Genomic DNA, 241,852 nt, shown 5'->3' with positions numbered 1-241,852 from the left:
AATATGACTTGTTCTGACCTTGTAATACATGAAGAGGAAAGACTCCACAACCTTTTTGAAGAAAAAAAAACAGGAGAGTTTGGCAGCAGATCAAAAAAATGTTTCCTGTCGTTTTATTGATAGCTGTGGGAATTTTCAGATGTTCCTAAGAGATGAACAAATTGAAGGTATTCCTCTCCATTGCCGATTTCTGAAAATCTTGTAGGGACAGTTCACCTTGGAAGCCTTCAGCCAGTTCAGATGAACCCATCAGGATTTTCAGAAGGTTGTGGAAAACATAGTTCAGCCTGATCACATGGGATGTTTTCTTTTTTTCTGAATCAGAGAGCTATAAAGTTCGACCTCTGCTGTCAAACCAAAGGATAACACAACTGGATCTTTCCCAATTTCAGCACAGTTCTCTTCTTCATCTGTTTTCTAGTGGATAATGCCCTGTTTCAGGGGAGAGGAAAACAAACAAGCAAAAACAAAAAAACAAACAAACAAAAAAACCCCAACCAAGGCAGCTGTATTGAGCTACAGTTACACCTCATAGGAAAAGTAACAGCAGGTCCCAAAATGTACTTGGAACTACTGAAGAAGTAATTGCTACCATAATCTTGGGATCCAGTCTGGAAATGGGGAATATTCTGGAAATCAGCTTCAATGAAGCTGAGTATGGGCCATGGAGAGCAGGAGCAGTGTACAAGCACAAGATACTAGTGGCCCACAAAAGCACAAAGATATACCACAGAGTATCAATTAGTGGTCACTAATGCAACTTTGAGAAAAGAAGACATGTGAGAAGAAGACAAATATTACACAGCCAACATGAAACAACAAAAGAAAACAAACCCCCTTGTATAGTGAAAAAGAGATGAGTATTATAATAGAAGAAAGATAGTCACAGATCTCACAGGAAACAAGAAGAGTGACGAAGCAAGGCTAGCACCAACATTGTCTGCTCCAGTTAAGGGCATGACTGTTGATCAAAGCCATTGGGCATCAGCAGCAGTTTGCTTCTACCTTCCACAGAAAGAAAGGAGCTACTTTTCATTTGCTACTTGCCTCATTCTGCCACTGCAGACTAGCAGCCATATATACAGCATTATCTCTTAGATTGTAATTAGGTAAGTAGATTAATATTTCAGAGAGCACTCTGTGTGTGTGTTGGGATGTTTCACCTCTAAATGGTGCATTGGATGAATTTAAGCAGTGTGCAGTGGACAGATCTATTAATCATCCAGTAGACAGGAGATGGAGGGGGTTAATGACAAATTCTTGCAATACTGAGAAGCGGATCTACAATGGTTCAGGAAGGCTCTTGGACTTGCTACTAGATCTATCCCTTGCTTTAAAACTGGGTAATGGGATCTAAATTCTCTATCTGCACTATAAAGACAAGGATTTTTGTTGTTGATGCCCAAAATGATGTCTGGTTCCTCAGCAAAGTTAATTCAACTGGGTCAAAAAAAACCCAAAACAACCTAGACAGCAGAAGAAGACCTGTACACTATTAGAGTGTAAAGCTATACTATACCTAAAATTTACAGCTGTATTGTAGAACAACACATGCTGAAACAGCAAAACGTGAATCAAAATTGCCTTTTCTCTCTTAGTCTTAGATGTTCAGTGTGGATATCTGATTATATCCCATATGGGTAACATTATTGGACACACAAAATACATTTCCTCACTGTATGTTTCAAATGCTGATCCACATAAGGGCAAGATAATGAACATCCTTTACTTGAACAGGGCCACCTATGGCCAGGACTATGTCCAGATGTATTTCAAGTATCTCCAGGGATTGGAAACTTCACAACATCTCTGAGCAATTTGTGCAGGTGCTCAGCTACCCTCAAATAAAGTATTTCCTGATGTTCAATGAGAACCTCATGTGTTTCAGTTTGTGCCCATTGCCTGATCCTGTCACTGAGCACCTCTAAAAAAAGCCTAGCTCCATTCTGCTATTTGGTCTCCCTTCAGATATTTACATACGTTAGTGAGATCCCCTTGAGCTTTCTCTTCTCCAGGCTGAACAGTTCAACTTTCTTAGCCTCTCATCACAGAAGATACACTGCAGTCAATTTCATCATGTTTCTGGTTCTTCAGCGGACTCTCCCCACTGTGTTCATGTCTATCTTGTATTATGCCCAGAAGCAGACACAATACTGAGCTTTATGAAACTTTATATGAACCATGCTTTCAGAGGGTAGTTTTACTGCTAAGCTTTTGGTTTAGCTGCCAGCCTTTTTCTTTTAAAGTACAGCATTATCAGTGCCATCTTTTGCATAGAGGTGAATTCTACAGTGGAAGATATAAGACACTGACAGTGACAGAAACTGCTGCATTGGCTGGGATCTCAGCTGAACTGTTATGGAGGCCATAGTCAGAAGTGAGCTTTTAAAAGGACTTCTGGAACTGAGATGACAACAGAAAGAAACTGCTGTGCGCTGAGATCAGAAGTATTTGCCTGCAGGGCCAATGCAGCCATAACATTCATGCACTGACTGCGTAGGGCTTGTTGAAAAGCAGCTTTTTACACCATAATATAGTAATTACAGCTGAAAACTAATTGTAGCACCTAACATCTATCCACTAAGCTAACTGTATGTACACCCTTTGTAAGGTGAGGAACTTTATTATTCTCGAGCCCAACTGACCACTGACTTGGACTGATAAAGAACTTACTCTCACTAGCATCTTTTGTTAGTGGAATAGATGGAGAGGAAGGCCAGAGTGATAGACTTCTGGCTGCAAAAGACCAGGTAAGTGGGAGCTGTGTTGGTGTAGCTTTCAGGGTACTAAAGCCATAATGTCAGCAGAAAAAAAAATCTTTGAAATTAGGATGTTATAGGTTAAGGGGAATCAAGAGTTAATTGGTGTACCCATGGAAACAAAGTCCTCCAGAGAGACCAGGAAGTCTTGGGAGAAGGTACAGGACATTGTGATGGTTTATTCTCCTCTCTCTCCCTGTGTCAGGGGCAGCCTCTTTCTCTCTCTGCCTCCTTTCTTCTCTGAGCATGTGCAGGGGCTGCTATCTCTTGGTTTGTGGGACAGTCTGCAGCCTTGCCTGGCAAGCTCATTTCTAGCTACACCCCTGGGCCTGGCCGGCCTGGCTTGGGGGCAGCCTTGAGGCTTTGTAGGCTGTCTCTGGGGTGTGTGTGCAGTTCGGCCTGCTGCTGGGCCTGCTGAGGCTGAGTGGGCAGGGGAGGCTGTCAGAGGCTCTGGAGCAGTTTGGCCTGGCAGGCCCGAGTGGAGAACTGGGCCTGATTTGTGTAAGTAGCACTTTTTTCTCTGAATACCTTCTGTATTCCTGTGTAAATAGCATTCATATTTAACCTCCTTTTGGTGCCAGGATTTCTTTTACTCCACTGGGGTAAAATACCTTTTGCCCTGGACAGCTCGTGGCTCAAAACCAGGGCATAGATCACGAATCATATGAACAGAGGCAATTACGAGCTCCTCAGTTCAAGACTTTAAACATTTCTCAGAAACTTGACAGAAAATATGTGCTTAGGAGAGGAGACTGGTGAACATTTGGCTAGAGTGATGTGAGCTGCAGCTAGGCTTTGACCCTTGCTTTTGTACCTATATAGAATCATAGAATCAGCCAGGTTGGAAGAGACCTCCAAGATCATCCACTCCAACCTAGCACCCAGCCCTATCCAGTCAACCAGACCATGGCACTAAGTGCCTCATCCAATCTTTTCTTGAACACCTCCAGGGACGGTTACTCCACCACCTCCCAGGGCAGCCCATTCCAATGCCAATCACTGTCTCTGGGGAGAACTTCCTCCTAACATCCAGCCTATACTTTCCCCAGCACAACTTGAGACTGTGTCCCCTTGTTCTATTGCTGGTTGGCTGGCAGAAGAGACCAACCCCCACCTGGCTACAACCTCCCTTCAGGTAGTTGTAGACAGCAATGAGGTCACTCCTAAGCCCCCTCTTCTCCAGACTAAACACCCCCAGCTCCCTCAGCCTCTCCTCACAGGGCTGTGTTCCAGGCCTCTCTCCAGCTTCATTGCCCTTCTCTGGACACGCTCCAGCACCTCAACATCTCTCTTGAATTGAGGGGCCCAGAACTGGACACAGTACTCAAGGTGTGGCCTGACCAGTGCTGAGTACAGGGGCAGAATAACCTCCCTTGTCCTACTGGCCACACTGTTCCTGATCCAAGCCAGGATTCCATTGGCTCTCTTGGCCACCTGGGCAAAAGAGGAGACTGGTGAACATTTGGCTAGAACGATGTGAGCTGCAGCTAGGCTTTGACCCTTACTTTTGTACCTTCAGTGCTAACTATCTGAAAGTCTACTGGCAGCGTAATTATTCCTGTTTTACAGTGTACATAAATTAGTGTTGGCTGCTCTGGTTTTACAGCCAAGCAGGCAGCCATCTGACTTTTTAATTAAGAATTTCACTGAGATTGATAATAAAGTTCCAATATACTTCCATGTTTGAATGAAAGCATATCAGCAGTATACAAATTTCAAATGAGAAATATCCACAGCAATTTTATCAGTCATCTATAAAGTACAGCTGAAGAGAAGCATGGCATCAGCTATGAAGGAAATCCAAGCTGTCTGATTTCCTGGTGCAGAGCTCCATTTTGCAGTGGAAATCGTCTAAGGTAATCAAGTCCATTTTTTCCCACTCATCTTAATTTCCATGAACCCGAGACTTTGTACTGGACTTGTGAAGATCCAAAGATGCTGATATCTTGCATCATTTTCAGAACTTCCTATGCTACCCTATGCTGGGGGTACTGATTGATAGTAGCCTGAAGATGAGCCAGCAGTGTGCCCAGATGGCCAAGAGAGCCAAATTCTATAATCTCCTTACTAATCTCTTTTTCTGGACCATTAGAGAATTTGTTTAGGTGCTCCACTGAGATGTCAAAGGCACTTTTGTCCATGCTTTCTGATGAGTTGATGGGACTTTTGCATCTGCCATTTTCACTTCTACAGCCATCTCTCTGTTAAATGTTTTTCAACAGTGTTATTTCAATTAGTAGGCCATTTCATAAGAAAAGTTCTCTAACAGCTAGTAGGACACATTTTTGCTTTTACCTTTAGAAATCCATTTCAAATTTTTTTTTCAAAGCTAATGAACTCTTATTCTGCGCTAGAGTTGGAAAGAGCTGAATGTTCTCTTGTTTCCTTTAGACTTGAAAGAAATTATTTGCATATCAATAGTCTTCAGTAGATCCATTTGCATGCCTTTAACTGCTTGACAATTAACAAATTAGTATCTGCATGAGATATCTTTCTGGGAAATGGTAAGAGGTCGGTGAGAAGCTTCATCATATTCATCATATTCATGGGCATTTTGAGGAGAAGCAATTACAGTGACTCCACTAAATTTATTGCTGCACTCTGTCAAGGGATACGGACCTTGACAATTTACCCTTGGATATTCTGATAGTGTAATATAGAAATATGACAAATCATTTAAAAAAGTAAGAGTTTAGTAAAAAAAATGTAAGACTTTAGTCAAGAAACTCACTGTGAATCCCATTGTAAAGAATTTTGAACTGAAGCAAGAACGGGGAATCTAGATACAGCTTTTCAAATGGCAATAGCAAATACATCAATGAACCTGAGAACATCAGTTGGGAGAAAGAGCTGTGGTGTGAATACAGGATTTGCAAACAGGTGCTAAATTTCCACTAAATCCTTATAAATTTGAGTATATTTTTATTGTTCTCCTTCTTCATACCAGCATTTCAAGGCAGTAAAGACTGTGCAGTTCAAAAACCAGCTGCATCTCTATGCACAGGTGTTGAGTTCTTGTAGAACCTATGTGTCTAAATCTGCTGAGTCACTGCTAGCTGGTGCTTAGAGTGTATATGTCAGACCCTGCACAAGTGGGACAAGAAGAAAAAGAGAAGAGAAGAGAGAAGAGAGAAGCATAAAAGGAGGATCTTGTTAGAAATGATCCTGGAGGACAGCTGGGATAATCATAGGAAACCCCTCTTTAGACACACAAAGAAGGATGCACAGAATAGTTGAAGGTTAAGTAGGGGTCATGTAAGGAGCTGGATGTGTTAGTAACCTCCAGCTGGCTTATGCTTGACTTCATATGTTGGATACAGTTTTGATCAAGCATTCATGGCTCCTCTCAACTCTCCCACTGCAGCATTAGTAGTATCATACTCCAATGATGACAGCTAGCTTTCTAGTTTGGGTCTTGAATGAATGCTCATATAGGAATGGTGAAGAACTCTGCAGCATTCCAGGCACTTGTTTGAAGACTTTGGGCTGGTAGTAACAGAGGGACTCTGATAGCAGGTGCCTCATCCTGAGCACTTCAGGCAGTGGAAGTCTGATGGTGAGTGAGACAAGCATTCCACAGCATGTGATACTCAGCCATTCTTAATATCCCTTGCATTTGGTAAGAAGGGAGGACTGCCTTGGCTTTTTCTTGTAATTAGCAAAACTAAATTTGCTAATAGAAATACAAATCTTTATATTTCATAGGAACCAACCTTTTGCTTGTTAAAGGCATGCCACATCAGTTATTTGTACATGCATCTAATTAGCATGGGATTTGAAGTTGTCTCTGGGAGAATCAGAGGATAGGGAAAGCACCACACTCTGGTTGTTTGTCACTTTTTCATAATCAAACCCATGTCATTTATGTTAAATGCCTTATTAGCCAGAGCATGACTTTCTGACATGCAAAAATACATCCCTTTGAGACTAAGCTGTCTGGATTATATAAGACCCAAGACACATTTCTTCTAGCCTTGCAATGGATTAGTCTCTGTTACCAGCTCAGTGAGCACTGACATCATTTTTGTTTGATAGCTCTGCATATTTTGTTGCTGAGCAAACTGAGATCTCATTTTTTTTCTTTCCCTCTGGGTGCATTGCCAAGGTGCAGTCAAGCAACAAAGCACTTCAGTCAAGTATTTTATGGAAGAATTTGAATTTGGTTATGCCTTCCATGTATTCAGCCCTTGTTAGTTTAAAATCCTAAGTGCTCTTTAAATTGGACTTGTGCAAGCACTCCATTTTAACTAAGGACCTATATATTTCAAGTGTTTCTTCCTACCTCAGCCGATTTTTACTTACATGAAAAGTACTCTCAACAATCATAGGCTGCAGCACATCTTAAGAACTCTTCTGCAGAACTGCCATGCACAATGCAATCTCATGTCCTGCCTATATATGGTCTACGCAGGATCTCTTTACCATTTTGTCCCTTCCTTGTCCTCATGTCTCAGCATCTTCTAAAAATGGACTATCTACTATTTGCATTACTGTAACTGACAGTCTTACAGAAGTAGAAGATTTTGCAGTCTGTCTTCTGGTGTGAAACCGTAAAGGGAGTTCACTGTCATCAAGCAGCAATTGCCAAGTCTCATTGACAGCTGCATTTACACAGGCACCACAGGAAAAGTGCACAGAGGAGCCAGACTGGGAGCATGGAAAAGAGTACTTCAGAACACCGGTCACCTTTAAGAACACATGCCCACACAGAAGAATATTGTCCAGCCAACTGAGAGGTGAATGTGTGCTGTGAAAAGCCTGTATAAAAGACTCAGACACGCTTGCAGAAATCACCCATAGAGCCGCTGTAGTCATTACACATAAAACACAGGTACTTTGCAAACAGGACACCAGGAGATCCCCCAACCAGTGTATGACTGCTTACACACATTCCAGAAGCTTCCATCCATGAATCTGTGGGTATAGTCAGATAACAATTTATTCTCTGAGTCTCTAGAAGTAAGTCCAATTTATTTCACTCCTTTCCCCATGCTTGTTCTAGCAGAAGGTGGGGTTTAATAACACCATGACTCTGATGTTTTGCTTCCTTTGTATTGGACTCACAAGATGGTGGGAAGTAAACCAGCAAAAGTCAGCAAGACTGAAGAAGCTCAGAATAACTGTAGCCATGGCTGATGCCATGTAAAGCAAACAGCTTTTGGGTGATGTGAAAGGGAGAGGTGACATTTCACCTCGTCCTCCACCTCACTGCAAATATTGTGCTACTTTCAAATGTCTGAATCACAGAATCATAGAATTAACCAAGTTGGAAAAGTCTTCTAGGATCATTGAGTCCAACCTAACCCTTCTAACTAACTAAACCCCATGGCACTAAGTGCCTCATCCAACCTCCTTTTAAGCACCTCCAGGGATGGTGACTTCACCACCTCCCTGGACAGCCTATTCCAATGCAGTTTGAGACTCTTGTTTTGTTGCTGGGTGCCTGGCAGAAGAGATCAACCCCCACCTGGCTGCAACCTCCTTTCAGGTAGTTGTAGAGGGCAATGAGGTCTCCCCTGAGCCTCCTCTTCTCCAGACTGAACAACCCCAGGTCCCTCAGCCACTCCTTGTAGGGCTCCAGCCCTCTCACCAGCCTTGTTGCCCTTCTCTGGACACGTTCAATCCTGGTTAGCACCCAATTGTTGAGTAAACAGAGAGCCACAAAATACAGAGAGAAATGAATGGAATATCAAGCATTTCAAGGACAAGAGATACTGAAAGACATAGTTGCTCACAGAAAATCAGCTCTTCTCTAGTGCACCCACCTGGCACTCCTTATTCAGTCTTCCCTGTCTGTATATAGAAAGGGAGAGAGAATGAATATCTGTATAATTAAAAGACAGAGCTGAATTAGCACTGAAATGAACCATAATAACTGTAGGAATTCCTGATATTTCATGTGCTTAAAATATCTTCATTTTGTTAATCTTATTTTTATTTTTAATTTATTTGATTCTGAAAAATAATTTAAGCTCCAGAGATGCCTTGAAAGAAATCACAGACAGTTGTATGCTCCTGCTTAATATTCAGAAGAAAGAGAAAAGAAGCTGTTAAAACTATCCGTGGTCTGTGCCAGAGCTCCAAATGTCTTCTCTGAAAACTAATTACATCTTGGCATATGGAGTCCTGGCAAAAACGTTGCAACAAAAACAGAGGACAAGAAAAGAACCAATTCTCTCCATTAAAAAAAAAAAACAAACAACATAGAGCGAAACTCTTCGGTCTCCTGCTGCTTGCAAGCTGTTAATATAGAGCAGAGAGGAATGTTTCCTAATTTAGTATGGACTTTCTTCCAGGAAGTGCCAATTCTTCAGATGCTAGGGGAGAACTAGAGTAGCAATGCTGTCCAGAATATCAGATATAATTGTTTTTGTCAGACTCTGCTGCCTATCAATAGAGATACAGGCAAGTAATCCAATTAAAATGAGCAGCTCCTGTTTGAAGACTCAAACTCTAACATGGAAATCCAGGCTCCAATGAGGAAAATAGGAGTTTTCCATCAGATTTGGTGAAAACAGGAGTAAAATAATTGCCCTTGATTTCAAGCAAGAAGAACATTTGAAATATGGGCTTTAAACTGAACAATTAAGTAATCCCACTGACTTTAATATGGAATATTATGTTGGAAATGTAACTGTCAGACTCTTAAAGGAGATGCACCTTTAGATTTCTATCATGGAGATGTATGTCTCTCAACTAGTCACTCTTCACACTTTTACAGTCATGCCTAAAAATAAGCAGCTTAAAGATGTCAGTAATCTGCTTGTGCTGTTTATGACAAAGTGCCTATTACTCCAGATTAGCTAGAGAAGGACTCTTGGGCTATATCTGTGCTATTAACTTTGTGGTGTTGATTCTCCATGGAGATTCTCTCTCCATTCTTTTGAGTTGTGGAAATTGTTCCTGGTGCATTTTCTGCCTAGGGCCTATTAATATGTTCCCAAGTAGTCCCCAGACACAGCTGAAAAGATAAACCAAACTGGAGTCATTCCCCATGGGTACTCTGGATGCAGCTGTTCTGCTGTAAAGGGAGATTAACAAAAAAGAATTGCCAGCAGCAGCAGGACTGAGTTTCTGTCAAATTTTCATGCAGTACTTGTCCTCTCTGCACCTGGCCTTTCAGGAAATCTAGAAACTCTGGAAAACAAGTTCAACATGGTACAGTTACTGTGCAACCCTTGGTCTGTGTTACTTTGGAACCCAGTTGTGTGTTCAATGCATGTCTGTATGAGAACTTACAGTGTAGATTTTACTATCTCTGGCTTTTATACAACAGCAATATATTTAATGGTTAGACAGTCATAGAGAAGGACAGAGAGTTCAGGATAAATAGATACTGACCTGTCACATGGTGACAGTACATTTATGAACATTTCTCAGATTTTATACACTTTGTGCTCAAGCATTTTTATTCCAAGATTTATTTAGAAGAAATCTAATCTTAAACCCTTATGTCTTTGGGTATGTGTCTGTGACATTTAGTTTGACATAGAATAGGAGTATATTTGTTTACCTGAGGACATTGAGAAAGCCAGCTTCAGTCATGCCAGTCTCAGATCAGTTTAGAAGAGTGTGCTTTTTCTAGAGTCTGAGTAGATGAGCTACAAACAGGATAAGGAGAATAATTTGACCATCCAAACAACAATTGTTTAGGAGATGTTTTCAGGCCCAAGCAAGAACTTGTAATCCCAGAGCTACTGAAATAATACTAAAAAAATTGCAAGACTTCAAATTGGTAGGAATATTTAAGAATTTTAATTAGGTTGCATGTTAAGAGTTTTTTAACCTATGTTACTTTTCACAGGAGTCTGCTGGGAATCACAGAATGTTAGAGCTCCAAAGGCATCTCCATTGATCATGGAGTCCAATCCTTCTGCCAAAGCAGGATCACCTAGGACAGGCTGACACAAGAACACATCCAGGTAGGTTTTGAAAGTCTTCAGAGAAAGAGATTCCACAGCCTCTCTGGGCAGCCTGTTCCTGTGCTCTGTCACCCTCACACTAAAGAAGTATCTCTTTGTGTTGAGGTGCAATGTCCTGTGTTCTAGCTTGTATCCTTTATTGTTTGTCCTATCACTGAGCACCACTGAAAAGAGATCATCACCTTCATCTTGATACCCACCCCTCAGATATTTATAGACATTGATAAGGTCCCCCTTCAGCCCTCTTTCAGCTATTTTTGTTATATATAAAGAAAGTATATAATGCAAGTATGGTTGTTTTAAAGGACAACAAAAAGTACATTTTGGTATACTGTTAATGACTGTGCTCTTGGTAGTTGGACAAAGCTATGGTAATACTTGCTACCTTTGCTGGTTTAGGTTTCAATCCATTACACAGATTTATTGCATGAGGTTCTGGACTGATTACACTAAAATGAAGAGGCAGAGTCATACTTGTTATGCTTGAAATTAAGGAAGTGTGTACTTTATTTTAACACCTTATGCATTAATGAGGATGGTGTGTTTTCTAGAACACTGCCCTAGGGAAAACACCAAGAAATTAGTCCCTTGTACTGATTACATACACACAATTCCTCAAATTTACTGCTGTTTTATTAAGATCATATTATTTCTACAGCTTCACCTTGTATTTCATTGCCAAGGACAACTATAGCAAACAATCAGAACATTCACATCTATGCTAATGTTTTCTTTTTGTTCTGCTTTTCATTCAAAAAACAGGGTTGCACTAGTCTTCCACAGCAACAGGGAGCACTTCAGTTTATTAATAGAATGAGACGTTCAATGTGCAGCTATCAAATTATGTTAAGCATATTTCATATTCCAGAATTAAGCAATAATAAAAAGGAATAGAGGGTAAAACTTAATAAAAAAAAAAATCAGATTAGCAGTAACACAGTGAATGAAAACGATGAGATTTGTGAACATTTCATAAATATCTAGTGTTTTCCTCTACGTTTGCAAATGATAGGTAATAGGGCACCAATCAAAGGCAGAGAATGAAATGCATGTGCTGGATTCACGAGTCAATCAATTGGGCCTTAATGAGAGCTGCCTACAGTTATTCAGGGAAGAGTGGCCAGTGAGGCTTCTTTAAGAGTCAGCAGCACAGGCTGAGCATTGTTTGGGCTTGAAAATCACATACTGCAGTGACAGCCCTAAACCCAGCTTCACATGAGGAACCCACAGGCACTGCTGAAAGACTTTCTAATAGTTTGTATACAGCTCCTTAAAGAGCTGACAGCCAGCCAGAGGCCCTTCCATCCAGCAAATAAAAGTGCACCAAGATCCAGTAACTGTAAACTGAAACTGCACTGCCAAGAATTGAAAAATGAAACCACTGTTTAATGAAGAAGGCAATTAACCATCACAACTTCATGATAAATCAGATAAAGGCTTCATCATTTCAGGCCCTTAAACCATGGCTGAATTCCTTATACTATAAAAATTATAAATCAACTCTGAGTTAAGAATGATTGACCCCTTCTCTATCTCCACATTGAGGTACTTGCTTCATTTTTGGAGTGAGATTATTTAAGGCACTTTATAATCTGGATGTCATCTTTTGCCCTGCTATTCTACTTCTTAATGATGATTCCTTTTGAAGACCATCATGAATTTTACTGCCTGGCAGGACAGACAAGCTCCACTACTCTTCTGCAGTTTGTTTGCCCTTCCATGGGCAGAGCGGGAGAGGAAATCAATTCATCTACACAGGGAGGGTTTGGTCTGTGGATGGAGGTCAGGTGAGATTTGATAGGATTTTCTAAGAGCCATCAAGTCCTGCTACCAGATTAATCTTGGGTTACTTAATCTAAATACGGAGAGAGATCTGGTGTAAAACAGAAATGGGATCAGTACTGAGTGGTGTGACCATAGATCCAGGGCTATGTGTCACATGTGAGTTAAAACTTAGATCACCAGAAACTTACTGGCAGTGAAGCTCAAAGGCATCTCATCTTGTTGAGAGCAAAATTAGGTCTGTTACGCGTGGTGTTCGGAAATAGCACAGTATGTAAATGCAATTAAAGCAGCATCACTGATGACTCTTAGAAACTATGCCAGCAGAATAAGCCTCAGCTGGCTCTGAGGCCCTCCTTCCACTTCCCTCATGGAGCACCTACTCCCTAGGGAATGAAATGTGAAGACTCATAAAGACTACAGTCATTTGCCCTTCATGGCTGATGTGGCTTCTAGGCTGCTTTTCAGTGTGGCACTTCCTGGGCCCACCCAAAAGACACTGGATGACCTTTGTATCTGGTTCCTAGCACCAATGCAGGATTCCACGAAGCCACTGGAATTAGAGCAGTGAGGGCACACAGAGACTGTTTCCGTTCCTCGAGGTCAGAACAGATGTACCAAAATTTTCCCCAGATAGATCCTTAACATGCCATTAAAAGCAGTATCTATGCTACATTGTTTCCTTGATGTAGGTCATTTGTTCTGCCCTCAGTGGGCAGAAAACATTGCTTATCCCTTCCACAGCAACCTTGCCTGTATGCTATGACTCCTACAAAGCTCTGCTGCTACCCAGTAAATGCTTTCTCTGCATCATGGAATCATAGAACCACAGGATGTTAGGGGTTCCAGAGATCATCTAGTCCAACCCCCCTGCCAAGGCCGGGTCACTGCCCTTCTTTGGACATCTTAGTCTAGCTACTATTTGTCTTTCCAAAAGCTTGTGTTGAAACTATACCTGATTTGAATTCGAGTTTGAGATACTGTTTTTAACTAAGGGCCATGCAAATGTTTGTAAGAAGGCAATTTCACCTTGGCAGCTGAATTCAGCTATGTGTACCTGTGATTTTCTATTTTATAGCACTAGGTCATCTATTGAAATGGTACCAGGAAGGTGAGTAAAGAGTATGTTACATCAAAGAAGATGAAAAAAAAGGAATAAAGTGGCTTATTGTCATTGTTAGTATTCAGTCACTGTGTGGGAAACAAAGATTTCCAAAACTGCAGGATTAAGGAGGATTCTCTAGACATCCCAACTACTTGACAGCCAGTACTCATAAGGGAAGCATGACAGCCTTGCCAAAGATAAAGATCCAGACTGAGAAGAACTGTCCTATTTTGAATATGTCTTTTTAGTGCATGGAAAGAATATCAGAAAAAGAGTGTCAGTTAGGATGCTATACTTTTGTTGCACTCAGTTGGGGACATGCACTTATAGCAGTTTCAAGTGCTGACGAGATTGTAGAGAAAAACAGAGAACATAGAGCCATTTAGGGTTACATTGATCCCAATAATGACAGTTGATGGGCATACAATAGGCACAAAGAACCTTTTACTGGTTGAATCCTTCTCAGCAGTTAACAATAAGAGCAGAAAATAACAAAATGGGACTCAGTGATAATGCAAGTGCATGCACACAGGGAGAAGGAAATCAGGTGAAACACTGAATAGGAGAAAGATACTGAGAAAGCAATAATGGGAAGTGTAAGGGGGAATTAGCAGTGAATTAGATATAAGCTTGCAAATCAATAAGGAAATGACACTCTTTTAGAGAAATCAGTATAATTTTGGACTGGACACCTAGGTTTCTCCCATTCCAATTCCACAGGAAGTAGTTGCAGAAGAGCACCTCCTGACTTGTATTTGCAAACTTTGCTCTGCAGAATGTGCTTCTCCTTCTATTTACTCATTTCTAGGCTCATGAGTCTATTTCCAGTATCAAATGTGAGTCAGCATCCCTCTGTTCAAAGCTAACAATATATTGGTTTCACTTTAGATTCAAGATTCTTTAGACATTTACGTTCTGATCTGTCCAAGTAAGGACAAAAGGCCTTTTTTGAATGTTCTGCTAGTATTCAATCCAGATTCTTTTGAAGACTGCATAAGTCATGTTTAGAAACTTCAGCTGATCTGTGAAGGATTTTGATGCTTACAAATCATTTTCAAAACACTTAAGTTTCTGGTCTTTGGTGGCAGCTCTCGTGGAGTTCTTGTGGGTGTATGTGCAATTGTGGACTTATCTTCATCTAGTTTGACTTCACAACATGCAACAGAGGATGGATAACAATGTTTTTTCTTGCTTGTTGGTTATGCTGTTGTATTACTTACATCTGCCATTCACTATTATCCTTGTTGATAGTAGCTGAACTACTTTTGTCCATTGGGGTAGTTATGATATGACTTGGCATTCTTCACCATGCCTTGCAGACACATGGTCCCTATGCTAAAGAGCATGGAAGGACTATATGTGTAATCATTGACATGTGTATGCTATTTGAGGCCAGGAGCTAACTAATGACTGTAACACCTAATATCAGATCTATAAGATAATATTAATAAAACTCTGCTACTGACTGCATTGCCAGGTGGGAGAGCTGAGGAGACTCTTCATAGTGGAGCAAAGAAAGAAAGAGTCAAGGAAATCCCAGCCAAATTGGGAAGGTGGGAAAAACAGACTGCTATACTGAAAAGGACATTCTGCATTGTAGCAAGAGGATATGATAATAGTCACAAAGATCTTTTCAGAATTTGCTTACTACAGGAGTAGTTTATTCTGTCCTTGATGTCTGCAAATTTCTACTTGACATCATTGGGAGATCCTCTTGCTGTCTTTATCAGCATGAAGATCATCACTAAAAAGGACTTTGGAAATCACTTCTCAATGTCAATCACTATCCAAATGAGCATTATTCTATTTAGAAACTGTACTCTTTCTGTCCATCTACTTTCCCCCTTTATTGATGGATCAGGTTAATGACAGCAAATGTTGCCAGACTAGCCTTGAAGGCTGAAGCTCTTAGTTATTAACTCAGAAAGAGCTTGGGCAGCAGTGGTGCAGCTTCTCTCTGCTTTTCAGCTAATATACCTTGTGCTCTGGTGCCTGGAACTTGCAGGGAGCAAAAGGAATTGAATTTCTGCCTTCCCTGTATTTATGTTGCTAATGAAAGAAGCTTGTGGGCACATTCATTCTGGTGCAGACATGTATTTTTTTGAGAGATGGGACCAAGAGCACAGCTCATTTCATCTGGGATCTCAGCACTGAAGGCAGTCATACCTGTGATTGAACATCCAGGCTTCTTGCAGCCTTCCTCTGGAAGGATTTACTAGGAGGAAAGGGAAAATGTGTGACAACATATTAATGCAAGAGTCTGTCCATAACACCTTGTCTGGGAAAGGGTCAGGTGTAACTAGAAGATACTGAGACAGTCAAGCACGGGCCACAGAGTTAACCAGCATATATACACTGTCTGTAGTACATACCATACAGCTCAAGGCCTTTTGGAGAGGTCTTTCAGTCACAAAGTAACCACATTACTTGATTTCTGTTCCCACACCATTGTCCTCCATCAACCACACTATTGGGAAGGTACTGGGGGACAAGGCTAAACCTCCCCAAACACAGTTCCTTCCATACTAGGTAAATGATTGCTTGGATCTTTTTTTTTGGCCAATGAACATTAATTTTTGCCTTGCTTCATCACTGTGATCCTGATGTGAAGTCTCCATCTCAGCTGCATGTTGGGAACAACAGTGTCTGTATTACTTGCAAAGGGCTTTGGGTTTATACAATAAAGACTTTTTCTAACTGCATAGGGAAATCTGTTGCTGTGAATATGAAAAGCAGGTAATTCTATTTTCTAGAAAAAAATATAACTAAAATTTCCATGGAAATATTCATCAAATCTTTTTTTACTCACATCTTCTAAAAAACTGCAAGAAATTCTGCTGAAAAATGCGTTTATCAGAAATTTACATGAAAAATAAATCACTGCTTAGCATGCACATGGACAAGTACTGACTGTCCTCTGGAAATCTGAAGATGGTATTGTACCCAAAATGGCACTGTAGGCTTCTGTGAACAGTCTCTGCTGACAGCATCTAAAAGAAGTTCCTCTGCAAAAATATTGAATATACACATCTGTGATAACCTAACCAGCCACTGAGTGTCATCTTTGCTCCACAAACCCAGCTGAAAGGTTCTCATATGACAGAAAGGAGAAAAAACTCTTGACTCTCTGGGAGAGCTCAAATATAAAAATTGTTAGCAGCCAGGCACAATCCTACTTGCAAACCAGGACCTTTAATTAGCTCACCTACTTCAGTAACACAGGGCTCAACTTCTATGATATTCAGTTTCTCTCTGATATAAAGTAGGTATTTGAACTTAGACATCACAGCTTGCTTCTGGAGAAGGGAAAGACTAAAATTATTTCTGCTGTTGATTTCCCTGACAAACACCCATGTTAAAACAGGTCCCTCATAAAGCTTATTTAGTGGGCATCAAAGCAAAGTTTTTTATATCTTCACCTCCATACTCAGTGAACAGATACCACAAGGCAAAACATTATTTTGTTTCCTTCTTCATTAGTTGTGGTATATCATTCTCCTGATTTGGTCTGTGTCTCTTTTGTATTGCAACAGATAGCCTAATGGTTATACTTTCCACTGAACACTGGCCAAGGTTTTCTCTCCAAGCATCACATGCTACATCATTTGAACCAAGACTCTCTACTCAATGACCATATCTCTCATAGTGAACTTAACCTTCTTCTCAACTCTTGCTGGATCGGCTTTTGAGGGGCTCCAGGTCCAATTCCTGCCAAGTCAGTGAATGCTTCCAAGATCTCAGGAACCTGCAACACATTTCATGGCTTACCAGGAGACAAGCTGTGCCAGTTCAACTTACTCCCAAATGACTTGAGACTCTGGGCCACATCCAGCATATCTCTCCTAGGCAACTTCAGTTACAGTTATAACTTGGGCAAGGCTACGCACAAAGCCATTTACAGCTACTCTGAGATATCCAAAGTAATTTTTACCTACCTTTAGTCTGTTGACTGAAAACACCCTTGCCATTGCTTAGTCACAGAACTCTTGCCACCTAGGTTCTCATTTTCTGACCCTCTCCTTTCTGTCTCAGGGATGACCTTAAACAGCATCTCCTCTTGCTGTATCAAAAAGTACAGCTGAGCACCACTGCAGTAATCAGAATATATTTGTTGGTTTCTTGCTACTATATATAAGCTATTAAGAAGTTTGAATCCCTGCTCAGACCAACATAATAGAAAATTAAGTTCTAGAGGATGCTGTACCATAAAGATGCAGAAAAATGCAGATATTCATGCAAGAGGAGGGCCTTGGATGTCAGAGGAATTTCTCACCCAAGAACTACTGATGGAAGGAGAAATAGAAGCATGACAATGTCTGTGCTGTGAAATCGTATCTGCAATTTCAATTCGATCTGTGTATCTTCTGTGCTCATTTATAAAGTGTTACTGTGCGGAGACAGCAAATGAACAGTATCTGGTTTCTTCCAGCAATTTATCCTTGGCTAATTAAAACTGTAAACTAAGACCACTTCTTTGCTGTTCTGCAAGAGAACAAAACTTGTTTGAATGTGAGCAATGATACCTCAAGATAGCTGAATCATGGAGTTTTCATGTCAGCCGCCTGTCAAGAGACTAATTGCACAACATATCCCAGCGTCAGATATATTGGTACAGAATCATAGACAGAGCTATGACCTTAAACTTGAAGGCTAGCTTTAATTTCTCAGTCAGCTATTGACACATTGTCTCTCTTGTCTTGCCTACTATCCAAGTCAAACTGATGAAAAGTCACGTTTCAGAACTAAGTAACACTATTATGTGTGTGTGTTACGGAGGGGTGAAAGATTTGAGCATGTCAGATCTGTAGTACAAGTAACCCTAATAAAATATCTTCACCTTAAAAGATGAATTGGATCAATGAAACAGGGCAACAAGGGAAAGATGAAGAGATGTCAGCTCAGAAAACTAATATTCTTCAATAAATCATTAATAGAGTGGGGAAGATTGTGCTTTAGTGAAACTTAGACTTCATTAAAGCCAGGGAGATCTCAAATGCCTTTCAATGCAGAATAAAGACTGTAGGAAGGAACAGGCAAAGGAAGGTTTTTGCCATCTGAGGAGAAAGCCTTCATCTTAGAGCTTGAGAAATAGAAGTGTCTGCTGTGGTGTTCACTGGCAAATTCAGAGGTTTTATCTTGCTGCTTCTGCACTGGGCACTGGTTGTAAAAACGGTGCTAAATGGAGCTATGTGACTATTGCTATCTTTCCATGTTCTTGGTCAGTGTAGCTTAGCAGTGAAACTTCTGTCTAGACAAAGCAATTTCCTTGGTCCATCCATTGGCCTTGCTACAATGATTTGACAATACACAGGCATTAGAAAGTAACTCACATGCCATGATTTTTTTTCTTTTTGCAATTGTGTCTTGGTGCTTGTCTTTTGTCTTTATAACCATGCATCTGTTCTTGGACACACTGTAATAAACCTCCTTCTCTTTTCTCCTTCTCTCCACATTTTCATGTTTTCCCTATGCAGCTTGTTGATTTTTAGAAAAAAAAAATAACCAGTGGTAATTACTGAAGGTTTGTGTTAGCACATTTGTGTCAGTCTGCACTCAGGAACCCAAAAAGAACAAGTTCTTCTTTTGTATGCAGGCAAAGCAGTTGCTTTGCTAAAAATAAATAAAAACCAGAAGAGATTCCCCTTAGAGGGAGTATAGGACATACTAGACAAAGCACTGTCCATGCAGGGTATATTAACCTTCCCTCTGCTTTCCATTTCTCTGCAAAGATCATGTCCTACGTCCAAGCATGCACTTCAGAGAAGGTAGAATCATAGAATCATTTACATTGGAAAAGACCTTAAGATGAATGAGTCCGACCATTAAAGTTCATCTGTAAGACAACATGAGACTTTGAATAAAGTGAAGGGCATAGAGAGTGTTATATACATGCACAAGTGAAGAGTGAAACTGAAGAAAAAGGTTGAATCAAGTCATAGTGAGAAGAAAGCAGTGTAACACCAGAGCTTTTCAAGGAACCAAACATCTCCACTTTGGATGCTCTGGGATCTGATCCTATCAGATAAGCCTCCCAAGGCCTGTACAGCAAGGATTTAAGGTTTATCTTATCCGGAACAAAGAAGTGTGTGATGTTGCCCTGAAACAGACCTGAAGAAATATCCTGTTAATAAACCTGTAGTTTTCTTATCCATCTGCCTCGATGTGAGAAGTCTGCTGCCATGACCTTTGCTTTTTTTTTGAGGTCTCTGGCTATCTGTCACTTCTTATTTTCTGCGTTCCTTCCAAACTGGATGCAATGCTCACTGCTGTAGGAGGACAAAAAGATGCATCTTGCAGGCCTACTTTCACTTTCTAGGTATAATTTCATCTCACATGAAGCAATTTTTGGTAGCATTCACCATCTTTGGAACTGTCGTAAAGGTTTGGGAGCTGATGAAACATCATTAGGTCATTTTTCATGTCAAAACCTAGATCCAACTGCTACAAGGTAGAACAACTCTGTGTGTAATGTGCTTTTACATCCAAACTGATTCTCCTGGAGCGTTTTTTGATTATTTCCAATTACTTAGTTATATAGATTTAAGGAAGAAGGACAAAAATCCTGTGTTCTTGGTGAGCCTCAAAATTGATGCAAAGCTTGCAGTGCCAATATTAATAAGGGGTTGCAACAGTTCAGCTATTAATATATTTTCTCTGGCAGAGCTTAGCAGAATATGATGAATTCTGGGTAGAGTATGTTATGCTAATTAGCATAAATATAGGAAAGACCTTTTCCCTTCTGAATGTAAGAATGCACAAAATGAATGCTGAGTTACCATATGCACACAGGAATTTAAGCTTATATGTATCATTGGCAACATCATCTTAATAGCTACGAACATATGTTTTGTACAAGGAGAGGCTCTGATTATTAAAGCAAGGGCAGAATTCTGGCTGATGAGATGAGAAGCAAGAGATGGAGCCCTTTGGACACAGTTCAGTGAGACAACCTTGAAAACCTCTTAGACTAAAAACTGCCTGTTTCTATACAATGTATAGCACAGCCTCTTCAAGGTCTTTGGGAGAAAAAACTCCTTCCTCTTCATCACATTTACATCAGTTAATTAACTGCTTCCCCACCCCCCACTTCTAATGACAGCTGTCCTGTAAAGGAAAAGGGGAACAACTGAACTGTCAAAAGATATGTTTCCCACAAATATTCCAAGTATTCAGTTCAATGGAAATGAACTGTCTTGTCTGAAATGCTTCCCTCTATCATTCTCGAGAATATAAAGAATATTCCCAAGAATATTCCATAAGAATAAATGGTTAGGTTGTTGACTTTTTTGTTTGTATGTTTGTTTTGGTTAGTTGAGTATTTCCCCCCTTTTAAATACCATCTTGAAATAAGAAACATGGAAACTTCCAGAGCTTATATAATCAATAGATGGAATTGAATGGCACTGTGTATGAAATATTTACTTTAGAAGGATAACCAGGACAGTGTCATTGCAGGAATAGGACAATGAAGCACAATCCTTCTCATTGTAAGACAAAACCAAAACAAAATACTAATGACTCTCAAATGATACTGTGGTACTGTGATCACATGTAGTGCACAAGTGGATATTTTCTTTTTAAATGGAGGTCTTTACATCTTTTTCCTTTCTTGTAGTGTCCCTTTAAGCCAACAAGTTCTTTGTTATAGTTTTTCCTATAACGAAGGATTTGTCTCATGTTTATTGATGGCACAGGTTTAAAGTGATTTAACCATCTGAACCAAAAGTAGGGAATTAATGAGCAGAGAGAGTTTTGAATTTGAAGTTATGAGGGGCATAAGGTTAGGACAAGGGTATCTTACAAAAATCTAAGCTATACGCTGCTAAAATTTGTTCCTATTGACACTGCAACAAGTTTATGGTTAGTTTGAGTGAAACTTTTTGTTTTGTATTTGTAATGGTGGAATTGTTAGGTAACCTTTGGGTCAGGCCTAATGAAGAGGTTTTTCCAGTTACTTGAGGCTGAATTGTAATTTCTTTGTGAGTGCTTATGAACAATTTAATGTATGAGTGTAACACAGGGAAGTAGAAACAAACAGATAGAAGTTTCTTTCATTTTTTTATTCAGTTCCTGGCAGAAAAGTACTTTCTTCATCTCAAGGCTGGAGAATAGCATCAGGTGCCATATGTGAAGGACTCAATGTGATCTCTCAAAGTTCACAGAAGTCAGCACAAAGTTCCCCATTGACTTCCTAGGGTTTATGCGTTGGGTTTGAGTGTTTGGTTTTGGTTTTGGGTTTGTTTTTTTGGTTGGTTGGTTGTCAGGGTTTTTTTGGTGGGGGAGGGTTGTTTTGTTTAGGTTTTGGTTGGTTGGTTGGTTTTTTGTGTTGGTGTTTTTTTTTTTTAATTTTTTTTTTTTTTAAGACAGATGTTTTCTGTGTGACCTGTATTGTGATGGTGCATCATAAAAAATTAAGGTGATACACAATGTCTTCTATTATTCAGTATTACTCTGAAGATGCATCAAATGGATTATGTTTTCCAAACACCGGATGGTCTGTCTGCTGTTACTTATGTTGCACTAAATTCTCTGAGGGATACATTACATGACTCAGAATCAGTTTGAAATAACACAGTATCACTTGGATGCTGGTAATCATATTGGAAATGCATTTTGCACCATGCTATGCACAGAACGTGTTGTCTTATTCAGATCCAACTTTTCAGTCTCTGTTTTCCTTCAAGTATATAAAACACAGAGTTGGGTCAAGAAAAGTTCAGGTTTTGGTGAGACAGAATTTGTGATTGTGGTTCTAGCCTGTGTGACTGTTTATAGCAAAAGGAATATATGTATGTGTATATAGCTGCACTGTAAACCTGGCTACTCCAGATGTATCATTTCTTTTTCCAGATAGAAGGAAGAAGGAAAGGGGAGGTAGAAATTAGCTCAGCCATTCAGACATGAAAGCATAGAATTTTTTTTTCTTTGTTAAATCTTAGATATCCTTATTTATAAAATTACTCTGTCACCTATCCTTGATCCACTCAGTACAGACATTTACATTTGATACAATATAAGCATGATAAAGACAAAAATGACCTCCATATTGTTGCATGGATTTAAATATTTGCCTGTTAACAGAAGTACAATGCCAATAATTTGCAAAGGCTTTAACTAGTAAGACAGATGCCTCAGAGAACAAGTATTTCTCCTTCTGTCCCAGTAGCAGTTTATTGAAGGAACTTATTTAGGAACATAGAAAATAAACAAAGAAGGCCTCAGAAGTACAGCTGCTCCAATCATAATCTGTATGATTTTATTTATTATACATCAGAATCCAAGCACAAGAACTATAGTGCCTGGAAGAAAGTCTTTTAAGCATCAGGGTAGACTCCTGCAGTCCTAAAATTAAGAGATTTAAACTGCCTGTGAGTTCTTTGAACTTAATTGATCAGAAGAACATGAGGGTTTTGCATGTTATGGAGTTGTTCTGAGTATTGTACTTATTTTTCCTTTGCATGTGGCCTCTGTCAACTAGATATGGTTAAGATTTTCTGTCTTGTATGCTGTAAACATTGGTTAAGTGAAGAGCTGGAAGTATTTAATTATTGTGATAATATGAGGCCATTATATCCCATTGATTGTAGGTAACTGGCTCTAGGGAATGCACTGCCTAAGCATCTGAAGAGCTTTCCAGATACTAATTATTGCCACATCATGCCCATCTGAAGATAGGGAAATTAAGGCATGGATCACTAAGTATTGAAGCTTTTGAGCATAACAAATTCCAGTCAAGATATTGAAATCCATATTGAAAATGTCTAACTAATTGCAGTGTTTTGCTCTTTCCAAGCTTGCCTGGAAATCTGTTGAGTAAAACCAGGGGTATTTGAAAGATTTGAATGAGGCCTTTTGGTTTGGCTGAGTCATCCTTGCCCTACGCTTTTGATCAGTTCTGTCTGTGCAGAACTTCTGATGGCTAGCACAGCTTGTGCCTAGGTGATTTAAGGGCAGATGTTGGAAACCGTGGGCCAAGTGGCTTGCCCCCTGCTGTGCTGTGAGTGGTTGGCATGAGATCTGGGAATTCCAGATTCATCATCCCAGATCTCCTTCCCTTCCATCTTTCAGTCTCCAGAACCAGCAAGTCACAATTCTGGCCCAAAACATCTATGTTGCAGATGGAACTGCCAAAAGGCAGCTGAGGTAGTGAGGAGGAACATAGACTTCAATATGCACAAATAGGTAAAGTCTCACTAATGCATTTAAATTAGTACTCTTGTAGCTTCCTGCTGAGAACAAAAATATCTTGCGGTGCATGCACTTTCACTTTTAGTGAACAGTGATGCCTCCAAACAATGAGGTCTTGACAGTCTAAAAGAATTATGTTTCTTTTCAAGCAGAAAGGTCAGCTACAGGTGAAGAAGCTGCACTGAGAATACCTTTAAACTGCTGTCACTTTCCTCTACGATGTATTACTGTGAGTTCTTTCTCCAAGGCTAGATACACCTAGATTTTTCTTTTTAATGGCAGATTGGTTGGGCCAAGGTATGAGCAAACCGGGTGTAGTTTGGACTGAAAGCAGATAGTGAGCTGGCAAAGTGAATCCTCATCTGCAACTCTTCCTTTTAGCTCTTTTTCCTGTAGCAAATTTCCATTTGTTCACTAACTGGCCTCCTTGTTGAACTCTGCTACATTGACAAGTGCTTATCAAACTAACAAGAAAATGCCCATGGAGAGTTTTTAACATACTTAAATCTCTTAAGTTTGTGGGTTCCAAACAAACTGCAAAAGCCTGCTCAGAAGGAAGCTGTAGCATGCTCATCTGCAAGCAATAGCAAACTATTGGGATGAGCTTGGTCCATGCACTGTCCAAAGCTTCTGCCCTGCAAGGTACTTTAATTTTCCAAGACCTCATATTGTAGCATGAAGAGAAAGTGGTTTATTCCAAACAACCTGAAAGCATATATCCACAAACAATCTAAATGTTTGGGGTTGTTTGTTTTGGTTTGTTTTGTTGTTTGTTTTTATTTTATCTGCTCCCCCCCCTCCCCCCCCCCCCCCCCCCCCCATGAAATTGTAGATGTGAGTTTGCAATACACCTCAGTCATTATCAGCCTTTGGTGGCTGGGATTTTGGGTATCTGAGGCTGTTAAGATGGCACAACTTCACTGATGCATTATGTTACAAACACAGGGAGAAAGAAATGCTGCATTGGCACCAAAAAATGGGTTCTGGCTGCTGTTGGGTTGCTGAAAGCAAAGTAATCCCATTAAAAAAAAAATTCATGCAATTTCAACTCCATCAAAGAACCTCATGCAACTTCAACAGTACTTCAAGCAACCTCAAGGCTTGGAAACATCAGAGGGAGACATTTGGTCCTGCCTGTTCAAAATGCTACACTTTGGCTTTGACCAAATTTCTACTTTCATTTCTACTGGTTTGAACCTCTAAAAAGGAACCTTGATGATGGTAAATCATGCACTTCAAATTAATTTTAAAATGAAAATTTCTCCAAAACAAGTAAAACTCCCTCCAATGAATTTCATCCTTGTCATCATTTTCCCTTTAGCATATCTTGAATTTGACTCAAAAGAAGTTTCACTGTCATGAACTCGAGATTGAATTCATTCATCTCACAATGCTTCTGTTCTTATAGCTTGCTAGAAAACTTTATCAAAGACTTCAGGTTCATAATGAACTTGTGCATCAAAAATTATCTTTTGCCTAATAGAGGATCAAGCTGGAATTAAGTTTGACTGCTGCAGTCTCCTACAAAACAATTTCCAGTCAGAGTCAAAGCCCAGGCATTTGCTGCTGTGAAAGAGATGGGACAGATAGATGAAGAGATAAGCATACAAGGAATGAAGATTTTATTTTTCATTTAAAAAAACAGAGAATAAAAACAATGTTTACCTTGAGAGTCCGAGAGCTTATGACATTCTCTTTAATTGATAAAACTTCCCAATGCTGAGTGAGTTTTCAGGCTGTCTGAAGGCTCAGGCACAGGAATATGTGGCTTTGCTACAGAATCTCAGTTAAAAAGGCATCAGATCTTCCCAATTTACAGGGCCCACAGAGCAGCAGACATTTGACTGGGAACAGGTTGTTCAATCTCCACTGTTCAGTGATGCTGCCCTGGCCATCCATGTGTGTCTTCAGTGTCCACTTCAAGGAGCAGACAATGCCCTGGTTTAAAGTTCTGTAAAGTCCTGAGCATGAGGAGCTACTCAGACACTGAAACTTTGAATTAGTGTTTGCTTGACCTTTTAGCAATTTCTTATCAAACTTTTCCATATTGCTGTTTTTGCTAAACTGAAAACCAAACAACTTTCAAATGACTTTTAGTGGACATAAAGTGACTTTATCTTCTCTCCCAAGACTTGTTTTCAAGAAAATATAACAATAAACAGAGCTTAACTTATATATTGGAAAAAAAATCTAGTTTATCTTTTCTAATCAGTTCATATAATTAAAAAGAAAGCTCCAAGTCTATAAGTCATTGCTGAAGAATGTCTATGGATTTCTCCTTCTAGCAAAGTTTTCAGGTGTCAGACCACTGATGTCTTATCTGGGATGTGTCCACTCCTCAGCAAGTCACAAACTAAATTAGTGATGAAATAAATTACAGTAACTTTGGTTTCTGAAAGAAACCATCTGGTGGAGATGAGGCTGACAGATGTGCTTTCACTGCTAGTCCCTCAGTCCACATACTAAAGAACGCCTGCTTGTTCACCTGCTTATTAGTAATGTTGTGTTTCTGGCTTCTGCAGTGCTGAGTGATCTCAGGCACTACACTGGGCCTTGCATAATGCCAAATGCTGCAGATTCAAAGCACCAAAGCCTTAATGCTCCAGTGCACTCTGCACTGGCCTTGTAAGAAGATGTAGCAGAGGATCAAGTCCTGAAGAACTGAGACAAATAACTGGTCCCTGAATAAGACAGTCTAATATTGATCACAGTCACATGGGGAATAAGTGAAAGTAAGATGAAAAGTAAGATCTTTTAAGTACTATGTTTATGTATTAATTGCCAAATCAATATTCCTCCTGAATAGATGAAAGCAAATCTTATTCTGTCCTATATCTTCTAGACACACTGTCTATGGTCACATTTTCTTTGGATTTTTCATTACAAAATCATGATAAGCAATAATTTAAGAAGCACCTACACCCATACTTGCAATGTTGAAGCAAGTGTGACTTGTTGGGTAGGCACAGGATTGCTCCAAAGCAGAGCCTTGCAACATTGTTCTCGTGATACTTCCTAATCAGTCTTTTTTAAGAACAGCAAATGTAGTATCAGTAGAGACAAGACACATGTTTGATTTTTTCAGGTCTGAAGGCAAAGAGGGATTCTGGTGGGAGCCCTGTGCAAAAGCAGTCTCAGGCTGCACCTCCTAGTTACCCTAGAGTGACCTCATTTTTTTTTTAATCCATTGCATGATCCCAATTCCACTATTGACTCTTCAGTTCATTATTCTAATGTTAAGAGAAAATATTAGATGCATTTTAACATGGAGAGACTATATTATCTGAAAAATACCTAAAAAAAGTTTCAGTCAGTAACAATTCCACTACATATTCCTCATAGCTGCTTGCTTTGCCAGCTGAGAGTTCAGATGTCAAGATTTTGGCATGATCTTGTGATGTCCCAACACCTGGAAGTGAGACTCTCACCTTACTTTCATTCACTTACAGTCAGGAGGGAAAGTGAGAAATTCCAAGCACCTCAGAAAGAGTTGTAAAACATAAGACTAGATGTGAGACAGCAGAAGACCCATGAAGATCCCATTGGAAGAATCCCATTCATTTTTTGGGGCATCCCTTTGACTTTTAATGTTACAGTGCTGTCCTGTCTTGTATGCTAAAGGGTCATGCCTGGAGATGAATGATCCAACAACCTGAAGAGGGTAATCATGCTCTGCTCAGTTCGTTGAGGAATAAAAAAGCTTAGGATGCCTTTTTTTTTTTTTTTTTTTTTTTTTTTTTTTTTTTTTTTGTGAGAAAGTCAAAGACTAGGATGGTCAAAGCTCAGCAGAGAAAGAAGTCCAAGGTTTGAGACTTCTGATACAATGCATGAACCTTGCTGGCTGAAATCCCTCCTCTTGTCTCAAGGGCAAGGACTGTACAAAAAGATGGGACAAGACTGTGGCTGTACACATGCTTTCTGCTTTTCTGTGCTATGGATTTAGTAAGGTGAACATGAGTGAATTGTGGATGCTCTTCTGATTGGTTTGCAATGATCTTTTAATGGCATTGAGATGGTGTGAAGCTACAGTGTATTGATTTTCTTTTGTCCATGCAGCAATTTGTAGCAGTGGAGATTTATTTTCTCCTTTACTTTTTCTCTGAAGCTAGAAGGCAGTGTAGCTGGCAGTCGGTCTCCTATTCCTATGGATGACACAAGTGGCTACCTTTTGTGCTCAGACAATCGCTGAGTGCCAGGGAATTCTGTGCTTAGTGAAAGCAGACTCGGCATGGGTGAATTGTGTGGACTCATTTCCCACCACTGATAGACAGTGATACTGTTTGCCAGGTCAAAGCTTCTGCAGTTGCAATCCAGGGAACATTTGGCTTGTGAGCTCTCAGACTAGATGACCCATCTTGGTGAGTCTTTCCTTCAAGTAAGCACTGAAAACACAGCTGGTGTTTTCTTTTGACTTGACTTTGTTTTTCTTTTAATGAATTTTGCCTGCTTTGAGACCAGAAGTGCCAGCCCCACAACTGTTCTGACCCTGAACCCTGGTCTGGTTTCCAGATGCACCTTGTAAAGGCAGAGAAAAACCTGCTTGAGGCAGCAGCTATTTTTCATCAGACTTGTCTACAGTCTAGGGGAGGAAAATTTGTCTGTCATAACTATCTTTTATTTTTCTGCACAACTTTGAGATTTTCTGGACATCTCCATTGCTCTTCCATCAGCAGATTTAGGGAGCAGACACTGATTTCAATCTTCCCAACAAGACTCTTATGTGCCCTTATGCCTGGCCTGGCTTCATGCAGTTCATGCAAAGTTCTGGAAGCCAGAAGGTGACATACACATCACTTTGACGATCTGCAGATCACAGACCATTACTTCAAGTTAAACTAGACCATATTTTTTTTAATAACAGCAACTCTGACTAAGGACCAAGTCTGAGACCGTTTAGTTCTTGACCAGGCTGTTGTACTAAATGACTGTTAGGTTTCATTTTATATTAGATTAGCAGGCATGAGCAACAGCCACAGCTTAGAGCCTCTCAATGCCAAGCCCTAAGAAACAAGTCCTAAAGAAAAAAAACCTTGATGTGTAGTGATAAGGAAGAAGGAGGAGATGGATTCACAGAGAGAGGAAGTGCTTGAGCATATCTATGCTGCTAAACACTAAAAATAGATGTGGCAGCACAGGGGCTGTGTCTGGGATAGCAGTCCCCTACATCAGCCCCTGTGGGGCTTCAGACCTCTTACGGATAAACTGCTGCTACTGTCTGAATTAGCTGGGGTATCAATGCTGCACTCTGCATTTACACTGCCTCATTGGGCATTCATCAGAGGATGCTTCCAGACTGTGTACAGGCACACTCAAATATTTTGTGAGCATCTCAGTAGCAAGTTTTAACAAAATGATCGAAAAAGATCATGAGAGAGGTATATGTATGTATGAAGATTTGGAGAAGGGAGCATGAAAGTATTTAAGGAGCTTCTAGCAAAGGCTGAAAGGAGGATGATGTTAGAGACAAGCTAAAAATGGGATTAGATCTTGTCACCTTAAATGAGAAACAAGAAGCCTTGGAGCTGTGCAAAATGTTTGCTTGATAAGATAGAAAAGCCAGCAACAGAACAGAAAGAAAAGGGCATCAAAATGCAACATTGCTTGCGTGCTTGCACTAAAACTGAGATTCCAACTACTTCTATGGTTCTATTACTTCACCCTCCACGCACTGGGTTTTGCGATATATAAGATTTCTAGGTTGAGAGATCCTCAAACTTCAAATCTTTCATCCCAGGAAATGAACCCTGTGGTTCAGCACCTTTCTCAAAGCATGTCCTACTGAGGTATGACATGACATTTTAATGACAGTTTCACTCGCATGGTGTTGCTTTCTGATCCAAATTCCTGGATAGCCCCCTGATAATTTTTTCAAGTACTGAATCTCTATTTTTTCTATCACTGGAGCTCATAAACAGTTGCTTGTCCATTTTGCTCCTGAAGTCTTTTGCAAAGTAACCATGTTTTCTCTTTACAGTTTTCTTATAAGCATGAATCAGATGTTACAGATGAATGTTCATGTGACTCTATTAAAACATACTCTGTGTCTGTGTGTAGTTTACCAAGCACTCTTAAGCTTTGTCATTCACAAGAATCCATCTTGTCTGCAAATCAGCCAAGACATAGCTATATTATCTTGAACAACATATACAATCCCTTCCTGTTTTCCTCTGATTTTAAACTATAACCTCTCTTATTTGTCCTGGTTTTCTGTCTGACAAGGGACAGAATAACCCCCTGGGTGATGCTTATCACCAGTCTTGAAGCACTTCCAACAGAGCCTGTTATATCTTCCTGGCTGCAAAGTCCATCCAGCAGAAGCACTTGCTTTTGATTACAGAATTCTCCTGTGTCAGCCAACGAGGTGGATATCAAACCTGTGCACATTGGGTGCTGCCAGCAACAAATCATAAATAATATTAATGGACTGTAATTGTTCATCAAGTCTAATCGTAGACCGGAGTGCTCCATCTGGACAAACTTCCTTTGATATTAAGTGGGAGCTTTGCCAGCAGTGTGCAGTAGGATTGGGGTCCCAACTACTAGTACCACTACTGAGATACTATAGCACCACTACTAGGATCCAATTCAAATTCTCTGAAACTGCTGAGTGTCTCTGCACTGATTTAGAAGACTAACTTGCCTTGTGTTACACTGCTTCCCAGTCAGCAAAGCTACATCTGCACAGTAGTTATTTCAGACAAAGCATGGGAGAAGAGAATTCCTAAAGCTCAGAGAAAGGATTTTAAATATAGAGACAAGATAGAAAATCTTTCCTATTTGTTCTTGAAAGGTGTTTTGTACAGGGTTGATTTAAGATAGGAAGATGTACCAAACACTTGCCTTTTGGAGTATGCAACTGAAAAAGGTCAACATGTAAGTGATAAGTGCTATGTAAGGGCTACATAAGCTGAATAAGCTGGTGTGTCTACCTATCAATCACCTATTGCTATTTGACATCAGTACAACCTTTTGCAAGTGAGAATAATTTACTACCCTACCCTCTTACCCCTCCTGAAAATTATTTACCATCCTCATTTTGGTTTGAACATTTACTGTTGTGGTTTAGAACTGTGATGCATTGGTTAGCTATAAATTTTACATCCTTCCCCCTTCTCCTCCCACCTCTTCTAGCATGAAGGTTAAGGATAGGGTGTTATCTGAAGCAAGTGCTCTGTTCTCAGTGCCCCATACATCCTCACTAATGCTTACAGCTCCCCTGTGGTATTTGGAAGTATCATCACTATTGTACTGAGGCAGAACGGAGCTGGAGAGAGATAAATGGCCTAGTTACCAAAACTTCCTAGCCTCCCACAGCCCTCCTTGGGAATGCGGCTATAAATGACATTCAAATGAAGTTGATAGATGTTAACTGAGCTGGGAGCAGAACATGAGTGTTCCTCATGCCGAGCTCAAGCCAGCCACTTACTGCTATTAATGTAATGGAGATCTCAGATAACCTGACATTGGCTGCTGATGCTATGGCCAGGTGGGAGAGATACCACACTGCCTGCTTTGTCTGCTTACATCCAGAGGGACCTAGACAGGCTGGAGATGTAGGCTGAGGAGAATCTTATGAGGTTCAACAAAGCAATGTGTAAAGTCCTGAACTTAGGTCAGGGCAATCCTAGACATCAGTACAGATAGGGAGATGATGAATTCGAGAGCAGCCCTTCAGAAAAGAACTTGGGGCTGCTGATGTATGAGAAGCTGGATGTGAGGAGACAGTGCACACTTGCAGCCCAGAAGGCAAATCACATCGTGGGCTGCATTAAAAGAAGCATGGCTAGCAGATTGAACGAGGTGATTCTGCCACTTTGGTGAGACATCACCTAGAGTATTGCATCCAGGTCTGGAGCCCTCAATACACAAAGGACATGGACATGGTGAAGGGGGTCCAGAAGAGTGCCATAAAGATGATCTTGTGGAGGGCTGGAGCACCTCTTCTGTGAAGACAGGCTGAGGAGCTGGGTTTATTCTGTCTGGAGAAGAGAAAGCTCCAGGGAGACCATATATCTACATTTCGATAGCTGAAGCAGACCTACAGGAAGGCTGGGGAAGGACTGTGGCAACAGGTCAAGAGGCAATGGTTTTAAAGTAGAGCAGGGCAGGTTTATTTTGGACATAAGGAGGAAGATTTTACAATGAGAGTGGCAAAAGACTGGAACAGACAGCCCAGAGATGTGGCTCTGTCCCTGGAGATATTCAAGGTCAGACTCAATGCAGCCCTGAAGATCCTGGTATAGTTAGAGGTGTCCCTGCTCACTGCAAGGGGGTTGGACAAGATGACCTTTGAGAGTCCTTTCCAACCCAGTGCAGTGTGTGTATCTGTGAATCTGTTGTGGACAAACCATTTGGGTTTGTGAAGGTTCAAAAGGCACATTAGTGCTGGAGTTTCCAAAGCTGAAAGCGGAGGTGTTTTTTCCTTCTCTGGCACGACATCTGCTCAGTTTCGGCTCAGCAATGCAACAATGTGTCATTTTTGAGTGACCTGGAACATCTTCAGTAGTATCTTATAATCTAGTTTGAAGCAGTATAGCCTCTTCAGCCCTCTGGCACGTTCAAAAATCTCCTCAAGGAGCCCTCTTTGCATCCGTTGTTCTTCTGGGTGTATGAAACAGGAGAAGGATTGCTCAGTTCATAAATCCTATGGGGAATGGAGCACAAACAGCTAGAGCAGGTGGCAAGTCTGCTTGTCTTATGAGTGTGGAAAGCCTCTTGGGTGTCTTGGCATCTCTTCAGGAGAAACCAGGAAAACTCCCCCATCTGGAGGCGGAGACCTCTCATGGAAACAACCAGCAATCTGCAAGGCTTTGTCTTTTTTTTTTTTTTTTTTTTTTTTTTTTTTTTTCTCTTTTCTTTTCCTTTTTTTTTTTTTCCTTTTCTTTTCTTTTCTTTTTTTTTTTTTTTTTTAATAATATTGTATTATTATTGCCTGGCAAGAAAATGAGGCTTGATTAGACTCTTTGTATCCCCCCAAGGTGTAGCTATGCAAATGCTCAGCCCTGGAGGCAGTTTTTTACTCAAGAGCATCTCTAAAAGGAGAGGAAGGTTTGGAGTGTGTTTTGGCAGAAGTCCCAGAGCACCAAGGGTGGAGGGCACACAAAAGCTGTCCTTTCCCGTCTTTATTGCAGGCAAGAAATTGCAATGAAAAGTTAGGTGGCTGTCAATCACATCGCTTCAGGATTTAGACCCGAGGCAGAACCGCCGTGCTTGTACAGATGCTAAAGCGTAGAGGCTGGAAGGTGTCGGGGGTGTATGTGTAGTTCTTACGTCCAACGGGTCAGGGACAGATCGCCTGGGGCTACAGCTGGCCTTGGGGCCCGGCGCTGCTCCCCCGAGGAGCCACTTGGGAAGGCCACCCGGTCTGGGGCAGAAGCAGCATCTCCTGTTAAGAGATCCGTGCGAAAAAGCTGCTCCCTGGCAGTCCTGGGGGCTGCCTGGACGCGTCGCTCCCCCCACTCTCCTTTCCACGGGCGGCGGCTCGGGCTCGGTTCGGCTCGGAGCGAGCAGCATCGGCGGGCAGCGCCTCCAGCCGCCCACCCGCAGCCTCTGCCAGCATCCTTCTTCTCCATCCTCCGCTCCTCCCTGCTCCGGCAGTGAAAGCAAGCCCCAGCCGGGGGCCGGGGATGCCCTCCCCCTCCCCTCCCTCCCCTCCAGCCGCAACGGGGGAGTGGGGCTGTGATGCTGCAGGGGGATCCCTGGTTGTCGAGCGGGGTCTCCCCTTCCGCCGGCTGCCGGGATCTCCCCACTCGGCTCTGGCGGCCCCAGCGGCGGCTACCGGGGGCTGTTAACCGGGAGGTGCCGGTGAGGGGCGGCCCTGTGGCAAGGGGGTGATCGGCGTCGGTGCCCCATGCACCCTACATAACTAGACACCCGGGGCTGGGGGATCGGGGGGCGAGCGCCCGGCTATTTGCTGGCTGCATACAATGGGCCACTCCCTAACGTGAGGGCTTGGGGGGAGGCAGGAGCTGGGAGGAGGAGGAAGAGGAGGCGGGGGGGGGGAGGGGGGGGGGAAGTGGGGGGAGGAAGGGGCTCGGGCATCGGGCTGGTAAATAAACTCCGCGATGATTTCCCTCCCTTGTGCCGGCCCAGGTGCCCTCCGCGCTCCTGCCTTCTCGCTGTCCGCCAGCGAAGATGACCTGACGGGGATGTGACTGCAACTGCAGCCCCCTCCCCACCTTTTTCTTCCCCCCTCCCCCCCCCTTTCCACACACACATATATATATGTATGCATACATATATATATATATATATATGTATATATATATATATAAATAGATAAAGAAATAATTTTCTGGGGGCAGAGGCGGGGAGCTCGGATCATGGCCTTGGGGCTCCCGGGGCTGCCGCCGCCGATCTGCAGCTCGCCTCCGGGGTCCGGCGGCGACGATGGGGCTGAAGGCACGGCGCGGAGCAGCGGGTGGTAGCGCAGCCGGAGGGGCGGCGGCAGCAGCGGGAGGGCGGCGAGCGGCGGCGGGAGGCGGTGGCGACCCCGAGCAGGGCTCGCTGGCCCTGGGCACCGGCGCCGACCGCGACGGAACTCTGCTGCTGGAGGGCGGCGGGAAGGAGGAGGGCGGCAAGCGGAGCCCGCCCGGGCTGGGGCTGCTGGCGAAGACCCCCCTGAGCCGCCCGGTGAAGCGGAACCATGCCAAGTACCGCCGCATCCAAACTTTGATCTACGACGCCCTGGAGCGACCCCGCGGCTGGGCGCTGCTCTATCACGCCTTCGTGTGAGTAACGCGGGGCGGGAGCGCGGGGCGAGGCTATCCCGGGGGCGCGTCCCAGGGCGGCGGGGGCTGCCCCGGGGCTACCCCTAAATGATGCGCCAGCGGTCTCCGTTTTGCTTCATCATTCTCGGCGTAAGGTGCTCCTGGGGGTCGCTCCAGTACCGAAGTGGGTGGCAAGGGTCTTAGCATGGGGATGTTGCCAAGTGATTTTAGGGATTTACTTTCTGTCGTCGGATTTTCCAGAATGAGCAGCAGCTTCTAAGTCTGTGTCTCTCTCACACGTACACCCACCTTGGAGCGGCTTCCGCGAGCCGGTGAGCCTTAGACCCTAGACAAGGGATCTCAGGAAAAACAAGCTCGGAAAGATTTTGAAGCTCCAGGTGCTTAAGGGTGACACTGCCGGCTGCAGAGCAGCCTAGAGCTTTGCGTGCGCTTACATTAGCTGCTATAAAACCCCGAGTGAGCCGATCATTTCAATAGTTGAAAGTGTCAAGTGAAAATCATCGGGTTTTTGTCCAGAAAGTGTCACCCTGCCGTGCGTGAAACTCGAGCATTGCAGCACTCCCGACCGGAAAGTTAACTGACCACTCGCAAACTGAGATCAAACACAAGCTCGTTTTGTGGCTCAAACGTGACAAGTTAACGACCATTACTTCGCATTCTTAAAAATTCTTTTACCTTTTCATAAGGAATATAGAAAAAAAATTGTGTTTACAGCATAGAATGGAGTTGGCAGAGTCCTATTAAAATACGTGTGATTTTTAGTGTTGTGAATGTGTTTGAAAGCCCAAAGGGTTATTCTTGATCACAATGTTGCTGTTTTTCTTTACTGTTGTACAAAGCTCTGTGGCAGAGGATTGAAGTGATGCTTTCCGAAACTGGCTTATTCGCCCGAGACAAAGTGCTGTGGATTGCCTCGGCTGTGAGCCTGGAGCTGCGTTTTAGGAGGTCTTGATCATCCCTATAACCTTTGCACTTGCAAACAAATACATTGAGTCTAAGAGATGTGATTTTTGCCTTCAGGCAAATTTCCTGTAAACGTTTGCAGGGTGTTAGCCTTGGATGAGGAGCGAAAACAATCATTATGGAAGTGCTGCTGTGTATCACCACTCTTTTCTGCTCCCCACATTTCTGTGTTTTCATAAAGTGCACCTTGGGACAAAGGTTCCTGCTTTCCAGCGTTATTTCTGAGAAAATACGGACACTAGATGTGGTGACACTTTTTCAGTTCTTTTGTTCCTTTTTGCCATAGGAAAACTTGTACTAGCAGTCAGGGAGCAACAGATTTTTGAGGTGCACTCTGATGGGAAGACTGTGGTACAGAGCTTACTGTTTGATCATTCTCAGTATTGCATAATTCTCTTTCTTCTTGGCAAGAATCGTGTCTCAAAGGGGCACCCCATTCATCTGGCCTTGGTCAGCCCACACAGCACCTAAGTGAGGCTTTAGCATATGTCAAAGGGTTATAATCAGCTGGCATGTCTCTGTGGCCAGCTGTGGCAGCTGGGTCACATCCACACCCAGGCTCACGTCTGCTTATAAGCAATAGGGCAGTGGATGAGTCTGGAGAGGCTCAGATGAACTGTGAGATTCATATTGCTTTGCAATGGTATAAGAATTTCAAAGTTACATTCATTTTAGATAGCTTTCTAGGTGTGTGGTTAACCTTAAGATCCTTATCCTATATGGATGATAGACTGAGTAAAAAATCCCTGTGTTTGTAAGATTTGATCCCTCTTAGGATTGGACCCAACACTGTATCTGATCACTGCATGGTTACTCAATGTCTACAAAACTGAGATGTGAGTTTGACCTGCCCTCACAGAGGTTGGTAAGTCTTGATAAGATGATCAGTGCCAAATTCACAATTAATGAAAAAAAAACCCAAAGCCTCACCTTTAGGTGCCCTTATCCTTAAAAGATGTAAAATACAGAAGTCCTGATCTGTTAGTCCACCATCCCTTCCCAGGAACCTGCAGCAGAGCTCAGCAGTCCAAGGCTGCCATTTGCCACACTGTGTTTCTATTCAGTCTCAGCTCCTTTTTAATTCAGTAGAACTTGTGGGCTCTTACATTGCTGTAGGATCAAACTCCACAAAAGAAATCTGCTGAAACTGGTGGAAGTGTTCTGAGATCTTGCTTACAGGCTTCAGACCTTGCTCCTACAGCTACAGAATGGTGACCTGATTGAGAGCAGGAGCAGTGCTATGAGGAAGCAGCAACTACGTTGATATCCAGAGTCTTAGTTCTTGCTTTCAAATGAATTGTCATTTAACCTTTTTCGTATGAAAAGGAGTCTCTCTCACGTTGGAGGTGCTACTGTGACACTACATAACACCATCCACACAGTCCCCCAGTGCTGCTTTTCACACAAGAACAGTTTATGCTTTCTCTTGGATAGGTGTAAGCTTGCCAGCCCTTCCAAATTTGATGTTGTTTTAATATTCAACAAAAGTCCCATTTATTTTAATGACATTATACTGTGTCTCAGTATTCTGAGTAACTTTGCAATAAACACCATGCAACTAAAATGAAGAGTAAGAAGGTTGATATTGTAAGCAAACCGCTCTGGAGAATAACCAACTGAGGGCCAAAAGGGGATTGCAATATGGGTGGATTTGATGGATTCCTTTTGGAGCTAATCATTCAGAGATGTTTAATGAAGAAATTATATGAAGGACTCCAGTGCTGTGTATATTCCAGGATTTAGGAAGTAGGAGAGTTGCAACTTTCAGGACATAATGAGAGTGTTGTGTGGGGTCAGGAAGGGGTTTGGCAAAAATCCTTTAAAAGGATGATACAGATGGGGTCTTGTTAAATCGTGCAGTGATGCCCACATGGTTGCAAAGGGGTCATGATGCTTTGTGTATCTCACTGTTGCAAATGAGCACGTATCTGAGGTTTGGTGCAGTGGCTATTGTAAAGTCTTATTTTAGTTTAGATGAGATTACATCTACTGGGATGTTTCAGCCTATTGAAATATGAGAATGCATAAATATGTTCCAAGTCCTAGGGACAAAGCTATAGGGGAGAAAGGGAGGAATTACTGATGGCAATTTTAGTGTTCAGCTTTCACTGTCAGTGATTTACGGAAAGTGACATATTTTTCCCGTGATTCTTCTTCCTTCGTTATTCTGCACCAGTGAGTTTGTCCAAGCCTATCCCTACAGCAAAGAGAAGAGATTTGGTCCTAAAGAAGCTGACTCTGTTTCCTTCACCACTTGAAAACAGTTATTCTCTGTCAGTTCTGCTAGATAGGAGAAGAACATAAGACTCACGATGTTGCCCTCTGCTAGGACACCAGAGTTCACAAGCTTCTCAGCAATATGGCTGTATCTTAATGGCATATTTTGAAGAGAAAATTGATTTTCCAATGAAAAATTCCACCAATGCTAAACTCTTGCTGAACATTTTAAGTAAAAATTAAACAAACAAGCAAACAAAACCAAAACACTGCAAAAGACTCAACCTAGACAAACTGGTTTAAGTTTTGAGGTCTGTAGTTTTGAAATGTCTCTTGAGGGTTGCAGGTTAGGATACAATCTATTTCTACACTTTTCTGAGCTAGTTTCCCTGTAGGTGTAACTGCTGTTCCCAAGAGGATTTGTATTTTCTTTTTTGTTGAGCAGTGTAATGTACTGCAGGAAACCCCTGTGATTGTGTCTCATGGGATGTCTGCCATAGCCAGAGAGAGCAACTTGAGACTGTATGCTTCCATGAAATATCCAAATTCTTTATTTATACACAGGAGCATAAATTAATGGAATGAAATAAGACTTTGAGTTTTCATTTTATGTTTAATTGTAGGCACAAAATATTTGGTGGATAATGGACAAAGTCCAGAAAGGTAACAAAGCACAGATCAAGTTTACAATTCCACTTTATGGAAAATTTTCAACCTCACTTACAGAAAACTAAGCTTGAAGGGGAGACAGCTAGAAGGTTTCTTGTTTTCACAGCATCCTCTGAGACAACTTCAACCTTTACTTTCACAGAAAAATACGACTAGGAAAAGACTTGGGGTTAGATTTTCATTTTGGGGAAAATGTGCAATATTGGCTGCATTTGCTGATGTAGATCATCATGGCATACCTGCTGATGAGAGTGGGAAACCATGGGGAATGCTTTGAAATGCTTCCCTATTTGCCATGCAATCTTCTTAATACCTGGAATAAAAAGAGGAGGCAGAGTCATGCGATCCATCAAATTGTCAGCATTTCTGGGAAGCACCGGTGAGCACTTCTTACATGACTGATCGTAGGTGTGTTATCTGCAGAAAAGAGTGTCATGGGACTTGAGGAACAGGTTGAAGACTTGGGGACCTGCCAATATTTTCCTCTTTGCTCTTTGGGAGATGATGTGATGATCCACCATCCTATGTCAGCCATCTGGAGTGAGGTGGGAGTAGGCTCAGGGTAAAAAGAAGGACAAATACAAATCCTTCCTTGGCCTGTTTGGCATGAACTTCTCTGTAAGTGGGTCCCTGGAGGAGCAGAGGAAGCCCAGTCCATTAGTAAGTGCCCTTTGCTTATGTATTCACCAATATGAGTTCTGTTTTAATTATTTATGCTAATTCATCATAATGCATGGATAAATATTCTGCAGTATACTTTGTAAAAAATAATGAAGTCTTAGTCATTGGAGACCTCACCACACACCTCTACTACTGCATCTCCACCGAGACTTGTGGAGATCGCCCTGGGTTCACATGTGGTTTAGTGAGACATGACCACATCTCTGTCACTGGAATCAGGTGAGATCTCAGGCTGTGGTCACCCACTGACAAAAGCTGGGGTTTACTGAGAAGGGGCAGCAGAACCTGGGAGAGCCACAGGCTGTGTAATGTAAATGATTTATGATCCCTAGCCATAGCTTTGGAGTAACTTTAGCAGCTCAGAAGCATCCAACAATTGTTTGATCAACCAAACTACCTCTAAAATTACAGATATGGCTCTTTGATGGGAATTGGCATGCTTTCACTTACAACCTCATATCTTCTTGTTAGACCTTCAGTATTGACAATAAGACATACTTCTGGAGCAGGTGCCTGTGAGTTAGGTTGGTCAGTCTGTGCACTTGGTGTTGCCATGGTTACGCTGCTAAACATGCTGAGTTTTGGTGCTGCTTATGCCTGCTTGATGGGCTCAGAGGAGCTGCAGGCACACTGCTGCATATAGCACAGGTGTGCACCTCTGTGTCCTCATAAATCCCTGGGGATGCCGATTCTCGAGTGCCCTTCTGCGAGTGCAGGTCCCCACTCACACCACACAACACAGCCTCATGTTGATGGACATCCAGATTCACTGTGGCTGTCAATGCCTGTCATGAGGGCGAGCATCAGTACCACCAGTGACGACACACACTCAGCAGTTGATCTCTCAATGCTGCCAGCTCAGCCCAGGAATAAGCCCCTCAGAAAGAAGTCCTAGCCTCAGATGTAATTTCTAAAAACAGGTCCAAATTGAATCATTTTGGTTAGAGGTGATACAACAGATCCAGTCCAGCAGCTAGCAAATTGTGCTTGTCTTTTCTGAGAAGTTTTGTAGTGAAGAGTAGAACCACTCCGGTGCTACTTCAGTAGTTCCAGAGGCACCATCAGTGGTAAATCCCAGGACTAGATTTATCACAGTATCTCCAGTTCAGCAGCTGGGAGTCTGGTTGGAGGTACCACTCAGTTTGTAAAAGCCATCTGTTTCTTCTTGTGTCTCTTTTTGATCCTTGCAGCAAACCTCAGAACATCACGGGGCATGGCAGAGTCTGGGCATTTCTGTGTAGGCTGCTAGTTGGAAAGGAACATATGGATTTTTCTTCTTGTTTTAATCTGAAGGGGAGATTGGGAAATCTTTCATAAATAAGCAGGGAGACACTTTCCACAGTCATTTTGCTCATTTTGATGCAGATTGAAGAGGCATCCAAAATAAAGTTAATGGGGGAAATAGCAACTAAAGACTACGCATATAACAGCTGGATTAAAAAAAATCCTCTCATACATACAGCACCAGTGATACATCACTGCATGCTCAATTGTGTGCAAGTGAACATGAAACCATCCCAACAGTTCTTGCTTCTTCTAAACATCATCCAAAAGGCATTTGATATCCTTCTGTTCTGTTTATGGGGCTCCTGTCTTCAAATATTGCTTAAGTAAATTCTTTTTATTTATATCTTAGACAGTCTGGTACCTCTTGGTCCGTAAAAGATCCTTTCCAGCACTGAGATGTGTATACCAGGTCAGATGATAGAATGCATAATCAAAGATAAAGCCTAGATCTGAGTAAATTTGATTTAATTTAACGGTTGTAAGAAACTTTTGAGACCAAATCTGTCAAGTGAGTGTTAAGATAATTTATATCTTGTTTAAAAGCATAATAGATTAGTGACCTTAGACATAGCTAGGGTGCTTGGTGGTTGGGTACTACCATGATCAGCTTTACACAACGCAAATAACTAATAGTGTTTATTCTTGTATTTAACAATACTCTATTGTGTGAAATTTTACAGAAAGAATAGAGCCACAGAGACTTTGCATCTTCTATTGCTTCTGGCAGATACTGTATTAAATGGGATAACTTAAACATTAATAGCCTTGCAAAGAATATGGTCCACAAAGGCCATTAACTATGTGCTACCTTCTGTCAGCATGATAGCTGGGAAATGTACCATATTCTGTGGATAGAGAGACATGCCCAGGGATATTTAGGTTCATGATAACCTACTTTGGAAAAAGGCACTTTGGGAAAACTTTCAGGCTGGAAATCTGCAAATTGCCTCCCTCTGCCTTAAGAGAGCAAATTATTGAAGAGTGTGCTGAACTTGGAGCAATGTAAGGTCCCACTACTGTCAGGAGGAATCTAAGGTCTGCATAACCAACTAACTGGTTCAGCTTGGTTAAGATCCTCTTAAGCTACAGTTCTCCACAGTATCTATCAAAGGCTTTCATCCCTTCCATACCTTAATAGTTCCCCCTGGCTCAAAAGCACCTTGCCCTCTTTAAAGGTGCTGATTTTTGCTTGTTTGTGTGGGTTTTTAAAAACATGCTGATGTGGAGTTGCTTATCTCCAACAATGCTAAATCTCAGTTTAGATGGTGAGACCTTGGTATGAGAAGTATCCATACTTTGACCATTTTCATGCTTTTGACATTGTACGTATCTTGTATATCAAAATAATTCAATGTTCCTGGTGCTGTCCACCACTAGAGTAGAGCCAAAGCAATGCTGAAAGCTTAAATGCTCCAATCCATCCAAGTCCTAGTTCTTATATATTTTATAGGAGCCATTAGATTTGGTTATACCTAGCTTAAGTGAACTACAAAGATGTTAATCTAAACCAGAAGACTCTTTACAGAGCATTCCCCACTGACTGCAAATATAGAAAAGCTAAAGTTTTCTGTTTTCAGTGGGGATGGAGGAGAAGCAAGTACAGCTGCTGAGGGACTGATAGTGAAATCCCCAAAGTGCACAGTGGGGAACTGCCCACCAGGGTCTAAGCAGTGCAGCATCAGCTTTGCTTATCTTTGCTCCCCTCATGCATCTCCACACAGCATTCAGAGCATTTGTGAGAAGGGATTACACCCTTAGGAGGGAATGTCAAGAGCAGCTGATTGAAATTGCAGAGGAATTAATTTAGGGAGGTAATTACAGAAGCTGGAATTTGCTCTTCTACCTTTGCTAACACTGCTGCTCTTGTGAGACATGCTGGAGGAATTTCAATGCACACAATTGGCTCTGATCAGACCTCAAACACTGTCTGGGCACAGATCAAGTGTTGGCACAGACCTAGGACCACTCCTGATAGGAGTCTGTGTGTGGCCCACTGCTTTGGAGGCAAGTGACTAGTGTTATGGATGCTGGTCATGTTGTTGTTCTGGTGAGTCCTTTGGGGACCAGGGAACACACTCACACATGGGTACCCGCCTCTGGATACAGTTTTAACACTTTATTATAGCTCAAATACATTAACCACAAAGAAATTTGCTTTCTGCCTGGCTAAGGAGCACCAACATCATCTATGTTTGCAGTACTGACACTGGAAAAACCTGAGGTAATCTTCAGTGTAATCAATAGACTTTCCCAATAACTTCTCAGTTTTTTTACTGATACTGTAATTTGACATTTTCACCATTTTTTCACCATTCAGAAGACTCACTCTGTCTCCAGGAGTTTATTCCTATTCTACAACTCCTCCTTACTTTCCTATCCCTTTATCTGTGCCCATTCCTCACTTAGTCCTATCTTCTCTTCTTCCTTTGGTGGCATTCTTCATCTCACTACTGAAGGATAGCACCAATCACTGGATAATCCAGATGTGTGACAACTCTCATCCCTCTGTACATTATTGTGTAAAATAGTAGACTTAGTCTGACTCAAATTCAGTTGGCAGATTGATGGAACTGACATGACAGTTTGTCTCTTACCCAGCCAAAGCTGTACTTCCTTTTTGGCCTTTTTTATACCTTTTTTTTTATTATTATTATTTTTAATTTACTGGATGTTAACACTGAGTTCACCTATGTCAGAGTTAGAATTGTGCCTCTAATTCCCACAGAGTAGGGATGCAATAGAAATGACTGCCCATATGATGCAAGGTAGTTAAGCTGCAGGAATTATCTCTGAATCACCTTGTGTTCCATTATTGTTTTTTCTTAGGATATGCAGCTCTCTGATGTTGAATTCAGCATCTGGTGGTAAGGTTTTCCCACAGGACCAGCTTGTGACTTTGGGCATAGCCCAAAGCTAGAGTCCCTACACAAACAGCATCACTATAGGAGAAGCTCTCAGAGTTGTGATTTAGACCCACACAATTCTGAGTCACTGCTCCTGATTACTCTTTGCTCTAGGGGTGATACTGGTGTTAGCCAGAGAGTGCATAAACCAAGAGTGATTTATTGATGACCCATGTAGGTAACAGATTTCTTTTAGTGACTCAGCTGTTCTCTCTAGAAAGAGAACATAAAGTGGAGGTGGATACCCATCTCTCTCACCAGGAAGAGCAAAAGCTAAGCTAGTATCCGACTTGAGTTTATTGACTTTCCTGATCTTGATGGCAGGAGGAAGAGGTTTAGGAGCACCATATACAGGCATGGTACTTCATATACAACCTGAATCACAGCTGCAACTGTTTCTTCCAGAGTTGAAGTGATAGTAAAAGGTCCTAGTTTGCAGCTCCATTTAGTGTTAGCATTGATAACCAAGAAAAAGAAAGGATGGGAGCTCCTGGTGTAACAGTAAATGGACAGCAACTTTTTCTGATGTGTGAGCACACAGGCAGGACTGAATGCTGTGTCTTATTGCCTAGGTCACCACATTCCCCAGCAAATGGGATGAGAACACAGCATTGCTCTCAGAGACCAAAACAGGACACAGTCATCTGCAGAGTAACATTTTACTGGAGGACATAGAAAAGTTCTTCCATTAAAGAATTTTCTGGACACAGTCAGTCTAAAGAAAACATTATTAGGATGAGTGAAGAAAAGAGATTTTGGGCAGATGGAAATGTGTCGCTTCTTGTCTTTGTTGGCAGTGCTGTTTTTCTCTTATTCTACCATGAGTTAATTTCTAAGAAACTGAAGTAGATAATGTGTGTATGAGCATTAATCTGGGTGCTCCATTAATGTTTGTTCCAGGATCTGAGGACTAGGAGTTTCTGTCATAGTAAATGACTTTTTAATTTCATAAATGATGACACAGCAATGGTTGGAAGATGCTGTAGGATAAATTCAGGCTATAGATAAGATCTAAAAGGGGAGCAGATACCTGCTGGAAGATTCTGCACAAGAAATAATCACATTTCCACTTCTCATTTTTAAACCAAACATGGAGAATTTTCCAAAATACAGTTGTAGGCTGTATCTTAGTTGCAAAACATGGGCTTAAATCAATACTTCTGCATATTCTTGGATGGTGATTAATCAGTTATAACCAGGAATATGTTGGATTTATGATTTTTTTTTTAATTTAGCAGCAGATAAGCAAACAAGCAATCACTTAGCACAGGGAAAAGACATTAGCTGGTTTCTTAACGGGACTATTAACACCATGATGTAACATGGGTGTAAGTGGTAGGAGTAATAGCAATTGGACTGGGATTCTTAGGACTAAGTGTAGATGTCTTCTCTGTAAATGTCTAAACATGACCAAGTCATTTCAATGTCCTCAGTTATCAATATAGGCTACTGTTATGGGAGTATTGGTTACTCCCATATCCTCAACTAAGTGGTGAAACTGCTAAATCACAACCTGATTACCAGAAATGATACCAAATAAACTGATATCCCTTGACTGTAAGGGGAGGTTCAATACATTGCTTGGATGTACATATGAATGCTAACATTAAGTGAGGTGAATCTTATACTAATCACATTGTTGAAGGTCTTACAGAGATAATAACTTTATGGAGTACTTTGGACAAGTGGTTAAAATGGAGCAGCCATACTTTCTGGCCTTTATGCCGACTGGCATGAATATTAATATCTAGTACAGTCTTAAGTCTCAAACACCTTTCTCATAGCAGCTAAATGCATGAAACAAGATCATCACATTTCTGGACTGATGAATTATGATTTAGTCATGCATCTAAATTTCTTGTATTTTCTCTTAAGTTCACCTCATCTTCCTGTGAGAGTCTGCTGATGCCCTGCAGGCTTCACTTCAGGCAGAAATGTCAGCTCCTCCAGCATTGTTTGAAGGGTTGGAGTCAGAAATTGTTGCTGGTCATTTTGGGCAATATAGTTCCAACATCAACAGTCAAATAGTGGTTGCCAGAATAGTTTTTTGTTTTTCTTTGTTTCTTGCCTGGAAAGTACCCTAAATCAATGTTATCCTCTCCTGGATACCAATACCTAGCTGTATCTCTGAATTATTAAAAACAAATATTTACAACATGGTCATTCCTTCAGAGCTGTCAGCTCTGTTAAAGAATGGGATGTAATTTTTAGATGTCCATACAATCTCTTTGCCACTGATCCTGCAAGGAGACCTATCTGGTTTCTGCCTTGTCCAGAGAGAAAAAAGAATAGTTTCCAGACCACTGTTTGGTTTGGTTTTTTTTTATTATTTTTTTTAAAGGTGTTGAAAAAAAAGTAAGCAACAAAGCAAATGTTTTTCTCAGAGTGAGGTAAAAACAGCAATGGTGCATGGAAGAAACTGGCAGCTGTGAGTACAGTTCCAGCTATGATGACAAACTAGCAGCTGAGCTGGAGAAGGAGACAAAGGAGATGTTGGGAGATAAAGCTGAAATTAGGACAAGGAACACAAGCAGCTACACTGAGAGGTAAAACAGAAGGAGAGGAATTAAGGCTACTCTTGTGGAAGAACACAACTGGAGCTACTAAATGAAGGTACTGCTTGTACAGAGAAAACAACTTAACTATCCTCCTGGTGCTTTGGTGTCTGTTTCAGGCAAGTTGCCTGCTTTCTTTTAATTGCAAAGTGTCTTCAGTGTAAAACTGTTATTGCTGTTGGCCCACATGGGAGTCCCCATGTGCTATGGGTAGACTGAGCACAAGCCCAAGACCTGGTCAGCAGTGAGGTGTCTCAGCCAGATAGTGATGAAAAATAGCTGTTTGCTGCTTGAGCTGTTTCTGCTCTGTAGGGAGCCAAGGGATTGTGATTTCTGAGGTATATCCATCTTCATTGGACATGTCACAGTTGTCATCTTCACTTGGCAGCACGGAGCTACGAGCTACATACTGGCACCCAAACACTAGGAGAATTAAACTTCATTTGTTATTTCAGTGCAGAGCACATCCCTCAGAGCTGAAATCCAAGGACAGTGTGTTTTGTGATGATTTGGGGCTGACCTTTGGACACTAAATCTTCCTTTCTCCTCTATGTGCTTATGGTTTAACTGAAAAACCTGAAGAGGGTCTAAAGAACAGGCTAAAGGAGCAGCATATTCAAAGCATATTAAATATAACTTAAGCAGAAGCAAAAGAGGAATAGCTTCACCTTTTCTTGAGCTATAAGAAGGGTTGAGAATGACACACAAGGCAGATTGCACTTCCGCTTCAACGCTCTTAGAAGGAATGTCCCTGTTACCTCAAATAGCAATCACACAGGAGTATCTATGAAGAGAAAGCAAGTTTAGAGCTTCAACCCCTTGACCCAGAAGTAAGCCAAAGCTGGCATTGCAGGTAACCATTACTGTGCAGCAGTGTGATGGTTTAGAAAAGGTTAGCAAGCAACTGCCAGTTCATCTTGCTTCTCCCTGATGCTACAGCCCTGGGCTTTAGTTGTGTAGCCCTGGAAAGACAGCATCTGCCACCATTCTTACAAGGGAAAACAGTCTCAGGCTGAATCAGGCCTGAAAACTTGTCTGCTGTAGACACTGCCAGTTGAAAAAACTAATATTTGAAGGGGTGGTCTTCATCAAATGTATTGCAGTTCGTCAGAGTCTTCCAGAGTTTCTTTGTAACAATGAACCAAAAATTCTACTTTTCCCTTTCTCTCTGTCTTTCTTTTTGATTTTTTAAATGGAAGCTGTGTCTGCCATGACATATGACAACAATAAACTTAAGAGTTTGCAGTGAAAGTTTGCCTGCAAAAGCCATGTATGTGGGGTGCTAATTTTAGCTCTTCTCTCTGTTCTCATTGCCTGACAGTGCCTTTCTTAATAAGTTAATTTCTGTGATTCACATACTGCCTTATCTTGCAACACAGTATCAAGCTGCAAGGCCTTTTGTAATTCTCTGGTTATGGTTTTATGTCATCTACAGGATGGTCCTTGCAGGTTGGTGGTTTGCTATATTTATTTTTAAGATTAGGCAGAAGAAAGCCACTGGCCTTGCTCTGAGTCAGCAAATCTGGCATAAAATCAGGCTTTTAGTTGGAGATTAATGATTATGTCATGGCACTCTTTTTAAGCCCTTGAACAATTTTTCAGTGGAGATAAGGAAATTATTAGTGTTGTGAGAGTCATGTGATAAGGTGAAATGAATGGAAGGTGAATGTGATGGCAAAGGTTCTGTCTGTCATACCTATGAATATGTATCCCAAATAGTGTAGTACCACAGCTCATGTTCCTATTTGGAAAATTCCTTTTTACTAACTCAGAAATTATTTATAATCATAGAGTCATATAGAATATAAATATGAATAAATACCAAGTATATAGAAGTACCTTTGGGGACAAGCAGAAACAAAAGCTCTTTGGGCATTGCATCCATGTGCCTCACATAGTACCCCAGCCTCCTCCTCCTCCACTCAACAATGTGTTACATCACATTGCTTCCATAAAACCTCCATTTTTTTTCCTGAATAGCTGGTGAGACACAGACACACCCAACCTCTTCAGCAAGATGCAGTCCACCCCTTACATGTGGACTTTAATTTATAATTTAATGAATATTTAATTTGGTTACTGTAATAAGGAATATTATTGGGGTCTTGCATGGCACGGAGACAAGGCATTTGCAAGGGCAAACTGGAAGGAGCATAGTGCTGGATTTGCTGATTCTCACAGACTGCTCCTTCCCTGCTCAGGAAACAGACAGTGAAAAGGAGAGTGTGAAAAACAAGTGAACTAGTAAGTAGAAGAAGTTGGTACCAATGGTGAAAAAGAGAGGTGTCACTCCAGGGATAGCGATGGTTCAACATTAGTATGTCCTCTGAAAACTGAGTTTCAGCCCTTCATAGTGTCTTCTGGGAAGACAGTGGGAATTAAAGGTCAGGGATCGCTGGAAAGAGTGATTCATCTAACTGGCCTTGAAACAACACACAAAAGCCATCCCCAGCGCTGACATCCTCCCTGTCAGTGTCTTCAGTTATGCCACAGATTAAATTACTTTCTTAGGATACCTCTGCTTTGTCACTGTTCCTGGTGGTGTTTCCAGGTTGTAATCTCCCCTTACATACTTCTTTTATTCACCTCTAGCTATTCATATGACTGCAGTAGTTGCCTCTCAGACTCCTTTCTGTCTGTACTAGGTGCAGGAGATATAGTGGCTGATCCAAGGCAGGGCCATGGCTCCTCTGAGTAGGGCCATGTCCTTAGATCTGTGGTTTCTATGCTTGCAACTCTATCTGCCCTCTGTTGCAGCCCAGGGTAGTGCTTCCTTATGAGCTTTTTCTGTTTGACAGGGTGGGTTAGTTTAATGACATTGTTGCCATGGCATGAAGAGCTGAATGGGTGGTTCTGTGAATGGTTTGGATTTGCTAGTTGTTTCCATCAAATATGATGTAAGCTTCCAATGCAAAGAATATTTTACCTGTTTTTTTATTGTCAGCTTAAATGTGTTGATGCTTTTCTTGAATGCAGTGTTTCATATAAATTGATTTGGTGCTTTCTTGTGCATTTTTTGTTTGGAGGTTTTTTTTTCTTGTTCTTTTAGACAATATAAATTATTTCCTATATGAGCACCTAAACCAAATGTAAAATGGAATATTGTTAACAAAAGAGATTGATAAACCAAACTTTCAGATTACCTTGGGAACAGTATTGAGTATGAAGTGTGGTTACCAGAAAGAAGAAGAGGAGAGCATGTAATGGAGCATATATCTTTCACTGTTGAGAACTAAGGGATTGCTATGCAGGTAGAGGCTGGAAACAATTGACTATAATTGGTCTGTTGGGATTTTAATAAAACCTTTACAGCAATTAAAATGCTTTTATTGAAAACAGATTTGGGCATCTTTTCTAAGGAGGTCTTAATTGTAACTGCTGTTTGAAATGTTAATTATGGTGTTGTGAAAGGACTCTTTGCAACAAGCAATATCAGTGTGGCGTGCTCTGCAGTCATAGCTGGATCCTGCAGCAGAGAGATTTGGTGTAGTCAGCCCTGTGTCTGAGAGATCACTGCTGCTTGGAACACATAAATCCTCTCTGGCTTCTTCTTGTGTGTGTATATACCCATGGCCATGTTCTTGAAATTCAGGCAGCTCAGGAACAATTTGTAAATGGCTTCCTGTGGACTTACTGGGATATCTACCATGTGTAGAGATGAAAGAGATCTGTGGGTATGCTGTGTCATGTGAGGGAGGACTATTTATAGCCAAGAAAGATGAAAAGGTAGGCATTGAAAATAAGCAGATTATATAAAGATCACTCAAATATTCCTGTTTCCCCAGGTTGTAAACCAGCCTTTGTTACAATATGAAGGCGCAGTCTTAAACATATATCTATGTCTCTCTGGCACTGCCTATATCTTAGTGTTTGGAGAAATCACAGGGATCCTTCCACAAAAAATAGTTTCAAAACTATTGTTGCTAGCACCTTGTTGTTTAGGAATTAAAAGTTGCAAAGCTATTTCCAAACCTTTTAGTATGTGCTCCTAATCAAAAAACCAAAGAAACAATCCTTTTAGACCTGTGGTATCTATTTTGTCACCCATAGGCAAACACACTTTAAAAGAAATTTCAGTATGTTTGCTTATTACATTTTGAATTACAAATGACTTGAAATCTTTTAAAAACCTGTAAATCTTTTAAAAGATGACTCTTAGAGGCACAAACTCCCAGTTTCAGTACAGATCCCAAGACATTTGTAGTATTTCTTGCAGTCCTAACCACAAGAGCCCTTTTGTGATAATTATAGCCTCTTTTTACATATATGCTAATCTTCTTTATTTATTCGTTTTGCCTTTGGAAGCTTTACATTTCCAAGCAGTCATGGAGATGTATGCAGAAGCTTTCCAAGGTACAAAACTGGGAACTGAATGCTTCCAGCTCTGTCATGTGTATTTTGTTTATTTTATTTCTAATAAAAATAAAATTAAAAAAAAAACAAACCTAAACCACCACCACCACCAAACAACCCAAAACCCAAACTACCACCATCACCACAAGAACAACAACAACAGAAAACCAGCAAAAATAAACTTTAATAAAAAAGAAACCATATTCCTCTCATTTGTCCTGGAGATTCAGCTCTGGTTTTGTCTATGAAGGGTTGCTGCTACTGTATCTTTTCATGACGACAAAAATGTAGAAGTTCTTTGGAACATAACAGGTTCATAATCTAAAAATATGATGTGGGTGAGATTATGAGGGCAGAAGGAGAAAGAGCTGATGTGGTTCAGTGGAAAAAGTGACAATTCTACTCAGTAGCTATTGTATGAAACAATATCTCATTTACTTGTGTGACATTATAGAAGCACATGGCAAGGGTCCTGGTGAATGAGGACTGCATTGGACTTCATGTTGTACAGCCACAACTTAAAATTGGATCTTTCCCTCATGTGCTCAGAAAGCTCTGTCTTCATTTGGACATCAGGAGAGACTTTATAGCTATCGGACTCCCTTGGCAAGCTAATGAAAAAAGTATTGGGATGAAGGAGATCTTAATTTGTTTCTTTGAAAGGAAGCAGCCAGCAATACAAGAATCCAGGACAGGAAGGAAATCTTTGCAGGGTCTGAGTTCTATCTATCCTCTTCCATCTCTCTGCCTGAGGCAGGAACATAATGTGATCTTCTCCTTAAATGAATAAAGTCTTTGTGAAAGCTAATTAGAGGCTGTCTTTACCGGACTCAGAATAGGACTGCAGTGCAGTGCTGGACTGGCACTAGTTTTGAATGATAAGCTCCAATGTCAGTAGCAGTTGAGAATGGAGCTCTACAGGGGCCACGAAGCAGTCTGAGGAGGAATCAAAAAGGCTGAAATACTCTGCAAATTAACCTGAACTGAGGTCCATACTTCAGCAGCCAAGCTGAACAGTGTACAGAGAGCCTGGGCACATCTGCATATCACTGCTGGGTACATGGATCCTGCTAGCTTGCTCCCACGGCTGCTATTTGAAGGCTGTTCAAGGCTTTTGCTATTTTAGTGGCTCAAAACCTTTCAATTCCATATCTATATTTATGCACAGCCTGTGTATATTCATTTCTGTCTTTTGCCAGTGCTGGTTTTCAGTTCAAACAGATCTTCTGCTTCCCTCATTCCTCACTTCCCAGTATAAGTAAAGGGAGCAGTCATCTTCTATCTTAGCAGCTTACTGAAAAGATAACATTTGTGGATCTGAGAGGAAAAGATCCCAAAAACAACCTTGTGATCTCTTAGCAATTTTTGCCACATTGTTCTATAATATTCAAACCCCAAATTAACTCTGACAGTCTCTTACTGTCTTGTGACAGTATTGACAGGCTTCTAATTTTCCTAGGCACTGTGTATCCACACAGCATAAGGACTTTCCCTCCACCTGCCCAGTTTATAACAAATGGGAGAGACAACAGAAATATGGGACAGGGGAGACCTTGTTAATGGATGTATTTGCTCCTTTTAAAGGTTTCTTGAAAATAGTTAAATTTAAGCTTGGCTTCTCCTTGTTCTCTTATGATTTAGTGTGAGAAAATAATCTAGTCAGGAAGAGTGCCTAAAAATATGCAGGTTTCTTTTTTCTTAATACCTTAGAATATTGGAAATGTCAAAGCTAATATTTGCTCTTCTGGAGGAGCTCTGGCATGTGTTGAAGCCCTGCTGCTGGATGCTCCTGAGATCTCCATCCAGCTCTGTTATCTGAATGTAGGGAAGCAGAGCCAGTGTCACCTAAGAGTTCCTCAAAGGCCAGTGTCTCCCTGATGCCTCATCTGCATCTACAGTAAAGCCTACAGGTCTTGGTTCATCTGCATTGCAAAAGCAGAACACAGCATTTGTCACCTACTAGCCCCTTGAGGGGTGTCACTAAATTTACCTCTCTGATTAGTTCCCTATGAACTCTTTCTGAATTTCCATAATTTCCCTTTGGAATGCCTCCAAACTGTTTGAAGATAGTCCAAGTATAATTCTGGTATTGCTATACTGTTTGCTCAATCAATGCCTTTCAAATTCTTGTCTTTAAACACTTCTAGCCTTGATTTCCACTTTTCAAATATTAGAACAGATCAGTATTTCCTCCAAGTGATAACCTTCATGGGACAAATTAACTTCTTTTTAATTTAACTTAATATCTGAAGGATTCAGTGCATGGGGCTCTTCAGTGAAGCTAATCCTTAGCTTTAGCAAGTAATCAGCCAAATGCATTATCTTTGTATGGATACCCAATATGTAGTCTTCCTTTACCTTAAACTGCAGAATTAATCCCAGACATGGGCTACAGTATGAGTGAGGTTCACAAATGATTCATGACCGGAGTAATCCTTGTTTGCAACTGTGCTGCTCTGTCACTAGAGGTGAAGTTGCAGTATCTTAGTGAAAAGGCCGAGCGCTGATTTTACAACATTAATTTCAGATGGTGGAAATGCATTAATTACAGCCTCCTCCTTGATTTCTTCTTGTTCTTGTCACAAGGTAGTTGCAGAGGTGGGAGAAATGCATAAATTATTTTGCAGGATTGCTGAAGAATCCCATCAAAGACTTAACAAGAGAAGCACGACAGGTGATGAGTGCAATGCACAAAGGGGAAGCGTCTGACACTGCCACATACAGCTTTTGCTTTTAAAGCTGTGTAGATAAATGATGACAAAGGGATCAGATAACAATGACTGTGATTGACTAGCCTCTTTGTGTTAAATTTGGGGCCAATGATTTGATGGAGAAGGAGGAGGAAGAAACTCCAAGTAACTAATAGGCATGCAGGATATTTTAATTTATTTCTTTTTAACAGCTTCTAAAATGTCATTAGAAACCAGTGGATGGTTATCCTGTGTTGTTAACAAGCTTCACTGGACATCACAGGGAGTTTAGGAACATTAAAAAGCCACTGTAGTGATGTAGGGTTCAGAAAAACATGAAAACTAACATTCTCTCTTCCCTAGAGTTTAGATTTTTTAAACCATCTTTCAAGGAAGTGGGCTGTCAGAGGAAGACTTTATGAATCTTCTGATTGCTTTACCTTTTTTTAGCACTTTTCAAACTCCTCCCCTTTTCTCATGATCCTCTGGAGAGTACAATCTCCTCTATGCTCAGTATAATCTCAGAATATAAGACTGAGTAGGACCTTAGCTGATGATCTACATCTCTAAACCAAAAACAAAAGCATATCAACATATCTGTGGCATTTGTGAAAGGTGTTTGTTCAACCTTTTCTTTGAAATCTGAAATCTTTGTCTTTATATAACACTCAGTTTTATCTGATATCTCTCTTATGAATCACCTATCCTCTGCTTTTTGTCACTGCAGCAAGGGTCCATGTTGTGACCATAATCCATGAAGAAATTCTGCCTGAATCATCTTGTCTGGGTTCATGGTTTGTTCTGTGGCTGTGGCAGCTGATGTACGTTGTACTACTCACTTCTTGTCATTACCTTCTACCTACTGATCTGTGTAACACTGCAGACTTCACTGGTAAAGGCAATCTATCAGTGACCATGATGACAGTGCTAGACCAAGGGCCAGTTCTTGGGAACTTAATCTAAAAAATATCTCCTATTAAGATCTATCCTTTGAGATCTGTAAGTAAGCCATTTGTAACCCTCTTATTGTACATTAATGCAAGTTTTTAAAGTCAAAACACTCTGTGGTACTGTCACATGATTTTAAATAAACTCACCATAATTAACCGATCAATTCTTCTTTAATCCAAAGAGGGAATGGTTTGAAAAACCCACTTGCCAGAAGATTGTGCTGAAGGGCTTAATTAAATGTTTGCAGCAAAATTTTTTGTTGATATAGTCTAAAATTTGTCATTATATTATTTATCCATAATCAGCCTCAGCTTGGTTGGTTTCATAGAATCATAGAATCAACCAGGTTGGAAGAGACCTCCAAGATCATCCAGTCCAACCTATCACCCAGCCTTATCTAATCAACTAGACCATGGCACTAAGTGCCTCAGCCAGTCTTTTCTTGAACACCTCCAGGGATGGTGGTGCCACCACCTCCCTGGGCAGCCCTTTCCAATGGGAAATCACTCTCTCTGGCAAGAACTGCCTCCTAACATCCAGTCTATACTTTCCCTGGCACAGCTTGAGACTGTGTCCCCTTCTTCTGTTGCTGGTTGCCTGGGAGAAGAGACTGATCCCCACTTGGCTACAGCCTCCCTTCAGGTAGTTGTGGACGGCAATTCCATTTCCCTAGTTCATTCCTTTTATACTTTTCAATATTCATGTGATGTAGTACTGTTTCAATATTTGAAATGTTCTTTATTTCCCAAGATTTGTTGAAATTAACTTTACTGAGAGTTCCTCATCCCTTAAAGTCTCTTGGTGCAAGATATATGTCTGTTGTTTTCAAAAACTGTTTAATTTTAGCAAATGCTACCTCGCGTCCCCTTTTCATCCCAGATGGCAATCTTTTCTCTTCCACCCTCGGTGTAAAATTCCTGCTCAGTTTGATATACAGACAAAAATATCTATCCTTTCAAAATTTCTGCTTTTTCTACTTGCCTAAGAACAGTTTTGCTGAGTGCCTTTACTAATAACTCATGCTGAAAAATCTGCTACAAGTATTTCTAACTGTATTGTTTATTTCATTGGTCCCTTCATTTCCCTATTATCAGCCATGTATTTTGCAAATTATATTAATTGCCATTTCCTTTCCATTTTCTGACTGACTCTACAAATATATTAAAATTAATGTCTTGCTGCCACTTCCACATTCTCTTTCAATATTTAAGAAGATATTCTTCCAGCAGAGAATTTCCATGATGGGTGATTCTGGCTTTTGGAGTCTCAAGTAGAAAACCTTCCCACTGCAGTCTTTTGTAAGGGTTTCTTGCTTCAAATTTGCATCCCTGCCAGTGATGCTGACAATCTCACAATTAGTCCTTTCAAATATTCTTACACTACTGGTCACTGGTATGCTCTATTTGCATTCCATGAATGTAAACAGATCATCATCATCATCATAATCATTGGTATCTAAGCAACCATTTCTAGGTGATCAACTGGTTACTTTTTTGTCTGTCGAGACAAGGTATAAGTTGCACTGTGCTAGGTGGGAGATTCTTTCTTTTAAGAAATTGCCTATAACATTTAGAATATCTGGGGAAGTTTTATTACTGACTGCACTCAGTAAACTGATGGCAAATTTAGGGGAGTTTATTCCTACTCTGATACAGTTGGAAAATACCAGAGCACTGAAGTCAGGGGCTTCAGCCGTGGCCCCAGCAGGATTCAGCAGGCTGAAGGACTTCACTCCAGGTTTCAGAAAATTTTAGGTGCCCATTTCTTATTGCAACATGAAGCTCTTTAGCTCTTTCTTGGTGCCTGGAAGCACAGGATATCCTGAGATGGTGAACCCATCCAGTCTGAAAAAACATCTTTCCATCTCCTGAACATGAAATATCCCTTTCAGTCAGCACAGAGGTATTATGGTTGTGCTTGTTTTCTTTGTAGAGTGCTTCTGCAGCAGCAAATTACAGTTTCTGCAGGCTCTTGAAGTCCTGCTAAGTTACTTCACTCAGTAGTCTTCGTGACTCTTCACATTTGATGCAATTTCTCATATGTTAGGTAAATATTCACCTAGAATGTGTGCTGTCAGGCAACAGTAAATCACCAAAGATCAAAGGTGATATAACCATAATGAAAGCTAGCACAGGACATGAGATAAAGTTCTAAAGCTGTTTTCTGATACATCTTGAGACTATGTTTGAGGAAAACGAGAAAGATGAACCTCCAAACTTGTTTCCATGTTGTTTGTATCAGGAGCACCTGCAAGGAGAGAGACTGACACCTCAAAGAGCAAATCATCACATGCATGAGATACTGGGCTGGATTAGATTGTTGGAGCACCAGCCTCTCTGATGACAGACACCCTAGCTGGCTTACTCTTGAAACCTCTTTGTTTTTGGGGCCTGAAGCTTAGTGAGTTGGCTGATGTAACCCAAGGTCATGAGACTAAGGTGACTCAAACTCACCACAGAACTGCTAGTTAAACCTGTGCCTGTTGGTCCAGATTAACACAGTATAACCTGCAGTCTCCTTTCCCTTGTATGCCTTTTTCTTTGCCTTGTCTGCAGTACCAGGCTCATACAACTGTAGTTGTATGTGTACTTGAATATGCCACTCTGTCTTAACCCTTGTCTCACTGAAGACAGAAAACCAGTTCTGCTCCTGAAACTCCAAATGAATACTTAAACAAACATTTTTCTTTTTAATTATCAGATGCTAATTAATATTATGGATAAAGGGTTCTAGGGGATTTTGGAAGGGGAATGATTTTAAATAGGCAAATTATTTCATTTAGAAGCACATTTACTATACATAATAATGGCTAGCTTTCTTATGGTGCTTTGCAACTTCAAAGTGCTTTGCAACTATTAATTAATTAACATGCGTGCTCTTCTGGAGGTAGGAAACCAATTATTAACAGCCCTGTCTTGCACATAGGGAACTGAATGATAAACATTCATGTTGTTTAAACAATTTAGCCATTGTACTGCATGCTTAATTTGTCTCTGTGCATACCACTTCTTCATACATAATGTGGATTAATGCATATGCAAATAAGTAAGTTAAATAGCTGCATTCATACAATGCATGGTGATTGGCATGCATAATTATGTGCCCAGTGCCTTATATCTCTGGACTTCCTTAAAATAACAATCAATCATCCTTCCTTGTATTCCCTGAAAGTCATCTGAGATTGATATTTGTCTCCAAATGGGATATGAAAGATGACATGAGCCAAGAGGGCCTGGGAAGATGGTCCCTGATGTAGTAGGTTCTATCCTGAGTCCTGTAGCAGTGGGGAACCAAGCTTAGACTGTCTGAAGCTACTGATGCATGCAGTTTATATACAGTCTTGCTAAAAATCCCCAAACACACTCCCAACTAACAGAAAGAGATCAGTAAAAACTTTAGTATCGTTGTGTTGGTAGCAGACCAGAGACACAGTGGCTCAGTTAAAGTGCTGTACCTGAGCTCCTACCGCCCATACCTTGTGCTTCTGTTTCTATAGGCAACCTTAGCTAACCCTTATGTTAGCTTGCATTCAATCCTATCATCCTTGTGGCAAACAAATCTCAGGGTAGTTTTAGAGAGCTCTTTTCTCTGCCAAACATCTCTCAGGGGATGATGCCTTAAAGATAATTCTACTAGGACAGGATCAGAGGACCAGTCTTCTGCCCCACCCAGAAAACCATTTGAGGAAAGTACACTTATCATCTAGGAATCCCAGGTGATGACCCAGGAGCATGTGTAAAGTGTGGACTAGCAACAAATCTAGATTCAGGTTGTCCCTGCATAGCATTACTGTCAGAGTTGGAGAAATTAATTTACTTGCTCAGGGTCCAGCATTTATATACTTATGTTATCTAAGTCACATTCTTAATTTTAACTCCAAACCATTGTCTGTTTGGGGTTTGAGACGCTGGTGATGAGAGTCGATTTGTATCACAGATTTGAGCAGATATAGAGCTTTTCTTGTAGTTCATTACTGTCTACAACTACCTGAAGGGACATTTTAGCCGGGTGGGGGGTGGCCTCTTCTCCCAGGCAACCAGCAATAGAACAAGGGGACACAGTCTCAAGTTGTGCCGGGGTAGGTATAGGCTGGATATTAGGAGGAAGTTCTTGCCAGAGAGAGTGATTGGCATTGGAATATGCTGCCCAGGGAGGTGGTGGAGGCACCGTCCCTGGAGGTGTTGAAGACAAGACTGGATGAGGCACTTAGTGTCATGGTCTAGTTGACTGGATAGGGCTGGGTGATAGGTTGGACTGGATGATCTTGGAGGTCTCTTCCAACCTGGTTGATTCTATGATTCTATGATTCTATGATTCAAGGACCTCCCACTGCCAGGAGCAACCTTTGTAATTTGCGATGAACTTCCCATCTGTCCATGATAAGAAAAGAAGCTGCACTGTGAGAGTTAAGGCTTACTGAGCAGAACAGAAAGGATGTAAGGAAGGCTGGGGAAAGCACCCCTGGGAGGGGATGAAAGGAGTGCGACAGCTTGGGGGAGGAAAAGCAACTACTAAGTAAGCAGAAGTGTTACCAGGCTCAGAGATTGAGAGAACTTAAAAAAGGCAACAGGAGTGAAACACAGGAGTGTGTGAGAGCCTGTGGGGTCTTAACACAAGTGAATCTGTGCAGATCCTCTCCAGGTTCCCAGGACATCCAGTCTGTGGGCCAGTGAGGAGTTGACAGCAGTCTTCTGATCTCTGCATGGCTGTGTGTGTTTCTGTAAGGCTTCCTGTGCTGGAAGATGGACTGTCCTTATCCCAGTTCCTTCAACTAACAGTTCACTTCAATTTTTGTATTTTCCAGTAACCCACTTCCTTCCTCATGGTCTTTTCTAACTCAGCATTGCCCCGCTGTGTTTTAGGTTTCCCTCTGTCTTGCAGGAACATGCACACTTTCTCTTTAACACACCCCATAGAGATAACCCTGATTAGACAATTCACAACACTCAATGACACATCTCTCCTTGCAGCTGTCCTACTACCTACTGTTCCTCCCTCATAATTTTCTTTCTCTTCTGATATTTTCAGCCAATGCTGGTGTACATTGCCCTATCCTCTATGTACATAGCTCCTGGCATGGTTGTTTCTGATATGAGCTGATGTCTCAGTGTTGCTTCCATACTATGTACACACAGCTTTTTAATTTCCTCATGCATTTTAAAGAAAACCTATGTTTAGTTCTTAATCCTGCTGTAGATGGTGTGTTCTTATCAATAATTGGCCTATTAAGATATGGGTACAGCTGAGTAAATTTCATGCTTATGAAGATGTTTGAGCAGGCAATGCATTTAGCTGACTGCAGACTGGTATTTATGTAGTTCCAGGAGAGTAAATAAAGCCTATTTGGCAGCCATCATTATAGAATTATTTTCTCTCCCTCCTTCCCTCACTCTCAATTTGATGCAAAAGCCCAACCTCATGCACAGAGTCGTGCCTCCCAGAGGGTATTACATTTCTTCAGCTGCTACTGAAATGAATGGCAATGGGGATATTCCCTGCCCTCCAAGACTTGGCTTCAAATCCCAAAATATTTGCCTAAAAAGTTATGAGACTGATTTCTAACGTCCATTCCCATTGTGACTGGTGACGTTTCATGCACAACTGATGTTACCTTTGCCTGTCCAGCCCCTTTTGTGTTCTGTCCTGATGACACTCTTCATCTAGTTCATAAATTACTATATAAACCATGCAGCAAAACATTTTTGAATGCTGGGCAAAGATGAGACTAACATTTAGCATCTTCCAATATTTAAGCTTAGAATAACTTTTCTAATTCTACTTTGTCTTGTAACTCATTTACAAAAAAGTCTTTTACAGGAAATATTTACTTTGAAGTAATTAAAAAGATAATTTCATCCCTCTCTAACCCTAGGACATGTTTGTTGATACTAGTGTTTGAATGCTAAAGTTGTATAAGTGGGTGTCTTTAAAGCTTAACATGAGCTTTAAAATTAAACACAGCCATGTAATGAATGTCTTCTAGGTCTAGTTCTCCAAAACATGGACCCAGGCAAGAAGAGAACAAGAGGTGGTTTCCAAGAAAGTAAAAATGTTCTATCTGTTAAAAGAAAAAAAGCAATGTAGCTTCTATTAATTAAGAATTTGCCTGTCTTGGTGCTCAAAATAAGATGATATAGGCATAACTGAAACATAAATGTACTAAAATAAATTAAAACAAGAGTAGTAATGACACTCGATAGTGTAATTGTGAGACTGAGAGAGTTGTGGAGGGTTTGTGGAGGTAATGGGTCCCTGGTAGTTGCTGACTCTAAGGAATGACCAGTCAAAGCAGTTGCTCAGTTTGGAGTTGCTGAGTACCAAGCTGCAGACATACCATTTGCTTGAACAAGTAAACTGAAATCAGGTGGTTGAGTCACATAAGTTGCTTGTAAAGAGTATGTGGAGCCTGAGGGAAAAATGAGAGTTAATAAATCTCTCTGGAAAAAGGAAGACAACTGAGAGTGAGCCTACATAAATAACCAACAAAGTAGTTAAATGACAGCATGAGCAGCATCTCTGCTGTAGGTTGCTTACAGTTGATTTTAGGGTGCCAACGTTTCCCTGCCTAGCACTTCCTTTTATGAGGACTCCCTCTGCCTTTTACCGTGTTGCACCAAAAGCACAGCAATGATACTAACTTACTTAGAACTTTCTGGCTTCCATCTGTGCCCAAATGTTGTTTTCCTAGGCATTTTTTTTTCTACTTGAGGTTTTTTTCTGTCTTTCAACAGCCGATATATTGTCTTCACCAATAAGAAGGTAAGTACCTTGCTGCAGCAAAACTAGAATAGATGTGAGGGGTGAGGACCTTGTACAACACGGGGACAGGCAAGACCATGTTAGAACAGTCTGAATGGAAGGAAAGCTCTGAAGTGTGAGTGATTAATTCCCTGGTCAGACTAATCAAAGAGATGCATCCAAATGCCAGCAGGACTTTTCTCTGAGAGTAGCCCCCATTAAGAACAACTGAATGGATTCCTGAAAATCTATATGTCAATTTTTGTCTTACACCATGAAACCAGGGCAGATAATCCTAATAGCACCTCAAAAATTTTCCTACATTGCCTCCATTTTGACCACCTAGTCTGACCTCTCACATTGCATGGATCAGAGATTTCATTGAGGAGATTTTGCAGCATCAACAGAGTCCCTTCTGATCTCCAGATCAATGCCTCTTAACTCTCTCAGGCTGACACATAAAGACAGGTGGTGCTTGGAACAGAGTAATCCAGATCTCCCCACTCCCACACCCCTGCTGTGGTTCCACATTCATCGTCCCCTCATATGAAGCAGAGATAGAGGAAGCAAAGTAAATGTGCAGACCAGCTTTTCTGGCTCCAGGGAGCTGGTGATTCCACTTTGGCTGCACAGGCTTAGAAAAGCCAGGATGAATTTTTTGCTATGAATATTTTAAAGTGAGCCTTTTTGACCTCATTTTCTACATGCCTCTCCTAGCAGATAGTTGAAGCTAAAGTCATTTTTCACGGCTCAGTGTAAATCCAAGGGGAGCAGATGGGGGTTTCCCTGCCATGTAGCTGTGCAGACACTGTGTGCATGAAAATGGACTGTCTGAGGTGTGGCAGGCAAAACCACCATGAAGAGAGATGTAACTTAGTTAAATTTTTCAAAATCAGCCCCAGGATTTTACTGATGGGGCTGTGTTCTCCTGTGAACGTAGGCTGGGTTTCAGTCAGCTAGGCAGTGATGTGCTCATTAATTAATTCAGCTTGTTTTTTTCACTTTGATTGTTTATTGCTGTCCAATAAAACATGTTTCTTTCTAGGAGTTGCTGGTAATGGCTTTGTGGGACAACATGGGAAAGGTTGAGTACACTGCTCAAGATTATATTAACCAGCTGGCACTCATCATTCTCTGTATTTGCATCACTAAAAGAATGCTGAAGAGATCTGGGTGTTTTTTTCAAGAGGGCAGAGGCTGTAGCACCCCATGTAGTATTGCTGGACATATTTAAATGCTTGGTTAGAACCACGATAGGGGTGGAGAACATCTTTCTTCACCATTACATGCCCTTTGTGATGCTTAGAAATTACTCCTTTGATTCTGACCTTGATTGTTTGTGAAATGGGTGCACTGCAGCTGGTCTGTCCAGAATTGTTTAGGTCTTAATAAGAGCTGGAAGACTCATTTGAAATCTTTACATTCAGTCTTGTGTTTTCTCAAAAGAAGTTTTGTAGTTGCATTTAAGAACTAGATAAATTACTTTTTACCATATTGTTTATTCTTTACCAGTGTGGTCATAATAGTGATAGAATAGCTTTCTGTTTTCCTGGGAAGCCCCAGTTATCTTCTTTTAGCCTTCATTACTGTGCACAGCTGCATAGACTGCCAAAGAGCAATATTGATTCCAGTGTATCGAGCAGACCAGGGCTTTGTTTGTTGTGCAACTAGCAAAACAGCAGTAGTACTGCAGACAGTAGGAGTGAAATGAGACAATGGTCTGTTTCAGGCATCTGAATTTATTCATTATGCCTGGTATTTGCAATGCAGCATGATGAGCTGCCTTAATCTCAGTGCACATTTTCCATACCAGCTTTGTGTGCTGTAGGGACTTCTGGCTGTTAGCTGCAGAGGCAGCTCTCACTGGAGCATGCCCTTGGAAAGGCTGACATGAGCTCTTAAAGATGAATTATTTAGACAGACTCACAAGCATCTTCTAGCCAATGCTAAAGATACATCTGCTTGTAATGGGCAGCCATAAATCTGTGACGAGAGCAGAGGGGTTTCCCTATGACACAGCCCAGCCTGTTGCTTGCTGCTGCGTTGCTGCGCAGCATGAATTGCAGGATCAGTAAGAAATGGAGTGCTCTGCCCATATGAGTTATTTTCTTTCTACTGCTGTTTCTATAGGATATATCATAATGTGAGCTTCAGCTGAATCAAAATCTTTACACAGATAGACCAGGATTTCTATTGGAAACAGGGATGCAGTCTGCTGTGCTTCTAGGCAAAAGGTGGTGTTACTAGGAGGTGCCACTTGTGCCACTCCTAAGGCAGTTTGCACATACAGATGATGTTTCATAATCTGAAAATAGACTCCAGTGGGGTTTGCAGCAGTTTAAGCCCTGCCCTGAGCCAGTGCAGATGACTGCATTATGGATTTTCCACTGATATAGTCATATTGTACAGTTTCCTCAATAAAAACAAGCCCCTAATGTCTTAGGCAAATCGTTTACCATCCCTATCTCCTTTAGCTGTCAGATCAACAAGGTGCTACCTGTCTGCCTTGGATGAGGAATAATGCCACATATTTTTACCTTTTGCTTCCAAATTACATGAGGCTAGAAGGAGAATTTCCTTGATGTTAGATTCTGGGCAGCTGCTAGATGTCTTATACCTTCCTCTGAACTCTCCTATGGGAGATGTGATGCTGTAGCTACGCACACCTTAGGGCTGATGTGATCTGGCAGTTCCTCCCCTCCTGCTGGTGTGAGTATTAATTAATAGTTCTTGTACTACGCGCAATCATACAGTAATAAATCAAAATGGGATGGTTAGATGTTTCATCACTGAACTCGTTTTAAAGGTATTTCTTGCTGTAAAACCTCTTTTTGATTGCTCAGTGTTATATTGTGCAGTGCCATCAAGGCTCTCTAGAGAACTTCTAATAGTAGTAATATTAACAATAATAGTAATTTCTAGCTCTTATATAGCTCTACTTTACAAGGTTTCCCAAAGTGCTTTTCAAAGGAAGTGAATGTGCATGGGAAAATTATTTTCTTCAGGTGCCTCCAAGCTTGTGTGATGCAGGTAGGAGCAGAGTGAATTTTTCAAGCTCTGTATCCTGGCAGACACCATCTCTCAGGACACCAGCTAATGTAGGTTAACTCTAGAAACTGAAACTGAACGTCTGAATTGCTTGGATAATGGGTTTGGGCACTTTCTCTAGACTGAAGTTTTGAAAAGTGGAACAGGTTTGTAGATGCCTCACATGCAGGACTATAGTTTTTGGGGAAAGACCGGCAGCCTTTGTTATATCTCTCCACACATCTCCATTTCTGTGCTGTGGCTTTCTTCCTGTGGCATGGATTCTTCCATAGCTTGAGTCATTAACATCCTGGGTGGGAGGCATTCAGTAGAGCAATAATGACTCTGATGCCTGACTCAGTTTGACATTGAATGTCAGGAAATGGTGTATTTTCATTGGGGAATAATGTATTCTTAATCAAAATTAGTCTTAAGTAAGATTAACTGTGAGTCCTTGTCCCCATTGGTGCTACAGTGCAGAGCAGGCAGATTTCATCTGTGGTTCATCTGTTGCAGTGCTCCTGGACTGAAAAGGCCAGTATATTTCAGGAATATTTGTTGTCTGAAAAGCTATCAAAGGAAGGATCAGGCCTAATCCTCATTCCAAGTACTTTTAAACCAGAGACAATGAGTGAAAGGACTCATTTCTTGAGATCTGAAAATGGGACTTTGCACAAAACTGTGGGAGCTTTGAAACCACAATTGTGAGATAGCGAAGTTCCCTATGTCATATCTAGAGATGCTCATTCCAAGGGCTTGGATATCCATCTACAAACTGCCAAAACACACCTTTATTTTGTTTATTTTAGGAAGAGAAATCATTAGTCTTCTCTGGGTTGATGATAGTTTTTCGTTCTTCATGACGCAGCAGAAATAGATTGCTGGTGTGGGTCATAGGAAAATAAGAATCCTAATAAGTAGGAAGAGTGGTTGCAGTCAAGGGAAGAGAGGACACCCCTGGTCAAGCACAAGAGAAGCACTTGCATGCAGATTGGTGATACTTATCTCACTTGAACTCTTATGGTACCCTAGTGTTGGGCCCAAAGGAAGGTTACCTCAGCTTATGACTCTCTGGGGGAAAATTAGGACCTTCTGGACAAGAATCAAAGTTAAACAGGAACTCTTGGAGACTCTTGGAACAATATATAGCAAAATGAAGCAGGATTGAATTCTCTGTGCTTGGACTGAGATACTGAAATAGTTTTAGAGAATTTTAAGCTGAGTACATTTTGAGAGAAACTTATGAATTCAGCATTCAGTTGCATGTTCAGTTCTGCCCTTTTGTTCAATGCACACATTGCTACTATGGATGTTGTGTATTAAACGTTTTGAATGTGTACAAGGCTTGGGGATACATCGTGAGTCAGCATTACCAGTAGATATATTGCAGAATTCATGTGGAGCTCTCTGATTTTTTAAGAACTATTGCTTTTTCCTCAGGTGTCACATTCTGGTAGGATACATTTTCTGGCTGTTTGAAATACAAAGGAGGAGGAGTAGCTTTGAGGATTCTAATTAATTGGGATGATAAACAGTTTATGGTTTGTATCTTAGAGTTTCTTTCCCATTCAACCGCAAAACATCTACACTAGCTCTTGCTGCTTAGAAGCAAAGTTGAAAGAGTTTCTGGGAAGACTGAATATATTATTCTAAAATCATTTGATTTTGGTCTTTGGAGGAACAGAGAATGTACATTTGAGAAGAATTTAATTTTCTTAAAGACTATTTTTGCTTGTTTGGTCTTGCTTTTGGTACCAGGATATTGACAATCTTTTGTTATTCGATATTAAAATAGGTAATTTTGGTAGTGACAGGACTAGGGGGAATGGAGCAGAGCTGGAGGTGGGTAGGTTCAGACCGGATGTGAGGAGGAAATTCTTCACCATGAGAGTGGTGAGAGCCTGAAATGGGTTGCCCAGTGAGGTGGTTGAGGCCCCATCCCTTGAGGTGTTTAAGGCCAGGCTGGATGAAACTCTGGCCAGCCTGATCTAGGGTAGGGTATCCCTGCCTATGGCTGGGGAGTTGGAACTAGATGATCCTTGTGGTCCCTTCCAACCCTGACAGATTCTATGATTCTATGATACTCTGAGAATGAGATTCAATGCTTGCTTTAGGAAATGTTCAATCCTGACAACCAAAGACTACAGCTAAAGAAGTTGCAATTAGCAGAACAGACAAATGGTGAAAAGAAAGAAAAAATATTCTTTCCAGTCTTCAGGTAGAGATGGAGTTACAAGGAGATTATAAAGCTTTAGGTTAGCAAAAAAATGAATGTAACATGTGCCTAAATCCAGACTGCACTGGAAATGAGGATCTTTAAGTTCTACTGACTTTGAGTGGCTTCTTAAAAAGGGCCATGGGAATATAGTACAAACAGTCAGACATACATTTGTTACTTGAAGAGCAACTTTTAGGCTTTGAACTTTAATGCTTTAATATTAAGCCTGTGTTTAAACACCCACTTGATCTGGGACTAGATTGGATCAAAGACATTCAGGCAGGAATTGGATGGAAGTCAGTGGAATATTTTAAGTTCTGATGATGTTTCATAGACTGAACTTGTGAGTGCTTCTGCTAGTACCTCTTTTTTTTCCAAACTCACCTGCCAATAAAACTGAGAAGTGCTCTTTTTTATCCTAATCTAACACTTCCTGTTAGACCTTTGTCCATGGAAGGATGCAGTTTTGTAATTTTGAGATTCATTTTCCTATGACTATAAAGTCTCTACTGATGCAGTTAGTTTGAGATGATACCTTTCTCAGGCATGGAAGGAGCGTGACTATCCATATCTAATGGTTCCCTTTTCAAAATAAAGTACTCAACTACAGCCTTTTATCCAAACACACAAATAGTAGACCCAGCTTCCTGATCTTCTCGGTTTCTCAGTCCTGGATCCACATTCTGGATCCACATTCTGCCTGCCCCTCTCTTCCAGAGCCTTTAAATCTTTCTGAAAATGTCTCTAAAAGGGTGGATTACTGGGGTTTTCACATTCATCAAATGATAAATTTCCTTCTGGATCATTTCTGCACTTGCAGTCAGTCTGCATCAGATTTTGCTTTTGCCTTTGGATCTGTAAGCTTTTTTCTAAGCTTTTTTGTTTTCTATGTGAACGATATACCAGCTGCATGGTCTCTGTTGTGGGACTGGCTGAGTCATTCCTGCATTCACAAATTGTCTCAGACCTGATTTTCTTTGATAATATCTGTTTTCATTGATGACCATAGTTGCAGCTCCTCTATGTGTCTCCTCTACGTGTTTTCTGTCTTCCCTTTCAGAACTTGTATGATAGGTCCACAATTTCCTTTCATTTTGCACTTTGGGATCTGATATTTGAAGAATTTTATCTCTTCAGGGGACAGGACTGCAGCAGTCCCTGTATGGGACCCATGCGTACCCACATGATGAGGGAATGTTGACAGCTCTAAGCTGTCACTGGTGTTGAAGTAGGGGAAACATGAGGTCTTGCTGTGTGCCATGCTCCTGCCCTGCTACAAACTCTACTTGGAGTCTTTTTCCTTTTACATGCTGCATACAGATGGCATGCAAATTGACAAAGCACTTTAGTTTATTCTGTGGTATCTGGGGGCAGAAGAGAGGTTGTAACAATGGATTGCAAGGATGTAAGGAGTGCTGTAGGATAAAAGTATTTAATTTTTCTGCTCATCCTCTCAGACCTGAGACATAAAATGAACAACACCTCGTGATGTTGAATGGTGCCACATCCAGTTGGCAGCCAGTCACTAGTGGTGTTCCCCAAGGATCAGTGCTGGGCCCAGTCCTGTTCAATATCTTTACTGATGATCTGGATGAAGGAATTGAGTCCAGCATCAGTAAGTTTGCAGATGACACCAAGCTAGGAGCAGGTGTTGATCTGCTGGAAAGTAGGAGAGCCCTACAGAGGGACCTTGACAGGCTGGATGGGATGGCAGAGGCCAATGGGATGAGACTGAACAAGGCCAAGTGCAGGGTTCTACACTTTGGCCACAACAACCCCAAGCAGCACTACAGGCTGGGGACAGAGTGGCTGCAGAGCAGCCAGGCAGAAAGGGACCTGAGGCTACTGGTAGGTAGTAGCTGAACATGAGCCAGCAGTGTGCCCAGGTGGCCAAGAGAGCAAACGGCATCCTGGCCTGGATCAGGAACAGTGTGGCCAGTAGGACAAGGGAGGTTATTCTTCCCCTGTGCTCAGCACTGGTCAGGCCACATCTTGAGTACTGTGTCCAGTTCTGGGCTCCTCAGTTCAAGAGAAATGTTGAGGTACTGGAACATGTGTGGAGAAGGGTGACGAAGCTGGTGGGGGCCTGGAACACAAACCCTATGAGGAGAGGCTGAGGGAGTTGGGGTTGTTTAGCCTGGAGAAGAGGAGACTCAGGAGTGACCTCATTGCTGTCTACAACTACCTGAAGGGAGGCTGTAGCCAGGTGGGGTTGGTCTCTTCTGCCAGGCTGCCAGGCAACCAACAATAGAACAAGGGGACACAGTCTCAAGTTGTGCTGGGGGAGGTCTAGGCTTGATGTTAGGAGGAAGTTCTTCCCAGAGAGAGTGATTTGCCATTGGAATGGGCTGCCCAGGGAGGTGGTGGAGTCACCATCCCTGGGGGTGTTCAAGAAAAGACTGGATGAGGCACTTAGTGTCATGGTCTAGTTGACTGGATAGGGCTGGGTGCTAGGTTGGACTGGATGACCTTGGAGGTCTCTTCCAACGTGCTTGATTCTATGATGTGTTAAGCATGGCAGCACTCTGCTGGTGCACATACCCTTCAGATCTTCCTTCAGGGCTCAGTTTGAGCAGTGCAACTTTGGCTTGACATCCATACTGGTGCTTTCTTTGATGTTGCTGCTTTTGCTGCTCTGGATTAAGCTGCTGCCAGTGACAATTTTCAAACTCCCTTTTTAGCCCAGATATATCTGCTCCTCAGCATATCACTTCGAATATTGCCTCAGGAGCACTGGTCCAGCAGTCTTTCTAGCTTTGCCATTTGTATAGCTACCCTTCACCTTGTTTTTTCACCCTATAATGCAACTTGAGAGCTTTCATCAAACTGTGTGGCTTGGGTTTGTGGCCACTCTGTTAAGATCTGCAGTTTTCACATGCTTTTTAAATCTCCTTTCCAGAGCTGTAATTAATTCCTAAGGATGGAGTACTAAATGAAGAAAGTTAACTTCAGCATGTCCTTCCCAATAACCTAATCTGCAAGAAAATAGCTCACATGTTGTCATTAATCTTCTTTTACAAGCCAGCTGACTTTCTTCCATTTTCCTGGTCAACAATTTTAGAACAGGACTGCTCAGTTCACTGAGGAGCTGTCTTACCATAGAGTGCAGTCCTTGTCATTGTATCACAAACAGGGGTAAATTGCCCTGATGACTGAGGAATGGTATGGAGGAGGTGGGTGGCAAAGGACCAGAGTGAGACTCTGTCCTGTGGTACTCCAGTGAATGTTATTTGATTGATAATGAGCATTTCCTACCTGCAAATCAGGCACCCAAGGAAATAATCAGCCATGGAGGATTTGCCTCTCCAATTGCAAATAGTGATACTGAGCTTGAGTGAATGAGGTGTAAATTATGAAGAGAACTGGGCCAACAGCAGTCCTTGCCCAAAGCATTTGAGGCCAGAGGAACTGGCAGTAAATAGGCAGCTCTTTGTTATTTTCCCAACTGCAAGCACAGAGGTTTGGTTTCTCTCATTATTTGTGTAATTCCAGCACACATTTTGAGAAATTACTTTCCCTTTCCCCCTTATTTTAATTAGCTTCTTGGTGGGAAATGCAGATTTCCCAATCTTTTTCCACGTGACATATGAAAGGGATAACCTCTCTATCACCATTCTGTTCATGCTCGAGGCTGCTTGCTGGTTTTCATTCAGCCACAGACACAATTAATTCTTAGCATCTGACTATAAACAGTGTTATGTCTGGCTGTGATGGGGAGACTGGGAGCCTGGTTAATATAGCCTTGAATATCTGCTAGGTCGCTCACTGGACCCATTTCTCTTTTGTGTTAGAATCCTTAAAGCACAGAGGTAAAGAAGAGCCAAATAAATTTTAGACATAGTTTTGTGTCTTTTTAGTATTAATGTGATGAATACAATATGATAAATGCTGTTGAATTCATGAAACCACTCTTTCCCTTCTCAGTAATATAATGATGGCAATTACGTGTGCAGAATGTAGTAAAATACTTATAGGACTTCCTCCAGTAAATTGCTTTCAAAGTCATTTGTTGGAGATTCTTAATTGGTAGACAACAGTAGTAGGATCCTGGCTGTAGCAGTAGGGCAGTATTGAGGTGGCAGCTTAATTACCTGGACTCAGTACTGTGTCCAACCTTAAACGGGATTTGCCGGGACTACTGTAAGGAGTGAAAAGGAACCTTTCAGGCTTTGAGAAGTCAGGTCCCAATTGCACAAGCACCACAAGACTTCCAGAAGTCAGGAGACAACAAAAACTCTGGTTATTCTTTACTAGTATTTGAGCCCTTGGGCTGCACTGACTCCCTATTTTCCAGAAGCTTTGACAGGAACAGCACAGAATCACAGAATCACAGAACTTAAGAGGTTGAAAGGGACCTTCAGAGATCATCAAGTCCAGCCTCCCTGCCAAGGCAGGATCATCCAGGGTAGTCTGCACAGTAATGCAGCCAGGTGGGTTTTGAAAGTCTCCAGAGAAGGAGACAGTGCAGATTAATCTCAGAACAAGACTCATCCTCATATATTTTCCTTGCGATCAGAAATTATGAAATGCAACCAAAGGTGCTTCTTTGGCATGGGTAAGAAACTCTCTGTGCTTCAAGGCTCTTGAACTGCAATTTTGTGTCACAGAGATATTTTTCCATTTTGGACATGTATTGCATTTGCAGCATGACCCTGAATACTCTCATAAGTTTTGTGATACTGATAGACCTAGTGGGGATATTTCTGAAATGAGCAATTTTCATGCAGCAGAGCGAATACTTCATGGAGCATTTCATACTGAAGGTCATTCTAAGAATCAAATTTCGTTTGAACCTTTCCCAGCTCTAGGTGAAAACAAGCAGCTTTCTGCAAGCTGTTTGACAAAAGTGGTCCATGCAGGAATAAAATAGTTTTACTGTACTATCTGGCCCACTTTCTCTTCACTGTTTGAAAGTTTCTCACTAGACTGAAAGCTGAATCTTTCCTAGGTAACACTTGTTGGAAGACAAGGTTAATGCACGCTTCATTGCAACTAGATGTCAGCAGTATTATTATGAGAAAAACAAAATAATTTGGAAATATTAATTGTTTTGTATGTTTTGAGATGACTGTGAAATTCTCCATCATCATCATCATCTTCTTTGTCATTTGCTATTTTTTTCTAGATTTGTTAATTGTTCCTCAGTCAATTAATGAAGTTCATTTACCTAACCATAAAACTGGATAATCCCAACATCAGATGATATCAGCATCTGAGTTGAAAAAAAATAATCAGCCAAACCCATAAATTTGTTCACTGTGATGAGTCTCAATATTTTTGTGTATTTGTCTGTAACTGGAACCCAAAGTTAATTTTTTTTTTTTTTTAAGTGTTCAGGAACATTTTGAATGAGAAACATCAAAACAAGAAGTTTTGATCTAGTTCTTGGATCAAACTGAAAAAGATTGTTGACTCATCACTAAGCATTTCAGATAGTACATTGAAAATGATTTTTAGCTGAATTTGACATTCTTGAATTTAAATCAATTTGGATAACTTGAGGGAAGAGCGTTTGAGGGAAGAATACAGTGTTACCACGTTGGGAATGATAGGACTTTTAGTGCTGTACAGCTGCTTGATCTTAACACACTAGAACATAAGCCATGGGTTCAGAATGTATAAAGGGGAAAAGTACTGAGTAAAGGGTTGAAATGACCTTAAGAATGTTGCAGCAGACAGGGTTATGTGGAATATGAGCTTGTGGTTTTGTTAACCTTTGCTTATCTAGTTGCTAACGTACGAGGTCTGTCTTGATGAGGTCTGTACTGAGGTCTGTCTTAATGACCAATTAGGATTTGGCACGATCTTTTAGCTTGCATGTTAAGGTACATAACCAAGTGCTGAAAGTACAATTGACGGAACTTAGTTTGCATCAAGATGCTCTCCCTGTCTCCAATCACAGCATTACCATATCAATCTTACTGCACTTGTGTCAGTGTTCCCAAAGCAAATTTCCTCTTAAGACCTTAAAAACAGGTCATGTGTAGTCCTGCCAGTACCCATCTGAGACATCCCAAAGTTAACCAAACCGCTGCTGAGTTAAAGGTGCCAACTGATACATCACCACTGTTCTTGGGTTTTGAGCTGTGGTCAAGAGTTCTAAAATCTGATCTTTGGCTGAAAAAAAACCTCACAGAAAATAACTGAAACACCTTGGCTATGAGTTCTTTTCTGACAGGAGGGAAACTTTCCCACTGTGTTCCAGTTCACTGATGTATTAGTTCCATGTGGCTAGAGAGCCTGACAGAGATGTGTATGGTGGAATGACTGTATTTATGTTGGAGCTTTTACACTATCATATTGATTGCCTATGTCAACAGATATAATATACAATATTTAGTATCTCATTTTGACATCCCAAACTGACCACAACTGAGGGAGAAGTACTGAATACTTTTTTTTTTTTTCCTAACTGGATGTAAGTTCTACCCTGGAGAAATAAAGCCCAAATTTCTCCTCAGAGGCCAAATTTGGACCTACCTTAAGGGCTAGAGTTATACTGCTGTTCTACATAGTGGTCACGTGGACATGAAGTGCAGTACTACCTGCCTGATAGCATAAATGGACTGATAGTGGCCAACAGTACATGAACGTTGCATTTTCTGGAAGCAGAAGCTGCTTTTTCAATGTCAGTTGGGTGAAAGTAATACCTACCTCCTCCCCACCCCTCCATTGCCTACCTCCTGCTCTGTTCTGCCATGAGTACAGCATTGTGCAGATGCAAACAACTGCCTACACACACATCCTGTTCAAGATTTACAGTATAAAGCTTTAATATATGTTAATATAGCAGCAGATTAGATTTTTCTTCCCACCTCTTGTTAATGTTCCCTGCTCAGCAGGCTTCTTAGCTCAGATCTGGTGCCATGCTAGCTGCTGCTAGCTATTGCTAGTTAGCTTCTGCATGCCTCAGGGTGTATAGAACAATATTGTTCCTAGCTGGGAAAACTATTGACAAACCCATACCTGCTCTGATTCACAGTACTCTCCAGGTTGCCTTTGACTAGCACATCATAAATGACCAGCATCCTGCAAGACACCAAATAGGAGTTCTATCTAGATTATCAGAGCAGTCAGTTTCCATGCAGTGTAATTCACATCCGCACCCAGGCAGTATGTTTGGTGTTCTGCTCTTGTCAGCTCTCTCGCAGTCCCCTTTTCTGCTTTTGAGGCGGCTGAGGGCGTGCCGTTCCCGACCCCAGCCCCACGTCCTTGGGAAACCGAGGGGAAATTTGCCTTTGACTGAAGTGGCAGCTGGAAGCGATGTTGCAAGTGCTAATTAATGAGCTGGGTCTTGAGTGCCCGAAGAAGCAGCCACACGTTGTGTTTTGGGGTGATTTCATCAGCACAAGCGGCAGCAGCCGGCAGTGCCTGCACGCGTGGAGCTGGGCTGCAGCGAGGCAGGAGCAGGCGGTGGCAGCGCAGAACTCGCAGCCCTCTCAGTCTAGGTGCAAAATACTCAAGCCTCTGGTGCTTTGCAATTTTAAATCTCAGCTCTTCTGTTGCTTGAAAGATGGGTAATAAGAAAACCAAGACACTCAACACATATAGGAATCTGTTGGTTGTTTTTTTTTTCTCAATAAAGAGCTTCACTCCTGTATCCCCTAGTGACAATAAGTAGGCAGCTCCTTTAGCATCAGATACAAGTAGGACTGGTACTCATATCTGTCGTTAATACTAACTAGAGAGTACTGGTAAGATTTTGACCGTTGGCCCCAGATGAAAACTTGCCACCAGGCCTTTTAAATTTTTGAACAAAACCAACAAAGCTATTTCAAAAAATGACATTAGGAAATATTTATTTTGAGTGTTAAAAAAAGGATATTGGGATTTATAGCATCTTTGTGACTGTAGGTTTAATACTGGTTAGAAACATTGCTCTATGTCTGGAATAATTCATTTGCTCTTCCTGTAGAAGTGTCCATACATGGGGGAAGAGTGAGGTTTGGAAAATACTGATCTTTCACAAGAAGCTCACTGAACCTGGGCAGCTGACTTTTTGTCACATTCTGACAGCTCTTGATACTGCTCGAACTGGGGGTCCTCGACTGGACTACCCTAGGGACAATTTCTTCCCAGGGAGCAGCATGAGGCTGAGTTTCTTCTTTGACACCTCAGAGGAGGTTTATGTCTGTACATGGGAGTAAATGGGACACCACATCTAACTTGCAGAAAAGCTCACTGCTTGCAGCTGCAAAGTCAGTGAGAGATGTGCTGTGGACTGATAAAAAGTCTGAGAATAGAAAAGTGGAATATGGTTGTCCTTATTCTATGATGTCAAAAATTAAATTGTTCCTTTGATCCAGTCCTCTGGGCCTCAGTCCCCTCCTTAGTAAAATAAATCTGGGACTGTTCTGATGTCACAGCAGATTAATGAAAAGTAATCTCTACATGTTTGTGAAGCTTTCAGGGGTTTGTAGCATTGGGTATAAAAAAACCCTAATAGTTTTATTTTCTAGCAGGGTTTTGAAGTGTGCAACAAGGTTATACATGGTGCAGATGTAGGGTGCAGCTATAATATACTATGATATACCCTATTTAGAGGTTTGTCTGGCGTGGCTGTTACTCCCTATGCATTGAGTGAGTTGTGAAACCTGTAAAAATAATATATGTTCATTTGTAATTAAAGGCTTTGTCATAATGCATGAGCACAGGGGAGGCAAATGAAGGTTTCTGCATGTGCAATTATTGAATAACTTTCTAAATTACAGCATCTTATTAAAGCAGCTAGAGGATCAGGCTAATTCAATGAGTGATGGAAAAGGCCTGTAATACCATTCTGTGCAGAAGCATTCTTACTCCCTACAGCATGATTCTCTTTCCTTTAAAGACCCAGAAAGTTTACTTCATTTTTTACTTTCTGGATTCAAGAAGGGCAATGTAAAAATAGTTCTTAGCATTTTCTTCAGGGCAGAGACCATTTGCTGATTTGCATTTATACATTGCCTGACACCAGGGCCACCATCCTTGGTGGCCATTTGGTCTTATACTGTCAATATAAGAAATAATGTTCTGATCTCCAGACTGCAGTGTGATTGTATGTTCATGCATAGATAAAAATACGTGCACTTCAAAGAGCCCTACACTGCAATTTGTTTTATGAGGCTTGGTCCCAGTTAAATGAAAAATATCCATCTCTGTTTTTTTTTCCATTTTTAACATCCCTTTTCCCAGGATGTGTGTATAAAATTTAGTAGTAAGAACTTTCTAGAAATCTCAGAAGCTGAAAATATTTTTTGATATCAAACAAGGACCATTTGGATTTAATTTCCACCTTTGCAGGAAGATATAGTATTGGAGAAAAGAAATAGAGGTGAAATCTTGTCTTCAAGTAAATTGAATTTCTCCATGGCTTCCAATGAAATTTGAATTTTGCCTTAAGTGTAGGAAAGAGCAATAAGCTGTAAATGTTCTATATTTGTCTGCTACATTTTATTCTTTTGAGAAGGTTAATACAGTATTTTTTTCCTTCTATTTTCTTATCTTTAGTTTCTGAGATTTGTGCTGTTATGCAAAAGCAGTACCTGCCTTCCACTTTTCATGCACAGAAACCTCTATAAGGCTAAAGTATGCCTGAAAAGACAAATTAATTAAGAATGTGCACCCAAACACAATGGAGGGAGATGAGAACTTAATTCTCTCTCACCCTTTATAATCCCCATCCATACAGAGCACACCATAAAATGAGTTACTGCATTCCTCTACTCTCAGTGGATGTTGGAGAAGTCACTTTGTACTCCAAATATGAGGATAAACCACTGCTAATTCTCTAGACCATTTAAAAGCCCTGAGCAGGGTTATGTCAGCAAAATAGTTTTGTGTTTGTTTGCAGTGACCTTTCCTGGACTCAAAGAGGAAATCACTGTGATGAAGTCTCCGGTTCAGTGCTCCTTACTGTGGCAGCAACCCCAGTCCAATCTACACATAGTGCTTTTAGTCTCTAGCACCCACCTGTCAAGTTATTTTCCAAAACAGCTGAGAGAGGAACCTGAGAAAACCCTGCTGGGAAAGGGCAGTGATATGGGCAAGTTCTGGTGCACCATGCAGGTAGCTTGCAGTTCTCAGTAAGAGCATGAGGCCCACATACACCAGTACTGGAATTAGGAATCATCTTTCCTCAGCCTTTATGAGACATGTAAGGTGTTTCATACAAGTGATTTTATTACATTGTTCACCGTACCTTTTTTCAGATCAGAGACAGGAAGAGCAGTGTAGTGTGAAGAGGAAAATAACATTTAGATGCCTGGCAATGCTGCTTAGGTTCCTTGCAATAGTGTCCAGTAATCCTTCTCGTGCGTAAAGACCTCATCTACTGGGCACTGTGCAAACTCTCTAAGATATATGAGGTCTGCCCTGGGGATTTCACAAGCTCAAAGTGACCAATGGGCAAAGAAAGGACCTAGAAGATAAAGAGAACATGAGAAGTTAAGTTGGAGTTTTCTCTGACTGCTTTGCTACCTTTTAGTGGCAGGTGGTTCAGCAATGGCTGCTTAAGGTCTTCTCGTTGACTTTGTTAAGTCTTATTGTATGTTAGGTTTTTCTTAGGTGGCTTAATAACCACCAGAAAGATAAGAAATGTAACAATGAGATATATATTTTTTTTTTAGTTCCAGAGGCCCCAGGAGAGGAACGTTGCATTGCATGTTATTTATTTATGCTGGGCTTTCAATCCAAACTAACTCCAACAAATAAGATCAGTTCACAGCAAAGTAGACAAGCTTTGTCTACTAAGAAAAGAAGCAGCATCCTGTGGGGGGGGGGGGGGGGGGGGGGAAAGATGATCTGGGCACAAGTCATATGTATTAGAATTATTAGGTTTATGGACTTGGAGAAAATACAGTATTGAAAGAAAGTTTTCACTCTGTGCAGCTCTGGATGGTGGACTCATTAGAGGGAGCTTGGCCTTAAATCATTCAAATGGGCATGCAGCGTCCTCGGATCATGCTAGAGATAAGCCCCGTTTTTTAAAAGGTAGCTAATAGTATTCATATGCCAGTCATGAGATTATATTATAATGACAATTTAGACCCAAACATCCATAGCACTGCTATGTTTTAGGACATAAAGACTGCTGTGTTTTAGGATGTTTGCACTCTAATAAAGAAGGTGCTGAACTAGAATTACAAAACCTGATTTCTGTCATTGAGTCTTTCATGGGACTTACTGTTATAACTTTCTGTTATCTCTTTGGGTCCCATCCGAATGTGGAGAGTCATGAGACCATTTCTCATCAGAATACAGCATTTCCACCAAAAGCTCCAAAGTGGAGTGGTTCAGAGCACTTTGTATTGTATGGATACCAGCAGAATGGTGACTTCTACCAACCAAAAGAAAAAGAATTCTCTAAACATGGGAATTATTCAGTCCTGAAGTGCCAGAAATTGAGAGAGTAGAGCTCTTTGGGAAAGGAGTTCTCAGATGCAAATTCAGATATTTTTCAGATCTTTTCTGCTTGGTTGAAACTTCAGTTTGACATCAAAATGAGGTGTGGGCAGAGAACTTTGTATGAGCTATACCTCCTTCTCACTGGAAGAGACAGTGCAGGTAGGTCCTGTGAATAGATGTAAAGACAGAAAACAGTAGTGAGATAATAATCTGTGGACTTCATGTGTTCTGCTGCCTCAAGGAATTTCTGTGCTCCTCTCCTTATCTGGATAGAGGAAGTATTCTGAGGCATGTACATGCACATTGAAACTGGAAAGATGTTATTTCTGAGGTATCAGACTTTTCCAAATTCCACTGAGCTCACTCTCTAAAGCCTTTTTTTGTTGTTTACGATCTGATTAAATTGAAGCATTAGCTGTATTATTATACTTAGTCTATTTCATTAATAAATTCAAGTTCTTAGGTTATGTGCCTGTCTGAAAATGTTTTATTGGTTATTTCTACGACTGAGATTCACTTTAATGGGAACAGAATATTTATTTTCTCACAGAGGGATTAATATGGGATAATATAGTACAGGCTTTGTCACATAGCTACATTGAATGCCACTATAACCTGATTTGGGATAAAATTACATCAGAGAACATCTGATTTTATAGCCTTTATAGTCAGCATAATACAAACTCAGCTTTCTCAGTGAGAATTAAAGTCACTGCAGGATGGAATTTTTTTGAACAAAGAACAAATCCATTATTCAGTATGCAGAGCTCTGGACATGGTGTTTTTCTTTAGATGCATTGTCTCTGTGTAATGGTGCCTTTGTTTCAGGAGCTTTGGGTTTCTTCATGATAGGAAAACAGCTTTTCTGCAGTGATATTTTATCATATGTTTTTAACTCCAGGACCACTTAAATATTCTAAAGACTTTTTGGCCATGAAATGTAATATCAAGAAGTCAGAAGTATCTTAGATGTCTTTTCCAACTGAAACAATTCTATGATTTCATGAGTCACAAACTCTTTCCATGTTTGAGACAAAGTGCATGCTATGGATGGCACTGTAACCTACACAGTGAAGACTAATAACCTGCAAATTAACTCATTCCCAAAAGAAGTAGCTGGTTAAAAACAGAGCTTAAGATTAAAAGATGAAAGTACCCCAAACCTCCCAAACAGAACGAGTTTGGACAGCTCTACAACTGGTCTCAATGCTGGATCCACTGAACAAAGAGGCTAAGAGCACTGTTCATGTCTCTGAGCCATCAGTGATGCTTTGGGTTATCCAGCCCAGCTACCAGCTGTCCTTCCAGAAGGATATGGCTTGCTCAGAGGTCCTCAGACACTTCAGAGCATCTAGATGGCACTAGCAGCCTAGGCACCTAAATTGAGCCAAGTGATATGATTTAGTTTCAAAATCAGCTATTTGGATGTCTGAAGTGTGCTGTAAGTCTCTGTACTCTCACAGTGAATAGAGACGCAGGTCTGAATTTGTCTACACACAAACATTTAACATTATGTGAAGTGCCTTTGGATATCTTAAGTATCTCTGTGGGGCTGGCAAATACTGGTATGGATGAGCAGAACTGCTTCATAAACTTCTTCAACTGTGCTGGGTTTCCACACTGTGCTGGGTTTCCACACACTGCTCCCAAACACCTCCGCTGTAGATATTTCCATTGAGGCATCTCAATCTGGAGCTGGCATCCCCCGGGTGGCATCTGTGCTCTCACACCCCACATGCTCAGCCGGGAACAGATGGAGAAAGTACTCATGGTGCACTTAGTGCGAACCAGAGCCTGCCTGCCCAAGTGGCAGCTCCATAAAATGACAGCCTTGTCCTCTTGTTTAACAACCATTTTTGAGAAATCATAAGGGAGAGCTGGGATAGCACAATGATGGTCTTGGTGTGATGCACAAAAAAGGAACATCAGTATTCCCTTTAAGCTGATGGCTAGCAATAATTGTGGCTTGGTGACTCTCACTAGCTCTGACTACCCTTTTTCTCTGCTGCTGCTGTGAGTGTGGCAGGCCAACAGTTCATAAACTTGATTTATAAAGGAAGAGGTAACAGAAAATGCTTTATGTACAACACAGCTCAGCTTGTACATAACTACAGGGCCAGGGCAAGTTTCTGAAATCTGCTCCCAGCCTATGATTTAGAATGATGAGTGAGTATACCTACATGCTTCTCTGAATTGCACTGAAGGAAGACTGCATGGAGTAATGACCTACTTGCAGTGATACTTATCTGAATCCCTGAACTGTATCAAGGCTAGTAGTTTCAGGATCAATTTTCATGGTTACAAAAAAAAACCCTTTAGGCAAAATGTGGGAAAAAAGTTGATCTTTGAGTATATCAGAAGCATTTGTCCTAGAAAACAAAGTTGGTTTTATATTTGCAAGGAGAAAAAAAAAATCACCTGGACACGCAGGTCTGACAGAAAACCTTGAGAAGCTGTATAATTCAGCCCCAGATTACAAGTATTTTCTGTTTCCTCATGCAACAGGTTGAGACACTGAGGCATAGTACAACTGCAAGTTTTCCTTGGCGGTCCAAAGCAAGACATGCTGGTGTGAACCTCACACATATGTCTTAACCACAACCTATTCTGTTCAGGAGTCAGATTGAAGTAGGAGTGCATTAAGATGTTCTTCTCTAGTAAGCCTTGCAATGCACTAGAAGGGTGTGTGCATTTATTTACTGAATCTCGTTTTGAACTCCAACTAAATCTCAGTGAGAATGCAACACTCCAGATTAGGAACCCTAGTGAAAGAAATTATTTCCTTTACTCAATGAGTGAAATAAAGTGGGCACTATCTCTTCTCTCCACTAAAATCTTGACTAGGAAGGACAAAAAGCAGCATCAGGACTAATTTTCTAAGCTTCCAACTGAAATACTGTGCACTTAATATTTTTGCAACATTGTAACCCTCTTGAACAGGGGAGGAATAGATTGTGACCCTCCTTTACACAGTATTTGTGATTTACACCAGTCTACAATTAGAGGCTCTAGAGGTTCAGCATAAAAGTGCTGACCCAGCCACCTGGGGGCTGTGATAAATATTGCATGAAATATCCATACATGCAGAAATCTTTTATGGAACGTTAATCACTGCTAACTTAATGCTGTGGGATCTTTTACTATTTTGTAAGTACTAAATGATTCATTAAAACAACTGATTTACCCTGAACCTTGACCTCAACTTTTGGTAGGCTGAGCATGCAGAGATGCAGGAGCAGCAGAACTTTGCTTTGAACATGACCTCTTTCAGGATAGGGAATGGGTGGAGATCAGCTTTTCTCTCTTTTCCTGCCTTTTTTTTTTGTTTCCCATAAATGTTCTCTGGAGTTGCTAACCTAAAGAACGGCTCATGTAGCACTTAGAGGTACAGAGTGTGAGTGCTCAGCCCTTGAAATTATAATGCTAGACTTCAGACGTTCCAGCAGCACTTCTTATTTTACCTTAGTCGCAAATCTTCACTTTTCTCAGTACTGTTTTCTTGCCCCATGTATAGACCAAGCCTGAGACAACATTCATCTGAATAAATGCAAAGGCATGATTCATCTCAGCAAAGGCAAACATTAACATGTGTGACACTCTACACTTCCTGGACATACTAGAAGGGAAACATGGAGATGAGCTTTCAGCTTTTGTAGATATTGCTAGCCATGAGTGTTTAGATGATGTTGTGAGCTTGCAATCTAGAAATTCCGCCTTTAGACCTTTAGAATTTAAACCACACCACATCTGAGCTTCCCATCTAATTAATGAAGAGAAGCAGGTCCTTTGTGGAAGATTCCTCTCACCCTAAAACAAAGCACAGAAACTGTGAAAGCTATAATCTACATGCATCTGCTTCTCTTCATGATCTGTAAAAAAGCAAAGGCTGTAGCATCTCTGCTATGAGGATAGGCTGAGGAGCTGGGGTTGCTCAGCCCACAGAAGAGAAGACTCAGGGGAACCCTTATAGCTGCCTTCTGATATCCAAAAGGATCCTACAGGACAGCTGGAGAGGGACTTTTTATAAGGGTGTCTAGTGATAGGACAAGTGGGAATGGTTATAAGCTCAGGGAGTACAAGTTTAGACTGGATCTTAGGAAGAAGTTCTTCAGTATGAAAGTGGTGGGGCTCTGGAATAGGCTGGCCAGGGAGGCTGTGGATGCTTCTTCCTTGGGGGTGTTTAAGGCTGTGTTGGATGAGGCCTTGAGCAGCCACGTCTAGTTGAGAGGTATCCCTGCCCTTGGTGGGGAGGTTGGAGTAGATGATCTCTAAGGTCCCTTCCAACCTTAGCCATTCTATGGTTCTATGAATTTGCTGATGTACAGACATTTACAGAGAGGTGATCTCATCTATTAGTGTCAGGTTCAGCCATATGGGCCATGTAATGATTGCCCCAATTAGCCCTCTGGAAGGCTTTGACTCTGTGCCATATCAGCCATTCTTCCTCAAGGCTCTTGGGCATCACTGCTGGCATCTGATACCCATGGGTGAATAAACTGAAAACTTGGTGTCATTTACTTATACTTCTGTCCATACCTTGTAGGGTTTCTATTTGAGATATGAAAACAATTCTTCTTGTCAGCATTTTAAGAGAGAAATAGCCTGTTTCTACATAAGCCTGCTGTAAATACAGGAAATTATAACTGAAGCTGAGTCTCCAAAGCCAGGGCCTCTTTTTGCTCTTAGTGGCAAGCAGATGAGCAGCCTGTGAGACCCAGCTGCAGAACAGTGACATTTAGGCTGGAAGGATTTTTGTTCTTTGGTGCTGACTGGCCTTTTGAGTGCAGAGATCACAGACATTTTCAACATCCTGTGGACCATGGCTGACCTTCATTTATTTGTTTCCGTGGTTGGTTGACTCTGTTTGCTTGTCTCCCACAGTTCAATTTCCTCGAACAGTGTGGAAACTTTCTCCTTCCTTTTACTACTGCACTTGTATGGAAAAAAATCCTCTTTAATTTTTGATGGGAGATGTTGAAACAATTTGAGTGTTGAAAAAAGAATCTGTAGTTTGGTTTTCAATGGGGCTTCTCTTTTGTTCCAGAACACCCTCACTAGCAAATAATCTGTATAACTAAACCAAGAGGAATTTGTGACCCCTATTAACAATCAGACCAGTAGGATGAACAGAGAGGATGGAATCTTGTATATCTTTTTCTAAGATGTTCAGCAGAATGCACTGATGTTGTCTTATTTGGTGGCATAGAAACAAAATGCAAATACAGCAATCAAGCCAGCTAATTGAGAGGAAAAACAACAGAAAAAACATACACTGCATTTTAGCAATGCTGGAAAGTCTTTCTATTCCTTTTATTATGTCTTCCATTTTCCTGTCAATATTTGTATTTTTTAATTCTCTTAATATGTAACTGCATAGAAAAGCTCATACATTAGTTTGGCTTAAAAGAAAAGTAACCTTGTAAACATTTTGCTGGAGAGTTTAAATGTTAATGAGCCAGAGTGAAGTTCTTGCTGTGGGCAACCCACGCATCTCTGAAAAGTGTAAACAGCAAGAAGGAAGGGGAATTATAGAGGATGGTGCAAGGTGGTATATTTATCTATAAGGGACTAGAATTGCTGAAGGGAAGATGTAGGCAGGTTGTAGGAAAATGACTGTGAAGACTGCTGTGATGAAGCTATAGAGCAGGCCCCTGGTTTGCTTTGACCAGTGTTGTTGCAATGTAGCTTACCCATGAAGAAAAGGTTGTACAGCATCAAAGTACAGTGTTTATAGAGTGGGTCTATGCATCTAGCCTTCTTTCTTTGGTTCCATCCCTGCCATGTGTTAGGTGTATATTTGTCAACCTGGGAAAAGGGGAGTGAGGAGTTAGTTCCTACCACCAGAACAGTTAATTCACCTACTGCTCCCTTCACTTCTAAATACCCTGAAGAACAGGGTTAGACATTCATTTACGCTCCTGAGGTCAAAACAGAACTACTGTTGCATGTACAATGCCAACAATGTCCATTGGATGTCAGATAAATTCAGATCTTCTAAGTCATCTTTAGATTTACTTAACACACACACCAGAGATCTGAAAAACTCATTAAATTAGGAGCTACAGTTTAGAGCCACTTCATGCCAGGACAAGTTACTGAGCAACTTTTCTTAAATGAAATTGAAGCTTTGTTGTTCAACACTAGAACATTTTTTTTACAAGTTCCTTGAGATGTTGTCACAAGGAGAAATCAAGAAATGGTAGGAATTGCATGTATAGTTGTTTAATAAAGAAAAATGGTAATGGCTATTACAGGAGTGAAACAAGTGGTTGTGTTCATACAAAGTTAGAAAATACTGGAAAGGACATTTTGAATCTGAAGTCATACTGCACTGGAGTATAATTGCTGATGTAACTCCAGAAGAAACTTAAAGCTGTTTCTGAACTGAAGCTGATTCTGAATGACTGAGAAGTGATTTCACACTTGGGAAAGTTTATGGGAAGTCAGACTTCCCTGTCTCTCATCGGAATTACCAAAGCCTTTCAGAGAGAGAGGGTCTTCTCATCTGACATGATAATGATAGGAGAGGGTACTTGAAATTCTACTTCCTGCTCTGGTTCAATCTGTAGAACTGATCTCTAGGCTTTAATTTCTTAGCTAGAACTAAAGAACCACAAAAGCAGGGTGAAAATAACCCCAGGCTGAATGTGGAAGCTGTGGACTCATGTCACAGGTGGCAGGCATGTGTGACGGCACCCGGTGTTAGTGTGAAATAAAAGAGACCTCAGTAGTACTTGCACAGCATCTCCTTCTCTTCTTCAAGTTAGCAATGGTTGTGTATGCAAAATGGAGCATTTCCTGCAGGAAGCTGGAGAGACTGGAGAGAGAAAGGCTGGTGGAGCAGCTTATAAACCAGTCTCTTTGTGTTGTCTCTCTACACTTTACTTTTTAATCAAATGTTTTGTTTCTGTTGAAATTGGTACAGGCATCTCTTAAAAATGGCTTCATTGTGAGCGATGCCTCTTTTCCTGCCAAAAGTTGTTTTTGTGGGAAATGCTGGAAAATCCTTTTGTTTGCTGGCAATTCCTCCTTGTGGAAGATCAGCTGCTCATTTCTGTGAACGGAGTAGGCCTTGATTCCTCAAGGGAAATGCACTGCACCTGCAAAGTCTGCCAAGATGCAAGTGTCAAAGCACAGGAAAGCAATTGGGAAGAAGACAAAGGTTCAAAGATGAGGATGACTTTTGACTTCAGGAATGTCTGGCTTTGCTTAGGGAGTGATTCACGACTTTGTGACAGCATGAGTGGCAACACTTCCTCTTGTTAAGGGCCACCTTTGTCCATGCTGGACTCCATCACATCAACCTGTGCTGATCCGTTGGACTTTGATCTGTCTCCTCTAGGTCAGGAGCTTTTGACTGACACCCAATTCACTCATCTCTCTAGAAGGGGATGTGAGAAACACATCTGGACTGACTGGCCTCATGGGGAGAGGCAGAGATGGCTGATACCATCTGTCAGAAAATCAAGCAATAATGTACGAAACTGTGAGTACTTCAAACCTGTTGGCAGAAGTTTTAGATAAAGGCACTAGTAAGCCTATGTCATCTAATGAGGCGATTTTCTCACCAGGGGCTCTTTCATTCCTTTCATCTAGTACCTGTATTCCTGTCTGTTCATTTTCCACTCCCCTCCCCTCTCTTTAGTCAAAATAATCAAAATGAATTTATTTCCTTTACTTGGGGGAAGCCTGTGTCATCTGTCTAGGTAATAAACCCTCTGTTAAGAGCTATGGTATTTTCAGGAGTTGCTTGCATATATAATCTGCATTACATTGCCAGGTATTTTATAGCACACCAGAGTTCCCAACGTTGTCAGACTCCCTTTATTTCTTTACGGACAAATAGGCATGTATCTACTTCCCAACAACGATGACCTTAGCTGCAGGAGCTAGAAGAGCAGAAATCGGAGACGAAACATGGCTTTTTTCTACCAGCAATCCTATTCTCTCATATTCCTGCTGATGCTGGTAGAGAGGCTCTAGAGATTTACACAGGGGAATTCGAAGAATATAGATTTCTGGGAATCTAAAACGTTCCACAGACAGTGACAGCAGCTGCTCTACACTTAACTCAGTGGATGCTGGACTGCTTTGTTTCGTAGAGAAATTAGCTGAATGAATAAACAGCTCCCTGGCCCCATGAGAATAAAGTCAAATATGCAATTAATGTGAAAGATTTTCTTTCTGAGGGTGTGGGCAACTGTTAGATAAAATTATAGAAAGACCAGATGCAAAGAGGACTGTTGCTTCATATACTTAAAAATGAGGATAATTAAAAGAAATGAAGCATATAGAGTCTGTCTTTAAAGGGGAATGCATTTGTAAGCCCCCAGACTAGTATCAGCATCCTTTGGGAGAACACAAGGGCTACTTATGCTACATGGCAGATAGAAGACTAATTACAGAACACACACTTAGATTTTCTTAGTAAAATAATGAGAGTTCATTAAACAGTGGCAGGGAACAGCAAGATCAGTGCTGCAATCTTCTTATTATTTATTTCTATTGCAGTGCTCTATGTAGGAATCAAATTAAATGAGACCCCTGTTGTGCTAGGTGCTGTGTAAGCACATATTAGGTGATTGACTCCTGCAGTTTAAACACTACTCTCTGTAGCCTTTTCCTGTGGGTATTAGAATTCGGTTCTGATGGCATTGAAGCAGGTGGCTTTTTCACTTTAGCTTGTGGGAATTCACTTTCCATTAAGTATGTCAAAGTTTGGACTGCTTGATAACTAGTAGAAAGATCACGTAGAGCTGAGGATGTACATGGAAGGAAGGACACAGAAGTGGAAGCTGCGCTGGGTACACAGGGTAGTAGCAGACACATATAAATGGAAGTGTTCACAGTCACTGGGTGAAGAGGTTGGATTATTGCTAGCAGTGCTTATTTCAGAAGTAAATGGGGAAATCAATAAATTTGAATTTCCTGGAGCTTCCTATGTGTCCCAGAGACTGTGAGATACTCAGAATGGTGTATCTAGTTCCTAATCCTCTCCCACTTGTAGGAGTAGGATTTGTTTAGCTTTCTGGAAAAGAAAGGGATTTCAATAAAAATGAGCTGTGGACCAGTCAAATCCCAGGTGCTGGGCAGGAGGCTCACTTAACTTTTCCCCAGTTCTACCTTGGAAACCACATTTCTTCTGCCTGTAGCAGACTGGTCAATAGCTATCAGAGGAGTCCCAGTGGTTAATGCACATTCCTAGCTCCAGCCCTGTACTGCAATCCTTCTGTGACCTATGAAATGGATCAACATGTATAATCACACCTATGGAGCCAGAAAAGTCTCAAGAAATCTCTTTACTATTGAGATATTTGTCAAGGAGTAAACCTTTTATTTGTGTGGACATAATGTTTTATGTCTTTTGTAATCTTACTGATTTGCACCCTATGATTTGCGCCCTGTAGGCAACAGTAACAAAGCACATGAAGAAATGTTAGGTCATTTTTGTCAGCAGTTTTTCTTTCCAGTGAACATTCACAGCACATGCACTTTGATAAAATAAGAGTCTTCAGCATTAGAAAAGATTCACAATCTCATGATCCTCTTTCAAATAGTTACCTGAGCTGGACGCAAAGGAAAAGATTAAGATCATAATAACCATATCTTGATATTTTCCTAAGGTGGCTTCTACAGTCACCTACAAATATGAAATATCTATTTTTTTCGTAGCCTTTTGGTATTTCTTTTGCTTTGTTGTGGAATTTCTTCGTTCATTTGTTTGTTTTCAGATGGTGCTTGCCATTTTTATGCTATTCCTTCTATTTTGTTGGAAAAGACAGCTGACAGTTGTGCACCCTTTCACTGTCTCTGACATCACAGACTTTTTACATACCATGGTTTCATTTCCAGGCAAAGAAATAAAGTCTTTCCTCAGATGGAGACTTTAAATGTACCCTGTGCTGATATAAATCATAGTTGCTGGGCATATTGTAGATTTCCTTTGTATATAGGTAATTGTTTTTACTTTAAAAAGTTTGTCTACAATAATCAGTTTCTTTGGGGAGGAACCACTGTTGGTGATCCAAAAGTCTGGAGTTGCCAGCATCACCTGAAGATGCTATACTGTTTGATGGAAATTATTCAACTGCCTAAACATAGATATTTCATATAGGAAGTCCCAGGTTGTCCAAGATAACCACATAGGGTAACAGGAAGGAGAAAGAATGTGAAGTAGACCTAGACTTTCTGGAACCTAATCTGGACTTTGTCAGATAACCTGTGATATGTCAAGGGATATTTACTTCTTCCTTTTAGCCAAGTGATTCCTCTCTACATCACTGAAAGTTAACCCTTCTTTATGAAGGTACCCAAATAAAGATTAGGTGCTGGCTTTCAAGTACTTCAGTCTAAGAAAGCTGTTGCCATAATTTTCACCTACATACCATGACAATTTTTATCCTAATCTATATGAGTAAGAAGGGAGCTCCAGCTGTGCTGTAAGCAACTGTTTAATGAATCTACATTAGTTAGCATTGTTGTCATTTCTCTAGATATTCTTGTGTGGCTTTGTTTGTATGTTCTAATTAAAATAACTTGGAAGCTCTTGGATGTCTTCTTTATTTATGCAGTTCTTAATTAGAAAATTCAATAGTTAAGAATTGGGGCATGCAATAAATACAACCATTTCGTCTCCTGCTGTGATCTTGTTACATGTCTCAAATTAATTGATATCAAGCCAAGTATGAACTTGGATAAAAATGCCTTTAGGGATTAATCCTGGGTGTATTCTCAGGTCAACCAATGATTTACTGCTGAGTCTTGCATTTGTTGTTGTCATGTGGTGCCAGGCATCCTTGTCTTGGAGATATACATGGACTAAAGATCCTGTGATGCGTTTTCCAAAAGAAGAAGTTTTAGTCTGGATGGTTCAGTCCTCTTCCAAAGGCTTCAGAACCTTTGGAGTTACAATCACACCTGTGTCAATGAACCATTTGCCATATGACATCCAAGGCCAAATCCTCTGGGGCCAAGGGAACTCTTCCTGCTGAAATGGATGCGCAACTATCATCTGGTCTAGCTGGGTTCTATAGATTGCTTCACAGAGGTTATATGCAGGCACACATATGATGCAATTTTCTTACCAAAAACCCCGTCTCATTTTTGTGGTTGAGGAACAAGAAGATTTGTGGTTTGGACACTTACTTTTCTGTTGCCATGGGTGAGTGAACCTTGTAAACACTCCTTGCAGCTTCTACCATTTAGCTAGAAAGAGCAAAGATGTAGACAAAATACTTGGCTGTTTCAGTATCCATTTAATATTGGAAAAGCAAAAGGGGCAAAAGGACCAGTAGCTCCCACAGGTTCCCAGCCTTTTCAATTTTTCAATCTCTTCCTTCACTTACTGTCTATGAAAAACAACACACCGATAAATATCATGAAAGATGGCCTAACGTCTCAACAGTTTTGCTACAGAGTAATGAAATGAAATCTTTCATCTTCTCTCTTGTGCTACCTCTGAAAGCAAGAACAAAAGGCCCATTTTTTTCTTTTTTTTCCCCATGAAGCCAAGATTTTCATATCTATTCTCCTGACAGTGATTCTGTCTAGTAAAAGAGAAATTATGCCAGAGTGCCTTGATACTATGCTATTTATATGTATTCATTGCTAAATGAACAAGAAACTATACATGTATGATTATAATGTGTCAGCACTTCAGACCTGATAGAAGTAAATTACACCCTTGCTCACAGATGCAATACAGAGGCTAAGGCTTGAACATGCAAAAAAGATTGGAGTCTCCATTTTCCTATAAGGAGAAGAGGCTCAGAGTAAAGTGCATGAAGGTAAATCTTACATCAGGATTACTACTGATGGATCTATTACAGAGCAGTGTAGTTACACAGAGGAGAACTTGACTGCAGAAATATTTCGTGTCAGATCCTTCAACCTGGTATAGTTCTGCTTGCCATGTTCTTCTGAGTTCTGCATTGGGTCAGCTCTTCACACTGCTAAATAAACATCTCACCTCTGCTCTCAGGCAAATGTGTGTGAAAATGGCAAAGGAAATTTATCAGAAGTTCATGGCCAGGTTCTCAGGTGTATTACACTACCAGTTTGCACCAGCTGAGAATCTGGCTCTAGCATTGTTGTTTTTTTCCTTTTTGTTCCCTCCCACACACCCCCCGGACAGCAGATTTGATTAGAAATCCCTTTCTTAAAGCCTCTGTAAACATGTGTTCTTTAATTCTATTTTAAATTCTCGGTGGAATAAGAATGTGTCTAACTTAGCCCTGCAGAATGTGTCTAGAAGAATTCTCTTCAGTGCTGAAACACTTGATAGAGCATCTTTAAAACACTTATGGAGACACTAATGGAATTTTCTTCCTTTCTACCCAGCATTCCTTCTTCTAAAACTTCAAAAATATACGAGCCAGCATAATGCAGCACGTTAATTGTTTAAAATCAGGCATCTTTCCTCTCCTTCCTTTCCCCCACATAAAGCAATTTTCTTTTTAAATGTTTCACAATTTGCAGCTGTGCCACTGTAACAGGATGTTCTTAGCTATGGGAAACATAGGAGCATCTTTATGCTTTCTGACTCAAATTGGGTTTGTTTAATTTAATTTTAGTGTACAGTTGACATGAAGAATTCAAGTCATGTAACTATTGAATAAGCACTGGGGAAGATGGATTGAGTTGGACAAAGTAATGTGTCATCAAATGACAGATTTTCTTCCACCCTAGCTCAACGTCAAGGACACAAAAGAAAAGGAACAAATTAGTTTGAACAAATACACTCAGTGACTTGTACTCCTGAATCTATTGCTTTTCTCCCAGTTTGAATTCTGTCAAGGCAGCATTTGAACTGAGGATTTACAGGTAAGAAGTAGCAGTGTTAGGGCAGAAGTATGAAAAATTGAGCTACTGGTGACCTCTTGTAATGTTATATGTTCACTGGACTTGCTAGTGCTGCATCTGCCCAGATTTCCCTTGAGAGAAGTTTCCAGGCCAGTCTTTCACTAGTCAGGGAAGTCCCACAGCTAATTCATTCTCTCTCTCTCTCTCTCTCTCTCTCTCTCTCTCTCTCTCTCCCCCTTTTTTTTTTTCCCCACAAAATTTTTATTTGATCTTGAGGTAGCTACAAGACAGAACTTGAGGCAAGGTCACAGGATAGGTGGGAAGTGAATTAATGCAATTTAATCAGCGCTGTGGTGGCTGGTCACGTTTCTGCTTTTGGCTGCACCTATCACAAACATGTTGGCTTCACCCACCAGGAAATGGTTGGTAGAAACAAAGTGCATGTTTTGTGCACTGTCACCATGGAACAGTCATCTGTGATGCTGTGCTAAACAATAGCTATGAATAATATGACAGTACAGATTATATCAAATTGTCAAAATAGTTACCTATTGGCTTTAAAATGAAGATGACAGAAATACAGTGAAGTTCATCTGAATTTATTAACAATTCAACAGCACATTTCAGTTCCAGTAAGTGAGGAGTCAGAAACCACATATTTCATTCTTTGGGGGACTGGGGTCTAAAGCCTGGTACAAGGAAGAGCCTGGTTATTTAATAGTCCTCTTTAATACTCAGTGCTGCTATAAAGCCTTCCTGTGTTGGTTAGTTAAATGGTATTTTATGTTCCTGATATATTGACTTAGAGACTAGCTAGATTAGCACTTTCTTCTGGGAGCAGTTGGTCTGTAAAGGCTGCATGTCGTCCCATTGATCTGCAAAGAAAGACATGGATTTGTGATGGATATTGGGGTGAACACAAGAGCCTTCCATGTGTTCCTCAAAGTCAAAGTTTGGAAAAGTTTTGTAAGAGGGAAAATACAATAGGGTAAGAGCATGAGTCTGCACAGCTTTGCTTTCAGAGTTCAGGAACGCAGTCATGATAGAGTACAGAACTACTGACTGATGCTGATGTTTGACCACTATCAAGAAACTTCATCTCCCAACTGCTTTTTCCTCTATGAACTGCACTGATTGCCTTTCTGAATGTCATGAGGCTTCTTCTCTGAGATGCCTGATACTTGCAGGATATACTGTTGTCAGGAAGCATTTCTGGGAAAGTACATCTGACAAGATGCATGTGTACATGCAAACAATACCCATCTGAAGGTGTGACTCCAAACAGAGCCTTTCAATGTAGCCTTTAAGAAGTATGTTTTGATGTACATGAATTGGGATATTACCTGGACCAAACATGTCACAAATATCCCCAACATTTTACTATGCCTCAAGCTGTATCTTGAGTATATCAATCTGCATAGTTACTTTAAAGGTATTTCCATTGGTAAAGACAAAACCAATTCCTCTCTAGCGAAACCCTTTTGTTGTGACTCTTGAAAACACAAATATTTCAGTATATCTTGTGTACTAAGCAGACAACCAGACTTACAAGAAAATCTGATTTTTGTTCAGAAAAGACACAGAAAACTACAGAACTATGACTCAAAAATCACAGTCCTCACCAAAAATAAACTCTGAGATCTCCAAAGTGGGCTCAAGATTTTAGCTATATACTGTATTCAATGAACATGTATTTGAGTATCACTTTTAACATGCAAATATATAGGCAAGAGGGCTTTGGTAGGTCCTTAAAGTGTTAGTTATCTGCTAAGCAAAAAAATGACAAAACATGCTTGAGGAGAACATGCATTAGTTGAAAGCTGTGTTTTGCCAACTCAAAATGACTGGAATTTTTTTATTATCTTATTCCCCAATGTCTGGAAGGTAAAGACAGTAAAAGGTCACATACTCTGCAAAAGCTGTATTTAACATCTTATGAAGTTGTAGCTTCTCTCTCTTGCACTCCTTTTGGGCTGATTATGCCATCAGATACTTTTTTATACCTTCCAAGGTAGTGTCAGCATCTCTCATGTAGGGCAGCAGTTTTGTCAAGATAAAATATACATTACTTTAGCAGCACCATTGTGCTCTAAAAAAGTTCATAACACTGTCTAGGGTCCTTCCTACCACACCCTACTTCAGCAGCAGCTGCGAAATATAATGGATGAATTTGCTGCTGTGGGGAAAAGTGCTGAGGCATACATCTGGGTTTACCTCACTACTGAGGAAATTGAGAAGTCCCATTAGAGAGGTCCAACTCCCCTACCTCCGCCTCCCACCTTGCCTTTGACATCCAGATTTCTGTTCTTGCTGATTCCTACAGCACCACTCCAATCTCTCTGTGTCCCATTTAACTCATTGCATCTGCAAAAACTTATTTCATCTTTTTTTACTCTGGTTTGCTTTTCATGTACATGGCTCCATGTTTACAGACTTTTGCAGATGTCTTCACTGGGATCAGGTGCACTGAGGGATTCCTCTGGTGCCCCATTGTAATTTTCTAAGTTGAAGAAGTAGTAATTCAAAGTCTGTATTTCAGTATTTTTTTCTCTGTTGGGTTTTGTGTTATTCTCAGGATTGTGACTGAGACATTTGAGAAAGCAGTTCACCTCTGTGCAGTTTTTATCATGGCCAATTGTTCCGCATGTATCTCGATAGATATTATGCCAGAGCATCTCTCCAAGGACTTTGCTGTTCCTATTCCTGTAAACACTGAAAAGTTATCTCAGTGACATAACTTGATTTGCTGAGGAAGCTGCTAAGAATTGGAGTCGTGTCTATTACTGACATCATTTATCCTCTTTAATTTCATGAGGCTGTAGCATTTTGTTGTTAGCCTGTTTCATGCAAGTGTTCATGCCAAGGGTGCTGGCTTGGTACAGGCTACAAGAGTTGATTTAAATCCCTCCTGACTTTTGTGGAAATAGAAAACAGAGTTCTGGGAAGGCATATGAGAGTGAAAGCTGAAGACCTCAGAGGTCTTAGTCTTTCAGAGCCCTCTTCTGTTTGCAAGAAGCTTTTGCTGTTTTTCTACTATCTAGCAGTGGAAGTTAATCCTAAAGAACACCAGGAAATGATGGGAACAACTGCTTTCACGCAATATTGCTAATAGGCATGAAGGTCCATACCCACAATGAGATAAAACTACCCCAGGGTGAAGTTTTAATTCCTAACAGTAACAAAATTCAAAAGAAATTGAAAAGCACCATCTGAGGCTGAGCTGATCAGCAGAGAGAACCCAAACAAACACAACAAAGTGCCTAACAGATAGAATTATTTCAAGATCTGGGGTTTGTTCCCACTCTCTCTTTAAGGAGATCGATTTTCAGAGTTACTAACCCAAGCTTTCACCTGTAGATTTTGACAGCTGCAATCAGTCTGATGCCTAGCCACTATCAGACTTGATTATTTTGGCACTTCAATCTTAAAAGTGTCACAGGGATTTTGTGCTGCTGACAAATATTGAATAATTATTTAGTCAAATAAATCCAGTGCAACTAAACTCCCAGATTTCCAAAGAATATGTTGGAGATTTTTAGCATGAGTACTAGGACTTCAACCCTAGACACACATTTCAGCTCATCTCCTCTGTTTCCTTATTTGCTGGCTGGGCATGTGACATGGGCATGTGGCTGATATGGTGAGTGTGCCCTGCATGGGGACCTGGTGTGCACTGGCTGGTCAATTTGTATCATGTTCTGCATGGCAAGCTGGTGGGTACAGGCTTGTGCATTCTGATTTCAGCAAATAAATTCCCACTGCAGCCACTCATCCAGTTCTTCTTTGCCTTTCTGGTCACTGGCTCTCAGGAAACTTGTGGGAATTAAGATCTTCTCTTTCATCTTTGAATTTGATGGAAATTGGAAGAGGGTTAAAAGTATTGAGAGAAAAAGGTGGAGGAGTGTCAGGAAGACAGACCATAAAATCTTTGGTTTCACATGACAGCAGGCTAAGATATGGGGATGTACTAACGACAACAAAGAGGCTGATTTCACTGTAGAAAATCTGAATATGATTAAAATGGAGAAATAGAAAAAAAAAAGAGAAGAATTGTTGGTGTTTATTTTTGTCCTTGTACATGCATGCAACACACTAGACATATTTCTGCTTGCATGCTCTTTGCCTCTAGTGCATTTTACTTTAAGTTGAACAAGTACACCTTGTCTCAGTGTTGCAGCAATTCCATTGCTCCTTTATTTTAGTGGAAAACAGACACACAAGTGCAGAGGATGCTTCAAATGGGTCCTCTCCATGGAAACCAGGATATTTACTTGAAAAGGAGAATGATTTCACTGAGCAAGAGAGGTTGTGGAGTCTCCTCCTCTGGAGATTTTCCAAGCACACCTGGATGCATTCTTGCTCAGACTGCCCTAGGGAATCCTGCTTTGGCAGGGAGGTTGGGCTAGATGATCTCTGGAGGTCCCTTCCAACCTCTAAAGTTCTGTCATTCTGTGATTCTATGAAATGGACAGCATTGGGCTTTGCTGTAGACATAGGTACTGCTGCCTCGCCAGTCAAAAACCACAGGTCTGACTTGCAAATGCTGCTGAAGGAGCATGCAGTGTGAATGGAGCTGGTAAAAAAACCCCTGCAGTTATAAAAATTATCAGTTCAAATCTCCCCTTTTATGCCTGGAGGACCACAATTAGCAACACTCCAAAATTCCACACTATAGCTGTTCTTCATCTGCCCAGGGCTATATGAGGAACCATGTCTATTGTCCTGGGGAAACTAAAGCTGAATGTCACCTTCTAATTTCTCCTGCATCTCCTTCATAACTCTCAGTACAAGCTTAACTCACTTCTGCTTAGTTTGTAAAGCTTGACAAGATCACCACTCAAGGTGCTAAGTTTTTAAGGCACACTCATTTTTCATTTCAAATTCTGCCTCTCAAGTTGTCTGTAGTTCATCATTAAAGCTGCAAATAAAGCTGTAGCTGGTGAGCTGTGCAGAAAAATGAGAGATGATAAATGAGTTAATATCGAGTTTGTCACAAGGCCAATTGCTGCATGAATTAAAACACAAATTGGCCTATGGGATTGGGGTTTACCAGACTTGCTACAAAATATGTTAGTGCAGAAATCTGGTGACAGTGTGTTTGAAGGTCTATTTTTCTTAAAGCTAGGCAACTTCTCTCTCACTCTGGCACAAAGTCAAAAGAATGGAGGGGAACCCTGTGGTCATATGAATGCTGCTTTGAAAGGGGAGTGTCATACCTGCATTAAATGAATCTCTTCAGGTCAGAGGAGCTGTCTGCTTAGCTGCATCTGTCCATAAAGTATTATGTACTTATGGTCTCATTTCCTGAGATCCAATCTATTTTTATATTAGATGGTGCTCTTAGATGTCCTTCTTTCTTTTTGATAGTCATAGTTACCACTGCTGTTAATTAAAGTAATACCTGACTGATATTGGAGAGCAAGACCATATGCTATGAGAAGAGTATATGCCTACCACTCAAACAATTCTTATCATGAAAAATTGAGGACAACCTAGACCTATAGGAAAAAGGATTTAACGTGGAAAGAGAGGAGGTCATGGACTAAATGCCACATTTACCTGCATTTTTATTGTAATTTGATGTAGCACATGCATGTTGCCCTTGAGTAAGCAGGCAGCTTACCTATTGTGGTTTGGGTCCATGAGGTTTCTGCTGCATCACAGCATCCCTCTCCCTCAGAAACTAAGTCTCTGCAGGGCTGCACTTTTATGCCATGGTCTGTACTTGCTTGGTGACTAAAGGTCCTTTCCTTCGTCTGACAGCTTCTTCAAAATAAATCTTTTCACCTATGGCAAACTGAATAATGAGCAAAGGAGCACAAGGCTGTGTGTATATTTGAGTAATGCAAACCATAAATGTCCTAATAAATTCTCATATATCCCAGTCAGCCAAGTAATCTCCATCTCGGTGCATGATCTTGGAGGTCTCTTCCAACCTGGTTGATTCTATGATTCTATGACAGTGTGCAGTTAGTCATTTTTACCTCTTCTACGTGTCCCCTGGGCTCCCTGTGTCAACACATTATCCACCCGCATGAAAGACTTTCCACCACAAGGCAGCTGTAGTAAAGCACATCCTGTGATCCCTGCTGGAAGAGCAGGCTGTGGAAGGCAGCAAGTAACTTTCCATGAACTACACTAGCTCCTTATTTTGCAAGGAATTCATTTAAGTTTGCCATGTTGCAGTTCTTTTATTTTTATACAAATTTACCTAGCCACCTTGGGCAGCATGCATACAGGAAAATTAAAATGCTTACAGTGCTGATTAAAATTATATGCAGAACTTCCTCAGTCTGCTGGCTGCCTGTTGAGTTGCCAAGTGTGTTATCAGTCATGGTTCATCTATCATCCCTACCCCATCATAAATTCAAAGAATATTGCTCAATCCTACAGATTGGAAACTGAAACAGAGTGGGTAAAGCATGAATCTTCAAAAGTATGTAGGTGAAATGAGATCCAAAGGAAAGTAGACGTTGAAACTCTAAGCAAATTCCTAAATAACTTTGAAGCTCTGGGCCTATGAGATTTCTCAAAGTCATTCAGGGAAGGCTGTGGATGAGCAGAGGAGATAAACACTTTGTAATGATCCCAGATTTTGCTACATTCAGTTATACACAGGCAAAGGCACATTAGACATTCAGGTGCTAAGTATTCTTTTTTTCCTGAGTGAGTTTGTGAGGAGCTTTGCAAGGGTGTAGATTAAGCCCAGGAAAAGGGGAGGTAATTTTTTTCTATGTCACCCTCAGAAGTTTCCTATGAAGTAGATTACAAAAAAAAATATATACACCCCTGCCTTGAAAGGCAGGTTTCAGCTGTGTTTTTTACCTCCTATTTGGGTGTTTCATCTCTGTGCAGGGTTGCCTGAATCTGTTAAAGATCTGAAGTCTTGCTTTCTGTGGTCCTTCTGGAGACTGCAGAGACTAATTCTTCCACATTTCTGACTATTTTAAACCTACTCCTTCCTTTGCTTCTTTCACTGTGTTACACTGATTTGTATTCAGCCCATTCACTACTGAACAAGTGTCAAATCACAGGTCCAGAAAGGTTTGTTTCCTTGATTCCTTATCCTTGGCACCAGGATTGGTTTGCAAGCACTTAAAAATAGAAAGATAACTACTGGTGCTCTTTGACCCTCTCATTTTGACATCAAAACTTTGCAGAGGAAGAAAGGGAGGAGCTCTATTAGAGCTGTGAATCCTAGTTGCATAATGACTAAGATTACATGGTTAACCAGAGGACTGCCCAAGAACACACCTGATTCTGCTTGAGCCTTACACCATATCTTCATTTAAGATTGATATATTGCACCTGGCTCAGAGTGATATTCTTTCATGGAATGTACAATACTTGAGGTTTAGGGCTCATCTGAGAGAAGGTCAACTGCTGATATCTTCAACTGAAGTCTATGGGAACTGGTGGCAGACTTATGGACGTGAAGCTACTGGTGAGTTAACTTTTTTAGTTGTAATTGTGGTGTAGCTGAACTGTGCTTGTGTGTGCTGATCTGCTGTACTTAAGACTATTTTCTCAAGCAGTACAGGAACTTGTTGGCTAGTTGTTTGTGAACATGAGCTAATGAGCTGATTTGAGATTGGACTGGCTTGAACACGGGTGTTAATCGAGCCTTCACAGTTAAGTATTGACTGATAGCTACACAAGCCATCTAAATGGCAATTTTGAATAGTTACAAAGATGTCTCCCAGCAGCTCCTACTCTGCTTAAATGTGTATTTTAACAACATGGCTGAAATGACCAGGCAGGAGACTCCCAGAAGTGGTCAGATGTGATTAAATAAGACACTTGTAATGAGAACTTACTCCTGCAGGTGTAGAATTGGTTATATGGGACAATCTTTTTAATGTAGCTACTTGTGAGATCTGTAGCAGTGATGTATCAGTAGTGATGAATTATTTTGCTGGAGTGTTCACATAGGATCACAGGACATCTGGAATACAGGAACTGAGGAGAAAACTTACTCAGTCCAGCTGATGATATTGGTGCAAGGATATTCACAACAGAGATTCCCATCACCAGTGGGAACAAGAAACTGCCCTTTTGAGAAGTCTAATTCTTCATGAGCGCTATCATGTGTCAAGATCCTAATAAGTTAATTCTCTTTTCCAGCAAATACTCTGTCTGTGCAACAAACTGTGGACAGAAGTGCCACAAAAATGTCAAGTGTTCAGAAGATCAATGTATAGGCATAACAAACTGAGCTTACTAAGTTAAGTGTGTCTAACAGCCCTCTTAGCACCAGTTCCCCATATTTAGAATAGAGATATTAATATTTTTGAAGACTTATGAAGATAAATCCCTCTTGAAGCACATAGGATAATCATGATGCACTCAGAAAAAAAGTGAGTAATGAATTCATAGTATGCAGAGTTTGAATGAGTCATGACAATAATGGTACAGAGTTGCCATTGAACAGTGGCATACTGTTTTGAATAGTTGCCTTGGCAGTGCACATCATATCTTATATACAATGAATTAGGTAGGGACTGAGAGGGAAAAATAGTATTTAACAACATAATCACAGATTATCAGAGCACCCATGAAGAATGAATATAGAATGAAAAGGAATGGAAGGTTACATGACTGATTTTTTTTTTTGGTATTTTTTTGACTGTGGAACGCTTTGACCTTGAAACTTGGTATTTATCATGTAAATTTCTGGATGAGTAGTTACCAAAATCAATTAATGAGGGATAAAAATCTAATTTACAATGTCCCCTTAGAGCTTTTTTTATGGAATAGCTTGTGTCTCATGAGACTAGATTTATAAGAAATGGAACATTTTTTTTTCTTTTCATAAAGCTTTACCGTGACACATGCAATAACAAACACTGTGCTACCCTAGTATGTGTTTGTGTTTACTCTGCTTGAGATTCCCCATCAACCCTCACCACTGTTAATAATTCTGTCATCAAAATTGAGATTGCCATGGGAAGCATATAGACCAAGTTAAACAAACAAAGTGAAGGACTAAGGGAAAATAAGCAACTTGCATCATGGAAATCTGTGTCCCTGCAGTGTGCTAGCAGCATACCAGCATAAGGAAGAATTGCCAAGAAAGGAATTAGGGAGCTTCAGAGTTGCTTAGACAGGAGTCCATGCAGCAAACCTCACTAAAATGGAGATTCATGTGAATCCAGATTGTTCCTTTCCCTGAGCTCATTTCTAGCTTTCTTCATTCAGTCTGACTCTTAGTCTTGATGTATTTCTGTTTGGACCATGTCATGCTTTCAGAATTACTTTGGAAGCATTTTATTTGAGCTGGTATCTCTGTTATAGCTGAGGGAAAGGGGGGTGGTGGTGGGAGGCAAACAAATCCAAGCAACACAGAAATTGGTGGTCACATCAAACTTCATTTTAGAATCAATGGGCCAATACCCTTGAGCAGGCATGAGTCAGCCTATAGTCTGTAGATTGCTGTTACTGTGAGAGAAGAAAGAAGCATCCCAGACATGTTAGTGAGCATCCTGGCATTGCCCAGTCTAGAATTAACACCACAGTATTTGCAGCTATCACTGTATTAGTGATGAGTTACAGCTTGCCTGTGTTTTACAATTAATCCTGAAAGACAGGAAGGGCTGTATTATCACTGCTGTGTAATTATGCTGTGGAGATCCTTTCATTAAGCTCTGTACAATGGCAGCTGAGCATGTTTTTTGTCATGTAGTGGGTGTTGTGTAAAACCAGAAGTGAAGCTGCTTTACAAGTGAAGAACAGGGGACCATCAGGAACATGCATACTTAAAAATTCATCACAGAAATAGTATATGTGGCGAACATCTCCAAGCAGGACACTTATCTTCTCAGGATGTTTCTGACTCTGGTTTGTTCTCTGGTTTACCTCAGCAAAGGAAACTACAGAGAAAAAAAGCTCAGATGTGTTATAAGTAATGTGTCCTTGTGCAAGACACCTCTGAGACTGGCAATACTCTTCTTGCCACCAGTCACATAATGGGAGTGAAAGATTGCTGGGTGCTATCTCTGACTCAGCTGCTGTGGTTAGAGCCTGCAGCTGGGTGCATTTCATGTGCAGTCCTTGGCTTCCAGAGATGCCTGGCTAGAGGTATATTAATTTTTTAAAGAATTGTCTCATTGGCTTGATAGTGCAGTTTTCTGAGTGATGTGTCCAGGATCTATGCTGAAATACCAACCAACATATATAAGCACCTGGCCCTGAGGCAGGTGGCCCTTCGTCTTTTCCACTGTCCCTTGAGAATGTCAGTCATTCTACCCTGCTGATAAGTCTCTCACAAATCACCTAGTGTCAACTGCCTTGCACTTATCTGAAGTAGGCTTTCTTGTTAGGATGAGTCCTGAGGATCAGGAGGTCTGTGTGCTAGAAAGATTGGGCAGCTACAGGCTTCCAACCCTTTGCATGTTGGCTTCTGCTGAATGCAAGAAAAGGAACAAAGCCTAAGAGAGAGGTCTGTTTGACATTACATTTTCCCATCATCCTTTGTCTAAGCAGGCTGAAGCCTGCCAGCTACAGCCAGAAGTCAGAAAAAGCTTCCTAGCTGGAGCTGTGCATTTTAATTAGCTGCTGTGCACTTGGTGCTTCAGCACTGATATAAAGCTTTTTTTTAAAATCTGGATTAAAAAAAAAAAGACACTTTACAGGGAGGAATCTCCCATTTTTGTCATTTTCCTTGTCTGAGTGCAAGTGTAGACTGTCTTTAGGTAGATATTTCTTACAACAGGAACATTCAATTTTGTACATAACCTGATCTTATGATACTGTGTACCAGTGCTGCTCAGATCAAGCCATGATTTGCTCTGATTTATCTCATCAGCAGATAGGTACTAGCTCAGAAAAAAAGTGGAGTAGGGGTGGGGAGAAGCAAAAATAAAAGAACAGTGAAGTTCAAAATAAAGGAGAAGATCTGGCAATTGGTTGCTTTAGTGAGCTTCAAATTTTGGTCCACAGAATGTTGTTTTGGCCCCCTTTATGCTGCTGTAGCTGGACTATGGTAGTTTAGAAAATCTTTGGCTGTGCTGGAAATGCATGTCTTATTTAAAGTGAGCCTGACAGTAGACACAGCATCACTGGATGGTTTCTAAGAAACATAGACCCTTATGAATATTTTCCTCCTGCTGTGCAGGGGAGACATCTCAGCGCTGTTACTGCCTTTGTTCCATCACAACGCTCCTCTGGTAGCCTCGGTGCTGTCAAAGCCTTCTTGCAGGGGAGGATTCCAGCTTCAGCAAGTGATTCCCGTTTCTTTTATTTTTAGCATCAAGATGTCTTTTATTCTGGCTGAAGGACAAAATCCCTTTTCACAGGGGCTGCTTGAACAGCAGAAATGAGTGGCTATTAAAAGAAGGCTTACTGTAAGATAGGATAATAACCTAGTTATTTTGCATTTCTAAGTCATTTTTCGCATTGATATTTCCTTTCCTATGATGCACACCAATTAAAAACCACTGAGCAGTAAAAAAAGGCAGTCTGTGCAATAATCTGACAAAGAATCATGAGCTGTAAAATGGAAAAATTATTTTGTTGCATTAATGTGAAGATCCATAGCAAATTCTTACAAAGCAGATTTTGTCCTGGACTATTGCTACAAATGTCCTTTAATCCTCTGAAACATCTTGTTAATTTGAATGCCTTGAGGGTGCAAATAAAAGTAGGTGACACATTAGTTTTCAAGGACAGCTACTCTTCTTGCCTGTCCCCTGAATGCTCCTTCAATGTCCTCCATACTCATGCACAGGTACAAGAGCTGTGCAAGACTCTTGTCTCTGAGGCACTAGATCAAATTATTGACAATACATGAATATTCGTCCAGAGCAGTAGAGGTTGTTGTCTAGAGGACAGAACACTGACTAGGAGTGAGAGTAGCAGGATATTCTCTTTCAATGCCTAAAAGCTACAGAATGGTGCGTTTCAATGTCCCTGAGGTTAATGGGAAGGTTGGGACAACCCTTAGTTAATCTGCTTAGCAAATATCATCAAAACCAGCCTCAAACGCGCTGCAGATTTGGATGCATGAATGGAAGAGGACAGATGAAGCTTGTAAACAGAGAAGGGACTCATTATGCTAACTTGATTGTAGCTAATTAAAAAGGGATATTAGCTGATTGGATTACAGGGGATGGAGCAGAATGACCCTTTGTTCATGCCTGTGCTTGCATCAGTAGGATTCTCTGGTCCGTCCAAGTGCGCTTCTGCATTATCATCCTTCTTGTTTCTTCTCTTCTGCTGTCAGGGACAGATGCTCCCACACAGTCTGCTCGCCAGAGCAGCATGCCAAATGCCCCGATAGCTGTAGTGTCAGCCTAGCTTGCGCTCTTGTGGCTCTGTGGTCAGACTATGGTAAGAAGAAGCTGCTGCAGCTTGCTTGCTGTTATGCTCTCTGACTGTGCTCAGCAGGTCTGCGTCTGTTGGATTCTCTAGCTGGAGCTGGGATTAGAGAATCAGGAAACCATAACCAGTACCTGTCGACACCATGTTAAGCAGAACCCTTATTTCTTTCATATTGTTTGACATTCTGAGTTTCCATAAACAGAACCTCTGTGAGTTTCTTGTACAGACTTTGTCTGACAGGAGCTCTTTGTGCTTACCGGATATTGGACAATGCACATAGATGTTTTTGTCCAGGTAATAAAAGTAGATGGATTCAATAACTAAATCTGACAAAGGCTGAAACAAAGCCTGATATTCCTTTATATAAAATGCCATTACATAGCTGTTTTATGTTTGACCTGTGTAAGCACAGCTCTTAGAAATACAGTCTTAGTTGTGTACTAAATTTTTGCCCTTAGTGGGACTGAGTTTGTTATAATTTGTCATGGTTGCCTTATGTTTCCAATTCAGAGCAGAGTGTCAGACAGACAAGATTTACAGAGCAGGAAACAATATTAGGAAGCCTGAAGAATGAGTTGCATATGTGTTGGGCAAGGAGAAGAGTGTGAAGTCTTTTTCTGTGAAGACATAAGCCAAATGAGTCTATTTCCAGATTTTCTAGCTGGCCATACACCTCTCATTCTGTTAAGCAGGCAGGCACCAAATCATTGTGTTGACACTAGAAGCTGTTGGGTTTAATCATCCTTTGAGGACAGGGTGACAACCAGACTGTCTGTCCGAGGTTGGGAACGATAGGGTTAAAAATCTCTAGGGGCTAGAAAATTGTTATTCAATCCCATGTCGAGGCCAGCTTGCTCTCCTTTCCTTCTCCTCCTCCAGTCCTGTGTCGAGTGGGAGCTGCTTTTATTGGGACAAACATGTAAGAAGTAGGCCCATTTTGGGGCCTCCAGGTCCCTCTGTATGGCATCCTTTCCCTCCAGCCTGTCTGCTGCACCACACAGCTTGGTGTCATAAGCAAACTTGCTGAGGGTGCAGTTAATGCCTCTGTCCATGTCACCGACTAAGATGTTGAACTTGGCCTCTATTTGGACGTGGACCCATTGACAGCCACTCTTTGGGTGTGGACATCAGTCCAGTACTTTATCCATCTAGTGCTCCACCCATCAAACCCATGTGTCACCAGCTTGGAGACCAGGATGTGGTGTGGGACAATGTCACAGGCTTTGCTCAGCTCCAGAATGTTGCTATGGATCTTGTATCTGCTTTGTAATTTCTGTATCTTTCTTTTCAAACATAATTATGTTTTTTCTCCAGTTCATTTGAGAGCTTCATTTCTGTCATCTCTCTTTAAAAACCATGACACTGTCAAAGGAGGAGTGCAAAATGCTATAGAGAAAACATATGACACATTTTATTTTCTGAGGAGCCATCTCATGGCACTTCCTGGAGTGAAAACTATGGCTGGTTCACTTTGCACAGTCTTTTCTTGAAAGCTTTACTTTTACCTGACTGGGTGTCAGAACATAAGTGCAGTTCTCATTTGGCACATCTTTAGCTCTTTGATAGTTAAGTTCCCACCATGAACTAGTCATTTAGGCTTGCAATTTAACCATGGAGTGGGACCAGTGCTTTTGGAGCTCTGTGATCTCAGGGGAGGCATCCAACACAGTCGAACATAGGAAGGCGCCTTTCTCTATAGCTGCAATTAATGATGTATGAACACACTTGCAGATGCCTGGGTGAAATTCACCTGACAAAATCTTTAGGTATATATGATGTATCTGCTTCTAAGAATTAATCAAGACTTTCATTAGAGTCAGTGCAGGTAAAGTGTGCCATTCATCTAATCTCTTCTTGAGGCCATCTCATCGTGTATTGAAGACCATTCATATAATTCATGAATGACATGAATAATTAAAGATATTTAAGATTAATTACAATTAATTAATTATAAAACAAATTATTGATCACCCTATAGGGAAATAGGTTGGTTGTATTAACATTCTCCTATTGGTAGGCAGTGTGGTTATCAGAGTGCCTGCAAAAATCAAGATCTGAGGATGAAAAGACCTGACTTTGTTTTCAGATAACAAATACAATATTCATTGCCTCTTGTTTTTGAAGCTACTGGATATCTAAACTGGCCTGTGCAGTGTAGTTTTATGCAGGGGTCTGTAGATGCCAAAAAGAGGATCTCTTTTAATCACATAGGAAGGAAAACCTTTGCTAAAGTAAGGATTCCAGTGTGATCTAAGAACTGTTAAGGGGATATCAGTCAGTCTCCAGAGATGCTGCTGGTACTGTGGTTAGAAATGCAAGATGGCTAATAGTGTTACTCCAAATCATGGTAGATTAGCTTGATAACAGCATACCCTGTTATCACAAAGTAGGGCTGACACAGTAGGAGCTTGCTCTGTTCAGCAGTAGATTTTTGGCTGCCCTGGGACAGGTGAATAGCAGCAGATTTTCTAGTCAGAAAATAGGGCACTCTTACTGTGGGGAGTCATATGGCCTACCAATAGCCATTTTGTTTGGAAGGAAATATGGCCATTGATGTCGATCCAAACAGGCATGTAGACAAGGGAGACTATAAACATCCAAACAGAAAACAAAGAGATTTATTTTAGAAGGTTTTATTGGCCAACCAGCCTGTCTGTCTTCTCCTACTTCCCATCCAAACTTTGTGGTTTATTGCTTTTGAGAAACAGTCCATGAATTTTCTTGGGAATGAAGTTATTGTCAAACCAAACTTCAAGGCCAGACATTTGGCAGCTCTCAGAATTCAGAAGAGGTTGTGGCCTATGAAGAAGTGCTAGAAACGTCTTTTTTGGTAGTGTGATTAACAAATGCAGCAATAGCTACAGCTTCCCACCTTCCTTGTAGACATTATCTCACAGAGGGGTCAGCTTCTTTAACTTTTTGTGCATTTTGTGCCATGCTTCCAATGACAAAAAAATAATGCCCCCAGATGTCTGTAGCCATGAATCAGGCATAGCTTCTCTACATTAATGGGTTATTGACTGTAAGAGCCTAGAGTTGCTGTATGACTCATTTTGCCATTCTTGTGAGTGCTGAGCTTCAGTGTGTCAGTTGACCTACATACTAACCTGGGAAGTCGCTCTATGAAAGATGTTCAGTGTCAGATTTTGCCTACTTTATGTTAACAGATTTCCCAATAGATTTTTATAGCGTTGGTTAATTTATTATTAGAACACATTACAAGGAGCACTGAAATAGTTTTAATTTACTTCTTGTGACCCATTTCACCCTCCTTTTTTTCCTCTGTTTTTTATTAGTAGTTTTATCTCAGATTCACAGAATCTACATTTCACAAATACCTATTGTGTCAGCTAGGGCAACTTCTGTCATTAATAAAGCTGCAGTGTAGGTAATAGAAGGCATCACCATACATGTTTTCATAGCAAGAATGTGTCAGAGCATCTTTTGCACTTTTCTAGGTTCCTCCATCTTCAATCAGTCACTAGGTGAAAATTCGTCTTGACCCCAGTTTGACCCAAATTGCCTTTCTAAGCTATCGTGTTGTGGATTTGGACAGAAATCATACAAAAAAGTGGCTGTACATACAGAAGAACTCAGGGATCAGGGTAAAAATAGTACGTAGTGAGTCATTAGATCTGGTTTTTCTGTGTGATTCAGGCACAGTTCTTGTCTGCCATGCACTGAATTTGGCTTTCACCAAGTAGATGAAGCAGGTGAGGATATTCTGTCTCATACATTACTACCAAAAATTCCTCCCCAGATCAGCTATAATCTGATCACAAATATCTGGAGAAGAAGGCAGGAAGGTTGAAATTTAACTTTTGGATCTTTAAGTACACCTGTAAGGCTGGCACTTGGTGTGTGTATGCAGGGCTCATTTCACTTGCAAAGGAAACATATTTATTGATGGGTGGTTCTTAATTTTGCCTCTTTTATATGTCATCTTGTCTGTCTCATTCAGACATTTTTAGTGAGAGGGCTACATTTACAGACTAGAGAGGAAGGAGGAGTGGACTGAGGAGATATGAGACCAATTCCACTGCTACCATTTCAAATAACCTGTTACTTGATGATATCAAGATCCGTCTGAAAAGATTTTAGTTATTTTGCCCTCATAACTCCAAAATTAATGTTAGTGTTGGAGCTTTGCTACTTGACCTTTTTCTATTAGTCTTTTATTCCCCCTAGCTTTTGGCAGTATTGGTTTGTGATTTGAATGCTTCATCTCATTTTTGCTACTAGCTTTCATGATGAACCCTTTATTTAACCAAATTGATTGGATTACTACCCGATGCTGCCTTCTAATAGGGGGCCCTATTTTCATTTTCATGCTATTGACCTTTGACTTTCTTTAGCATAGACTTGAACATCAGCGACTTAGAGTACTTCAGAGGTAACATTATCTAAATATCAATAGCCTAAATGAGAAATTCTTCTAATTAGAGCATTTAAAACAGAGAGACGTCAGAAAAATCTGTAGTAACAAAACATGAAAGAAAATGCCATGCTGAACAAATATACCAAAATAAGAAAAATTATGAGCCCCTTCTCTTTGTGTTTTTTTTTTCTTAAAATATTATTTCAATAAAATAAAAAATAAATCATTATGAAATTTTTTTTTTAATGAAAAAACTTTCCTTTATTTCTTTGAAATACATCAACATTTAAGCAATATGGATGATAATGCTATATGGGAAACTTGCACCTGATTCCAGGGCGCCTTTAGTCTTGCCATAGAATCATAGAATACTTTGACTTGAAAGGGACCTTAACATCATCTAGTTGCAATTCTCCTGCCAGGGGCATGACACACTCCACTAGACCATATTTCTCAAGGTTCTGTCCAACCTACCTTTGAGCACTTTCTGGGCTGAAGCCTCCACAACTTCTCTGAGCAGCATGTTTCAGTGCTTTATCACCCTCATGGTGAAGAATTCCCTCCTAATCCATCTTCCAGTTTGAAGTCACTAGCCCTCACCCTGTCATTACATGTCTTTATAGAAAGTCCCACTCTGGCTGTCCCATAGGCCCCCTTCCAATACTGGAAGACTGCTATAAAGCTCACTGAAGCCTTGTCCAGACTGAACAACCCCAACTCTTTAATCCTATCTTCATAGGAGAGATACTCCAGTCCTCTCATCATCATCACTGTGTCTTTAGGCAGGGATTTCAGCTATCCTGTGCCTGACTGTAGATCTCTCCACCCTCTTTATGCTAATAATGGATTTTATTGGTCAGATGAAAGCAGAAGCCAGGCCTGATGGAGATCTTGCTGATGGGTTTTGTTCAAGGATAGCACGATGGTGTCTTAAATTAGATACCAAACTGGTCTAACTTAAAAAAGATCTTGAAGAGCCAGGGCCAGGTTTTAAGCCATCTGCTCTCTGATAAGAACAGATAATTCTGAAGAGATTTCAGCATACTCTTGATGTCGCTTCCTTGCTCTCTGTCTTCCTAAATCCCAGATTTACAGCTGGAGAATGATACCACAGGCTCAAGAAGGTTTCCCAGACCATGATGGAAGTTAGAGCAAACAACAGAATGTTCTGTAGAGGTGTAGACTTCACATCATTGGAGCAATTAAAGACTGATTAAAAAGATTTTTCATGTAAGTCAGCAAGAGCCAAAACTAGATTATCTTTATCCAAAGAAAGAGTTTATGGATGTCAATCGAGAGCAGTGCTGAGATCATCACTGGTTAATAAGTGTAGAGCTGGAAATCAGTGAGCTAAAATCTGTGTAGGACTGACAAAGAAGAGTGAGCCAATGTGGCATACAAGGTTTTGGACTTACTTGTTTGAAATTATAGGAGTTATAACTGGAGAAGAGGCATACAGAGCAGAAAGGAGCAGTGTCATTATTCTTTCCATCTGCTGGACTCTGATAACCATCCTGATGTTATTGAACTCTTATATATTCACTTTAAGGGATGACTGGGCAAGCCACATGTCAAGAAAAGGATTTAGCTTTATTTTCCTTTTCTTCATTGATTGGTTTCTGCTGAGGCTTGGCCAGCTCAAGAACTAGGGCTTACACTATCTCTCTTTATCTTTTGTTTCCTTTCCAGTTCTCTGCTTATTTTTTCCCTTTCCCATCTATCTTTGCCATGTGCTTAAAAAAGGGATCAGAGAGAACATTTGGTGTGAACTTACCACCAAGAAGGCAGCTGAACAGCAATGCTCTCAAGAGCACCACAATGACATGTTTGCCAGGTCTCCAGGTGGCCTGAAAGTATGTTGTGTCTGTCTTTCTCCTACAGTGAGCATGTTTATGAGAGCTAGCACCAAAATCAGAAATGGCAGGTTTATCTTTTGCTGTTCTCTTTTTTTGCTCCCCTATGTGTATCCTGTTGTTACTCAATCCCAGGAAACTTCATAGGATTCAAGTAAGTGAACCGAAGCCATCTCCATCTTCTCTTTTTCTTCCCTAAAGGCAGTGGCATTCAATACCAAAGACTCTTTGCAGGAGTTACCTGCAGGACAAGGAAATGTGCTCTTTTCTAAAAAAAAAAAAAATAAAAATTCAAAAATTGCCAAAACTATCAAATGTTTGCACTGCTTTCCCCCTTCCCTTCCTCCTCACCTTCCTTGTTCTCCTGAGAACTGGCATAACTCTGACACAAACTATGAGTCTCATGACTGATCATGGGCACATCTGCTAATCAAGCCATGTGATGGGCTTATACCTTGTTTGGTGACAAGAGAGAGGCTGTAGCTGTGGGAGAAGTGGGCATTTCTGTGGAGCTCCCTTCCCCATTGCAACCCCAAAGACAATGTGGCTCTTGCCGATATGAATCCTCTCTTCTGATTTTCATCCTTGCAGACTGGCACTAGGAATTTGGCTGGTAACAGTTCTGGCCCACCACCTGCATGTGGTGGGACCCTGTAAGGTTAATGATTGCCTCTTTTCTACTTGAACAAGAGAAGTGACATGAGTTAAGAGTGGCCCAGAAAAGGTTTAATTTTGGGAGCATGTGTGTTGACTTCTTTCTGTCTTGGCTCTTGCTTAATTCTTCATTTTGCTGCTCCTCTTGCTTCAGATCCATTGAAGCAGACCTTCCCAAACCTAAGACTTTTCATCTTTAACCACCAGATCTCATAAGAAAACAAGGTGTATTGTGGAGAAAAACCGTTTGGTGGAGCGCTATGGGAAAATGACTCTTTGTTCACCAATATGGTTAGATGGTCAAGACCGCTTTATTTCCGTGATACAGTGATTTATATGCATTGTAGCAATAGGCGTGCTCAGCTTAAGATTGGCTACAGGTGATAATTGAAAGGTTACATGTAATTCATGCATAGGTTAACTTATCACAACATTCTAAGGGTCAGCCTCCTAGACCACCCACTCCAGCCCCTTTGGTTATCTAGTCTCTGCCCACTGCAGCTGTGTGTGGGGTGCTCAGCTGTTTACAGCTCGATTTCCTGGCCCGGCTGGGTAACCAAGGACGTTCTCAGTGCAGGTTGCTCATGTTTATGAATTTATGTCCTCGACTGGTGAGAAATTCTTCCACAATGTAGTGGGAAGCTAACCACATGAAGAAACAAGAGAAGTTCACAATGTGAAAGGCTGTTACTGCCTTAGAAGTAACAAGGTTTGAGACCTACTGTGCTATCTGCTGCCTTTTTGTGCCAATGAAGATGTTAATGTTTGTGACTAATGTGTCACTGCCCAAGGCTTTCATCTCCTAGTCAGACTTTATACAAGGGTGACCGTCTCCTGATTTCTGGAGTGAAAACAGCATTTCAGATTGAAAAAGCATGTTCAAATAGCTCTAAAAATCAAAAAGTAAAGCAGTGTGTTTTCCATCCCAAGTTCAGAATCTTTTCTGCCATTGCAAGTTTGAATCTCACAAACTGATCCAGTGCTACAGGAAGGAAAGAAAAATCTGTCATTGACTTCACCATGCTTTCCATCAAGGTCTGTGTAGGTCAGATGTAAACTGTTTCTGACATTTCATACATCCGCAGCCTCCATCTGTCTGATATTGTCTGGGGAAGATCGAAATGAAGGAACAGCCATAAATATAAACCCAAGAATACCTAAAACAAAGGGGATTTTATGGGGTTGTTTTTAGCAGGTAGCTTTACCTATTGCATGAACCTGAGAGGCACAATGCAATGCACTGGTTGTTCCCAAAAGGTGAAACACAGTAGTGAAACATGGTAGTGAAATGTGTGCCATATGCACCTGTCTGATTGCTCTCCTCATTCTTGGGGTGAGAATAAAAACCTAATCTGACATCAAAGCTGAGGCTGGAGTATTCTCCCTGCTCGAGCTAGAATTAAACTTGTTTCTATTACTTTTTCTCGTCTTTTTATAACACATTGTATATTTTGTACATATTTGGCAAGTGTGTGCTGGGAACCTGGTCCTCTGACATGAACAAGCCTTTAGTAAATAGATTTTAACTCAATGTATTTACTCTGTCATGCTCATCCTTTATTGTTTTGAAATTTTGAATGTAGTGCTTCATCTTCTTAGCCATATGATGTTCCCTCTGCCCCCAACAAGTGCAAGCACAATAAAACACTCTTGTTCTGTATTTACTCACGTGTTCTGAGCCAGTATGGCTAGTCTCTTAGTACGTATTAAATTAAGAACTTGCTTGGCAACATCAGCTTGAAGAAGCTGTTTGCATTTGTGTGCTCAGCAATTGACCTTCATGAAAACCACTGTTATTTTGGATGCACTCACTGCACCAAAACCATTTACAGCAAGAGGAATTTTCAGGAAGAAGCTGCTTCCAGAGGAGCTATTGCAGATCTGAGAACCATTCCATGAGGGGATGTGAGAGCTCTGACTCTTGCATTCCTGTCTCACCTTAAGTGCTTATTGTTAATGTTCATCTTTTTGCTAATAGTATTGCGAACAGACAGGAGGCTGATGAGGAGTCTTGAATACATCAAAAAATAATTCTGATTTTCTAGAGAATTTTATTCCAGCGCAATGGAGAAAAAAAAAAAAAACCCTCAACTTTACTGACATGCAGGATGAAGTTTTCAAGCATGAATGAGTCAGTTTAGCCCCTAAAACAAACAAAAAACCCTACCCAAACAAAAAAACCACAAAACCAAACCTTGCAGGATGTTTATTTTGAAAGGGAAATGCAAAGATGCATTTCCCAGTTATCTTCTGTGTTCTGTTGCACATCCTATAGCTATTTTTTTGTGAGCATATCCACATGGAGAATTATATCTAATGCAGGAAATACAAGAATATGTAGACATATTTAAAGCTCAAGGTATGTAACTTTTCTCCACTTTCAATAGACAGTTTATCAAGTACAAGTGTGCTTAAATCTCATCCCAGGCATTAAGTCTGGAAAAATTTACCCTTCCTGATTTAAGCTGGTGTCAGTGGTTATATCTGTCCTAGTAAATTAAACAGGGCTAAGACATGGGTGCAAAAATTTGCTAACAGTCCAGACTGTGTAATTCTTAGTGTGTGCCTTGACGTGGCTGTAACCAGGTCAAATTCCTCAAAAGTCACATCTTGGACAACAGTACAGGCAAGGATGATTCTCAGTTTAAAGCAGGCATGAGGCCAGCCTGTGTCAGACAGGAAGAGAGATGGCCACATGGGCATGAATCTATCCATGCTACACTGTGCTAAGGGACAACTAATAGGACTTGGTCCTTTTATTTACTAATAAAGATGTAGCCTGTGAATCCTCAGGAACTGTCTGGTGAAAGTAAATGTCTGACCACAGGAACATTTCTGAACTTCAATTAAGGAAGACCCTGAGAGAGCATCAAAAGGACAAAATTGAGAGGGCAGCCAAGTAGAGAGCACAGAGATGAGCTGCCTCAGTGGCTTCTGCTGAGCTGGAGACACTAATTAATGTTTCCTGGGTCTTAGAGGGACTCTGCTCTGTGATTAGCAAAAAGAAAAGGACTTCAAATCCCAAATCATTACTATTTTAGTCCCTTGAGTAGCAAGAAATTATTGTTTTGCCATTTATTCTTATGAGCCATGTCTTGTTTCAGAGCAGCCTTGCAACCTCCTGCTGGAGAAGGTGAGGTGACTGAGCTTAGTACCCAAGTCTGAGGCTCAGCCTTCCTTATGCCAATGACACAAAAAAGACTGGCAGTGAGAGCTGAAAGTCATGGCAGCCTGCACTAGCAACTTGAAATGCCTCAAAGTTCTTTCTGCTACCTGCTACCAGTGGGCAGTGTAGAGGTGAGAATGTTTCAAGTATTGCAGACTAATGGCTGGCAGGCGAGACTATGCTTAGGCTGATACCCATTTAAAAGGTGCTGAGTAGCAGAAACAAGTACCCGAGTGGATTCCAGTTGCTTGGAATCTGGTGAAGTACAGGCTGTCACTGTTCAGAAGCAAAAATCAAGGGAGCATTTCTATGGGAAGAGATTTCTGGCTACATCTGCATGTGAATTTTTTTCTGCTGGGCCAGGCGCTTGACTCTGTGATGGCAGATATTTGCGGTTTGGATCTCTCACTCTGTCTTTTGATCTCTTTCAATTCCCAGGGTTTAGAAAGGCTGATTATGTTTCCAGTTGCAATCACTGAGCAAAACTCGTGCTCTTTAGAGTAGTGAAATTAGGCAGGACTCCCTCACTGGCAGGAAGGAGGGTTTGCAGCACAGGGGCCTGGGTTGGCAGGAGTATAGCACGTAGATCAAGGGAAATTATTACTCCTCCTTCTACTCCTTCCCTGCCAGCCTCTGAACAGAGGCTGGAAACTGAAAGCACTCGGAAAACCAGACATTGTGTGAAGGAGCACCCCTAAACAAAAAGAAAAGGGCTTAGCATTTCCTGATTCACTGTGCCCTGTTCTTCACTTTCAGGGAACTGAAACAGTAAGAGAAAGTGATTGATAAAGAAGTTGAAAACTTTGGAGTTTCATCCTCTTTGCAGTGTAAGCAAGCTCCTCCATGCAGCCCAGCTGGCGTGCACAGTCTGCAGAGTGCTGCATCATGCTTTGGTGCACTACTCACAGAGGTGTTTTCAGTTTGGTACGCTGCTCTCGGGCACAATTCTTCCCTCAGCTGGACTGATGGCAAGGGATATAAGCCTCTTTGGTTTCTCTTCTGATGTAAGCAGCTCTTGTGTGCTCAAGGAAACCAAAGATATATGCTGTAGACAACTTACTGTAGGGTGAGGTGCTGTGTGCACATCAGCGGTGTACTCTGACATAGTTTTCCTGTGGAGAGCATGTGGACAACAATGAGACTGTCCTTCCAAGATGAAGATAAGGCTCTGGTGTCTCCTCTGTGTGGAGGTGACACAGCATGCCATCTAGGCAGAGGAGGTGAACCACCTTAGAGAGAAACAATGTCCAGCCAGTACTGGACAGTACACAAGGAAAACACTCAAGATGAAGAGCACACTTCAAATATCATTTCTCTGTCTTAGCTTGCCTTCCCTTCTTCAGGGAGGGACTCAGGATTTGCTTGGCCACACAGGTTCACCAGAGATCTCAGAAATAACCATTTTAAATGTGAGCAGTTCTAGGATTTTTTTTCCCTCCAGGCTTTATTGTATTTGGCAACAGACAGTAGCAGACTGGTTCAAACTTTTGGCTTAGGACTTCATTTGCATTTCTACTTCAGAGGAATTAATTTTTAGCCATCACAGGATCCCTCAGGAACCTCTTCTTTTCCCATTCAGAAAACACAAAGCACAAGTACTTCCTCAGTACAAATGTAACTCATTCTAAATATCTGCTAATTCCACAAGACACCAGTTCTACTAACTGCATGCCTGATTAATTAAAGTGGAAATAATTTTAAATGACATTTGTGTGTATAAGAGGCCCATTGTTCTCTATGGATACACAGTCAGTAAAGCTGATGCAGCTCAGAAGGTAACTCAGCTCACTCTAGAGTGGATAGCTGGTACCTGAATGACCAAACAATTCCTCAGTCCCATTGGCTGTACTGAATGTCTTTGCTGCAAAAAGAGCTTAAGATAGCCAACATTCAGGCAGACACCTGTGTGTTTATATGTTTCTTTACACTAACTGATTTCCACCCAAAACACCGTTTTCTCAAGGTAACAGGTTGAGTTCAAACCACAGTTAGAATTTTAGCTATGGGTCCAAGTTGAAATAAATCCATACCAAGAATTTATCTTTGTTGGCAGGAAAGGATTTGTACTGTAGTACACTATCTATAATACAAAAAAGAACAAAAGCTCCCTCAATCAACATATTTTTGTGCCGAGTTCTCATTTGATTTTAGTGCAAATGCTTTTTATGGGTGCACAATTGCTCTTCTGGAAGTGTTACATCAAGGAGTAAATACTTACTGCTTTACTGTTTGTACCAACAGCATCAACCAAAAGGCATGCTCAAAAGGCTTCACAGCCCATATCAAAGGCAAGCCACAAAAAAGAAAGGAAAGATGATATTGTGTAGAAAGTCTGGCAAAACAGAAAACCAGAGGCAGCAATTCAAGAATGTTTTAGGCAGGCTATGAGAAATAAAAGAACTTTAGATGAACCTAGAAGAAAGAAAGGCTTAATTTTTATATACAATACAAGGCAAGGCACCTCTCCAAACCTACTGGTACAACAATATATTTCAAGGTCTGGAGTAAAGCTGATAGGATCTATGTGCATAATATCAAGGAAAATAGTCCAAAGAATGGTTTAAAATGAATGACAGTCTGTACTGACAACTACAGCTATTGCTTGCAGTTTGCCTTTACTGAGGACTACCTTGTTATCTCTAAGGGTAGCACAAGGGCTGAATAAGTCTGTATTAGGGAACCAATCTGTTCTTTGTCTCCTACAAGGTTAGTTCTGCTGCCTATTGCAAGGGTTATGACTAAAAAGTAGAATCATAGAATCAAGCAGGTTGGAAGAAACTTCCAAGATCATCCAGTCCAACCTATCACCCAGCTCTGTCTAATTAACCAGGCCATGGCACTAAGTGCCTCATCCAGTCTTTTCTTGAACACCTCCAGGGATGGTGACTCCACTATCTCCCTGGGCAGCTCATTCCAATGGCAAATCACTGTCTCTGGGAAGAAGTTCTTCCTAATATCCAGCCTATACCTCCCCCGGCACAACTTGAGACTGTGTCCCCTTGTTCTGTTGCTGGTTGTCTGGCAGAAGAGACCAACCCCCACCTGGCTACAGCCTCCCTTCAGGTAGTTGTAGACAGCAATGAGGTCACCCCTGAGCATCCTCTTCTCCAGGCTAAACAACCCCAACTCCCTCAGCCTCTCCTCTCAGAGCCCCTCACTAGCTTCCTTGCCCTTCTCTGAACATGTTCCAGCACCTCAACATCTCTCTTGAATTGAGTGGCCCAGAACTGGACACAGTACTCAAGGTGTGGCCTGACCAGTGTTGAGCACAGGGGCAGAATAACTTGCCTTGTCCACACCGTTCCGTTGGCCCTCCTGGCCACCTGGGCACACTGCTGGCTCATCTTCAGCCTACTATCTACCACTACCCCTAGGTCACTTCCTGCCTGGCTGCTCTCCAGCCACTCTGTCCCCAGCCTGTAGCGCTGCTTGGGGTTGTTGTGGCCAAATCAAAGTAGTAGTCAGGCACCCAATCCCCCAAACCACTCTTTGCTAATCTGCATGTGAGAGAGAAGAGTGAGTTTCTTCAAGGAGTTCCTCCAGTATACTGTGACCTACGATACGAGGCCAAGGCACTGAAGTATCTGTATGACTTCTTCACCATAGTGCATTACAGTCTTGTTTGTGGTTTGTGTAATGATAGCGAGTGTTGGAATTATTACTTATTTCTATCACAAGGCTCACAACTGTAGCAAACTAAGTGGTCCAGGTCCTCCCTGGAGAGGAGAATTTATCTAATGGACTGCTTGGTTTTGCTCTGAGCTAGCACTCTTTTCTCTCATATAGTGAAGGTCTGCTTTCTTAAAGGATGGGAAAGGGTGTTTTGTCCTGCAAGTACCACAGCATTCATGGGAAACACAAGTGTTATCTGTGCCGAACTCCTTTTTGCTACCCAGCTTTAATCTCTTGGCCTCTGAAGGCAGATGTTTCCAGCAACCTGATAGATGGGTGACATCTTTTGCTTGTGCTCACTGCTTTTATTTCAAAACAGAAAGCAGCAGTAGAAGTCACATGCTTTGTGCCATTTTGCAATGGACCATTCTCCAGAGTAAAGATTGCCTTTGTGTTGGGTTCAAGTTAGCAACCTCACAGCCTCTCCAAACAGAGGTCAGGGCTGCCTTGGAATTGACAAAGACCTCCACTTTCATTCAGGAAGCTTGCCCTTGAAGGTCATGCAGGAGTGTAGCCAGAAGATAATAGAAGCAAATACAGACTGGTGCCTGAGTTTGTGCCAGTTATGCAGACACAGTTTTGCTCCCAAATGTCACACCAGGACCTTTTGTATCCTTCTTGTTCTTTATTTCACCAGAAGTAACTATGAGTTCTCAATGCTGTTTAAAACTAAGTCAAATAGCAGTGCTACTTACTTAAACTTTGATATCTGAATTCAGATTTATCAACGTGGCAGAGATTTTAGTCATGTGTGTTCCTAATCATCAATTTAATCTACCTGCCTAGTTAGGCTATAAATCCTGAAGTGACTTTAGCATCCATCCAGCATGTAAGAGCGTAAAGTAGCTTTTATTTTGTTTACTTGTGCCTGAAACACCCAGGTTTAGGAGCTGAGATTTAAAATCTTAGAATATTAAAAAAAAAAGGAAGTGTTTAATGCAGCAGTGAGTGACAATGCACCTGTTGTGTCAGACAATGAGGAAAAGAAAGCCACTACAAACAGAACCCCGCATTTTGAGAAGTACTTGTTTATTTTTTTTCCAATGGCAAGATAATTATTTTCTCTAACTGTTTCTGTGCGTCTCATTCTCCTTGATATATGCCATTTTTAACTCAGATATGTTTTAATTAATGTAACTCCAGGACAGTCAATTGTCATCTTGGACATTTAAAGCCAGAATTAAGGCTGCAACTATAAAAAGAGAGCTCTGAAGGACAGGAAAAAGCATTCTATGGACAATGGAACACTTTAGTCTAAACCTGATTATTCTTTAGGTGAAAGAGCGACTCTTGTTTTCTAGGTGTTTTCTGTTCACATCTTGTTAATGGCTCATTTTTAACAGAGATATTATTGAATCTAGAATTAGCATAAAGTAATATAATTTGACAGATGAAGTATACAAACCAACAATGTGATGGAAGAACAAAAGTAAAGGGCTTGACAGAAAATATAACCTGGCAATTCAAAGTCTTATGAGAGCACTCATTAGCTCAGCAGGGTTTTATAAATCCATTGCACTCACTGGAGCTAATCCTAAAGGACTATAAACTCTCTGAAATTAAAGATAGACTAAGGACCATTGAGGAATACCTTGTGCATGCTCTGAGAGGCCTTTATAATTTATCTAAAACTAACAGACTTAAAAGTTTGAGTACTGGCCAATTTAACAACCTCAGACACATTAAAAAGTTTCTGTTCTAGCTCAAGTACAGCATGGGATTTAATTATCTTGCTATCTCTTGTTACTCCTGCAGTTTCATTAGAAGCTGTGTACATGCATCTGCCTTTGATTTACTTCCTAATGAGATAAGACCGAAAGGCTGAAGAAACTCAAATAAGTGTCTGAATCTGAAATAGCTTGAATAATTTTCACAAATCACCTATATCCTCAATTTTAACTGTGTAGAACACGCAGGTCCTGCCTGGCAAGGATAATACAGCTATAATCTTGAGCTCAGGTCAGTAACAGAACTTGTAAATAATAAATCTTTGGTGAGCTTGTTTCCAGCTGATGTTTGCATCATCTGTCAAAGGTCCTTGCCAGGGCCACGTTCAGCTCTCATTCTTTAAAAGGTATTGGTCAAGAACTAAATTTGAACAGGTTTTTGTCCAAATTCAGGGATGTATCTTAAGCCTGAATCACTATGGAGATATCCGAGTCCATCTTTTTGTTTTTTTGTTGTTTGGTTGGGTGTTTTTTTTTTTTTTTTGTTTGTTTGTTTGTTTTGGGGTTTTGTTTTGTTTTGTGGTTTTTTTTTTTTGTCACCAAAACATGAAAGATACTCTTAGTAATAAAACCAAACCACATTGGTGATACAGGCATCTAAGTGAGCCTGAAGTGACGATATGCTCAGTTCGGACTCCACAGATAAGTGCTCAGCTCAGATGTGTTCACTGCCTATTTAACAGACATGACAAACCTCAGACTGACTGTATTCTGCAGAAGCCACACATGGCCAGGCTGTCTAATGTGGCTGGCAATGCCACTAAGGTATTTTGAATGTCAAGATAGAGCAAGTGGTATCCCAAGCCATCCCAAGTGGTATCCTCAAGGAAACCAAGTCCTTGAGGAGGAACTGAGAATGTCGCACAGCCCCTGCTAGGCAGATAGTCAGAGACAAAAAATGTCCAGATCTTCTGAACAGTATACCCAGAAGGGAAGCACTTAGCCTCAGAGGTTTGTGTGGGGTTATTTTATTATGGGATAGAAAATCTGCCTCTTACATTCAAGCAGAGAAGAGTTATTCAAGCCTTGATTGCTGTAGGACTGTCTTTTTTCCCTTGGCTGTTGACATGAAAAACAGTGTAGGTATGATTGTAAATGTGTTTTGCTTTTGGTCTCGGTTTCCTGTACACAGCAGATACCACCAGTTTCTCACAGGCAGTATGTTTCTTGTGCTCACATATGAGCAATCATTCACTAGAGTATGAAATGATTGTTTCCTTACTTAGGGTCAGTCATTTGTGTCATTTTCATCCCAACACTATAGCACAGGGTCATTAACAAAGTGGGATGGGTCAATTGCTTCAGTTTATAAGGAAATGGTTTGGAAACTCTGTCAGGTGTTGTCTGTGACCTGCCAGAGTCAAAGAAACAGACTATGTTGTGTTTCAAAATGAGCTTTATTACTAATTCAGCTAGGACCAAAATAAAACTTGCTTCTGCTCCTGTCTTGCAAGACTGTCAGTGCATTTACCGAGGTAGTTTTGGAGTTGTCCCATAAAGCTTATGTAGCTGCATTAGTGACTAACAAAGGAGAGAACAACACTTCTTCCTTATTATTCATCTAAGGAAAAGGGCCAGCAACTTCATGATTTGCTGCTTTACTCTTCTCCATCACTACATTTCCTTCTGTGTAAACAAAGAATAACAAATTAAAAAGTCTTAGTAACAATAGTTAGTGTCTTTTCTCTATTGGTTTGTGTTACAATAGGCATCTGGTTACCGAGGAAAAAAATACTGTGAAAAAAATCTTGGCTTCAGTAATTCCAGACTGTACAGGTAAAAGACACTTATGAAACTATTCCCCTTCGTGGAGCTCACAAAAAGGCAGCATTTTCTACAGCAGAGGGAGGTCATACAGCAGAAGTCAGCACAGCCTGTCTAGGCTGAAATTGCAGTGGGAAATTGCTTTTACCTTCCATTGACTGTTAATAAACAAGAGTGGAATGTACTGGAATAATGTACTTATCTACAACATAAACATCCATAACTGAGTAGATATCTCTGCCTCTCCATTACATTAAGGGGAAGAGCTGGTCAGTAAAAGTGGTGGAGTTTAGGATGCAATTACCCCTAAGCTCCCTATATTTGGTCCCCACTGATTCTGTTGACTTCAGTTTTGATTCAATACTGGAGGTTTGGACATAAATCCAGTGTAATGAAGCTGAAGTTATGTCAGCTGTATCTGTATTTCCCAGCAGCTTAATAACAAGAATTTTGAGCTTGTTATGTAAAGAGATGGTATCTGCATCCATGTGTTCTCAGAAATAAGCCCAGCATTCTCAGCCTGGTCATGAATGATCTGTAGCTCTCCCAGATTTGAAGAGGGGCTTTTGCATGTGTCAGCTTCATTGTACAGTGACCCCTGCAAGATCTGCTGTAAGTGAAAAGCATTTCAGATGTAATTAAAAAGTCCTGCAATGGGCTAAGGCGGGTTTATTTCCCTTTCCACTAAGAGTTTATTGGCTTCAGGGTGAGCTGTGGGTGTAATTCTGAAAAGGTCAGCAGCATCACAGGGAGAATTAATCACTTTTATAACCAAATAAAGACTGACAGTGACCATGGAATGATGTTTCCCATCTATGAAAGGGGATAGTGTCCCTCTATGTGTTGCTTTGTCAGGGGCTGATTGTGAATCCATCTTTACAACAGCAGAGGGTAGTTGTCACTTTGCAATGCAAGCAGGGAAGGTAGAATATGCGGGGAGGAAGGTAGACTAGAGAGAGGACCACAATGTTGCTGAGGCAGGTGGAAATCTTTCCTAGATTAACCTGGAGGAATCATGTCTATAACAGGTAGATGCAAACTGAAAAAGTCATCAAAGAATAAATACCCAATGTCTGCTTCAGCTGCCCTTCTTCCTGGCACACCAGACAGGTACAGTCACTGAGCTTGGGTCTGGCCTCTAGACTTTGTGGCTTTGTACCTTTATGGTAGGTCAAATGATTCAATCATTTTTCATATTTTTAATGAATATTGAGTCCATCTTTATAGGTAGTTTTAAAAGGTTAGATAAAAATTAAAAGGTCTTAGAAACATATTTGTAACAGGAGTAGTATATACTTTATGCACAGTACAATCCCATTACATTAGCAAATCTGTTAACCTCTTAGAGTCTTAGCCATCATAACCACTAACCAACCATTTATTAATAGTCATTAATCATTTATTATCTCTGCCTGAACTGTTTCTAAATGTTTCAGTAACATAAATTGTTCTTTTTTTCAAAATTCAATAACACAGATGAGCTTTACCTGCAGTGCTTTCTTTGCCCAGCATTTAATATGTTTAAAATCCCCTCTGAGCAAAAACTTCAGTAGAAAATCATTAGAAGGAGTTTTCCTACCCACAGTAATCCCTCATACATGGATCTCTCAAGTTGAACTACTGTTCTGGACAATATAGTAATTATAGCTCATTCAAGAGCATCAAAGAACTTTGCTGCTATTTTACCCTGACATTTTCTCAAGCATTGTGAGATCTCACCAGCATAATAGGAGATTTCTTTCTTGATTCACAGGGCACAGGTATGAACTCCATTGTCACATCAACAGGCTGGGATTGTATGACTGGTTGTGTGCTGCTGATGGCAGGAACCTGATCTTTTACCAGATGAAGACTCTTGGATGAGGAGCAAGGCTGCAGTGACCCCCAGCTTAGGGACAGTTTAAGAGGGGCAGGGGTCTGCTGGAGAGTCCAAGAGAGGTCTACGAGGATGGTTAGGGGACTGGAGCACTGCCTGATGTGGAGAGGCTGAGGGACCTGGGGCTGCTTAATCTGGAGAAGTGAAGACTGAGAGGGGATATAATAAATGTTTATAAATATCTGAGGGCTGGGGGTCAGGAGACAGGGGCAACAGACTCTGCTCACTTGATCCCTCAGATAGGACAAGGAGCAATGGGTGTAAGTTGCAGCAAAAGAGGTTCTGCTTCAACACAATGGGGAACTTCATTACTATAAGGGTCACAGAGCCCTGGAACACGCTGCCCAGAGAGGTTGTGGAGTCTCCTTCTCTTGAGCCTTTCAAAGCCTGTCTGGATGTGTTCTTGTGTGACCTGAGCTAGATTGTATGGTCCTGCTATGGAAGGGGAGTTGAACTCGCTGATCTCTTTGGGTCCCTTCCAAGCTCTGACAGTCTGTGAGCCTGTAAACATTAGGAATGCATGCCATCGGCATTGATGTTTTTTGCACAGGATCATTTCACATGATCCCTTCTCTCGAGGTAGGCACAGCTCAGACAGAACATATCAATCAATGTGAGGGCCATGACTGGAAGCCTGCTCTGTGATTGTATGGTACCTGCCACAGCCAATAATAATTATATAGGTTCTAAAAACGAAAAAAACCAACATTTTTAGTAGTTTTAGCTTGTGATTGTTAAAATAAAGATCAGTATTTACAGGCTGGGACCTGTTATTCTGTGAGGGTGATTGTACAGTTGGGGTTTGGTTTTCATGTAAGACAAATCTACTCAGCATGGTTTTGTTTCTGCTGAAGACTGTGTTTGGACCCTCATTGTTTTGACTGGTGACTGGGCAAGGACTCAGATTTAGCAAGTGTGGTGTGAATGGCTTCCTGAGCTTGGAAGTTTCCTATTTCATAGCTCAAAGATAGCATAGATGAAAACTAGCAAAACATGAGAATCAGTTTAGTCAGAGTGCAGAAACAGGATATGGGAAGAAAACTGTTTTGAGCTTTCTGGAATGTAAAAATAGTGAGAGGACTTCTGCAGTCATTAGTTTTCCAGGTCTCATAATTTATTTGATCATTAAAGATGATTCTCTGCCTGAGTGATGTAATTCTGAATGTAATTTCTGGAGAAAAACTATTTAATATTTACTTATTAATAAAGAGTTACCTCAACCTATCAGTGTCAACTATTTGTTAAACACTTACTTGAGCAATACACATATGTAGGGGGAGGCTTGTCAAAGTCTGTATTGGATAAGAGTTTTGAGGGAGAGACAAGATAAATTCAAGCAGTAACAAAACAATTTTCAAGGTGAACCAGGTAGGAGCTACAAAATGCTTTGCTATTTACCACCATCAATTAAAATCATATCTCCAATACCTGATACTTTTCCCATTAACACAAAGGAAAAACTCCAAGGGGAAATCCAAACTTCAACTGGCAGCTGGTGAGAGTAGATAAATAGATAGATAGGTTGAGATGCTATCTCTCTACATAATAAGTTCAAAAGACCTATTACTAAGGATAATTACAGCTAAGGCTATTATTTTCTAATAGGTTATGCGACATATACTGATCTGGGTCCAAAATCCTAAGACTAAGCATGTAGCACAGTCAGTAATGTTTGTGAGCCATAACTGAGATGCAAGGAAAGAAGGATATTTGCATCTAGATGTTGCCTTGGACCACTGTGAATGTCAGGAAAAGCTCCTGTAATGTGTCAATTCCATCAGCAAACAAGTAAGGGACCAAGCAAGCTCTCCATTAATGCTAGTCTTTTAACACCAGGATTAGTATGAGAAAGCTGCAATATGGCTTCTATTGCTTCTTACATACTCTGATAGTGCCCATTTTGCACACTTCACTATTTGCCTTAGTAACGTTAATTGCTGACTTCCTTGTCCTTGGCGAATGCTGCAGTTCCTTGGAGAAGAACAAGGTAGAGCTGGGCCTCAGACCCTGCGCAGCCTCAGTGAATTGTTTTGTGGTCAAGTGAGTAAACTATTGGTTGAACAAGAGGCTTTGAGAAGCTTGCAGAGCTACCATCCTGGCAGACAGGTCAGATCTCACACAGCTGCTCTTGCTGGCAGCTTTCAGCCCCATGGCAATTACGTATTGCTTGAAATTACTTTGGAGTAGCTCTCAAGAGGCTGCCATTAAGGTTATCATCTTAAAGGACAAGCTCAGACAGAAAAGAAAGAAGGCAAAGTGAATCAGACAATGGTGGAGACTGACTTCATTTCATCAGGGTTTTATAGTCATCCTGACTTTCATATGAGTTCTCCATTTCAATTCCTGTCTACCCAGGAAAAAAGCTATAGCTTTCCCCTTTTGAACTTAAAGTAGAGGGAAAGTTAGAAAGTTGGGGTTTAGGTTTGTTTGTTTGTTTGCTTTTTAATTCAGGCACAAACAAAGCAAGCATCAGTGCTCTGACAATGAAACCACACTAGTTCTTACCTGCCAGGCTGTGAATCAAATCTCTACTTGCCACTCCTTTTATTACAGAGATGATGATTTTTATCCACTCCACTGTTACTCATGTGAAAGGCAATGCTCAGCTCTGAAATTTTCTGCTGAAACTTTTAAGGTAAAAGTAGGTGTGATTTAATTAATTGCTCTAGCTACTGCAGTTTTAAGCTGCATTTTGGACATGATGCTGTTGAGAGAGCCTTCTGGATTCCACTTTGTAGCTCTTTACACTTAACCTCTAAACAGTAATGTGCTTCTAAGTGACTTCTGTCAGGACAGTTGTAATAATGCATATCAATTTTTAAGCAGCCTTCAAAAACATTTTCTAATCAGCTACTAAGCAAAGGAATAAAAGTAGTACTCTGAATCTGTGATGGTCTTATAATTGTAATGTTTTGCCTTAGAAGTGAGAAAAAAAGCAACTTTGATGAAATAATTTTGTTTCGTTATACTTTGCAATTTGGCCGTCGCAATTCAAACAAAATGTGAAGTGGTGTGGTTTGTACTTTTCCAATATGAAAGAGGAGAGGCTTCATGAGCATGTCTGTATGTAGTGTTATAGTGAATTTCTGCTGATGGGCATCTCCCTGTGTTCAATCTGACAACAGAAAACATAATGAGCTCTGAAGCTGCCATTATGTTCCATCATGTAAATGATCCACAGATTAAGAACTGGCACAAGCAGGCTGAAGAGCCCTACAGGAGCAGTCAGATGCTGTGGATTGAAGTGGGAGAGCACTGAACCACATGCACTCCCTTCCAGTGCTGTGTTCTTTCACTCCTTGTGGGGTCTACTGGAGGCACCTGCACGTGTAACAAAATACAAGATGTTCTCTAGTGCTTGACGCAGACTCTATAGAGCCAATTCAAGTGTTTGTGTATAGCGCTTCTATAATGAAAGCCTGGCAAGTGCTGAGCAGCAGTTATTCTTCTAAATGTGAGCTCTCTGCACAGTGCTCCCAATGTCAGGAACACAAGGCTTCAAGGGAACGGGCCTCTGTTCCATCTGTAAATATGCACCACCTTCACAGTCCCTCGGGACTGCAGGGGACTGCAGTGGCTAGCAGCTTTGCAAGAACTAATCAAAATCTTTCAGAGCTGGAGCTGAAAGGTAATGAGTCCTGCTGGACCGAGACCGGCTCCACTCAGAGCTAGATGGATGCCGGTTGCAGAGACACCCATGTCACCTATTCTGTCTGTTAACCCAGTTAGCTGAACTCACCCTTACTCTGGGTAACTGAGAGATGGCTTTTAGGCTAATAAACTCTATCATGACATTTGCAAGACATTTTCTGACTTTACATAAGGAACTACGTGAAGTAGCAATTGCTCATTTAAAGTTTTTAATGGGATCCACTTTAAATTTTCTAATGAGATAACATTTACCTTTGGCCACTATTGACTTGGAGCAGGTCCAGCCCAATGACCTACATGGGAAAGTGTCTCTATCTGTTGCTGAGCATCAGAGCCAGATGTTCCCCAGTGAGATGGATTTGCAGTCCTTAATGCTGCAAATAAATCCAGAAATGCAATTTTATGACCAGCCTGGTAGTTGTTGGTAGTCTCTGAGGTGACTGTGAGAAGAAGCAGAGGCCTTGGCCAGGGTTTTCATGAAGAATAGTTTGCACGCCATGTAAATTCAGACTAGTGCAGAACACTGCATGATCCAGATCTCAGGGTTTGCAGGTACAGAATATCAGGGCTATGCACTGCAGTATCAAATGCTGATCTTTGCCATTTATATCTTAGTTAAAGATTAAATCTGCCTTATCTAGGCTAGTTCACAAGATTATTTTGGTTTCTAGTCACATTTCCTACCTGCTCCATTTGCTCACATGGATCAGACAACTGAGCTATGATCTCCTTTTCCTCTCCCTTTCCTTCTCGTCTCCTGTTTTTTTGGCTTTTTTTTAAAGTTCAGTAGGAAACAATTTAATTAGATTCATAGCAGTTTCATTCATAATTGCTTCTCTTTTTTTTTTTTTTCTAATTTATGAGACACTATTAAACTGATGCTACCTCCTTTAATCTAGCATCACTTAGACTCTGTATTTCTTGGAGAAGACAAGAGAAAAATTTCAACTAAGAATCATTCTATCAGTACTATGTTTTTCCTCATATGTACAGGTATGAATGTAGAGATCCGAAAGGATCCTCCAAAGCCTGTTCCAGGGGAAGCAGTAGAGGTGCATTTCTTCAGTGAGAAATCTGGTCCCCTTATCTCAGTGATCTTTGTTACTCTTTCGTGCTAAGATGTTTGCATATTATGTAGTCTAAACCTTCCGATTGTATTTTGATCTCCTTTTGAATTTCATTGATAGATCAGCATTTCCCAATTCATTTTATTTTCTTTTTGTGGCCCTTAGTTCCTGCACACCTTAGAAACCAATATACACATGCTCCACTTCTCTTGGTCAAAATCATGTAGGAAGTATGTGAGAAAGGTGACTATGGTAATAAAAGGAGTACTTCACTCTGAAAGAAGGAATCCTACACAGTTATCAGTACAACAGGAATGAAAGAAACCTGGTATTTTGTACTCAGTCATTTGCTGCTAGACTTCATAGGCACCAAATTCTAATCATGCTACACATTTTTTGTCTTTGTTGCCCCTTCTGAAAGACTGTGCCAGAGCTGCTACCATCTAGTCATTACCCATTTTTCAGCCTACAATTTTCATGGCCAGTATTTACTTTTTTAATTGTTGGGACAGGATAGTCTCAACCTAAACCTCTTCTATTTCTTCTCAGTGTTTCCGTGTGAATCATTATTCTCATCTCGCTTGTTCATGGGGATTGATGGTTTCTTGTATTGAATAATACATGTTCTGTCATGTTGATGTCGATAGCTTTGTACAATAAGGCAGGTATGTTATGAAAAGCCAAGGCTGCAGCGGCAGGGCAAGGAAATGGTTCTCAAATGCTGTAGATTTCTGTATTAGTTACACTCCCCACCACCCCCCGCCCCCCTCAGTCTAAAAATTCACTGTCTTTAATATCTTCATCCCCACACAACCCTCATGTCACTTACAATACGTGACAAAGTGTATTGTCCACACCTAGCAGATGGGAAAGCAAGGTGAATTCTCTGTTAGGGAGTCCCTGGCAAACCAGGCAGCATTGGCATGCTAAGGCGCTGGCTGCTGGAATATCCTTGTCCCTTCTGAAGTTTTTGTGGTTGCTTGAGGGATTTGATTCTCAGTCCTCATTAAATTAAATGGGATGAGGGCATCCAGACATCTAAAGTTGCTCTGAAAATCTCAGCTGTAAAAGACAGCTTATTAGGCCATTTCCCCCATATCTTACAAGCAGAAAAAGAAGATCCATTGGGAGTGAAAGGGGGAGACCAGTACATCATAATAAATAAGAGAAATGGCTACTACTTTGTAATTCAATTTTAACTTCGTATTAAATTTAATAATGCATACTCTTTAACTTCATTTTGCTCTTATTAAGAGAAAAGAAATTGGCCCAGGCAAGCAAGCAAATAATTAAATAGAAATATTAAAAAATGCATGAACAGTATGGAGCTTAAATGTGTATCACTTTTATAGCAGCAGACATGGCTTAGAAGCAGACTTCCTAAAAACGAAGCATTCTTCAAGCTTCTGGAAGCTCTCTAGGAATTCTAGCATCAGAAATGAGTTTTCACAGTGCTGGTATCTCCAGAGACAGGAGGTTGCTTATTATTTCATAGTCCCCAGCATGGACTGTATTGAACATCGGAATACTAAGGGAAGGCCCACTCTAAGTGACAGGAAAGGCTATAGCATAGCACTGGCAATACCCAAGCTGCCTTTAAATTAGCTACCTGAGATATCAGCACTCTACATCATAGCAGGCTGAGGGAAGACATACTGTTCTCCAACACGTAGGGGTAGCTAAAGTAGCACATTTAAAAAACAAATATCACTACAGTGCCCTGCAGTGATTGCCCAATGGACCAGCCCTGCCCAACCAAGTGAGGACCAACATTTGGGTTCTGAAAATAGAGATGTCACAAAAACCACTGAGTCAAATTCCAGTGCTCTCTAAGGGCCTCCATGCTACAAGAAATTTGCCTGAAGAGCTTGAAGTGGAGCCAGGAGAGCTGATTTCAGCCAGTTTTGTCTTTATAAATATATCCAAACCTGACCCCTTTGTGGCCTCCTCATATTCAGTACCCAAAGATTTTCCAAACTCCACAGAACTTTTTTTCCATAGAGATATTCCTTCTGCTGTCAGAATGTTTTCTGTCACCACACTGGGTGAAGAGAGCAGGCAAGAAAAGGACAGGGCACAATGAAATACTCAGAAATACCTACTTAATTTGACTGATCTCTCACGTGCTGTTTAAAACTTTTATTCTTTCAACAAAGCCCATTTGTGGTAGATAAACATTTTCTGGATATTCTAGATCAAATCACTGGGAAAAAAATTGACATTGAAATGGCCAGAAAATCCTATTTAAGAGTACTGATCATTATTAATAAGCTTCAGTCATCCTTTAAGAAGTGCTCTTGCAAGAAGGCAAGGCTGGGCAGATAGGCGAGACTCTTTCTGCAGGACAGGAAAACTTCATATTCTCAGTGTTATCTCTACAAAAGTTATTCACCTTGATGACTGAAATAAGCTTTATGCTATTAATATTCATCTCAATTTCCTTTTCTCTAGTGTGGAACATCACATTACATTCCCATGCAACCTGCTCTTTTCAAGTCCATTTGAGAAAAGACATGACTCTGCTTTGGAATAACATCATTTCTGCTGCCAGTGACCCTACATGGGACACAAACACTTGGGCCTAAGCCCAAGTAAGATTTATCTTTGAGTCTGTCTTTCCTAAACTTCATAATTTGTAGATATGTTTATGCTCACTTGTATCTGTAGACATTTCTTTGCAGCATGGAAAGGCTAGAAGGTTTTATTTTAAAAGCCAGAAAACAAGAGTACCAGACATGAGTAACTACTACTGGCTTTTAGTGTTGCTACGTAATTGAGTAAGATGAAATGATTAAGTGCAGCCAGTACAGATATCAGAAGCAAATCAGGCAAAACAAACATGCAAAAGACCCAAACTTACTTGATGCATTTAGGGAATCACCACAGCAGATAGGGAAAAAAAATACTGATCAAACTAAATGTTGCACAAAACGGAAGGAAAATGGCAAGAGATCAGAGCATTGAAAGTGAAATATATAGCTATGTGGAAGACTTGCTTAGCAGGTGGAGCAAATGAGCTAGCAAAGGTGTGGAGGACTTTTAATAAGGAGGGAGATGAGAAACTGCAGTGCTGCACAGGCTGATGCCAGAGACAGGCTTTGCTGTACATTATACTGTACAGTGGGAAGATGGATTTGGTTTCAAAAGGAAGTACGTGTCATATTTGCTAACGACACTGGCAAGCAGCAGGAGAACCACTGACAAAGGAGTAAGTCTCATTTTGAAGTGTCAAGGCAGAAGTGACAACATGGGCCAGAGAAATGATCTGTAAGATTGTTGTTGTAACTATGGGTGAAGTTGAAAGACTTCTCAGTCCTTTATTCTGCTGGGTAGGATGTCGTTTTCCTTAGTGACATTATGCTTTATTGCTGCTGGATGCCTAGTTTTGACTGGCTATTTGTTACCAAGCACAGAGGTTCTGGGAATAAAACATAGTCCTTGATTTAGTGCCATTGCTACAGATTGCTTCAGGTTTCCAAACAGGTGAACATTGCCTGAGCTTGAAATAAAGCATGACATGACTTCATTTCTGACTCAATCTTGCAATAGGGTGAAACCATATGAGAATGACAAGACTGAAGGTGAAAGAACCAGGAGAAATAACAAAAAGTCATGTCTCCTGTATTTCACAACCCAGCAAGCAGAACATGGGGAAATCCTTTTCAACAATCACAGCAGGAACAGTATCTTTATCACCTCAGTGAGAAAATCAGGACAACCATTTTGCACTGGCAGCATGCCTTGCCACCACCTAGGTCTGTGGTTGGCTCCAAACATCTTTTTTTTTGAAGCATTCTGCAGAAAAGCCAACATTTAAATGGCTATGGGGCCAGATTCAAATTTCCCTGGAACAAATGGCACACTTAACTACATTCCAAAGTGAGATTTCCATCAACTCAAAGGAAGCTACTTTTCCCCAGTGCATTTGGAAACCTTCATTCAGAGGTTTATGGAAGTTTGTTTATCAAAAAGACCTAGAGAATTGGAACTCTGCTTTTTAAGGGGTGCTTTTTTGTCACTGACAGGAAGAGTTGTATCTTCAGCTCTTGCTGATGCATGGTGTTGCATTTCTACTCGACCTAACTTCTGGAACTTATTAAAAGTAGGTTTGTTTTTTGGGTTTGTTTTTTTTTGTTTGGTTTTTTGGTTGGTTGGTTGGTTGGTTTGGGTTTTTTTTATGGTGAACATGAGTAGAATGTGCATTTCCAGACCTCCACAGCTGTTCTGTCACTAACAGGGACCTACAAGAACAATTATCTGGGGATCCAGTTATTTTATTTTCAAAGCGAAGCAGGTGGAAATGAGGCAGTTAGGGAAATATCTAGAGTTAGCAGAAGTCATCTAGATACATATAAATGTCAGAAGCTAAAACTGTATGATTGAAATGTTTCACATCTTTATAGTCACACCACTACAGATCCAAAGACTTAACAACTGAGTAACCTAAGCCTGGTCTGCTAATTGCATATACTTTGTACATAGTGAGGCTGCAGGTACAAGATGTCAGGTCTGTCTTTCGAGCCTCCATGCAGCTGTTATTTATCAAAGAAACTATTAGTTCTACTCTTAAGTAGGTTTTATTCTGTAGTTTGTGTCATTATGAATCCAGCCTTGATCTGAATGTTGGGTTATGCCTTTTTTTTTTGGTTGTTGTTGTTTAATAGGACAATATTTGAAAAATATTAGAGTTTATTCACATTAAAGAATGTATTGGATAACAAGTTAACCATGGCACAGCAATGTGCCCTTGTGGCCAAGAAGGCTGATGGGATCCTGGGGTGTATTAGATATTAGGAGAAGTGTGTCCGGGAGATCAAGGGAGGTTCTCTTCCCTCTCTACTCTGCCCTGGTGAGACCTCATCCTGAATACTGTGTTCAGTTTGGGGCTCCTCAGTTTAAGAGGGTCAGGAATCTGCTGGGGAGAGTTCAGTGGAGGGCTACGAGGACGATTAGGGGACAGGAGGGCATGGCTTATGAGGAGAGGCTGAGGGACCTGGGGCTTTTTAGCCTGGAGAAAAGAATACTTAGAGGGGATTTGATAAATGTTTTTAAGTATCTGAAGGCTGCCAGGAGCGGGAGGACAGGCTCTGCTCACTTGTTCCCTGTGATGGGACAAGGAGCAACAGGTGTGAGTTGTAGCAAAAGAGGTTCACCTCAGCACAAGGGGGAACTTCTTTACTGTAAGGGTCACAGAGCACTGGAACAGGCTCCCCAGGGAGGTCGTGGAGTCTCCTTCTGTGGAGACTTTAAAGGCCTGACTGGATGTGTTCCTCTGTGATCTGTGTTAGACAGTGTTGTCCTGCTCTGGCAGGGGAGTTGGACTCGATGATCTCTTTGGGTCCCTTCCAAGCCCTATGATCCTATGTATTATGAAGAGATAATAAAAAATACATTATCAAGAGACACAAGTCTTCATGGAAGAATTAATGGTGTAATCAATATAATTTTTTTCCTGTGTATTTAGATTAGAAAGAAGAACAGATTCTGATTTAATCTTTAAAATTCATATGTCAAGGTATGAGTTACTGTGCCCTGAAAAATGCATTCATGCTAAACATGGGAACAGAAATTCTGATTGGTTTGTTTGTTTTTGAGAATTTATTTTAACCAAAACGGAATGTTTCCAAGGGAAAAAGGTATCACTAATCATCTCAGACAGCTTAGAAAAGATATTTCCTTTCCATGAAGCACAGAGAAGCCTGTGATGATGTTTGTTGTCTCTGCAGTTCTAATAGTAGCAAGTCAGTATGTCTGGTGGCTATGCCAGCTGATAGTGACGTAAATCAAAAGCTTGCTGAAGTCAAAGTGATGCATCATTTAGCCATGTCTATGCTCTTCACAAATTTATTCCTTCTCATATTTTATCCGATCTAGACTAACTTTACCTGTTCAGAATATACTATTTAAAGATGAGATTGATTCACAGCCCAGCAGATCTTGTTTCTTTTCCTGACTTCTATTTGGTGCTTTTTACTTCTTATGCATTGTTTGCTTTGGTTGTTTTGTTCACTTGCCCTGTTGTGTGTTTTCACTGGTAACAAGAGAACAGATGCTCTTTTCTAAGGCGTAGCTTTATAGTTAAATCTTGTCTGAATTTATAGTGGATTTCACCAGCATGAGCCAGGAGCAGGAACTGGGACGCTGACTTGCACAGAAATGTAACATTTTTTCCTACTAATTGAAGACAATAAACAAGTGCTTTTTAGTAGTGAGCTCTGATTCTTCTCCTCCACCTCCTGATCTCTTTCAGTTTGTGCTTATCCACAACTGCAGATTCTGGTTTCTCAAGTGAAATAACAGGAGCAGTCTCCTTCATCCCTACAAGTATGTGGGGCTGTCATGGTCCTGTTCCTGATTCTCTGCAATGAATGCTGCAGGTGGTCTGGTAGTCAGGCTTTTTTCTTTTCATCTATTTTAGTAGTTTCCCTAAAATCTACATTATGCTGGGGCTAACAGAAGAGCCAGATCTGGAGGTCTTAGGTTGTACTGTAACTCACTTCTTTCCTACAAGAAGGGGTGAAAGAAAGACAGCAGTGCAGATAGGCGTCTTTTAATATCACAAAGGATTGTTATACTTTCAGACCTAGATGTTAAAGGGAAATACCATCATGGAACTAACTGTGATTCTGAAATAACAACTTGGTGTAACAGTTAATGAAGGACTGAGATTGCAGCATTTACACTTAGTGATTTTCAGAGAAACACTCTCTTCTTCCTCACACTTACCTGGATCTGCAGCCTGTTTCACACTCATAAAACTATGTAAGTTTTCTTAGTCTTTATCACTGCTTCCAGATATGACCCCAGTAAAAGCTGTCTGGTATTTTGGTATTCAGGAAGAGCAAGCCAAGAACTGATCCTACAGGAAATATATATGTTCAAGTATATTTTAAATTAGGAGTTTTATAAGGAAAACTTGGTGATCCTAGAAAGAGTCACTTTTGCTCCAAGTGGTCATTACATTTTTCATTGCTTTGTTCTATTTGAGGCACACTCAGTCAAGGAATTATTCATTATATATTTCTATGTATATTTGTTATCTACATATGAGTGGAGGAACACTGTCTCATCCTTTCTATTGGAATAGTATTATTGAGACAAAGAATTAAGAAAGATTCTGGTGGAGATCAGAAATGTTGAGTGTTAGCATCTGCACAGCTTTATGGAGGCCCAAAATGTGGATAGAGTGAGGGACGGTCTAAAAGTTCTAAATGTCAAGTGTTACCTTCTTTATCTTCTGTAACATAGGGAAAACCCTCACATTTTGCTTTCAACTGTGTTGAACAGGTTACAACACTTTCAACTGTTGACAGCCAGTGTTGAAATGTAATGTAGTTTGGTTTAAAAAATTATATATTTTGCAGATTCATTCCAATACTTGGATGTTCAGTGAAAAGTCACTTGTGCCATACTCATTCCTTTGTACAGAGTGTAGTTTGGAAGAAATTGTACAGAAAGCAACTGAAACTAGAAATATCTGCATTAAACTGGTGAATGAAATAAGGTTTGAACACTGTCCTCCAAAAGCAAGCCATTTGCAAGGTTCTGAGAGTTATATTTCAGTAGGACATGAACAGCACCATTCTTCTGTTCTCTTCTGCTGTGTGGTTGCATGTCACTTGTGGGAACTGGGTTAAGGACCCTGGGTGGATCTGACACCTCACATTCAGTCCAGTAGGCACTCAAATCTGACATCTGTTGAGACAAAGATTGGAAATGGGAAATACCAGTGAAGTAGATTGGATTGTACCAGGGATGTAGGATCTGACCAGGCTATTTTTCACTGCTGAATTGTGCAGCAATTAAAGTGACAACTCAAATAAGTCATTTTATGGGGAGCTTGGGCTGAGAAACAGACACGTGGAAAAAATCCACAGTGATAGCTAAAAACCAATGCACCAACAATGATCCCAACAGAAATCAATTAATTTAGCATAGTCAATACAGTTCTTCACAGTGTTATGATGTAAAACTGGATGAGGCACTTAGTGCCATGGTCTAGTTGATTGGATAGAGCTGGGTGATAGGTTGGACTGGATGATCTTGGAGGTCTCTTCCAACCTGGTTGATTCTATGATTCTATGAAAACCCTAGCTGTTCATGTGCAGAGCTTTCTAAGAACCTTCCTGAAGGGTAACAGCTTTCCTGGAGGCATAGGTGGTTGATGTCCCAAGTCTGTCATCATTTAAGAGGCGTTTGGACAACGTCCTAAATGAAATGCTTTAACTTTTGGTCAATGCTGAAGTGGTTGGGCAGTTGGACTAGATGGTTGTAGGTCCTTTCTAACTGAAGTAGTCTGGTCTGTGATAGAGAGTTGATATTACACAACAAAAATCTCACAACTGGACAAAGTAAATACTTTTCTTAAATTTCTCAGTTTGCTTCTACTTTTAGCTGGTTTTCACAGGAATGTCTTTCCTCCTGGAAAGTGCTAACTTGAGGTTTCTGAGCTCAAAGTCCACAGCAAGGACATTTTTTAATGTAAACTACTTAGAGTCTCTAGAGTTAATATCCTTATTCATCCTGTAACTATTTTGGCTGTGGTAGCAGACACATTACCGTATGATGTATAACATTTAGTCTGCAGTACTAATGGGAACCAACGCACTGCCCAAGTAGTGTTTGTCTTTTGTAGCAGTGTTAATAAAGCAACTGTGGAAGCTGTAAACTGCAATGCTGCAAGTTAAAGCCGTGCAGCATTCCAGAGAGGAATTTGAGATGACCATGTGAGTTCCAGAACCCATCAATCATTTGCATAAATAAGAAAAAATATAAATATAAATCAAGATGATATGTACTGAAGAACCTGTCAGCCTTGGGAGTGACTGTTCCTATATTTGAATTACTGGTTATATGTGTGGCTAATGAGCTTCCTACCAGGTGAGGCAAAATACAGAGAGAGAAAAAATATTTTTAGACAAAATATTTAACATATTTTGAATATCCACTGCTTTCCTGTCAGGAACTTCCTGCCTTTCTAGGACTGAGAGAGGCAAGGCTGAGGCTCAGTTTAACCATTAGAGGCTGCAGAGCTGGCTCATCCTTGCAAGTTAGCATCTGGATAACCGGCAGCTACTGCTTTTCTCTGTGCTAGTGTTGCTAGGCAGTTGCTAAGGCTGCTTTTGCTCCAAGGTAGATAATCTGCCTGTTTTGTGGTGTAGACTGTGGGATTTAGAGATAGATTATTGTTCCTAGCAGGAGTAGTTAGATCTTGAACTTGTTTCTGCCTTATTTATATAGCAACAAATGAAATGTGTAGAACACATACACACTTCTTAGTCCTGAAATCCCAGTAACAGTTTGATAAAATTCAATCTGGTAAACTGGATTCAAGAGACCTGGGTTTAATTCTCAGTCCAGCTTCTGCCAGTCTTTTTTCTGGATATCTATCAAGTGACTCTATCATGCAACAGTTCTGTGCACCCTCAGGTAGCTCACCTAATCTACTTTATGGTTTGGTTCCTCTTCAAAGAAATAAGAATGAATACCTTATTAGATACCTTAGTAGAAGAAAGAGAAGCCATTACTGAATAGAAACTATTCAGATATTTGGAGAGTTGTGACACAAATTGTATCTGCATTTTTCTTTTCCTTATGTTCTAAGGGTGTGTTCAGTTATCAAATTTCATTCTGAAAGAAATAAATATTTCACATGGCCAAATCATTCATTATCACATCAATTCCCTTCCTAGGAAGCCTTATTGTGCAGATCTTTCTCTGTTGCATCTCCTAATGTAGTTGATGTTTATGCTAGGTGCTTCATCATTTCTCCTTCTCCACATTTTCAGAGCAGTTTTCATTTTCCTAGGGGATTGCATGGTCTCTAGTGATAGATATGAAGATGTAGAGATGCTTCCTCTATATTTCCAATCATGAATTTGAGGTTTTTCTTTTCTCTGTGATTGCTACTTAAAACATACAGAGAGAGAGATCAAAAACCTATGTGAAAAGAAGTGAAATTAGGGTTCAAACAATAAGTATAGGGGCTTTTGATAGATGTATGCAGGCTCTTTGCATCTGGGCTTTGTCTATTTGTCTTTCCAAGTGTTTCCTTTTACTGATCTCATTGTGGTTGCTTTACTGAGCATCTTTAGGCTTGTGAAATGAGACGACTGGAAGAGTTCCAGCTTGCAGCTTTCTATCTCCAAAACAGATTAAAACCATCCCGGAAGGGACCTGAAGAAGTTGCCTTGACAGTCTTCTGCCTAATGGAAAGCTTAGATAGTCAAAACTATTTTTGGCTGGTCTTTACAAAACGTCCAATAATGGAGATGATCACAAAACAGAGCACTGCTAGTATACTGGTATTGGATGTCGCTGGGGATGTGTGGATGTTTGCTATCATTCTCCTCATCAAAACATCATCCAAGTGTCTCAACTAAAATAATTTATTCTTTAGTATTATTATTCAGGAAAGAAATTACATATCTGAGTACTAGGCCAGAGGTTTATATGCTGTGATGACTATGAATAACACTGATTAGATCCAATGACGTCAGCAGTAGCCTTCATTTGCAGGCTTATTAGTCAGTAACAGCTTTTTAGCACTTGCTAGCATAGGATAAGTTTATAATAAAAAAGGAAATATCAAAGGGATATATATTTAGGACATTGTACTGCTGGATATATACTAGGTAAACCTAACAGACAATTGCTTTTTCTGCTGGGTCCTGGATCACTGAATATGATAGAAGAATACGTTTGTTTGCTCATGACATGCAGGAGAGAGTTGTTCCTTCTGCCAACTTCCTTTCTTCTCTAATATTCCCCATAGACTTTGCAAAGCTTTTACTCAAATAGAAGTTTTCTGTTCCCATTTTTGTCTCCTCTTTCTAGTCACATTTCTCTCTAGAGATATGCCACACATATCTGAACTGGATTCCTACAGACACGTTATTTGTTAAATGGTTTTAAAGGGGCTGGGTCTTTGGAGTAAACTATTTACACTGAGATTGCTTTGAAAAGTACTGGCTTATTACAGCAATTGGTCTGAAAGTGTTCTGATCTTAGTTGTGAAATCGTGTGTAAATGAGGAGAAAGCTATCAAAATATAGATATGGATGTAAAGACTGAAGAAAGGGAGTGATTTAGGGGGCAAGAGAGGGGTAAATTAAGGAGTAATCAAGTGCAGTTGAGAAATAAGGAATTTAAATTGACTGTTGATTACACCAGAGAGGTTCAACAAAAGCAGTAATAGGAAGTCTGTTAATCATAAGCAGCTCATGTCTGACAAAATGTAGGATTTTCTGCCAGTTCTGACAGAAATGATTCTATCTAAATTAAGGCATATAAGGGGCATCGCAAGAACTATTTTGTTTTAAGCTCCTTACCATAGTCAGAGGAAAGATACAGGCGCCTCTAAAGTTTCTGACAATGCAGAACAAGTGGGCAAGTTTCTCAGTAAATGAGCAGAAAATTCCTCACAAATCACTTCTCCTTATTTGCCATCAGAAGAGGCTAGGAAAACTACTACTTTTGGAGGCAATCTAACAAAATAGGATGAGTTTACTAGTATGTTCCAATGCTGTTGTGCCTCAAATCTTTACCCAGCAAATGTACCTTTTCCTTGTGAGAGAGCAAAAGTTATTTAAAGCTCTTTTCCTGCAAGGTGGTTTGAGCACGTTAAGGATGATTCAGCAAAACTTAATTATGTGTCTCAGCCTCCCCCTAATTATCAGTAATTTTAAATTCTTCTTGTATACTAAGCATATGTTTGAAGTTAACTCAGGCACATACTTAAACTAATGGATATGGCTGGTGGGAAGCAGGTAAGTTAAGCAAATGCTCCAATAGCAGGCCATAAATCTTGGCAAAAGACACGCACAGTATCTCTGGTAAAACTGACGTCTGAACCTACAGCAGCAGAATTTCTTCTTTATTCTGTAATCACAAATGGATGTGAGTTTTCTCCATCTCCCTGATACTGAAGCATTGTTCGCTGCATATTACTGAGTGTTTTGTGATAAAGGATGTTTTGAAATGTAGGAGCTTGAAATATCTTTGGGAATCTGTTTCTCTTCATGTAGCTTTATTGAGCTTGTCTGCCTTCTGTTTCACTCTGAGAACAGCTAACTCTCTTTTTCCCAGGGTTGAGGAGTTCACTTTTCAAGTGTGAGGAGGTCAGTATCACTGGCTTTTTTCCCACCTCAGAGTACCTAAGTTTCTGCGGGAAAGAACACAAATCATTAATAGTGAAAATTGCTCAATATCCTCCAGTGTTCTGATGGATGGCAGTATCCTTGCTCTGTGCTTTTGGTACAGCAAAACACCTCAACTGAAGAGCTTTTAAAGATCTATTTTGTCTACTTGAATACACAGGTTCCGTGATATTGAACAGCCTTCACACCAAGGTAAAATCAGAATACTTGCAACAAAGCAGATTTGTTAGTGAAAACAGGGCTGCATTATTTGATAGAGGTTATGGTATGCTCTCACTAGTTTTGGTCTTTAATGAGATCTTACTGGAAGCTTGAATGAAGTGGGATGTACTTGTCCTTCTCACAGTGCTCAGTGTAGGGGGACAGTCTAGATCTAGTAATGGCAAAGGCTGAGCCATCATCACTGTCCAGATACACATACCATGTAGCTGGATCCAGCCCAGTGCTACAAATAGCCCTCAGTTAGTTGAGTCTTGATCAGCTTTTGTTTCATGACACTTTGTTTTGTTCCAAACCTATACATTGGCTGGTTGCCTGTAATAAATAGTAAGTATATCTTCCACCCTTGGCCTCCTGTGCCTGGCACATTACTTAGTTTCATGGAAAACAATAATTGTCACCTTTTATCAACCAGAAGAGACTGGTTGATGGGATGATGGCCAGAAGCACACTGGTGTTCCTACAAGCTTTAGATGCCTTGTTCCAGAGTTATGTTCATGCAGCTTGGCTTAAACTCGCTATCACATATATGATTTGGAGGAATTTTTTGTTCTGTTTTGCATGAAGAGGGGCTGGGCTCATTGCCCTTTTTTGTTACTTCTGTAATTTGGGAACAGTCCACTACACAGGAAGAATAGAGTGTTTTCACCTGAATACTTCTGCAATTGAAGAGATGAAGTCCTCGACCTCTCCTGTTCTCTTCTGCTGTATTGTGTACTTCTGGTGACTTCTGATCCTTTGTACTTCTGCATTGCTAGGTTGTGTAAAGATGACTTGCAGAGCTGAGGTTTTCTGAGTACTTCTAGACAAAATGTCTCCATAGTTACCTAGTATTGCGATGACTGAGTAAAGGCCCAGCTGATCTCATCCGCCCTGCCTTTCTGGTATACATAGATGGATGGATAGGTGGATGCCTTGAAGCAAAGAAGCATAGATTTGTTTTCAGAAGTTCCTCTGAATGCACTTGTTTAACTCTGTCCATCCAGCCTCAACCTTCATTTCTGACTGGAGATGCTATTCTTGCATCCTATTTTATATAACTGTGTAGCATTGTTGTCATTGTCCATCATGATATGTTATACAAGGGAGTTCCTTATAGATTTGTAAATCCTTCAGCACTTTGACCTGTCAAAGAAACTTACAGCTTTAGTTCCCCAGCAAAACCATCTGAGGTAGGTTATTTTAATAACAGGGTTTTAAGGCCAGAGATGTCTTCCAAACAATTGTATTACAAATGCTTAATGAAATAAGACAATCTGCTAGGAAAACAAATGGCATCACTCCAATCCTCCTGAGATAGGTGTAGAATGAGTAAGTTCACATTTTAAATAGATCTTAATCACCTGACATGACTAGAAAATGTTTATAGTTCTGCTTTCCAGGGTACTAAGTGTGCTAGAAACTTCTTAATATCTTCACAGTAGGATCCCTCTTTTTAGGAGGGAGCCCTTTTTTTCTGAGTCCTGAAGACTCTGCTGGAGAGGAAGACAAAGAATGGTCAGGGGCTGTTCATGGGAAATTAGGTTCCCATGAGTGACATGGTGAGACTCCATGTGCTGGCACCTGTGTGCAAATCTACTGGAGTGTAGCATGCTAGTGAAAATCCCTTGCTTTTTTAGCTTGAACTGTAGTGATTCCCACCATAAAGAAAACTATCTCAACATACTTCTGCTTTCCTTCTTTTACTTCAAGTTTCAAAGGTGATTTTTAAGTAGGGAAGGATATTTACCTCACAGAAATACATGCAGGAGGCCTCTTCTTCTCTATTGATTCTGTCCTTTTTATTTGTTTGGGGTTTTAAGTTAAGATAAATTGTAATTGATTCAAAGCGGACCCAGACTTGCAGGGGCAGGGGTAATGGGTTAGAAAAGCACAGTCAGAATTTATCTACAAAGACAGAAAAATGAATATCAAGACCTGCCTTAAATGAAGTAAATGAATCTCTGAAATAGTATGAAAGTAAATTACTATAAAATTCCTTCAGGCTTAATCATTAGAGATATAATTAAAAAGACATTATTTGGCAATACGTTGTTTCACTACTACTAAGCCACTACTATAATAGGCTAAGGCTTCTTTAGCATCAATTTCTTCCTTCCTGCCTTCTTCCTTTCATCCCTCCTTCCTAACTTCCTTTCCACCTTCCTCCCTGCCTTGCCTTGCATTGCCTTGCCTTGCTTTTCTTGACTTTCCTCCCTTCTATTTGTCCTTTGCCATTTCCTTCTATGGCCTCTCTCAGCAACCTGTACAGCAAACAAATTTCCTTTATTTTGAATATTGAGCTTTAAGTTCCAATTTTGGGTCTGCAGACACTCAGAGCTATGTATAAGAAGTGAAAATTATAATATGGAATAGGAAAAGCAAACTGAGCTGCTAAATCCCAATGTGGTGAACAGTGCTGCTGCTTCCGATTATAACTGAACCTACTTTCCCTCAAATGAAGGGTGCTGTGGCAAAACTCGCAGTCAATTTTAACCATAGCTAAGCTTTTGGTCCTAGGGATTCAGTTATAGCAGTTACACATCTGGGACTCTGAGCAAGTGGAGTTGAATGCTGGGAAGGGGCAGTAGGAAGGTGAAAAGGAGATGAGCAGTGCTTTCCTAGCACTCAGGAGCCACAGAGCTGGCTGCTCTGCAAGGGAGGTTTTGTGTGACTGCACAGACAAGGAGCACAGCTTCATTCCTCCATTCACTCATGTGTTAGGGACCTATTCAAAATTTCTTCCCAGTTCACAGCCTATTACTGTCCTCAGTGCTCGCATGACAAGTTTCATGGCTTATGTAGTTGTTGTGCGGCTGTGAGTTGCTGAGCCTTGACATAAGCTATGGCTTTTGGAATGCGTTGTTCTCACAATCAGAATGGAGCTCCAAGCATGGAGCTGCTCCAGGCTTGCAGTCGTGCCTCCTTGATCTCCATCAGAGAGAAAGGGATGCCTTTGGATTTGTTTTGTCACATTTTATGGCCCAGAGATTGGTCTTCACTTTCTGGGACATAGCATGGAGATCTGGTTTATTCTCGTTAATGTTTCTCCTGAACAATCCTGTTAGAGAAGAGGTTACATTTTCTCATGGGCATTGTGAGCTGAACAACTATTGCCTGTTTAGATTCGTGCTGTTATTTATCCACTACTCCAGTGGCATTAATGAAATGATGAGTGCAGTCCCCAAAATAATAAACCCTAAAAATTCTAAAATCTAAAACCAAGTCACCAGCTTTCTGAAATTGGAGCTTTTCATGTCTGATACTCTCTGACTTTTCTGTATGGCTGTTCTATCATTAGGGCTTTTTTTCCTTTATTCTATCAAAACCAGAGATTCTATTATATAACACAAGGAACTGGTGCTTAAGAAAAATGCTGAATATTATGTTACATTGTTGCAGTTTGCCAGGAGAACTGCTTCTCTGAGCACTTGATGTATAAAAGGAGGTTTAGCTTGGATGGTACAGAATAAATCCTCCCTAGACTGAGAATCCAAAAATACAGCTCCATGATTATTATTTTGGGACAGCCTCAGAGTAGAATTTTCCTACCTTTGCCCTTGCCCCCATGCAACAAGCGTTCATCTCTATCCATCAATCAGTTAATTTCTCTACAGGAATTTTCCCTAGCCATGAACTGAGTTTCACAGCTCCCAGGGGCTGCATATGCTCAGTTGCCTGCAGCAATTGAAATGTGAGCAATAAAATAAGTATTGCGTTTCCTGAAGCAGATTCTCAGTAGGTGTACAGCGTGATCAACACCTTTGGCTTATTTCTATACCATCAACATACACACTAGGCAGAGACTAAATTAGGAATTGGTGAGCAGTTGCATGGGGGTGTATTGCAGCTACACCAACACTGAGGTGGCCCATGCCAGGGGACATTACACAGGAATATTTCCACTCTATATTAATGATATTTTATTCTGTCAAAGCAGCTGAAAAGCCCTTCATATAATGGAGATTCAGCCTCTATTCATGTACTTCCAGCACTGTTTCCAGCTGCATAGCAGCAGATTTTGTCCACCCTCCCCATCCAGATCCCCAGTGACCGCTCAGAGAGGATCCAGTGGGTCCCTACTGCCAGAGTGAGGAGCCTCATCAATCTACAGACACTCGTTTAATTGCCTGCCAGGGTCTCTGTGTTCCAAAGGGGCAGGATTTAAGATTCAAAGAGAAGTCCTGATAGGAGTGCAGTGTGGAGCCAAGACTTGTCAACCGAGTTGCCAGCTGTTGGTGATTCACTAGATGCCCAAGACAAGCAGTTTAACTTCCTTTTTCCTCTGTTTCTGTTCTCAAAGAAACCACTTCTCAGCTGCACACCAGGGGGCTGTTGTGAGTTTGAATTAATTTGAGACTTCCAAATTAAAATTGCTGCATTACAGCAATTCATTTCACCCTGTGAGGAATATCTGAGATCCGCTGACTCTTCCTGTGGAGGCACCTGCTTCCCTCCACAGCCAAGCTCAGCTAACTACTTAAACATTTCCCTGAAAAAGGCACTGACTCTGAGCCCTATCTGAGTGTTAACTCTTCTGCTTGCAGGTCTTGGGAGCCGAGGGACAAAAAACCCCACACTCTAACTTGGGTCACAGGGGGAGTTAACAATATTACAAACATACCCTATTTCCAGCAGGCACAGGCTTGCTGCTGTTATATTTATGCTCTGGCTTGAAAACATTCATTTCAGGATGTCATTAGGGGGTTAATGGAAGCATTGTACTTAGAAAGGCTCTCTGTCAGCTAAGTTACCCTCTTTACCTTACTGCGTGAGCAAATTCATTATTTTCCAGCTCCTGCTGTGATTGCCAGCAGTCAGATTTGAGCAAATGAGCTGAGGATGTCTTTATACCAGGACAATAACATGAAGGGGTTTGCAGAATGGCATGCTATGACAAGCTCAAGAAATAATTTAATTAAATTATTGTTTACAGCAAGAAAACTGGCACTTCTGGGTGGATGAATCTTTTGAGCTTTCTTGAATAGAAACCAGAGTCTGGAACATCCTTTACAAACAGAAATTAGAGGTCATGCACTCGATGAGAAAGTAAGAGTAAAGGAATTTGCACTCCAGGAGTTCATTAACAGCGCAAACACATGCAGACATATATGATTTCAACTCGTGCTTGTGCAGATATTAGATAGACTGAGAGCATATATACCATCAAGGCATCACCCAGTCAAGGATTTGTAAGCAGCTACTAAACCCACAATTTCTCAGTTTTCAGGAGACTGAGTTTGGAAAACTTGATATTAAAATAGGGGTGCAAGGTGGCAACATGATGTCTTCATTTCACAAATGAGGGAATACATCTTGGGGGGGTGGGTAGGCTGGAAAAGAGTTATGGTTTTGGGCTCAGTTTGTTTACGTATAGACATCTAGTGCAATTTGGGATGCTGCATAGTGTCTGTATGGGATGGTAAGTAGGACATGTAGAAGCTCCTTCGTGGCAGTTTAAATAATAAGCATGTCTGTGCAACTGTCTTAGATCTCCTCTGACAGTAATGGGAAATGCAAACATCTGACAAACCAGGCAGTTAGGCACATCGGTGTGGTTTCAGAATTAGCCCCCCAAAGCTGGGCAGCTTTATGTGGTGGCATTTAGACTGACTTGAAGCAAGTACAAGGCCTGCCCTGTCTCCAGAGCCAAAGTAGAGAGTGGCCTCCAGCACCATCCTCTGTTTTCATTCTTTTCCTATTTCAAGAGAACCTTAGAGGCCACAAAAAATATCCTATCTGCCATGCAATCATTATGCTGTGGTTTAAGTTCAGACCCTTCAGCCTTGCCGTGTCTGTAGCAGCTGGGATCTCAAATCTTTGTTTATTCTTCAATCAAACTTCATCAGGACTATAGCCAAAACATGAGTCTCAATTGCGAGTCAGCTCCTTTCTCCCTTGACATTCCGACATTCTTACTATTATCTACCGACCTTTCTCTTCTCAGCAAACATTTAGATATGCTATTTTTTTTTCTTCCCAATCTCAGTTTGAACATCCATCCAGTTTTCATGTTCAGATTTTTATTTTCCTTATAGATAATAAAATAATTCTTGACTTAGCTAGCAAGATAAAATTTTTGGAAGGATTTCTCATTAGAGTTGGAATTTAGATGGATACTGTCAGAATTATGAGATCAACATTGCTAACACAGCAGTTGTATAGTGGAAGAGTGCAGGGAATAGACTGAAAAGTGTTTTACACTCTTAATATTGCTCCTACACAGCATATCCCACTGCTATTTCTGGAAAGAGAACACCTGCATGTACCACTGGTCTGAGCTAGCAGGATATTTGTTTGATATCTCTCTTTCAGACTATTGTGTAGGCCATGCAGTTCACCTGAAAAAATGGTAAAGGATAAAGATTTTTGCTTCTCAAATTGTGGACAACAAATCCTTGTAAGAAGATATATTGGAGAAAGAGGTTACTGCCTTTTCACCCCCTTCAATTTAATTCTCACCTTGACCTGAAAATTACCATCCTCACAGGTAATGCTAGAAAAGGTGTAGTATGGTCTCCTCCCATCCTTGTTCTGTCAAAATAACCTACAACAGGAAAAGACATTCCAGCTATCCTAAGCCATCTAACACCTTTCAGCATTTCTTCCCAAAAGGGAAGTAGATTTCATCAACTGGATAAAGAGTGCTGTGACTGAGAATACTGTGGGCAAGTTCAGAGGAGTGATTTGATCCTTAGGTCTGTGCAAAAGCCTGTTCCCATTAAGGACAGAGGTGGAAAGGAGATTGTGATGTGTAAGTGGGAGAACCTCTTGATGCAATGCTCATAGATGTGGAAGGTTTGTTTATTACATACCAAAGAAATGTCAGCAATTACAAAGCAATGTGGTTAAACAGAGAACCATTTCATTTCTAAGCTAGAACAGAGCTGATGTGCTTTAGGTGCTAAGGTAGATGGATAAAAATCTTCTCTCGGATTTAGCATGTCTTGCTCTTTTTGTACAGCATTAATGAGGTTTCACCAGAGCTACTGAATATGCCAAAAAGTAACAGTGCATACCTTTTGTTATTTACCCTTTAAATGGTAACTCCTATTTGATTTCCTTATTTTTCAGTCAAGAAAAGATCCTTCTGACAAACTAGTATAATCAACTCATGTCACGACTAAGAGACTCTCATGAAAGAACTCTGAATGTTGTTTTGTCAGAGCATATTTTTTTTAGTAAGAAATAACTTTTTTTGGTTTTTTTCCTTTTACAAATTTCTGGGAATGAAAAAAATACAGCATAGTATTCTCAGTATAAAAGAAGCAAGTAGGAAGTAAAGTTGTCTGTCCTTTGTACCAACAGACAGTTAATAATCTGAGAACTTTAGGTAATTCATTTTGCTTTTAAATGGATGGTTTAGCCTCAGTGAGTTTTCAAAGAAAAACACTTCACTCACTGTCAGAAACTGAGAGAGTCCACAAGTCCTGATTCTCAACCTCATATTAAATCCAAGGAAACTAGAACTATCCCCGAGGAAAAGTTAAATTAAAATTAATATCTAATGCACTCTGAAGGCAGCAATTTTGTGCCTCTCTTCATCATTGGATTATTACTGATGATCTGTTCCAATTTGGAACAGAGACAAAATGACAATTATGCTTCCCAACAAGTCCCTAATAACCTGCCAGCTTTAAGGTGCTACAAGAAAATTACCTTTTCACATGTTATCATTTGCTGAGACCTCCCAGGTTCTATTCCTGTTTCTATGCAGATATCCCTGTGTGCCAAACTCTGATTTCTTACTTAACCAATCCACGCACAGAGTGGCTGACCCCAAAAGGTATAGCCTTAGAGTATACTCTTCAACACCCACCAGAGCAGCTGAATTCACAGCTTGAGTGAGCCCCTGTGACCACTATACTGTGTGTGGGGAGAGTTAGATATCCAAGGGTAAGGTATTTTGCTGCAGGTTGATGAATATGTAAATTAGTCAAGAAAAAGTAAAGAGAAGTCAAACTCTGGCATGCTCCTGGAATAGCAGTTTTGCACTGGGCTGGAGATGCTGCTTTCACTTGTAACTCAGCTATGGACCTAGGCCTGCTTTTTTCCCCTTACACAGGAGGCATCACATGGCATGAGACGCTCTGGGTAGGTCCATCTTAATTATATACAGAGTTCAGTGAAGTTATTAAAGAGATGAAAACTCCTCAAGTCACTAAGGTTTTGATACTCTCAGTGAAATGTAAAGGGGAGCTACAGTTAAAAACAAGCAGTTCAGGCTAATCCTGCATGTGTGGTTGATGCATTTCTTCACCAAATAGTTGTTGAACCAGCTTGTGAACAGTCAGCTCATTATTAAAGGCTAAGGGGATTAGCATTTTTATTTTCATTTTTTAGTGCTATTAAATCAAGTGAGTTACAATGATTAAATTTAGAATAAATGAAAGTAGATCTGTTCCCACATATTTTCTTTGTGAGTGAAAGGAGTGCCTGGCTTACTGAAGCCATTGAGATTGCAGACCTCAGCCAGGGAATGCGACGTAAACTTCACATCTCTTTAGCCAACAGTGTAACTAGATATGAAGAATTTGAACCAGGAGAAAATAAAGAAATGCAGGGGGAAGGTAGACCAAAACAGATTCAAAACTATTTAAATTGTCCACATTAAATGTGTACTAAGAGTAAGGGAAAAGCCATTGAGCAAGAAAAGTGCTGTCTTTACAAGAAGTGAAGACCTCATAAGCTAATTGCAATATCAGCTGATTTAAACACTGTGAAAGAAACAGAAAGCAAGCAGAGAAGGTTTTATAGAAATAAAAAGAGAGTAAGGACAGAAATTCAGGGGAAGTAAGGCACAGAGCAAATTTTATTTGGGTACAAGCTGAAAAATTACAAGTTTATATATAAAGAAGGAAATTACTATATCCAATATAGAAACAAGTCTCAAAGAAAACATGGGTTTCTCAGTAGAAAATTACACTCTTTGTCCCAGAGTCCTGAAAACTGGCATGCTGATTGTCATAGGAGTGTTTTCAGTAAATCTATCACACTGAGTGACAGCATGTGCATGTGGAATAGTCAGCACGTTACCTGTAGTCAGATGCTGAGAAGGTGATGTGTGCAGAAAGCAGGTGGCAGTCTGGCCTCAGAAGCATACAGAGCTGTAAGAGTTTCTTCCTTTTAAAGAGGTAAACAGAAAATATAACGTGACTGTGAAAGGGCAAATGCACTTATAGGATGCATCAGAAATTCTGGAGATGGGTAAATATTGAAGCAAGCTATTGCTAAGATACTAACATCTAAAATACTGCAAGTCTGTGGGGTTTTATTTGAGATCTACATATCACTTTTGGTGACTGAACAAAAGACAGATCAGGAAATCGGCTTAATTTTCCAGAGGCCTTAAGCCACTTGAAAGGGGTAGGGTCCCAAGCTCAATCCAAAAATTTCTGGAAGACAGAAGACTGAGAAAGCTACATCCCATATCTATGTACAATTCTGACTACTCATATTCAGAGGAGAGAAATTCAAACTAGGTCAGTTGCAGAGATGTGCCACAGGATAATGAAGCAAACAGAGAGATGATTTTCTTGTGGGGAAGGACAAACTGATTCAGCTTGTTTAACTTCAGCAAAGTGGGGGCTGCAAAAATACACCCTGTCTGTCTACACCAGTGTGTGATCACTGGGGAGGCAGAAACAGTTATTAAGCAGACAGGACAGAGTTGGCAGAACCAAATGTGAATATATTGCTCATGAATATTTTAGGCTAAAAACAAGAAGGGTTATGACAAGTTGAATGAGATTTGGTGGTGCTTTCCCATTAGAATCATTGGAGGAGAGGCAAAAACACAGCAATGGAGATGAAGTCTGATGTGCTTTTACACAGGGTTATATGATGCCCTACAATAGCAGGTCCGTAATGACCCAAGGGATTGATTTCCCTCAGATGTTTTATATTCCAGTAATCTGTCTCACTGCATGCTGGTTTTTTAATTCCATAACCTGTCAGACTGAAAAATCCTACTACCATCAAGGTTAAGTCAGGTGTTTTGCTACTACAGGGGGAAAAAAGGGAGGTTCTCTGCATAAGTTTCAGACAAAGCTTCAAAGGCTACTTTTGCATCTCCAAAAAACACTGCATCTCCCTGAGGTTCAAGCTAGAATAAAAGTATAATTAGTGCAGCTGGTTGAGTGCTAATAGTTCAAATAATGGCTAAATGTAGACTTACATGACATTATAGCCATTTCATATGGCTTTGAATGTTTATGGCTTGGTCAATCTACTTACAATGACTTGTATTTTACTCCATAACTAGCCCTACAGGGTGCATGAGATCAGCTGAGAAGTGACTGTGTTGGAATTCAGTTCTCAACAAAAGGATATTTTGGCACTGTCCATATACATGAATCTGATCTATCATGTCCAAAATGGAAGTACATAGGGAACGAAATGTTCCAAGACTACAGCATAGTTTTGAAATGCTATAGTTTAAGGCAGGCTATTATGAGGTTCATGGTAATGTAGCAGAATGAGCAAACTGCACTCTTCCTGGCTACTTGATGAGGAATCCTGGTGTTCTGCAAAATACAGTATGTATATCCCAAAACCTGGGGAAGTTGTTTCACAGCCATCTTAGAACCGGGATGATAGAGCTAATCCATGCTACTCCAGAATGCCTTGCACATTGGCATATGTCACAGGCTGTGTAGCTGAGACCTCCCAAGCCTCTTAGGTCTGCTACGCATTCCTACCTCCACAAATTCTGAAAAGGTGTAGTTTCTCATCCAGATCCACTAGACCTGCCTCCCAGCCAAGAAAAGAAGTTTTGCTTCATGCAGAGCAGAGAATAAACAGCAGATTTTCACCAGCCTCCTTCCCTACTTTTCTTTGTATTGATGACATCAAGGATTGACAACCATGGGTACAGGACAACCATAACATAAAAGCAAATCCCCATACTACGTATTTATTAATGAGATAGGACAACTTAATGATAGAAGGAGAATACCAATAATAACTGAAAACATGCCTTAGTTAACCAAGTGGGTTTTTAGAATTTTTTTCAGCATTTATTCACATGAAAACCAATTTCATTAGAGATGTCAAACTTTGAAACATTACTGAAATCAGCAAGAGCTTTACAAGCTTGCAGAGACAAACAAGCTTTTCTATACCATGTTTTGACCTTGTCTGTTAATGAAATCAGTGTTTTTGTGTGGCTCCTTGTATTAAATGAAGGACCACACTGCAGTTGCTCACATTCCTCCTTTGTGTGAGATGTTTGCTTTAGGACTCGGATTTTCAGTACAGTTATATGATGACATATGACTTTGTTCATAGGATAAGCTTCCTACTTATCATGCTTTTCTGGGATAAAAATGCAGATTTTTCTTGCTTTAGCATTTCTGTAGTCTCATACTTAGAGAGGCTGTGGGTGAGTACGCTTCAGCTTTCCCACTTCTGGGGGCCAGTAGTAGAATTTATATCTAAGTTTTAATTTGAAGCCATTCATTATGTCATCTTTCTTTTTCCGTTGCCTCTCTTCATATTTTGTTACATTGCCCTTTCCTAATGCAGCCCAACATCACCCTTGTCTTTTTGCCCACCACACTGAACTGAACAGATGTTTTCTTTGAGCTGTGCTCAGTCATATCTAGGCCCTTTCCCTTAGTAATTACAGTTAATTTTAGGAATCCTCGGTGAATATTAATAGTGGAAATTGTGCCATCAAATATGCATAACATTACACTGAATGGTCTTTGACAATGCAGTGCTCAATTACACAGATGCATTACATCATCCTGAAGTTTCATCTAATTTTCTTTATGCTTAATTAGATTGAAAAGGGAGTGTCATGAAGAGAGAGGGGAAAGGACTCTACATTCAGAAATCTCTCTCACTAATCTTGCCCTCTAGTTTGGAGTTTCCAAAAAATAAAAACCAAACCCAAAGCTGTTTCTGCATGTTTTATCATCCATCGTGATGGAAAGGAGTTAGTTGCCTTGAAAATAATAAAGATATTTCCCTTCTCTGCCCGACAGTAAAAATACAGATCTGCCACACTTGCAGGAAAAAACAAAACCCCGACTATGTCATTGACTGTCATCAATACAAATTTAGCCTGTGACTTCATCCCAGAGCCAGACAGGGAAGGGGAATGGGTAGCAAAGGAGAATGGCTGTGATTAAGTACAAATCACCAGAGCAATTAGGGAACGTGACTAGATTCTAAAAAGCACAGGGAGTTATCTTGCAGCCCAATGAATTCACAGGGTTTTTTCCCTACTTGCAAAACCCTGGTTTTGATGTTTGACATCATCTTTGTTTGTACTCTCTTTAAGAAAGGTTGGCTAGGCATAAAGAAGGGCTACAGAGACAAATAGCCTGTTTGTACCTAGGAGCTGTAGCTCTGAAACTCATTGTGAAGGGCAGAGAGACAATTCTGAAGCCAACAGGAGCACATCTCTCCTTGATTGGTCAAACAACTCTTACTTACAGAAATCTCTCTGTGACTGATTTGTTGAAAGAAATCTCTTTCTTAGTTCAGTTGGTTTCAGATACCAAAACAGACTCTTGAGGAGACTTGGTTCACTCACAGCCATGTAGAAATTTGCTCTATGAAGCTAGAATCATAACATCCAAAAATTATCCCCCTAGGTGACTTGTTCCAAACAATGCTTTCAGTCATTAAGCAGGACTGAATTCTGTACAAAGTCTTGTGAAAACAGCACTCCGATTAACATGACAAAAATTAGACTAACAGTGTTTCAGATCAAAGAAAGCTAGACTTGCTGTAAAGGATGAGGGGAAAGCAAAAGGATTTCATAGTTCAGAGCTGTCCTGTAAAACAGATCGAGACAGACCATCTGACCACTACCTGCACTCATGTTTTCCAAGGGTCTGTGTCTTAGGAGACACAGACCATACAAGCTGTCCTAGCAAGGCACTCACTGATGTTGCCATTTGCAAGGGCCATGCAGACACATGACTAGAAGCTAACGCATCAGTCTACCTCAGGTTCAATGTCCCCTGTGACACGAATGCAATCAAATGTTCTGTTGAGTGATAAAAATTACTTTATGTATTGGGAGAAATGATAGTTGCTTCAAAGGTGTATTTTGCAATAATTTGTCATCATTTGACAGAGGATGTTCACATGAGGGTCATGGACCAGATAAAGACCTTATCACACCCATATGTAGCCAAACTGCAGATACCTTATTAGGATTTTATCACACAGCAGGATAGGCCAGCTCTGTGGATGTGTTGCAGACATACATGATCTGGAGGGCATGAGGTTCAAGGTCTTTAGGTGCCTCTGCAAAATGTTTTGTGTATCAGTTTGGGCAACATTTGGGGTACCAAGGGCATCAAGATCATGGTTTGGGGTTATTTTTTGCCAAACACAACTAATGCTAAATACAGTTGTTTTCAAATGGCATAGCCATTTAAGGAAGCTGTTGTAATCATTCTCATCTCAACTGAAGAGAAATAAGCCCAGTGATCCAATGCTGTAAACCTGTGCCCCATAAAATGCATGTGGCTGTGTTCACCATACAAGCATTATGTTATAGGTTTTACTTGCTCATAAATATTAATAATGATCCTTTAGCACTTTTTGTCCAAGAATCCCAAAGCAATAGACAACTATACATTACTAAAGCTTTGCAACACCCAGAAGGGCAGGGTAAATGCCACATCCTGTTAACACAGGCATAAAATGGCAAATAGAGGTTAACTGACTTGTCCAGGGTCAGGGAGTGAGTCAGAATACAGCTGGAAAGTGGTACCCAGAAGTTACCATTCTGCTGCTGCTGAATACACACCAGAATAGGGAGCCAGGGAGTTGCCTGAACAATGTTTGCTACAGCTGGTGCAGAGTCTCAGAGCCCCTTATCTCTGTGCATAGTGTCCTTGAGTTGAAGCACAAACTCTCAGCCCATATGCTCAGCTGCTGGGAATATCCCAGAGAGCTTCTACAGGTGCCATGGAGAGAGTATCACTGGGCTGATGAACGTAGAGAATGATTGTAAGCAGTCTATGAGTTCAGTGTAAAAGGGAAATAGTCACTGTTGGATTCCTTTTTCTACATTTCCAGCAACCTCTTTAGGAATTTTTCAGAGATATCCCATATCGGTGACAACAACAAAACAACAACAGAAACAGCACTTTAACGTTTCTTGATTTATTATTAAATTGCTGAAATTACAAACACTTACTCATTTTGAAATGTAGATAAAATGTGGTTTCTATTTCACAGGTGAGTAAACTGAGGCTAAAGCAGTGAACCTGTACTAAGAACAGAGATTTCTTCACTGCCGCTGGACAGATTTCCATTAGTGGCTACAGGGAAGTTTTATATATATTGATGGTAAAAATTTGAAATACTCTTCAGTGATCTATCCATAAAATACTTGTTACTGTGCCTCGTATTTAGTGTGAACCACTAAGCTTGTAGTTAATGGTTCTTTTCCTGGGATTGTTTGTTTAAAAAGGAATTGAAATGCTAACTCCATTACAGCAGACATGGTAGTAATATGCTCAGAGATGTTGAGGTACTGGAATATGTCCAGAGAAGGAGGATGAAGCTGGTGAGAGGCCTGGAGCACAGCCCCATGAGGAGAGGCTGAGAGAGCTGGGGGTGTGCAGCCTGGAGAAGAGGAGGCTCAGGGCAGAGCTCATTGCTGTCTATGACTACCTGAAGTGAGGCTGTAGCCAGGTGAGGTTGATCTCTCCTCCCAGGCACCCAGCAACAGAACACAGGGACACAGTCTCAAGTTGTGCCAAGAGAGGTCTAGGCTGGATGTTAGGAGGAAGTTGTTGGCAGAGAGAGTGATTGGCATTGGAATGGGCTGCCCAGGGAGGTGGTGGAGTCACTGTCCCTGGAGGTGTTCAGGAAAAGCCTGGATGAGGCACTCAGTGCCATGGTCTGGTTAATTGCATAGAGCTAGGTGCTAGGTTGGACTGGATGATCTTGGAGGTCTCTTCCAACATAGCTGATTCTATGATTATGAGCAATTACAAATGGATCTACTGAGACATTACGCTGGAGGCTGATGCTGAAGTCACTGCTTAAACAGCAGTACAATAAAGATTATTGCCATAATTACCAGCTTTGCCAAAGCTACTACCAAAGCCAAACCTGTGGCTGCAGTCATTGATGATTCTATGGTTCAGAAGTTCCTTCTCTAAGGTAATATGTTTATTTCACAGCTGTAGAGGGCTATGGATGTATGCATGGCTCGATAACATGCTGAGCACCTTGTTGTGTAGAGATGCACTGATCGTTTTGACTTAAGGGTTCAGTCAGACTCCTAGTCTGAATTTTGTCAGGCTAGACTATCAGGTTTTTTCTCACCATGACTTTCCTCCTGTCTCGTATATGCACTAGGCAGTGGCTGCTTTCTTCCTCCTGTCAGATTGGCACTGGGAATGGGTTTTCCACTCGGTGTGTCATCCCAAAATAAATTCTGCCTAAGTCAGCCATAATTCAGTGCATGATCTCTGCGGCACATTGGCTCCATGTTGCTTACCCTATGCTGATACAGTGTAGGGCACAATGCCACAATCCAGCTGTTAAGATATGAATAAACTACCAGGAATAATTTACAGAGAAATTTAAATACTGCTGACTTAGGGGATACAAAAATCACTGAAGCACAGAACAATGCTGGCAGGCTTGAAGCTAAAATCATATTTGCTTCTGTTCTATTCTGACATGAGGTATAATTGGGTTATAGCTACAACTTTGAAATAATCTGTTAACTTTTTTTAAGGTGATGAACGCAAAAATACCTCAGACAGTGTCCAGTAGAGTGTGAACAACACTAATTGTTCTTCACTAAGAATCAGACACCTTCTAGACTCTCAGATAGATGAAGGATGTTAATATTAACTCTAGAAAGATCTAAAGATACAAATGAAACAGAAGTGCTAGAATGAAAGTGCAAGTGTTCTATTAAATTTTGATTAAGTAATAAAGAAAATGTTAAGACATCCAGAATATATAAACTGGTATTTGGCCCACTGAGGGCAAAGGGTATCCTCCAATGATGGTTGCCTGAAACTTTCAGAGGGAAACATGGCCCTGAAAGCATTTCCATTTCACAACTAGCAGCACAGAAGTAGGGATGGAGGTTGTGATGAGTTCATTACAGCCCTTCTGGCCACTCCTGTTCCCTTATACCTCTCCCTGTTTCAGCACCAGCTCTTCCCCAGGTTGCAGCCCTTCAGGGACAACCTGTTCTGTCCTGGGCTCTTCAAAGCCCCAGGTGCTGCAGGCAGTGTGCCCCTGCTGCAGCCCAGGGCCCTTCTGGGCTGCAGGGTGGGTGTGCACTCCAATGGGGTCTCTCTAGGACTGCAGGAGACTCCTGCTCTGGGCCTGCAGCACCTTCTGCCCTCCTCCAGCACCTTCTGCTCTCCTTCAGCCTCTGTTTCCTCTGCTGTTGTTCCCTCCTTGGCTTCCTCCTCTTTGCCTGTGTCACCTTGGGCTCTTTCTGAAACCTGTTTTCTCCCTGGTGTCCCCAGCTTGGATGAGGGGCTCAGCTGTATCATGTGGTGGGTCTATTGGAACTGTCCTGGGACCCAGCACTGAGCAACCTCAGCCTCTGTTCAGAGGCTGTCCTGAGGCAAAATGTCCTCTTGGCTGTGATGCAGAGTTGTGCAAAGTATAGAGAGCTTCCTTGGCTCTGGAGAGCTGAACTCTCCCTGAGGAAAGCGGGGGAGCAACAGATGGCTGAACCAAAAAATAGAGGCAAGACTGGGAAATGAATGTCTGCATTTTAAAACTCTTGGCCTTTGCAGTTTTAGGAATGGATTTTGAGCACAGTTGCAAATGTTTTGGGGGCTGTCTGGTTTGAGGACTATTGATTTTGCCAAGTGTCACATATCACCATGTAGTGTCTGAAAGAGCCAAGTCAGGTCCAGCTGCATCACCTCTTGGATCCCATCTATCGCTGCAAGTGACAGCTTTGAAGGATTTCACTTTGATGTTTACTTGGTTCCTGCTGTCTTACCATTACCACACTTCTGGTGCCTCCCTGAGAGAAGCAGAGGGCATCAAAAATGCCTTTAAATCACCCATTTCAGCCATAGAATTTTATTAACAAAGGATGAGTTTCTGTCATCAGGGAACACTAGTCATTTCATAGCAGCTACGCTGTGCCCTTGGTCCTCCAGACTGACAGACTGAGTGGTTGATCGTGGGCTGCTTGGTGACACTTCTGTTAACCTTGCAAGCAGTTGCAAAAGGTGTTGAATTCCTACATTCCCTGCACAGCTATTATTTATTAATGTATTAGGCCTTCACTCGCTATATATTCTTGGATTTAGCTTGAAATGAGATATACAGACGTTCAGCCTCTTCATCTATCTGCCACTGAAAGTCGATAAAATACTGTAACTTGAAGAGGGAGAAAAGTTGCACATTATAGAGTCTGAATCTTAGTCCACTCGAGACTGCAGACAGTATCTTTCCCAGTAGGATTGGAACAGCGATTATCCCAAGAGAACTGGTAGGTGAGGGAAGACTTCATCCTTTTAAGTGTTTAATAGCTCAGAGCCTGGAGGCTGTATTTTAAAATGAAAGGTAAATGGATTAATATTTAAAGCATATCAGGAAGGATTAATTTTGGTGCTTTGAAGGTAGTAGCTCTGTTTTACTAAGGTGAGAAAGGAGTTGCTAAATATATATCTTGTATCTTTTTCCCCTATGGTAAAAATGTTTTTTGTTTTTCTAGGGCAAACTCTGAGTCTCTTTGTAATAAAGTAGTGTGTCCTCAGGGTGGGAAAGAGCAAGTAACAAGGTGAAAAAGAAGCAGTGGCCAGTTACAGGATAAATTTCAAAATCTATTGGGACAACTAAGCCTTAGAGGCAAAACTACTGAATTGTCTTTTGTATATATGCCAAGAGAATATTTTCTTCTTTGGGGTGTTGAATCTGTGTGTTTGCTCATGTATTAAAATTACTACTTGGCCTGCAGTATCACAGTATCACCAAGGTTGGAAGAGACATAGTTCATCAAGTCCAACCTGTTACCACAGAGCTCAAGGCTAGACCATGGCACCAAGTGCCATGTCCAATCCTGCCTTGAACAGCTACAGGGACGGTGACTCCACCACCTCCCCGGGCAGCCCATTCCAGTAGCCAATGACTCTCTCAGTGAAGAACTTTCTCCTCACCTCAAGCCTAAATTTCCCCCGCTGTAGCTTGAGGCTGTGTCCTCTCGTTCTGGTGCTGGCCACCTGAGAGAAGAGACAAATCTCCTCCTGGCCACAACCTCCCCTCAGGTAGTTGTAGACAGCAACAAGGTCTCTTCTGAGCCTCCTCCTCTCCAGGCTAAACAATCCAAATGCAGTATAAAGACAACCTAAACCAAATCCTAAATACTTGATACAGATTTACAGCCTAAGATGCTTTCATGGGATACAATCTAGTTATGTTCAGCCACTTCTGAACAAAGTCACAGCTAAAGGAATTTAGAGAAACTGACCAACAGAAGTAGGCTAGGAGACTGCTAGAGCAACACACAGCAAGTAATGGGGAATCGCCAAGTAATAGAAAAACATGGCAGAGGAATGAAGTTTAAAATGTGAATTATTGTCTTGCAAAGCCTACTCTGCCTTGCTGCATCAGAAGTTCTGCTACGGACTGGGATTCATGGGGACCTGGGCACCACCATGAGCAAGTCCCATGCTGTCATGGAGAGGAGGAGGGGGAGCAAGTCACAGCTCTCAGAATACTGTTCTTATTTCTTCACCAAGGCCATAGCAGCCACCATGCTCTAGATGAAATTGCTTTACCTCTGTATTCACAGTGTCATAATCACTTGCTATCTTCAGTGGGGTGAAGATCAAAACACGATGGCATCCAAGGGCAGCTATCCTTGATGTGATCCTGGATAGCCAAAAGTCTCTCTGCCTTGTCTGATGAACCACTCTTCTTGTATCACAGGTGATTTTTACCCGATGCCTCAGAAAAGTAAGTGCTCCTAGAGGTGTGGCAGGTATATTAACAGCAGCTGTGGTCATCAAAATGGACAGTGCTGGCAGGCACCGCCTGGGCAGTGTTATATTCAGGAAGAGGTCCTGCTCCCAGCAGAGGTAGACCTCATCCTGGTGCTGTCAGACAGTGGCTGTTTCATTGCAGGTTTTCATTTGTAATTAATGAGTTATTAGCAGCACCATTAGAAAATCCACCACAGTTGTTTGTCACCAGATAACATTCATTTCCTACTGAATTTCTGCTTTTGGCTGTAATCAAGCATTGAAGTGATAAGTACTGAAAAAGCAAAGGACAGTTTCAATTTAGGCTGCATAAAGAGATCTGTTATTCTGCAAAAGCACCTCTGTGTGTTCGGTATTGATAGGATTAGTGCAAGGTAATTCATATTCCAAGACTGTAACCTGGCTCCAGAATGAATACTATGTCCTGCAAAGGAAATCGCTGAGACATTGTGTGTGCAGAACATTGAACACACACACACACACACACACACACACACACAGAGAGAAGGGGTTTTGTTTAAACTAGAGTGCCAGCCTCACACTTCAGGACTGTCTCAACAAGATTTTACACCAAGCTTTTACACCTCCTTTAACAAAAATTTGGTTATCCCAGTGGCTCCTTGATGTTCCCAGGAGATATTTGCCTTGTAGCTGTTTAAAGTTTGCACTTCCTGAAGTCTTGCCTTTCACCTGAATTCTGAATGTGTGCTGCTGTTACCTGTGTAACTCGGGGAAAGCAGCATTAGGTATTGTCGTGGTAGGCCCAATATAGGCTTATACATGTCCTGGCTTGCTCAGGCATGTTTTTCTGCTCACTCTACTTCTGTTTTGGGGAGAAGCAACTGCAGGAGAGGAGACAAAAGACCAGGAGCCACTAAGTCTAAGGACTCTGGCCTGCCCAGGTTTGTTTTCCATCCTGTGGTAAACAAGGTGCACAGGCTTAGCTTGTGCCTGCCTTGTGCAAGGCCTATGCTTTCCCCAAATCTGGGTGAAGCAAACCTATGGTTTCACCTAATACGGTCAAGCTTTGTAACTGCCATTCTGACAGGCTGTTCTGTGTCCAAAGGCCCATTGGCCTCGGCCCACATTGATAAAAGAAGTATGCAGGTAAGCACTGCACGCTCTGCTATGCTCTGCCGTTCTGTTCGTGCCTGCTGCTGCTCCTCACTGCATCCTGCCTGCCCCCTCCGCAAGGCTTCTGCTGAACTGGGACTCAAGAGAAACCAGGTCAGAGACCATGCTGTACACTCCCAGCCTCCTGAGAAAAGAGCCTGGGAGCCTCCAACAGCAACTCCTCCATGCGCTTTGGGTACTGTCTGATAATATTTTGTGAGTAAATGCTTACAGCTTCTTCTAATTCAGTGATTGCCTTCTGCCATAAGCAGAAAGGAGCATCCTGTGTCCTCTAGTGGGTAAGTGATGTACTTAACCCCAAGAATCATCTCTTCCAGTATAATGGTTGCGTTTGCCACTTTAAGAAATAAGTGATCTTCTTTGCCTGTTCCCTGCGTGTATAAATTTCCAAACTGTGCCTTTTTTGAACCTTCTGAATAAGTTTTTGGGCAAGTTTTAATGTTCCTAAACAGTTTGCATAGTTATTAACAATCTTCACCTGGATATCAAAATTAATACAGGTTATTCATTTTGCATAATCGGTCACAGGTACGGTCTGGCATCACATAAGAGAATTATGAAGATACCAGAATCAAGTTATTGGATTATTATTAACACAATTCCAACACAGAAATGTTGGAATGTTCACCTTAAGTGAGACTCTGATGTTTTGGGTGCTACTTCTGTGGAGTGTTTCAAATTAAGGCAAATAACAAGAGAACTGTAGGAGGCTACACCTGAAGTTACACCTCAGCTCCTTGTCTGCAAAAATAAATTACTGAGACCTAGTGCTTTAAAAATGCTTACAGACTGACAGCAGAAAGCAAAAAACCCCACACAATTTTTAAGAAATGTGATTAAAGCCAGGCAGTTCCTTTGAATTGTCGTACCTTGAATTGTGTGGACAATATCTTATAAGACAGGAAAGTGTAACTGTAAAGCTTCTGACACCTATTTGTGTGGGATGATACTTCTCTGCAATCTCGGTTGTTCCTTTAGGTTCTTCCTTTGTCATCAGCAGGTAAACTATAAAATTGGACAGGTTAGCTAATGTTCTATCTCATTTTTTAGTCTTTTTAGGTTGATGGTTGGACTTGATGATCTTAGAGGTCTATTCCAACCACAATAATTCTATGGTGTTATATTTGCTAGGATGTGGAAAGCAGCAGACATGCACCATACAGGTGTTTGATAGGTCTTCATCAGCAATAGTGTTTTAAATAGTTTGAACATGGACACATACAATAAATGCAACTATTTCATTTTAACACCAGCCTATATAGAAACCAGTGGTTTATTCTGAATGTAGATATGCCTGCTGTCTCTTCTGTACTGTTCTTCTGTTAGTATGTGCAAGGCAACACACATCTTTCTCAACTTAGGTGATACCTCTTGTCATAAATTTTTGCATTAAACTTAATAGGATTACAAGAAACATCATAACGCTGAGCATGCAGAAAGATGTCTGCTACTTTCTGCTTTAAATAGTTTTCAGGTCCCCTTAGCAACAGGGTTTCGCATGTGCAACAAAGTAGTTCTGATGAATGATAATCATTGGACATTGACGCCCATGCTGAGGAGTTAACATTGATGCCCTCTCCATGCTGCAGCTGTTATTCAGAGATTTGCTCACATTATATAATTAGATTGAACAATCCTCTTGCATGTTTCTTTTAACATTTCCTTAAGGGTGAGTGAAAGGATTTACTTAGGAAATCATTTCTGATTTATTTTTCACTCAGACCGATTTAGCTTTGAAAACAGCCTCAGCTTCAAATCAGTGCTTATATTGATGGAAAACTTTCTGTTAGTTTGCACTGGTGTTCCATCCCACAAATCCAGAAAATGATCCCCACTTTTCTTGTTTGTTTAATCACTGCATTCTAAACTAAAATAAAGTCATTTCCAGTCATGAGTAGCTTTTTTCACACCCACTAGCCTCATTCATTCTTAAATAATCATAAAGACCTCCATCTCCAGAGCTTGATTTAGCCAAAAATATCCACAAGCCTCATTTTCCAGTCTAAGGTAAAATGTTCTTCCTAGTCTTTAACTGTCAGTTGCCTCTTAGAGCAACAACTGCAGATACTTTTTTAGAAGTAGCTGATGATGGCAGCGAGGAAGGGGAGAGATGCAGTTTCTCATTCTCTTACCAAGGGGCGATGAAGCATCTGAGGTTTTTAACCTTGACTTTGAAAAGACTTTTTAATTATGCATTCTTAAGATAGGGTGTTTGAAAGTCTGCTCATCGCTGGCTGAGTGGGAGAAGGAATCTTGTCATTCATGATGGCTGATAACTCGTTTGCCAGATCAAAATTAAGAATAACCTTTCACCACCAACTGTAGCACAGCCATCATCCTTTCTGCCTTCCCAGTGAGCACCAATGAGACGAGAGTCAGTTTGCATATGACAAACCAAAAATAACCCCGGCAGTCTGTTAAAATTTAACTCCCCCAAAGGATTAGATCCTAAGAAGCTCTGCAGCCTAGTGCAGTTCAGCTGATCAATGGGAGGTGAATCATATGCTGTATTTTTTTTTCTCCAAAATCTCAATTGGAAAAGAATTGTGAACAGAGAGTGATGTGCGGTGCAATATCCACCACAAATAGCTCGGTAAAGTCTTTGCAGGAGTAAAGCCCCAGGCTTTCAAAACTGCCAGGGTAAAATTCAAAGCTAATTTTTCTCCTAATAGAACCTTAACTAAATCCTGTCTGCTTACAAGCCTTTCACTGCTCTAGCAGCTTTTCCCTGTACATCTCTGTCTACTGGAAAGCACGTGAAGCTACAACACTAGCTAAAGGGCACCTCAATTTGCCATCTGTATTCCAAGCTATTACAATGTCAAGATTTATTTTTTTTTTTACACTTGTAAGATCTCTCTTTAAATTGGTCTTTAAGGCTTTTTCTATGCACCAGAGACTCAGAATTGGTAGAATAAAAATTCTTGAGCTGACAGCAGATAGACTGTATATATATAAAAAAAAAAAAAAGGTAAAAAAGAAAAAGCATCAAAGAGAAATAATCACTAGCTTTGAATATATTGAGTTTAGTGTATAGTGACAGTATATTTGGGGCTGTGTTCTCCAAAGAGGGAAATTACCAGATGTCAGGAGTGTGTAGGTCATTGAAGCATGGAGCTTTTTACATGAAAGTCTTTGGCAGTGGGCTTTGCTGTCTGTCACCCTTTCTCTGTGCCTACTGTCTTTCATCATAGACTTATTTCTTCTCTTCCTCTCTTGGGCTCAAGCTTTGAGCTCTGATCTTTCACTATTAAAGTCATTGAGAGTTTTGCCAGTAATTTCTGTAATCATAAGATCCAGTTCTTTCCTTTCATATTTTTTTTGGTAAGTTTCCCAAATGTCCCTTTCTAGGCATCATTCCCCAAATCAGAGATCTTCTTTCTCTCTCTCTATTTTTATATATGTTTATAAAATTTATTTATCTATTTATTTTTAATGAAGAATAGAAACACTTCAGAAGCATAGTTGATAATTTGACTTGCTCAATTTCTTTCAGCATTTTGAGAAATCCTCTTTAGGATCAGAGTGATGATCAGGCTAGTTCTGATTTTCTAGCTGCTCTAGATTCTAGAAGCAGCAAATCAATGTCTGTAAGATAGTCACTTGTCAGAAAATAAATTCAGATACATATGCACCTGCTCACTCCCATGTGCAAACCTGTAAGTAACTGAGGATGCATGTTAAAAATAGCTAAATAATGTATGGCTGCTCACATCTAAGGCCTTGTGAAAAATCTGTGCAATTGAAGCTGCTAAATGAATCCTTCCTGACTCCATGATGCTGGCATACCAAGCAGATGTATTCTGGAGTCCTACCCACTGGCGTGCTATCTATTGACTAGCTGCATGCAAAGAGCTAAGAGCACTCATGTAACACTGTCTATATATACACTAACCAATATACGCTCTGGAAATGTTGTTTAAGTTTACTTTGAGGTTTTGAGCTTAAATCAGAACTAAAAGTGTCGTAAAAAAGGATAATGATTGAATATCATTTCTAGATTTCACATCTTCACAGCCCTCTTTAATTTCCTGTAATATATTTAGTTCACATGAAAAGACGTTCTCCTTATTCATCAAAAGATATTTTAAACTTGACAGGGGGGAAATGAAGCTACTGGTGTCTGCTTCCTTTATTTAGTACTTCTTGCTTGACATTCTGTACTCTCACATCAGTGTCTTATCACTGTTCAGGGAGCCAGGTGGATGAGCTGGGCCAGTGAAATTGGACCAAATGTAGGAAGATGGAGTGGGGAGATAGATGTGCATCTTTCTGAGTTCATTTCAAGGGCTTGTCTACTGCATGTGCAGGAAGTACAATCCTCTCTGTGCCTCCATAGTGGAGGGGTCGAGCTTTAGACTGTGAAGTTGGGATCCTGTCTTTCCTTGGACAAGGATACAGAACCATTAGCTTCAGTCACATGTAGTCACAGGAAACTGTTTTCTTCAGATGATTATCTACTTATGCACTGAATTCAGCAGAACAATGATGGAGTCACTATTACAGTGAGCTCGAAGCATTAATAAAAAGAAACCAACAAAAAGGCCTACACTGAAAATCCATCTCACCATGAGGAAAGGTGAGACTGTAGCCATTTTCTGCTAGAGCAAAATAATTCCCAGGTAAAGCTAAGAAACAGGCAATGCCTTATGTTCTGGGAAAAAGAAAAGAAAATTTCTAGGCCTAAGCCAATACTCAGTGCCAGAGTGATGTGATGTTGTACCCCTTCCTGATGCCAAACCTGGTGCTTGGCTTACTGACTGTGGAAGCAGGATACACAAAGTGAGTCATCCTGTGCGTCCAACACTTCCTGCATTCTACATCATTTCTGATCAAGCTGCCATTTCATTACTTTCCTTAAATGGTGGCCTTTGCATTTGCACTGCATTAAAAAAAATGAATGACTAAGGAACAGGTTTCAATGGGCTGTAGAAATACCTGAAGTAGCTTTAACCAGCCTGCAATGACAGTGGAGCAGATTAACTGTAAGAACATAGGACTTTGTGCTGTGAGATCAATTCATCACATTAATTAATTGGTTCTCAGCATGGAAATTAACCTGTTCTACTTCAGCTGTGTTTGCATTAATGTCCTAGATAGCTTCAATAATTCTAAGGCTTTTGTACTAAAACATCCTACAATTAAGTCAGACATACTGACAAGTAACAGTAACAGTTTGTCTTGCCACTTGACCAGATGTAGATCTGCAGGTTTGTGTTGAGCTTGTAAGGATATGTGCACAGAAACTTGTCTTAAGGGCCACAGATAATTTTTTTTTTAAACTAACTTGGGTTGAAATCCTATTGTAGAGCAAACAAACTACAGAGAAGTCAATATAAATTTGTGGTGCTTAGAGGAGTCTGGGAAACAGACTCACATGGCCTGAACTCACCCTAAACTCAGTATTTGCTGTTGCCTAGGTGCCAAGATTAGGCTACAGGTCTGAGGGCAGGGTAGAATTAAGGTTGTTCAAATCTCCCCATGTTGATATTTAAATTTTTGTTAGCTACCACTGGGCACCAAGGAATTAAAAACTTTCCTAAAGACTTTAATATCTGTTCTCCTTTAGCTGAAATATCTCCAAAAGTAGCAGCACTAATCTGGGTCAACAGTGAACAATTAACCCAGGATAACTTTATCATACCCTTTCAATCGATGCTGGTTCTCCTGAATACCAGCAGCTGGAGAGCCACAGGCTTGACTCTTGCCACCCCTCTTTATTTCTGAGATGCCCTCTCTTCTGTCTTACACAATGGTGCTCAAGTGGTCATTTGACTCCCTTAGCCAAGAAACTTTACATCAACCTACTAGTTTTATCCCCACTGCAGAGGCCATGAGACACTGAAGTTCACTGCAAGAGTGGCAGAGATTACCTGCTTTTCCTCCAGTTTGGGGTTTTCTCACCAAGCAAGCAAGCAAACTGGTGCATGGCATGGAAGAGATTTAATGCAGTCTTGTAGAGAGAACAGGCTAGTGGGAGAGGAGAGGAGAGCCTGAAAGTGTAGGCAGAGCACACAAACAGTACTGATGCATGCTGACTCTCAGAAGTAATTAAAGTATAAGAACTGGTAACTCCCAGAAGGTTTTAGGCTTACAGGTTTATATACTTATGAAATAAAGGTGGCCTGGATTTTACACACGCAAATCCTAGAAAATATATCAATACTTAAATTGTTCCTAGGTGTAACTGGGGAATAAAGGAAACTCATGCATGTAAAAGATGTCTGATCCAATGCCTGAATATCTTACCAATTAGAAACATTAGCTGAAGCAATTGTTAATGTGAACCCAATCTATCTAGGTGCTGTACTATAAAAGCAAGTGGAGAGGAGCCAAAAAATCCTGAGTTGGATCTAATTTTAGCTGTTGGTTCTTGTTTTTTTCTTTTGTCATCTATCTCATAAAGTTGGGTCTGTAGGATGTCAACTAATAGGGTTTGCTACTAAATCAGCCTGTGAAGTCATTGTTGGATCTGGTGCCTGCAGTATAAATCCTGCCTTTGAGCTGATAATGGAAAGGTTAATGCTGTAATAAAGGATAAATAGACAGACACATGAAATTTTCTCCCTGCTCTGAAAACTAGGAAATTAATAAAAGCTGTCCTAAAATGCATAAAAAAATAAAAAGGGGAGAAAAAAAAAGGAAAAAAGAAAAGAAAATAAAAGGAAAAAAAGAGGAGCACAAGTTCCCACAAGAGTCTAGAGCAGAGAATAGTTCTTAGCCTGTCCTATAACTCAAATCATGATGTGTGCAGAACATAATTACCTATTTTCTATCACAGGCATGTTGTGTCAGGTAAACAACATCCATAGCCACACTGCAGCTGTTTAGAGTACACTTAAAGTGGGCACCTTGAGATACATCTAATAACCTTATGAACAAGCTGAATGCAAACAAGATTATTTTTCAATGTCACAAGGACTGAAATAGTGCTAGTAATTTAATGTGAAGCAGCCACCATGAGATCCTTCCTGGTTTGCTCTTCTGAGTAATTAAATTTATCATCAGACTTACCACTGTACCCTCAGAATTCAAATCATTTGGAAACTAATAGTTACCAGGTCTGATAATTTTATAGATTGAGGTGGGATTGCACTACTTGGTTTCTTCAGCTTGTCTCTAACTAACATTATCTTCATAGGAGACACTAAGCTTTTGTTCTTTAGAGACTGTAACTTTAATAGTCGTCTTGACTAGAATGCACACACTCTCAAGAGTAAAAATGGTGTGTGCCAAGAGTGTTTCTAAGAACACCTCTTTACTAATTTTGGCTTGATCTTCTGCTTTTTTCAGTATGCAGGCTGCCAAGTACTTGAGAGTTGAACATGTTATGTATGACATCTTATGTATGGTTAAAATCGTAAGACAAGAATAAGAAGAAAGCCTTCTGTTTCCTGTTGTTAAAGATGGTGTTTAGACATGTGTGCCCTGGGGCCAAGTGGGAAACCTTTCTTCCTTTTACTTCCTTTTTTATCATTCCAAGCAATGCAAAAAGAATGTTAGGTTTGTTTCACGACTTGTTAGCTGACATTGTGAGTGACGTTCTTCTGGCTAGTCACCTGGCACTCTTTTTCCAGTTGGAGAAGTAGGCACTTCTGGTGCATAGTTCATCTCCTCTTTAAACAGGTAACTAAAATAGAGCAAATGCATCACTTTTAAGGTCTTCAGTTCCCCCAGCTGTTTTAAAGTGAGCTGGACATGCTGAGATTCAGACACTGACATAGTGAATACGTGCAATAAGTTGAGGTAGATCCCAGCCTCTGATTCACCTGCCTCTGGACTAATTTTAGTTGAATCAAAAAGCAAGCAGAAATCTTAATTAGCAAAAGGGTAAGACTGAGCTCCTGTGCTCATTGAAACCAGTGGAAATGTTCTCATTGGAGACCTGTTCTCAGTGCTGGAAGAGCAATCTTACCCCATTCTGTAATTTCCTGTTTGAAAAAATACAAACCTATTTTGAGTATAGAACAGACTTCTGAACCTAGCTCAGACCAGACCTGGCATGAAGTTTTGAGTTCACACCAGACCACTGATTTAGCTGGTATAATCTGTGGGGCTCAGAGGGCAGTTTGTCTCACTGAATGAGCATTATTTCACTGGTGGCTTCTCAGATTTGTCATGCTGCACCTAAAAGCCTGCTGCCCTCACAGATTCGTAGTTATAGTAAGATTCCAGCCATTCTCTATGCTGATGCCACAACAGAAGGAGGTGGTAAAGCTTGCATCAGAAATAGGAATTCTTGTACCCATGAATGTTGTGTCAGTGTTGTGTCCCACTCTGCCCAATGCCCCTCTATTATAGAAGACCTTTCTTCAGTAATAGCACTTCCTTCATTTAGGAGAGAACCAAAGATTCACATTCTTTGAGGATAAAAACATGATTCCCAGCAGAGCTGCTGAGCACAGACTTTGCTAGATTGTGTCCTGCATGCAGAAATTCTCATTACTGCAAAATGGGGTTTATTTTTCTAAATGTACTTATGTATGCTGAATTCTCTGCCATTTCAAATTGCTTGCTCGACTAAATAGAGCTCTTTCTTCAGAAGAAAAGCAACTGCAAATATTCCCTTCCATATTGCCCTTTTTTTCATGAAGGTTTGATAGAATTGTCTCTGAAACTGTCAGGTTGAACAGGGGTAATGTAATCTGAGATATTAATGAATCAATCGAGCAAAAGGGCCGACATATATTGTGTTCAGGAGCATTGTTGCAAATGCTGGGGAAACACTTCAGGAATAAAATTGGGCAGGTCTGGAAAAGGCTGATAACCTCCTCCAAAGGCTTCAACTTGAAATATCACGTGCTTACAGATGATCATCCTGAATTTGAAATACTGATTAATTGTTCATGGTAATGCAAAGCAGCAGAAAGAATTTAAAGTAGCACTAAATTTATGTAGGTATTGTCATTATTATTGTTTAGTTGTGTAAACTGGACTTCTGAGGATACACTGACCTCTAAAGAACACATCCAAAGTTCACCTTCAAGGAGGATGTGATTCATTTGACATGCTAACACAACTCATAATTTACTAATGAATGTGAGCTGGAGGTGAAAAAGCAACACTTACAACTTTATCTTTCCTCTGCACTTCAGCTGTTCCTGTGTTGGTCTTAACGTCTATGTTAGCACCATGCATCTAGGACACAGTGAGAGCTTCAGATCCTTCAAAGCTCTTTCTTGTAGAGATCAGGGTGCTATAGAAATTCCAAACAACAGCCTCTGTCAGCAGCAGCTTTAAAGTTATTGGCATACTCTCATTAGTTTAGACACAAGATGTTGGGAAAATCATTGTTATAAAGGGATTTACCTCTAAGTAATTGATCGTTGCACTCACATTTCTATCCAGACCACATATTTAGTCATGTGTTAAACCATCAAGGCAGCAGCCAATATTTTAGGGTTGAAATTCATTTCCTGTCCCTTGTTAAAAGAGTCTGATGTAAAAAAAGCTTTATAAGTCAAACTGGACTAAAAACCTGGTTTAATTTGTTGGGAATTTTGGTATATCTATTAACATAGTATGTTGTCTGTTAATTTGTGTATGTGAAGAAAAAGCATTCCTGCGCACCACCACTGTTTACTTCATCCACAGCTGCTGTAATGTGACTTTAGCCCTGGTATCTTTTAATATGGAACCTTTCTGCTCTTCTCATGAACAAAGTGAGAGCAGCTCATCTGCTTTGTATTCTGGAGAGTAAGAAACCCTTTCCTGACTGACTGATGTGAGCTTGTTTTGTGGCATTGCTGGATTTGTGAGTGGGTCATAGGCTACAGACTAGTTTGTCAGGGAAAACCGATGTGCAGTGTTGTCACACATACTAAGATGCAGGGATGACTCTGCATTCTTCACTCATATAAAAGCTGGCCAAATCTCCCCAAATCCTCTTGGATTAAAGCCCCAACTGGATAGCTCAAAGTAAGGATTTGAGATATTTGTCTAACTTTCTTCAGTGCAGACAACAATTAAACACTATGAGGAAAAGAATTATTTTCTGTTCTAGCTGTAATGCTTTGTGATTTTAGCTGGAAAATTCCTGAGTCGAGTATCCTGCATTGTCGCCAAAACTGTCCACCTCAGGTGTAAAATCACAGAATCAACCAGGTTGGAAGAGACTTCCAAGATCATCCAGTCCAACCTATCACTCAGTTCAGTCCAATCAAGTAGACCATCCAGGCTTTTCTTGAACACCTCCAGGGACAGCAACTCCACCTCCCTCTCTGTAGAGCTCTAATAGAGCTCTCTGTAGCAGAAAATTCAGGAGCGAGCTTTTAAAGTGATAATTTTCTGCTGTAATCCAGAGATCCAACTTAGTCTGAGAGAACTGGACACCAGATCGGACATCATGAGAGCTGCATTATCCGGATACCTTTCGTTGCCTGTAATAGAAAACCTACTAAGCTCTTACCTGTACACTGAAGTGAACTGACAGTGTTGTTGTGGGGTGCAAGTGAAGTGGAGCTATGCACCTCTTCCCTTTATATTTGCAAATCTCTAACCGTGCAAGAAAGTCCATTAGGAATGGCACCCTGCAGCTTTACTTTGGAATGTCCCACTCCATCTGAAAACTGAGATCATTGCATAACATGCTCGTGTTCACATATGAAGGTGAGCGTGTGGTGGAGTCCGAGATGGCAGAGGTGCAGAAGCTATAGTCCAATTTGGAAACTATTTTTGCATTTGGCAATCCCACCTGTCTGAGAGTGCTAGATTAGGGTGGATGTGTTGGCATTGTTTAAAAATTATGGGGTTTTGCAGTGTAGGGTCAAAAAATAGGAAGAAAAAAAACCCAAACATGCATCAAAACTCAAAAATAGGTCAAACTCTTGAGTAAAGATTATCTTTTCAGTCCGCCATAGGTATCTGGCTGACTAAACACTGAATGAATGTTATCACTACCTTACATAGAAACCCTAGACTTGCCTTCTTCGACACACTCTAGAAATTCATTCAGAGGACATACCTCATCCCTCTCCTCTTCTCTAAGGAATTGGAGGGAAGGATTTGAAGAGAGATTAGAGTATGTCTGTTTGAGAGACGTTAGTTCTTGAGTATGCCTGAGATTTTGTCATGTTTAGGAGTGGATTCCTTGATCTTTTGTCTCTCTGGACACAGTGGCATCTATGACATTTTGAAAGATACTTTCCTGGAAATTCTGACTCAGGGAGTTTTAGCACTGACATGGATGAATATTACTCTTCTCTTATGCTCTTCATATGCTCTAAATTCACTTCCTTTTCTGAAAACGGGATGCTTGGCTGCTGAATTATAGGCTGACTTTCAAATGCCCTATACCTGTATTTCACAATATTTAGCAGAACCCAACGTATGAATCTTAAAGTTTACCTTCAGATGGCTTCACACAAATTTGTCAGTGTCCTTTGGAGAATGTCCTGTTAGAGGCACTTCTGAAACTCATTTTATTTGCCGTTAGTGTAGCTGGGACTGCTGGATAATGCAGTTTGTACCTCTGCTGTTCCTGCTTTGCCACATGGCCCACTGTGTTTCATAGTCTATATGTTTCAACTCAATTAGCAGCATGCTGACAGCTATAGATAAGCCCATGGACAGACATACCAGTCATGACAGATAAAACCCCCAAACAATAATTCAGTCCAATGTCATCCACTTAATAGAAAAATAGAATTTAAAACTACTAAGAGAGCAATTCAGAATATTTAGCTGCAACAGGCAGATTTTCTGTCCTTATTCAAGCCACAGGAGGATAGGAGACATCTAACTCCTTAGTAGCTAATGCTGTCATTGTTTCTCCTTTGCTTCTGCAGCCTGTCATCCATATGATAAGATGTCTAGGCCTCATCTTGTACCCTATCTATGCTAGCTCTTTCAGAGCATCTTTAAAACTTATGTCAGAGACAAGATGGAAATGTAATCTTGATGGATGACTCCCATCTTCCAAGCTGAGAAAAATCAGTCAGGAAAATGTAGTGTTCTGGGCTATTTTGCATGCTCATGCCAGCAAACCTGGGAAATGTGTCAGGACATTCTTCTAAGCTATCCCTAGAGAGAATCCAGGTTGATGGTGTTCATGCTGCCTGACATTGCTGATCCAGATAGTGCATGCCAGATTCCCTGAGTAAGCTGGCAATGGCGATCCCCAGGGTACTGGGGCAAAAAGGTTTTAGGAGTGGACCTGAAGGAAAAAGCAAGAAGAAGAGGTCTAAGCAGGCTTTTGGCTTGGACATAGGGAACAAGAGAGAGGAACCATCTGATTTAAAAGCTGCTATTCTGCACCTGTGAAGCACAGCTTGCTTCTCCCAGATCCTGCTTTTCAAAAGCTGCCTAAACTTAGGAAGGCAGCAATGAAGCCTGTTCAGTGGCACTCCTGCCAGTGAGAACCCAGTGTCACAAAATCTTAGCCTGAGTAAGCATTTGGCTTCCTAGTAGGAGGAACAATGTCTCTCGCTTCCATCATCAATTGGCTGGTGTCACCCTGGGCTACCACTTCATCACCTGCCAGTTCGACTGGTATGCCAGTGAGACTGGAGGTCTTTTGGGTATCTTTTCTTACTTCCTAGGGTTTCCTCCAGCATCTTGTAGAGAATCTTCTATCTCTGCTGTTGCAGCAGAGCAGGAGTACAGTTCATCTTACCAAGCATGGCATTTCTACCATGTCCTTGCTGTATGACATCATTGAGTCAAGGGCACAGGGTCATCTGTGTGTACTCAGTGGAATGGTGGACTTGGAGTAAGAGGAAACTGAAGACATCCCTACCTACAAGTCTTGCCACTTTTTCTCTCCTATGGGACCTGCACTGCGTTTCTAAATGTCCTTTACTTCAGCCTTCTGTACAGAGGTTTTGCATTTTTCCTGTTGCACTCATCTCAGCACTGTTTTCTTGTCAGATTAACTGTCTTATTGCTTGGAAGAGAAGAGATATATTAATCTAAATATTAACTAGTAAATATTCCCAAGTCTGAAAATCAGGCAGGCATTTCCTTCCCTCTAAAGAGCTGTTCTCAAATATTTGGTAATGTCTCTTTTTTTTGGTGTTAAAAATCCCATCTCAAGCCTCTCATTAGCAAGCATAAAACGATCAGTGCAAGATACTGCAGATGTTCTGTGAAAACTAAAGTTTGGATGTAGAGAAAAAGATGGTGAGTAGGAATCTAAAGCAACTGAAAGTACAGTGAGAAAAGATTCATTTTTATTCCTTATGGGTAAAAGCCAATAACTGAAGAAAATAAGGTTGTTCCAACATGAAATTTGGGAAAGTGTGTGGGAATCTCAGGTTTAGAACCATATTGCACAGAGAATACTACACCAAGATTTTGGAAGAACCTTGCCAGATTTTCCTAATCTAATCTTAGAGAATTCCATTAGCATTTACCAGATGGCAGAACATAAAACTTGTGGTCTAGTTTCATTAAGAGAAAACAAGAAAGTATTAAATGAAGCCAAGCAAAAATATCTAAGATCCATAAGGACACTTGAAGACAGAAGAAATTCCAATAGCTTGCAAGAGATGGTACTGTAGATGTGAGGCTAAGCAGAAGTTTATACGCGATTGCGCTGGAGAGGATTTCTCAGCAATAACTAACTGTTCAAGAGGCTTCTCTGCCCAAAGGCTGGATTGTTATTATTATTTACCACCTTTAGATGTAATACCTCAATTTGCAGGAAGAGATTTGAGAGAAGCCTGCTCATGTGTAAGATAGGCAAGTACAGATGGTAGGCTTATTCCTGTAGTAGTAAGAACATGCAAACATACTAAAAGGCAGTGGTTGTAATTATATTCAAAATCTACCTAAGGACAAGCATTCAGCTCATTTATACAGTAAATATCTTCACAAGAATTGCTCATGGAGTCTTTCCTGATAGTTATAGAGAGGAAATAGTCTCTTAGGTGCTTCTGACCACTTTGAGTTGTCTACTTTAACACAAGTTGCACACTAGAAGTACACATTCCTATCTGTTAACTGCAAGTCTAATTGAGACTTAATATTTTGTCACACAGCACAAAAAAATTGCCAAAATGACATCAGAGGCAAATATTGTTTGGCCTGTCTACATTTCTAATCCTCCTAACAGCTTCAAAAGGACTGGTATGTTTGGGAATGGACTGTAGGTAATTTACTGTGTGATCTGCTCCTGAGATTTCCAGGAAAGATCTGGCAAACAGGATATATGACAAGAACATACATATGCCAAAAATACAAGTTTTCAGCTTGATCACAGGATGTTAGGGATTGGAGGGGACCTCCACAGATCATTGAGTCCAACCCTCCTGCCAGAGTAGGACCATAGAATTGAGTGCAGGTCACACAGGAACGCACCCAGATGGGTCTCAAAAGTCTCCAGACTCCACAAACTCACTGGGAAGCCCGTTTGAGTGCTCTGTGACCCTTACAGTAAAGAAGTTCTTCCTCACATTGAGGTGGAACTTCCTGTGCTCTAGTGTACATGCACTGCCCCTTATCCCATCACAGGGCACAACTGAGAAGAGTTTGTCAGTTTGTCCCCTCCCTCTTGACCCCCAGCCCTCGTATAGTTATAAATATTAATTAGATCACATCAGTCTTCTCTTCACCAGACCAAAAAGCCCCAGATCCCCTCTGATCTGCATTATATTAACTTCAAATGAAAGCAGATCTGGAACAAAACCTCAGAGAATGTGAAATACTACAATCAAAATATATCAAACCAGTCTGTGATGCTCATCAGTGAAACAATGTATATAATGGTCTTTGAGTGGTGTTTTTAATACAACAAAATAATACCATTGGAAAATAGACATATGAAATGTGATTTCTAGTAACAAGAGATGTATGCACTAGGATAACATATTAGTTGTGACAAAAGAGCACTGCTATTTGGTAGTTTGGGAGGTTTGGAACTTATACATACAACAGATGAATCTGGATCTTAGGTATAACGCTGAAACTAGGCACAATGTAATGGGCTGTGAAAAAATGATGTAAAATGATAGCAAGGACGATTCTGAAAATTGGAGAGTCAAATTCAGATACTCATTTGGCATCTCTGATTTCAATCTTGAAGTCTGGACTGCCACCTGCTGAATGACTGTTTGGCAGGAAGCCTGTGTTTAATAGGACTCATTTTTCATTACTGAATCTTGACTTTTACCCTATTTCTTTCTTCTAAACCTTGGTGCTCCATGTCCCATGGATACAATCTTTATAACTGAGTAAAAGTCAAGCTTTTTCCTTTCCTGTCCCTTGATTACCCAAATCAGTGTTAGTGTCCCCTCTGCTCATCCTCTGTGGTTTCAGCAGTTTTTTTCTATGTGGTTTGTCCGTTAATGATTTTATAGCCAGACTCAGCCACTGGACCCACAGTCCTGCCTCTCAGTTGGACAATGGGGGCTCAGTTACTGTTCTATTGCCCTAGAACAGTACAGATTAGGCAACTGTTAGGCAAACTAGAATCTTTATGTTTACAAGACCATGATATGGGCATAGGTTGTGCATACGCCCTCAACATGGGCATAAGCAGCAAGGTGAAGATGTATCTTGTTATCATCATTGCAGAGCAAGGGATATTGGTGGGAAAAACAACAGCAACAAAAAAACCCAAAGCTATACCTGCGTAGCATCTTCCATAGGATGCAGACATGAGAAGTCTCACAGGCTTTGTAAACACCAAGACTTGAAATAGAAGAGGCTGCAGGGAAATTGGTGGGTTGCATAGCATCAACGGAGACTAAAATATTATGAAGTGCTCTGAACACCGTTGTAATTTCACATGCTAGGGGAGGATTACTGAGATGTGATTTGATTGACTTGTTGTGGATGTTTATCCTTTGGAAACAGTGTGATGGGAGAATAGTTGTCCGTTCCAAAATGCATTGCAATTATGTGTCCCAACAGAGACTCTTTATGCCTGTACAGCCCAGAGTACTGAAGGAGGGAGCAGGACCCTTGCTCTGTGGGTTCTATGGGGTTTTTTAACTGTGGCTTCCACTAAGAAGTTAGACATACAAGACATTCTATAACTCACACCTGCAGAGTGGAGGATAAAATTGAAGCAGCAAAGAACCTAGTGCAGGATCATGCCTCTGCCCACTGGGCTGTAATCTGGGATGATGAAAGATTTGGATATAGCAAGAATTTCACCCAATTTATTTCTGCTTTGCTCTGGTAGAGGGACCAGTTTCCATCTCATTCTTCCAAAATAGGCCTTTGTACACCACCCAGATAATTAAACTAAAAATAAGTGTCTACTGAATGTTAGGAGGAAGTTCTTCCCAGAGAGAGTGATTTGCGATTGGAATGGGCTGCCCAGGGAGGTGATGGAGTCACTGTCCCTGGAGGTGTTCAAGAAAAGCCTGGATGAGGCACTTAGTGCCATGGTCTGGTTGATTGGACAGGGCTGGGTGCTAGGTTGGACTGGATGATCTTGGAGGTCTCTTCCAACCTGGGTTGATTCTATGATTCTATTGGTCTGCATTCATGAACTTCTTGCAGCTGGGGATTCAGACCACATTCCCTGCTCAGATTTGCCCTTAACATTATTCATGGTCATCCGTGAATCCCAGCCTCCTCCCACCACCCTGTTTTCTCTGGTCGTTGCCATGGATGGGCTCTCACTCGCAATGGTGGGGCTTGCATCACGGACTGCGCTGCACAGAGCGAGCAAGCAAGCAAGCAGCACCCGTTTTTCGTTAATGCCAGCATCCGGGTTTCTTACTGACCAAGGAGAATAATTTTCACTTCTGTGACCCTCCTTTTCTTATATATCAAATCCATGTGTGCTATCTTGAACAGCACCTGCATCGAGTTCGCTTCAGTGGGAAGCAAAAGGGGAGCGAGAGCCGCCGGATGCCCTTGCCTCTATGTGGCGCATTGGTGCCCTCTGGTGGTGAAACCGAGCACAGGTTTGGGCAATTTCGCTGCTAACCTCCTGTCTGCTTCCTCTTGTCTGCAGAGCATCTTTATCTAGCAGTGTTATTCTGTTGATTATACCACTAATTTACACCTCTAGTTTAAGTAGCTGTTGTTGTAGTTTCCTTGGATTCTTTTCAGAATGTTTTGCTTTTCATTAAATCATTTAAACGATCCTTGTGAGCTGATGGGTGACTGCATTTTTGCATGATATAAAGAAATGGCCTTAATGGAAAGCAACAAATAGCAGCAGCTTAGGGCTTTCAATGGCGAATTAGTGATGGTACTGCTGTAACTTGGCAGATCACAGGTGCTTTATAGCTAATCAAAGGAATTATGTCTTGGCTGAGTTTGCATCAGTTTGCTCCCAGAGATGAGAAGTAGCCAGATCATGGGTCTTGGGACATGCAGAGACACTGGGTTCATAATTACAAGGCTGGGACAGCAAGGTGATGCCATAAAATTTGGCTATATAAGGGAACCCTCTAAGACACTCGTTTTAAATGTTATCAGGCAAATATTCTTTATTGGAAAGTCACTCATATTTGGATACAAGGAAACTCATCTGAGGTTTTCCACATTGATGAGACAGAGTAGCAGCTTTTGAGTTCTTAAACTTATGCACATACATTAGGTTTCCTAGAATAGTCATGCATATTCATATTATTTCCTGAGGTTTTACCTCACGTTCTGTAGTTGAAGTTCTGTGCTGAATTTGTGCAGTGTGCTGGAATTTTACAACTTGTTTTCATCCTTCATGATATTTCAGGGTGGTCTGACTCAGGCCAGTTCATTTCCTAACAAGGAAGCAAGGTTGCTCCCTACTTATTGTTCCTGGTTAGAACTTCAGTGTCTTGTCCTTGCAAATTCTGTTTGCATAGTTGCTGTTCACCAGCAAGTCTTCATTTCCACTGAGATTCGTTTTACCATATCAAGGTATGGTGTGACAAGGCAATCTTGAGGGCATGGCAGAAACATCACAGAACTGCTAAGGAAACTGCTGTCTCAAGCAGCATAGGTGTGGTCATAATACATAGATGGGGGAAAAAAAAAAAAAAGAAGAAAGAAAGAAAGAACAAAAGAATCTGAATCCCAAAACTGTTTCCTCTCAACCCCATAACTGTTGCTCTAGAGTCTAGAGCATGGCTGGTGAGCAGGAGAAGGTGAAACTTTTCAAGGAAATCCAGAGCAAACACACATATTTCTGTTCTAACCTTGTTGTTTGGAGGAAAATCCCCCTTAAAAGGCAGCAGGTGCTGTCTGGAGCTCACCTCTGCTTTTACTCCAGCTGCAAAAATGTTGCTGGCTCTCTAAACAGGCTCCCTGAGCCCTAGGTTTCCTCATACGTGAAGGAAGCAAAACCACAAAACAGGTTAGGTGATGTGTGCCTCACTCAGTGCCTTTGCACAGCTGGCTGTCAACTCTGCCCATTTTTTGGAGCAAAGCTGGAGGTGGGTAGGTTCAGAGTGGACGTGAGGAGGAAGACTTTCAGCATGAGAGAGGTGAGAGGGCTGGAATGGGTTGCCCAGGGAGGTGGTTGAAGCCCCATGCCTGGAGGTGTTTAAGGCCAGGCTGGATGAGGCTGTGGCCAGGCTGATCTAGGGTAGGGTGTCCCTGCCCGTGTCAGGAGGGTTGGAACTAGAGGATCCTTGTGGTCCCTTCCAACCCTGACTGATTCTATGGTTCTATGATTTATCAAATGAAATGAAGTGGGGGTTTAGTCAGAGAAAAATGAAATCAGTTTAGATAGTAGATTAAAATTCAAAACAAGTAGCACAGACTAAACACAGTTTGATGCTTAACCAGCTTTCTTCCCTGGATGGTTTCAGTACCTAGTGTCTGTGGCTCCTTTGGTGTGCTCTAGTTATGAAAGCAAGAGGCCCAGAGTTTCTCATGGAGATGTCCTTTCAACTTATTAAGCTCTGAAATATGTCCATGGCCTTCTTTCCCAGTGTTCCTGTGAATCAGGCTTTGGGAGCACATTAAAATGCCCATGATCTGAGTACATGAAGTACTAGAATATGAGCTTTCCCCACACTGCTTCACAGTAATTGCTTACAAGACTCCCTTGATTCTTCCTACCTCTTTATGTTTAAAAGATTTTGAATAGCTTGTACCTGGGTATACATTTACAAACGAGATCAAAGTGACTTCAGACTGGACTGAATTGTATTTACCAGCAGTGAGAGTTTAACTTTCTGTCAAATCTCTGTATTTTGGAGCCTCACAGGCAACAGCACAGGGACAGGATTTATAATACTCTGTGTTTATTTGAGAGTAGAACTTTGCCCTCTTTACTATTTCTATTTCAAACCTTTTCTTCCTCCAACTGCATAGAAAGAAGTGCAAAAAAGGTGGAAAAACTAATAAATACAGTGAAGGTACATTATATTGGGCATTCACTTTTTCTCAGGTCTTGTAATATGCCAAGTAGATTTATTGCACTACAAGTGCAGTGCCATGTTGTGAAATGCACAGCATATCAGCTTGGAATAAATCTGAGCACTACAGTCCTCTGCCATACTTTAGAAGCCCTTCCCACAATGTGGTATCATCTGTTTCTTTCCTGAGGAATGCAAACAAGTTAATTCATGTCTGTCACAGGATCATTCCAATTTAAGATTTCACTGTGACTTCTTGAGTACCAGGCCCTTTTTGTCCATTTTGAGAACCCTTGATCTTCGTGACAGTCGTCCTCACTGCTCTCTGATGGGAAGTAGCCATTCCCTGAACATCTCCACCCATGTTTTTATAGGCAACATCTCCAGTGCATGCACAGGGAGCGATAACAATGATATGAATTTTTCTTTTGATATCATTCCAGGTTTCTGATTGTCCTGGGGTGTTTGATCTTGGCTGTCCTGACAACTTTCAAGGAGTATGAAACTGTTTCAGGAGACTGGCTCCTCTTGCTGGTAAGCAGATTGGCTGTTTCATCCTGGTAATGTCTTTGAACTGAAGTCAGTCCCATCAGCAGCGATGGGAACTTACTCCCAACTTTGCATGCAGTCAGAGTTCTTTGTTGATCCTGGAGCAATGACTGCACACTTAATTATTGGAGAGTTCTCTATTTATTGTTGGCACTGAGTAAGTAAAAGGGAAGTAAGGAGAGAAGAAAAAAACAGCCCAAGGACTTTAAATAATGGCTTTTCAGCATCTGCCTCTCAGTTCTCCCATCAAAGTACCAATACTTTTCCTATTGACCATGCCATTCAGGAGCACATTTGAAAACTCTTTTTTGGGGTGCTGTTAACCATTTTGATTCATTACACAATGTTCTACCTACCAGAGCATTTCTTTCAAGGGAGGTTATTGGAATTCAACTTGTGCTTGTGCCCGACAGCAAAACTAAAACTGTTACAAGCAATGCCTCTCAGACTCCCCATGAGACAAAATATTTTTGCAACAAATATATGCCTTTCTCTGTATTTCCAGTATTCTTGATTTATAAGTGAGTGGAGTTCATGATCCAGACTGTATTTCTGTAGGCCTCCCACTAGGCAGAAGAAGACACATCTGTTGTGAAACGGTGGTCACAACTTCTCACTTAGCCTGGCCTCATAGAAAAGCATCCTCAGGGAAACCGCAGAGACAGAATAGTTCCAGGATCTCAATTTCCATTTCCCCTTGTGCCCTCAGAGACACTTAGATCCAAACAAGAAATAAATGCCAGAAGGAATGAAAGGTGAATTCCTGTTCTATGTTCCTTCTCAAAAAGTGCCTGAATGAAAACACTCTCATCCCCTAGGGAATGTGAAACACTTTTGGTCCCTGTTGCCCTGCTTAGACCCATCTTTTCACATTTGAGAAAGCATGAGGTTATTTTTCCTTCTCCTGTGCTTGCTTTCATGTGGCTCTCAGTGGCCCTCAGAACTCCCTAGCAGCTGTCAGTGTGTGCATCAGACAAAATCCTCCTTTTCTCCTCAGAGAAAGGAAAAGTAACTATATGTCTCATGCTGCCTTTGTCCTACCTCCACCAAGCACCTCAGAGAAGCTTTCCTCCTTATTCCCTTCTCATGCTTAAAAGCCTTGAGTAACATGGAAAATTCCATTCTTCTTCGAACCATACATTTAACTGGATAATACATGCCTTAAATTTGTCATGTATGTGCTTTTGTAATTGCCTCAAATGTATGACCTTACAAATATACTGCCTCTCAAGATGTAGCTGCATGAATGAGCTGCTGGTGGGTAACCTCGATTGTGGGTATAAAGTGCACTGGGAACTTTGCAGTCATCACTTACATATGTCTCCTCATTACATGTGAAACAGGAGGTCTTTTTGTGAGGTATTTGCCCTTCTATCAAAGCAGGATAGGCACTTCATATTTGCTTGATAGCCAGGCAGACTGCTTAGCAGGCTGTAAAGTTGTACTCCACTTCACCTTGCCTCTTCCATTCAGCTTTTTTCCTTTCTCTTTCACTCACACACACATACCATGTCATGTGTGTCTCATCTATTTCTTTCAGCTGTCTCCAAGTGTCCAGAAAACTTGTTTCAAGGCTAACAACATATTTTGTGTCTTTGATACAGGAAACTTTTGCCATTTTCATCTTTGGAGCAGAGTTTGCCTTAAGAATCTGGGCTGCTGGGTGTTGCTGTCGATACAAAGGATGGAGGGGGAGACTCAAATTTGCCAGGAAGCCTTTGTGCATGCTGGGTAAGCACATGCTCTCTCCTACTGTTTTCCTTATTATGTCCTTTTACTTCTACGCCACATAAGGGGGGATGTCAAAGAACTACCAAAGAGTACTGAAACCAGGACTGCCCTTTATTCCTGCTCATGTCCTGCTTGGAACAGCTATTTGAAGTACCTGGCAATGACAACTCATTCAAGAAACTCTTGGGTGACTGGTCAATGAGATGAAAAAAATGAATCCTCCTCCTCTTCAAACACATTTTTCTTGTTCTGAGTCTCACTGCATTTTCCTGAAGCTCGTCCCAAAATATGCTGTGTCTGCCTTCAATTTCAATTCAGACCCCAACAAGGTGCCGTCTTCTTCAGCCCTCTTTCATATTCAGATATTGTCATTTACTTTCATAATGTTGATCCAGATTTCCAAACAAGTATCTCTGTGATTTCATCCATGTTCTCTTTCAGGCTTGGAAGGCACTGCCTATAACTATTATAAAGCTACTCATTATTCATGTTTGAATCCTTTCTAAGACTCCTTGTTATGTCTACAAACCAAGAAAGCAACTTTTAGGAGAACCTATCATGAATTTCCACATTTGTTCATATTTCTAGGACTCCCTCCTTTATTTTGATGCTCTTCAGACCAAGCACTAACTTTTTGTTCTTTATTTGTGCAGCAAAGAGCACTTCGAGGTGCTGTGGTGCTGCAGTTATATGAATACAGGTTGCTCTCTTCTCTCTCTCCTTTTGTTCGTCTTGTGGGTTTAAATGGTAGATCAAAGTGGAACAAATTTTCTTTGTTCTGTCTGTTCTATCTTCAATTTAGTACTACTCCTTTAGGTGCTACTTTTGTGTAAAATACTTCTTGTACTTCCAATAGCATTGTGGAAGTAGAGCATGGTGTGAGCAACTGGGATTTGTACTGTCTTGCATTCTTTGGTAGAAGCATCATCTCACTTCTGAGAATGAATCTTCTCTGATAGCTAGGTAAATAACAGAAAAGGTCCTACTGCATTTATTAATATCCTCTCTCAGTTGTCACTGGTGTGAGGCTTTCTTGAGAGTGACTGAACAGATCTGAAATCTATCCAGTGTCACTCTTTTCAGCTGGAAATAGAACATGTGGATGATTATACAACTGAATGCCCAGAGAGTGTCTGAAGCCTTTTGATATCATGGGTGGTTTCACACATATGGGAAAAAAGAGCAGGGTGGGGGGGGAGGGAAATTAGAAGAAAAAACACCAAAGAAGTCATAAACCAAGAGGAAGAGATGAGATTTGCATTTCAAATCTCTTCAGCTCACCAGCAAATTGGTCTTGGGAGTTCTTACCAAAAATTGTAGTACTGGCTTTGAGATTTTAATAGGAAAACTCAGCCAGAAGAACAAAATATTAGATGCACCATCAAAACATGAATTCCTTATCTAGTGACTTGTTCACTGCAGTGTTCCTGTGGGACAGATGAATTTAAGGCTGTTTTTCTGAGACACTCTGTCTGTGCATCCCTATTCTAGCTCAGACAGTGTCTCAGATCCACTACCTTTATCTGTAAACAGATTACAGGTCTTTCTGGTGGGTTCTGTGATGCTGACTGTGTGTCAGGTGCAGATATCTGCTTAATTGGCAAGAAAAGGCATTTTCAGGCAGCTAAAAATTTGGCTAGGGAAATTTGCAGCACAACCAGATGGGATTAAGAAGCAGGTGATGTGGCCACTTTTGTTGGCAGGCTTTGTTCTTTTTGCCTTGCAGATATCTTTGTGCTGATTGCTTCAGTGCCAGTGGTTGCTGTTGGGAACCAGGGCAATGTTCTGGCCACATCTCTCAGAAGCCTCCGCTTCCTTCAGATCCTACGGATGCTCCGAATGGACAGGCGAGGTGGCACATGGAAACTCTTGGGATCAGCCATTTGTGCACACAGCAAAGTAAGTGTGGAGCTTGCAGGGCTCAGCTGGGATTTGGAATAAAGTTGTTGAAGGAAATGCACAGTACAGCAATGTCTTGGGATAAAGGACATTAACCTGTCAGAACAAGTCCAGAGGAGTGGCACCAAGATGATCCAGGGACTGGAGCACCTCTCCTATGAGGACAGGCTGAGAGCGTTGTGGATGTTCAGGCTAGAGAAGAGAAGGCTCCAGGAGGACCTTATTGTAACCTTTCAGTACTTAAGGGGGCCTATAAGAAAGATGGGGACAGTCTTTTTAGCAGGGCATGTTGTGACAGAACAAGAGGAAATTGTTTAAAACTAAATGGTTTTAAACTAACTTTAGACTAGATAAATCTTTTTTACAATGAGGGTGGTGAGCCGCTGGAACAGGTCGTCCTAGAAACATCCCTAGAAACATTCAAAGTCAGGCTGGATGGGGCTCTGAGTGACCCAATCTACTTAAAGTTCTCCTTGCTCACTGCAGGGGGGTTGAACTAGAGCACCTTTAAAGGTCCATTCCAATCCAAAGCATTCTGTTCTATGAAACATTTCTGTCTCATATTTTCCCCGTCTCTACTCAATAGGGGAAGTGACATTCTCACACTCATTCCAACAGGAATGTAACCTTTATACTGATCAGAGTAAAGACATCCTTTTAATGGTGAGATATGTTGAAATCATTTGACAGAAACACCTCTGTTGTTGCAGCACGTTAGTAGTGACTTCTCAGACTCATCTGATCAATAGACTCTGAAGGGATAGAAAGAGGCTGATTGGCAGAAATATGATTTCAGGGGGAGCTACTGGTATAACTTCTCTAGGGTCAGACAATATAAAGATGCACAACGTGTGAACCCAGGCAGACAACATTTCTAAAGTCATCTTTGCTCAGTCTGACTTGATGCTGTAGTCAGACACATCCTGTCTCATGCCAGACAGTTATGGTTGTGTTCTTGCCTTTTCACCAAATATTACTATGAGTTAAAAACTATCTGCATAGAAGTCCTCTTAGATGAGATGTCTCATTTATAGAGGGTGGAGAAAAATAGCCTATACTCATGTGCTACCAACTTCTTTTTCTTATCCATGAATCCTGACATTTTAGAGGCTTTTGAAAATTAAAATGCCAGCTGGCACAGAATAATTAGACGTTGCTTCTTTGTAGCAGCTGATAGGGATACCCACTCTGCTTCCTTTCATGCCAGCTTCTATTTCTTCCCCCCATAAACTTGCTACAAGGCAGGTGGCACATAAACACTTACATTAGAAATGTTTCTCAGGAAGCTAAGGTCATGAAGAGGTCTCTCTGCCAAATACATTGTTTAGAAAGTGTTTGAGGCTTCATTGTGTGCAATTTCATTCAAATGATCCTTGTTTGATTCCCACCCCATTAGATCACAGCTGGCTGAGGGAGATAAGAAGGGGTTGTGAGAACTTTGCTTTACTGGAGATATTAAAGAAATGATTTTGATAGCAAGATTAGCCAACAAATTTATTTCTGTGGCTGTGGCCCAGAAATTAGCCAAGAAAATGGACTTATCTCAAGACTCAGTTATGAAATTCTCAACTACAACATTTTTGGTTTTGTCTCTTTTCCCCCAAAAGCAGTTCTCAGAAAACACAGTACTCTAAACCAAGGAAGTTCAGGTTTATTTTCATAAAGATGATTTTTAAGGTCTGTTCCTATTGCATCTGTTCATAGTCAAATCATTATCCGTGGTGGAACCTGCTTTGATGTGTGTTGTGGATCGAGTGGTGCACTTCACTTGTAAGAGAGAAGCAGCAATATGTTTATTGGTATAAAACATCAATCTTGCAAAGTTTGATAGTAAATGTGCCACTAGCTTAACAACATTTGATGACAAGCTGCACTTAATTATTGACTGATAGAGGACAAGGTCAGGTGAAACTGTCAGATATGGAGTAACACTGTGTTTAGAAGGTCACATTGCTCAAATTAGTCCTTGACTATCATCTTGCTGTCTCCTTTGAATACGCATGACCAGATGCATCTATTATGCCCACCACTGGTTGTTATCACTTGAACAGGTTTACAGGAATTCAAGGTCAGGTTGTGTGGTGGGGAGGAGGACATCCTCATGATTCATCTACAAAGAAGGGACTGCATCCTGCAGCCTTGACTCTGAAGGAAGGGAGAGAGGAGCTGTTGATTTGCTTGCCAAGACTGACCTAGCCTAGGGGGAGCTAGAGTGGGAAAAGTCAAGGTCAAAGAGAGCTTTGCATCATGGATGCAGCTAAGACCTTAACTCAGTTTTATGCAGAACTACAACTGCAATTGCTCCAAGCTGTTTCCAAGGAAGATGCCACGTAAGGGCTAATTCTTGTAAATCTCTGCATTATTTCCCAGGAAGTGCTGAGGTGGGCTAGTCAGGGACTGTGACCAAGCCAGTAGTGACAGCTTTGCTGTTATCCTCAGTTCTTCTCTCTTCTCCTATGTTTAGTCTGCCACTGTGGGTACTGAAACAGTTTCCAGCCCCTTCACTGTCCATCTGCTTCTTTTGCAGGAACTCATCACTGCTTGGTACATTGGGTTCCTGACACTCATCCTGTCCTCATTTCTTGTTTATCTGGTTGAAAAAGATGTTCCTGAAAAGGATGCTAATGGAGTGGAGATGAAGGAAGAGTTTGAAACCTATGCAGATGCCCTTTGGTGGGGACTGGTAAGTGACTCCAAAACTACCTTTGTCCCCTTTTAAAAAACTTAATATTCAAAAAGAGATGTTAAGAATTACAGCACAAATGCTGCTAGATTTGGGTGAGGAGTGTGTTACTGGTACAACTTTGATAAAGCATGTATAACTCTACAATCCACAAACAAAAGCTGATTTTCAGTCAAAGACTGCTTAAACTTTCAGAAATCAGCCTGTACTCTCAGCTTCTCAGAAACTTCTCTTTTAGTGGAGTGTCTCTGTGTGTGACTGGACTAGCAGAGCTTAGGTCTCTGCCGTGGGAGACCTAGCTCTCATGACAGCAGTATTCTGCCTGTGGAAGCCACAGCTCTCAGAAAATGGCAAAACCTGAACTGGTCAAACTGAGAGATGTTGTTACTGCTCCTGAGGAACAAGTGACCTTGCAGAGAAGATTCTAGGTAGACTGGCTAACTGAACAGTGATTAATGGGATGAAATTTTACAAGTCCAAAATGTCTTTGGAAAGAATAACTCAACAGTTGTTTTGTGTCTTGCATGCATTCCTCAAGAATCACTCAGGGAATGCCATTGGTGATACAAGACTGAACAAGAGGAACTTTTGATACATCAGGTCTTGTCTCTTGTAGCATGAAGAGTTTCCTTTCAGCAGATGCATCCTAGAGAGGCAGATGCTTTAAGACTCTCTCCTCCCTGGTGCAATGCCTCTGGACTATGATGCCATCAAAAAAAAATGATTGGCCCATCCTAGAGATCCAGTTTGAGGAAGCTGTGCATGAACACTCATAGAGCTGAGTTATGCAGGTTTCATAGTGATATATAAAGCAGAATCACTTGCTATATTCTTCTTATGGGAAGTTGTGGTCATTCTGTCCACAGATCACCCTTGCTACGATTGGATATGGTGACAAGACCCCTAAAACATGGGAAGGACGTCTGATTGCAGCTACGTTCTCTCTCATTGGAGTGTCTTTTTTTGCCCTTCCTGCAGTGAGTACTTTTCCCCAACTCTGTTAGATATAGCCCAGGGCTGTGCACTTGGAAAATGAAAGTAAAGTGATCAAAAACTACCACTGGAACCAAAATACCTTTTTAAGAAGTAATTCAGATACTTAGGCCAGTCTGTAGGAGTAAATTCAATTCTCTTCCTCCTAACTTTGTATAGAACCTGATGGGAATAATATGTCACCCCATCATGTGTGGCTGTTGCCTAAGACAGTGCCGAGACAGGTCGTTTTGTCCTGCACAGGCCAAATTTAGTCTGGCAAGTGAACAGGATGGGAAATCACAGGACAGTTCATGAGCCTGTACCCTGGCCTGGGTTAGTTTACTTTTATTGGCACAGCCACACAAGGTGTACTTTGAAAGGATTTGAGGCCTGCTGTTTTAATAATTAAAGTTGCATCCACCATGCCCAGCAAGACAGAGACATACATCTGAGTGATACTCACGCTGCAGCGATTCTCCTTTGCAACCAGTACAGCTCTGCAGAGCATTTCACCTTACCTGCATCCCTCTCTTCCTAGAGGAGATCTCCAACACCACCACAGAAAGTGCTCTTTCTACTTAGACAGCAGGTGACAGTACAGGTATTTTTGATCTAGCCAGGTGAATCCTCCTCTGGCTACTTAAAAATAAAATCTCTAAATGGCTTTTGAAAGTGTATTTCTTCTCTTTTGGTACGTGGGCCAAGTATTTACCTTGTCTGTCAAGACCTGTTGCTAAATAGCAACAGAAACACTCCCAAGCTCAGATTTTAGGTTATTTTTTTCTTTAGATCAAGACTTGGAAAGTGTCCCACAGAGGATGGGAACTTCAGCTCAATTCCAAAGTATGGTTAATGTAATTCTTTTAACGGACAAGTGCAGTTTCACTCTATCCCGAGGGGAAAGTAATGCACCACATGGACACCTCCAGCTTGGAAAAGCAGTAAACATTCAAGAAACCTTCCAATGACCTTAGAATGATTTGGTGTGTCCTGTGTCCCTTTAGAGGATCATGACAACCTCATGTCTCTCATGACTGGAACAGCAGGAAAGGCACACTGTATACTCCACAAATGTTCTATGTAGCTATCTTCATCTCCTCCAAGAATTGTTTCCTCTCTTTTTTCTCTGGTTTATTTGTTTGTTTTTCTGAGTAAGACACTTCTAAGATCTTGCATCACTCTCTGCTTTCAGGGTATTTTGGGCTCAGGACTGGCACTGAAGGTCCAGGAGCAACATCGTCAAAAGCATTTTGAGAAAAGAAGAAAGCCAGCAGCTGAACTCATTCAGGTTTGCAGCCACTCATCCTCTCCTTGAGAAAATACTGTGTATGAGGACTGCCACATCATGCTAACAAGGACCACTGCTTCCTCCCTCCCCAGACTCTCATTTCCAAGAGATGAGAAGCTATGTTTGTAAAGGAGTTAGTTTTTTTCACATGGAGATAGATGGTTTAGAGGTCCTTGTAGTTTTTGAGTCTTTCAAGCCCTACTACATCTTTCAGAAGAAAAGTGTCTTTAGAAGAAATAGCCTCATCTCCTACCTTCTAGAAATCAACTTAGTTCTGCATTAAGTGTCACAAAACCACAGAAAGTGAGCTGTTGAAAACGTTGTTCCCAGAATCCAGGATTTATCAGTCCTCTTGAGAGTGCAGAGAAAGTTATGTTGTTATGGATGTGACAACAGCCACAGAAGTACTATGATGGGCAGCGACTGTTTGGGTCCTTGGCAAATGACATAAACAGTACGTGTGATTCTGAAATTTGCAACACACCCTGCATCTTCTCTTATGTCTCTGGACTGTCAGAGGATTCAGTGGGAAGAGACACCTTAGCTCACCTGGACTTCAGTTATGGCCTTTCTTACAAAGCCAGAAAACTAATCTTCAAATTACTAGTCTGACAAATTTGACAGTAGATTACTACACCCCTTAGCAGAGGCAGAGCACGCCCTGATGGCGGTGAAATAAATTACAGCAATCTGAAAGAGGGGTAGAGAAAGTGTCAGTGATACCAGGTGGAAGCACTGGTACTCAGAATTAAACCAGCCCTCGGGAGAATCTGGATGAGTGGCATATTACGCTCTTCTCATTAAAACCACTCCTTAGCAACCAGAAAGGGCTGCAGGGATGAGCTGTGAATTGAATTCACCTTTTAAATTAAAGCATTTCCTTTTAGCAGGTAGCTAAATTAGCTACAGTATTTTTAGATTTGTGCTTAGAGAATTTGGTTTGGATCTAGGTACTGAAATAGAAAATTGCTCAGTGAGATTTCCTCTGCTGGTACATTAGATAGTAAACTACCTTAAGCACCCTGAGAAACATTGGGCAGGGTCAGCAGCGCTTGAAGCTCTTTTAGACACATCAGAGGGAAGAATCAAATCAGTCAAATGTAATGTCTTGTCAATCTTAGTGATTCTCTCCATGTCCTGTCTCCTTTAACAGCCCTCTCAGATCATAACTGGTATGTCTACAGTTTTGCTGTATAGTGACACTCATTTGGTATGGCTGATTAGTAATTAATTTCCAAATAGTCACTCTGGTGCATCACTATCTTCATTGAAACAATCTGGCTGCTGTCAGCCTGGGAATAGCTTTACCTAGTGCTAATTATTCCCTTTCTCTTGCAAATCAGGCTGCCTGGAGATACTATGCTACAAACCCCAACAGGATTGATCTAGTTGCTACCTGGAGGTTTTACGAATCCATAGTATCGTTCCCATTTTTCAGGTATGTGCAATGTCCACCTCTCCATCATCATGTTATGTGAAGTATAAGTCAGGACAGGAAACAGAGACTTCCATTAGGATTTTGTAGATAACAGATAATCTCCAGATAACTTCCTGATTGACTTCCTCATTGTTATCTTCCCTTTGTAAGACTCTGGTACTTATTGCCCTAGAAACCTCAAATTCTTCCTTTGTCATTTTCACCCTGATAAAACTCTAGCCCTGTGTTTCAGAGGCACCCATGCTTCTCACACCCTTTATGATGTAGTTGTGTATTTTAAGATATGGAGACTAGGCTGAAAAATCTCAGTTTTCCTTCTCTGACTCAATAGGCCTGAGAATTGTGGTGCTCAGAGGTGACCATAGCACGTGAACATAATTCATGATTGTTATATGCTTGTCTTTTGGTAATGTCAGTTTCTCAAGGAGATAAATCAATGGAGGACAGCCCAAGCATGTTTTAATCTCTCTCACACTGAAACCATTTTCTGAGGATTCACAAGAAAACTGTTCTGGAGAGTCAGTGTAGTGGTTTTACTTTAATCACCATTTCTGAGTTCAGTGGAAAACATTCCATAATAGAGACATTCAGACCTGATGGATGTCCAAATGTTTATGGATACCCAGTGCATTCTGTAATTCTATGGGTCCGTCTAATCCTGACTTGCCAAACAAACATCTTCCTCACTTTGAGGTCATAGTACTTTGAAATTTTGGCCCTATGAAAGCCAAGACTTGTAGCCATGGAGTAGCAGCTGCTAATAATGGGCATTAGGTGTCCAGCATTATGTTTTAAACTTTTATTCTGAACTTGCTGTTATGTCTCATTGTGAAAAAAAAAAGGTGCTTGTAAACTACTGCCAAGGTCACACAGCAGTCTCCATGTGTGAGTTCTGCTCACTGCGTTAATATCACAGTGCCAGCTATTGCTCAGGATTGACTTGAGGAAGCATTTCAGGCTCTTGCCTTTACAAAGGCAAATCACAAATACTAACTCTTTCTTTGTTTTATTCTCAATATATTTTTCTAGGATTGATTTCACATACATCAAAAAGGAAATCTCTAAATAGAAACACCGCAAGTGTTTAATTAAGACTCAGTAAATTCCTTTTCTTTATCTCTTTGCTCTCTCTATTTCTATGTTATCCATTATACAGGCATTTCTAGAGGGTTTGTTAACCTCAGATTTTGTCCCGAGAACAATTCTCAGGCTCATCTGGAGTCTAGACTCATGACTGTGACTTCAAGCTAGTTTGTTTTATGTGGGTTCTTCTGTGATTCAAATGTGACCTGAAATCTGATAGGTGTTGTGCAAATAAGGTCCTGGGAGAGAGAGCAAGAAAGTGTTCACTTCTCACCAAAAACTGGATTGCCAGTCTAAATAAGATTGGTTTCAGGAACATGTTGTTCTTTGCTTTGTGACTGATCGAAAATGTAACTTTTATTCTGCTGTCAGTTATGGTTACAGAACAAAAGAGGTATAAAGTGTTAGCAAGAGATTAGTAATTTATCTTCCAAGAAACTGCTGAATTGATTGTGTAATTCTTCTTTTCTTGCTTTCTTGTAATCTTCCTCTCTTCTATAAAAGGAAAGAGCAATTGGATGGTAATGCCAGGTACGTAGTTGCTGTTATTATGGCTTTGTTTTAATACAGTTAGTGGAGAACGCATCTTAAATGATTCTGTGTGGATCCATGAGCTCTTAACCAAAACATTCTACTAACACAACGGGTAGTCATTAAAATGATTAACCAATCCATTTCCTAATTGCTTGCTTTTTTTCTTCAAAGAGAACAGCTATAATGCTGATTGTACAAACGTAATGTTGCTTGCTGATTGTCTGTAAACAGCTTTACTGTTTGTTATCACTAATCATGGTCTAGAGTTCTGATCTGTGCCAGAGAGCCAGAGTTTAGCACCCAAGTTCTTCTTAAGTGAATTTAAAGTTCTGCTTCAGGTTATTGCTCAGCAGTCCTGCACAGAGCAGTGTTGTGGTGTTAAGGGATGGAGTCTGTGTCAATTCATCCTATGCAAGGATTTCTTGATGATAAGCACTAAGATGAATGGATAAGATGGGTCAGCAAGATAGGCAGTCTTTCTGGCAGTACTGAAAATGCTACATTAGGTTTGAGGTCTTGGTGCCACCCGTGCTGAAACAGATGGGAAAGCTTCCAGTCATTCCAGGGAATTTACCAACAAAGAGCTGCTGAAGATTACAAAGGAGTAATTAGTGCCAGTCATCCTACAAGGTCTCAAATGGAAACATGGTATTTATAACCCACTTAATCTGGGTTGCAGATTCAAAAGCGTATAAAATGATTCAACTTCTTAGGTGGAAAAAGTCAAATACTTAATGCTAAGGTGCTATCAATGGATCACCCACAATGACAGTCAGGTCAGAAAAGTGAAATGCTTAATGCTGAGCTGCTATCAATGGATCACCCACAATGAAAGTCAGGTCAGAAAAGTGAAATACTTAATGCTAAGGTGTTATCAATGGATCATCCACAATGAAAGTCAATCATAATTAAAGGGCAAATATTTCCACATACTCTTGCTGAAGCTATTCCATTTCCACATCTATTTACAGTGCAAATTTTAGCCATCTCCAGTGTTGGAAAAAGTTGAATTTTGGCCTTTAATATGTAAGAGAGAGATGAGGAGATGAAATCCTTTTGAGTATGTTAACTATACCCTTAGTCAAAATGTCCTGACTTAGATGCAGCATCAGAGGAATGATACTACAGTGTGCTGTTTATCACAGCCCCTAGGGAATAACCTGCACCTGCAGTGACAGAACAGTTTGTGGGGTAGCTTCTGAGTTACTGTATCTTTCAAGCCAGTAGAGTCATTTTATGTGGAAGCCCTGGATTAGACACTGGAGTATGGCTCGCAGCTCAAAATCTTTAATACTGTAATCCCAAAGCCCCTCATTCTGGCTGGATATATTGTGCTTTTATGTTTTTACATATGTAATAGCCATCAGCAAACCTTCATTGGAGTCTTCCTGTTAGCAGAAATGTGTTTATGGGTATAAGCATTCAATAAGAGGGACTGGAAACCCTCCAGATAAACAGAAAAATTATGGTACTTGTGGGAGCACCAATGACTTCAGCAGACATGGGACTGAGCCATAAAATCTGCTTGTTTTGACAGTCCCATCTCCCATCTCTCATAAAACTCTTATTTATAGACCAGATTAAAAAAAAAACCCAAAAAACAAAAACAGAACAAACAATAAAACCCATATTCTTCTTCCCCCTACACTGATTTGGTATAGAAAGCATTACTCTTACTCCAATGCTGTTTGCATTTAAGGCTGTATTGAAATAAATGAGCAATAAGGGAGCACAGTCCTAATGGGGAGAACAGCCTGTAAGGGCACTCAGCCTTCAGGTTCTTGCATCAGTTAAGTACTTAACAGGGAAGCTGCAGTAATAAACTACATTGTCTGGTTGTGATAAAGGAGAGTTAAGAGTTGTCCCAAAGCTTTCCCAGAAGAGTCAGAAAATTTAACTAGTTGATAAACTAAAACTGAGGCCTGGCTGTGAGAAGATCTGAGGATGTGTAGCACTTTAAGTTTGCAGGGTTTCTATTCAGTGGTGCAAGACTCTAAGAACTCCACATCAGCAGAGCTGAACTCTGTGATAGGTACTTCTAGGATCTCTCCTCGGAAGCAGGAGCTGGTATCATGACAGAATCACAGCTAGATGTTACTCTTGTTCTTGGAGCACTTGGAAAAAACAGTGAGGAGACAAAAGAGTGGAAGAGTCTATTTCAGAAGTTAGATCCCAAGGCAAGTATTCAGGGAAGGACTTGTGCTAGTAGAAAGCTAACTAAGGTTTGGAAGCAGGCCAAGGCTTTATTGAAGTTCCCTTCTGTGAAGATGTGAGATGTGATGTAGAGCTAGACAATGGGATTGGTTCTGTAAGCAGTGGAGGGAAAATGTGCTACTTTGTTAAGGATAGTATTTTCCTTACATGCTCTGTATTGACCCCCAAACCAGGAAGAACTGGAGTGGTGCTCAGTGACATGGAATTTACTGACTTCATGCCAGAGATGCCATTGACTTTTCCTTCCTAAACCTACTGGCCCATGAAAAGATAGCAATTGCTATTCTGTAGGTATTGTGAAGCCTTTTAATCTGTTCAGATCCCAAGAATGAAGATGTATGAGAGATAGTAATGCTCACTTCTGCTGGAGTGCAGCAGATCATTCAGCAAACGATTGATGCCTGACCTACATTTAAATCGTACTTTCCTTGTTCATTTTGAACCAGCCATTTGTGTCTGTGAGGAACGAGTTGTGGGTCTGATTTTTTCAGTGCTATTGTTAGCAGCTTTTTCACTGATTTCAACAACAGGTATCAAAACTTTGATACTTGTATGCAAGTATCAAATCCTTTAGCAAAGGATTTTAAACTTTCTCCTAGAGTCTTGCTCCACATCAGCATTGTCCATCTGTAGAACTAGTCATCAATTAGAACATGCTTATGCCTAGACCTATTATGTGGTTGTCAAAAAGAAATTTATCTCTGTTTCCCTCTCTCTACAAGATAGATAATATTTATCTGCCTTTGGAAACTCGTTTTGATTTTTCTTTTAAGTGACAGAATTGATATTAATCCTTCCTAGTATGTGTGAAAGAATGCATACAATATGGTGCATTTTTATATTGCCAGAAGTAACAGCACAATGAAAACAACATTATGCTTTTCAGGGTGGAAAACTTCACTGTCCACATTTCTTTTTAATAAAACTGCCCAAAAGAAGAAGGAGAAAAAAAGCCACTCAGATCTGCACACTACATTAACTACAAATGAAAGGCTTTCCCATTCTTTTCCACAGAGCTTTTCATGGGTAATCATTAACGTCTCATCTTAATAACTTTTCTTCACTTTACAGTAATGTCATGTTTAGTAGGGAGTCATTCTTTGGATCGAGCCTCACAAGAAAACTTAGGTATATGCATTCAAGTAACAATTGATCCTTACTCTTTTCATATTTCTTGCATGTCATTTTCTGCCTGCACTTTCCATTTTGACTACAGTAGTTCATCCAACCACCAAAAAAGTAAGGGTCAATAAGACTGTAAAGTTATTTACGCATAAAAACGAAGTTGCATGACCTTGCAGATGGTTCAAAGCTCTGCTGTTCAGAAAACATGGGATTTGATCCTGGTTCTGCCAATGACTGCTTAGAAACGAGTGTGTTTCTCTGTTTACATAAAATGGGAATGATACTAACCTACTCTGCCAACAAGTTAGAAATCTGCTGTAAGAAAAACAAACTGTCAGAGCTAAATCCTGTTCCTTATGCAGCTCCTACCCCATCAAACAAATTCATGCAGTTTACTTCACATCTGGCTTCAGTGGAACAACATCTCTGCATGTATATTTGTAGGTCCTGGTTCAGCAAATGGAAAACAAGTTGATTTTTTTGATTATATGAATAAATTCAGTGACATCCTTAAATACCTTGCTGAACTGTAACCTAATATGCAGGTCAAGAGATTTATTTTCTTGCAAAGGGACATAGAAATAATTTGTGGCATTTCAGGAATCTGAAAGACACATCATCAGAAACAACAATATTTACTAAATTGCCAAGCCTTTTATTCTACACCACACAAACATCTTGCAATCATTCAACTTTAGTTCATTGTTCTCATTCCCACTTCATTCTATAAACATGAAATCATCAACACACGACTCAGCTCTTCTAGCTTAAGCTCTTTGGCTTTTGGAGGGCTGACAGTGAGGTGCTCTATTTTTATTGTTGGATGACTGGCCCATGCAAACTGGTAAAAAGACATTGATTTTGCAGTCTGGATTGACTTCTAGTGCCTGAAAAATGGAGATACATTCACTGCAGAGTACAGAGTGGGTCAGCATCCATATGGTTTCTATCTACATTGCTGGTTGCAACCATTAGTGAAAAATATCATATCTGTTCTTTTTTGTCAACTGAGCATGGATTATTCCACCCAGGGTTTTGTGTGACATTTTTTATTTTTACCCATTTCCAATCACTTGAGAATGTGTGGATGAGAAAAGGGGCTAAGCAAAGGTCTTTCATGTGCATAAGGGGTCTTTCTTATTCAGAAACGCATCAAAGTTGAGCCCAGGTTAGGCCTCGTGTTCATGTCTCAGGGCAAAGAATCTGGACAGTAGGTGAGTTTGCATGTAAATACCAATGAGAACATACGCCACCAGAGAGTGTGGAAATTCATTGGCTAAAAGGGAGTATTTCCTCATCAGACATTAGAAACCTGAGAGTTTAGGTCAGAAGATTTGGAGTGCAAGGTGGTTTTTCTTTTGTTTTGTTTTTAAAGGTGACATTAGTTGTCAAGAAGTTGCAGTCTATTATTTTGAGGTTGAAAATTTTTATTAGATTCTTCCTATAGAAAAAAAGAATCTATTGCTTCATAAAAAAACCCAAAAACCTGAATGACCACAGTTCAGAAGTACTTTGGAAGTGCAAAATGCCTTTTGTTTCCAGTTACTTGAGACCAATGAAATTTAGTGATTATCTAAAGTGAAAGAAATAAGGAAACATTTCCCAATTATTAGTCCTTAGGTCAAAGTGGTAAATACATGGAAGAGGGATAGTTTTTATTCACTGTTGGCATTAATTCATTCTTCTTCTTCTCATACATGTACCATTTGTTTATGAAACTCCAATACTAAGCAAAGCACAGAGAGGAGAGTATCTGGCTTGCATGATGGGATGTAACTGCATTATTTCCTTGCATGACTGTTTACGGGAAAGCATTTCTAGTTCAGTGGTTCCCACTCTCTTCTGAGTAAAGGTAAAACATCTGCTGTGGAGGCCAGACATTTTTTGTATATCCAGCCACTAAATTCATCTCTCAGGTGGTCTAAAATAATTTCCTCTGCTCTTGGGGAGCAATAAACTGAGAGCTGAATTTTTCTTTAGGCAGGAAGTTTTCAGGCTAAAGTGTCTGCACTGCTTCTGCCTTCCTTGTTTATGGTGATTTATATCTACCAAAGAGTTAAGAAGTTTTCATCTCGGGATTCCATTTTGAAGAAAAAGACCTTGAGAAAATTCTTATTCTGCTACAAAGGAGAGGATACAATAGAATGCAAGACAAACAATGGCAACATATACAAGCTAGTCAGAGAAACTACTCTGCACTTCTTTCAGTGTGTTTGGGATGCACTTGAATCACCCCAGTTTCTGGAACTTCACTGGAAATAGAGAATAATGTTTTGTTGAATGAAAGGAAGCCAAATGAAATGGGGCCACTGTCCCAGGGTGAGGATTCATAGCCAATAGCGTTAGGAGGAGCCTGAAAGACAGGCAGCAGTACATGAGTCTGTGGGTGGGAACCACTGTGCTAGGCACTCTCATGAAGGGCGATGTGATCTGCGCATGCTTTATGCTGTGAGACTGAGCGCATGCTGTTTTAATGAAGGGAATGGTGTCATGAGAACAAGTGTTTCATAAGTCCTTTTTAAAAGCACAATGAAAACAAAAACCCCAGCAGACCCAGATTTCATCCTCTGGAAATAAGAATAGAGTCCATTTTTCTTCTGCTGCCAGCTAGTCAATATCTGGAAGGAAGCTTGGGTTTTGTTTTGATATTTTCTTTGTGTACAACATATTGCTGCTTTTCGTGTGAAGCCATTGAATTATTTCTAATGATTCTACTGCTCTGGCTGCCTGGATATAAACACAATTGCCTATATTTGTTGCATAAGCATATTGTTATGAATCTGAATGTTACTTTAAGGGTTAATCATCAGGATTTCAGCTGAGGAATGCTTCAGCTCAGGTAACTTTAACTTAGACTAGAGACCTGCTTTTTAAATGATTTCTCATCAAGATCTTTCCACACTCTATTCAAGGGACAAGTTTGCCCAGCTGTAAAGTCATCCCAAAGCAAAATGGAGAAGAATGGCACTCTGTAGAATGCTAATTTTACTAATTAGAAGGCAACTAATTCCCAACAATTATAGAAAAGTGTCCAAAGATTAATCTTAACAGAGGACATTTAACTTTTTAAACAGCTTAATACAGCTCCTAACCCTAGGATGCAAAAGCAACAATCTTGGGTAAAAAGAAGTGTCTGGTCAAATGTTTGTTCCTAAACTGACACTGTTTAATTGGCAAAGCTGAAAAACTCCCTGGAAGGGGAGTTTGGGGTTGCTTTTGGTTCATATTATCCACCTCTACATCACTGCAAATAAATAGCTTTTAGTGCTGAATGCAGGGAAATATGTCAATCTGTTTTCACCTTTAAGGAGGCCACCAGATTGTGAACTCTCCTATTCTTGCGTAGTTCCATGGCAGAGATTTCTGCCTTGTCTTTTTTTCTTCACACTGAAAGCTTCACAAGCTCACTCTCTCCAATGTCTTCATGCTCATGAATTTATGAGCTGACCCTTTGATATTACTTAGATTTTTGGTGTATTTCTTTGATTTAAAACTCTATTCAGTTGTGTGCCATGAATCCACCTTCAAATTAATTCCTCCTTCAAACTTTGTTTTTATTACTAATGAGACACTCCCGTACAGCACTACTGCCTCAAACCTGGCCTCTGAAACAGGGAAGTGAAAGTGGCACAGAAAACAACTCAAAGGAATCTCCCTTAGTTGAGCACAAATCACTTGTTGGGACTCTGCACTCACCATCAGTTCAGCTGTTAGAGCACCTTAGTGGATCAGTCAGATCAAGATTCCAATCCAAATGCAAGCACTATGGAAACTATTTTATCAATAAGTCCTTAAGACTGAAGATGAGACTGCCCTTACACATTCTCTGGGGACTTATTTGCCACATGTGTCAAAAAGTGGCATCTAATACTTTTCCTCAAAGACATAATCCCTGATTTTTGCTCCGTACATTTGTCTGCACTTTACTTTGCTTCCATGCCAGGAATTCCTCAGGAAATTCTGTTAGGGCAAAGTGTGAATAATATTAAAGCTGTTCATTTAGAATCTCCTATGAGCTGCTATTCTGGTGGGATACTGCAACAAACAGAGCTCTAAGATAGAAATAGATCCTTTTAATGAGGTGCATCAATGACACCAGAGATCATAGAACATAGAAATAGTCCAACTGACCAAGATAACCCCTTTAAATAGAGGATGTGTAGTTCTGTGAAACTCTTCACTTGCAAGGTTTGCACACAAGTCTTCATCTTTCTCCAAAGTGTACTTGCATAGGGGACCCTTCCTACATTTGCCTCTCCTGCCAGCAAGTTTAGTGGCTTCAGCTAAGCATACTGGACAGACATCTTCTGGTCACTACCACTGTTCACTCTTCAGTTCTGGTCCCATCAGTGGTTCTCAGAGGCCTGCTAGCTGTGCTGGCTTCTTCCTCACCCTCACTTCACCTACTCAACCCAACATCCCGCACAGAACTGCCTCTTGACCATGTGTACAGAATCGACTTCCCCCTAGAGCTGCCCCACACTGCAACATTTAGGAACGGGTTTTAAAAGGCAGGCTTTCTTCCCATGGCTAGTCCCCCAATTTTTAAACAAACATGCAATTAACAAATATTTAAGCAGCAAAATGAAGAAGCAAATCAAATATTTATACCATCTACCATGTACAAAGTATTCAGAGCATATATATAAGCTGGTAGACTTACTAGCAAATTGCTTTTGTATTGCTTTTTCCGGTGGTATTATTAATTGCCTTTGGGACCGTTCCTGTCTCCAGGCTGTCAGAAGTGTTATTGATGCTGGTAAGCTGGCAGGTAGATGCAATTCCAACTATATGTTGTTACTTGAAGGACAGGTGTCTTTGGTCAGTATATCTGCTAAGAAGACTGTGCGAGGCATCAGCAGAGGAACAAAGGATGTCACTTTACTACAATTCATACAGGTCACCTCGATTTCTAGTCTAATGGAAGATGACTAAAAGAGAATGGCACAGAGAACTGGGTAGTCTGCCTTAGCATGTTGCTAGTACTTGCTTGGCAATGCCCTTCCAGTGTTTTGTTGATCATTTTATTTAGTTCATAGCATATTTGACTTTTTTTTTGCTCTGGCTACACAGACTTCTCCTGTGAAGACAGGCTGAGAGAGTGAGGGTTGTTCAGTCTGGAGAAGAGAAGGCCATCTTGTAGCCCTTCAGTACTTAAAGGGGGCCAACAGAAAATACAGGGAGGAACACTTTTATCAAGGATTGTAGTGATATGACAAGGAGTAAGAGTTTTAAACTGAAGGAAAGCAGATTTAGCTTAGATAACAGGAAGAAATTCCTTGCTATTAGGATGGCAAGACACTGGAAAAAGATGTCCAGAGAAGTTATGTGCTGTACCTCCCCTTGAATGTGCTCAACCTGGGCTGGATGGGCCTTGCACGACCTGGTCTAGTGGGTGGTGTTATTGACCCTGGCAGGGAGGTTGGAACTAGATGATCTTTAAGGTCCTTTCCAACCCAAACCGTTTTGTGGGTCTATGAGCTATCAACTTAATAGCCTGCCGCAGCCTTGGTAGTTAAAGCAAGCACTAAGCAGAGAGAGCCAAGCATCCTTATAATTAGAGAATATAACTGCCTGAGTGGTGTTTCTCTTCTTACTAATAAATCTAATGCTCCTGAGGTGCTATGGGAGCTGAAGCACTGTGATGCATTACACAGAGAGGACAGCAAGACCCTCTGGTAACATTTTCAACACCAATACAAAAAATGCTCATAAAAAGCAGTTAATTGTGGAGCTTTACTGTTGCTTACACAGACATTGATGTATTATGGTAGCCCCAGCAGTGTCCTTGTGAATAAAGCATTTATTTAGTCCATTATATACTTAAAGCATCATTTAAAAAGTTAGAAGTGTACAAAGGAGGAAAATGATTACTTTTGCTTATTTTGTAGCCAAAAGCTGGGTCTCTTGGATCGGGTTCGTGGTACCAATACTAAAGGAAAGCTATTTACCCCTCTGAATGTAGATGCCATTGAAGAAAGTCCTTCAAAAGAGCCTAAGAATGTTGTCTTGAATAATAAGGAGCGTTTTCGCACTGCATTCCGAATGAAAGCGTACGCTTTTTGGCAAAGCTCAGAAGGTAGCACATCCGTGTTGGTTTCTTTCTATCCATCCCTTATTCTCCCCATTTTACTTTGTTTCTCTGCATCTTATATTGAAGCACATGCCCTCATGCCTTGATTTATCAACATGGATGCAATACTGATGGTGCTCCCTCCTAGACTGCATCCATCCCTGCCCTAACTTTTGTCAGGTATCCCAAATATCTCCTCCTTGCACTCTCTTAAAACCTTGTTTTATGGAGTCAATGGCTTCTTCCTTTCTACTCCCCCTAAGATTGCTACCCCTTAGACTTCCATTGGGCATCCATACAATATCATAGGGCAGTTTTCCTCTCAGTTTCCCTCAGCACACAATTTCCTCTTCTTGCCTGTAGTTTGAAACTGTGTCTAAATAACAATTTCTCCTTTGTGCCAGCTGGCATCAGTGCATGCTGATGTACTACTGCAGCTGTAATTTGAAGTGTACACATTGGGAACTTGATTACTCTCTTCCAAGAAGGTACATTAAATCCAATCAGTAAAAATGGGAGAACTTGGCCCGTAGCTTCTATGCCAGTTTTAACCCTACATAAAATAATTTTGGCAAAGAGTTTTCATTGTTAAAGCTTCTAAGAGTGGGGACTTCGAAATTCATCAGAAAGGAAGAAATGTTTTCAATGTTTCAGAAATGCTGGAATCTGAGAGGAAAACCCTCAAATAACACAGGAATGTGCAAGAGGTGCTCCTCTACTAAAGTGCACTTTATGTAGTGCTTTAGTCAGCCAGACCTCCCTCTAAACACTGTGTGGTCAGATGTTCACACAGCTTGTTTTTTGGCCTGCTTTGCAGATGCAGGAGCAGGGGAGCCCATGGCAGAAGAGAGAGGCGAGAGTAACGACTTCCTTATGGAAGATATGATTCCAACATTCAAGACAGCCATCCGAGCTGTCAGGTAAATGTCCCTGATGCTCCTCAGTTCTTTGCTCTGACTTTGAACACTTTATGCTTCAGGAAATTACACTGCCATGTTGCTACATGTTGATTCATTGTTACTGGTATTGCTTTTAGAAAGCAAAATAGGTTAATAAGCCCAGGTATTTTGGAGAGCATAAGACAAACTTTATTTAAGGTTTTCTTTGAAAACACACAGAATGGAAAATGGTTTTCAGTAAGACTGACCATGCTATTTTTGCAGTAAAGCTCACAAATAGATTTGCTATAGAATAGTTTTATACAGTTCTACATTAAAATATATCCTGAATATATCTTTCTCAATCCAGTGATTGCACTGTTTGGTGTAAAAGTGGATTTTTTGTTGAACAATAAACTCTGAGCTGACTCAACTTCTTTATTCACATTTGCATACTGTCATCTTTTAAAAGATGCTGAAGTCTTCATTTCAGCAGTCTTCAGCTTGTGACATGTGTTATCTCTGTTTTCATATCACAAGAGATATTCCCTAGGGTTAGAAAACTCCTACGCAGTCTTATAACGTGCACATTGAGCACATAGAATTCATTCACTGATGCTCTGTTAATGCCTCCACTCAGTATTTTGTGCTCTCTTCCCTTGAAAAGTGCCCCCATGGGAAAATACTGCAACTGCTTTTTATCCCAGAAGTTGTTAAGTTTTGAGCCAAGGAGTTACTGCCTTTCAGGTGAAATGCTGCAAGTCTGCAAGTGCTGTAAAATGATGTTCTAAAAAAGCTTCCAAGAAGATGTTTATAAGTATATAACCATAATATGTCTTCTCCTGATTCGTTTCCAGTTGGGTGCAGGAGAACCAGTCATTAAAAAGTCCCAGTTTTCTCAAGCTTGCTGAAAGCCATGTTCTGGCTGGAGGTTTCTTCATTCCTACTTCCTTCATGGTTTTTTTCCTTTTTCTCTCTAATCCCTGCTTGCTTTCAAACTATGCAACTACCCTGTTTTCCAGCTGCATGTCCATGAGACATGCTCTTATTACCTTTGCAATTCCTTTCCTACATCTCATGCAAATCTGATCAATGAATCTAATTTCATTTTAAACTCATTCATGAGTCAAGTTTTAGCAGTTTTTGCCCTTTTTTTTTCAATTGATTGTTGGCTTTTGGTGTTTTTTGTTGTTGCTGTTGTCATTTTTTGGTTTTGTTTTTGTTTGGTTTTTTTTTAACATGGTTTACTCAGACCCTCAATGCTAATGAGAAGTAATTCTTTCAGTCAAAACCACATAATGGGGCTTCAGAATCATGATGAAGGAGATTTAAAATTTAAATTTCTAACAGTGTGGTTCCTATTTTTCAATTACAGTTTTGGCTGGTGGTTGTTTTTTTAAGTATTGATTTGCTTTTATCATATGTAGTTTGTCTGTAATAGGTGTAGGCAAAATACAGAAGTCTTGAAGCACTGGAACAGGCTGCCTAGGGTGGTTATGGTGTCTCCTTCTCTGGAGATACTCAAAACCCACCTGGACATAGGTATAGGCAAAATACAGAAGTCTTGAAACACTGGAACAGGCTGCCTAGGGTGGTTATGGAGTCTCTCTCTCTGGAGATACTCAAAACCCACCTGGACATAGGTATAGGCAAAATACAGAAGTCTTGAAACACTGGAACAGGCTGCCTAGGGTGGTTATGGAGTCTCTCTCTCTGGAGATATTCAGAACCCACCTGGACACATTCCTGTGTGATCTGATATAGGTGATGCTGCTCTGGCAGGGAAGTTGGACTGGATGATTTTTCAAGATCCCTTCCAGCCCATCACATTCTATGATTTATAAGCAACAGAGTTAAAGAGTCAAAAACCCTTTAAAAAATCATCATAGAATTATCTTTCTAAATGAAAGCTCATACAAATTTTAGAAAGGTTAAAAATATAAACACCAAACTTGAAAATAAGCCCAACAGGTCAGAACCACAACAGACAACAGCAATTCCCCAACTCAGACCAATAAGAACACGGAGACTTTACTGAGGAAGCAAACTCTCAGATCCCAAGGTCAAGACAGTTTAAAGTAATAAAATGCTTTTCATTCCTATCATATATTTCTTGGCTCTTTGTTTAATCTAGCAAGCTATAATAGTATAAACAAATGCATAAATAGGAAAGAACTGGGGGGGAAGGAGGGAAGGGGAAGAATGTCAAAGCCTTTTCAAGTGCTCTGACCAACACTGGTCCTTATTATAAGAATTCTATTTTATATTGCTATGACAATTTATAACAATAACAGCAACAGTAATTTTTATCATTATTCAACAACAGTAGCAATAATGTTATATTGCTGGTTTTGTAAGAACCCCTCATGCAGTTCTAACACTCTTTCCTCCACACTTGTTCTGCTGCTGACTTCTTAACTTCTGCATTTCTATCTAATTAACTTTTCATATCTGAAACTTTCCCGGGTGGAAAATGAAAAACAAACTGTGAATGCTTCAGTATCATATATACTATACATGAGCTTTATAATGGGCTGAAGCATGCAAAAGCATCTTCAGCTTCACAGCTTCAAAATCTCCTGTGGCTTGTGTTGTTCAAAATCAAATTCCGTGTGATTTTTCTACCTTTTAGCCAAGCCATAGTGATATGGCAGAAAAAGACATTATCACTATGGATTTTGTGTAAGCTAATAACTTTTTGGTTTATTACACAGAATTCTACAGTTTCGTCTCTACAAAAAGAAATTCAAGGAGACTTTGAGGCCTTATGATGTAAAGGATGTGATAGAGCAATACTCAGCAGGGCATCTTGATATGCTTTCCAGAATAAAGTATCTTCAGGCAAGGTAAGACTTTTCTGACAAATGGGGGACGTGCATAGCTGTGCTGGCATAGCTAGCTATTTGTGTATGTGGAAGTACATGTGTAGAGGTACTGTGTCTTTGCATAGGGGAGCTAGTAAAACAGAAAGCCTTTTTCCCAAAGAATAAAGAGACATGAGCAACTAGCAGGAGTAAAGGCAGCAAGAGAGACCATTGGCTTCTACTAGCACAAGGAAATCTGAATAAAAACAATCTTGTGCATTTTCTCGACCATTGCTTTATTTGATAGGAGTCAAAGTTTCTTCCCTTCTCCCCTTTTTACAGGCAATAAATAAAAGTAATGAGCTTGCTTGCTGAACTGTGCCTGTTGAGACATCTAGACTGTGAATCCAGAACACAACAAACTCGTCATGACCCTCAATATGACTTACTTTTTCTATCATGTGTTGGCATTTGAAGATGGACTTATGCAGTTGCACTTTTCTTTTTTTCAGAGTAGATATGATTTTTACACCTGGACCTCCATCTACTCCCAAGCATAAGAAATCCCAAAAGGGAGGAGCTTTTTCTTACCCTTCACAACAGTCTCCCAGGTGATTTTTTTTTCCATATGTAGTATTTTGCACAGTCCAAAACAGAACTGAAAATTTCATTCATACGAAAAAAGTTATCTTCATTCATCCAGCCAGTTATAATAATGAAACTGAGAGAGTATATATGTGTGTGCATATATATGTGTGTGTGTAAATATACACATATATAAAGATATATGTGTAAATGTTAAGATAGAAAGACACTAACTTCCCTAAGAATGCATGACGGAAATCTAAACATAATGGCTTTTCAAATGTCTACCTTATCTTCTCCATGCTTTGGAAATATGATTATGTATGAAATATGTACATTTGATTGCTGATGTACTGAATTTCTAACATTCAGTTAGTAAACCTAGAAAAAAAAACCAGTAAACTGCAGCAATAGTTTGAAGATAAAGCAAGTGTCTTCTTGAAGTGAAAAAGTTTCTCTCTAGCCCCCATCAAATGCCAAGTAGAGAGTTTTAATGATGCTGCTTTAAAACCAACAAATGGTGAGAATTACTGAAAACAAATTCCAATGCCAGGTTTCTGGATGCAAATGTTGCAGCATGTTATTGTACTGATGCATTCCTGGCAGCGAGAACTCAACAGTAAATTACTTTTCTTCTGTTATTTACAAGTATCAGTACACATGAAGGACCACACAGAATCATCAACAGTCTGTCCCCAGAGCTGTTATGGTTTCTTAGAACAAAAGAAAATAAATTCATGTGGCTCTACCTGATTTATCCCACCCACTAAGAAATCTAATGACATGTAAATGTGATGGCAAAAACTTACATTTATGGAAGAGATATTGATCATTTTGGAAGCAGAGCAGATTGTTAGATTTGAATGAGACCTCATCATCAAAATCCCAGTGTACAGAATCTGACAAGTTTCAGTTATAGTTTCTTTTTTAGTAAGATATATTCATGAGTATATTTTGAATTTCAAAGAGAAGAATGGACCTATTGAAACAAACATATTAGGGTTCTAAGTCACGTTAAAGAACAAGTGCTTAGAAATTGTTTTTCTTCTGAAACAGGCCTTGAAAAGACAGATTCCTTTGAGCTTGCTTTGGATACATTTTGATAAAGATTTAACTTGATAATGGCCACCCTCTGTCCCATAAATTTATTAATCAAAATTCATAAGTTAAGCAGAGGTGTTCTTTTTACCTCCTGGATTAGGCCATCTGATAGCTGGGCAGTAGCAAATTACCTAGAGGAGCATTTACTCCGATATCTACTTTAAAATCCCAGGCCAGACTGTCTCTTTTCAGCATTTCCAGCCTCTGCCACTTACTGTTTTTTTAATGAAATGAAGACAAAACCAAAACACTCAGCCTTTAAAATCAGATTTAGTGTCTTCAAAGACACTAAATATGAAAAAAAAATAGAGAGTTACATCACTTGCCCATTGTCCTGGGTTAGGGTGGATCCCTCCCCTGGTACAATAAACTCACCACAACACAGATTTTGTTTTGGAAAGTCAGGGAAAGATGAAATTGTATTCCTTATAGTTCAAGTATAACAGTTTAAGGAGAAATAAACTACTAGAGAAAAAAAATACAATAGCCTTAAGGAAGATGGGGAAGAGGTCAAGTGGCAGTGAAGCAGCAAAAGCAGCAGCAGCCAAAACAGCAGTGGGGAAAGATAGCAGGCAGGCACAGCTGAAGCAGCAGAAGCCAGCAAGGGGAAAGAACAAGCTGTGCTTCTAGACATAAAGCTCTTGATGCTCCAGTGAAATGATATTAACTTATCCATTGTTGCCATTCTATGGCATATCCCTGGAATGTTCACCTCTCCCCTATGTCTGAGCTAGAAAATCAGCTCAAACTGCCACACCATCTGCAGGCTCACTGTCTAGACTACCTCAGCATTTTTCACAAACCTGAAATGATTCCACCAAGTCAGAGATTAATTTCACTTTCATTTTGAGCACTTTGTTTGGTTTAAGGGGGTGTATAATCTTTAATTTTGAGCCAGAATAATTTTAATTAAAATTTAAAAATTGATATATTAGAAATGCTTTGGAGTCACATAGCAAAGACTTTAGCTCTTGTTTGTGTGATGAATAACTGAATCCAATATTTTCTTAAATAAGGCTCCAAGGAGCTATATGAATACAGCACCAGAATGATAGTTCTGGTTTTGTTATAGATTATTTACTGTGATGTAAAGGACAGTTCCACTGATCACTAATAGAATTATTCATTATTTATAGGAATGATCCATATGTAGCCAAAGCATCCACAGCAGACACTGAAGACCAAAGTATGATGGGCAAATTTGTTAAAGTTGAACGACAGGTATGTAATTCTGTGACAATGACAGAGGCTGTACTGAAATGATAGAGTTGACACAAAGTCTTTATGATACTTTGGCTGAACCAGGCAGATTCATACTGCTGCTGGACAAGAGTCACACAGCTCTTGTACTAGTTATCACAAAACTATGTTACTATTTTTTCCTTCAATAACTGCACTAACTGAGAAGTATGCATTTTGAAGCCTTTTGAATGAATACTGTTATATATGGCAGCAAGACTCTAATCATCATCTTTAGATAGGACTTTTTCGTTCTGTTCAAACTCCATACTCACCATGTCTGGTGTTTTGTTCTGAGCATCGCTTTGTTTTGCAGGGTCTGTCACCCAAAATGATTGCCTCCATAGATATCTTTGGGTGCACATCTGCGCATCCTAACCTATTGCTTAGCAAGTCAAGGCACTCTCATTTCTAAACACAATATCACAGTATCAACAAGGTTGGAAGAGACCTCATAGATCATCAAGTCCAACCCTTTACCACAATAAACACATAGCTAAGTAAGATGGAGGAAAGTGACATTAATTCAAATCAGTTCCTTTCATAGAATTTAAATGTTCATGGACCAAGTACTATCAAAAGAGAAAGGAAATTGTGTTATTTAACTCTCAATGTTGTTGGACAGTTAAGAGTATAGATGTCTGTACAAAACTAATTCCACCTGTGGTGTTCTAGTAATAGCTGTTTTCCACCTGATATCAGGACTTTGGCCACAATGGTGCAGTCTGCTGTTGTATTCTGGGCTGTCAAATATCAAGCAATGCTAAGAAGCTTTTTGGCACAGTTCATAGCGATGAGTAATCCAAGACAGTTTGAGGAAAAGCTAACATCTTTTAAATCCAAGGGAAAGATTGGGTTATTCTACAAATTACTTTCATGAATTAAGCTGAGGGTGGTGCATATGTGGAAGCAGAATCTCTTTTGTTGAACAATTAACTCAAGACAATATCATAACTTTGGTATTTTTCAGGTTAATGACATGGGAAAGAAACTGGATTTTCTTGTTGATATGCATATGCATCATATGGAACAACTACAAATACAAGTTGCTGAGATAAGTCCACTGAAAGAAACTGCTTCTCCTGCAAAGGAGAAGAGAGAAGATAACAAATATTCTGAATTAAAAACAATAATATATAAATACACCGAGCAGAGTGCTCATGAAACTCCTTATAACTTCCAGCAGGTTCCAGTCAACAAAGTTAGTCCTTATGGTTTTTCAGCACATGGTCATATGACTCATTCACAACCTTTATCACTAGGTGGGCAAAGCTCTGGCAAAATGCAAGCCACACCTTCCTCAGCTTCATATGCAGAAAGGCCAACAGTTTTGCCTATATTTACGTTAATGGACTCCCAGGTTAGCTACCACTCTCAAGGAGACCTACAAAGCCCTTACTCAGATAAGGTGTCTCCGAGGCAGAGAAGGAGCTTCACAAGAGACAGCGATACTCCATTGTCCCTTCTCTCTGTCAACCACGAGGAACTCGAGCGCTCCCCAAGTGGCTTCAGTATCTCCCAAGACAGAGACGACTTCCCGTTTGGCCTCAATGGAGGATCAGCGTGGATGAGAGAGAAGCGCTACCTGGCAGAGGGGGAAACAGACACAGACACCGACCCCTTCACACCAAGTGGCTCCATGCCTTTGTCTTCTACAGGAGATGGGATTTCAGATTCAGTATGGACCCCTTCAAATAAGCCAGTTTAAAAATGTTTGTGGGGGCGATCACCGTTTGACTTCTCAATGTAATGTAAGCATATTTTGTATATCTCACTTACTCTACACCCAAAGCTTACTAGTTCAAAACACCAATGGCTGCATAAGATGCATGTGATATTAGTGGTAGTCATTCTGCACCATTTCATACAATTTACTAATGCAGTTTTGTTCATGCTACCAAAACTAAGGAGCTTAGTTTTGAGCATGGTTTGCATGACTTTGCCCTATATAAATGGTACAGCTGATTTCTTCTATGATACATATCTCTCTGATACTCTTCAATACAACGATGGCAAATTGATAACAGGCAAGATGTGGTGGTCCTTGCTACATTTTGTAAACAGAGCAGCAAAGTGAAAACATTTTTAGGTGCAATATTCCTGTTTGGAAACATCATATCTGAGTCCATTTTCCAGTATAAGTAAGTCAATCTTTAACCAACCCCGCCAAGAACATCTAATATTCAAAGCAGGGAAAAAGCTGAGCCAAAGCAAAGACATTTCTGAAACAGTTTTGTGAATTAAATCTTTCTCATGTGACCTTTTATGCAGCTCCCCATGAAATGCAGTGTCAAAATGAAACCAAGGACAGTGTTTAAAATCCTCCTGGGACTGATCAGAGGTATTTATTTGTTATAAAATGTAAATATAAATTCCTTGAACTACTTTGCAAATCTTCATTAGCGTTCATGCCATCACTCAAAACTTGGCTGTAGTGCTGGTTTGTAGGAAATCTTTTGCTAATCCCATTTGCTACCTATGGAGCCCATTTTTCTTTCTGTTTGAAAAATGAAGTTGTTGAGTTTAGGGATCTCCAGGTTTTACGCTCTTTTGTCATCATTGCTTTTTCCTGCTAAGCAGGGTGCATAATGTAACTGTGTCTCATCTTCTCAGTGTGTTAACTGGGAGTTAAACTTCCCTGCATAAACACAGCTTGTAAGGCTCAGTTCACTCTTTGCCACACACTGAGCTTCTCAGATGTGCAGAAGTCTATTCCCTGGAACTTCCACAAGGTGGGGTGCTCCAAGGACCTGTTTCTCTCTAGTGTTTCTCTTGGAAGTGGACTTCTGCAGATCCTTTAATGCGTGCCACTTTCCCTGGAGCAGCAGAGGGATAAGTATGCTAAACAATCATTGGCCTAATATTTTTTTTTCGTGGGAATTGGAAATTCTGTTGAGAGAGAGCAGGAAAATAACCCATCCCCCTGGGAACAATGCAGAAAGCTATCAACGATCTCACCACTACAGCGGGAATGTACTATCTATAAAGCTAGTGAAACTAGCCTGTCCAAACAGCCTACACCATTTTCACCTGCTGTCAGTCCAAGTGTCTGTGAAATAACATCCATTTGATGTCAAGTTTTATGGCTATGCACTCTTTAGGGCTTGTTGAAAACTAATCAGTATAGTAGGTGAGCACAGGCACGCATTAGGTTTAGGATGAGATTAATTGCATATTTAACTCCTTTATCTACAATGACCAAATTTCTGCCAATTTCAAAGGGAGCACTGAGTGACTTGTCAGATGACTAGAGGCACCTACAGCCTGTGGGAAGCCTATGTAGGCATTGCCTTCATTGTTTATTCTCTATTTAAGAAGCATCTAAAGGATTAGGATCGTTTTACTTCATCTGTTTGCATCTTTAGTTAAATCATCCTTCTGGGACAGATCTACTGAGAGAACAAATTGCTCTGGTTGCTTGAGTGAATAATGAGGACCACTTACGACCTTTGAAGGCTGGGCTGAGTCCATGGGGCTACTCTGAGGCCAGCAACTATGAGGACATGAGGCACAATTTTGGTAATTACATAATTGAAGAAAATAGCTGTTGACCTGAAAGATTATCTGTGCTTGGTGCAGTTTTATGGCTAAACTGAAAGAGAATAAAGCCAACTGACAAAGTTATAATTCATTACAATGCGGCACACTGAGAACTCTTTGGCCATCACTGATTCTTGGAAATACCCAAATTGAAGCTGTTGCAGGCTTTCAGGTATTGTAATGTCTGTGGCATCTTGTAAGATCTAACCCTCACAGCAAAAATCAGTGAAAAAGAATGACAACTGATTTTAACATTGCTAGACTTCTGAAATTGGTGTAAGTATATGCTTGACAAGCCTGTTTCATTTTTCTTGTATGTCAAGTGCCTGGCATTCCTGCTGATTTCATCTGAGTTGGGCCCTTCTTAAAATGCTTTCTAGATCTGAGCACTCAAAAGTCAAGGCAGCCAAACACCAAGCAAAAGCTGAGAAATGTGTCTGTGAATGTCTTTGGCAGTGACTGTGCTCTTCAGTTCCCTGCTCTCCCTCTCAGATACTTCGGTTTGGGTTTCTGATCTCTGCCATTCCAGGTCATATAAAGGAAATATTTTCTCAGTGTTAAACCTGTCTGAAAATCCATAAATCCCTTCATTATAAAGGTATGTTCTTTCCAAGAGAAAATCCAAGCAAGGCCATAGACTTGAATGAGTATTCACCTACCCAGAGTGTGCAGCACCAGAGAAATAGGCATTAGGGCTGCCTTGCACTTAGCAGCTGAACTGCCTTTGGGTTGACAGTTTCTACAGACCATAAGCGATAATTTACTCCCTGCAGCTACCAGGTCAGGTATTTGCAACCACATCATGAAATACTCAATGTCAGGCTGACTGGCCAAATAAGGTCTGTCTCTTCTGACCCTCTGCAGTAGACCTCTCTGGATCCTCTGGAAGTGGCCCAAGAAGAGGGCCAAGGAAGGTCTGGTTAGCTCATTTTAGTTTATTATTTTTTCTGTTCAGAAGGCCCTCTGCCTTCTACACCATATTGATTACACACAGGTTGCACAGCAGTTCTGCTGTCTGTGCTGAAAACAAGTATGGGTCTTGATGTCACCAGCAAGGTGCAATCTGGAGATGATCCCTGATATGGAATGTGCACAAAAGCTCTATCAGACTCCAGCTGAGGCTCAGTTTAGAGAATGAATGAACCTTGAACTGCGATTTGTATGCCTGCCATAGATACTGGCCAAAATAAAAGTGTCTGATATTATTGACCATAGCAACATTAAAGAGGTCAGGAGTTGTTTTGTGGCACAGGTTCACCACATGCAGTGAATCATACTGAACCCATGAATTCATCATTTCATATGAGAGAGGCATTGTAGTCTTCACACTAGGATAGAGTGAAATTTATCTCTTCTTCCATGTGTCTTTAAGTGCTTGGTTTAACAACTACCAAATTTGTTTGGGTCTGATCTTTGTAGTGATACTGACTGATACTGACATTTCATTTATTTATAGTTATCAATAAAGAGAATTAACTATTGGAATCCACTTTTTTCTTGAGCATTAGCTCCTATGAGTGGCCAAGAATTTATTTCAGCCCCTGAAATGTTTTTCATAGTCATAGTGTGGGGTTTCACTCTGCTCTCCTTGAAGTCAGTAAGAAAACTCACTCTGACATATTTGGAGCAGAACCAGGCTTTACTCTGCCTTTATTTATGAATTTTCTTGTGAAAGACAGAGTTGATCTGGAGATGTTTTTTCTTAGCTACATTTTTGCACTGAATTTTCAGTCACTAACAAGTGATGCACATCTGGAAGTGTTGAAAAGGTGAATCTGTGTTTATTTTGTGTGCCTGTCTTTGCAGAGTTACTGCCAGTCAAGTTTCCTCACTTTAGATTCAGTCAGAGTATGTCATTAATGTGAATGTTTAGCTGAAGTACATGCATACAGAAAATGTGGTTTATGCTCCACTGAAGGAGTTAGTCCTTGGAAAAAAACTTCTAGTCAGATAATGGCTATAGTCCTTGCCTTGGCTTTTCCCTGCACTGAATTGATGTCTGGCTCCTACCAAAATGAAAGGGAATTCAGCATGTGGAGAGATGGACTGAAAAGTCTCCAAACTGAGTTTTGCTGTACTTGCTCTGTTTATAATTTTGCTGCATTGTTACGGTTCAGAGTGGAAATAGTTTCACATTTTTCTGCTTCAAATTGTGGCCCAGCAGTGCTGCAAATTAATTCCCATCTGAACTCGTGCATAGCAGGGCTGCTGACTTGTGGCCTTCAGACAAGCACCGTGGTCCAATCAATTTACAAGATCACAGCCTAAAGTAATCAGAAAATGCAGATTAAGGAGGCAAGTCAGCCCTGCTGGGAGCCCAGTTGTTGCAGGGTTGTCACATCTGCTTATGTGAGAACTGAATTTGTCCTGCTTAGAGCAGAGCATACAAGAAGGAGCTTTATCTTGACTCCTTGCACTCCATAAACCCCCTCCCAAAAACTAAGCTTTTGGTGTTTAAGAGCTGAAAACCTAAATTTTCTACAGCACATCACAAATTTGCTGTGATATCAGTTTTCATGAGCTCAGCTGACTCTGGGTGTTCACTTTTGAAGACCGTTACGAGAGGTGCAAAGAAAAAGGGGCATTTTCAAGTGATTTTACCTGGCATTGTGGGAGTGAAGATCCTGGGTATCACTACTGCTTCTGATAATTTAGGCTGTAAGATCTCATCCTTCCCAATTCAGCTTTTAGTAGCTTGCCTCTGAAGTCAAGTGAAGCAGAATATTGGAAGTGGGATTTTGTTTTCATCCTCAAGAATATGCTGAGACTGAAGGTTACATAGCCAACTGCATTTTGTTGTCTAGTTATGGCATCTTATTATTACTAGTATTTGTGCCTTGCTCACTGAAATTTCTCCATGCTACAAAGATGCTTTTCAGATTCTGGCTGACAAGGGAACACAACTTTTATACAAGTGGCCTTTAGTGCTCTTTATAATATTATTTATTGTAATTTTTAAACTGTATGTGTAATTTATATTCTGGCACTCTCCAATATTTGAACAACTTTAATATGTTTATTTCAATATATTATGCAAACAATACTTCTTAACTGATTTTTTTATGTTCTGTCTTTAAAAACTGCACCACTTATTAATAAATAGAAATTTCAATTATGATGTGGAGGAGTATGTTTTCACTTAAATTGTGATACCTGCACATGTGTTCAAAGAACACAGCATCAAATGTACCTGCAGCAAAGTCACTGACAAAGATCCTTTTGACCTCTTCTTTGCAGGACTGAATTCACAGCTACAAACAGGCATTATCTGGCTTCCACAGATGGTCTACATACAGTAGATCTCATTATTTGTGGCTCCTTTGATTTAGTGGGCATGCAGTTTACATGGCTTTGATCATGTGTGGTGAAAATGAAAAGCAGGGAGAAATACATTCATGGTAGAGACATTAGGGTGTTAAAATATGATGAAGTTATGTAAAAAATACAGAGACCATAGTAAGGGCACAAGGCTGCTCCAGATATCCTCTGTAGGGAATTTAGCAGTTGGTGAGAAGGTTGTGAGTGCATTTGCCTGGATTCTGTCCCTGGTTCTGTTGCTGCTATTGTCTGTGATCTTGGCATTGCGTCTGCAGCTGTCTGTCTGCCTGTCTGTCTTCCTCGTGTGGACAAGTGCCAGAAGGCTGCTCATTTGCCTCCAGCAAAAGCATGGGACCACATGAACTATTGAAAATGTCTTGCTATCTGAAACAGGACAGTGTTGCTGAGGAAAACCCAGCTCATATATTGTTTCTACAAACAACTGTCTCTGTAGTTTTGGCCACAGATAGCATTTCAGTAGTATTTATACATATATATGTGTCTGTATTTTATGTATTTTTATGTATGTGTAGGATGTGTTGTTCTTTTCTCCTAGCTGCCAGTTTAGAAGTTCCCATGTCTCCTTGCAAAAGGCACAGGGTGTGCCTGCACTAGAGCACAGCTAAATTTGCTTGGCTCAAAGAAGCCAAGGATTGGTGTGTATGGAAGGAGAAGAACATCGCACATCCTTTTTGGCTGGGCAAGTCTGCTTTCTGACAGTTACAAGTCAGGTAACAGATGAATATCAAGTAACAGATCAATATCAAGTTGAAGATATGAGTTTCTGTTCTTGTTAGACCTCTTTTGGAATAAGTGCAGGAAAATCAGCACTTTTCATGGTCCAACCAGTCCCACAGTAAGTTACTCCGAATCCCTCTTTCCAGTGACTGGCATCTTTCTTAACTAGAGATGTGAAGATGACCAGCCTGGATAAAAACATATCTTTCAGGTTGCTGAATAACATGAGTTCCATCCTGCCAGTTCAGAGAAAGGGATGAAAGGTAGTTGTCCTGAACCAGACAGGAAGAGAACATGTGAAACATCACTTCTTCCCAAAAAGATGGCTGGACCCTATCCCTTTAGGTCCCTCAGTTTAGAGCCCACCTCCCCACTTCACTCCTCTGAGACAAGCTTGGATCAACTTTCCTTGTTTGTTCTTTTTTGAAAAAAAAAACCCCATGCATCTCTTTGTATGTTAGCATCTGATGACGAAGTGCAACCAGATGTGTTCTCCCACTAGGCATATAAGAGAGGCATATTTGCAAGAGGCTTTAGGTGCTGCAGTATCCCATGTGCTGCAGCTCATCTTTTGTGGCACAGAGGGTTTATTACTCAGCCAGGGTGGTGGGTAGCGATCCCTAAAAACACTGACAGGCTGAGACAGAGAGGGTGGGAGGGAATACTGATTGCTGACCCTGGCACGGGTCACAAGAACATATGGCTGGAGACCATGCATATTGCAACTGCTGCGTAGAAGTCAAAAAAGACACCAGGATGAAGCAGGGAATTGTTCCTGCACCGCGTTTTCAGAACACAGGGAAGTAAAGCACCAACATTTGTACTTTGTTTTCTCCCTCCTCACCAGAGCTTCATGCTGCACTGTCTTCTCTCTTACAGATAGGTCACAGGCTTGAATGTGTGTTTTATTGCATTAGCAGGGACTTGTCCTGGTAGCCTTCAGCACATGAATGCATATACTCAGTAATTTCTATGAATTATGTGCCTATACTGTGTTACTAAGAAGACATTAATAATGTCTGCTTTTCTTGTTCTGAATGTTGGGGTGCTGGTTATGGATACAGAGCTGTCACATAAAGAGATGCTGGAAGAAGGAGGTGCGTAAAGACTATACCCCTGAGAAAGTGACTTGCTCAGAATGATGGTCCGAGTGAGAACACAGCATTGTCCCCAGGAGTCAAAGTTGGGGCTGAACAATAGCCCACTCTCCAGTCACCTGAGCATTGCTCTGCAGCTGAGGAAAGTTAAAATTACAGAGTCCCAGGGTGAAACACAGCATGAGGCAAAACCTGCTGAAAGTCAAATTATTCTCGCAGCCAAACATCAAAGGGCTGGAACTGATCCCAGCACACATTTCCCCAGCTATACCTGGCTTTGTCGGCTGCTACAGAGAGGACTTTCATCCCAGTTTTTAATGAGAATATTGAACTGATTATTAAATCAGTAAAGGTAAGTCTTGTCAAAGAAAAGACGTTTCCACATCCCTCAAGCTGCAGCATTTAGTCATGAGTCATGAAATGTTTCCTGTTATCACCCCAGTGACTTCCATACAGAACCAGGTAATTTTAATGAAATGTCCCCCTGGATATAATGTGTTTTTTCATGACAGGCAGAGTGGAAGGATAGAAAGGTAAGACTGTCCATGTGTGTGCACATGTGTGTAAACGTCATATTTGCCAGGTTTGAACTCTATTCAAAGTGGCTGCAGTTGCCTTCCATCTTCTGAAGCTTTTTGTGCAGGCAGGGCTGCAGAACAGACAAACACAGCCTACCACACATATTACATGTTCCCCTAAATAACTTTTCTGTGGTAAGTCAGGATCCTCAGAAGAGATGTCTGAGATCTGAAATGAGAAAAGGCACTCTAATTTCTGACAGGCTGGCAAGTTGCAGTTTTCTCTGATGCAGCAGCTTTCTTCCTTCTTTGGTTAATATCACAGCTTGCTTTACCTTAACTGGTGGAAGTGCAAGACAGGGACAATAGAATTAAACAGAGACAAGTGACAGTAAAACCAGCCTAATGACACACTGGTTACCCAGGCTGTATCTAAAATAGTAAATATCAGTGGTGCCTTATGGTCCAAATATCCACAATATTGGCAGGAACATGACAGTGACAGGGCAATTCCAGAGTGCTTCTGCCCAGAAGCTGCAATGTTGTCTAAGACGTGTTTGGAAACAGAGCAGAGACTAGGGACCACTCCAAACAGAGAGTTGATATGCAGCTGTGAATCCCATCTGTCACCTCCTCATTATTCTTTCCCTTTTGAACAGAGGTTGGAATATTTTTTTTTTCTTGATTTTTTTGGCAGATCCTTGAAGTACTTTTTTATTCCATGGACCAACTGTGGATGCTTTCAGGTTGTTACCTCTCTCTTTAATTGCTGCAGCGTTTTGAGTTATTTCACACATTGAGGCATTTGGTGGCATATGATAAAACTCCATATGAATAGATGGCCATTTGCTGCACCTAACCTTACTGATTTCAGAGGAATTACCTGCAGTCCACAGGAGTAAATGGGAGCAGAATTTCACCCACTGCTTCCAGTAGTGGTTATCTCTTGGGTAATGCTATAAGCATTGCTTTTCACCACTGAAATTATCCTAGATCATTGTTGTGATCTGAGCTTCCTTCCTTGCCACTGAACCACAAGGCCAGATGACTTTCTAATGTTCTGTCATTTTGTTAGTTTTAGTTTTCTGCCTCTAAGGCATGCTTCTGATTTCTTCACCATCATCTCCAAGGATGACTAAAGCTCTACCAGAAGGGCTTACCCAGCCCACTTCTCACCACCAAAGGTGGCATTGGCCTAACTGCAGTAAGATGAGCTGTGCCTTTAAAAAGGAAAAAAAAACCCAACAAACCCACCACAGTCCTCTTTGCTCAGCAGTTCCAATCATTACTGCCAAAAGGAGCTTCCAGTCCTCACCTGATCTGCCACAGAGCCTTTCCATGTAGGATTCAACAGGCACTTTGTGTGCTTATGATTGTGTTACCTCTAGTTAGTCCTTCTGGGATTAGGACAACAATTTCCACAGGATTTAAATGAAAGATTGTCAAGCATATCTTGCCAAAGTCTTTCATGAAGTGAGTATTAAGACTTGGCAATAACCTCCAGTTTTATATAGGCTCTGAAGATAATCACACTTGTTGAGAGAGATCAGGTAAGTTGATATTAAGCATTCCAAATCTTGATGGATTCACATGCACTTGGAAGAAACTGTATCGGCTGTGCTACTAACGCTCAGAGAAAGTGCAGTAAATTAAATGTAGTTGTATTAAATGCATCTTTATTGCGTTGCATTTTGCTAAATTCTCATACAAATCAATCTGAACTTAGCAAGTAGATGTAGCAGTTTACTGAAGTGTGTAATTGCAACACGGGCAGATTAACATGCGGCATTTCTTTAGCCCTGGCGTGTCACGGTGTGCATGCAAGGAGAGATGACTTTTAGATGTTGGAACTGAATGAAGGTAAGGAAACTAAAACTCAAGGACTCCTTTTTTTTTTTTTTTTCCTTTTTGGTATTTTAAAAATTTCTTTGGTCTCCTAACTTCTGTTGTGCTCTATTTAACATGAAGATACAGGAAAATGAAATGTTTACACTCTGCACAAGAAAAATGCAAGCAACTCAGACTTTGTGGTTACCTGCCACATTAAAATGAATTCTAATGAAGTATAGCTAATAAACATGTTGGTTAAAGATTGCTGTTAATCTAAACTAACAGAGATACTCGAGAAGTGGTCTTCATGACTGTCTAAAGGTAGTCTGAACTGCATTAAAATCTCCATTTCAGCAGTTCAAAGAACTCTGGATCAACAGTTCTAAGTAAAATTAATTTCACTAGTGTCATTCAGCTTAAAACAAAAACAAAAGGAGGATTGTCATACCCTGCAGAGGTGAAGGAGAATTTGTAACTAAAGGCTTGACCTACAACCTGTATTGGACAAGTGGTTGGAAAGAAAATATCTCCTGAGAGGCATTTTATGGAATAGTTGTGTGACACCTGTTCTTGTAGTGCCTGTGAAAAACACTATCTTTTAAAATAGAAGCTGTTAGAGATTTTGAGCTGGAGTACCATGAAAGTTTCATATTTGCAGTCTGACTGTATTTTAGTCGTCACAATAGGGTCACTTACACTGGTAAACACAAAAGATGCAGTTGCAAAGGACTAAAGACTTGTCTCTGATAGATAAAAAATAGATATCAGGCCACCAGAGGAACACAAACATGACTTGTAAGAGTTGTTATTAGTATGGTTGATGTTGTTGAGAGATAAGATATTTTAGACAGAAGTTCTAGGAGTATTTGCTACAGATGGCTTTAAAATTTAATTGGCCAGCACAAAGGTTCAGAGAATTAATTATGGGGAAAAGATTTTGGGAAGCAGCTAAATCCTAATGCTTCAAATGTGAATCATTCTCTACCAATTGAGGCGTAAGGGCAGCTCTTTCTAGGGCAAAGTTCTTAACCTTGAGATTTCTCTGAAATTTACTTTTAAGCATCTTCTACTGGCCAGAGACCACCACAGTGCTAAATCTGACATTCAGTCAAACCAAACCCTCCCATGAAAAAAAAAAAAAACCAACATTCCATTAAACTTATACCAACACTGCTTAAAATGTCTTTACTACAGGTTAGAGAAGGATTTGTCCTTCCAGGTTATGTTTGCATGTTGTGCCAGTTGTTAGATGATTGAGTCTGGGATGCTATGGCCACCCTGATGCCTGCTCTGAATTTCTGCTGCATTATGTGGGCAGGAAACTGTGTGTGTGTGTTAGTGTGGAGGAGCAGCTCAGCAGGGAACGTGCAAATTCAGGTGAGTGAGAAAGTATCTCTCAATGTGCATTGGACGCTTCCAAGCACAACTTCGTGTCTCATTCTCTTTCAAGTTTGTTTCTGGTTTGAAGCTGTTCATTATGTTTTTCCTTTCTCATTCTTTTAAGGTGCTTTGCTAGGACAGTGCCTTCAGATGTCAATCTTATTGCCTCTTCTCCGTCTCTTGGGAATGTACTCTCTCTAGCCCCTGCCCTAGCCTGCCATCATGAACAGCTCTGGACCAGTTTAAATAAATGAGTAATAAAGTTAGGCTGCTGACAACAAATGGTCTAGTCTGCCAGCCCTTCTACTTGTGAAGCTTTGCAGAACAGCTATGCTTGCACGTTAGTCTGTGGAATACACTTACCAAGGATTATTGTGTTAGTCCAAGCATGGTTCACTGGTGATGCAGGAGAGCTCATGCTCCTCCCACATCCTAGGTCAGGGTCTCTTGCTTGTCACATAGCCAAAATTCTCACTTAGGGCAGATATTTGGGTTCTTATGGCTGTCTGGACAGTGCCTGCCCTTCAGGCAAGACTAGCCTTATGCCACAGGGTCAGTTTGGTAACAGCACTGCTTTTGCCCATGCCTCACATTGATTTCCCTAAGATCAGTGTAGACAGAGACAGTACTGGCCATGCAGCCTGATGACACACTGTGTGCAGGGAACAGGTCATGAGGGAACTTTGCTCAGGGGGAGATCTGTGGCCCATAAACACTGAATCATCAGTATGAAGCATGGATCATCCTAATGTAGATCTTCCAGAGTTAGAGACAGCCATACCTCACAGTACAGGAATAAAAAATCATGAGGGCCTGAGCTGCCATTGTAGTTTCCCCTAACAACCCACAGGCCCACAGAAAAAGCTGTTACAAGTTCCCATAAGCTTCCTAATACCCAATAGTAAAAGTAATGACAGCCTTGACAGGTCTTCAGTCCCTGTGATTCTCATGCCAGCAATGCATTCGTGGTCTGTAACCTAGTTGTTGGTCAGGTCCCAAATATTGCTGCAAGAAGAGCCAAGTTTAGAATATTTGATGCTAGACTGGTCCACAGGACACTGGATTCTGTCCATGAATAATTAGTCCAGCTCACAGAAATGTGATGGAGCATGAAGTACGGGGAGCAAGATTTGGCAATGCTATTCTCTCAGCCTCAGCCCTACTCTTCTGCATATACTGTGCAGAAAACATGGATGAGTCAAGTGAAAAGGACTAGGCAGATGAATGGAATAGATAAGATGAACAACCTAAAGAGCTTCTCACAGCTTTGTTTGAAATAGCAGAGCTGGTACTTAAATGCTTTAGGCTAATCAGATGAGCAAAGGCAGATATTTCAAATGGTAATGTTTGGTATCGTTTCATCATCCCTAGGAAGTGTCTCTTCAGAACTGCCAAGCACAAATTATCTGTTTTTGGAATGTATGCATTTTCTGTCACATTAAATATGAGAAAGATTTCAAACATTGTGATAACAATTTGCTAATCAAACAGAATTATCTTCAAGATAAAGGTTTGCTGCATGCTCACAAGATAAGCTACCAAGAGAGGATAGGAAAAAAGCTCAACTCTTGGACTATTTTTTTACAAACTGTCATGCACCCCTTCATTTTCTGCTAACCACAGAGCTATCTGATGTGTGAAGATGTTACAGAAACAGGGCAGAATGTGGAAAGAAGCAAGAATTTTCCTCCTTCATTTTTTTTCTAACCACTTTCAATTAAGTGTTTGAAACCTGAAGAGGGGTTCATTGTCTGAAAGGCAGAAGACCATTTGTACCTCCACAGTAACTAGGTAAAGCAGCACAGGACGCTGCTGGGTGACAATAATTAGCTAGAGACATAAAGACTAGAGGTGAGTGGGCAAACAACATTTCTGCACAAATGGATTTCAACTGCTACCTCTTCTGAAACAGAGCATAAGTAACTTTCATCTTGTTTCAACAGAAAGGTTGTAGGCATCTAATGTGTCAGCGTGCTTTGGGCACAGGCCGTCCTGCCAGAGAAGCAGACACTGTAGATGACTTTACCAAGTCCTACCAAAGCCTTAGTCCCAGGACTCAAAAGGCAAGAGCTCCTGACGCCTGCACATACACAGAATATACTGATCCTATGATTTCTGATTCGCTGCCATTTACATAACCAATCTTTTCTCTACATTCTAAAGACCTAGTATTTATTTCACAGTCATAGCATTCTGAAACATGACCTGGACAACATCTTACAATATCACAAACTAACACCATCAAAACAGTATTTCTTTCTCCTAGAGCAGCCAAACTTGCTGGAAGTCAGAGTCCATCATGCAGTTGTTCTGTTGGCATGTGGCAGTGAAGATGAGCCTGGGATTTCTTTGCCTCTTTCTGGTTTTCAGCACTGGTAAGGATGACGCTTTCATACTTCCCAGGGAATAAACCAGGTGTCTCTTTCAAATTGCTCCCATAGCCCCATTCCTGCATCTGAAGCAGGCTTGATTGTTTCACCCTGTCTAGGCAAGACTGATGGGCTGGAGCTCCAGGGAAGACTAGGTATGTTATGCAGCAGGGCAGACCAGATATTGCCAATGGACTATCCTTGAGTCCCATGTCATAAATCTCAAGTCAGAAGGGTTATGTGGAAAGAGGGATAAGGGCTAGAAGAGCTTCTACCACCTAGATTGACAGTCCAAGCTCATACTGAGTGAGCATGGTTAACATGGCTAACCAGCATTTGTGTGAAGAGTTGTGTTTTACAGTCCTTTTACTGTGGATTGTCCATAGGCTGTTCTTCCTTTTCATATATGTGGAAAGGAAAGATAATGAGAAATGTGTCCAGGGATTATCTTCTGTACAAGGCATAGATTTTATGTACAAATAAGAACAAGCAACCAGGTTTCACCTGTTTAGGTACATCTAGACTACACTGTCTATCTTCTATTTCTTCTCCTGCTTCCAATCCTATAGATGTCATCCAACTGAAGAGGAAGCTGAACCCTGGTGGGAGCTCTGTTTTTAATGCAGAGTAGGGTATCACCATCACTGAGGTGAGTCTTCCTCACCACCAACTCTCACGAGAGGAGTGAGGTGCTGAAGCTCCAAAGTACCATGGGTGTTTAGAATTGGTAGCACTGGCTCATTTGGGAAGCCTTCTGGATTACTCTTTGGAGGCATTCAGCTCTTCACTGGTGGCATAGGAAACCAAAGCACCTGCAGACTACTGCTGGTCTTGCAGCATCTAAACTATGTTTTGCACCTTGCCCTTGCAGGTGACTGAGGCAACTCCAGAAAGCTAGTCTGATCTCCTGAGGCTACCTTCCATTCATTCCTTCTGCAACACAGCTCTTGAGAACAGTGCTCCATGAAACAGCTGCTCTGAATAACAAACATACACACAGCCTGTGACACTTCGCTTACATTTTCCTTGTTGCACTCTGCACCTTGCAGTTCATGTTGTGTGCAAGCCCAATGCATAGCTTTACAACATTTTGCTACCAATTTCTTTTGAATTCTCGAGTGAAGGGTGCAAACTCCGATTTTTAACCTACTTTCTTTCTTTAGCCAACATCTAAAAGACCTTTTAGGGAATTTTTATCTCTAGCAACACTAGGTGACCTGCTGTTGTGGATACTTGGTGGCCTGCTTTGCTGTGCTGATGTACTTCAGTTTATGACATATAATGAATGAGAGCAGCAAAGTAATCCAGGAAGAGCTCAACAGAGAGTTGCTTGATATCTCAACAAGGAAAATTGCTTCTCAGTCTCTTTCTTCATTTCACAGCTTCATGCATAAGAAGAGAAAAGAAGGAGAAGCAAGTGGCAGTGCTGGCTACCGCAGGTAACAAGCAGTATGCTAGGAGACACTGTGCATGGGTATTAAGGGGCATGGGAGGTGCCATGTTGGGCATGGAAGTGGCAGTGGACTGACCCTTCTCTTGCAGGGAGAGGAGACAACCCACTGCTGCTGCAAGGATCCTCATCCAGTCCAGGGCTTAACCAGGTCCCCGGCCAGTTTAACCTATGTCCTTCCAGAAATCTAAGATGTTGAGGGCTTTTTCCCCCCTTTCTCTCCTTCTCAGCACCTTCCTTTTCTTTCCCCCTTCCATTTCTTCTCTGCTGTGGACAAGTCCTGTCTTCAGCAGCTTGGCTATGAATTAGTTAAAAAAAAACACTGATGTAACTGTAAAATTGTTTTTCTCCCCAGATTTGATTCTGTTTTCATCTCAGCTTCCTGTGCTTTTTTCCATCTTATTTTTCTGTCTCTGTCAAGTACACACAGACCTTCCTCCTCACACACTGCTCTGCCTCTTCGTGACTTTGTGGGAGGGAAGTAAAAGAACATCTTGGGAAAATTTGACTTGGGAAAGTTAAATAAGCAACATCAACATGAAGAAAACATACTAAAATAAGAAGTGTGATTCAGCTACAGTCAATTTATTCTGTTGTAGCAGTATAGCCTCCAAGGCAGATGAGAAACAATTAAAATCTGTGGTTTCATCCCAGTTCCATGTATCACTGGGGAAGGGAGAACACTTTCTAGACACTTTCTCCTCTGTTTGTCATCTGCAAGGAGAGATCTGCTGTTCTTTTGGCACTAACTGCCCATTACCCAGCATGAGAGCACACCAAGAGCCTGTCTCTGCTCCTAGCAGCCTGCTCAGAGGCAAGCTCAAGGGACCAGGAGACATAAAGCCTGACCTAAATCTTGGCCTACCATTTCACTACCCACTTGAGTTTCCTGGATTCAGGCTCCTTGTTGCACTCCTGACACTAGGCTTTCTCAGCACAGGCTTTTCAGTGCACTCCAATACATAATCTACTCATTTTACTTTTCCTGTTCTGCAAGATTTCTGCAGTATATAAGAAGTGTTGCACTTGGTGATCTTAGAGTTCTTATCCAACTTTAATGATTCTATGATTCTGGGCTTCTATAAGGGCCTTTATGTCCACTTTGCTCTATGCTCACACACCCAGGTGCTCAGAGCCCCATTCTTTTTCAGAGTTGCCAGCAAAGTCCCTGGATCTGGCTGCTATTAACCTGACAGAGCTGGTGAACAATATGCTGAACACAGCGCTCAAAGGTAAGGGGGAAAAGAGCACAGGATGTCAGCCTGGCGGTCACTGAGACAAAGAGGAGGAGCATCAGCAGGAGGAGCCATAAATGCAGAGCATCTGCTCCAGCATTGATTCTAGGAGCATGTGAGCCCTGTGGATTTACAATGCAGAGAACTGCCTGCCCCCAAGAATTTAGAAGTTAGGCTATGTTTGTATATAGGCACAATACAATTACTTTTGGGATGCCTTCAGGAAGCACTTTATAATCCAGTGTAGGTTTGAATCAAAGAAAAAAAAAAGGAAAAGGGAAAAAAAAAAAGGAAAGGAAGAAGCAATACAAATGATCCTTCCCTCAGTGGAAATAGAAAAAAGTGAGGTTCTGGCACCTCAGGATTTAAATTAATAGTGTCAAAACAAGCTCTTCTCATGATTTGTTCCAGCCACTAATTGCAGGGGCATGTGTTTCTGCAGGAACCAAAAAACTCTTCTCTTTGCTGAGCATCACATCCTACAGCTCCTTTGCCTTCCACAAAGTGTCAGTCACCATCTATAACAGTGAGTGCCTCGGCGCCTTGCTTCAAGCAGGAGCGGTTTCTCCCACACTCCCTGGGCACCCAGACACTGATTTTTCTCTGTCTCTCCCTACAGTTTCTAACGTTAAAAATGTCGACCCTCGCAAGTTCCCTGTGCACTACTGCTACTGTTTGAACAATGTGACAAATGACTTGACAGGTTGGTACACAGGAGAGGCTGCCAATTTTATGTGCTTAAGCTGAATTATTTTCTTTGGAGTCGAAAGCTGCAGCCTGAATTCTACAGACTTCATCCTCATGAGTAGCATTGGCATCCTGAGCTCAGCAGCCATAACTCATGACAAGTGGAAGCTCCGAACCCTGAGGGAGACTCAGTGAACTGAGTCCTAGATGGCTGCAGCTAGCCAAACAGTCTGTGATGGAGTCATCATTCAAGTGACCAACATGGTTTGTCTAGTGGAAACCCCCCACCCCCCTTTCCTCTTTGGAACATAAAAAAGCAGCATGGGAGAAGCAGCCTGGCAATGCATCATACATTGTCTTAGACCCTTTTCCCTCCTCTGAGAAAACCCACAGAGATGGGCAAGGGCTTCTCTGCACCAGCAGACTCCAGTAACTTCACTGAGCTTAGTAGAAATGAAAAAAGCAAGAACTAGCATTTTCATAGAGCTGTTTAATGGAGTGTAAAATATTATTTGGCACATCCTTCACCTATAAGTCTCATTCCCATCCCTGATCTCTAAGTATTTGGCATTCCAAGATGGATCTGAGAGCTTGGATTTTGTGTCTGGTTAATGTAAGTTACCCAGAGTAGCTCAACAGCTAGGAACCAGAACCTGCATCCTCTAAGATGCATGTGATGACCACATACAAAGCATGATGGCTTTCAGGGCTTTTTCTGGAACCACATGTCTCACAAGCCTTACTGCATAGGAACTCAGTTTGCCTTGGAGCAAAATTTTAGTCTTTCTGTCCCCAGACCACAATATCTTGATGATTAGAGCATCTTCACAACTAGTAAAAATCCAGAGTGCAACACAGGGCTCATGTCTGTCACTGCCCCTTATGAAAAAGCTGTAGCATCTCACCACCATTAGCCAGTTTTGAGCTGATGGCAACATGGGTATGCCTAAAGCAGACTTCAGAAAAGACAATCAGATGCCTCCTGGAAGGTCCTACATGGTAGATGGGAAGCTAGTACAGGCAAAGACTAGAGGCTTTGGATCTCTTTCTATATTTATGTAGACTAAGTAGAGTGTTACTTTAAATTGTTCACATGAACAGATAAATTCCATTTAAGCTTACTTTTAGGCATGTTTGATATTATTTTGAGAAGATACTTCTGGAGAGTATTCCAGTGGCTTCTTAAGTGCAACCTCCTTCAGCAGGAACATTTTAAACTTTTAAATATTGTAAACATTGTCATGTACAAATAGATACCCAAAATATGATCATATACAAAAGTGATTTTTTAACTTAGTGTAGGTGATAGAATTTTTGTTCTCATTCTCTCTCTGGGGATTTTCAAAACCTGTCTGGGTGCATTGCTGTGCAGACTATCCTAGGTGATCCTGCTTTGGCAGGGAGGTTGGACTCAATCTCTGGAGGTCATTTCCAGCCACTAATGTCCTGTGATTCTGTGATCCATAACCTTTCTCTGTTTTGTTGTCCAGATTTTACAGCTTTACTTGTTGATATCATTGGAAATTCCACCAGTTATCTCACAGAAATTTTCAAATCCAGTTCTATTCTCTCAGGTTTGCATTTCCTCTTAACATTTACCATTGTCTTATTTGTCTGATTTACTCCTGGCATGGAAACAAACATAGAAAGATGCCTATAAAAGTGTTGCTCCTACTAAGCAGCACTAAAGACTGGATGAGGCACTTAATGCCAGGGTCTAGTTGACTGGATTGGGCTGGGGGATAGGTTGGACTGTCTGATCTTGGAGGTCCCTTCCAACCTGGTTGATTCTATTCTATTTCTGTTGTAAAGTATGGACTGCATTTGTAAACAAAGTCTCTTTAGGGGAACAAGATATGTATCTGTAATTACAGGATGAGGAGTAAAGGGTTTAAGCTGGAAGAGGGGAGATTAAACTAGATGTTAGGAAGAAGTTCTTTACAGTGAAGGTGGTCAGACACTGGCACAGGTCGCCCAGGGAGGTTGTGGCTGCTCCCTCCCCAGAGGTGTTCAAGGCTGAGTCAGATGAGGACTTGAGCAACCTGTTCAAGTGGGAGGTCTCCCTGTCTATGGCAGGGGGTTGGAACTGGATGATCTTTGAGGTCACTTCCAACCTGAACCATTCTGTCATTTAACATCTCTCTCTGTAACATAGAGACATACATGTTTCTATAAGCACCTATGTTTTGCTTGGAAAATCAGTCAATTATTACATACTGCTCTTTGGGGGAATTGTGATTCCCAGCTAACAATTATTATCTGAACTTTTTTTCATGTATCTATAAATGTAAAAATACCTGCCATTTAGAATTTCAATGAGGTAAAAAAATTTCCCCTGTGAACAACATTTGTACTTGACACTGGTTCAAGGTTTTTGTCAAAAATCAGATCAGGAGGAAAATATTTGGCCAACTACAGTAGCTGCATACCGATTTGTGTCTGTGTTTTCAACTGTGCAAGGTAACACCATGTAATGAAAACTGGTAACCATGACCTGGTTTACATATTCTTTGCCTTTCAGTGCACCAGAGCAATGATTCTGATTGTATCTACATCTGTGTGATGACAGGACAGACGGGTAAAAGTTACAACCACTTCACCTTAAAATATTACCCTGTTTATCCTCACTGATGGCATATTAGAAACAAGTATTTCTCTGAAATTGTAAGCATTTGTATTTGCAGGGAGAAATACGTCTGACTTTTGGGAAATGCTGGAAAAGTCTCCTGTTGTTAATTACACATTTTCCAGTAACGTATCTTCTGACTTGGGTAAGTACATTCTGGACAATAAATGAAACAGCAATAACAATGAAAACCACACCCAAGTAACACTTGCAGTGAATAGCTCATCCTCATAATGTACAAATATTTAATAGTGTTTTTATTATGGCACACTAATCTGCACACATTTATATTGTATTATCATTAGATTGATATATTTTGTGTTATTTTGTGTTTGGCACACTAATCTGCACACATTTATGTTGTATGATCATTATATTGGAATATTTTGTGTTATTTTGTGTTTGGCACACTAATCTGCACACATTTATATTGTATTATCATTAGATTGTAATATTTTGTGTTATTTTGTGTTTGGCACACTAATCTGCACACATTTATGTTGTATTATCATTAGATTGGAATATTGTGTATTATTTTGTGTTGTGTGATACTGCAAATCTAAGTGAAATGTTATAGTTTTTAATTACTGGCTATAAGGTCTTCTAGCTGAGGATCAAACAAAACTTACTGGGATGAGAGCTTTTGCAGAATTCAGTTTTGGATCCTGATGCTCTGAATCTAAGTGGGGACATTCCTTAGCCCTCAGCATCATCCCTGGTGGTATTTAAAAGGAGAGTGGATGTGGCGCTTGAGGCTATGGTGTAGTGACTAAGAAAGCTGGGATGAAGGTTGGACTGGATGATCCTGGTGGTCCTTTCCAACTATAGTGATTCATAGTGATTAGATGTTGTGCTGAGGGATTTGGTTTGGTCAAAGACTTGTCAGTGTGAAACTAATGATTTGATTTCGTGATCTTGAAGGTCTTTCCCAATCTAAGAAATTCTGTGATTCTGTAATTCTGTGATCTATTTCCTCCTGCCTTTATGTGAGCTGCCTTCAGAATATTCAGGATTGAATACATTCAGGCAGTGTTCTGCATGACTCCTCCAACCAAAACTGCTTTCCCAGCTTGACCTCCACTCCAGATGCTCAGCTGTCATTGCTGCCCATTACTATTTCTCCTGGCCTCTATCAGGCAGAGTGTGGCCAGTAGGACAAGGGAGGTTGTTTTTCCCCTGTACTCAACACTGGTCAGGCCACACCTTGAGTACTGTGTCCAGCTCTGGGCCCCTCAATTCAATAGAGATGTTGAGGTGATGGAACATGTCCAGAGAAGGGTGATGAGGCTGGTAAAAGGCCTGGAACACAAACCCTGTGAGGAGAGGCTGAGGGAGCTGGGGTTGTTTAGACAGGAGAAGAGGAGGCTCAGGGAGGACCTCACTGCTGTCTACAACTATCTGAAGGGAGGCTGTAGCCAGGTGGGGGTTGGTCTCTTCTCCCAGACAACCAGCAACAGAACAAAGAGACACAGTCTCAAGTTGTGATGAGGGAAGTATAGGCTGGGTGTTAGAAGGAAGTTGTTGGCAGAGAGAGTGATTGGCATTGGAATGGGCTGCCCAGGGAGGTGGTGGAGGCACCGTCCCTGAAGATGTTCAAGAAAAGACTGGATGAGGCACTTAGTGCCATGGTCTAGTTGACTGGACAGGGCTGGGGGATAGGTTGGACTGGATGATCTTGGGGGTTTCTCCCAACCTGGCTGATTCTATGATTCTATGATTTTCAATGCTTGATTGAAACAGGAAGGCAGTGAATCCAGTGTCAAGATTACTTATGCTGAAAGCTGTGGGATGACTCTCTCTTGTTTAAAAATAAATTTAAAAAAAACAAGTTTTTTTTTTCTGAAAATTACATTAATTTAAGAAGACAGCAGCTATACTATCAGAGCCTAATTTATTTCCTTTGTATTACACGACACGTGATGGATGGTGAGCATTCTAACCCCATCTTCTCATACCTCAAAGACCTAGATTCTGTATTTTCAAGTTTCATGAAATTGCAAGAAGACTCAAACAAAACTCTGGATCCATCAACAGAACATGTGTGGACTTCAAAAAGTAAGCAAACAGTGTCAGACCTAATTTATATTCTCCTTGATTAATGCCTTTGCAAGAGAGTGTGTGTTTTTGCTGCGCAGCACTACGATGACAGAGTAAGATAGAAGCAGATCAGGTCAGTACTGCACTCAACAGGGGAAGGATAGGAAAAAAATTTAAAAAGTTGTGGAAATTTTTTTTTTTAATTTTTAATTGTTAACATTATTTTTTAATTAAAAAAAAAAATTCTTAAAAGGCAATGTGCTAGTTTGAGCCTAGCTAGAATATTTTGGTGAGAAGGATTAGATCACAGGCTGTGAAAGAGAAAACTATGGTGATGTCTACTTCACTCATAGGCTTGCTGGAATGTATAAGAGCAAGAATCCATACATAGATAAGGCACTTCTTGGGAGCTCTGAGCTTCATTTCTCTCTCTAGCCTCTCTGCTGTCTCTCTGATTAATCTACTTTGCTTCCTAACCCCCTGGCCAAACCTTCATTCTTCCTTGGGACTGGGGTAAGGTTGAGAGGGGCAGGAGAAGGTGGAAAGGCAGTTGGGAGCCTCTCCTGGGGACTTAGGTTTCTGGGAGGGCTGTTGTGTTTCTGCATTACTTTTTACCTTGTATATTTCTGTCTAAAACTGTATATACTGTAAATATCTGCTTGTATATTGTGCTAGCTGTAAATATAAGCTTCATTCAAATTTCCAGAGCCGGCTGAGTCTAGTCTGGGTGATTTCCAAAGTGTGTGTGGGGAACACCCAAACCATCACAGGCAGGGAAGAAAAATAAATACAATAATATTATCTTTAAATAGAATATGCTATTATATATTATATAATAATATTATATATATATATATATATATAAAATAGAATATATAATTATATGTAATTATATGTAACCATTATATAATATTATTATAGATAATATAGTATATATAATTATATTTAAATATAATAAATATATGCTTTAAAAATAAATATACACAAATATATTACAAATATAAATAGAAAACTATTTACATATATATGTAAAATCCCACTTCTGACACCTCCTTTTTGAAAGTCAGGGAAAGATGAAATTGTATTTTCTTATAGTATAACAATGTAAAGAGAAATAATAACTAGAGAAGGAAGGGAAAAAGAAACAATACAATAACCTTAAGGGAGATGGGGGAGGGGTCAAGCGGCGGCGAAGCAGCAGAAGCAGCAGTAGCCAAAACAGCAGCCGGGGAAGATAGGCGAAGCTGCAGCAGCAGAAGCCAGTGGGAGAAGGGGAAGAACAAACTGTGCTTCTAGACATTAAGTTCTTGATGCTCCAATGAAATTATATTAGTTTATCTATTGTTGCCATTTATGTGACCTATCCCTGGAATGTTCATCTCTCCCCTATGTCTGAGCCAGAGGATCAGCTCAAACGGCCACACTCCATTTTATTGTCCTTTTCCCTTCATTTTTTTCCCCATCTTTGACTTTCTCTGACATTCAGTTGTGAGTACCCAGGCATTTCATAAACTACAACGCATTTATCTTCACTGCAGGGCTGCACCATAGGAAAGTGCTAGTCTGCCTTATTTTGTAAGGCTTCACAGTTGCTTGCATGTAGTAGAAGACAGAAGGAATTCAAACCTTGACTTTATATTTCATCATCACTGCAGCTGCAACTCTCCACAACAACATTTCCACATTTTCCCTAGCCAGTCTGCTGCCTTTTTTTTTTTGTAAGCTCTTTTGGTTTTCTTAACCACATACTGACCTTTCTATCTGAGCTTGCCTCAATTGCCATTCCAGCCTCAAAATACCATCAGTCCCCTGATTCCAGCTTCTGCCCTCCAGAACCTGCCTGCCTGCCTTCACACAGAGAGGAGCTTTCACCTCTTTCCTCTGTCATGAAGCGTTTGGGGAACTAGAACATAATGTGTAAAAGCCAACCTCATCACTTTGCAGGAGCGTTTTAGTTCCTTGGCTTGGCTATGAAAGCATGAGCATGTCCTGATAATTTCACATGTCATCGACACTCCTCGTGTTTCTGCACTTTTAGTGAAATGCAGAGTTAGCCACTCACCTGCCAGGGTGAAGAGGATGATCAAGAAGTAGACGAGAGTAGATGAGACGTTCTGTGTGTGTTTTTGATGTCAGCGCCTGCTTGTGTGCCGTGCTCGCTGCTGCCGTGGGCCACCAGCATCCACAGCACGTTGCTGGGGCCCTCCTTCTGTCTTTGTCTCTTGTTCTTCTGTAGCTACCAGGATTCCTGTCTCTGCCCAGAAAGGGCAGGAAATCCCCACCACGAGGCTCCCACCGTGGCCAAAGACAGTTCCAGCCAAAGGATCCGGATTTCCCCCGCCGCACATGGATGCCTCCAGGCCTCGCGGCACAGCCGTTCCGCCTCCAACCGCGGGCAGGAGCTTGGCCCTGCCGCCAGCTCTGCCGCCCAGCACCAGTGAGTGTGGCAAGGCCTGGGGCTGCCCTGCCCTGCCCTGCTAGTAGTGGGAGCTGGAGGAAAGCTGAAGCTGCGTTTTTTGAGGTGGAGGCCGGGAGGCCCTGCAGGCAGACCCGCTCCGGGTCACCAGTGAGTTGATTTACCTGTTGCAGGGGAAAAAGAAAAGAAAGCAACAGGCCCATCCTGTCGCTTCGTATCCTTTGGAAAACATCTTGCTTTCCATGGACACTTCTGACACACATTCACTCCAGATTTTGTGAGGAGCTCTGTGGAGAACCAGTACAGAGCTGCTTCTCTTGGCCTCCAGCAAACGCATCTTCCTCAAGTCCTCCATTTCCTTAGCTCAGAGTCTCCTCAAGAGCTGGCAAAGTACGGCTTTCATCCTCGCTTTTTCATCTTGGCATTTGTATACGACACTGGAAATGCTGTGTGAGGGACTCTGGCTGCTGAGCTGCCTCACATAACAATTCCTCACGCGAGGCAGCTACGCCAGGTATCCTGACTGACATGAAGCATGTGTCTTTCTGTTCCCATAGCTGACACCGGCACCCTTGGGATGCAGACAATGTCTCCTCAAGACGCCAGCAAACTGATGCAAACAGAGCCAGGTGAGATGGGTCTGGGGTAATAGTAAAGTATGGCAATTGACACCTTTATGAACTGTGAAATAGTATCTATGGAGATAGCTGTAAGTGTAGAATACAGTATCACAGTATCATCAGGGTTGGAAGAGACCTCACAGATCATCAAGTCCAACCCTTTACCACAGAGCTCAAGGCTACACCATGGCACCAAGTGCCACGTCCAATCTTGCCTTGAACAGCCCCAGGGGCGGTGACTCCACCACCTCCCCGGGCAGCCCATTCCAGTGTCCAATGACTCTCTCAGTGAAGAACTTTCTCCTCACCTTGAGCCTAAATCTCCCCTGGCGCAGCCTGAGGCTGTGTCCTCTCGTTCTGGTGCTGGCCACCTGAGAGAAGAGAGCAACCTCCTCCTGGCCACAACCACCCCTCAGGTAGTTGTAGACAGCAATAAGGTCACCCCTGAGCCTCCTCTTCTCCAGGCTAAACAATCCCAGCTCCCTCAGCCTCTCCTCATAGGGCTGTGCTCGAGGCCTCTCACCAGCCTCGTCACCCTTCTCTGGACACGCTCAAGCATCTCGATGTCCCTTCTAAATGTACACATCGATATCCATCTAAGTGTTTATTAGTGGTCTGTGATTCAGCTCCTTTTCTTTTGTTTTCTTGGTGTTATTCTTTCAATAAATATTCTTTTTTAAAATTATTTTTAAGATATCAAGGCAAGTTATCTTATTTTCATCCTTTAGATTTGTCTTCCTCAGTACCTCCTTTGCCACCAAACAAGCCTGGTGTGTCACTGAAAATTTACTCAGCTACCCGTAAGTAGCTACACCTCATGCAGCAAACATGGTAGTGTGGTTGAAAGTGTATTGGTGTGCATGCAGAAATAATGAGCATTTGCTTGATCTGTATGTAAAACATCCAAAATATTGAAGGGGCTGGAGCATTTGCTTGATCTGTATGTAAAACATCCAAAATATTGAAGGGGCTGGAGCATTTGCTTGATCTATATGTAAAACATCCAAAATATCTAAGGGGCTGAAGCATTTGATTGATCTGTATGTAAAACATTCAAAATATCTAAGGGGCTGGAGCATTTGCTTGATCTGTATGTAAAACATTCAAAATATCTAAGGGGCTGGAGCATTTGCTTGATCTGTATGTAAAACATCCAAAATATCTAAGGGGCTGGAGCATTTGCTTGATCTGTATGTAAAACATCCAAAAATGTCTAAGGGGCTCCCTCTATGCTTGTGAATCAAGCACAATCACATCATCAAAATGAAGGTTCTACTGTCCTGATAGGATGAAAACATGTACATTTCATGTCAGATTTAAGATGGATTGATTATTGAAGGGTCTTAATGGTGTGGGTTTTTTAAAGATAGTGACAGAAATTAAACTCTCAAATCAAACTGGAGAAAAAAAAATAGAATTGCATTTAGAGAGTTCTCATCATATCCTATCCTCTTTGGGTGGCTCCTACTTGAGGATTAAATAACCGCCAGCCAAATGGAAGTTGCTGGAGTGTGTGACTGGATTTGTGTGCCCAGTCCATAGCGTTTGTCCATTTGTCAGTTGCTGTGCAATGCTAGTTACTGAAGAACCTAGAACTGGGAGCCAGCCTGTTCTGAAAAAGCTGGGGAACAGGGATTGCAGTGAGATCGTGAAGTCACTAAACGCCTCTCTATCAGAAACCATGACAGAGACTGTCTGTCTGCATGTATCAATCATGCATTGGGGAAATAAATCAAACAGTGGGACTGCAAAACAATGAAAGTGTGGCAGTCTGGGGGTTAGCCACCCCCCCCACACTTAAGACAAATCACTCAGACCAGGCTCAGTCGATCTGGAAATGGAATGAAGCTTTGTATTTACAGCTTAGCACAGTGTGCAAGCAGATCTTTACAATATATACAGAAATACGCAAGCTAAATAAAGTAATACAGGAACACAACAGCCCTCTCAGAAACCAGAGTCCCCAGGAGCGGCTCTCAACCACCCTTCCACCTTCGTCCCACTCCTCTACCTTACCCTAGACTTTGCTTTATGTTCAAGGTGAGTTTGGAGGGTCGGCCAGGGGGGCTGGGAAGCAGAAGGATTGGTCAGGCAGCAAGTTAGGTTAGAGAGAGTTCATGCAGCCCCAGAGACAGAGAGCAACTCCATTATCTACATTTATGTTCTTGTTCTTATACATCTCAACAGGCCTATGAGTGAAGTAGACATCACCATTGTTTCCTTTTCACAGCCTATAATCTAATTCTTCTCACCAAAATATCCCACCCAGGCTCAAACTAGCGCAGGACACCCGCAATGCCCTAAAGACTGAAACATTATGCCAAGAAGTAATTTCTTAAATTACAGAAGTGGATGCCAGCTGATCAAATACACAAGTGTGTATATTACACCATGCAGGGAGGGAGATTTTAAGCCTTAATTATTCACAATAGCCATAGAATTTCTTTTTGCTGTACTCAGAGTTTAATGTCAGTGATATTGAATCAATAAAGGAGAAGTCTGTTTACTGCAGCAAGAACTGGTCACTTGCCTGCCTGTGACAGTAATACAGTAATTTCAAGTAGACAAGAGCAAAGGTCTGCACAGAGATCTGTGGTTCCTTCATTTTTTGGCCTCTTTTGACTGATTCAATTTACAGGAAAGAAAATTCTTAGAAAATAAACTCCTGGAATAAATGCCCATTTCTATTTATCAAACTTCAGTCCAAATCTTATGAATTGAACATAAAAACTACATCTCACAGTAGAAATTGGTTACAGAAGAGATAAAAAAGAAAGTACTGGAAATGAAGTTTCACTTCAGCCATATGATGCAAGTATGCTATGCAATCCAAATGAAATTAAACACAGAGTTAACTGAAAGAGAATTTCTGCATTAAATAAATGCAGCATTATGTAAACACAGCATTCATTTAAAACTAAGTGATTGTCAAACAGGAAAACCCAAGTAATTTGTTTAACTTGCAGCTTCTTTATTTGATTTCTCTTCTGCACATAGATGAACTCCAATTGAAATTGCAGTCAGTCAGCTTACATTTAGATAAAGCTGAATTTCTGCTGGCAAAACACAAAGGACTTAGGCAATTACACCTGTTAGGATAGTAAGTAGCCACTTCGGTGGAGGCTTTAAAATCCACTGGAGTGTGGCCTTTAGCAAGTTTTAATTACTGACAGCAACTTTTACATCCCCTTTCATGCACATCTTGTATTAAAACTTCATTGCTGCATGCTCTGATATTTAGTTATTAACAGGAAGAATGTTTATTAAAGCTGTAAATCATTAGTCTTTAATTGCTATCGAGTGGACAAAAAGGTCAGTGTCAAATTCTATGAAGTGGACAAAGCCTAATGACATTTATGCAAAGCAACTAAGACAAGAAAAATATGGGTCACTCTTGCCCATCCCTGACTAATTATGCCTGATATTTGTGTAGTGCTTTTGACACAGGACTGGCTTTTGAATTGGCCTTGGAGTTTGAGAGCTGCAAGTATCAGCCTTATACTCCTCTGTGATACCTGCTACTTTGGGCAAGCACTGGAAGAAGATAAATAGTTTCATAGTGATCTCTTTCAAGTTGGCATTGCCTTTGTTTTCCTCCTGCCCATGAATGCCATTTTATATTAAATTTCTTGTCAGCACTTGACAGCTCAAGCTTATTTCAACAGAACTTCATTAGTCCAACTTTAACCTCTCTAACCTCTCCTATCGCATGACATAAGATGGCCCAAATCTATAAAGCATGTGGGACATGTGAACCTAGAAATGCAATTGCACTGTCTAAGGGGATTATGCTCTGCAGGTGAGGCAGTTTACCTACACATGACCAAATCTGCTGCTAGTTACACAAACAGAAAAGCCAGGTGACAATCACACTGCAGCTACCTTCTCTGCACATTCGGGCTCCTCTATGCCAATAGATGTATGTGAGTGGGACAGTCACATCATGCAAAATGTGCCTCTCACAGCCTCATCTCTGGCTATCTCTTCATGATGCTTCAAAGAATCCACTAGGTTGGAAGAAACCTCCAAGATCATCCAGTACAAGCTATCACCCAATCCTATCCAATCAACTAGACCATGGCACCAAGTGCCTCATCCAGAGGCACTTAGTTTGCAAGGATGTCCTTCATCTTCCAGAAAGGTGGCAGAGGGGTTACATCCCTGTGGAAGTATTGCTGTATATCGGGGACAACATGTGTGTGCATGCAGCTCCCCAGGGCCAGTTGTGACAGCCTTGAAGGACAGATGGCTTCGCTGTGGTGACCCAAAGTGTCCCAGTAACACAGCATCTCCTCCTTAGAGCCGTGTTATTAAACATGCCTTTTAACATACTGTATCTATTCATAAAATCATACAATTGCTTTTTTATTTTCTAGCAACTCCTTCCATTCCAACCTATAGTAATGCAGCTGTTAACTAAGGTGCAATATGATGTGTGACAGATAATGTTTTGGAGAAGACAAAGCTATGGCAGATGTTGGGGTTTTCTCTTAATGTAATGAAAAGCCCTGAAAAACTGACAACAGCTTCAACTTCCCCTTACCTTTTCTCAGCTTCCCCTTACCTTTTCACAATTTCTCCTGTTTTCACCTTGTGTTCTTTTCTCTTTTCTGTAACAGGAGTCTGAAGAGACATTGTAATTGTCACAGAAAAATCACATAGCAATTCAAGATTTTTTTTCTAAGCTGCCATCACCTATTCTGTAGTATTCCTTTCTCTGCAGTCTGGCACAGCTGCACTTACTGGTGTGCAAATGTTTATCTCTTGCTGCTGACTGTAGACATTTCAATGAATAGAATAAACTGGATGTTTTCCCTTTAGTTTTCTCTATAGAGGGAAAGAGTGAGATCATCCCCAGGTACATCATTTCCCTGCATTCTTCTCAAGTGAAAATATTATTGTGGTGGTCCCTTGAAGGAAAAAATGCTCATTAATGAACTGGCTTCTGGCAAACAAACAGTAAAATGGAGAAATTCTCAATGCAGGAAAAAGCTGATCTTCTTTCTTCCAGTTGCTTGTCAGTTTTCCTAAAATCTGCAGGAATGTATTTATCCAGAGCATCTTAACTCACCCCTAAAAAGTGGTTTGAAATCAGTTGAGTAAGCCGTAACCTCTGCATAAATAACATTAAATTTGTTAACAAGGTGAAAAAAAAAAAAAACAATGGCAAGAGCATTAAGAGGCTGATTGTTTATTAGCTCAGTCATATTTAATCTAGGATTCACATTTAGGAGGTGGGTGGAAGGACAGATGTGGAATTAGAAGTGAATTTTTCATTAAAGTAGCAAAGAATATACAAAATATCAAACCCAATAAATGTACAGTTCTGTTCTTTATCTTGCATTGCACGGTGGAAAACTTGGCACTATGGAGCCACTCAACCTCCACCTAAAGAGGTAACAACAAAAAATTGCACCTTTAGAGTTGTTCCTTACATTTGTGATGAATGAAAGAGAATTGGAGTTAAGTGACTAATAATGCTAAATGCTAATCAATTGAACAGAATACTTGTGCTTTCACACAAGCAAATGACAGGCTCTGTGTTGTTTCCTTTTCAATTATCTGCCTCAATCAGATTTGGTTTTAAGATCTCTACATGAGTTTATTAATCTGCATGTTTCTCATACCCCAGATAAGGCATCACAAGAAAATCAATGGAACAAGCATTTCAGCAAGTTCAAAGTTGCATTTTTCCTTAGGGTGTCCACAGGCGATCCTCAAAGAGTCCCATGTGACCTCACCTCCTGTCACTCTTATAGTTCAAAAGATCAATCCCTGTGTGATGGAGCTGTGTAGGTTTTTTCAGCTATGCCTCTGTGTTGGTCAGAGAAGATATTCGAGGAAGGAAGCTGTGAGGTAAAGCTTAACACTTGTTTGTCTCTCTCTCTGCTTAAAATGCTCTATCAGGCTCTTTAAAAAATGACAATTTGCAATCTCCAATGCTTAATTTCAAGAGTCTATGGCTGGCTGAGACCCAAATGGATCCCCCATGCACCAATCAATCCCTGATCTGGTTTCCAGTGTTGAAATAAAGTGGATAAAACTGAGCTGATTTTTTTCCCCCTAAATATCTAGTAGTAATATCTACTGGCACCATTGGGGTTGTAACCTAGCTTTTTATTTCTGTGCTCAGTATTAGCTGCATGATATCCATACAGCTGTGCTTATGTGAAAGGTAACCAGCTACCACTCTCCTCATTGCAGGTACTGCGTTGAATACTATTCTTGGTTCTTGAAGAATGCAAGTTATGTCTGTGAAAGAGTCAAAAGAGTTGCTTACTCTTACAGTAAGTAGATTTTCTCTTCATCTCTTTACAATCCATATGATGAATGTATAACCAAAAGGTTTATATACCCCCAAGAGTACTAGCTATCTTTCATCAGATAGCCGTTTTATCTCATAATATTTTTAAGGGATTAAAAAAACACAACTTGTTATTTAACTTTCATGTGTGTTTTTAGCATCTTCCTCTTCTGATGACAGCTTTCTTTCATTCTTTCAGCATTAAAACAGAAATGCCTTAAAAACATCTGTATGTCGCTCTAGAGCACCGAAGAATTCTACTGCAAATCAGAAGATCTGTGGCAGTTTTATTAGTTTCCACCTTCATTTCTGAGTGTAAAAATCAGGACACAACGTGTTGTTTGCAAATATTTGTAAGATGATGAGCTCTTAACCAGATGTTAACTTAGAAATGTGTCTTTCTCCAAGGTACTGTAAAAATAATGTGTAAAAACCGATGCATTTTATAAGTGATGTAACAGCAATAAAAGCACTGAAGCGCGTTTGAAAATCGTATTTCATGAGGTATACTGATATAGTTGGCCAGTGAATGCAAAGAGCTTTTCTGCTTTTATTCACAATTATAATACAGTAATCAAAATGAACAAATGGAGAAGAATTTAAATGAAACATGAAATACTGAAGACAAGAAGGATTTTCCTGCTGTTAAATACATGCAGGTTATCCTTTATTCCAAATCGAGTCTGCCATTACTTCAGCGCATGTCACTGGGCTCCTCCAGCTCATACATCAACACTTTCCCTAAGAGTATCCTTTGGGAGACTATGTGAAAGGCTTTCTGAAAGCAGTGTAATGAACAGGGCCTTAGTGGAGCCACACCTTCTGTTCACAAAACTACTTTTACAGTTCACCATTTGTCGGACTTCACAATTCATCGTTTCTCCATGCTAAAACTCAGTCGACTGCCTGCCTTTATTGATGGCGTCTTTGAAGGGTAGCTGTGTCTGGCCCCAGCAGAAAGCACAACTTCTTGAGCAGAAGCTTTCCCAAAGCTCAACCTTCCTCTGGATTTCACTTCGCTCTGGATCACAGCCACTGTGGATAGACGAGAGCAGACTTCTAAACCCTGAGGAATGCCAGTGTCTAAAGCTGTATAAGTTTTCACTCGTCTTTCATCACTGAACGGTGCCTCTCGCTAAGCTATTAAAGCCACAGTCAGATGCCCCAGAGATTTTGTCAGTGATTAATAACAAGGAGATGATTGTTATTTAATTACAGCCAAGAGTATCAGGGAAAGTTACTATACAGTGAATGCACCTGCAGAACAGACTTCTCAGTATAGATCCTTTACATGGATGGAGCTATGTTACCAGGATGCACTGCGGGCATGATGACTCTAAGGAATTTTATGGAAGAATTAATTAATGAATGTTGAAGTGGGTTTGATAAAGGAAGTGATCACATGGGTGAGGTATATATCTGAGTATAAATAACTTAGTACTGACTTGGTTGAAATCCATTTGTTCTTCATCCAACTGCTTTTGAATACTCTCCCTCAAGGTAAGCCTTTCTAGATGTACTGTGTAAAACAGGACTCAGAAAGAAGACAATGTAGAACAGGCTATTTGGGACTGTGGTTCTGTAGACTAAAGTACAGGTAGAAGATTAGAGACATCAGACTGTGAACATTTGTTACCTCCTGTCCTGGTGAAATATTACAATTTTTTTAATACATAAGTGAATGCAATGTTTGACCTTAGGAGAGTGAATAATCAGAAGATATACATCTGAAAACTGATAAACAAATGTTCATTTAGCTGACTTGTAAAAAACTCCATGCTGAACTTTGATGATCATTTTAAATGTAGGTAGGGTGAACTGTGACTGTAGTTCAAAACTGTAATATGTTCAGTTCTACCATCTCTCATTTAATGAATACTAATGCAAGGCTTTCAGGTTCAGAAGAATTCTTTACACACGTTTCTGCCAGGACAAGCACACATGGAACATGAAGATCTCCAAACAACTTATCATTTATTATTAGGGAAATAAATTATACATCTCAGCACACATTAGAGTGTGTGTTTGACTGCAAAGTGGGAGATATTTTTTTCTGTGGTGCAAAGCAAAGTAATGTAATGATTTACAGATTTACTGGGGTCAACAGAAGTAATCCCAGAATACCTCATCATTTATAAAGAGGTTTACAATCTCTGCAATTAAACATGATGTAAAGAATTGTTTAAGCATGGTTTTCAATCAAGTAAGATGTGAAAACTGTTTGCAAGACAAAAGAAATGTCAAGTACTCCATTTTATTGCTAAATGGGCTTTTCCTAGCTATGGTGCTTTGGCAAAATCTGTCGACTCATCTAAAGAAACACCAAAACAAATACTGTCAACACAGGTTTACAGAGGATCTGGGTAAGGTTTGATGGATATATAAGACTCATCGTTGCTCTAATATGCACATTTACTATGATTAAGGTAAAAAATTTAATTGCCTCAAGCAGAAATATGGCCAGGATAAATAATTTTTTTTAATAGATGCCTTCTCACTTCCAGATTCAAGAGATAACATTCTGCCTAATATTTTATTTAACTCACCAGGCACACCAGTCTGCTGTATGATGTTTTCTTACCATTGGATGAAACAAAAAATGATTGTAAATCTACTGCTGTCCATGTCAGTGGTGTTGTACAGTGGTAAGTGGCAATGCATTTTCATGGTTATTTAACATTTATGCTTAACTTCTATTTTAAGTGTGGACCTTTGGAAGAAATCCTTTCAAAGTGTGCTCTCTGTCTCCTTAAACCCAGTTGTCCAACATGCAAATGCACTTAAATATTTATCTATGGAGTACTTATAAACCAGTTTCTTCAGGATTTGCAGTGGGCTTAAAAACGTAACAGAAACTTGCACCTTTCCTTCTGCTAGGATTTGATCATTATTCAAGCCCTTTAAACTCCAAGAAAGTTGCAAGCTTATACTCATTAAATACATGTGTATTGCCTAAATTCTCCAAAACATTCAGTGCCTCGTTTAACTCACGTTCAGCTAAAGCTCCAAATTTTACTATGAATAGATTTGGGATTTTCTCCTTCATGTAACTCTTCAGATTTTACTGTCATGGGTGGAAGAGTGTCTCAGTGTCAGGGATGGGCAAACATTTCAAATTCCTGCAGTTCCTGCACTCTATAGGACTGTCATTAAGAGCAGCAGTGTGCAGTGAAGATAAGGACTCTAAGAAGGCTTAATACCATTTCTGGTCACTCCACGGTGTTATTTCTAAAGGCAAAAGAAAGCTCAGCACCTCAGCATAGAGAAAACTCTGCACTGACCTACTTTAACTTCACCAGTAGCTTCTTATTTACAAGGCTGTGCTCATTTGAAGTCAGTAAAGAAACAGGTGGGCTAAAATATATTGATCAAGCTTGATCTTGAAGGCTCCTACACTATACAAATAGAAACTAGTAAGTATATTATCAATATCTACGCCATTTATTAATTAAAAATAAAAATAAAAATAAAGGGTATTTAGTCCCCAGATGTAGAGAGGAAAATAAATAAATACATACACATATATATACACCCATACAGAGAGAGACAGAAAGAACATGTAGTAGTGGATGAGAAGCTTAACATGAGCCAGCAGTGTGCACTTGCAGCCTGGAGGGCCAACCAGATCCTGGGCTGCAACAGGAGAAGTGTGGCCAGCAGGTCAAGGGAGGTGATTCTCCCCCTCTACTCCACTCTGCTGAAGCCCCACCTGGAGTACTGTGTCCAGGTCTGGAGCCCCCATTACAAG

At 40.8% G+C, this 241,852-nt stretch overlaps 2 protein-coding genes across 5 annotated transcripts; both read left to right on the top strand.

Moving 5' to 3' along the window:
• The first annotated feature begins 34,042 nt into the window (after window positions 1–34,042).
• KCNQ3 (potassium voltage-gated channel subfamily Q member 3) lies at window positions 34,043–212,597 on the top strand. Of its 4 annotated transcripts, none has more exons than XM_064154303.1 (16): window positions 34,043–34,486; window positions 178,184–178,274; window positions 179,894–180,020; window positions 181,747–181,919; window positions 184,447–184,602; window positions 185,469–185,579; window positions 186,770–186,865; window positions 188,209–188,303; window positions 189,891–189,917; window positions 193,351–193,373; window positions 199,225–199,338; window positions 200,150–200,252; window positions 202,925–203,056; window positions 203,527–203,625; window positions 205,837–205,921; window positions 206,910–212,597. In XM_064154303.1, exons 1-16 carry the CDS (start codon window positions 34,146–34,148, stop codon window positions 207,645–207,647), a joined length of 2,511 nt encoding a protein of 836 aa, XP_064010373.1. In that variant the 5' UTR covers window positions 34,043–34,145; the 3' UTR covers window positions 207,648–212,597. The 4 variants fall into 4 exon arrangements, with proteins under 4 accessions (XP_064010373.1, XP_064010370.1, XP_064010371.1 ...); XM_064154300.1 differs by lacking the exon at window positions 193,351–193,373 and adding an exon at window positions 193,206–193,262 and having other exon boundaries at window positions 199,151–199,338; XM_064154301.1 differs by lacking the exon at window positions 193,351–193,373 and having other exon boundaries at window positions 199,151–199,338.
• An 8,034-nt stretch (window positions 212,598–220,631) lies between these two features.
• On the top strand, window positions 220,632–238,594 carry HHLA1 (HHLA1 neighbor of OC90). Its single transcript, XM_064153956.1, has 15 exons — window positions 220,632–220,735; window positions 222,112–222,168; window positions 223,331–223,411; window positions 223,857–223,940; window positions 224,034–224,117; window positions 225,592–225,675; window positions 226,623–226,679; window positions 226,786–226,872; window positions 228,690–228,782; window positions 231,001–231,201; window positions 231,738–231,809; window positions 232,529–232,600; window positions 237,500–237,656; window positions 238,005–238,087; window positions 238,304–238,594. Exons 1-15 carry the CDS (start codon window positions 220,660–220,662, stop codon window positions 238,345–238,347), a joined length of 1,332 nt encoding a protein of 443 aa, XP_064010026.1. The 5' UTR covers window positions 220,632–220,659; the 3' UTR covers window positions 238,348–238,594.
• The last annotated feature ends 3,258 nt before the right edge of the window (window positions 238,595–241,852 follow it).

The sequence above is a fragment of the Pogoniulus pusillus genome, chromosome 14 (assembly GCF_015220805.1).
Source record: "Pogoniulus pusillus isolate bPogPus1 chromosome 14, bPogPus1.pri, whole genome shotgun sequence".
Lineage (NCBI taxonomy): Eukaryota > Metazoa > Chordata > Aves > Piciformes > Lybiidae > Pogoniulus > Pogoniulus pusillus.
Note: the sequence above shows the minus strand (reverse complement) of the source record. Positions and strands in the feature narration are given on the sequence as shown.

Excerpts from the sequence above, each read along its gene's own strand:
- KCNQ3 (XM_064154300.1), top strand. The coding sequence starts at position 34,146 with ATGGGGCTGAAGGCACGGCGCGGAGCAGCGGGTGGTAGCGCAGCCGGA. Across the intron at positions 189,918-193,205 it reads CAATTGGATGGTAATGCCAG|TAATGTCATGTTTAGTAGGG; the intron begins GTACGTAGTTGC and ends TTCACTTTACAG. Across the intron at positions 200,253-202,924 it reads ACAGCCATCCGAGCTGTCAG|AATTCTACAGTTTCGTCTCT; the intron begins GTAAATGTCCCT and ends TTTATTACACAG.
- HHLA1 (XM_064153956.1), top strand. The coding sequence starts at position 220,660 with ATGCAGTTGTTCTGTTGGCATGTGGCAGTGAAGATGAGCCTGGGATTT. Across the intron at positions 223,941-224,033 it reads GTCAGTCACCATCTATAACA|TTTCTAACGTTAAAAATGTC; the intron begins GTGAGTGCCTCG and ends CTCTCCCTACAG. Across the intron at positions 226,680-226,785 it reads TGTGATGACAGGACAGACGG|GGAGAAATACGTCTGACTTT; the intron begins GTAAAAGTTACA and ends TTGTATTTGCAG.